Source organism: Ascaphus truei, chromosome 20 (genome assembly GCF_040206685.1).
Source record: "Ascaphus truei isolate aAscTru1 chromosome 20, aAscTru1.hap1, whole genome shotgun sequence".
In the NCBI taxonomy this organism is placed as follows: domain Eukaryota; kingdom Metazoa; phylum Chordata; class Amphibia; order Anura; family Ascaphidae; genus Ascaphus; species Ascaphus truei.
In genome coordinates, this window is record NC_134502.1 from 21578577 (window position 1) to 21856465 (window position 277889).

The following is a 277889-nucleotide window of genomic DNA, read 5'->3' on the forward strand; positions in this document are numbered from 1 at the left end:
GCGCCCTAAGCCTACCTTCCACCCCGGGCAGCAGCTGCGGGTGCAGGGAGGGGGAGGTATCTGGTGGGCTAGGAAGCAGCACCACCCGGTCAAGGGCAGTCACCCAACCAGGCAGTCACTCACCCACCCAGTCAACCCCCCACCTACCCACCCAGTAACCCACCCAGTTGCCCACCCAGCCACTGGCAGTCAGTCACCCACCGAGGCAGTCAGTCACCCCCCCAGGCCCATACTTAATCCCCTCCCCCCTACAGGCCCATACTTAATCCCCTCCCCCCTACAGGCCCATACTGAATCCCCTCCCCCCTACAGGCCCATACTGAATCCCCTCCCCCCTACAGGCCCATACTTAATCCCCCCCCCAGGCCTTTTCTCACATTGGATGCCCACCCAGCCACTGGCAGTCAGTCACCCACCGAGGCAGTCAGTCACCCCCCCAGGCCCATACTTAATCCCCTCCCCCCTACAGGCCCATACTTAATCCCCTCCCCCCTACAGGCCCATACTGAATCCCCTCCCCCCTACAGGCCCATACTGAATCCCCTCCCCCCTACAGGCCCATACTTAATCCCCTCCCCCCTACAGGCCCATACTTAATCCCCTCCCCCCTACAGGCCCATACTTAATCCCCTCCCCCCTACAGGCCCATACTTAATCCCCTCCCCCCTACAGGCCCATACTTAATCCCCTCCCCCCTACAGGCCCATACTGAATCCCCTCCCCCCTACAGGCCCATACTGAATCCCCCTCCCCCCCAGGCCTTTTCTCACATTGGATGTAGCATTGGGTATCTTTGTCTTTTGTTGAAAATATAAAAATAAGCAGATTGCATTGTAATGTACTTTTCCGTATAACAATAAGAAAAAAAACAGTTAAGTAAAAGTTGCGCACTTAAAAAAAAATTCTGTGGTAAGTGCGCTATGGGTTCGGGGAGGGGGGGGGATTGCTCCTTTCCTTTGTCCTGGGCCCCATGATTTCTATCGGCGGCCCTGCAAAGACCCTATAGTAACGAGGGTCAGGAATGGGGTTAATATGGGAGAGAGGCTTTTACCTGTTTTGCAGAGTCCTCTAAAGGTTATGAGAAAGGATCTTCTGCGGATAACACAATGAGTTAGAGGAGCGATACTCTGCAGAACATCAGAATGGGATAGAGGACTGATACTCATATATCACAATGGCTTAGTGGAATGATGCTCTGCAGATATCGCAATGGGTTAGTGGAGTGATGCTCTGCAGATATAACATTGGGTTAGTGGAGTGATGCTCTGCAGATATCACAATGGGTTAGTGGAATGATGCTCTGCAGATATCACAATGGGTTAGTAGAGTGATGCTCTGCAGATATCACAATGGGTTAGTAGAGTGATGCTCTGCAGATATCACAATGGGTTAGTGGAGTGATGCTCTGCAGATATCACAATGGGTTAGTAGAGTGATGCTCTCCAGATATCACAATGGGTTAGTGGAGTGATGCTCTGCAGATATAACAATGGGTTGGTGGAGTGATGCTCTGCAGATATAACAATGGGTTCGTGGAGTGATGCTCTGCAGATATCACAACGGCTTAGTGGAGTGATGCTCTGCAGATATAACAATGGCTTAGTGGAGTGATGCTCTGCAGTATTTGCAGTGGGTTAGTGGAATGATGCTCTCCAGATATCACAATGGGTTAGTGGAGTGATGCTCTGCAGATATCACAATGGGTTAGTGGAGTGATGCTCTGCAGATATCACAATGGGTTAGTGGAGTGATGCTCTGCAGATATCACAATGGGTTAGTGGAGTGATGCTCTGCAGATATAACAATGGGTGGGTGGAGTGATGCTCTGCAGATATAACAATGGGTTCGTGGAGTGATGCTCTGCAGATATCACAATTGCTTAGTGGAGTGATGCTCTGCAGATATAACAATGGCTTAGTGGAGTGATGCTCTGCAGATATCACAATGGGTTCGTGGAGTGATGCTCTGCAGATATCACAATGGGTTAGTAGAGTGATGCTCTGCAGATATAACAATGGCTTAGTGGAGTGATGCTCTGCAGATATCACAATGGGTTCGTGGAGTGATGCTCTGCAGATATAACAATGGGTTCGTGGAGTGATGCTCTGCAGATATTACAGTGGGTTACAGGAGTGATGCCCAAACAATATAACACTCTTCATACGATATACACACTGCACTCAATATACAGGTCATAGAAGGCATGTCGAGGGGGAAGTTTGCATGTACCAACATCCGACTCAAAACAATCACTTTGAAGAAGCCAAATGTAAAATTGTCTGAAGTAATAAAGCTCAAATACTGTATATATGAAAGAAAGCAAAAATAATACTTTGCTTTGCAGATACCCCAATGGGTTAGTAGAGTGATGCTCTGCAGATACCCCAATGGGTTAGTAGAGTGATGCTCTGCAGATACCCCAATGGGTTAGTAGAGTGATGCTCTGCAGATACCCCAATGGGTTAGTAGAGTGATGCTCTGCAGATACCCCAATGGGTTAGTAGAGTGATTCTCTGCAGATACCCCAATGGGTTAGTAGAGTGATGCTCTGCAGATACCCCAATGGGTTAGTAGAGTGATGCTCTGCAGATACCCCAATGGGTTAGTAGAGTGATGCTCTGCAGATACCCCAATGGGTTAGTAGAGTGATGCTCTGCAGATACCCCAATGGGTTAGTAGAGTGATGCTCTGCAGATACCCCAATTGGTTAGTAGAGTGATGCTCTGCAGATACCCCAATGGGTTAGTAGAGTGATGCTCTGCAGATACCACAATGGGTTAGTGGAGTGATGCTCTGCAGAGATCCCAGTTGGTTAGAGGAAGGCAGATTCTGCCTGATGCTTTCCAGTAAATGAGTAGGGAGTGTTAATGGAGCAACACTCTGCGGATCTTTACAAGGAGAAAGGGTTAATCCTGGGCATGTCTCTGGCAGGGAAGAGGTTATGGAAACCCCACTCCATAGACTTTAGCATGGAAGGGGTTAATGGCTCATCACTGCAGAACCTTACCAAGGAAGGGGTTAATGGTTCACTGACCCTAAGAGCTCGCAGTCTAATTCATTATCTTTGATGTGTATGGCTTCAACATATTCCGCAGCGCAGTACAAGGTGGGAGGGCGGTAACATCGTATGACAAGAGAGGACATATATGTCATTACAGGAAGATGCTCCCTGACCCAAGGAACTGACACTCTAGGAGGATATAGTACTTTTCTCATACATGTCTGACCAGTACTCATGCTGCAGAGTACTCTACATGCAGCTCCCGGATCATAAATACCTTTAATGTTAAAATAATACTCTATGCTCAGCACCCTGACAATGAACAAGCCGCATTGTATTATACTGCAGAGTACCTCTATATTTGTCAGTTTCCTAAATACATAAATACTATAAATTAATGTTGCATTGAATAAAAATACTGATAATACTGCACTGTATTTAATACTGCTACTATATTACTGTGCTACAGTACACTCCGTTTCCTAAAGTAAGCAAGCAGCGTTATATAACAATATTAAGTATCTCTACATACAGTACATCACGTCCCTTTAAAGTAAACACGCTGCGATGCATGTTACTATCACATTTCCTAAAATAAGCATGCAGCAATATATAAAAATTCTGAGTATCTCTGATAAAACTTACTGGCTCTAAATGTACTGTTTCCTGAGAAATTAACATGCAGTGTTATATATCAGTGGTGAGTACCTCTATATACTCTGCTGTATATTTGTGCCTGCATTGTAATGTACTGTAGTGCTGAGTATTTATCTCTAGATCTGTTCAGTTTCTTGATAATACTAAGTATATTTATTTTTATATCACTACATTTTATAAAAAAAAATACTTTCATTTATCAAACAATAAGAATGTTATTACCCCCCCAGTCACTAGCTTTTAATACACGACCTTGAGTACCTATATACACTCCCCCCCCGGGAAATGAACATACTTGATTACACAGTAATATGATATATCCCTTTCTGAATGAACACCCCAATTACAATGCTGTAAGTATGTTTGTTTATATTACCCCCACCTACCTGGTGTGAGCATGTGAAGGGCAAACAATTAGGGCAGTTAATTGTCTGGGGTGGGGTGATAATTATCTGCCCCAGGTAGGATTTGCCTGCAGATGGTGGGGGGAGGATATAAAAGCCCCCCTCCTTACAGCTTTCCCTTGTGCTGCTCCTGCTAGAAACACCAAGTGCAAGAAGATGAGGCTGCTGGTTATTTTCTGGCTGTTCATGGACCCTGCTGTAGTAGTGAATAGTCAGTATGTCCCTCCTGGGAGAAGTCAATGGATTCCTTGGCAGGGAAGTTATCCTCGGCCTGTGGTGGGATCTGCTCAGGGTTCATCCAGACAAGTGTCCCAAGAGCAACGTGTCAGTGTGCAGTGTGAGGAGCAGGAGATGGTGGTCAATGTGCAGAGGGACCTGTTTGGAACTGGAAAGCTGGTGAAGGCCACAGACATGACCCTAGGACCCCAGCTCTGCCCACCCAGCTCCCAGAGCACAGATACCACGCTGATCTTCCAGGCTGGGCTGCATGAGTGTGGGAATGACTTGCAGGTAAGGGGAAGTGGGTGATTGTAATCTGTATCAACTGAGGGTTTGGTGGAGCAGTGTGGGAGAATGGAGAGGTCTGAGCTTTCCATGTGGGAGCAGATAAATATATTGTTTGGTTCCTACAATTTATTTTCTCTAAACACCAATACGATTAAGGTTATCTATTTTCAGATTAACAGTTTAATGTGTGTATTTTTAAAAGTTAAATCTAGTTGCATTGGGATAATTCTCCAAGCTACACAACCTAATTCTTTTTAGGTTTCAGTGGTCATCCTAATTGTTAAAACCTGTTTCAGTTTTACCTACAGTACTAACTGCTGTCCCATGTATACACACCATATAGTGATCTGGACTTGGGTTATTGGTACTGCAGGTTATGTATCTGGATGAACTTGAGAATCTCCACAAAGGATGATCTGAAAGATTGTGGTCCTGACCGAGACAGTGGCTCTCTGTAAACCTAAATGCGTTATAAATCTAATATTAAATGCATTAGAGTAACTTCAACTTCTCCCCTTAGACCAGTAGTTTTACCAGGCCCAATTGGATGGCATACATTTAAATGGTCAGTGGTCATTCTTGAGGGAGGTCTTCAATTTGCTCTTCTGTGGTCTAATCTATCATTATGATGAGACTTCTGGTTTGTTATATGAGCTCTCTGTGATAGACATACATGGCTATTTACACAATGAACTCCGGTTCCGTAATTGAAGGACTGTATGAAAAATTCTGCTATGGATTCAGGTTTACCATAGTGATCTAGTTTCTGAATTGCACCTTCAGGGAGTCTTGGTTGTAGTTTTGGGCTAACCAATTATTCATGGAAAAAAATGTATTAAATGCTGTAGTGCACAGATCTTGTGGGTTTGTGGGTTTTTTTTGTTTTTTTTTTTAAACGTAAAATCATTACGTCTTTCTTTAATGGGACAAAACTGTAGATTTAACTAGATCATCCCAGAATCCAATTCGGATATGGTGAAAGCCCAGGAGGATCTGCTTCCTTTTTTATATAAAGGCTCAAAACCTTTCAGCTAGAGAACCTTCAAAGTCCTTCACTCCCAGCTCTGTAATGCTGCTGGCGGGGTATTTCCATGTGGGTAGGTGCATTGAAACACCATGGCAAACAGCGCCTGCCTCCGTCCCTTCCCCCTTTATCTAATTGTTTGGAAGGGCTATGTGGGGAGGTTACTTGATGGGTCTACATTCCAACATTTGATAGGGGTCTTTTAAAAGGATTTCTAGGTGTAGCACTTTATTGACCACTGCCTCTGAAACTGATATGAATCTGTCTGCTCCACTTTATTTATTTTATTCAGGCTAAAGGAGTTTAAGCGCTTCAGTGTGGGTGCCCATATAGTCTGCTTAAGTCTGTACTAGATCTTCTATGCTAAATAAGACCAACTATTGGGAATTCAACTGGTTGGTTTGCTGGTGATATTGCTTGTTTAGGACTTGTTGTCGTTGTCCTGTCCTCTCCACAGATGACCCCTGAATGGCTTGTATACAGCACAAACCTGACTTACAGCCCAACCGCTTCAAGGAACTCTCCCATCATCAGGACCAACCCAGCTGTAGTTCTCATCCAGTGCTATTACCCCAGGTGAGTGTACAGTTCAGTCTCTGTCTTCATTGAAGTCAGACAGCTGTTAAAAATGCTGACTGAAAATAAGTGAAGCTGCTACACATGTGTACCCCCCCTACACATGTGTAACCCCCCCCTACACATGTGTAACCCCCCCTACACATGTGTAACCCCCCCCTACACATGTGTAACCCCCCCTACACATGTGTAACCCCCCCCTACACATGTGTAACCCCCCCCCTACACATGTGTAACCCCCCCCCTACACATGTGTAACCCCCCCCCCTACACATGTGTAACCCCCCCCTACACATGTGTAACCCCCCCCCCTACACATGTGTAACCCCCCCCCCTACACATGTGTAACCCCCCCTGTCTGCTATCAGCACAGGACATGGCCCCTTTAAGAATTACATTCCACGGGACGATGAGACTGGGCTCAGCCAAGGGAATGACAGTTGGTGTCAGTTGGAAAGGGATTTCTGAGGGGACTTGGGAGGCAGTTTGTTTTGATATGGTGAGTCTGCTGCAGAACACTCTGCAAGAGCCTGACTGATCCATGGAGAGAGGAGGCTGGTGTATTTTGCTGGCCAGTACAAAGTACAGTGACACACCTCGGAGCACAGCAACAGCTAAGATGAGACATATCCGGATTTAACAGCCAGAGGAAAGAAAGGGATCCCCCTGCATTGGAACACAGGTTGTTTTAAAAATAACTGTAATATGCAGCAGCAGCATCTGTTTGAATCCAGAGCTCCAACGAAAGGTCATTGTACAAATACCATGTCTGATCAACAGGGTATGTGAACTAATATGCAGTGACTGTAAAATATATGGAGGTGCAGCATTGGTCATATTTTTGGGTAGGATTGCAGAAATACTGTGGTTGTGGTAGCCCTGTGTATGTATCCATTCAAAATGATAAAGTAATATAAAGTTTGTTGGTTTTGTCTAATTACTCCTGCTTTCCACTCTGTACCACCCACTATAAGGGTTAAACCCCAAGTTACAGGACTTGTGCCCCCACCTCAGTGACAGGTTTTATAGTCTGTGGTAAGTAAAGAGGTGTTACACATGGCTAGTCATGATAGATTTTTTTTGTTTATCTTCACAGATATAGCAATGTGAGCAGCAAGCCAATTAAGCCAACATGGGTTCCCTTTAGTTCTACCGTGTCTGTGGAAGAAAAGCTATCCTTCTCTTTGTTCCTAATGACTGGTAAGTGCATGTCCTTCTGTAGGGGTGGTGGCTTGAATTTTCCTTAACCCTTTCTATCACCTTGTAGATGACTGGAGCTCTCAAAGAACCTCCACAGTGTTCCAGCTGGGTGACATCTTCCATATAGAAGCTTCTGTTGACACTGGGAACCATGTGCCTATGACCATCTACGTTGACAGCTGTGTGGCCACATTGTCTCCTGATGTAAACTCCAACCCCCGTTATGAGATTATTGCACTGAATGGGTATGGCATTGATGCAGCGTTCCTAATCTGACTAGTATTTATCCCACGACTTTCAACAATAACCATCTCCTTAATCCACAGGTGCCTGCTGGATGGAAAACTAGAGGATTCCTCCTCTACATTCAGATCCCCGAGGCCCCAACCAGACAAGCTTCAGATCATGATCGATGCCTTCAGGTTTACTGGGATAGATGCCTCCACAGTGAGAATTCTCCTTGTACTTCCATATGGGCAGCACCTTTTGGGGATTTGTCTACTTTTTCTGCTGACATGTAAACACTGCTTCTTTCTAGATCTACATCACCTGCCATCTGAGAGCAGCAGCAGCCAACCAGGCACCAAACGCTCTTCACAAGGCTTGTTCCTTCAGTAAAGCCAGCAACACGTGCGTATTTGGGGAGACCAAGTCACAAACTGAACGGCTATCTAAATGCTATGATGCATTAGACATGACTAGTATGATTGTGATAGTTTTACAGTACCTGAATGACAAAGGTGGTAGCACTTATGCCATAAGTGTAATTAAGGCTGTTTAAGGACAATGAATTCCCTTTACATCAATGGGTTGTAATCTGAATAAAGATTAACATACACATTGGCAAATAGAATAGTGCCCCTAATCTCCAATTGAGTAATCTCCCAATGAAGAGGCTGGATCCCTTAAGACGTTTCCACTGCCCTTTACCTTCCATTTCTGGAACGGAGCTCGGTCCTTGAAGTTGTGGTGACTATATATACAGCACAAATGTTTTGCCCACACTTTATCCACACCCAGAGCTGATACTGTTTTTAAGAAGGCTTCTCAATCCAACATTACCCCTCAACTGCTTCAGCCCACCATTAAAAAAAATAAACCCAAAACGGTCTGTACATACTGTACTATCTGACTGCAGACACTAAAACTGTAAGCGGCCGGGGAAGATTAATTTGGGAGACCCGGCTTCTAAATGGAGCCCTGCAGCAGTAATCCTGTTGGGCTCTCAGACACTAGAAGCTACCAACCTTTTAAGATGAGCTGCACAGCCGCTTCCCCATACCCAGCATCTCTGCCCAAACCCCTTGATGTAGATTCCTGAATCTCGGTCTCTACATTGTGATGGGGAATACTATAGGACTATATTCTGTCTGTCAAGGGGGCTGAACTGTCATTTACTTGTCCAACCCCTTTGACCAAATATTGTCCTATAGTGTTGCACCTACATGATATGGAGACCCATATTTAAGAAACTACATCCAGGGGGTTGGCCACAGACTGGTTCTCATCTTCAGAGCTGCTAGTGATGGAGGATGGAGACTGTGCAGCTCCTCGAAGGTTAGCATGGGCCCATAAAGTGAAGGCTTAACACTGCTGGGGTCCCATTCAGACACATGGACACCCAGGACGTTAATCTTCCCTGGCTACAAACCTTTCTGTTCTCGGTGCCGTGGGCTTCCACATGCTGCTCCAAGGCACCAAAAATGGCAAGTCTTGCTACCTATGCATCTCTATTTGTTTAACTCCAGCCATGTACATGGCGCATTGCACCAGTAATAAACATGACAAGGACAGGAATAAGCACTTGACACATAAGTAACATTGGGTAAAGGAGACCCTGCCCCAAAGCTTACAATCTTTAGTGGCAAGTAGGGTACTGGATGACCAGTAGGAGGGGTAGTGAATCTAAGTTTAAAAAAAACACATATATCATTTGACACCAGATTCAATTTCTCTTGGCAATGCTCGGTACACAAGCAGGTAAGTGAATAAACCTGGTTTTGTGCTGTTAGCTTCTATGTATCTCTCGGCACAGTTGGTCCCCTGTGGAAGGTCCCAGTAACACGTGCAGCTGCTGTGAAACAGGAAACTGTGTGGCAGCCGCAGGACAGAGCAGAAGAAATAACCCTCCACATAATAGAAGACCTGGGAAAAGAGAAGTGGCACTTGGTGAGTGTTACCCTTGTCCTCCTGCTTTAGTCTTTACCTTCAGGCTACAGAGAAGATGCAGGGACCGGCTGTGAGATTGGGGCACTATCATGGTGGTACAAATGGGATTACCATCTATTTCAAATGGGCACATGCTCTGTGCTTATTTACAACCAATGACTCGAAGTTTCCCACTAATGTGTAAAATGAAGAAAGTGGGTTTTTTGAAATTCAAATGCACTCATGGGTTCTGTCTTTATTTTGAGGTAGCAAACTAGTGTTTATCAAACTACAGATGAAGCAGGTGTCATTACCCAGTTAACACAATGTTACATAAGTTGCCATTGGTTTAAAATGGTACCAAGTATTGATACAAAAGCTCTGCACACCATTGCTTTAAAAATATAAACATTGGCCATTCAATAGCAGACCTTATGGAGATCCTTATTGGCTAAAATCTCAGCTGTTTACTACTGTACTTGCATGGATTCCCCTCTCTCACATTCACTAGATGTAATATCTATTTGTTCTACCAGCCATTCTCTTTCCTGGACTAATAACCTATTTGTCCTCTACAGGCCCACACTCTGAGCAAGCATTTGCCACTCTGGGCCCCCTGCTTGTCGTCGGCCCCCCTGACTACAAGGCATCTGCATCAAAACAGGAGACCAAACGGATGGCTGAGATTTGGGTGTTGGTGGCGGTGGGGGTTTTGTGTGTTGTTGTAATGTCTGGCTGCATTATTGTGACCGTATCCCATATCTCTAAGGGGAGAGTGTTTGTGCAGAAATAAAGCTTTATATTTATATAAAGTATTGTCTGGTAATTATATTTTCCAACTCTTTTTTTTTTTTTCCTGAGTGAGACTCCCTGATTTTTGCTATAAATAAGTTCTCTGATTTCCATGAATTGCCTCCTTTTCCCAGGAAGTCATAGGGTGGTTGAGAATTAATCCTCCATCTCTTCCCTTTCCTGTCACCACAACAAACTAATCTCCTGCATGATCTCCCAACTTCACAAATGAAACATTTTCTTTGACCTTCCAGTCTCCCAACTCACTCTACAATATAGTATGTTTTTAGATGAAATCCTCATGTTTCTTAATGTGGTGGCCAAATGGGAACTATTTTATTGATGCATGGGCACAAGGAGATGAGGGAGTTTTTCAAGGTAACTGCCACTTGACAAAGGGTTAACCCACTCAAGCAACTCTGATTTAGTCATTACTTGTGTTTGAGTGGGTACAATTTCCGAATCAGATCAGGGAACCTGTTTACAAATCATGCTTTTCAGTCTTGAATAAGGTGGTGCTAGTATCAAATGATGCAGATATATTATCTTGATGGGTACACTTAATCTTAATAAATTGGATAGAGCTAGGACATTATAATCACAGTAATTTAAAAAGAAATAAAGGCCGTGGGTGCAAATGTGCTAGGTCTTGAGGTGCTGAAAGACAGCAACTAAAGGATACTTTATACTGGAAGGTTTCTGATGCTGGAAAGTGTCTTGGCACTGATTAAAGGATGTATGGAAATGGAGCAGTTGAGTGGTCTAACAGAAGATGTCCTTGGTTGTTGAAGGGGTTTAGGCAAGCCTGTCTTACATAGGGCTACATCTGACAAGTCAACAGGAGATTGGACATTATTTCAATTGTTCATCAAGGCTTGGCTTCGTGATATATATATATTTTGGGGACCTTCCTTGATAAACGCTTTAGTCAAATGCACTGTTAAATATCAAGCAGATGGAGCCAAAACTGTGTTGGGTTGAGTCCTTCTGAAAGATCTTCATGCATTTGAAACCTAGCATCAAATGATGGGGTTTAAACAATTAGGCAATCACAAAGATTACTCGTATAACCCTCTTCATTTGATATATGAACTGTGCTCAACCAGATCGAAGATGTTAAATGCAATATTATTTAAAGAAGCAATAAACCGTTCTGATATGATCAGAAGCTCAAATACATAAGGCAAAAATAACATTTGGTTGTTAGTCTCTCAGGCTCTGGCAGACAGTTCACACTTGTTTTCTGTGGAAATTTTGTGTTTCTTGAGTTGATGCACACCTTTTGAGTGATCACCCAATGTTTATCAGTTACTTTAAGGCTTGCTTTTCGATCACTCACAAATAATTTAACCTTTTAGAGTTATAGGGATCTGGCACCCTAGTAGTTGCAGGATGTGACCAGGCACAGGATGGGCTTAAGTTGCTTTTTGAAATATATGTATATCTGTATGTAGCCAAGCCCCCTTCTTGCATCTGGTGCAGGGTGGATCAGAGCTGCTGGAGCTTCTCGCCAGACCGGGAGGGTGGGGGCTGTCATTTTATGTCTCGCGCATACGCAGTGTAATGTGTGGCACATGCGCATTGAGTAGGGTGTGACAGCCATCTTAAAATGGCTCCACAAGACAGGGTGAGGGACTATGTGTCCCAGAGTCCTCATGGGGGAGGGCTTATCACGTGGGGAGTCCCAGCCAATAGGGCTCTAGGAGCCAAAAGGAAGGGATTAGGTTTGGCACGCAAACGGACCGTGTGTCAGTCGGAAGAAGGACAACAGGGAAGGTGTGCAGGGAGCCGTGCTTCCTTGGACTAGGCCTAGACTTGCCCCGTAGGCCCTGAGTCACCCCAGCTGAGTGTTGTAGGGAAGGCCCCAGGTAGGGACACTTCCCGATTAGTGTACAGCAGCACTATTGCACCGGTGACCGCACGGTCATGTGGTGCTCTATTGTCTGGGCCCAGGCTGCAGGCCACATCAGACATTAGGTGAGACACTCCAGCTGGAGCTTGCATCACAAAGAGGATCGGGATGCGTAAGGAGAGAGGGGGTTGGTGATGTGGGACCTGACAGATCAGAGGGATCAATCAGCAGTACCTGGGTACAGGAATATCCAGGGAAGTATTACGTGCATCAACAACTCACACACGGGTAGGGGTACTTTGGATGGGGACTGTTCTATTGACACCAGGTGTTTAGGTTCTTAGGGCAACCTCTGTAATTTGGGGGAACCAAACAGGTGTGTTGGGTGGTGTGTGTGGGTATTGCATTATTATTGTTAGTGTTATTGTGTGTGTGTGTGTGTGTGTGTGTGTAAACCAGAGGTGGGGAACGTCAGGCCCGAGGGCCGTATAAGGCCCTCAAAATCAATTGGTCTGGCCCTGCTAAGGCAACTGCTATAACCGGGGTCACGCTAATTTTCTTTTAAATGGCCGCCGCGCGCCCGATCGGGAGGAGGTGGTGTGAGGCGCCGGCAGCCCTACATGATCCCCAGCAGCCACCGTACTAGCCCCAGCGATCCCCCAGCAGCCACCGTACTTCCCCCGCACTCCCCCCTCAGCATTCCCCGCACTTCCCCCATGCGTCTCCAGCAGTTCCCCCCGCACTTACCCCAGCATCCGCCCAACACGATCCCAGCAGCAGCAGCAACTACCAGAGGTAGGGGGGTGGGGTTCTGGGTGCCTGCCTGTCTGTGACTGTATGGCCCGCGAACGATGTTATAAATATCCAAATGGCCCTTGGCAGAAAAAAGGTTCCCCACCCCTGGTGTAAACCTTTGTTATATACCTGTGAGTGTATATACCTGTGAGTGTATTACTTATTACTGTATTAGTTCCTGTGAGGGATTATCCTGCCAACCCTTGGATCCCTCACAGGTGGTGGCGCTGCACTAAGGTGAAAGAGCTCACACCAGGCTCTCAGTGGCGGAGGATTAGGTCTCCTGTGAGCTACAGGTACAGTAGCACGTGTAGTTTCCCTTAGGCATAGGGAAAGGGGGCTGCATATATATTAAGGTATTTTGATATCCCTTGCAAAGACCAAACGATACAGGGAGATGGAAGCTAAAATCAGAAAATGTGTTGGCCCAATAGACCAGGCTTGTAACTGCCTGGAAGATCATTGGGGAGGCCTTCATCCAGCAGTGGGATCAAGAAGATCAGGATTGATAGCAATGTATGAAACGCTGACTTTTTTTTTGGTCTTCACATTTTTGTACTATATATCCCAGTTTCTCTATAAATGTTGACATTGTATTACCAACAACCAGTTAAAGTTCTTTTTGTATGGTAGATGTAGCCAGATATCATCTTTACACTGTCGGGAGAAGACTCGGAACCCTGACTGTGACATCTCCCAGCGGGAAATCTCTGGGGGGTGTCCAAATTGGAAGAGAGCCCCCTGCGCGCCCCCCCCTCCTCCCCCTGGAGACATCCACAGCTATTGCTTCAGAGCCACCGCATTTTGCTTTTCATCCCGCAGCTCCGAAGACCTTAAATCCGGCTACATCATTACTCGAAGCAAATATTAGTAAGCATACATGTGCACACCTATACTAAGTTACATAAAAAGGAGTATTTGTTATTGCAAAATAAATTTCCACATTAACAACCTTGTTTAGAAAAATATGGCAAAATACTCATATTATATCCAAAGTATTAATCCACAATAGTCTTACCCAGGAGTAATAAACCTGTAGTAGCACTTTCAGTTCATTTGAGTAATTGCACTTGTAGGTGGATATCCATAAGTGACATTTCTGGTCCAGGACCCTTGCTCAGTAGACATGTAACAGAGCAGAGAATAAGAACATATATTGTCCTACTGGACATCTGTTATTAATCGCTGAATGAGGCAAGACCCAGTTCAAACTCTCAGAGGGGAAAAAAATGCTGATAATTCATTGCGATAATCATTTTTTTTTAATCTTGTACAGACTTAGTCAAAATTATTTTCTCCATCGCTGCAGCTACAGCTGTTTAGTGCTGAGAATGTACACAACTTTACTTGGGGTTATTTCGGCACATGGCTACCATAAACGGTTTCTAATCTAAATTTTGGGGGAACTTTAGCTCAGGGAAATAAAATTGCTGCCCAAGATAACATGGAGAGCTGGCAGTGATATGTAGCATCACCCTCAAATCTATAGCCAAACCAGTAAATACTAAATCTTTGACTTCTTACTCCTTGAGCTAAATAATTTCCCAATAATTTTCTGGATTCCCTTAGACTATTTTTGTATTGGGTTGAACAATGGAGTAAGTTTGGCGTACAGAAGAGATTCCACCTTATCTAAATTGACCGAGTGTCCTCTGAAGGGAACATGTATTTAGTTATCAGTGTCTCATAATATGGAGACACAACAGCCATGTGGGAACTGCAGGTGGAGAAGGCTTTCTATCTGGAGGAAATCTCATACTCTCGCAGACTTTCTTCACTACAAATGTATGTTTTCCTCTTTCAACTCTGCAATCTTGCAAGCTAAACAAGCCTACTTTTCTTCTCTAATCAACAAGCACAAGTCTAACCCACGCCGACTCTTCTCTGTCTTTGATGCTCTACTCAAACCACCCTCAGCTGCCTCTTCTACCTCCATCTCCGCCCAGGACTTTGCTGACTATTTTAAAGAAAAGGTAGAATCCATACATCTGAACATTCCCTCTTTCTTCCTCCCATCCTACACCTCTTCCTAACTCTCCTCCTGCCTTCCTTGACTCTTTTTCCACTGTCTCAGAGGAGGATGTGTCACTGTTGATCTCCTCTTCCCCCTCTACCACTTGCTCTTGACCCCATTCCCTCCCATCTCCTAAAACCTCTTGGTCCTTGTGACAGGGTGAATGAACGTCTCCAGCCATATACCTGGCAAACCTATGTTTAGGCTTGCAGTGCAGCAGTGACGAGGTTAAGTTTCAGTTGAGAAGGGCTGCTTAATTAGTCTGACCAAAGCTGCATAATCAAGGTGTTTTAAAACCCCCAGGCTGTACACACATGCAAGCTACTGCTGCGGCACAGTTTATTCGAGCATTTGCCCGTTCTGTGCCGCAGCAGTAGCCTGGCGCGCGCCCGAGTGTGACGGGCGCGCGCCGAAGCAGCGGAAGAGCGCCCTCCGATCGGGGCGCTCTCCCTCCCGCTGCCGGGTCCGCCGGGTCCCCCGGAACCCCCTGCCGGGGAGCCCTGGACGCGCGTGCAGGGGGCGCAGGCTCCCGAAGACGCGTGACCGCGCGTCTATGACGCGCGGCACGCCAAGGGGCGGCCACTAGCAAGCCGGGAAATCTCCCGGCTTGCGGATCTGGCCGCACTGCGATAAAGTGTGTCGCCAGTGTAGCTGGTCAGGAGACAGGAATGATATACTGAAGAGATTACTGCTATAAGGTCTGTTTTTCAAAGTACATGTGTGATAACTGTCTGTGTCCTGCATGCTGAAGAGAAGCTGCCTTGTTTTTTATGCTGAAGAGAAGCTAGTTTGTTTTTGTCTGCTGAAGAGAAGCTATTTTGTTTTTGTATGCTGAAGAGAAGCTATTTTGTTTTTGTGTGCTGTATGTTTTTAAGGCTCAATAAATAAGCCTTATCAAGAGAACCCGCGTGTGTGGTTGCATGTACCCTGCAACAGTCCTACTATAATTCCTACTCTCGCACACATTTTGAACTCCTCCCTCTACTCTGGTACCTTCCCATCCTCCTTCAAACATGCAACAGTTGACCCTACCTGTCTTTCTAACTATCGACCTGTCTCCCTCCTGCCTTTTGCCTCCAAACTCCTTGAACGTCTTGTATTCTCTCGCTTGCTCCATTTTCTCAACACCTATTCTCTCCTAGACCCTCTACAATCTGGCTTCCGCACTGCTCTCTCCACAGAAACAGCCCTCACTAAAATAACAGATGACTTCCATGCTGCCAAAGACAGAGGTCATTACACTCTGCTCATATTACTCGACCTCCCTGCAGCATTTGACACCATGGATCATCCTCTTCTTCACATTCTCCATACTTTGGGTATTTGTAACAAAGCTCTATCCTGTATCTCCTCTTACCTCTCCCATCATACTTTCAGTGTCTCTTCTGCTAACACCTCCTCCTCCTCTATTGATCTCTCTTTGGGGGTACCCCATGGCTCTGTCCTGGGACCTCTTCTCTTTTCTCTGTACACACTCTCTCTAGGGGACTTAATAACATCTCTTGGGTTTAAATATCACCTCTATGCTGATGACACACAAATTTACTGTTCAATACCCAACCTTACACCTGCTGTACAAACCAAAGTTTCTGAATGTCTCTCTGCTATATCATCCTGGATGGCCCTCCGCCGCCTTAAACTCAACATGGCTAAAACAGAGCTCCTCATACTTCCTCCCAAACCTGGCCCTACTACCTCCTTCCACATTACTGTTGGAAGTACCATCATTCACCCAGTAGCCTAAGCACACTGCCTAGGGGTCACACTCGACGCATCTCTCACATTCAGAACGTTTCTAAAACCTGTCGCTTTTTCCTCCGCAATATCACTAAGATACACTCGTTTCTCTGTTGCTCGACTGCTAAAACTCTGACTCAGGCCCTCATTCTCTCCCGTCTTGATTACTGTAACCTCCTGCTGTCCGGCCTTCCTGCCTCTCACCTGTCTCCCCTACAATCTATCCTAGACGCTGCTGCCAGAATCACTCTACTCTTTCCTAGATCTGTCTCCGCGTCTCCCCTCCTGAAATCCCTCTCCTGGCTTCCGATCAAATCCCGTATCTGACACTCAATTCTCCTGCTCACTTTTAAAGCTTTACACTCTTCTGCTCCTCCTTACATCTCTGCTTTAATTTCTCTTTATGCACCATCCCGACTCTTGAGTTCCTCTCAAGGATGTCTTCTTTCTACCCCCTTTGTATCTAAAGCCCTCTCCCGCCTTAAACCTTTCTCACTTTCTGCCCTGCACCTCTGGAATGCCCGACTAGCACCCTCTCTATCCACCTTTAAGACCCACCTTAAGACACACTTGCTTAAAGAAGCATATGAATAGCACTGTGGATTATTCTGAACACATGATACATAAAGCTTAGCCCCCTGCAGACGCACTTACCAGAACTCCCTCCTCCTGTCTGTACGTTCTCCCTACCTACTAATTAGACTGTAAGCTCCTCGGAGCAGGGACTCCTCTTCCTTAATGTTACTTTTATGTCTGATGCACTTATTCCCATGACCTGTTATTTATATTATCTGTTATTTATTTGATTACCACGTGTATTACTACTTTTTTTTTTTTCTCTTGAGAGGGTACACCCTCTCGCTTATCGGATCCCAGTCCACTTCAGTGGATAGGGAGCTTGCCCTTGAACTGTCCAACCGAAGTCAGACCCGCCCTCAGTGCCCAGTTTCCCTGGAGGTTTCAGCCCGAAAGCCTAGGTCTCCAGGGACATTGATGCCTTCCTCCGTTAGGATTCAGGACATCCGTCTCTTCCTCCCTCTGGCCCGAGGCCCGCAAGGGAGTTCACATCTTATCCCCTCTTTCGAGGGTTGTGCGGGTGCACCCCAGCCCCGAAGGGCTGGTTGTTCGAATGCCATCCCCCCTTAGCCCGAAGGCTCAGGGGTTCTCTGGTCCAGGGCCTGGACACCACCTCTCAATGAGCTAGAGGGCCAAATGCTTGCCACAGACCTTTCCTACTGGAGCCCCATGTAGGATAGTACTGCATTTGGTCATAGCTGTGCAGGTCGAGAGGAGCACTCATCTCGCCTTGATCTTAGCCAAAAGGCCGAGAAGCGATCTCCACGTGTATTACTACTGTGAAACGCTATGTACATTAATGGCGCTATATAAATAAAGACATACAATACAATCTCCCAGTGGTGGATGGAATCCTGATGTTGGTGAGGGAGATCTAGATAGACATAAGATACAATGATGACAATTAATGGAAAGACTCCGTAGGGATGATGAAGCACATAAAGACTTCCATTGTCACTAGGAAGGTGTCTGAGCATGAACATTCCATAAGGGGAGCGAAAGCACAGTAGAAATGGCTTTGTGCAGTGGAAGTATCATAGACTATGATGTAATCTGAGTGACTTTTGTCAATTGAAAACTTTTTCCAATGCTCCACCACTGTGATTTGAAATATAGTCAATTTTGCAATTTTTTATCAGTCTTTCTTAATATATTACAACGGGTCTTGATTTTTTTTTTTTTTTCATAGAGCAATCTTAGCCGTGTAATTTAGTGCGCGCGCGCGTCAATTATAATTGGCTGCGTTAGCCAGACGTTTCTATACTAGGGATGTGCGCGTACACGGCTGTGAGCGTTGGCGCGGCAGACCAGGGAAATTACAATAACATTGTATTTTCGCCCTGCTGCCGTGCCGCGAACCAATCATAGCGCGGCCTAACGCTGTGACGTCAGAGTCAAACCCCCCCTAACCGCGCGCGTCACCGCTTGCAGCCTACAAACTAAACGCGCACGCCACGTACGCGCGCAGCAGCAAGAACTATAAAACCAGCCTCGGTGCTATGCATAATTGCAGATACGGAAGAGCGTGCAGAAGAACTATACTTATGCAGAAGTCAACCAATTGGAATATAGGGATAATTGCAGTAGCCTAAAGGTGTAGTTCTGTGTTATCATCAAAATATTCTTTTTAGAATTATGGTTTTAGAATTAGTTTAGAATTTTTTTTTTTCCAGCTGGATCCAGCAAGCACAACCCCCCAAAAACACAATCGGAGTTATTTAATCGGTCCTAGTGGGCGTTCTGTCCGTGACCCCATCTCCGATTTCAGGGAGGCGTTTTAGCAAGAGCTACTCTTTTATGATCAAGCCCGATAAGCGCTGAAACGAGCTCTTTTCACACCCCGCTTAGCCGGGCAGTCAAAAAAAAGTGCTAGGAAATCTTTGGGGTGCCTTGTCAAGGGCACGAAAGTGGAGCCCAGTAGGTCTCTGGGGTGATCTCGTACCTAGAAAGCAGGAGTTCCTTAACAGCTGAAGAAAATGAATATAAAAAGGTTAGGCATTGCTGCAGAATCACTTTAATTAAACAGTATGTGGAATTTGTATAGTGTATATACCAATATAATGAAAAGGGCAGCACTCGTTTGTAAAGGGTTTTTTCTCTGGTTTATGACATCAGCCCGGCTAGCTCAGTCGGTAGAGCATGAGACTCTTAATCTCAGGGTCGTGGGTTCGAGCCCCACGTTGGGCGCTTAATTTTTAATCTTTTGTGCATTTGAAAATAAACATTTTATTTGTTTGTTTTAATGCCAATATATAAATACACTTTCCATACTCCATTTTTAATGTGTGAAACAATGTGCAGCTTTCATACTATTAGACCCATAATTGTTCTTGCATAAGAATACAGTATAGCAGAACATTGGATTGGACTGGTTGCATGAACTTGCACGGTGGCGCAGGTCTCTAGCAGACAAGGCTCCTGTAGCAGCTGTGCATGCTCCCACTTTTCAGCCTGCCAGAGAAAAGACTACATTTCCCAGAATGCTTTGGGAGCTCTGCACATGCGCAGACGTCAGAGACCCGGAATTAAAGCTCAGGCCTGCACAGTGCACACCTTCTTGTGCTCTGGCTTTACGGTTGCTATATAGCTATATAGTCACTGTCAGTGGGATGTGCTGCAGCTCACTGATTTCTGTGAGATCTGCAGCTGCTGTGTACTGTGACTTCCTCCAGGCAATAAAGGTGCAGTTCCAAGTAGGACCAAACTCTAACACTATCAACAATTGTCGCTTAAAGTGCATGTAACATTATTGAATTCAATAGTTATGTATTTTGTTTTTTAATCGGGCCACATTGGTTTAAACTAATTATTTAAACTCATTACATACTTTCTATTCTGAATATGTCTTTTATATGAGGAAAAAGTAAAGCATATTTTTATAGGACAACATGAAAATGAAGATAAAAGGGTTAGGCATTGTTACTGAATCACTTAAAACAATATTTGGAGTTTGTATATTGTCTGCATCACTTGTGTACTCATATAAACAGAAGTCACAGTTATCACTCAGAGCCCGGATAGCTCAGTCGGTAGAGCATCAGACTTTTAATCTGAGGGTCTAGGGTTCAAGTCCCTATTCGGGCGTTTCTATTTTTTTTTTCCCCTCGCCCCTAATCATTTTTTTTTTTTTAATCAATATGATTTAAAACAGTATTGGTGCTTTGGGAAATAGTTTTTAAGACTGTCCATCCAATATAAATTGCTTACACCATTGTAAAAGGTTGCAACAAAGCTCTATATATGGTACATTTTACACAGCTCAAAATAAAGCAATTCATTCAATATATAGAGAGTTTTAACAATAATCCTGCTTTTTCTTGTATCATATTCATAACCTTACTATGGTAAAAGACGAGAAGTAGTTCGGAAATGACTGTCATAGGTGCCTAAAATACACCTATGGCTTATCTCCTTTAATGCGCTGCAGGACAGCAAATTACTACTAATTACTAACATACAGTGACTTCCTCCAGGCTATACAGGGGGTGCCCAAACTGGGGGGTGCAAGATTTTCCGGGGGGGGCGTGCCGTGGTTACAGAGGCCTCCGCGCTCTTCCCCAAGGCATTTAAATTAAATGCTGGGGCATCGCGCGAGGCCTCTGCAAAAATTCCCTTCCCTTGTCTTGGCGACACGTCGCCATGGCAACGTGTGTGTACCTGCCTCTGTGTGTGTGGGCCTGCCTCTGTGTGCGTGTGCGTGGGCCTGCCTCTGTGTGTGCGTGGGCCTGCCTCTGTGTGTGCGTGTGCCTGCCTCTGTGTGTGCGTGTGCCTGCCTCTGTGTGTGCGTGGGCCTGCCTCTGTGTGTGCGTGGGCCTGCCTCTGTGTGTGCGTGGGCCTGCCTCTGTGTGTGCGTGGGCCTGCCTCTGTGTGTGCGTAGGCCTGCCTCTGTGTGTGCGTGGGCCTGCCTCTGTGTGTGCGTGGGCCTGCCTGTGTGTGTGCCTGCCTCTGTGTGTGCGTGGGCCTGCCTCTGTGTGTGCGTGTGCCTGCCTCTGTGTGTACGTGTGCCTGCCTCTGTGTGTGCGTGGGCCTGCCTCTGTGTGTGCGTGGGCCTGCCTCTGTGTGTGCGTGGGCCTGCCTCCGTGTGTGCGTGTGCCTGCCTCTGTGTGTGCGTGGGCCTGCCTCTGTGTGTGCGTGTGCCTGCCTCAGTGTGTGCGTGGGCCTGCCTCCGTGTGTGCGTGTGCCTGCCTCTGTGTGTGCGTGGGCCTGCCTCTGTGTGTGCCTGCCTCTGTGTGTGCGTGTGCTTGCCTCTGTGTGTGCGTGGGCCTGCCTCTGTGTGTGCGTGTGCCTGCCTCTGTGTGTGCGTGTGCCTGCCTCTGTGTGTGCGTGGGCCTGCCTCTGTGTGTACGTGTGCCTGCCTCTGTGTGTGCGTGGGCCTGCCTCTGTGTGTGCGTGGGCCTGCCTCTGTGTGTGCGTGAGCCTGCCTCTGTGTGTGCGTGGGCCTGCCTCTGTGTGTGCGTGGGCCTGCCTCTATGTGTGCGTGTGCCTGCCTCTGTGTGTGCGTGTGCCTGCCTCTGTGTTTGTGTGGGCCTGCCTCTGTGTGTACGTGTGCCTGCCTCTGTGTGTGCGTGGGCCTGCCTCTGTGTGTACGTGGGCCTGCCTCTGTATGTACGTGTGCCTGCCTCTGTGTGTACGTGTGCCTGCCTCTGTGTGTGCGTGGGCCTGCCTCTGTGTGTGCGTGAGCCTGCCTCTGTGTGTGCGTGAGCCTGCCTCTGTGTGTGCGTGGGCCTGCCTCTGTGTGTGCGTGGGCCTGCCTCTATGTGTGCGTGTGCCTGCCTCTGTGTGTGCGTGTGCCTGCCTCTGTGTGTGCGTGGGGCTGCCTCTGTGTGTACGTGTGCCTGCCTCTGTGTGTGCGTGGGCCTGCCTCTGTGTGTGCGTGGGCCTGCCTCTGTGTGTGTGGGTCTGTGGGTCTGTGTGTGCGTGTGCCTGCCTCTGTGTGTGCGTGGGCCTGCCTCTGTGTGTGCGTGTGCCTGCCTCTGTGTGTGTGTGTGTGCCTGCCTCTGTGTGTACGTGTGCCTGCCTCTGTGTGTACGTGTGCTTGCCTCTGTGTTTGTGTGTGCCTGCCTCTGTGTGTGCGTGGGCCTGCCTCTGTGTGTGCGTGTGCCTGCCTCTGTGTGTGTGTGTGTGTGCCTGCCTCTGTGTGTACGTGTGCCTGCCTCTGTGTGTACGTGTGCCTGCCTCTGTGTTTGTGTGTGCCTGCCTCTGTGTGTACGTGTGCCTGCCTCTGTGTGTGCGTGTGCCTGCCTCTGTGTGTGCGTGGGGCTGCCTCTGTGTGTACGTGTGCCTGCCTCTGTGTGTGCGTGGGCCTGCCTCTGTGTGTACGTGTGCCTGCCTCTCTGTGTGCGTGTGCCTGCCTCTGTGTGTGCGTGGGGCTGCCTCTGTGTGTACGTGTGCCTGCCTCTGTGTTTGTGTGTGCCTGCCTCTGTGTTTGTGTGTGCGTGTGCGTGGGCCTGCCTCTGTGTTTGTGTGTGCCTGCCTCTGTGTGTACGTGTGCCTGCCTCTGTGTGTGCGTGTGCCTGCCTCTGTGTGTGCGTGTGCCTGCCTCTGTGTGTGCGTGGGGCTGCCTCTGTGTGTACATGTGCCTGCCTCTGTGTTTGTGTGTGCCTGCCTCTGTGTGTGCGTGTGCCTGCCTCTGTGTGTACGTGTGCCTGCCTCTGTGTGTGCGTGTGCCTGCCTCTGTGTGTACGTGTGCCTGCCTCTGTGTTTGTGTGTGCCTGCCTCTGTGTGTACGTGTGCCTGCCTCTGTGTGTGCGTGTGCCTGCCTCTGTGTGTGCGTGGGGCTGCCTCTGTGTGTACGTGTGCCTGCCTCTGTGTGTGCGTGGGCCTGCCTCTGTGTGTACGTGTGCCTGCCTCTCTGTGTGCGTGTGCCTGCCTCTGTGTGTGCGTGGGGCTGCCTCTGTGTGTACGTGTGCCTGCCTCTGTGTTTGTGTGTGCCTGCCTCTGTGTTTGTGTGTGCGTGTGCGTGGGCCTGCCTCTGTGTTTGTGTGTGCCTGCCTCTGTGTGTACGTGTGCCTGCCTCTGTGTGTGCGTGTGCCTGCCTCTGTGTGTGCGTGTGCCTGCCTCTGTGTGTGCGTGGGGCTGCCTCTGTGTGTACATGTGCCTGCCTCTGTGTTTGTGTGTGCCTGCCTCTGTGTGTGCGTGTGCCTGCCTCTGTGTGTACGTGTGCCTGCCTCTGTGTGTGCGTGTGCCTGCCTCTGTGTGTACGTGTGCCTGCCTCTGTGTGTACGTGTGCCTGCCTCTGTGTGTACGTGTGCCTGCCTCTGTGTGTACGTGTGCCTGCCTCTCTGTGTGCGTGGGCCTGCCTCTGTGTGTACGTGTGCCTGCCTCTGTGTTTGTGTGTGCCTGCCTCTGTGTGTACGTGTGCCTGCCTCTGTGTGTAGTACGTGTGCCTGCCTCTGTGTGTAGTACGTGTGCCTGCCTCTGTGTGTACGTGTGCCTGCCTCTGTGTTTGTGTGTGCCTGCCTCTGTGTGTACGTGTGCCTGCCTCTGTGTGTAGTACGTGTGCCTGCCTCTGTGTGTAGTACGTGTGCCTGCCTCTGTGTGTACGTGTAAAAAGAACGCTAGATGGCGCTCCACTCCACCTCAAATAGTGATAATAAATCTAAACAAAATGTGCAGTGAATGACATATACCGTGAAACACAAAAAATAGTGTAATGTGGCAAAAAACAACTTATCACTCGACCCCAACCAAAGACTGTTCCAAAAGTCTTGAAGATGCAATGTAAATGAAGTTCCAGGGGAGCGTCGTCGCCAGGTGCCCAAAAAAAGAAAAAACAATGGATAGTGTGATATTGTACAACCAGTGTGGTGAATAATAAATGAAAAGCTTCCAATTTCCTACTCACAAACGCAGCAGGAAAATGAGCATATGTGCCAGGTAAGAACTGTAGCGCAGCCCAGTCTGGTGATGTGGTATATATGTCAGCAATCTCCGAGAAAGCAGAAAACAACCATAGTGTAAATAAAAGATAACAATTTCATCTAGTGTAAAAGACAAATGGAGGCTTACGGCAATCAAAGGAATAACAGCATGTGTACACGAGGGTCTCTGCTTATGCGTGTCTCTTTCTGTTCGGTCTTCCTCTGAACAGCTACCGCAAACGTCACTTCCGGAACGTGACGTCACAGCTCGCCGAAACCGGACACAGCATAGATTCCCCTGCTTCTTTCCTTCTCCAAGATGGCTGCGAAAGCCCGACTCTACGCGTTTCGACGTAATGACGTCTTCTTCAGGAGTGGCTAATGGGTACTCACAGCTCAGTATATATACCTAATACTGAGCTGTGATAGGTGCAAACGGCGCAATAATTAATTAACTAACTAATACATATTGATTAAATCCGAAAGCTTCTAACAATAAAAACGACAATTGAACGCAATTTAATGTCTTTAAAAATACATGTATTAACTGCATATGCCCAATACGGTCTATTATTGGTATAAATTACATACATATAATTTAATTATATAAAAGCATATATTCGTGTCCATGCTGCCCCCAAACAGCATGGGCGCCAAGAAACAGAAAAATATTGATTAAAACCCTAAAATAATCGACGATTGATGATCCCTAGTGATGATATGAGAGAAAGGAAGATATTAGGAAAGGAACATATTACAAATGTATAACCCTTGTATAACAATATTGGCAATAAAAAAGCTTCGATAATAAATTCATAGATTAAAATATATTAAAAATCTATTAAAAATATATTAAAAAACAACATTTCATTTCGCGATAATATTCTATAAATAACCATAAGGGTGTTATTTTAAAATCCTTTTATAAAAATACTTTAAAAAAACTACTCTATAGAAACTACTTTATAAAAATGCTTTAATATCAAACTCAGCGTTCAGGCCATTTGGAACTAGAGTCTTTAATGTATATATCCAGAAGGATTCTCTTTTGGTTAGTTCTAGATCTCAATCTCCCCCTCTCCAATGGGGGAGTACTTGTTCAATGGCACTGAATTTAAAACCCGACATATCACTGTGACTCTGTGTGTGTGTGGGCTTGCCTCTGTGTGTGCGTGTGCCTGCCTCTGTGTGTACGTGTGCCTGCCTCTGTGTGTACGTGTGCCTGCCTCTGTGTGTGCGTGGGCTTGCCTCTGTGTGCGTGGGCCTGCCTCTGTGTGTGCGTGTGCCTGCCTCTGTGTGTGCTTGTCTGCCTCTGTGTGTGCGTGTGCCTGCCTCTGTGTGTGCTTGTCTGCCTCTGTGTGTGCTTGTCTGCCTCTGTGTGTGCGCTGCCTCTGGGTGCCTCTGTCTCCCAAGAGAAGAGTCCGGTCGCCACTGCGCATGTGTAGCGAGACCCGGAAGTGTTTTTAACCTCCGTGCGGACTGAAATTATGGTTTTGTGCGCATGTGCGGGCGCGACAGGCGCACGTCCATTAGGAGCGTGACGTCACCCACGTTACGGATTTCCGTTACAAGGCAAGGATTTTTTCCCATGAAAACCCTGTAGGCGCCAGCAAAGAAGTTTCACTTCAAAAATTGCGCACCTCTGGCTTACACCATTGTATAATATAAGGGTGCAACTGATCTCTATATATGTTAAACCTTACACAGGCCAAATAAGGCAATTATATATATATATATATATATATATATGTAGCCAGGTCCCCCTTGCCGGCCCCCCCTTGCTGTATTAACCTCCCCTCCTGCTGGTGCGCGAGCCGCGCGTTACTAAGGGTTGCGGCCGGTTGCCGGGGACGCGATCAGGCCGTCGTTAAGGCCGCGATCGAGTTGCTGTGGTTCCGTCGGTTCGCGGAGCAGGGCGCCGCCATTGTTAGGGGCGTTGCGCATGCGCAAGGGCTAGGAGCACCGGGAGGACTGCAGGGAGCTCGTGCCTGCGCAGTGAAGGACCAGAAAGCCCGCGAAGCACTAGCCTATGAGAGGAGGGCTCTGTAAGAGGACTTCAAGTCCCATGAGCCTTTGGAACGGCCCCATGACGCTAGGGAGCCAATAGGGCTGGAGGAGCTCTGTTGGCAACATAGAGATACATTTCGCGCGCAGGGACCACGGGAGCAGTTGGTGACCGGAGCAGCTAGGGGAAAGAGGTAGGGTGCTGGAGTCAGTGACTCCCGGCACTAGGCCAGTACTCCCCTAGGCCCCAGATAGCCCAGAGTCACCCTAGCGAAGTGCGATAAGGACAGGCCCTAGGTTAGGGACCCTGCCCCTTTATCTATACGCTAGTTAGGAAGCCAGCGGACGCTGTGCTTTCCGCCGAGAGGCTTGGGCTTAAGCTTGGCCTCTAAGAGACTACTAGACTATAATTGCGGAGGCCCAGTACGGATTGACTGCAGCCTGTGGATATCAGCCCGGTTCTCGTCAAAGTACAGACGGCGGGGAGAAGCGGTGATATTATCCACGCCGGAATTCACCCCAACTTCGGAGGACACCCCAGCGATTGCTCCGTGGTATAGCAGTACCCGTGGCTGGAGCCCGGGCAGGTAACTCACCAACTCACGTGCACCAACAAGGCCTATCATCAGACATAGTGGCTGCGCAGTCACACACATATACACATACGTTGGTCTATGAACTGGGAGTACGAGACTTTGGGTGGGACTCACTGGACTTGAGGGTGGGATCCTTGTGTTGGGACAGTAGCGTTCGCCGTGACGCAATAAGTGTGGACACCCTCCGTGGTGTCCGTTAGCGTTAACCTCAGGGAGACGTTGAGTCAGGTTGCCTTTAGAAAGGGAGACCTGTTGTTACTTGTTGACCTTGCATGTTTCTAGGCACAGCAGTAAAAGGTATTCGTTCTTATCCAATCAGTTGTATGTGGTTATTGGGTATTGTCCTGCGAGGAACCACTCCCCCTCTGGCGGGAGCCATTGCAGGTGGAGGCGCTGCACCATTGTAATTGTATATGCTAGTATATTGCCCACGTTCCCCGTGGCGGAAGCTCAGCCCTCCTGTGAGCCAACAGGTAATGCACAACACCGAGTAACACTATATGTTCCCTGCACCCCCACACTGTATCTGCGATTGGGGGGGGGGGAACCCATTACATTTGGAGGCGCTGCTGAGATCTTAGACCTGGGGTGCCCTATTCAACAAACGTTCTAAAATGTCACCAATATTCCCGTGCCTGTCGCGCTCAGAAGTATATGACTGGGCTATGAGGCTGGAAGTGCCACCGACCCACACGCTTGCGGTGTGCTGCATCCCTATAGACGTCCCGTCTATGGCCATACGAGTAGCTTTGCGCCAACACTCTCATCTCCGGGGTACAAACGCCCTAGCCTTGGTAGATCAATGTACAGAGACCAAGGGGTATTATTCAGTGTTAGTGGACATTGGGCAAGATGTAAATGAGGAACAAGGACCGTCCAGCGTGTGGTTTGACGGCCCGGCCGAGTCGAGTTGTGCGGTGGTGTACCCCGCGCGGCCCATCAAGTCCGAACCCGACAGCTCCCGCACGAACTTGGAGGAGGTGGATATGTGTGCCTCGTCTTCTTCCCCTGAGAGTTATTGTGAGTCTACTGTAGGTGCAGCCACCGACCACAGTCCGCCGCTCAGTATTGCACCGGCCCCGACTAGCGGGAGAAATGAGATCCAAATGTTAGCTCAAAGTCTTGCCGAGTTGGGAGGAGCCAGGGCTGAAGCATCGATGCAACAGCAATATCGTAAATTGAAAATCTTTTCAGGCACTAAACCGACACCGGTGGGCGAAGAGGCGTTTGACGCATGGATAGAGTATACTTCACAGGTTGTAGAGGAACGGACGTGCCCTGAGCTAGTCAAACGACAACGCATAATGGAGTGTCTACGGACCCCCACTTCCATCACTATTCGGCTGGCTAAGGATCAACATGCAGATATCACTGCTCAGAAAATGTTAGAGACGCTTGAGCGTGCTTACGGGCGATCAGAAGATGAAGGCCAACTGATGCTGAGGTACCTCAACCTTCGCCAGAAGCTGGGGGAGGAGCTGTCTGCCTATCTCCACCGAATTAGGAAGGTCCTATGGGATATGCGGAAACGAGACCAGATCAAGTCCACTCAGGTGGATGAGTATTGCTGGAATCAATTCCAGAAAGGAGCACTTCCCGACAACCCTATCGCCATCATGGTTAAATGCTCCCTGATACGGAACGACCCCCCTTGCTGGGAGGATCTAGTGGATGAGATCAACAAGCATGAGGCATATGGCTGGTTGCATACTCCCGCCAAGGTTAAGGAGCCTCTCCCCAGTGACCCAACTAAAGCCGCTGGGGCCAAGGCCAAGAATCCCGCGACTCCAGAAGAGGAGGTCGCCCCTAAGGGCTCGGGCCCCAAAGCTAGGCCCAATCGCAACTCCCCTCCCCCGTACCATGGCCGTTCTGAATCAAGGGACCTCCTTTGCTACACCTGCGGTAAGAAAGGCCATTTCACTCGGGCCTGCCCAGAAAGGGAGGAACCCCCTGAGGACAAAACTTCCACTCGACGAAACCCAGCCCGGACGTTGGTATGCCGAGCACAAGCCGCCGGACCTGACGTGGAGACCCCTCAAGGGAACCCCAATGCCCCTGCGGATACTGAGGCAGGGATGGATGCCCCTAACAGAGGGGCTTACAGCCAAGTAGGCCCTGCAGCCATTGTGCCAGTATTAGTAGAAGGGATCTACGCATCGGCCCTACTGGATACAGGGTCGCAAGTGACCATCATATACCAACAGTTCTATGGACAGCACCTCCGGCACTGTACACTGAGAACGGCCGAGCATGTGACAGTATGAGGGCTAAGCAATGAAGACTACCCTATCGCTGGAATTGTACAGGTGCAGATGGAAATACTCCAGCTGAACACCAGGAACAGACACCCCATGCAATTAGTGGCCTTGGTATGTCCGGAACCCCAAGGACAGTGCAAGTACCCGATCATTTTAGGCACTAACGCTGGTATAGTACAAGCAGTGTTCCGGGCGTACCTGAAAGAGACTAACGAGTTACCTCTAGCCACCGCCCTTCTAGATCCAGTTCTAAGAGAAGAGTGCCAACGGATCTATGCCCTGGAGCGACATGGAGACCTATACAATCGTCAGGCCGGACTGACGACCATATTACCAGGGGGAGTACAAAGACTGCCTGTCTGGTGTTGTTACCCTGAACGAGATGGGGATGATCAGCTTTTCTCTCTGGAGAGTACCCCGGAAGAAGAGGTCCAGAGAGGATATAAAATACTACCGGAGGTGAGGGAGTGGGCAACTAAGATTCCACGCCGAACCCACGTGCATGTGCTTTCTCTGTGCTTTCTCTGTGCTTTCTCTGTGCCCTTCTACACAAAGCACTTTCAAATCTCCCGCCAGCCGCATCTCGGATCGGCTCCGAAGTAGTTTGGGCTTTCCTGGCTGCTCCTGTGCTTCTCCGTTCCGTGCTATTTCCCCACAGAGCACGTTCGAAAAGCCCGCCAGCCGAGTCTCCGATCGACTCCAGAGATGGTCTGGTTCCCTGATCGTCCGCGCGCCTTACATAGCCCTCGGCGGCTATACTTAACATGGAGCAGGCGCCGCCGGCCAATCATGGCGCCACGTATCGTGATGGTGCAGCCAATCAGAGGACGAGTTTCTTGCCCGGCTGCACCAATGGGTGAAGGGGGCCGGCTTAGGACCACCCCTGGATGACGGAGCTGCTGGCAAGCGAGGAATTCAAACTTACCAATGAGAATCGTGCCTATGGGGCTCAGACCTGGCAAACGGTTCCCTAGGTCAGCCCTATATCTCCCGATGGGTAGGCACCTCGGTGTCTGCGGGAAACAAAGGCTCTACCCTGCGGAGAGCCCGTCCCTGGACCTGGTAATCAGCCCTTCCCCGCTCACCATTTGTCCCAGCCTTTGTCACGACCCAGCATTTCTCTGCAGGCAGCCCAGTTAATTGAATTACTGGGTCTGCATGCAGAGAAATGCTAATAACATAAATACATTACTGGCTTGCTGACTAACTGTATGGGGAACATGCTACACTCTAACATGGGGAATTAAAGTGTTTTTCTTTATTATACAATCCCCGGTCCCCAAACCATACAGTTTTCCCCCTTCCAGGTATCACACACTGATTACCTCTTTTCTGGAAGGGGTTACACAAAACATTACATTACATTCAGGTCAAATGAGCCTCATAGAGGCGGCCATTACACACGGTTTTGGGGCAGCCAGCCAGGCTTAAGCTATGTTATGTGAGGCTGACTATCCCTACCGTCACAGTGATCACCGATCACAACCCCCCTTAGCTGGTTGCAGTGGGTGTCGGGGGGTGGGGGGGGAATGGGAAGGTGCTGCGCTGAAGCCTTGCCCTTCAGAAGTTCGATTTTAGCATCCAACACAAGAAGGTCAGTGACCATGGCAACGCCAATGGCCTTTCCCGGCAGAGCGATCCCAGCCCCCAATAAACGGACTTCCAGTGTCTTCAGTCTTGGAGAGCCACCTGATGGGGTACCTTCCCCAGAGCCTTCATCTTGAAGGGGAGGTGTGACGGTAGGGGTAGCCGGCCTCACATAATATAGGTGAAGCCCGGCTGGCTGCCCCCAATACCGCGTGTAATGGCCGCCTCTGTGAGGCTCATTTTGTTTGTGTGTAATGCATTGTGTAGCCTCTTCCAGATGAGAGCTATGTCACTGTGTGATATCTAGAAGGGGAAATGGTATGAATTGGGGAACGGGGACTGTATAATAAAAAGCACTTTTATTCCCGGTATGTCATTTGTATTGTCAGCATTTTTCCCGCGTGCAGACCGGCTCGTGGCAGAGGCTCGGAGCAGCGTGAGTACCGGGACCATGGTAAGTGGGGAAGGGCTGATAACCAGATCCGGGAAATGGCTCTCGGCGGTGCAGAGCCTTTGTTCACTCGAGATGCTTAGGCGCCTACCCATTTTGAGGTATGGGGCTGACCAAGTGAACCATTGACGGGTTTCAATCCTGTAGGCACGATTTCCATTGGCCAGTTCAAATTTACGGCTCTCCAGCAGCCCCCTCCTTGATGGGCGGTCCAGAGTGCCTAAGTCGGCCCCCTCCTCTGATTGGTGCAGCCGGACGAGACCTCGTCCTCCGATTGGCTGCACATCATACATGTACAATTGTACATCATACATCAGACGGATAAGGGGCCAAAGACCGGAATTACCCATTAATATGCTGCTCTCCGGACCCCTATTGTCACAGGGAGAAAAGAGACAAAGTGGGGAAGAGAGAGTTAGAGAAAAGAAAGGTGGCAGAAGAGGAGAGGTGGGGTAGAGAGAGAAGGGAGAAGAGAAAGAAGGGGGAGAAGACAGAGAAGGGGGAGAAGAGAGAGAAACATTATTTATTTATACAAAAACAAATTCCTTTTAGTTTGGTATCTGACTATTTTTTTTATCAGCAAAGTAATTTTAAGAATATACCTTCGTACCAAAATATTCAAGAGAGAAAAATATATAAAATGTAATGCGTTGGCCGGGAATCGAACCCGGGTCAACTGCTTGGAAGGCAGCTATGCTCACCACTATACCACCAACGCCTCTTATCTAGGGCAGACGTCATGTGGCATTGAGCCATTGGAAAAGGGGGGCGCACACACTGCGGTTCCCAGGAAGGGGGTCGCAGCTCAAAAAGTTTGAGGTCATCAGACTTGGAATTTTTGCTCATTGTAAACTTTAGTGTGTGGTGTCCTGGAAGACGGGTGCACGGGCGGTTGCAGAGGCCCCCGCGCTCTTCCCCAAGGCATTTAAATTCACTTTACCGGGATTCAGAGGTGTGATGCGTCGCAATGTCAACGCAGCGTCAGATGACGCTACGGGGTCATGTGACGTGACATCACCCGGCCCCCGCGGCGTCATTTGACAAAGGCAAAAGAGGTAAGTGGGGGCGCGAGCATGGGGTGGGGGAGGGAAGCAGGCATGGGGGGGCCGCATCTCAAATAGTTCTCAAATAGTTTGCGCACCCCTGCGTGTAAGATATAACAGGCTGGTCTGAACACGCAATATAAACGTTACAAACATTTTGCGCTTAAATTGATTTACTCAGGAATAATAAATATGTTGGCACATTAGAAGAAATTTCTCTCTGGGCTCCCAGGGAGATCAGTTACATTTTTTTTTTTTGCTTACTAAAACGCACGAAAAAGGCATATAATTTGTTATTCACATTGCACAATGCATCGTAGGGTACGATTGTCTCATCATACACCCACAGCAAAACATGCCTGATTAATGTGCTTGTCACATAGCTCGCCGTGATCGTATAGTGGTTAGTACTCTGTGTTGTGGCCGCAGCAACCCCGGTTCGAATCCGGGTCACGGCATTTTTTTTTCCTCACTCATATTAATTTATTTTTTTATAATATATAAAAAGGTTTCTTTTATATTGTAGTTATTCTCTATCTCATTTTTATAATTTGTGGTGCCTTTATTTTGTATGTCGATGAACATAACAGCATGGAAAGAAAATGAACTGATTAGACTGACGGTTCTATTGCCGTAAACAAAAAATCAAATGTTTGTGCTAAATAAAAAGTGCATGGTCTTATTATAATAAAAGTGGAGATAGTGTAGCCGGGGACCAGCAGTAAATAGAACCAGCTATATCCAATTTTACATTTGATTATTTTTAAATTAAAAAAAAATGAAAAGACCGCCAAACGTTAGGCTCTAACCTATGACCCCAGGATACATGGGCGGGGTGTGTGTGTCCGCTGGCACATGAGTTTGGAGACCTTCCGGGAAGGGGAAGGGCGCCAGGCGGTTATTTTGTAACTAATTTAGTTTTTTTTTTTAAGTGAAACTTCTCTAGTGGAACTTCTCAACGCGCAACTTTCCCGCCAGACGCGCAGGCACAGTGGTTGCTAACAACAACGAAACCAGAAGAGTGGTTGCCGGGCGCGCGCACGCAAGTACGCGCACGCAGTGACGCCGGGACCATAATCCCTGCCTTAGGCTGGGGCCATGGTGCTGCAGACCGTGCGGAGGCGTCCGCACGCTGAGCGATCAGCCTGCCTTATGGCGGTGATCGTGTCCATGCGGCGTGTGGGCGGAAGCGCGTTGCGCAAGAAATCAGCAACCGCAACAGGCCAGTCACGTGAGCAGTTCGCCCAATGAGGGCGAACCAGCTCTGCGACGCCCCTAGGCACGCCCCCCACAGCCCATCCACCATGGCCAGGGAAAGCACCCGTTCACGCGGGTCACTTCCCAGCCTCCGCGCGGGCGAAGGCGCCATGACCGCAGCCTTCGACTTGAGGAAAGGGCCAATAAATGGTATACATTTATTACCATTGGTAAATGAGCTATAGTGCACTCTATGTAGGGAAGGCCTGCAGACTAGTTAGCAGGCATACAGCTACACTGTACAATATGCCCTTTGTATGATATGTATGAAAATAAAGGCTTTATTATTACACACTATACAATTACTAACATTTGAATCTATGTTTAGAGGGTTTTAGCGGCGCACACGGCTGCCAAGGAAAATTATTCACAGATAATAACAGAAATAAATAATATGCATCTTATTCCAATGCAGCTGCCTCTAAACTACATTCAGTGAGGTTATTAATGTTCAGTGTGTTATTTACGCGCCATTTTCCCCTTCTTTGTCTCTAGCAGACAAGGCTCCTGCAGCAGCTGCGCATGCTCCCACTTTACAGCCGGTCAGAGAAAAGACTACATTTCCCAGAATGCATTAGGAGCTCTGCACATGCGCAGATGTCACAGGCCGAGCAGTAAAGCCGGCAGGAGCCGGCACTCCCCGGAGGCCTGATATATGTGCTCTGGGTTTGTGGGTTTCTCTGCAGGAACCGGGGAAGCGGCTTATTCTGTGAGGAGGTGACACGGTGTCACTCTGCTGGGGATTGTATCACATCCCACTAGGCCTCTGTCTGACACTTCCCAGCTGTTATTTCCCACTGGTGCTTTTTTTATTCATACAGAAGTATCAGAAACCAGTCGGTGACAACAAAGGGCAGTTACAGAAAGGAGATATATAGTCACTGTCAGTGGGATGTGCTGCAGCTCACTGATTACTGTGAGATCTGCAGCTGCTGTATACTGTGACTTCCTCCAGGCAATAAAGGTGCAGTCCCAAGTAGGACCAAAACATAACACTATCAACAATTGTTTCTTAAAGTGCATGTAGCATTATTTAATTCATTTATTATATATTTAGATTTTTTTTCTTAATTAGGCCACATTTAATTGTTCTAAAAAAAAAAAAAAACATTCTTCAGACAAATCATTTATTACATACTTTGTACTCTGAATTTTTATTGTTGAGTACGTTTTTTGAAGGAAAAAGTTAATCATATTTCTATATCACAGCGTGAAAATGAACATAAAAAGGTTAGGTATTGCTACAGAATCACTTAATAACATGTGGAATTTGTACAATGAATTCATCTCTGGCTCACTTGTATAAACAGAAGATATAGAGCTATTCTGACTGCCTCATAGACATATATAATTACAAATGGTATCACAAGCCCGGATAGCTCAGTCGGTAGAGCATCAGACTTTTAATCTGAGGGTCTAGGGTTCAAGTCCCTATTCGGGCGTTTCTTTTATTCTTCAGATAATTATATATATATAATTTTTTTTACAGCATTGGTGCTTTTGGAACTTATTTTGTAAGACTATCCATCCTAAAAGAATTAGCATACACCATTGAATATGGCTATAAAGAATGTCTATATATGTAAAACCTCACACAGGAACAGGGCCAGATTGCTGTCAACGGGGGAGAAAGAGAGCGGGGGGGGAAGAGAGCGGGGGGAAGAGAGTGGGGGGGGGGAAGAGAGTGGGGGGGGGGGGGAAGAGAGTGGGGGGGGGGGGGAAGAGAGTGGGGGGGGGGGGGAAGAGAGTGGGGGGGGGGGAAGAGAGTGGGGGGGGGGAAGAGAGTGGGGGGGGGGAAGAGAGTGGGGGGGGGAAGAGAGCGGGGAGGGGGGAAAGAGACAGCGGGGGGGGGGAAAGAGACAGCGGGGGGGGGGAAAGAGACAGCGGGGGGGGGGGGAAAGAGACAGCGGGGGGGGGGGGAAGAGACAGCGGGGGGGGGGAAAGAGACAGCGGGGGGGGGGAAAGAGACAGCGGGGGGGGGGAAAGAGACAGCGGGGGGGGGGAAAGAGACAGCGGGGGGGGGGAAGAGACAGCGGGGGGGGGGAAGAGACAGCGGGGGGGGGAAAGAGACAGCGGAGGGGGAAGAGAGCGGGGAGGGGGGAAAGAGACAGCGGTGGGGGAAGAGAGCGGGGAGGGGGGAAAGAGACAGCGGGGGGGGAAGAGAGCGAGGGGGGGGAAGAGAGCGGGGAGGGGGGGAAGAGAGCGGGGGGGGAAGAGAGCGGGGGGTTGGGAAGAGAGCGGGGGGGGAAGAGAGCGGGGGGGAAGAGAGCGGGGGGGGAAGAGAGCGGGGGGGGAAGAGAGCGGGGGGGGAAGAGAGCGGGGGGGGGAAGAGAGCGGGGGGGGAAGAGAGCGGGGGGGAAGAGAGCGGGGGGGGGAAGAGAGCGGGGGGGAAGAGAGCGGGGGGGAAAGAAAGCGGGGGAGGGGAGAGAGCGGGGGAGGGGAGAGAGCGGGGGAGGGGAGAGAGCGGGGGGGGGAAGAGAGCGGGGGGGAGAGAGCGGGGGGGGAGAGAGCGGGGGGAAGAGAGCGGGGGGGGAAGAGAGCGGGGGGGGGGAAGAGAGCGGGGGGGGGGAAGAGAGCGGGGGGGGGGAAGAGACCGGGGGGGGAAGAGAGCGGGGGGGGAAGAGAGCGGGGGGGAAGAGAGCGGGGGGGAAGAGAGAGGGGGGGGAAGAGAGAGGGGGGGGAAGAGAGCGGGCGGGGAGGGGTGAAGAGAGCGGGGGGGAAGAGAGCGGTGGGGGAAGAGAGCGGTGGGGGAAGAGAGCGGGGGGGAGGGGGGAAGAGAGCGAGGGGGGAGGGGGGAAGAGAGCGAGGGGGGAGGGGGGGAGAGAGCGAGGGGGGGAAGAGAGCGAGGGGGGGAAGAGAGCGGAGGGGTTGAAGGGGGGGGAGGGAGAGCGGGGGGGTTGAAAGGGGGGGGGGAGAAAGAGCGCGGGGGAAAGAGAGCGTGGGGGGAAAGAGAACGGGGGGAAGTGAGGGGGGGGGAAAGTGAGCGGGGGAGGAAGTTAGTGGGGGGAGGGGAAAGAGAGCGGGGGGGAGGGGGAAGAGAGCGGGGGGGAAGAGAGTGGGGGGGGGAAGAGAGTGGGGGGGGGAAGAGAGCGGGGGGGGAAGAGAGTGGGGGGGGGAAGAGAGTGGGGGGGGAAGAGAGCGGGGGGGGAAGAGAGCGGGGGGGAAAGAAAGCGGGGGAGGGGAGAGAGCGGGGGGGGGGGGGAAGAGAGCGGGGGGAGAGAGCGGGGGGGGGAGAGCGGGGGGGAAGAGAGCGGGGGGGGAAGAGAGCGGGGGGGGGGAAGAGAGCGGGGGGGAAGAGAGCGGGGGGGAAGAGAGCGGGGGGGAAGAGAGAGGGGGGGGGAGAGAGAGGGGGGGAAGAGAGCGGGGGGGAAGAGAGGGGGGAGAAGAGAGCGGGGGGGGAAGAGAGCGGGCGGGGAGGGGGGAAGAGAGCGGGGGGGAAGAGAGCGGTGGGGGAAGAGAGCGGGGGGGAGGGGGGAAGAGAGCGAGGGGGGAGGGGGGAAGAGAGCGAGGGGGGAGGGGGGGAGAGAGCGAGGGGGGGAAGAGAGCGAGGGGGGGGAAGAGAGCGGAGGGGTTGAAGGGAGGGGAAGGAGAGCGGGGGGGTTGAAAGGGGGGGGGGAGAAAGAGCGCGGGGGAAAGAGAGCGTGGGGGGAAAGAGAACGGGGGGAAGTGAGGGGGGGGAAAGTGAGCGGGGAAGGAAGTTAGTGGGGGGAGGGGAAAGAGAGCGGGGGGGAGGGGGAAGAGAGCGGGGGGAGGGAAAGAGAGCGGGGGAGAAGAGAGCGGGGGGGAAGAGAGCGGGGGGGAAGAGAGCGGGGGGGGAAGAGAGCGGGGGGAGGGGAAAGAGAGCGGGGGGAAAAGAGAGCGGGGGGAAAAGAGAGCGGGGGGAAAAGAGCGGGGGGAGGGGAAAGAGAGCGGGGGGAGGGGAAAGAGAGCGGGGGGAGGGGAAAGAGAGCGGGGGGGAAAGAGAGCGGGGGGGAAAGAGAGCGGGGGAGGGGGGAAAGAGAGCGGGGGAGAGGGGAAAGAGAGCGGGAGGGGGGGAAAGAGAGCGGGGGGGAAAGAGAGCGGGGGGGGGAAGAGGGGGAGCGGGAAAATTAAATCCCAGGTATATCAGCTAGTATATATATATGTATTGCATAGTCCCCCTTCCCCACCCCCCAGCGGCGCGCTCAAACCCCCCCACTCCCAGTCACTGGAGGAGGCAACAGGCCGCAGCCAATCATTGCTCAGCCTGTGGAGTGGGCGGAAGAAAAGCTGGCATGACGCGGCGGCATGGCAGCAGGCAGGGAACGGCGGCTGTCAGGAGCGGCGCCGGCGCCAGCCTCCTTCCTCCTGTCCATCGGCATGGCAGCGGGCAGGGAACGGCGCCGCTGCCAGCCGCTTCTGCGCATGCGTGGCTTTCCTCTGCGTCCCCATGACTACTGCGCATGCGCGGCATGGCAGCGGACGTGTGGGGGGAATGGCGGCCGTTAGGAGCGGCGCCGCATCTGATTTTTGGAGCGGTTGGGATGTCAGTGTTGGGGTCGGGCTGAGCCAGAACACAGCCCGGCCTCAACTGCCAGCACTGACGTCACATCCGTTTCATTTCTGTCTCTACAATCCATTTTTACCCCATCACGAATGAGGTGCCACTAAAGAAGTTTCACTTCAACAAAAGTTTGCGCGTCCCCTGGAATAGTGTGCAGTTGTACACAAACATCTGGGAGAAGAAAATAAAATGTAATGCGTTGGCCGGGAATCGAACCCGGGTCAACTGCTTGGAAGGCAGCTATGCTCACCACTATACCACCAACGCCTTGGGAACAGCCTTAACATACAACAGAAGTCATTGTAAATATGCAGAGGTGAGAGGTGTGATGTTTGTTCATTGAAAACTTTCCTCCCAAGACACCGCTAGGAGACTGATCTTAATGTACAAAAACATTCTGTGTTAATATCAAAATATTCGTTTCAACCTCAAGACCATAAGGCCGCACTGACGGCAACGCTGACGTCACACTGCGGCCGCTGGAAAAATCTAATTGAAGTGACTTCCTGCGATCGCGACCGCGCCTTCGCGTCGCTCCTACTGTAAGCGCACACGACGGCGTCAATGCATTTGTTTTGACGCGACGTCACCGGCACCATAAGCGCGGCCTTAGTATCATTATTATTACCCCTGATGAAGAAACAGAGCAGTCTTGAAACGCGTAGGGTTAATCTTTTTTGACTCTCGAGGACCCACCGCAGCTGACTTCGGAGATCTGTGACTTTCGACCGCAGCAGCCGGGGCAGGGAGACATCTGATCCCCAGCCGCGCAACAGCTGATCGGAGACGCCAGCCGCCCGCCGCCTGGCACGGAGAGACAGCCGGGGGGGGGGGGGGGGAGATTCCTTACATAAAGACTCCTCTTCCGAAATGTTACTTTTATGTCTAAAGCACTTATTCCCATGATCTGTTATTTATATTATTTGTTATTTATTTGATTATCCCGTGTATTAATACTGTGAAGCGCTATGTACACTAATGGCGCTATATAAATAAAGACATACAATACAATACAATACTTAAAAGGCGCAAGTCCGAGGGACTAATCGTAAGTAGGATTCCAGTTTTTAAACCAGCCGGAGAGTTAATAATATAATATCCTAAAGGGATCCATTGGAGTTGAAGTGAAAACTCAGCTCCCTTTCATAGCTTCTTAAAGTCTATTGCAGCAAATTTTATTGTTTTTTTTTTAATACAAATAAATCGCCTCCGTGAGGAGTATTTGTGTCCCACACTGCAGTGTTTTTCAAGTTGCAGTCTTGCTCACGTGGAAACTACTTGTCAAAAGATAATGCACTATTGGTGGGTTTTTTTTATCTGCTCTTATCATCCACATATATCCATGACCAGGTGAAGTGACCTCCACCAACATCTTCAGGGGCTACATATCAACTAAGCCGACCAGGAGGGACTATTTACCGGTGGGTTTGCTTGCTTGGATGCTGCAAATTTATATTTCTTGGATTGTCAACCGGGGCGCCATATTTGCCTCCAATTCTGTTCTGGTTTCGGAGACAACCAGCTGGACCAAATTAGGCAGCCTTTGGACTTCAAGGACTATTGGAATTTAATTACTATTAAGTATTCATCAAATTTAGCATTCACTTAACTAGCGCTTTGTCACTAATCTCTCACTGCATAATTGTTGCCTGACATAACTTTTCTCAGCAAGCATTAGTTGTTAGATACCAAGACTGATTAATATATCAATATGTATTTTTTTTTTAAAGGTTCGTAGAATAATAATTGTTAAAAATACAAGTAATTTGGTTTTCGAACGCCTTCTTAAAAGTCATTATACTGTGACACAGGGATTCTCTTTTTCTGCACCGTATTGAACTCAACAATTTTAAAATGCTTGTGACCCCCTATCTTTTCCCCTCTCTTCCCCCCAGGCACTAGCTGGAGAACTTGGGTCCGGAGCTTGGGTAAGTCGGGCGGCTGATACCGAAAGTTGGACTTGACTTATGGTATCGGCCACTAGGGTGGGCCTGCAGATGTTGCCTCCACCGGGTAGGACCCACGTTTTCCAGCATGGCCTGACGAAAGAGGCGGGGTGGCTGCAAACTGCCAGAACGCCGTTCCGGACCCTTAAATAAGTGCTGGAAGTCCTATCCACTCTAACCATGTTGTACACCCAAGGGAAAAGAGAAGTGCAAAGTGTCGGCTTTAAAAAAAATGCCGCCCGTAGGCGTGTAACATAGTGCGCGCGCATGCGCTACCGTGCGCATACGCGTCAATTATAATTGGCTGTGTTAGCCAGACGTTTGTATACTTGGGACGTGCGCCGTGAGCGGTGGCGCGGCAGACCAGGAAAATACAATCAAATTGTAGCAAACAAATCAGTGATAGACAGCACTCAAACAGAAGAAATAATGGATTGAGCGCAAGCTTAAACGCAGGGTGCAACAGGAACCTAGGGGCCCTTATTCCCCTAAAGTCATGAATAAACACAAACAAATGTTCCAGCACTCACTGTCTATGGCCAAAATAATAGTTAACTAAAGAAAAATGTCCAAAATATAAATGAATTTAATACCAGAAGCAAACAAGAACTTGGATTAATGTATCAAAATGGAAATAATGCCTCTGGGGTGAGGGGTGTGGGGAAAGAACACAGGAGAGGGAATAAACACCTAGACACAATGAGTAGGGAGTAACACAACATAATGACAAACCAATATAAAGCGAAGTCAAACCGTATTGGTTTGTCATTTGGAACTCCTGTTGCTCTTTGATTCTCATTAGCTTCAACTTTGGTGTTTGCTATTTGGCACGTTAGATTATATTGCGAGACTTGGCTGGAAATTGTGTTGGGGAAAGAGGGATTAGGAAGTACCTCTTGGTCCCTTTGGACCAGAGGGAACGGTCCAGAAGAAGAGGTTCTTACCTCGAAATGTTGCCCCCGTAGCATGCCTCCTCCCCGTGTTGTGTTACTCCAGCCTCATTGTGTCTTGGTGTTATTCCCTCTCCCCGTGTTCTTTCCCCACACCTCTCACCCCAGAGGCACTATTTCCATTGTGGTACATTAATCCAAGTTGGTGGTTGCTTGTTGTGATGATATTAAATTCATTTGTATTTTGGACATTTTCCTTTAGTTGACTATTATTTTGACCATAGACAGTGAGTGCTGGAACATTTGTTTGTGTTCATACAATCAAATTGTATTTTCGCGCTGCTGCCGCGCAGCGAGCCAATCGCGGAGCGGCCTAACGCTGTGACATCAGGGTCACGCCCTTTAACCGCGCGCGACACCGCTTGCACCCTAACAACTAAACGCACGCGCAACGCTGGGCGTGCACCAGCGCCTACTATACAAGAAGCCTTAGGGCTCGTCCAGGGTGGCGCTAAGCGGGCGCGCACTCTCACGCTAGGCACGTTGCGACAATGCTCGTGTCCTGTGTGAGCGGCCGGGCGCGCCTGCTCGGCGCTCAGCTGCTTGCCAAGCGAGCGAATTTGAATTTGCCGCTCGCAAGCGCGGCACGTGAGCGGTTCGCCAAATGAGGGCGAACCGGATCCGCGACGTAGAGGCCGCGACCCCCAGACGCGCGCGCGCGCCTAGCCGGCCAGGAAAAGCACGTCCGAACATGGCGCAGCGCCGGAGCGCCAGCGCGCCTCTACCCACCCTGGACTCGGCCTCAGGCCCGGCGCCGTGCTGCGCCGTCCTTTACCACGGCAACACGACACCACGTGACGTTGTGTTGCCGGGACCGCGCTTTCCGCCCCCAAATTCTGCCGCCACCCAAATGGGACACCCGCCACTGAATGCAAACAAGTTCTCCCTGAACCGCGTTTTAAAGAAGTTGAAAGACGAGTGATAAATCTGTTTCGTATCTTAACGAATATGGAACAACATGCATGCAAATAAAAATGTAATGGTACTGCATAGTCTATATATAGTCCCATCAGCATTTATTACCTTGAAAGATCACTTCACTCTCATGCACTGGACTCTGAATCATCACTCCCTCTATTTTGTGGGATGTCAATGTGCTTGTCACATAGCTCGCCGTGATCGTATAGTGGTTAGTACTCTGCGTTGTGGCCGCAGCAACCCCGGTTCGAATCCGGGTCACGGCACTTTTTTTATTTCCCTGTATTTATTTAATATGATTTGCAGAACATTCTTGTAAAACATCATAGCTTCTGCTATAATGTAGCTATTGCCTAATATGATTAGTTTTTTTTTAAAATCATTTGTCATATGTTTATTTTGTATGTTTGAAAGAACATAACAGCATGAAAAGAATATGAACTGCCTTAAAAAATCCAATGTCTGGAAAAAATGTTTAAAAAAAAAAAGTGCATTACAATAATAATTAAAGAAGAGACAGTGAAGGGATAGGGAGAAGAAATGGGTTTATGTGATTAATGCAGTGGGGGGAATTAAACCAGCTTTATGAGTTTTGCTCTTGTTCTTGTGCAGAGAGGAATCATGGGTCTAATGGTATGAAACTTGCACGTTATTTCAAAGCTTAAGAATGAGTAAATGCAACATACATATTGGTATAAAAACAGGGGAGGAGGGGGGGGGAAGGGAAGTGTTTATTTTCAAATACACCCCCAAAAATAAAAAAAATACCGCCCCACGTGAGGCTCGAACCCATGACCCTGGGGGCAGTATCACTCTTAACATATTAGAGCCTCACTAATTATCAGAGAGCGAGAGCGAGGTATCACTCTTAACATATTAGAGCCTCACTAATTATCAGAGAGCGAGAGCGAGGTATCACTCTTAACATATTAGAGCCTCACTAATTATCAGAGAGCGAGAGCGAGGTATAGAGAGCGAGAGCGAGGTATAGAGTGCGAGAGCGAGGTATAGAAAGCGAGAGCGAGGTATAGAGAGCGAGAGAGGGGTATAGGGAGCGAGAGCGAGGTATAGAGAGCGAGAGCGAGGTATAGGGAGCGAGAGTGAGGTATAGAGAGCGAGGTATAGAGAGCGAGAGCGAGGTATAGAGAGCGAGAGCGAGGTATGGAGAGCGAGAGCGAGGTATAGAGAGCGAGGTATAGAGAGCGAGAGCGAGGTATAGAGAGCGAGGTATAGAGTGCGAGGTATAGAGTGCGAGAGCGAGGTATAGAGTGCGAGAGCGAGGTATAGGGAGCGAGAGCGAGGTATAGAGAGCGAGAGAGGGGTATAGGGAGCGAGGTATAGAGTGCGAGAGCGAGGTATAGAGTGCGAGAGCGAGGTATAGAGTGCGAGAGCGAGGTATAGAGTGCGAGAGCGAGGTATAGAATGCGAGAGCGAGGTATAGAGAGCGAGAGCGAGGTATAGAGAGCAAGAGCGAAGTATAGAGAGCGAGGTATAGAGAGCAAGGTATAGAGAGCGAGAGAGGGGTATAGAGCGAGAGGGGTATAGGGAGCGAGAGCGAGGTATAGAGAGTGAGGTATAGGGAGCAAGAGCGAGGTATAGAGAGCGAGAGCGAGGTATAGAGAGCGAGAGCGAGGTAAAGAGAGCGAGAGAGAGGGGTATAGAGAGCGAGATAGAGGGGTATAGAGAGTGAGAGGGGTATAGAGAGAGAGAGCGGGCAGGGTATAGAGAGCGAGAGCGGGCAGGGTATAGAGAGCGAGAGCGGGCGGGGTATAGAGAGCGAGAGCGGGCGGGGTATAGAGCGAGAGAAGGCGGGGTATAGAGCGAGAGAGGGCGGGGTATAGAGCGAGAGAGGGCGGGGTATAGAGCGAGAGCGGGCAGGGTATAGAGCGAGAGCGGGCGGGGTATAGAGCGAGAGCGGGCGGGGTATAGAGCGAGAGCGGGCAGGGTATAGAGCGAGAGCGGGCGGGGTATAGAGCGAGAGCGGGGTATAGAGCGAGAGCGGGGTATAGAGTGCGAGAGCGAGGTATAGAAAGCGAGAGCGAGGTATAGAGAGCGAGAGAGGGGTATAGGGAGCGAGAGCGAGGTATAGAGAGCGAGAGCGAGGTATAGGGAGCGAGAGTGAGGTATAGAGAGCGAGGTATAGAGAGCGAGAGCGAGGTATAGAGAGCGAGAGCGAGGTATAGAGAGCGAGAGCGAGGTATGGAGAGCGAGAGCGAGGTATAGAGAGCGAGGTATAGAGAGCGAGAGCGAGGTATAGAGAGCGAGGTATAGAGTGCGAGGTATAGAGTGCGAGAGCGAGGTATAGAGTGCGAGAGCGAGGTATAGAGAGCGAGAGCGAGGTATAGGGAGCGAGAGCGAGGTATAGAGAGCGAGAGAGGGGTATAGGGAGCGAGGTATAGAGTGCGAGAGCGAAGTATAGAGTGCGAGAGTGAGGTATAGAGTGCGAGAGCGAGGTATAGAGTGCGAGAGCGAGGTATAGAGTGCGAGAGCGAGGTATAGAGTGCGAGAGCGAGGTATAGAGAGCGAGAGCGAGGTATAGAGAGCGAGAGCGAGGTATAGAGTGCGAGAGTGAGGTATAGAGAGCAAGAGCGAAGTATAGAGAGCGAGGTATAGAGAGCAAGGTATAGAGAGCGAGAGAGGGGTATAGAGCGAGAGAGGGGTATAGGGAGCGAGAGCGAGGTATAGAGAGCGAGGTATAGGAAGCAAGAGCGAGGTATAGAGAGCGAGAGCGAGGTATAGAGAGCGAGAGCGAGGTAGAGAGAGCGAGAGAGAGGGGTATAGAGAGCGAGATAGAGGGGTATAGAGAGCGAGAGGGGTATAGAGAGAGAGAGCGGGCAGGGTATAGAGAGCGAGAGCGGGCAGGGTATAGAGAGCGAGAGCGGGCGGGGTATAGAGAGCGAGAGCGGGCGGGGTATAGAGCGAGAGAGGGCGGGGTATAGAGCGAGAGAGGGCGGGGTATAGAGCGAGAGAGGGCGGGGTATAGAGCGAGAGCGGGCAGGGTATAGAGCGAGAGCGGGCGGGGTATAGAGCGAGAGCGGGCGGGGTATAGAGCGAGAGCGGGGTATAGAGCGAGAGAGAGCGGGGTATAGAGCGAGAGCGGGCGGGGTATAGAGCGAGAGCGGGCGGGGTATAGAGCGAGAGCGGGGTATAGAGCGAGAGAGGGGTATAGAGCGAGAGAGGGTATAGAGCGAGAGAGGGTATAGAGCGAGAGGGGTATAGAGCGAGAGAGCGCGGGGTATAGAGCGTTGTATAGAGCGAGAGAGAGCGGGGTATAGAGCGAGAGAGAGCGGGGTATAGAGCGAGAGAGGGTATAGAGCGAGAGAGGGTATAGTGCGAGAGAGGGTATAGTGCGAGAGAGGGTATAGAGCGAGAGAGGGTATAGTGCGAGAGAGGGTATAGAGCGAGAGGGTATAGAGCGAGAGAGAGCGGGGTATAGAGCGAGAGAGAAAGCGGGGTATAGAGCGAGAGAGAAAGCGGGGTATAGAGCGAGAGAGAGAGCGGGGTATAGAGCGAGAGAGCGGGGTATAGAGCGAGAGAGAGAGCGGGGTATAGAGCGAGAGAGAGCGGGGTATAGAGCGAGAGCGGGGTATAGAGTGAGAGCGGGGTTTAGAGCGAGAGAGAGGTATAGAGCGAGAGAGGGGTATAGCAAGAGAAAGGGGGAGGGGGGAATAGCGAGAGAAAGGGGGAGGGGGGAATAGCGAGAGAAAGGAGGAGGGGGAATAGCGAGAGAAAGGGGGAGGGGGGAATAGCGAGAGAAAGGGGGAGGGGGGAATAGCGAGAGAAAGGAGGAGGGGGAATAGCGAGAGAAAGGGGGAGGGGGGAATAGCGAGAGAAAGGGGGAGGGGGGAATAGCGAGAGAAAGGGGGAGGGGGGAATAGCGAGATAAAGGAGGAGGGGGAATAGCGAGAGAAAGGAGGTGTGGGGGGGGGGGAATAGCGAGAGAAAGGAGGTGGGGGTAGCGAGACAATGGAGGAGGGGGATCTGGGTCACAGCATTCCCCCTCTCCCGCCCCCCCTCCCCCTATCATCTCTTTCCTTTTCCCCAATAAATTGCAGGTTTTAGTAACGCATTGTTTCTGTTATATTATAGCTATTCTCTTATCTTTGAAATAATTTGTGATATCTTTAGATTGCAGGTTTCGGAGCAAAAACACACGACATGAAAATTAACCCAGGTCTATTGCCTTAAAAATCAAATGTTTGTACTAAATGAAAAGTGTAATGTCTAATAATAATAATAATAATAATGAGACAGTGAAATAGTAGGGCGAGGACTGTGTTAGGTGACTAGATCGGTAGTCCAGCTGCCGTGCGCTCCGGTGACTGCTTGGGTTTATAAATGAGTAAGCCCTTTTGAAGAGGGGGGGGGGGATTATCATTTACAGAGTGTGACGGGGAGCAATGACCAGTCCCGGAGCAACAACCCGTATAGCGACCGGGCTCCGAACTGACACCGAGGTGGCTCTCGCAGTACCAGGCTGAGTACCCTCAGTGGGCTATGTGCAGGAGCGTGGAGGTAAGGAAAAACCTTCTCATCTCCCAATGAGTCCTCCTGGTCCCGCTGGTATAGGCAGAGACCGCACATCCGCTGTACGCAATGTGCAAAAACCTCTTCCCCTCCCCCCCCACCCCCGAGTGCCGCCTCCGGAATGCAAAGAGCAGCAGCGACGAGGTTCGAGTAGATTCGGGGCACTCGGGTAGTGAACGGGCAGTCCTTAGGCTGCGTCCATAGAGGGAGGAGCCGCGCTGACGCCGAGGCTCGTCTGCGCAATCATGAGCAATTGCATGAACTAGCAGACGAGCCAGCGTGCGCGATGGGGAGGCGCGGCACTGACGTCACTGGGCCAATAGCCCGCGAAGCGCCAACGTCACGGCGCCGTGACGCTGCTTCGCTCCGATTGGAGGTTTCCAGCGCGCTCAGAAACAGCTTCTGCTGTCGGCTGAAAATCCCTGCGCCTCAGCTCGCCTGCGGACGCCACCTCTCAAGAGATCCTCATTGAGGATGACAGGGCTCATCGCGGAGCGGCCGCTCGGTTCAGCGCCGACTGTCCTTCTATGGACTCAGCCTTAAGCAGGAACAGTAAAGGAAACGGTACTCTTTGATAAAGTCCCCGTGAGGGACGAAACGCGTCAGAGGACCCTCCTTATGTTTTTTATATTGGCTATTATGCCGCAATAAAGTACCTTTTCTATAGCACCTTTCCTCCAGCCTGTTTTGACTTGCAGTGCCCGTCCCACCATTTTTTCCTACCCAGGTATGGAAAAATAAACAACGGCTTTTTATTGAGGCATTAGGGAGTGGCAAAAGAATGACAAAATAGTCATAATAGAGGAATATTTTGTCGTTCTTTTGCCACTCACTAATGCCTCAATAAAAAGCCGTTTTTATATTTTTCCATACCTGGGTACCCTACTTCCTTTGCTGTTCTTGCTTAAGCACTGCCTGAGTGCCCTGAATCTACGCTAACCATGTTGTGTTAGGTGACTAACAGATGCTTATCCAGCCCCTCTCCCGTGCTTTCCTACGGTAAAGGGGAATATAGAAACAGGGGACCCGACCCAGCGCTCCGCAGCTCACTTGAATCCTGCCGTGCAGGCGATCTACGCGGTGTGCTCCCCGGCTGTGCCGGACACACCCGAAGGACGGACCGAAGAGCCCTAGGAAGCGGGAAATGTGAACTCTGCTTCGTGCTACGGGACTGCAGCTTTGCCACAGCAGCGGACAGCAGGACTATTGAGCAGCAGATTTGAAAGTGCTCTGCCGAAAATTTCACCGGAGACGTCCGGACGGCCCCCATCCAACTGGAGAGTGGACGCAAGCCCTTGAAGTGGTGGTCAGCACCTAGATAGCTAGGATTTCCCCTGTGTTAGCGAGTGTAAACACAGCATGTGATTTTGTGCTGTGCTAGCTGGCTCAGGCTAGAATAAACATTGTTTATTGAACGGCGTTGTCCTGTCCGGTGCCTTGATCCCAGTAATAAAACACATTTCCCGCTTCTCTCTACATCCCATATAAACCAGTACAAACGATTGGAGAACCAATCTTCTTGCTGTGGGAGAAATGAGGTGAAGACAACAGTGGAGCTTATAGACAGGATGCTGGATCCGGCGTCTTGGCACCAAGCTGGGTGCGGCTTCAACACTATTTGTTGGTATTGCCACGGAGCCACGTAGGTTATTTTGAGTTTTCTGCAAAACCCAGATCTTCTTAAAAACACACCTGAAATCCATATGAAACATGGCCTTTTTATTACACTATTTAATACTAGATAAAAACATAAACGGACGTTCAAATACAGGATTCATACAGCAGAAGACTAATGTTTATAAGAAAGTGAAATGGGTTCTTCAAACCACATATCTGAAGAGATTATTTTTGGGGAATCCTCAGAAATTTTCGGACAGGCGAGTCTTCCAGTTGCTTGAAAGATCGGACTTCTGCAATGGAAATAAATGCATTAAACGGGTTGCGTATGTTTAGATAGTAGGAGTGCGCTACAATAAGCCCGACATGAATTATCCCGATATGTATCAAATGCATGGTTATCAGAACATAAACACACACACAGCTATCTATCGAGCGAGAGAGAGCGCGAGGTATCGGGGTATATAGAGAGAGAGAGAGCGGGGTATAGAGCGAGAGAGAGAAAGCGGGGTATAGAGCGAGAGAGAGAGAAAGCTGGGTATAGAGCGAGAGAGAGAGATAGAGCGGGGTATAGAGCGAGAGAGAGCGGGGTATAGAGAGAGAGAGAGCGGGGTATAGAGCGAGAGAGAGAGGGGTATAGAGCGAGAGAGAGAGCGGGGTATAGAGTGAGAGAGAGAGAGAGCGGGGTATAGAGAGAGCGGGGTATAGAGCGAGAGAGAGAGAGCGGGGTATAGAGCGAGAGAGAGAGAGCGGGGTATAGAGAGAGCGGGGTATAGAGCGAGAGAGAGAGAGAGGGGTATAGAGCGAGAGAGAGAGCGGGGTATAGAGTGATAGAGAGAGCGGGGTATAGAGCGAGAGAGAGAGAGCGGGGTATAGAGAGAGAGAGCGGGGTATAGAGCGAGAGAGAGCGGGGTATAGAGCGAGAGAGAGAGAGCGGGGTATAGAGAGAGAGAGAGAGAGCGGTGTATAGAGCGAGAGAGAGAGCGGGGTATAGAGAGAGAGAGCGGGGTATAGAGAGAGAGAGCGGGGTATAGAGAGAGAGCGGGGTATAGAGCGAGAGAGAGAGCGGGGTATAGAGCGAGAGAGAGAGCGGAGTATAGAGCGAGAGAGAGTGCGGGGTATAGAGCGAGAGAGAGCGGGGTATAGAGCGAGAGAGAGCGGGGTATAGAGCGAGAGAGAGAGAGCGGGGTATAGAGAGAGAGAGAGAGAGCGGTGTATAGAGCGAGAGAGAGAGCGGGGTATAGAGAGAGAGAGCGGGGTATAGAGAGAGAGAGAGCGGGGTATAGAGAGAGAGCGGGGTATAGAGCGAGAGAGAGAGCGGGGTATAGAGCGAGAGAGAGAGCGGAGTATAGAGCGAGAGAGAGCGGGGTATAGAGCGAGAGAGAGCGGGGTATAGAGCGAGAGAGAGAGCGGGGTATAGAGAGAGAGAGCGGGGTATAGAGAGAGAGAGAGCGGGGTATAGAGAGAGAGCGGGGTATAGAGCGAGAGAGAGAGCGGGGTATAGAGCGAGAGAGAGAGCGGAGTATAAAGCGAGAGAGAGTGCGGGGTATAGAGCGAGAGAGAGCGGGGTATAGAGCGAGAGAGAGCGGGGTATAGAGCTAGAGAGAGAGCGGGGTATAGAGCGAGAGAGAGAGCGGGGTATAGAGCGAGAGAGAGAGATAGAGAGCGGGGTATAGAGCGAGAGAGAGAGCGGGGTACAGAGCGAGAGAGAGAGCGGGGTACAGAGCGAGAGAGAGAGCGGGGTACAGAGCGAGAGAGAGAGCGGGGTACAGAGCGAGAGAGAGAGCGGGGTATAGAGCGAGAGAGAGAGCGGGGTATAGAGCGAGAGAGAGAGCGGGGTATAGAGAGAGAGAGAGCGGGGTACAGAGCGAGAGAGAGAGCGGGGTACAGAGCGAGAGAGAGAGCGGGGTACAGAGCGAGAGAGAGAGCGGGGTATAGAGCGAGAGAGCGGGGTATAGAGCGAGAGAGAGAGCGGGGTACAGAGCGAGAGAGAGAGCGGGGTACAGAGCGAGAGAGAGAGCGGGGTACAGAGCGAGAGAGAGAGCGGGGTACAGAGCGAGAGAGAGAGCGGGGTATAGAGAGAGAGAGAGCGGGGTATAGAGCGAGAGAGAGAGCGGGGTACAGAGCGAGAGAGAGAGCGGGGTACAGAGCGAGAGAGAGAGCGGGGTATAGAGCGAGAGAGAGAGCGGGGTACAGAGCGAGAGAGAGAGCGGGGTACAGAGCGAGAGAGAGAGCGGGGTACAGAGCGAGAGAGAGAGCGGGGTACAGAGCGAGAGAGAGAGCGGGGTACAGAGCGAGAGAGAGAGCGGGGTACAGAGCGAGAGAGAGAGCGGGGTACAGAGCGAGAGAGAGAGCGGGGTACAGAGCGAGAGAGAGCGGGGTACAGAGCGAGAGAGAGCGGGGTACAGAGCGAGAGAGAGAGCGGGGTACAGAGCGAGAGAGAGAGCGGGGTACAGAGCGAGAGAGAGAGCGGGGTATAGAGCGAGAGAGAGAGCGGGGTACAGAGCGAGAGAGAGAGCGGGGTATAGAGCAAGAGAGAGAGTGGGGTATAGAGCGAGAGAGAGAGCGGGGTACAGAGCGAGAGAGAGAGCGGGGTACAGAGCGAGAGAGAGAGAGCGGGGTATAGAGCGAGAGAGCGGGGTATAGAGCGAGAGAGAGAGCGGGGTATAGAGAGAGAGAGAGGGGTATAGAGCGAGAGAGAGCAGGGTATAGAGTGAGAGAGAGAGCGGGGTATAGAGCGAGAGAGAGAGCGGGGTATAGAGAGTGAGAGAGATACACACACAGATATATATATATATATATATATATATATATATATATATATATATATATATACACACACACACTTACGCAGTCGTGTTGACATTTTCTGCAAGGACTGGGTGGTGTTTTCTAAGAATGAATTCAGCAATTGGATCGATTCCTGCAGTTCATCCAACTAAAGAGAATAGATGTTTAAAAACACACGACAATTGTCATCTAAAAAAAACCACACACCTCAGAGTCAATTTTACTATAAAGGCAAGTTGCTGACCAGCCCACTTTCTCCCCCGCTATAGGGCGACACGTATATAGAGAGGACCCATAGGATGACACAGGTAGACATACCAAAAGGAAACAATGGCTCATTAATTAGATTGTAAGCTCCTCGGAGCAGGGACTCCTCTTCCTAAATGTTACGTTTATGTCTGAATCACTTATTCCCATGACCCGCTATTTATATTATTTGTTATTTATATGATTGTCGCATATTACTACTGTGAAGGGCTATGTACATTAATGGCGCTATATAAATAAAGACATAGAATTACATCTGCCCCAATGCAGGTGACACAGATCAGACATACTGTATGATTTGCTGGCACTAGAGAGCGACAGACACGCAGAATGAACAGAAAGCGTATTCAGTCTGTCCCTCCCACTGCAGGATGACAGTGAAGCAGACAGAAGGGACCTATGGTACACAGAATTTGCCCCTCGTACTGCGGGGGTGACACAAAACAAAACAGATCTATCGCCCATGAACTTTGTCTTTCACGCACCGGAGTAGAAGATAACAAAGGAGATGTATATACACAGACAAAGTGCTCATTTGCACTGAAGAGCTCATTGTAACTAAAGCTGCCCCTTCAGCATTATATAAAAACATGGCTGGTCAAATTCCCTATATCGCATACCACAATCTCCATGCAGTCAAACACTGCACCCTGCTCATTCAATATCCGGTTATAATCCGGCTTGCTGTGAAGAACGGCGTCCTGAGAGGTTTGCAGATGTGATACGCTGGCAGCTGGCGCTTCTGTCAATTCTGTCTGCTCGATTTGCCTTAAGAGGAAAAAAACAAATCAAAACGGATTCAATTATTTTCATTGTTAAATTTATAGTGGGACATCCATTAACCCCCTCCCAAACCCCCCCCCCCCCCCCACAATTTCAACAACTCCGAAGCATTAGCTTCTGTAAAAAGATTTACTCACCCCAACGCAAAAACAAAATACTTATTTGATACGGGCTATAAAACCTCAGATCGCATTTGATCCTTCCATTTCTTTCATATAGGATATGCTTATGTTTATCCCACAGACCAGGGGTCTCCAGTCCTCAAGGGCCAGCAACAGGTCAGATTTTCAGGATATCCCTGCTTCAGCACAGGTGACTCAATCACTGGCTCAGCCGAACACTTTGCCCGCCCCCTGCCATAGACACTGTATATCTCAAAAAGTATACTGCAGCCAACCTGGACATCTCTTCTGCTTTGCCCTTGTAATCCAGGAGGAGCTGGTCCCAGCTTTGACACTCGTTAGAAAATCTAAGAGAGAACGGAAAAGGGGTTTCTGTGTCATAGCATCTTTCAAGAGATCCTACCTGCCACCACACCATGATGTCTACCATGGAATAAAGCATGTTTTAACCTTTCATCTACCGGTGTTTAGTCCCCAAGTTCTTTGCTGTGCTCCGCTCATTTCCTCTGTGAAAATCCCTGCTCTTTGAAGAATATATCCTTTAATACTCGTAAATTGCTGAACTGTTTGCCTTTCATCCATTTGGTTAGTGGGAGGGACAGACTCCATGGGAAACACATCCCTCCTGTCTGTCACCCTGCGGTGGGAGGGACAGACTCCATGTCCCATAGCTCCCTCCTGTCTGTGTAACTGTGTCACTCTGCAGTGGGAGGGACAGACTCCGTGTCCCATAGCTCCCTCCTGTCTGTGTCACTGTGTCACCCTGCGGTGGGAGGGACAGACTCCATGTCCCATAGCTCCCTCCTGTCTGTGTCACCCTGCGGTGGGAGGGACAGACTCCATGTCCCATAGCTCTCTCCTGTCTGTGTCACTGTGTCACCCTGCGGGGGGAGGGACAGACTCCATGTCCCATAGCTCTCTCCTGTCTGTGTCACTGTGTCACCCTGCGGGGGGAGGGACAGACTCCATGTCCCATAGCTCCCTCCTGTCTGTGTCACCCTGCGGGGGGAGGGACAGACTCCGTGTCCCATAGCTCCCTCCTGCTTCTGTCACCTTCAATAATTTCCTAAGATTAATTTGTTAGATTAAACATTATGACTTAATGTCTAGCCAAGTTTCTTCCACAGACTTCTAACGTCAAACATACTTGTGTTACATCACAATACATTTATATCTCTACCCACTTAAAGGTGCAAACCCATGTGGCTAGACAAAACAACAACAACCTTTCATAAGGAATTTAACTATCTAATTGGCTTCCTTAAAGTAATGTATCCAGGCTAAAAGCAAATATTTGCCTGTTTTTGTTTCATTCTTAGGAGAGGTGGCCAATCAAGTTTTTTTTAAATCTTTACCTTAATCCGAAAGCTGATGACGGGAGGGAATAGATGGGGGGTTTGCCTAGCACTACGATGTACACACAAGGATATCAAAACACAAAAAAGGGAGCAGCCACGGTAAGTCAAACTCCTCCAAAGCCTCAGCTCACCGGTTTCACAAACTTCAAACGCGCAAAAAATCTAAAGCGCTAAGGAAAGAGAGAAACGAAGGAAAAAAAACAGGGTGATCTGTGATTAGAAGTGTCCCCCGCTCAAAAATGTAAGACTCACAAAAAAGCTTTTTGGTTGGGCGAGGGGCAGCCGGTCCTATTAAATGGATTCCTAGAACCTTCGTCCTCCACCAGGAAACCGATACGCTACTCCATTCAGACAGTTGTAAAAAGGAGAGCGCGCAAAAAAAAGGCTAAGGACGCGCTTATAGTGTGCGCAATGGATGACATCACCCGTTGCCGCTAGCGAGTTGTATTGCGCTTTCGGCCGACCAGGTCTTTGATTGGTTCAGAGGCTGTCACATGTTGCGACAGCCTTTGAAAAATCAAATTTGACCGGCTTCGAGAATTCGCGTCGCGCTTACTATAAGCGCACGCGACGGCGGCAATACATTTGTTTTGCCGCGACGTCGTGTCGCCGACACTATAAGCGCAGCCTAACAGTGTCATCCAGTTTAATTTAAAAAAAAGTCTAAAATATCACGAAAATGCACATTGAATTCACACGTTCACAATACAAACACTCGCATTAGGGGTTCATCCTGATTCGGCGCATCGAGGTTGCAGTGAAAACGGGGTTCAGCCTCACCACTGTGGCGTCCAGGTACGCGTCTCCTCAGCGTCTGGCGTAACCGCTTCTGCGTCATGTGGTAGACTTCCGGTCTCGCGATGTTTTGGCAGTCAGCATCCTCATCAGGCCCTCAACTCGTGCATAATAGTCACCCTACGCATTTCACTTGCGCAACAGTCACCCCTACCCCTGACGCAGCCTATGTGAAATGCGTAGGGTGACTATTTTGCACGAGGGAAGGTCCCGCCGGCCTTAAAATGGACGACAAAACATCGCAAGGCGGGAAGTCCACCACGTGGCATGGAAGCGGTTATGTCAGACGCCAAGGAGACGCGTACTTGGACGCCACGGTGGTGAGGCTAAACCCCGTTTTCTCTGCGACCTCATTGCGCCGAGTCAGGAGATATACCCCTAATTTGAGTATTTTATTATTTGGAAGAGGGAGCGGCTCAGTGAGTAAAGACACTGACTGGCACTGAGTTTGAAGCAGAGGAGCCTGGTTCTCAATTCCTGGCGTCGCCTCCTTGTGACCTTGGGCAAGCCACTTTATCTCCCTGTGCCTCAGGCACCAACAACACCACGGGGCAGGGACCTGTGCCTGCAAAATGTCTCTGGTAAGCGCTACGTACAACTAGCAGCGCTGTACAAGAACATGCTATTATTATTATTTTATTGTGAACATGTGAATTCAATGTGCATTTCCAGATTTTAGATCTTTTCGATTAAACTAGATGAATTAGCGCTTTTTTGCTCTCTCCTTTCTGAGTGGAGTATCGCTTTCCTGGTAGATATCAAAAGTTCTATGAATCCACTTAACAAGACCGGCTGCCACTTGCCCAACCAAGAATATATTTTTTTGAGAGTCTTATATTTTTGAGCGGGGGACACTTCTTCCTATCACGGATCCCACTGGGGTTTTTCTTTGTCTTTGTTTCTCTTTTCCTTTGCGCTTTAGGGTTTCTTTCACTTATCCCTTTTGCTTATCTCTTGGGGTGAGAGACTACCTTGGCTGCAAGGAAAAGCGAGATTGTAAATTATTACTTTGTTGGCCACAAACACGATTTAATTAATTGCGGTATACAAGTCTTATTTAAAACCTGCAATTATATTAAGAGTTGCGCTATTCTAATTTTCATTGATGATTACAAACTTGACAAAAAATGATTACAAAAATGTGACCCCTTAAACATGGCACGGCCATTAGTACACTTTGCCCCTAGGAGGGACTGATCCCTTAAACATGCCACTGCCATCAAGAGAACAAGAAAAATGGGGAAACCCCTGTGCCGATGCTCTCGATGTATATCAGAGATTGGTGCCGACTGTTCATATAATTATTGACAAGTATAAATAGGGTGCCTGAAATAACGCCGGATATGCACGCTGCTAGGCAAAGGGCAGGGTATGCACCCTTTGACAAAGTACTGACGGGTACGAAACGCCTCAGGTTGACTGCGGGGATGTTGTTCTCTTACATACATCTTTTTCACGGCTCATTGTCCAGTCTCCTCTCTGGCGCCTGTTGCTGTGCTCCGCTTTTCTCTCCCTTTTTACTTCTACTGACACTTTGGTCAAAGGGTGGCCCTGTTACGTTAGGACATCCTCCCTACAATCTGAACAAGTGTATTCCCGTGAGGGCTTCAATAAGCGATTCTAGTGTTACAAACCTACTTTGCAATGTATTCTCTCATCTGTGCCTTTGAAGCCTCCATTGCTGGATTTGATGGGAAGCTGAAAGGGATATTAAAAACGAACGTAAAAATAAATGTACACGTGGAGAGAAGATGAACATCAGATCAAAACCTAAAGAAAACAGAATGAATGGTTTCTCCTTGGCTCTCAAACACACTTGAAGATAGTCATTAAAGCTGCAGACCAAACAATATCCTACAATATCCTACATTTTAATAAATCCGTTCTGTACAGAGAAAATACTTGTAGTATTTTTTTTAATGTATTCTATTGTAGCAACCATTTACAAAGTCAAATCCCCGTCCTCTTCTGAGACAGGATCTGCCATGCCCCTTTTTGAGCCCTGCCCTCTCTCTAGCAGTGCACCGATTGTATCTAGTGACTGCCTGGTCACATGATCTTCCCCACAGAACTTTGCCTCTTGGGTCCTCTTCTGCTGCACTGACCCCCGAGCCGAACCTTCGCCGATCGATCACGGGACAACGTATCAATCAACAACTTGGAGAATTACTCATCATTGTTACGGATTGTATTGATGCACATATTAAAGGGGGAAAAAAACTATATTTTTTTAAACGACAGCTTTAAAGCAGCAAATCTGGTGATATTTAAGGTTTTTTTTTTTTTTTTTTTTTTTTTTAAACAAAGGGGGTCTCCTGAGCTGAAGCGCGTTACATTTCAGCTCCAGGGACTTCATGCTTCCAGAGATACTTTCCTTGTAGGGGGGTGCAGGTTTCTTTTCGCAGTTTAAATGTCCCACAATGGTTGAATCACGCCACGGCTTTCCATAGGCCCGTGCGATGCGGGATATTTAAACCACCATTTTTCGAAAACCCCAACTAGCCCCAACCTGAACTGCTACTGGTCCGAGGAACGTATCTCGAAAAGCAGGGGGTGCCAGAGCTGAAATTAACGTGTTTCAGCTCCGGAGAAGCTTTATAATACACATATATATATATGAATAAATATAAAAAGAAAGAGAGAGAAAGAGCGAGAGAGAAAGAGCGAGAGAGATGGAGAGAAAGAGCGAGAGAGATGGAGAGAAAGAGAGAGATGGAGAGAAAGAGATGGAGAGAAAGAGAGATGGAGAGAAAGAGAGATGGAGAGAAAGAGATGGAGAGAAAGAGAGATGGAGAGAAAGAGAGAGAGAAAGAGAGAGAGAAAGAGAGAGAGAAAGAGAGAGAGAAAGAGAGAGAAAAAGAGAGAAAGAGAGAGATGGAGAGAGAAAGAGCGAGAGATGGAGAGAAAGAGCGAGAAAGAGCGAGAGAGATGGAGAGAAAGAGAGAGAGAGAGATGGAGCGAGAGATGGAGCTAGAGAGAAAGAGCGAGAGAGAAAGAGCGAGAGAGAAAGAGCGAGAGAGAAAGAGCGAGAGAGAAAGAGCGAGAGAGAAAGAGCGAGAGAGAAAGAGCGAGAAAGAAAGAGCGAGAAAGAAAGAGCGAGAAAGAAAGAGCGTGAGAGAAAGAGCGAGAGAGAAAGAGCGAGAGAGAAAGAGCGAGAGAGAAAGAGCGAGAGAGATGGAGAGAAAGAGCGAGAGAGATGGAGAGAAAGAGAGATGGAGAGAAAGAGAGAGATGGAGAGAAAGAGATGGAGAGAAAGAGAGATGGAGAGAAAGAGCGAGAGAAAAAGAGCGAGAGAAAAAGAGCGAGAGAAAAAGAGCGAGAGAGATGGTGAGAAAGAGCGAGAGAGATGGAGAGAAAGAGCGAGAGAGATGGAGAGAAAGAGCGAGAGAGATGGAGAGAAAGAGCGAGAGAGATGGAGAGAAAGAGATGGAGAAAGAGAGAGAGAAAGAGAGAGAGAAAGAGAGAAAGAGAGAGATGGAGAGAGAAAGAGCGAGAGATGGAAAGAGCGAGAGAGATGGAGAGAGAGAGATGGAGAGAAAGATGGAGAGAGAGAAAGAGCGAGAAAGAGAGAGAGAAAAAGAGCGAGAGAGAAAAAGAGCGAGAGAGAAAGAGAGCGAGAGAGAAAGAGAGCGAGAGAGAAAGAGCGAGAGAGATGGAGAGAAAGAGAGAGAGAAAGAGAGAGAGAGAAAGAGAGAAAGAAAGAGAGAGAGAAAGAAAGAGAGAAAGAGAGAGAGAAAGAGGGAGAGAAAGAGGGAAAGAGAGAGAGAAAGAGAGAGAGAAAGAGAGAGATGGAGAGATGGAAAGAGCGAGAAAGAGCGAGAGAGATGGAGAGAGAGAGATGGAGAGAGAGATGGAGAGAGAGAGAGAGAAAGAGAGAGAGAGAAAGAGAGAGAGAAAGAGAGAGAAATAGAGAGAGAGAGAAGCGATAGAGCGGAGAGATAGAGAGAGATATACACACGCGCGTGTGCGTACACACACACACACACAGCATAAAGGCAATTTTGTAATTCCCCAAATGCCATATTAACAGACAATATGATGAACACGTCACCTGGTTGGCTCCTTGGTGCATTTTTGTAACGTCCCATCACGAGACAATCTCTCCGTGAAACGCTGTAACTCCTTGGTAACCAATGGCACTGGGAGGTAGAGAAAACATAGCGAGGATTCACAATGAACTTGTAAGCGTTACGGCGACTTAATATATCATCTAAAACAAACAATGCTGCCATGTCTCATTTCATATCTACCGAATCATTGGGCTGTTTTAAAGCAGCAAAACCCCTCCTCTCTGCATTCAACCGTGGTTCCTGGGGAATTACCATTCCCAGCGCAGCTAAAATCAACATGCCCCCATGTCATTTTACAATCGAAGTGGTATCTTGGGAGACTTAGGCCGCGCTTATAGTCCCGGCGACGTCACGCTGCGGACGCTGAAAAAAATCAAATTGAAGTGACTCCCAGCGATCGCGACCGCGCCGCCGCTCCCACTATAAGCGCACGTGACGGAGTCAATACATTTGTTTTGACGCAACGTCGCCGGGACTATAAGCGCGGCCGTAGGCTGAGCTCATACAGCCCGCTTGCTAGCGAGAGTGCGAGCTCCTGCCGGGCCGCGCGGCTGCAACACAAGCGATCCCTGCTCATAGTGCTGAGGGGGCGCGGCGGAGGGCAATGAAGCCGGTTCGGCCCCTCATTGGCTGTACCAGCTCACACGACGCCAACGTCACGCGGCAGCCGTCTGAAAAGACAAAACAATTTGGCCCTCAAAACGCTGCCGCGTCAACGCGCCTCTCCGCCTGCAGCTTGATAACACATACAGTATGCCAAACAGAGAGAGAGGGCTTGTGCGTGCACCCGCACGCAGCTACGCCTCCACTATAGGCTCGGCCTTACAGAAACAGCAGGTGAGGGAATAAGGGCAGCAGATGGCACTTCTTGACCACCATGGTTGGTAGGAACGACTGTGGGTGTGGGACAGTAGCAACGGGCCTAACGCAGTGATTCCCAACTCCAGTCCTCAAAGACCGCCAACAGTCCCGATTATAAGGCTATCCTCTCATTAGCACAGGTGGCCCACATCATTTTGACTGAACCACCTGTGCTCGAGCAGGGGGTATACTTAAAATCTGGACTGCTAGTTGTCTTTGAGGACTGGGGTTGGGGACCACTGGTCAAGGCTATTGAAATGCTTCATTTAAGAGGCGAGTTTTAAGGTTGAGTGGGGAGAGAAGGTGCTGGGCGTATACCGAGTGTGAGGGAGTCCCACAGGTAAGGGGGCAGTGAGGGGAAAAAGGCTTTAAGGCGAGAGAGAAAAGCAACAGATGTGAAAGGGGCAGAGCGCCGGAGACGAGCTAGGGCATAGCGAGAGATCAAAGCTAACACGTTGGAAGGCAGATGAGTGGAAAGCCTTCCAGCTAAGGAAGAGATCTGAAACGTGTTGGGAAGCCAGTAGAGGGCTATAAGTTGATGAGCTGTTCTGGGAGAACGTGAAAGGATTACAACAGCAGAATTGTGGAGAGATTGCAAAGGAGAAAGTTGCAAGGCAGGGAGAATAGAACAATAATCCTGACGGGAGAGGATGAGGGCATGCATTAGAGTTATCAGTAGATGGTAGGACTGTTTACGATGATGGAAAAGGGGGACATTAGACAGGGTTTAGAAGGAAATATGAGCTCACTCTACGACATTCATTTGAAGGCGGCAGAGTGACACCCATGAGGAGGCAAATCAGAGACTTGAGACAGGTGGAGAGAACAGAAACATTTACAAAAGGAGTGATATGCCGGTCATATTGATATCGCATTTTTGTGCTATAACTATTAGATGAACAGGACTTTGCATAAGCAAAACCCCCTCCGTCCTAACCTTAATTAACTCTCCGATAAGGAATAGGGTGAGATAAGGGTAGAAGGAACGCATGTGGTCAACACACTCCCCCATTGAGAGGTCCCCACAGAAAAGGGATGTGAGCACGATATAGAAAGATACGTAACGGCTACTGGTGATTGCACCTTTAAGGTGCGGTAAGATGCGCTATGGATTAGCACTGTTTAGCAATGTTATATGCTGCAAGTTTATAATTTCACTGGCATCAGCCCTTAGCACGGCCACCTCCACTGTATTAGGACGAGCTCACGGTGCCTGCTTCGCGACGTACGTGCTAGCTGCAGGAGATCAGTCGCGGCGATCGGGGGCGTGGCGGTGGGCGTCACAGAGCTGGTCCGCCCTAATAGGCTGAACCAGCTCACGTGACACCGACAACACGCGACTGCAGGCCGAAATTTCAATCGTGGCGGCAAAATATAGCAGCGCGGCGCGCACTTGAGGAAACTACCATAGGCAAATCAGGTAAAAGTCCTTGAAGTGCGCGCGGAAGCAAACGCACGCACGCCGCAAACCTTGGAACCGTGCGCTCGGCCTTAATGTGTGCCCGTGGCAGCGGGGCAATATCATTTTCCTAGGAGGCAAATTGTCAGCACACGATTTCTCCAGAAGGTACTTACAGAATGTTAAAAAAAAAAGGGGGTGGGATTGCGAAAGGGGCAGGAGCTAAAGACGTTACAAGGGTAAAAAGAAAAGATATATTTTTATAGTGAGCACACACATAGCGGTCTTAAAATAAAAGGAGCTTAGACCTTCACTCACATGGGGGGGGGAGACAGCATCACAGCATATTGTATAGCGAAACCACGAACCAAGCTCTAAAATGGCGTATGGCTGTTAAAGGTACAATCCCACATAACCGCTGGCCAGGAAACCACATCGTGTAAAGAAATGACATGTTAAGATGGACATGAAGCAGAAGGTGATGCTAGTGCTCATTTGCATGTCATTTCCCAGAATCCCTGGCTACAGTGTATGCTAAGAGATAATGGGGAAAGGAGCTTTAGATCAGCATCAGATAGAACAGGGGCGCGCAAACTTTTTTTTGCTGCGCCCCACCCATGCCTGCTCTCCACTGATGTTGCAACCCCCCCTCCCTCATGTGACATCACGCGACCTGCTGAATCTCGGTAAGTAGAGGTTACAGAGGCCTTGCGCGGTCCCCCGGCATTTCATTTAAAATGCCTGGGGGGAGAGCGCAGGACCTCTGCAACAGCCCGTGAACCTCCCACCCCCCCCCCCCCCCCAAAAAAAACTGCGCCCCCAGTTTGCGCACCGCTGACATAGAAGATATTTAATTAGCAGATTGCTTCAATTCCATTCAGCAAAAAGCAAAATATTAAAAAAAACAAACAAAAAAAACACCACACTGAATTGTGTGTAGGCTCAATTTACAGAAGAAGTGCAGGAACTATACCCTTTCAGTGTGTGGCTGGAGTAGGCGCTATACTGGTATGGAGTATTGTTACGCTGTCAAAATACTCACCTTTCTCCCTGAAAGACTGGGAGTTGAAACCATCAGTGTGTTTTAAGGAGTCTTCAAGTTTCTGCGCAGAGAACTTTAAAGAAACAAAACGCAAAAAGGAAATGTAAAATCTTTCCGGACACCTTTGGGACCGAGGACTAATGACAATCATATGTATAACAGGCTAAAGATAAATCGGTGTAGTTCATCCAACATAGTTAGAACGTAGCGGCACTCCAAAGGTCTTCGGTATAATAAAGCGAAAAAGATTTTATTGATGGATGACCGACGTTTCGGAAACCTTGATCATCTTGATCATCCAGCAATAAAATCGTTTTCACTTTATTAGAACAAAGACCTCTGGATTGTCGCTACGTTCTACCTATGTTGGATGAACTACACCTATTACCACCAGGCGTGTACCCGAGGCAAATGCCCTGGAATACCCCATCCTGTCTACATAAGGGGTTAAAAAGTCCACCCCACATAGGAGCCAAGAGTCCTGTCACGGAGTGGGGGCAGCTCTATGCCCCAGTCTGTTTTACCAAAGACTCAGCCCAGCCACTATACCGCATTGATCCCACGCACTGCAAGGGGTATCCCACACCGGCCCCCCGGGCACTGGGCACACAATGATAAACAATGCTAGTGTAAACTCACGCGGAGGTAGTGAGCCACCAGCCAGGTTATGAGGGAGGGATACAACCAAGAGCTTCTCCGTCTAGGATCTTTGGTCACAGGCGTTTTGCCAACAACCAAATCTCAGGCTCCGTTTAGCCGCTACTCACCTCGCCACCGGGACCGCACCCAGATGGGTGTAATGGCAGCCTGGCCAGCACATTGAGCCCGGCAGTTGCTCCAGTCAAGATGGATGTCTATGTTATAGGCTAAAAGACCATCTTATTGCAGCCAAAATGGCTGACCAGTGTGTTTCTCTGTATCCTTCTGTAAGACCGTTAATTCCCCCAATGCATATGTAATGGAATATATTCGTATTATTCCTTTGTGTGCTGGCCTGGTAATTCACTTAGCCAACCAGCACACAAAGGAATCTGGGCCTGCTATGTAAATGTGGGCTGGGTGAGGGGCTTGGGACACTGGAGGAGTGGGGAGGGGTGTGTACTCAGGTCTGGGGAACATGGATTCCAAAAGCGGAGCCATAACAGTTGTACCAGACTCTGAGCGATCTCTCTCTCTGCAGGAGGCATAAGGCTGCTGGAAACTGAGGGTCCTAATCCCAACTGACTCTTTGTGGTTAGTTTGAATTTCCCACTCTCCTCTGTGGGCTGGCCTAAAGCACTGTCACCACCCACGGCCCTGATTGACCTGACGTAGCATCCGTGCTCTGATTTGGCTGTTACCCGGTCCTGCATGGTTTCAAATGGAGACCGGGAAACCATGTTAACCCCTGCCAATCACAGTTAGATTAGATCCAGTCTCACCGTTTAGGAGACAGTCGGTGTGTTACTCGAAGGTTTTTGCCGGAGATGCACACATCCAGAACGAGGCTCGGTTGTATCGACGAGCGCGACTTTTAAACTTCCTAGGACGCAACTTGCATCTGTGGTACCGTGTTACCCAGAGACTCGGTGTATGGAAGAAATCCTGGGTAAGCCTACCGAAGCGGTGCCCAGCACCTAGCGAGCTAGGATTCTCCCACCGTAACCCCTGTGTTTGGTGAGCGTAATCCTGAAGCTGTGTATTGTGTTGCTCCTGTTGGCGCCAGACAAAATAAACTTGGTTTATTTAACGCCTCCGTTCTGCCCAGTGCTTGCCATCCCGTGTAATTATCCTGGTCTCCCCGTTGACCAGGACATAGCTGCTTGAATGAGCCAAGTGATCAGTCCCACATTTTTTTTTTGCAAGGGGTGGACACTTTGCCTGTTTAAGGTCCTGCTTAACACTGCGACCCTACCAAAGGGAGGATTCAGGCCACCAAAACTAAAATGGTAAACTCGTCAGAGCAGCAATGTCTTCTGCATGAAAAAGAAGACATGGACAGCAGAAAGAACGGCTCTCCAACGGCCTTACAAACATCAGGGAACTGCAATGAACAAAAGGGATCCCTGATGTTTAGAAGACCACTGGAGAGCCATTCTTTCTGCTTTTCACATCATATTACCCCCGAGGATTCAGGATGTGGTACCCATGGTGGATCTTCAGTTCCTTTGACAATTCAAGATGTATCGGTACACCGCACTGTCAAATATTACTGACCATGTCAAAGACAAATACAGCCGACACTTTCTAAAAACACCAGGAACATTTTTACAAAGAACACAAACTAAAAAAAAATGTATGAACAATAAAAAAATAAAAATATATATATTTTTTTTTTCTGATATTACCTGGAAACAAGACTGTAGAAGATGTAAGAGTCGGTCGCTTTCTGGTAATTCCAAGTTGATGGCTTCGCTGAGCTCTGAACAAACACGGAAGGACATTTAGTGACACTCATCGGAAAGATTTTCTCCGCTGTGCCCAGGACATACGTGAAAACGAGAGGCAACTCTCAAATGTATTACTTCCTGGTGATAGTTGAAGGAACACAGGGCACAAACGGATTCGGAACAACCAACTTTTTTATTGAGCCAAACGCAACGTTTCGACCTTATATGGTCTTTAACAAGTGACATAGTGGCATGCCACTTATTGGATAAAGATCAATAAGGTCGAAACGTTGTGTTTGGCTCAATAAATGAGTTAGTTATTCCAAATCCGTTGGTGCTCCGTGTTCCTTCAACTACTACTTGCATTGGATTGATTACAGGCTTTCGTTGAAGCACAGGAGCACCGGTAATTGTATCATCTTTTATTGGGAGAGGAGGGGGGGGAGAGAGAGGAGGGGGGGAGAGAGAGAGGAGGGGGGGAGAGAGGAGGGGGGGGGGGAGAGAGAGAGGAGGGAGGGGAGAGAGAGAGAGGAGGGGGGGAGAGAGAAAGGAGGGGGGGAGAGGAGGAGGGGAGAGAGAGGAGGGGGGGAGAGAGAGGAGGGGGGAGAGAGAGAGGAGGGGGGGAGAGAGAGAGGAGGGGGGAGAGAGAGGAGGGGGGGGGGGAGAGAGAGGAGGGGGGGGGAGAGAGGAGGGGGGAGAGAGAGGAGGGGGGAGAGAGAGAGGAGGGGGGGGGGGGAGAGAGAGAGAGGAGGGGGGGAGAGAGAGGAGGGGGGGAGAGAGAAGGTGGGAAAAGAAAAAAGTAAAACCTCTCATTTTGGGGGAGGACGGGTTGGCGCACGAAGGGCTCATGAACTGGGCCCTAGTTTGTAAAAAAACAAAATAAAAAAAAAACTGTTAGCCACCTACAATTAAACCATATAACCAGTCCCTGTCATGAGGTCACTTTGGCATTTGGGAGGGGCTTTTCATTCATACATGGGAATAAACAGGAGACATCGCACCTGTGGTGTTGTGGTACACAGGAGGAAGCGTCTTGCGATGTCTAACCCCTTTTATACTCGATCGTCGTAACGATTTCCTTCTCTCCTGGGGGCTCGTTATAGGTTCCTTAAAAGACAGGTTACACGGGCTGGTGCTCGGCCTCTTAGCGGGGTGGGGACTGGTTTGGGATTTAGCCCCGGGAGAAGGGGTGGCTCTCTTTCTGGGAGAGAGTCTGCGGTTCTTTTCGGGGCTGGATTTCTCAGGTGTGAGATTAGAGCTTTTCTTCCCACGGGGACTGCACGATTCTTCCATCTTGTTCTTGGGACATCAGATATTCTAGCTAAGGAAACGGAAACAAGAGGTAAGCGGTGCAATCCCACAATGCACTAGTGGCAGCGACATGATTAAGGGGTCAGTCCCTCCAAGGGACAAAGTGTACTAATGGCAGTGACATGTTTAAGGGGTCAGACCCTCTTAGGGGCAAAGTGTACTAATGGCAGTGACATGTTTAAGGCGTCAGTCTCTCCTCGGGGCAAAGTGTACTAATGGCAGTGACATGTTTAAGGGGTCAGTCCCTCCTAGGGGCAAAGTGTACTAATGGCAGTGACATGTTTAAGGGGTCAGTCCCTCCTAGTAGCAAAGTGTACTAATGGCAGTGACATGATTAAGGGGTCAGTCTCTCCTAGGTGCAAAGTGTACAAATGGCAGTGACATGTTTAAGGGGTCAGTGCCTCCTAGGGGCAAAGTGTACTAATGGCAGTGTCATGTTTAAGGGGTCAGTCCCTCCTAGGGGCAAAGTGTACTAATGGCAGTGACATGTTTAAGGCGTCAGTCTCTCCTCGTGGCAAAGTGTACTAATGGCAGTGACATGTTTAAGGGGTCAGTCCCTCCTAGGGGCAAAGTGTACTAATGGCAGTGACATGTGTAAGGCGTCAGTCACTCCTCGGGGCAAAGTGTACTAATGGCAGTGACATGGTTAAGGGGTCAGTCCCTCCTAGGGGCAAAGTGTACTAATGGCAGTGACATGTTTAAGGCGTCAGTCTCTCCTCGGGGCAAAGTGTACTAATGGCAGTGACATGTTTAAGGGGTCAGTCCCTCCTAGGGGCAAAGTGTACTAATGGCAGTGACATGTTTAAGGGGTCAGTCCCTCCTAGGGGCAAAGTGTACTAATGGCAGTGACATGTTTAAAGGGTCAGTCCCTCCTAGGGGCAAAGTTTACTAATGGCAGTGACATGTTTAATGCGTCAGTCCCTCCTAGGGGCAAAGTGTACTAATGGCAGTGACATGTTTAATGCGTCAGTCCCTCCTAGGGGCAAAGTGTACTAATGGCAGTAACATGGTTAAGGGGTCTATCCCTCCTAGGAGCAAAGTGTACTAATGGCAGTGACATGATTAAGGGGTCAGTCTGTCCTAGGGGCAAAGTGTACTAATGGCAGTGACATGTTTAAGGGGTCAGTCCCTCCTAGGGGCAAAGTGTACTAATGGCAGTGACATGTTTAATGCGTCAGTCTCTCCTAGGGGCAAAGTGTACTAATGGCAGTGACATGTTTAAGGGGTCAGTCTCTCCTAGGGGCAAGTGTACTAATGGCAGTGACATGATTAAGGGGTCAGTCTCTCCTAGGGGCAAAGTGTACTAATGGCAGTGACATGTTTAAGGGGTCAGTCCCTCCTAGGGGCAAAGTGTACTAATGACAGTGACATGATTAAGGGGTCAGTCTGTCCTAGGGGCAAAGTGTACTAATGGCAGTGACATGATTAAGGGGTCAGTCTCTCCTAGGGGCAAAGTGTACTAATGGCAGTGACATGATTAAGGGGTCAGTCTCTCCTAGGGGCAAAGTGTACTAATGGCAGTGACATGTTTAAGGGGTCAGACCCTCTTAGGGGCAAAGTGTACTAATGGCAGTGACATGTTTAAAGGGTCAGTCTCTCCTAGGGGCAAAGTGTACTAATGGCAGTGACATGTTTAAGGGGTCAGTCCCTCCTAGGGGCAAAGTGTACTAATGGCAGTGACATGTTTAAGGGGTTAGTCTCTCCTAGGGGCAAAGTGTACTAATGGCAGTGACATGTTTAAGGGGTCAGACCCTCTTAGGGGCAAAGTGTACTAATGGCAGTGACATGTTTAAGGGATCAGTCTCTCCTAGGGGCAAAATGTACTAATGGCAGTGACATGTTTAAGGGGTCAGACCCTCTTAGGGGCAAAGTGTACTAATGGCAGTGACATGTTTAAGGGGTCAGTCTCTCCTAGGGGCAAAGTGTACTAATGGCAGTGACATGTTTAAGGGGTCAGACCCTCTTAGGGGCAAAGTGTACTAATGGCAGTGACATGATTAAGGGGTCAGTCTCTCCTAGGGGCAAAGTGTACTAATGGCAGTGACATGTTTAAGGGGTCAGACCCTCTTAGGGGCAAAGTGTACTAATGGCAGTGACATGTTTAAGGGGTCAGACCCTCTTAGGGGCAAAAGTGTACTAATGGCAGTGACATGTTTAAGGGATCAGTCTCTCCTAGGGGCAAAGTGTACTAATGGCAGTGACATGTTTAAGGGGTCAGATCCTCTTAGGGGCAAAGTGTACTAATGGCAGTGACATGTTTAAGGGGTCAGTCTCTCCTAGGGGCAAAGTGTACTAATGGCAGTGACATGTTTAAGGGGTCAGTCTCTCCTAGGGGCAAAGTGTACTAATGGCAGTGACATGTTTAAGGGGTCAGACCCTCTTAGGGGCAAAGTGTACTAATGGCAGTGACATGATTAAGGGGTCAGTCTCTCCTAGGGGCAAAGTGTACTAATGGCAGTGACATGATTAAGGGGTCAGTCTCTCCTAGGGGCAAAGTGTACTAATGGCAGTGACATGTTTAATGCGTCAGTCCCTCCTAGGGGCAAAGTGTACTAATGGCAGTGTCATGTTTAAGGGGTCAGTCCCTCCTAGGGGCAAAGTGTACTAATGGCAGTGACATGTTTAAGGCGTCAGTCTCTCCTCGGGGCAAAGTGTACTAATGTCAGTGACATGTTTAAGGGGTCAGTCCCTCCTAGGGGCAAAGTGTACTAATGGCAGTGACATGTTTAAGGGGTCAGTCCCTCCTAGGGGCAAAGTGTACTAATGGCAGTGACATGTTTAAAGGGTCAGTCCCTCCTAGGGGCAAAGTGTACTAATGGCAGTGACATGTTTAATGCGTCAGTCCCTCCTAGGGGCAAAGTGTACTAATGGCAGTGACATGTTTAAAGGGTCAGTCCCTCCTAGGGGCAAAGTGTACTAATGGCAGTGACATGTTTAAGGGGTCAGTCTCTCCTAGGGGCAAAGTGTACTAATGGCAGTGACATGATTAAGGGGTCAGTCTCTCCTAGGGGCAAAGTGTACTAATGGCAGTGACATGTTTAATGCGTCAGTCCCTCCTAGGGGCAAAGTGTACTAATGGCAGTGTCATGTTTAAGGGGTCAGTCCCTCCTAGGGGCAAAGTGTACTAATGGCAGTGACATGTTTAAGGCGTCAGTCTCTCCTCGGGGCAAAGTGTACTAATGGCAGTGACATGTTTAAGGGGTCAGTCCCTCCTAGGGGCAAAGTGTACTAATGGCAGTGACATGTTTAAGGGGTCAGTCTCTCCTCGGGGCAAAGTGTACTAATGGCAGTGACATGTTTAAGGGGTCAGTCCCTCCTAGGGGCAAAGTGTACTAATGGCAGTGACATGTTTAAGGGGTCAGTCCCTCCTAGGGGCAAAGTGTACTAATGGCAGTGACATGTTTAAAGGGTCAGTCCCTCCTAGGGGCAAAGTGTACTAATGGCAGTGACATGTTTAATGCGTCAGTCCCTCCTAGGGGCAAAGTGTACTAATGGCAGTGACATGTTTAATGCGTCAGTCCCTCCTAGGGGCAAAGTGTACTAATGGCAGTAACATGTTTAAGGGGTCAGACCCTCTTAGGGGCAAAGTGTACTAATGGCAGTGACATGTTTAAGGCGTCAGTCCCTCCTAGGGGCAAAGTGTACTAATGGCAGTGTCATGTTTAAGGGGTCAGTCCCTCCTAGGGGCAAAGTGTACTAATGGCAGTGACATGTTTAAGGCGTCAGTCTCTCCTCGGGGCAAAGTGTACTAATGGCAGTGACATGTTTAAGGGGTCAGTCCCTCCTAGGGGCAAAGTGTACTAATGGCAGTGACATGTTTAAGGGGTCAGTCTCTCCTCGGGGCAAAGTGTACTAATGGCAGTGACATGTTTAAGGGGTCAGTCCCTCCTAGGGGCAAAGTGTACTAATGGCAGTGACATGTTTAAGGGGTCAGTCCCTCCTAGGGGCAAAGTGTACTAATGGCAGTGACATGTTTAAGGGGTCAGTCCCTCCTAGTAGCAAAGTGTACTAATGGCAGTGACATGATTAAGGGGTCAGTCTCTCCTAGGTGCAAAGTGTACTAATGGCAGTGACATGTTTAAGGGGTCAGTCCCTCCTAGGGGCAAAGTGTACTAATGGCAGTGACATGTTTAATGCGTCAGTCCCTCCTAGGGGCAAAGTGTACTAATGGCAGTGTCATGTTTAAGGGGTCAGTCCCTCCTAGGGGCAAAGTGTACTAATGGCAGTGACATGTTTAAGGCGTCAGTCTCTCCTCGTGGCAAAGTGTACTAATGGCAGTGACATGTTTAAGGGGTCAGTCCCTCCTAGGGGCAAAGTGTACTAATGGCAGTGACATGTGTAAGGCGTCAGTCACTCCTCGGGGCAAAGTGTACTAATGGCAGTGACATGGTTAAGGGGTCAGTCCCTCCTAGGGGCAAAGTGTACTAATGGCAGTGACATGTTTAAGGCGTCAGTCTCTCCTCGGGGCAAAGTGTACTAATGGCAGTGACATGTTTAAGGGGTCAGTCCCTCCTAGGGGCAAAGTGTACTACTGGCAGTGACATGTTTAAGGGGTCAGTCCCTCCTAGGGGCAAAGTGTACTAATGGCAGTGACATGTTTAAAGGGTCAGTCCCTCCTAGGGGCAAAGTGTACTAATGGCAGTGACATGTTTAATGCGTCAGTCCCTCCTAGGGGCAAAGTGTACTAATGGCAGTAACATGGTTAAGGGGTCTATCCCTCCTAGGAGCAAAGTGTACTAATGGCAGTGACATGATTTAAGGGGTCAGTCTGTCCTAGGGGCAAAGTGTACTAATGGCAGTGACATGTTTAAGGGGTCAGTCCCTCCTAGGGGCAAAGTGTACTAATGGCAGTGACATGTTTAAGGGGTCAGTCTCTCCTAGGGGCAAGTGTACTAATGGCAGTGACATGATTAAGGGGTCAGTCTCTCCTAGGGGCAAAGTGTACTAATGGCAGTGACATGTTTAAGGGGTCAGTCCCTCCTAGGGGCAAAGTGTACTAATGACAGTGACATGATTAAGGGGTCAGTCTGTCCTAGGGGCAAAGTGTACTAATGGCAGTGACATGATTAAGGGGTCAGTCTCTCCTAGGGGCAAAGTGTACTAATGGCAGTGACATGATTAAGGGGTCAGTCTCTCCTAGGGGCAAAGTGTACTAATGGCAGTGACATGTTTAATGCGTCAGTCCCTCCTAGGGGCAAAGTGTACTAATGGCAGTGACATGTTTAATGCGTCAGTCCCTCCTAGGGGCAAAGTGTACTAATGGCAGTGACATGTTTAATGCGTCAGTCCCTCCTAGGGGCAAAGTGTACTAATGGCAGTAACATGGTTAAGGGGTCTATCCCTCCTAGGAGCAAAGTGTACTAATGGCAGTGACATGATTAAGGGGTCAGTCTGTCCTAGGGGCAAAGTGTACTAATGGCAGTGACATGTTTAAGGGGTCAGTCCCTCCTAGGGGCAAAGTGTACTAATGGCAGTGACATGTTTAATGCGTCAGTCTCTCCTAGGGGCAAAGTGTACTAATGGCAGTGACATGTTTAAGGGGTCAGTCTCTCCTAGGGGCAAGTGTACTAATGGCAGTGACATGATTAAGGGGTCAGTCTCTCCTAGGGGCAAAGTGTACTAATGGCAGTGACATGTTTAAGGGGTCAGTCCCTCCTAGGGGCAAAGTGTACTAATGACAGTGACATGATTAAGGGGTCAGTCTGTCCTAGGGGCAAAGTGTACTAATGGCAGTGACATGATTAAGGGGTCAGTCTCTCCTAGGGGCAAAGTGTACTAATGGCAGTGACATGATTAAGGGGTCAGTCTCTCCTAGGGGCAAAGTGTACTAATGGCAGTGACATGTTTAAGGGGTCAGACCCTCTTAGGGGCAAAGTGTACTAATGGCAGTGACATGTTTAAAGGGTCAGTCTCTCCTAGGGGCAAAGTGTACTAATGGCAGTGACATGTTTAAGGGGTCAGTCCCTCCTAGGGGCAAAGTGTACTAATGGCAGTGACATGTTTAAGGGGTTAGTCTCTCCTAGGGGCAAAGTGTACTAATGGCAGTGACATGTTTAAGGGGTCAGACCCTCTTAGGGGCAAAGTGTACTAATGGCAGTGACATGTTTAAGGGATCAGTCTCTCCTAGGGGCAAAATGTACTAATGGCAGTGACATGTTTAAGGGGTCAGACCCTCTTAGGGGCAAAGTGTACTAATGGCAGTGACATGTTTAAGGGGTCAGTCTCTCCTAGGGGCAAAGTGTACTAATGGCAGTGACATGTTTAAGGGGTCAGACCCTCTTAGGGGCAAAGTGTACTAATGGCAGTGACATGATTAAGGGGTCAGTCTCTCCTAGGGGCAAAGTGTACTAATGGCAGTGACATGTTTAAGGGGTCAGACCCTCTTAGGGGCAAAGTGTACTAATGGCAGTGACATGTTTAAGGGGTCAGACCCTCTTAGGGGCAAAAGTGTACTAATGGCAGTGACATGTTTAAGGGATCAGTCTCTCCTAGGGGCAAAGTGTACTAATGGCAGTGACATGTTTAAGGGGTCAGATCCTCTTAGGGGCAAAGTGTACTAATGGCAGTGACATGTTTAAGGGGTCAGTCTCTCCTAGGGGCAAAGTGTACTAATGGCAGTGACATGTTTAAGGGGTCAGTCTCTCCTAGGGGCAAAGTGTACTAATGGCAGTGACATGTTTAAGGGGTCAGACCCTCTTAGGGGCAAAGTGTACTAATGGCAGTGACATGATTAAGGGGTCAGTCTCTCCTAGGGGCAAAGTGTACTAATGGCAGTGACATGATTAAGGGGTCAGTCTCTCCTAGGGGCAAAGTGTACTAATGGCAGTGACATGTTTAATGCGTCAGTCCCTCCTAGGGGCAAAGTGTACTAATGGCAGTGTCATGTTTAAGGGGTCAGTCCCTCCTAGGGGCAAAGTGTACTAATGGCAGTGACATGTTTAAGGCGTCAGTCTCTCCTCGGGGCAAAGTGTACTAATGGCAGTGACATGTTTAAGGGGTCAGTCCCTCCTAGGGGCAAAGTGTACTAATGGCAGTGACATGTTTAAGGGGTCAGTCCCTCCTAGGGGCAAAGTGTACTAATGGCAGTGACATGTTTAAAGGGTCAGTCCCTCCTAGGGGCAAAGTGTACTAATGGCAGTGACATGTTTAATGCGTCAGTCCCTCCTAGGGGCAAAGTGTACTAATGGCAGTGACATGTTTAAAGGGTCAGTCCCTCCTAGGGGCAAAGTGTACTAATGGCAGTGACATGTTTAAGGGGTCAGTCTCTCCTAGGGGCAAAGTGTACTAATGGCAGTGACATGATTAAGGGGTCAGTCTCTCCTAGGGGCAAAGTGTACTAATGGCAGTGACATGTTTAATGCGTCAGTCCCTCCTAGGGGCAAAGTGTACTAATGGCAGTGTCATGTTTAAGGGGTCAGTCCCTCCTAGGGGCAAAGTGTACTAATGGCAGTGACATGTTTAAGGCGTCAGTCTCTCCTCGGGGCAAAGTGTACTAATGGCAGTGACATGTTTAAGGGGTCAGTCCCTCCTAGGGGCAAAGTGTACTAATGGCAGTGACATGTTTAAGGGGTCAGTCTCTCCTCGGGGCAAAGTGTACTAATGGCAGTGACATGTTTAAGGGGTCAGTCCCTCCTAGGGGCAAAGTGTACTAATGGCAGTGACATGTTTAAGGGGTCAGTCCCTCCTAGGGGCAAAGTGTACTAATGGCAGTGACATGTTTAAAGGGTCAGTCCCTCCTAGGGGCAAAGTGTACTAATGGCAGTGACATGTTTAATGCGTCAGTCCCTCCTAGGGGCAAAGTGTACTAATGGCAGTGACATGTTTAATGCGTCAGTCCCTCCTAGGGGCAAAGTGTACTAATGGCAGTAACATGTTTAAGGGGTCAGACCCTCTTAGGGGCAAAGTGTACTAATGGCAGTGACATGTTTAAGGCGTCAGTCTCTCCTCGGGGCAAAGTGTACTAATGGCAGTGACATGTTTAAGGGGTCAGTCCCTCCTAGGGGCAAAGTGTACTAATGGCAGTGACATGTTTAAGGGGTCAGTCCCTCCTAGTAGCAAAGTGTACTAATGGCAGTGACATGATTAAGGGGTCAGTCTCTCCTAGGTGCAAAGTGTACTAATGGCAGTGACATGTTTAAGGGGTCAGTCCCTCCTAGGGGCAAAGTGTACTAATGGCAGTGACATGTTTAATGCGTCAGTCCCTCCTAGGGGCAAAGTGTACTAATGGCAGTGTCATGTTTAAGGGGTCAGTCCCTCCTAGGGGCAAAGTGTACTAATGGCAGTGACATGTTTAAGGCGTCAGTCTCTCCTCGTGGCAAAGTGTACTAATGGCAGTGACATGTTTAAGGGGTCAGTCCCTCCTAGGGGCAAAGTGTACTAATGGCAGTGACATGTGTAAGGCGTCAGTCACTCCTCGGGGCAAAGTGTACTAATGGCAGTGACATGGTTAAGGGGTCAGTCCCTCCTAGGGGCAAAGTGTACTAATGGCAGTGACATGTTTAAGGCGTCAGTCTCTCCTCGGGGCAAAGTGTACTAATGGCAGTGACATGTTTAAGGGGTCAGTCCCTCCTAGGGGCAAAGTGTACTACTGGCAGTGACATGTTTAAGGGGTCAGTCCCTCCTAGGGGCAAAGTGTACTAATGGCAGTGACATGTTTAAAGGGTCAGTCCCTCCTAGGGGCAAAGTGTACTAATGGCAGTGACATGTTTAATGCGTCAGTCCCTCCTAGGGGCAAAGTGTACTAATGGCAGTAACATGGTTAAGGGGTCTATCCCTCCTAGGAGCAAAGTGTACTAATGGCAGTGACATGATTTAAGGGGTCAGTCTGTCCTAGGGGCAAAGTGTACTAATGGCAGTGACATGTTTAAGGGGTCAGTCCCTCCTAGGGGCAAAGTGTACTAATGGCAGTGACATGTTTAAGGGGTCAGTCTCTCCTAGGGGCAAGTGTACTAATGGCAGTGACATGATTAAGGGGTCAGTCTCTCCTAGGGGCAAAGTGTACTAATGGCAGTGACATGTTTAAGGGGTCAGTCCCTCCTAGGGGCAAAGTGTACTAATGACAGTGACATGATTAAGGGGTCAGTCTGTCCTAGGGGCAAAGTGTACTAATGGCAGTGACATGATTAAGGGGTCAGTCTCTCCTAGGGGCAAAGTGTACTAATGGCAGTGACATGATTAAGGGGTCAGTCTCTCCTAGGGGCAAAGTGTACTAATGGCAGTGACATGTTTAAGGGGTCAGACCCTCTTAGGGGCAAAGTGTACTAATGGCAGTGACATGTTTAAAGGGTCAGTCTCTCCTAGGGGCAAAGTGTACTAATGGCAGTGACATGTTTAAGGGGTCAGTCCCTCCTAGGGGCAAAGTGTACTAATGGCAGTGACATGTTTAAGGGGTTAGTCTCTCCTAGGGGCAAAGTGTACTAATGGCAGTGACATGTTTAAGGGGTCAGACCCTCTTAGGGGCAAAGTGTACTAATGGCAGTGACATGTTTAAGGGATCAGTCTCTCCTAGGGGCAAAATGTACTAATGGCAGTGACATGTTTAAGGGGTCAGACCCTCTTAGGGGCAAAGTGTACTAATGGCAGTGACATGTTTAAGGGGTCAGTCTCTCCTAGGGGCAAAGTGTACTAATGGCAGTGACATGTTTAAGGGGTCAGTCTCTCCTAGGGGCAAAGTGTACTAATGGCAGTGACATGTTTAAGGGGTCAGACCCTCTTAGGGGCAAAGTGTACTAATGGCAGTGACATGATTAAGGGGTCAGTCTCTCCTAGGGGCAAAGTGTACTAATGGCAGTGACATGTTTAAGGGGTCAGACCCTCTTAGGGGCAAAGTGTACTAATGGCAGTGACATGTTTAAGGGGTCAGACCCTCTTAGGGGCAAAAGTGTACTAATGGCAGTGACATGTTTAAGGGATCAGTCTCTCCTAGGGGCAAAGTGTACTAATGGCAGTGACATGTTTAAGGGGTCAGATCCTCTTAGGGGCAAATTGTACTAATGGCAGTGACATGTTTAAGGGGTCAGTCTCTCCTAGGGGCAAAGTGTACTAATGGCAGTGACATGTTTAAGGGGTCAGTCTCTCCTAGGGGCAAAGTGTACTAATGGCAGTGACATGTTTAAGGGGTCAGACCCTCTTAGGGGCAAAGTGTACTAATGGCAGTGACATGATTAAGGGGTCAGTCTCTCCTAGGGGCAAAGTGTACTAATGGCAGTGACATGTTTAATGCGTCAGTCCCTCCTAGGGGCAAAGTGTACTAATGGCAGTGTCATGTTTAAGGGGTCAGTCCCTCCTAGGGGCAAAGTGTACTAATGGCAGTGACATGTTTAAGGCGTCAGTCTCTCCTCGGGGCAAAGTGTACTAATGGCAGTGACATGTTTAAGGGGTCAGTCCCTCCTAGGGGCAAAGTGTACTAATGGCAGTGACATGTTTAAGGGGTCAGTCCCTCCTAGGGGCAAAGTGTACTAATGGCAGTGACATGTTTAAAGGGTCAGTCCCTCCTAGGGGCAAAGTGTACTAATGGCAGTGACATGTTTAATGCGTCAGTCCCTCCTAGGGGCAAAGTGTACTAATGGCAGTGACATGTTTAATGCGTCAGTCCCTCCTAGGGGCAAAGTGTACTAATGGCAGTAACATGGTTAAGGGGTCTGTCCCTCCTAGGAGCAAAGTGTACTAATGGCAGTGACATGATTAAGGGGTCAGTCTGTCCTAGGGGCAAAGTGTACTAATGGCAGTGACATGTTTAAGGGGTCAGTCCCTCCTAGGGGCAAAGTGTACTAATGGCAGTGACATGTTTAATGCGTCAGTCTCTCCTAGGGGCAAAGTGTACTAATGGCAGTGACATGTTTAAGGGGTCAGTCTCTCCTAGGGGCAAGTGTACTAATGGCAGTGACATGATTAAGGGGTCAGTCTCTCCTAGGGGCAAAGTGTACTAATGGCAGTGACATGTTTAAGAGGTCAGTCCCTCCTAGGGGCAAAGTGTACTAATGGCAGTGACATGATTAAGGGGTCAGTCTGTCCTAGGGGCAAAGTGTACTAATGGCAGTGACATGATTAAGGGGTCAGTCTCTCCTAGGGGCAAAGTGTACTAATGGCAGTGACATGATTAAGGGGTCAGTCTCTCCTAGGGGCAAAGTGTACTAATGGCAGTGACATGTTTAAGGGGTCAGTCCCTCCTAGGGGCAAAGTGTACTAATGGCAGTGACATGTTTAAGGGGTTAGTCTCTCCTAGGGGCAAAGTGTACTAATGGCAGTGACATGTTTAAGGGGTCAGACCCTCTTAGGGGCAAAGTGTACTAATGGCAGTGACATGTTTAAGGGATCAGTCTCTCCTAGGGGCAAAGTGTACTAATGGCAGTGACATGTTTAAGGGGTCAGACCCTCTTAGGGGCAAAGTGTACTAATGGCAGTGACATGTTTAAGGGGTCAGTGTCTCCTAGGGGCAAAGTGTACTAATGGCAGTGACATGTTTAAGGGGTCAGTCTCTCCTAGGGGCAAAGTGTACTAATGGCAGTGACATGTTTAAGGGGTCAGACCCTCTTAGGGGCAAAGTGTACTAATGGCAGTGACATGACTAAGGGGTCAGTCTCTCCTAGGGGCAAAGTGTACTAATGGCAGTGACATGTTTAAGGGGTCAGACCCTCTTAGGGGCAAAGTGTACTAATGGCAGTGACATGTTTAAGGGGTCAGACCCTCTTAGGGGCAAAAGTGTACTAATGGCAGTGACATGTTTAAGGGATCAGTCTCTCCTAGGGGCAAAGTGTACTAATGGCAGTGACATGTTTAAGGGGTCAGACCCTCTTAGGGGCAAAGTGTACTAATGGCAGTGACATGTTTAAGGGGTCAGTCTCTCCTAGGGGCAAAGTGTACTAATGGCAGTGACATGTTTAAGGGGTCAGTCTCTCCTAGGGGCAAAGTGTACTAATGGCAGTGACATGTTTAAGGGGTCAGACCCTCTTAGGGGCAAAGTGTACTAATGGCAGTGACATGGTTAAGGGGTCAGTCTCTCCTAGGGGCAAAGTGTACTAATGGCAGTGACATGTTTAAGGGGTCAGTCCCTCCTAGGGGCAAAGTGTACTAATGGCAGTGACATGTTTAAGGGGTTAGTCTCTCCTAGGGGCAAAGTGTACTAATGGCAGTGACATGTTTAAGGGGTCAGTCCCTCCTAGGAGCAAAGTGTACTAATGGCAGTGACATGTTTAAGGGATCAGTCTCTCCTAGGGGCAAAGTGTACTAATGGCAGTGACATGTGTAAGGCGTCAGTCACTCCTCGGGGCAAAGTGTACTAATGGCAGTGACATGGTTAAGGGGTCAGTCCCTCCTAGGGGCAAAGTGTACTAATGGCAGTGACATGTTTAAGGCGTCAGTCTCTCCTCGGGGCAAAGTGTACTAATGGCAGTGACATGTTTAAGGGGTCAGTCCCTCCTAGGGGCAAAGTGTACTAATGGCAGTGACATGTTTAAGGGGTCAGTCCCTCCTAGGGGCAAAGTGTACTAATGGCAGTGACATGTTTAAAGGGTCAGTCCCTCCTAGGGGCAAAGTTTACTAATGGCAGTGACATGTTTAATGCGTCAGTCCCTCCTAGGGGCAAAGTGTACTAATGGCAGTGACATGTTTAATGCGTCAGTCCCTCCTAGGGGCAAAGTGTACTAATGGCAGTAACATGGTTAAGGGGTCTATCCCTCCTAGGAGCAAAGTGTACTAATGGCAGTGACATGATTAAGGGGTCAGTCTGTCCTAGGGGCAAAGTGTACTAATGGCAGTGACATGTTTAAGGGGTCAGTCCCTCCTAGGGGCAAAGTGTACTAATGGCAGTGACATGTTTAATGCGTCAGTCTCTTCTAGGGGCAAAGTGTACTAATGGCAGTGACATGTTTAAGGGGTCAGTCTCTCCTAGGGGCAAGTGTACTAATGGCAGTGACATGATTAAGGGGTCAGTCTCTCCTAGGGGCAAAGTGTACTAATGGCAGTGACATGTTTAAGGGGTCAGTCCCTCCTAGGGGCAAAGTGTACTAATGACAGTGACATGATTAAGGGGTCAGTCTGTCCTAGGGGCAAAGTGTACTAATGGCAGTGACATGATTAAGGGGTCAGTCTCTCCTAGGGGCAAAGTGTACTAATGGCAGTGACATGATTAAGGGGTCAGTCTCTCCTAGGGGCAAAGTGTACTAATGGCAGTGACATGTTTAAGGGGTCAGACCCTCTTAGGGGCAAAGTGTACTAATGGCAGTGACATGTTTAAAGGGTCAGTCTCTCCTAGGGGCAAAGTGTACTAATGGCAGTGACATGTTTAAGGGGTCAGTCCCTCCTAGGGGCAAAGTGTACTAATGGCAGTGACATGTTTAAGGGGTTAGTCTCTCCTAGGGGCAAAGTGTACTAATGGCAGTGACATGTTTAAGGGGTCAGACCCTCTTAGGGGCAAAGTGTACTAATGGCAGTGACATGTTTAAGGGATCAGTCTCTCCTAGGGGCAAAATGTACTAATGGCAGTGACATGTTTAAGGGGTCAGACCCTCTTAGGGGCAAAGTGTACTAATGGCAGTGACATGTTTAAGGGGTCAGTCTCTCCTAGGGGCAAAGTGTACTAATGGCAGTGACATGTTTAAGGGGTCAGACCCTCTTAGGGGCAAAGTGTACTAATGGCAGTGACATGATTAAGGGGTCAGTCTCTCCTAGGGGCAAAGTGTACTAATGGCAGTGACATGTTTAAGGGGTCAGACCCTCTTAGGGGCAAAGTGTACTAATGGCAGTGACATGTTTAAGGGGTCAGACCCTCTTAGGGGCAAAAGTGTACTAATGGCAGTGACATGTTTAAGGGATCAGTCTCTCCTAGGGGCAAAGTGTACTAATGGCAGTGACATGTTTAAGGGGTCAGATCCTCTTAGGGGCAAAGTGTACTAATGGCAGTGACATGTTTAAGGGGTCAGTCTCTCCTAGGGGCAAAGTGTACTAATGGCAGTGACATGTTTAAGGGGTCAGTCTCTCCTAGGGGCAAAGTGTACTAATGGCAGTGACATGTTTAAGGGGTCAGACCCTCTTAGGGGCAAAGTGTACTAATGGCAGTGACATGATTAAGGGGTCAGTCTCTCCTAGGGGCAAAGTGTACTAATGGCAGTGACATGATTAAGGGGTCAGTCTCTCCTAGGGGCAAAGTGTACTAATGGCAGTGACATGTTTAATGCGTCAGTCCCTCCTAGGGGCAAAGTGTACTAATGGCAGTGTCATGTTTAAGGGGTCAGTCCCTCCTAGGGGCAAAGTGTACTAATGGCAGTGACATGTTTAAGGCGTCAGTCTCTCCTCGGGGCAAAGTGTACTAATGGCAGTGACATGTTTAAGGGGTCAGTCCCTCCTAGGGGCAAAGTGTACTAATGGCAGTGACATGTTTAAGGGGTCAGTCCCTCCTAGGGGCAAAGTGTACTAATGGCAGTGACATGTTTAAAGGGTCAGTCCCTCCTAGGGGCAAAGTGTACTAATGGCAGTGACATGTTTAATGCGTCAGTCCCTCCTAGGGGCAAAGTGTACTAATGGCAGTGACATGTTTAAAGGGTCAGTCCCTCCTAGGGGCAAAGTGTACTAATGGCAGTGACATGTTTAAGGGGTCAGTCTCTCCTAGGGGCAAAGTGTACTAATGGCAGTGACATGATTAAGGGGTCAGTCTCTCCTAGGGGCAAAGTGTACTAATGGCAGTGACATGTTTAATGCGTCAGTCCCTCCTAGGGGCAAAGTGTACTAATGGCAGTGTCATGTTTAAGGGGTCAGTCCCTCCTAGGGGCAAAGTGTACTAATGGCAGTGACATGTTTAAGGCGTCAGTCTCTCCTCGGGGCAAAGTGTACTAATGGCAGTGACATGTTTAAGGGGTCAGTCCCTCCTAGGGGCAAAGTGTACTAATGGCAGTGACATGTTTAAGGGGTCAGTCTCTCCTCGGGGCAAAGTGTACTAATGGCAGTGACATGTTTAAGGGGTCAGTCCCTCCTAGGGGCAAAGTGTACTAATGGCAGTGACATGTTTAAGGGGTCAGTCCCTCCTAGGGGCAAAGTGTACTAATGGCAGTGACATGTTTAAAGGGTCAGTCCCTCCTAGGGGCAAAGTGTACTAATGGCAGTGACATGTTTAATGCGTCAGTCCCTCCTAGGGGCAAAGTGTACTAATGGCAGTGACATGTTTAATGCGTCAGTCCCTCCTAGGGGCAAAGTGTACTAATGGCAGTAACATGTTTAAGGGGTCAGACCCTCTTAGGGGCAAAGTGTACTAATGGCAGTGACATGTTTAAGGCGTCAGTCTCTCCTCGGGGCAAAGTGTACTAATGGCAGTGACATGTTTAAGGGGTCAGTCCCTCCTAGGGGCAAAGTGTACTAATGGCAGTGACATGTTTAAGGGGTCAGTCCCTCCTAGTAGCAAAGTGTACTAATGGCAGTGACATGATTAAGGGGTCAGTCTCTCCTAGGTGCAAAGTGTACTAATGGCAGTGACATGTTTAAGGGGTCAGTCCCTCCTAGGGGCAAAGTGTACTAATGGCAGTGACATGTTTAATGCGTCAGTCCCTCCTAGGGGCAAAGTGTACTAATGGCAGTGTCATGTTTAAGGGGTCAGTCCCTCCTAGGGGCAAAGTGTACTAATGGCAGTGACATGTTTAAGGCGTCAGTCTCTCCTCGTGGCAAAGTGTACTAATGGCAGTGACATGTTTAAGGGGTCAGTCCCTCCTAGGGGCAAAGTGTACTAATGGCAGTGACATGTGTAAGGCGTCAGTCACTCCTCGGGGCAAAGTGTACTAATGGCAGTGACATGGTTAAGGGGTCAGTCCCTCCTAGGGGCAAAGTGTACTAATGGCAGTGACATGTTTAAGGCGTCAGTCTCTCCTCGGGGCAAAGTGTACTAATGGCAGTGACATGTTTAAGGGGTCAGTCCCTCCTAGGGGCAAAGTGTACTACTGGCAGTGACATGTTTAAGGGGTCAGTCCCTCCTAGGGGCAAAGTGTACTAATGGCAGTGACATGTTTAAAGGGTCAGTCCCTCCTAGGGGCAAAGTGTACTAATGGCAGTGACATGTTTAATGCGTCAGTCCCTCCTAGGGGCAAAGTGTACTAATGGCAGTAACATGGTTAAGGGGTCTATCCCTCCTAGGAGCAAAGTGTACTAATGGCAGTGACATGATTTAAGGGGTCAGTCTGTCCTAGGGGCAAAGTGTACTAATGGCAGTGACATGTTTAAGGGGTCAGTCCCTCCTAGGGGCAAAGTGTACTAATGGCAGTGACATGTTTAAGGGGTCAGTCTCTCCTAGGGGCAAGTGTACTAATGGCAGTGACATGATTAAGGGGTCAGTCTCTCCTAGGGGCAAAGTGTACTAATGGCAGTGACATGTTTAAGGGGTCAGTCCCTCCTAGGGGCAAAGTGTACTAATGACAGTGACATGATTAAGGGGTCAGTCTGTCCTAGGGGCAAAGTGTACTAATGGCAGTGACATGATTAAGGGGTCAGTCTCTCCTAGGGGCAAAGTGTACTAATGGCAGTGACATGATTAAGGGGTCAGTCTCTCCTAGGGGCAAAGTGTACTAATGGCAGTGACATGTTTAAGGGGTCAGACCCTCTTAGGGGCAAAGTGTACTAATGGCAGTGACATGTTTAAGGGATCAGTCTCTCCTAGGGGCAAAGTGTACTAATGGCAGTGACATGTTTAAGGGGTCAGACCCTCTTAGGGGCAAAGTGTACTAATGGCAGTGACATGTTTAAGGGGTCAGTGTCTCCTAGGGGCAAAGTGTACTAATGGCAGTGACATGTTTAAGGGGTCAGTCTCTCCTAGGGGCAAAGTGTACTAATGGCAGTGACATGTTTAAGGGGTCAGACCCTCTTAGGGGCAAAGTGTACTAATGGCAGTGACATGACTAAGGGGTCAGTCTCTCCTAGGGGCAAAGTGTACTAATGGCAGTGACATGTTTAAGGGGTCAGACCCTCTTAGGGGCAAAGTGTACTAATGGCAGTGACATGTTTAAGGGGTCAGACCCTCTTAGGGGCAAAAGTGTACTAATGGCAGTGACATGTTTAAGGGATCAGTCTCTCCTAGGGGCAAAGTGTACTAATGGCAGTGACATGTTTAAGGGGTCAGACCCTCTTAGGGGCAAAGTGTACTAATGGCAGTGACATGTTTAAGGGGTCAGTCTCTCCTAGGGGCAAAGTGTACTAATGGCAGTGACATGTTTAAGGGGTCAGTCTCTCCTAGGGGCAAAGTGTACTAATGGCAGTGACATGTTTAAGGGGTCAGACCCTCTTAGGGGCAAAGTGTACTAATGGCAGTGACATGGTTAAGGGGTCAGTCTCTCCTAGGGGCAAAGTGTACTAATGGCAGTGACATGTTTAAGGGGTCAGTCCCTCCTAGGGGCAAAGTGTACTAATGGCAGTGACATGTTTAAGGGGTTAGTCTCTCCTAGGGGCAAAGTGTACTAATGGCAGTGACATGTTTAAGGGGTCAGTCCCTCCTAGGAGCAAAGTGTACTAATGGCAGTGACATGTTTAAGGGATCAGTCTCTCCTAGGGGCAAAGTGTACTAATGGCAGTGACATGTGTAAGGCGTCAGTCACTCCTCGGGGCAAAGTGTACTAATGGCAGTGACATGGTTAAGGGGTCAGTCCCTCCTAGGGGCAAAGTGTACTAATGGCAGTGACATGTTTAAGGCGTCAGTCTCTCCTCGGGGCAAAGTGTACTAATGGCAGTGACATGTTTAAGGGGTCAGTCCCTCCTAGGGGCAAAGTGTACTAATGGCAGTGACATGTTTAAGGGGTCAGTCCCTCCTAGGGGCAAAGTGTACTAATGGCAGTGACATGTTTAAAGGGTCAGTCCCTCCTAGGGGCAAAGTTTACTAATGGCAGTGACATGTTTAATGCGTCAGTCCCTCCTAGGGGCAAAGTGTACTAATGGCAGTGACATGTTTAATGCGTCAGTCCCTCCTAGGGGCAAAGTGTACTAATGGCAGTAACATGGTTAAGGGGTCTATCCCTCCTAGGAGCAAAGTGTACTAATGGCAGTGACATGATTAAGGGGTCAGTCTGTCCTAGGGGCAAAGTGTACTAATGGCAGTGACATGTTTAAGGGGTCAGTCCCTCCTAGGGGCAAAGTGTACTAATGGCAGTGACATGTTTAATGCGTCAGTCTCTCCTAGGGGCAAAGTGTACTAATGGCAGTGACATGTTTAAGGGGTCAGTCTCTCCTAGGGGCAAGTGTACTAATGGCAGTGACATGATTAAGGGGTCAGTCTCTCCTAGGGGCAAAGTGTACTAATGGCAGTGACATGTTTAAGGGGTCAGTCCCTCCTAGGGGCAAAGTGTACTAATGACAGTGACATGATTAAGGGGTCAGTCTGTCCTAGGGGCAAAGTGTACTAATGGCAGTGACATGATTAAGGGGTCAGTCTCTCCTAGGGGCAAAGTGTACTAATGGCAGTGACATGATTAAGGGGTCAGTCTCTCCTAGGGGCAAAGTGTACTAATGGCAGTGACATGTTTAAGGGGTCAGACCCTCTTAGGGGCAAAGTGTACTAATGGCAGTGACATGTTTAAAGGGTCAGTCTCTCCTAGGGGCAAAGTGTACTAATGGCAGTGACATGTTTAAGGGGTCAGTCCCTCCTAGGGGCAAAGTGTACTAATGGCAGTGACATGTTTAAGGGGTTAGTCTCTCCTAGGGGCAAAGTGTACTAATGGCAGTGACATGTTTAAGGGGTCAGACCCTCTTAGGGGCAAAGTGTACTAATGGCAGTGACATGTTTAAGGGATCAGTCTCTCCTAGGGGCAAAATGTACTAATGGCAGTGACATGTTTAAGGGGTCAGACCCTCTTAGGGGCAAAGTGTACTAATGGCAGTGACATGTTTAAGGGGTCAGTCTCTCCTAGGGGCAAAGTGTACTAATGGCAGTGACATGTTTAAGGGGTCAGACCCTCTTAGGGGCAAAGTGTACTAATGGCAGTGACATGATTAAGGGGTCAGTCTCTCCTAGGGGCAAAGTGTACTAATGGCAGTGACATGTTTAAGGGGTCAGACCCTCTTAGGGGCAAAGTGTACTAATGGCAGTGACATGTTTAAGGGGTCAGACCCTCTTAGGGGCAAAAGTGTACTAATGGCAGTGACATGTTTAAGGGATCAGTCTCTCCTAGGGGCAAAGTGTACTAATGGCAGTGACATGTTTAAGGGGTCAGATCCTCTTAGGGGCAAAGTGTACTAATGGCAGTGACATGTTTAAGGGGTCAGTCTCTCCTAGGGGCAAAGTGTACTAATGGCAGTGACATGTTTAAGGGGTCAGTCTCTCCTAGGGGCAAAGTGTACTAATGGCAGTGACATGTTTAAGGGGTCAGACCCTCTTAGGGGCAAAGTGTACTAATGGCAGTGACATGATTAAGGGGTCAGTCTCTCCTAGGGGCAAAGTGTACTAATGGCAGTGACATGATTAAGGGGTCAGTCTCTCCTAGGGGCAAAGTGTACTAATGGCAGTGACATGTTTAATGCGTCAGTCCCTCCTAGGGGCAAAGTGTACTAATGGCAGTGTCATGTTTAAGGGGTCAGTCCCTCCTAGGGGCAAAGTGTACTAATGGCAGTGACATGTTTAAGGCGTCAGTCTCTCCTCGGGGCAAAGTGTACTAATGGCAGTGACATGTTTAAGGGGTCAGTCCCTCCTAGGGGCAAAGTGTACTAATGGCAGTGACATGTTTAAGGGGTCAGTCCCTCCTAGGGGCAAAGTGTACTAATGGCAGTGACATGTTTAAAGGGTCAGTCCCTCCTAGGGGCAAAGTGTACTAATGGCAGTGACATGTTTAATGCGTCAGTCCCTCCTAGGGGCAAAGTGTACTAATGGCAGTGACATGTTTAAAGGGTCAGTCCCTCCTAGGGGCAAAGTGTACTAATGGCAGTGACATGTTTAAGGGGTCAGTCTCTCCTAGGGGCAAAGTGTACTAATGGCAGTGACATGATTAAGGGGTCAGTCTCTCCTAGGGGCAAAGTGTACTAATGGCAGTGACATGTTTAATGCGTCAGTCCCTCCTAGGGGCAAAGTGTACTAATGGCAGTGTCATGTTTAAGGGGTCAGTCCCTCCTAGGGGCAAAGTGTACTAATGGCAGTGACATGTTTAAGGCGTCAGTCTCTCCTCGGGGCAAAGTGTACTAATGGCAGTGACATGTTTAAGGGGTCAGTCCCTCCTAGGGGCAAAGTGTACTAATGGCAGTGACATGTTTAAGGGGTCAGTCTCTCCTCGGGGCAAAGTGTACTAATGGCAGTGACATGTTTAAGGGGTCAGTCCCTCCTAGGGGCAAAGTGTACTAATGGCAGTGACATGTTTAAGGGGTCAGTCCCTCCTAGGGGCAAAGTGTACTAATGGCAGTGACATGTTTAAAGGGTCAGTCCCTCCTAGGGGCAAAGTGTACTAATGGCAGTGACATGTTTAATGCGTCAGTCCCTCCTAGGGGCAAAGTGTACTAATGGCAGTGACATGTTTAATGCGTCAGTCCCTCCTAGGGGCAAAGTGTACTAATGGCAGTAACATGTTTAAGGGGTCAGACCCTCTTAGGGGCAAAGTGTACTAATGGCAGTGACATGTTTAAGGCGTCAGTCTCTCCTCGGGGCAAAGTGTACTAATGGCAGTGACATGTTTAAGGGGTCAGTCCCTCCTAGGGGCAAAGTGTACTAATGGCAGTGACATGTTTAAGGGGTCAGTCCCTCCTAGTAGCAAAGTGTACTAATGGCAGTGACATGATTAAGGGGTCAGTCTCTCCTAGGTGCAAAGTGTACTAATGGCAGTGACATGTTTTAGGGGTCAGTCCCTCCTAGGGGCAAAGTGTACTAATGGCAGTGACATGTTTAATGCGTCAGTCCCTCCTAGGGGCAAAGTGTACTAATGGCAGTGTCATGTTTAAGGGGTCAGTCCCTCCTAGGGGCAAAGTGTACTAATGGCAGTGACATGTTTAAGGCGTCAGTCTCTCCTCGTGGCAAAGTGTACTAATGGCAGTGACATGTTTAAGGGGTCAGTCCCTCCTAGGGGCAAAGTGTACTAATGGCAGTGACATGTGTAAGGCGTCAGTCACTCCTCGGGGCAAAGTGTACTAATGGCAGTGACATGGTTAAGGGGTCAGTCCCTCCTAGGGGCAAAGTGTACTAATGGCAGTGACATGTTTAAGGCGTCAGTCTCTCCTCGGGGCAAAGTGTACTAATGCAGTGACATGTTTAAGGGGTCAGTCCCTCCTAGGGGCAAAGTGTACTACTGGCAGTGACATGTTTAAGGGGTCAGTCCCCTCCTAGGGGCAAAGTGTACTAATGGCAGTGACATGTTTAAAGGGTCAGTCCCTCCTAGGGGCAAAGTGTACTAATGGCAGTGACATGTTTAATGCGTCAGTCCCTCCTAGGGGCAAAGTGTACTAATGGCAGTAACATGGTTAAGGGGTCTATCCCTCCTAGGAGCAAAGTGTACTAATGGCAGTGACATGATTTAAGGGGTCAGTCTGTCCTAGGGGCAAAGTGTACTAATGGCAGTGACATGTTTAAGGGGTCAGTCCCTCCTAGGGGCAAAGTGTACTAATGGCAGTGACATGTTTAAGGGGTCAGTCTCTCCTAGGGGCAAGTGTACTAATGGCAGTGACATGATTAAGGGGGTCAGTCTCTCCTAGGGGCAAAGTGTACTAATGGCAGTGACATGTTTAAGGGGGTCAGTCCCTCCTAGGGGCAAAGTGTACTAATGACAGTGACATGATTAAGGGGTCAGTCTGTCCTAGGGGCAAAGTGTACTAATGGCAGTGACATGATTAAGGGGTCAGTCTCTCCTAGGGGCAAAGTGTACTAATGCAGTGACATGATTAAGGGGTCAGTCTCTCCTAGGGGCAAAGTGTACTAATGGCAGTGACATGTTTAAGGGGTCAGACCCTCTTAGGGGCAAAGTGTACTAATGGCAGTGACATGTTTAAAGGGTCAGTCTCTCCTAGGGGCAAAGTGTACTAATGGCAGTGACATGTTTAAGGGGTCAGTCCCTCCTAGGGGCAAAGTGTACTAATGGCAGTGACATGTTTAAGGGGTTAGTCTCTCCTAGGGGCAAAGTGTACTAATGGCAGTGACATGTTTAAGGGGTCAGACCCTCTTAGGGGCAAAGTGTACTAATGGCAGTGACATGTTTAAGGGATCAGTCTCTCCTAGGGGCAAAATGTACTAATGGCAGTGACATGTTTAAGGGGTCAGATCCTCCTAGGGGCAAAGTGTACTAATGGCAGTGACATGTTTAAAGGGTCAGTCCCTCCTAGGGGCAAAGTGTACTAATGGCAGTGACATGTTTAATGCGTCAGTCCCTCCTAGGGGCAAAGTGTACTAATGGCAGTAACATGGTTAAGGGGTCTATCCCTCCTAGGAGCAAAGTGTACTAATGGCAGTGACATGATTTAAGGGGTCAGTCTGTCCTAGGGGCAAAGTGTACTAATGGCAGTGACATGTTTAAGGGGTCAGTCCCTCCTAGGGCAAAGTGTACTAATGGCAGTGACATGTTTAAGGGGTCAGTCTCTCCTAGGGGCAAGTGTACTAATGGCAGTGACATGATTAAGGGGTCAGTCTCTCCTAGGGGCAAAGTGTACTAATGGCAGTGACATGTTTAAGGGGTCAGTCCCTCCTAGGGGCAAAGTGTACTAATGACAGTGACATGATTAAGGGGTCAGTCTGTCCTAGGGGCAAAGTGTACTAATGGCAGTGACATGATTAAGGGGTCAGTCTCTCCTAGGGGCAAAGTGTACTAATGGCAGTGACATGATTAAGGGGTCAGTCTCTCCTAGGGGCAAAGTGTACTAATGGCAGTGACATGTTTAAGGGGTCAGACCCTCTTAGGGGCAAAGTGTACTAATGGCAGTGACATGTTTAAAGGGTCAGTCTCTCCTAGGGGCAAAGTGTACTAATGGCAGTGACATGTTTAAGGGGTCAGTCCCTCCTAGGGGCAAAGTGTACTAATGGCAGTGACATGTTTAAGGGGTTAGTCTCTCCTAGGGGCAAAGTGTACTAATGGCAGTGACATGTTTAAGGGGTCAGACCCTCTTAGGGGCAAAGTGTACTAATGGCAGTGACATGTTTAAGGGATCAGTCTCTCCTAGGGGCAAAATGTACTAATGGCAGTGACATGTTTAAGGGGTCAGACCCTCTTAGGGGCAAAGTGTACTAATGGCAGTGACATGATTAAGGGGTCAGTCTCTCCTAGGGGCAAAGTGTACTAATGGCAGTGACATGTTTAAGGGGTCAGTCCCTCCTAGGGGCAAAGTGTACTAATGGCAGTGACATGTTTAAGGGGTTAGTCTCTCCTAGGGGCAAAGTGTACTAATGGCAGTGACATGTTTAAGGGGTCAGACCCTCTTAGGGGCAAAGTGTACTAATGGCAGTGACATGTTTAAGGGATCAGTCTCTCCTAGGGGCAAAGTGTACTAATGGCAGTGACATGTTTAAGGGGTCAGACCCTCTTAGGGGCAAAGTGTACTAATGGCAGTGACATGTTTAAGGGGTCAGTGTCTCCTAGGGGCAAAGTGTACTAATGGCAGTGACATGTTTAAGGGGTCAGTCTCTCCTAGGGGCAAAGTGTACTAATGGCAGTGACATGTTTAAGGGGTCAGACCCTCTTAGGGGCAAAGTGTACTAATGGCAGTGACATGACTAAGGGGTCAGTCTCTCCTAGGGGCAAAGTGTACTAATGGCAGTGACATGTTTAAGGGGTCAGTCCCTCCTAGGGGCAAAGTGTACTACTGGCAGTGACATGTTTAAGGGGTCAGTCCCTCCTAGGGGCAAAGTGTACTAATGGCAGTGACATGTTTAAAGGGTCAGTCCCTCCTAGGGGCAAAGTGTACTAATGGCAGTGACATGTTTAATGCGTCAGTCCCTCCTAGGGGCAAAGTGTACTAATGGCAGTAACATGGTTAAGGGGTCTATCCCTCCTAGGAGCAAAGTGTACTAATGGCAGTGACATGATTTAAGGGGTCAGTCTGTCCTAGGGGCAAAGTGTACTAATGGCAGTGACATGTTTAAGGGGTCAGTCCCTCCTAGGGGCAAAGTGTACTAATGGCAGTGACATGTTTAAGGGGTCAGTCTCTCCTAGGGGCAAGTGTACTAATGGCAGTGACATGATTAAGGGGTCAGTCTCTCCTAGGGGCAAAGTGTACTAATGGCAGTGACATGTTTAAGGGGTCAGTCCCTCCTAGGGGCAAAGTGTACTAATGACAGTGACATGATTAAGGGGTCAGTCTGTCCTAGGGGCAAAGTGTACTAATGGCAGTGACATGATTAAGGGGTCAGTCTCTCCTAGGGGCAAAGTGTACTAATGGCAGTGACATGATTAAGGGGTCAGTCTCTCCTAGGGGCAAAGTGTACTAATGGCAGTGACATGTTTAAGGGGTCAGACCCTCTTAGGGGCAAAGTGTACTAATGGCAGTGACATGTTTAAAGGGTCAGTCTCTCCTAGGGGCAAAGTGTACTAATGGCAGTGACATGTTTAAGGGGTCAGTCCCTCCTAGGGGCAAAGTGTACTAATGGCAGTGACATGTTTAAGGGGTTAGTCTCTCCTAGGGGCAAAGTGTACTAATGGCAGTGACATGTTTAAGGGGTCAGACCCTCTTAGGGGCAAAGTGTACTAATGGCAGTGACATGTTTAAGGGATCAGTCTCTCCTAGGGGCAAAATGTACTAATGGCAGTGACATGTTTAAGGGGTCAGTCCCTCCTAGGGGCAAAGTGTACTAATGACAGTGACATGATTAAGGGGTCAGTCTGTCCTAGGGGCAAAGTGTACTAATGGCAGTGACATGATTAAGGGGTCAGTCTCTCCTAGGGGCAAAGTGTACTAATGGCAGTGACATGATTAAGGGGTCAGTCTCTCCTAGGGGCAAAGTGTACTAATGGCAGTGACATGTTTAAGGGGTCAGACCCTCTTAGGGGCAAAGTGTACTAATGGCAGTGACATGTTTAAGGGATCAGTCTCTCCTAGGGGCAAAGTGTACTAATGGCAGTGACATGTTTAAGGGGTCAGACCCTCTTAGGGGCAAAGTGTACTAATGGCAGTGACATGTTTAAGGGGTCAGTGTCTCCTAGGGGCAAAGTGTACTAATGGCAGTGACATGTTTAAGGGGTCAGTCTCTCCTAGGGGCAAAGTGTACTAATGGCAGTGACATGTTTAAGGGGTCAGACCCTCTTAGGGGCAAAGTGTACTAATGGCAGTGACATGACTAAGGGGTCAGTCTCTCCTAGGGGCAAAGTGTACTAATGGCAGTGACATGTTTAAGGGGTCAGACCCTCTTAGGGGCAAAGTGTACTAATGGCAGTGACATGTTTAAGGGGTCAGACCCTCTTAGGGGCAAAAGTGTACTAATGGCAGTGACATGTTTAAGGGATCAGTCTCTCCTAGGGGCAAAGTGTACTAATGGCAGTGACATGTTTAAGGGGTCAGACCCTCTTAGGGGCAAAGTGTACTAATGGCAGTGACATGTTTAAGGGGTCAGTCTCTCCTAGGGGCAAAGTGTACTAATGGCAGTGACATGTTTAAGGGGTCAGTCTCTCCTAGGGGCAAAGTGTACTAATGGCAGTGACATGTTTAAGGGGTCAGACCCTCTTAGGGGCAAAGTGTACTAATGGCAGTGACATGGTTAAGGGGTCAGTCTCTCCTAGGGGCAAAGTGTACTAATGGCAGTGACATGTTTAAGGGGTCAGTCCCTCCTAGGGGCAAAGTGTACTAATGGCAGTGACATGTTTAAGGGGTTAGTCTCTCCTAGGGGCAAAGTGTACTAATGGCAGTGACATGTTTAAGGGGTCAGTCCCTCCTAGGAGCAAAGTGTACTAATGGCAGTGACATGTTTAAGGGATCAGTCTCTCCTAGGGGCAAAGTGTACTAATGGCAGTGACATGTGTAAGGCGTCAGTCACTCCTCGGGGCAAAGTGTACTAATGGCAGTGACATGGTTAAGGGGTCAGTCCCTCCTAGGGGCAAAGTGTACTAATGGCAGTGACATGTTTAAGGCGTCAGTCTCTCCTCGGGGCAAAGTGTACTAATGGCAGTGACATGTTTAAGGGGTCAGTCCCTCCTAGGGGCAAAGTGTACTAATGGCAGTGACATGTTTAAGGGGTCAGTCCCTCCTAGGGGCAAAGTGTACTAATGGCAGTGACATGTTTAAAGGGTCAGTCCCTCCTAGGGGCAAAGTTTACTAATGGCAGTGACATGTTTAATGCGTCAGTCCCTCCTAGGGGCAAAGTGTACTAATGGCAGTGACATGTTTAATGCGTCAGTCCCTCCTAGGGGCAAAGTGTACTAATGGCAGTAACATGGTTAAGGGGTCTATCCCTCCTAGGAGCAAAGTGTACTAATGGCAGTGACATGATTAAGGGGTCAGTCTGTCCTAGGGGCAAAGTGTACTAATGGCAGTGACATGTTTAAGGGGTCAGTCCCTCCTAGGGGCAAAGTGTACTAATGGCAGTGACATGTTTAATGCGTCAGTCTCTCCTAGGGGCAAAGTGTACTAATGGCAGTGACATGTTTAAGGGGTCAGTCTCTCCTAGGGGCAAGTGTACTAATGGCAGTGACATGATTAAGGGGTCAGTCTCTCCTAGGGGCAAAGTGTACTAATGGCAGTGACATGTTTAAGGGGTCAGTCCCTCCTAGGGGCAAAGTGTACTAATGACAGTGACATGATTAAGGGGTCAGTCTGTCCTAGGGGCAAAGTGTACTAATGGCAGTGACATGATTAAGGGGTCAGTCTCTCCTAGGGGCAAAGTGTACTAATGGCAGTGACATGATTAAGGGGTCAGTCTCTCCTAGGGGCAAAGTGTACTAATGGCAGTGACATGTTTAAGGGGTCAGACCCTCTTAGGGGCAAAGTGTACTAATGGCAGTGACATGTTTAAAGGGTCAGTCTCTCCTAGGGGCAAAGTGTACTAATGGCAGTGACATGTTTAAGGGGTCAGTCCCTCCTAGGGGCAAAGTGTACTAATGGCAGTGACATGTTTAAGGGGTTAGTCTCTCCTAGGGGCAAAGTGTACTAATGGCAGTGACATGTTTAAGGGGTCAGACCCTCTTAGGGGCAAAGTGTACTAATGGCAGTGACATGTTTAAGGGATCAGTCTCTCCTAGGGGCAAAATGTACTAATGGCAGTGACATGTTTAAGGGGTCAGACCCTCTTAGGGGCAAAGTGTACTAATGGCAGTGACATGTTTAAGGGGTCAGTCTCTCCTAGGGGCAAAGTGTACTAATGGCAGTGACATGTTTAAGGGGTCAGACCCTCTTAGGGGCAAAGTGTACTAATGGCAGTGACATGATTAAGGGGTCAGTCTCTCCTAGGGGCAAAGTGTACTAATGGCAGTGACATGTTTAAGGGGTCAGACCCTCTTAGGGGCAAAGTGTACTAATGGCAGTGACATGTTTAAGGGGTCAGACCCTCTTAGGGGCAAAAGTGTACTAATGGCAGTGACATGTTTAAGGGATCAGTCTCTCCTAGGGGCAAAGTGTACTAATGGCAGTGACATGTTTAAGGGGTCAGATCCTCTTAGGGGCAAAGTGTACTAATGGCAGTGACATGTTTAAGGGGTCAGTCTCTCCTAGGGGCAAAGTGTACTAATGGCAGTGACATGTTTAAGGGGTCAGTCTCTCCTAGGGGCAAAGTGTACTAATGGCAGTGACATGTTTAAGGGGTCAGACCCTCTTAGGGGCAAAGTGTACTAATGGCAGTGACATGATTAAGGGGTCAGTCTCTCCTAGGGGCAAAGTGTACTAATGGCAGTGACATGATTAAGGGGTCAGTCTCTCCTAGGGGCAAAGTGTACTAATGGCAGTGACATGTTTAATGCGTCAGTCCCTCCTAGGGGCAAAGTGTACTAATGGCAGTGTCATGTTTAAGGGGTCAGTCCCTCCTAGGGGCAAAGTGTACTAATGGCAGTGACATGTTTAAGGCGTCAGTCTCTCCTCGGGGCAAAGTGTACTAATGGCAGTGACATGTTTAAGGGGTCAGTCCCTCCTAGGGGCAAAGTGTACTAATGGCAGTGACATGTTTAAGGGGTCAGTCCCTCCTAGGGGCAAAGTGTACTAATGGCAGTGACATGTTTAAAGGGTCAGTCCCTCCTAGGGGCAAAGTGTACTAATGGCAGTGACATGTTTAATGCGTCAGTCCCTCCTAGGGGCAAAGTGTACTAATGGCAGTGACATGTTTAAAGGGTCAGTCCCTCCTAGGGGCAAAGTGTACTAATGGCAGTGACATGTTTAAGGGGTCAGTCTCTCCTAGGGGCAAAGTGTACTAATGGCAGTGACATGATTAAGGGGTCAGTCTCTCCTAGGGGCAAAGTGTACTAATGGCAGTGACATGTTTAATGCGTCAGTCCCTCCTAGGGGCAAAGTGTACTAATGGCAGTGTCATGTTTAAGGGGTCAGTCCCTCCTAGGGGCAAAGTGTACTAATGGCAGTGACATGTTTAAGGCGTCAGTCTCTCCTCGGGGCAAAGTGTACTAATGGCAGTGACATGTTTAAGGGGTCAGTCCCTCCTAGGGGCAAAGTGTACTAATGGCAGTGACATGTTTAAGGGGTCAGTCTCTCCTCGGGGCAAAGTGTACTAATGGCAGTGACATGTTTAAGGGGTCAGTCCCTCCTAGGGGCAAAGTGTACTAATGGCAGTGACATGTTTAAGGGGTCAGTCCCTCCTAGGGGCAAAGTGTACTAATGGCAGTGACATGTTTAAAGGGTCAGTCCCTCCTAGGGGCAAAGTGTACTAATGGCAGTGACATGTTTAATGCGTCAGTCCCTCCTAGGGGCAAAGTGTACTAATGGCAGTGACATGTTTAATGCGTCAGTCCCTCCTAGGGGCAAAGTGTACTAATGGCAGTAACATGTTTAAGGGGTCAGACCCTCTTAGGGGCAAAGTGTACTAATGGCAGTGACATGTTTAAGGCGTCAGTCTCTCCTCGGGGCAAAGTGTACTAATGGCAGTGACATGTTTAAGGGGTCAGTCCCTCCTAGGGGCAAAGTGTACTAATGGCAGTGACATGTTTAAGGGGTCAGTCCCTCCTAGTAGCAAAGTGTACTAATGGCAGTGACATGATTAAGGGGTCAGTCTCTCCTAGGTGCAAAGTGTACTAATGGCAGTGACATGTTTAAGGGGTCAGTCCCTCCTAGGGGCAAAGTGTACTAATGGCAGTGACATGTTTAATGCGTCAGTCCCTCCTAGGGGCAAAGTGTACTAATGGCAGTGTCATGTTTAAGGGGTCAGTCCCTCCTAGGGGCAAAGTGTACTAATGGCAGTGACATGTTTAAGGCGTCAGTCTCTCCTCGTGGCAAAGTGTACTAATGGCAGTGACATGTTTAAGGGGTCAGTCCCTCCTAGGGGCAAAGTGTACTAATGGCAGTGACATGTGTAAGGCGTCAGTCACTCCTCGGGGCAAAGTGTACTAATGGCAGTGACATGGTTAAGGGGTCAGTCCCTCCTAGGGGCAAAGTGTACTAATGGCAGTGACATGTTTAAGGCGTCAGTCTCTCCTCGGGGCAAAGTGTACTAATGGCAGTGACATGTTTAAGGGGTCAGTCCCTCCTAGGGGCAAAGTGTACTACTGGCAGTGACATGTTTAAGGGGTCAGTCCCTCCTAGGGGCAAAGTGTACTAATGGCAGTGACATGTTTAAAGGGTCAGTCCCTCCTAGGGGCAAAGTGTACTAATGGCAGTGACATGTTTAATGCGTCAGTCCCTCCTAGGGGCAAAGTGTACTAATGGCAGTAACATGGTTAAGGGGTCTATCCCTCCTAGGAGCAAAGTGTACTAATGGCAGTGACATGATTTAAGGGGTCAGTCTGTCCTAGGGGCAAAGTGTACTAATGGCAGTGACATGTTTAAGGGGTCAGTCCCTCCTAGGGGCAAAGTGTACTAATGGCAGTGACATGTTTAAGGGGTCAGTCTCTCCTAGGGGCAAGTGTACTAATGGCAGTGACATGATTAAGGGGTCAGTCTCTCCTAGGGGCAAAGTGTACTAATGGCAGTGACATGTTTAAGGGGTCAGTCCCTCCTAGGGGCAAAGTGTACTAATGACAGTGACATGATTAAGGGGTCAGTCTGTCCTAGGGGCAAAGTGTACTAATGGCAGTGACATGATTAAGGGGTCAGTCTCTCCTAGGGGCAAAGTGTACTAATGGCAGTGACATGATTAAGGGGTCAGTCTCTCCTAGGGGCAAAGTGTACTAATGGCAGTGACATGTTTAAGGGGTCAGACCCTCTTAGGGGCAAAGTGTACTAATGGCAGTGACATGTTTAAAGGGTCAGTCTCTCCTAGGGGCAAAGTGTACTAATGGCAGTGACATGTTTAAGGGGTCAGTCCCTCCTAGGGGCAAAGTGTACTAATGGCAGTGACATGTTTAAGGGGTTAGTCTCTCCTAGGGGCAAAGTGTACTAATGGCAGTGACATGTTTAAGGGGTCAGACCCTCTTAGGGGCAAAGTGTACTAATGGCAGTGACATGTTTAAGGGATCAGTCTCTCCTAGGGGCAAAATGTACTAATGGCAGTGACATGTTTAAGGGGTCAGATCCTCCTAGGGGCAAAGTGTACTAATGGCAGTGACATGTTTAAAGGGTCAGTCCCTCCTAGGGGCAAAGTGTACTAATGGCAGTGACATGTTTAATGCGTCAGTCCCTCCTAGGGGCAAAGTGTACTAATGGCAGTAACATGGTTAAGGGGTCTATCCCTCCTAGGAGCAAAGTGTACTAATGGCAGTGACATGATTTAAGGGGTCAGTCTGTCCTAGGGGCAAAGTGTACTAATGGCAGTGACATGTTTAAGGGGTCAGTCCCTCCTAGGGGCAAAGTGTACTAATGGCAGTGACATGTTTAAGGGGTCAGTCTCTCCTAGGGGCAAGTGTACTAATGGCAGTGACATGATTAAGGGGTCAGTCTCTCCTAGGGGCAAAGTGTACTAATGGCAGTGACATGTTTAAGGGGTCAGTCCCTCCTAGGGGCAAAGTGTACTAATGACAGTGACATGATTAAGGGGTCAGTCTGTCCTAGGGGCAAAGTGTACTAATGGCAGTGACATGATTAAGGGGTCAGTCTCTCCTAGGGGCAAAGTGTACTAATGGCAGTGACATGATTAAGGGGTCAGTCTCTCCTAGGGGCAAAGTGTACTAATGGCAGTGACATGTTTAAGGGGTCAGACCCTCTTAGGGGCAAAGTGTACTAATGGCAGTGACATGTTTAAAGGGTCAGTCTCTCCTAGGGGCAAAGTGTACTAATGGCAGTGACATGTTTACGGGGTCAGTCCCTCCTAGGGGCAAAGTGTACTAATGGCAGTGACATGTTTAAGGGGTTAGTCTCTCCTAGGGGCAAAGTGTACTAATGGCAGTGACATGTTTAAGGGGTCAGACCCTCTTAGGGGCAAAGTGTACTAATGGCAGTGACATGTTTAAGGGATCAGTCTCTCCTAGGGGCAAAATGTACTAATGGCAGTGACATGTTTAAGGGGTCAGACCCTCTTAGGGGCAAAGTGTACTAATGGCAGTGACATGATTAAGGGGTCAGTCTCTCCTAGGGGCAAAGTGTACTAATGGCAGTGACATGTTTAAGGGGTCAGTCCCTCCTAGGGGCAAAGTGTACTAATGGCAGTGACATGTTTAAGGGGTTAGTCTCTCCTAGGGGCAAAGTGTACTAATGGCAGTGACATGTTTAAGGGGTCAGACCCTCTTAGGGGCAAAGTGTACTAATGGCAGTGACATGTTTAAGGGATCAGTCTCTCCTAGGGGCAAAGTGTACTAATGGCAGTGACATGTTTAAGGGGTCAGACCCTCTTAGGGGCAAAGTGTACTAATGGCAGTGACATGTTTAAGGGGTCAGTGTCTCCTAGGGGCAAAGTGTACTAATGGCAGTGACATGTTTAAGGGGTCAGTCTCTCCTAGGGGCAAAGTGTACTAATGGCAGTGACATGTTTAAGGGGTCAGACCCTCTTAGGGGCAAAGTGTACTAATGGCAGTGACATGACTAAGGGGTCAGTCTCTCCTAGGGGCAAAGTGTACTAATGGCAGTGACATGTTTAAGGGGTCAGTCCCTCCTAGGGGCAAAGTGTACTACTGGCAGTGACATGTTTAAGGGGTCAGTCCCTCCTAGGGGCAAAGTGTACTAATGGCAGTGACATGTTTAAAGGGTCAGTCCCTCCTAGGGGCAAAGTGTACTAATGGCAGTGACATGTTTAATGCGTCAGTCCCTCCTAGGGGCAAAGTGTACTAATGGCAGTAACATGGTTAAGGGGTCTATCCCTCCTAGGAGCAAAGTGTACTAATGGCAGTGACATGATTTAAGGGGTCAGTCTGTCCTAGGGGCAAAGTGTACTAATGGCAGTGACATGTTTAAGGGGTCAGTCCCTCCTAGGGGCAAAGTGTACTAATGGCAGTGACATGTTTAAGGGGTCAGTCTCTCCTAGGGGCAAGTGTACTAATGGCAGTGACATGATTAAGGGGTCAGTCTCTCCTAGGGGCAAAGTGTACTAATGGCAGTGACATGTTTAAGGGGTCAGTCCCTCCTAGGGGCAAAGTGTACTAATGACAGTGACATGATTAAGGGGTCAGTCTGTCCTAGGGGCAAAGTGTACTAATGGCAGTGACATGATTAAGGGGTCAGTCTCTCCTAGGGGCAAAGTGTACTAATGGCAGTGACATGATTAAGGGGTCAGTCTCTCCTAGGGGCAAAGTGTACTAATGGCAGTGACATGTTTAAGGGGTCAGACCCTCTTAGGGGCAAAGTGTACTAATGGCAGTGACATGTTTAAAGGGTCAGTCTCTCCTAGGGGCAAAGTGTACTAATGGCAGTGACATGTTTAAGGGGTCAGTCCCTCCTAGGGGCAAAGTGTACTAATGGCAGTGACATGTTTAAGGGGTTAGTCTCTCCTAGGGGCAAAGTGTACTAATGGCAGTGACATGTTTAAGGGGTCAGACCCTCTTAGGGGCAAAGTGTACTAATGGCAGTGACATGTTTAAGGGATCAGTCTCTCCTAGGGGCAAAATGTACTAATGGCAGTGACATGTTTAAGGGGTCAGTCCCTCCTAGGGGCAAAGTGTACTAATGACAGTGACATGATTAAGGGGTCAGTCTGTCCTAGGGGCAAAGTGTACTAATGGCAGTGACATGATTAAGGGGTCAGTCTCTCCTAGGGGCAAAGTGTACTAATGGCAGTGACATGATTAAGGGGTCAGTCTCTCCTAGGGGCAAAGTGTACTAATGGCAGTGACATGTTTAAGGGGTCAGACCCTCTTAGGGGCAAAGTGTACTAATGGCAGTGACATGTTTAAGGGATCAGTCTCTCCTAGGGGCAAAGTGTACTAATGGCAGTGACATGTTTAAGGGGTCAGACCCTCTTAGGGGCAAAGTGTACTAATGGCAGTGACATGTTTAAGGGGTCAGTGTCTCCTAGGGGCAAAGTGTACTAATGGCAGTGACATGTTTAAGGGGTCAGTCTCTCCTAGGGGCAAAGTGTACTAATGGCAGTGACATGTTTAAGGGGTCAGACCCTCTTAGGGGCAAAGTGTACTAATGGCAGTGACATGACTAAGGGGTCAGTCTCTCCTAGGGGCAAAGTGTACTAATGGCAGTGACATGTTTAAGGGGTCAGACCCTCTTAGGGGCAAAGTGTACTAATGGCAGTGACATGTTTAAGGGGTCAGACCCTCTTAGGGGCAAAAGTGTACTAATGGCAGTGACATGTTTAAGGGATCAGTCTCTCCTAGGGGCAAAGTGTACTAATGGCAGTGACATGTTTAAGGGGTCAGACCCTCTTAGGGGCAAAGTGTACTAATGGCAGTGACATGTTTAAGGGGTCAGTCTCTCCTAGGGGCAAAGTGTACTAATGGCAGTGACATGTTTAAGGGGTCAGTCTCTCCTAGGGGCAAAGTGTACTAATGGCAGTGACATGTTTAAGGGGTCAGACCCTCTTAGGGGCAAAGTGTACTAATGGCAGTGACATGGTTAAGGGGTCAGTCTCTCCTAGGGGCAAAGTGTACTAATGGCAGTGACATGTTTAAGGGGTCAGTCCCTCCTAGGGGCAAAGTGTACTAATGGCAGTGACATGTTTAAGGGGTTAGTCTCTCCTAGGGGCAAAGTGTACTAATGGCAGTGACATGTTTAAGGGGTCAGTCCCTCCTAGGAGCAAAGTGTACTAATGGCAGTGACATGTTTAAGGGATCAGTCTCTCCTAGGGGCAAAGTGTACTAATGGCAGTGACATGTGTAAGGCGTCAGTCACTCCTCGGGGCAAAGTGTACTAATGGCAGTGACATGGTTAAGGGGTCAGTCCCTCCTAGGGGCAAAGTGTACTAATGGCAGTGACATGTTTAAGGCGTCAGTCTCTCCTCGGGGCAAAGTGTACTAATGGCAGTGACATGTTTAAGGGGTCAGTCCCTCCTAGGGGCAAAGTGTACTAATGGCAGTGACATGTTTAAGGGGTCAGTCCCTCCTAGGGGCAAAGTGTACTAATGGCAGTGACATGTTTAAAGGGTCAGTCCCTCCTAGGGGCAAAGTTTACTAATGGCAGTGACATGTTTAATGCGTCAGTCCCTCCTAGGGGCAAAGTGTACTAATGGCAGTGACATGTTTAATGCGTCAGTCCCTCCTAGGGGCAAAGTGTACTAATGGCAGTAACATGGTTAAGGGGTCTATCCCTCCTAGGAGCAAAGTGTACTAATGGCAGTGACATGATTAAGGGGTCAGTCTGTCCTAGGGGCAAAGTGTACTAATGGCAGTGACATGTTTAAGGGGTCAGTCCCTCCTAGGGGCAAAGTGTACTAATGGCAGTGACATGTTTAATGCGTCAGTCTCTCCTAGGGGCAAAGTGTACTAATGGCAGTGACATGTTTAAGGGGTCAGTCTCTCCTAGGGGCAAGTGTACTAATGGCAGTGACATGATTAAGGGGTCAGTCTCTCCTAGGGGCAAAGTGTACTAATGGCAGTGACATGTTTAAGGGGTCAGTCCCTCCTAGGGGCAAAGTGTACTAATGACAGTGACATGATTAAGGGGTCAGTCTGTCCTAGGGGCAAAGTGTACTAATGGCAGTGACATGATTAAGGGGTCAGTCTCTCCTAGGGGCAAAGTGTACTAATGGCAGTGACATGATTAAGGGGTCAGTCTCTCCTAGGGGCAAAGTGTACTAATGGCAGTGACATGTTTAAGGGGTCAGACCCTCTTAGGGGCAAAGTGTACTAATGGCAGTGACATGTTTAAAGGGTCAGTCTCTCCTAGGGGCAAAGTGTACTAATGGCAGTGACATGTTTAAGGGGTCAGTCCCTCCTAGGGGCAAAGTGTACTAATGGCAGTGACATGTTTAAGGGGTTAGTCTCTCCTAGGGGCAAAGTGTACTAATGGCAGTGACATGTTTAAGGGGTCAGACCCTCTTAGGGGCAAAGTGTACTAATGGCAGTGACATGTTTAAGGGATCAGTCTCTCCTAGGGGCAAAATGTACTAATGGCAGTGACATGTTTAAGGGGTCAGACCCTCTTAGGGGCAAAGTGTACTAATGGCAGTGACATGTTTAAGGGGTCAGTCTCTCCTAGGGGCAAAGTGTACTAATGGCAGTGACATGTTTAAGGGGTCAGACCCTCTTAGGGGCAAAGTGTACTAATGGCAGTGACATGATTAAGGGGTCAGTCTCTCCTAGGGGCAAAGTGTACTAATGGCAGTGACATGTTTAAGGGGTCAGACCCTCTTAGGGGCAAAGTGTACTAATGGCAGTGACATGTTTAAGGGGTCAGACCCTCTTAGGGGCAAAAGTGTACTAATGGCAGTGACATGTTTAAGGGATCAGTCTCTCCTAGGGGCAAAGTGTACTAATGGCAGTGACATGTTTAAGGGGTCAGATCCTCTTAGGGGCAAAGTGTACTAATGGCAGTGACATGTTTAAGGGGTCAGTCTCTCCTAGGGGCAAAGTGTACTAATGGCAGTGACATGTTTAAGGGGTCAGTCTCTCCTAGGGGCAAAGTGTACTAATGGCAGTGACATGTTTAAGGGGTCAGACCCTCTTAGGGGCAAAGTGTACTAATGGCAGTGACATGATTAAGGGGTCAGTCTCTCCTAGGGGCAAAGTGTACTAATGGCAGTGACATGATTAAGGGGTCAGTCTCTCCTAGGGGCAAAGTGTACTAATGGCAGTGACATGTTTAATGCGTCAGTCCCTCCTAGGGGCAAAGTGTACTAATGGCAGTGTCATGTTTAAGGGGTCAGTCCCTCCTAGGGGCAAAGTGTACTAATGGCAGTGACATGTTTAAGGCGTCAGTCTCTCCTCGGGGCAAAGTGTACTAATGGCAGTGACATGTTTAAGGGGTCAGTCCCTCCTAGGGGCAAAGTGTACTAATGGCAGTGACATGTTTAAGGGGTCAGTCCCTCCTAGGGGCAAAGTGTACTAATGGCAGTGACATGTTTAAAGGGTCAGTCCCTCCTAGGGGCAAAGTGTACTAATGGCAGTGACATGTTTAATGCGTCAGTCCCTCCTAGGGGCAAAGTGTACTAATGGCAGTGACATGTTTAAAGGGTCAGTCCCTCCTAGGGGCAAAGTGTACTAATGGCAGTGACATGTTTAAGGGGTCAGTCTCTCCTAGGGGCAAAGTGTACTAATGGCAGTGACATGATTAAGGGGTCAGTCTCTCCTAGGGGCAAAGTGTACTAATGGCAGTGACATGTTTAATGCGTCAGTCCCTCCTAGGGGCAAAGTGTACTAATGGCAGTGTCATGTTTAAGGGGTCAGTCCCTCCTAGGGGCAAAGTGTACTAATGGCAGTGACATGTTTAAGGCGTCAGTCTCTCCTCGGGGCAAAGTGTACTAATGGCAGTGACATGTTTAAGGGGTCAGTCCCTCCTAGGGGCAAAGTGTACTAATGGCAGTGACATGTTTAAGGGGTCAGTCTCTCCTCGGGGCAAAGTGTACTAATGGCAGTGACATGTTTAAGGGGTCAGTCCCTCCTAGGGGCAAAGTGTACTAATGGCAGTGACATGTTTAAGGGGTCAGTCCCTCCTAGGGGCAAAGTGTACTAATGGCAGTGACATGTTTAAAGGGTCAGTCCCTCCTAGGGGCAAAGTGTACTAATGGCAGTGACATGTTTAATGCGTCAGTCCCTCCTAGGGGCAAAGTGTACTAATGGCAGTGACATGTTTAATGCGTCAGTCCCTCCTAGGGGCAAAGTGTACTAATGGCAGTAACATGTTTAAGGGGTCAGACCCTCTTAGGGGCAAAGTGTACTAATGGCAGTGACATGTTTAAGGCGTCAGTCTCTCCTCGGGGCAAAGTGTACTAATGGCAGTGACATGTTTAAGGGGTCAGTCCCTCCTAGGGGCAAAGTGTACTAATGGCAGTGACATGTTTAAGGGGTCAGTCCCTCCTAGTAGCAAAGTGTACTAATGGCAGTGACATGATTAAGGGGTCAGTCTCTCCTAGGTGCAAAGTGTACTAATGGCAGTGACATGTTTAAGGGGTCAGTCCCTCCTAGGGGCAAAGTGTACTAATGGCAGTGACATGTTTAATGCGTCAGTCCCTCCTAGGGGCAAAGTGTACTAATGGCAGTGTCATGTTTAAGGGGTCAGTCCCTCCTAGGGGCAAAGTGTACTAATGGCAGTGACATGTTTAAGGCGTCAGTCTCTCCTCGTGGCAAAGTGTACTAATGGCAGTGACATGTTTAAGGGGTCAGTCCCTCCTAGGGGCAAAGTGTACTAATGGCAGTGACATGTGTAAGGCGTCAGTCACTCCTCGGGGCAAAGTGTACTAATGGCAGTGACATGGTTAAGGGGTCAGTCCCTCCTAGGGGCAAAGTGTACTAATGGCAGTGACATGTTTAAGGCGTCAGTCTCTCCTCGGGGCAAAGTGTACTAATGGCAGTGACATGTTTAAGGGGTCAGTCCCTCCTAGGGGCAAAGTGTACTACTGGCAGTGACATGTTTAAGGGGTCAGTCCCTCCTAGGGGCAAAGTGTACTAATGGCAGTGACATGTTTAAAGGGTCAGTCCCTCCTAGGGGCAAAGTGTACTAATGGCAGTGACATGTTTAATGCGTCAGTCCCTCCTAGGGGCAAAGTGTACTAATGGCAGTAACATGGTTAAGGGGTCTATCCCTCCTAGGAGCAAAGTGTACTAATGGCAGTGACATGATTTAAGGGGTCAGTCTGTCCTAGGGGCAAAGTGTACTAATGGCAGTGACATGTTTAAGGGGTCAGTCCCTCCTAGGGGCAAAGTGTACTAATGGCAGTGACATGTTTAAGGGGTCAGTCTCTCCTAGGGGCAAGTGTACTAATGGCAGTGACATGATTAAGGGGTCAGTCTCTCCTAGGGGCAAAGTGTACTAATGGCAGTGACATGTTTAAGGGGTCAGTCCCTCCTAGGGGCAAAGTGTACTAATGACAGTGACATGATTAAGGGGTCAGTCTGTCCTAGGGGCAAAGTGTACTAATGGCAGTGACATGATTAAGGGGTCAGTCTCTCCTAGGGGCAAAGTGTACTAATGGCAGTGACATGATTAAGGGGTCAGTCTCTCCTAGGGGCAAAGTGTACTAATGGCAGTGACATGTTTAAGGGGTCAGACCCTCTTAGGGGCAAAGTGTACTAATGGCAGTGACATGTTTAAAGGGTCAGTCTCTCCTAGGGGCAAAGTGTACTAATGGCAGTGACATGTTTAAGGGGTCAGTCCCTCCTAGGGGCAAAGTGTACTAATGGCAGTGACATGTTTAAGGGGTTAGTCTCTCCTAGGGGCAAAGTGTACTAATGGCAGTGACATGTTTAAGGGGTCAGACCCTCTTAGGGGCAAAGTGTACTAATGGCAGTGACATGTTTAAGGGATCAGTCTCTCCTAGGGGCAAAATGTACTAATGGCAGTGACATGTTTAAGGGGTCAGATCCTCCTAGGGGCAAAGTGTACTAATGGCAGTGACATGTTTAAAGGGTCAGTCCCTCCTAGGGGCAAAGTGTACTAATGGCAGTGACATGTTTAATGCGTCAGTCCCTCCTAGGGGCAAAGTGTACTAATGGCAGTAACATGGTTAAGGGGTCTATCCCTCCTAGGAGCAAAGTGTACTAATGGCAGTGACATGATTTAAGGGGTCAGTCTGTCCTAGGGGCAAAGTGTACTAATGGCAGTGACATGTTTAAGGGGTCAGTCCCTCCTAGGGGCAAAGTGTACTAATGGCAGTGACATGTTTAAGGGGTCAGTCTCTCCTAGGGGCAAGTGTACTAATGGCAGTGACATGATTAAGGGGTCAGTCTCTCCTAGGGGCAAAGTGTACTAATGGCAGTGACATGTTTAAGGGGTCAGTCCCTCCTAGGGGCAAAGTGTACTAATGACAGTGACATGATTAAGGGGTCAGTCTGTCCTAGGGGCAAAGTGTACTAATGGCAGTGACATGATTAAGGGGTCAGTCTCTCCTAGGGGCAAAGTGTACTAATGGCAGTGACATGATTAAGGGGTCAGTCTCTCCTAGGGGCAAAGTGTACTAATGGCAGTGACATGTTTAAGGGGTCAGACCCTCTTAGGGGCAAAGTGTACTAATGGCAGTGACATGTTTAAAGGGTCAGTCTCTCCTAGGGGCAAAGTGTACTAATGGCAGTGACATGTTTACGGGGTCAGTCCCTCCTAGGGGCAAAGTGTACTAATGGCAGTGACATGTTTAAGGGGTTAGTCTCTCCTAGGGGCAAAGTGTACTAATGGCAGTGACATGTTTAAGGGGTCAGACCCTCTTAGGGGCAAAGTGTACTAATGGCAGTGACATGTTTAAGGGATCAGTCTCTCCTAGGGGCAAAATGTACTAATGGCAGTGACATGTTTAAGGGGTCAGACCCTCTTAGGGGCAAAGTGTACTAATGGCAGTGACATGATTAAGGGGTCAGTCTCTCCTAGGGGCAAAGTGTACTAATGGCAGTGACATGTTTAAGGGGTCAGTCCCTCCTAGGGGCAAAGTGTACTAATGGCAGTGACATGTTTAAGGGGTTAGTCTCTCCTAGGGGCAAAGTGTACTAATGGCAGTGACATGTTTAAGGGGTCAGACCCTCTTAGGGGCAAAGTGTACTAATGGCAGTGACATGTTTAAGGGATCAGTCTCTCCTAGGGGCAAAGTGTACTAATGGCAGTGACATGTTTAAGGGGTCAGACCCTCTTAGGGGCAAAGTGTACTAATGGCAGTGACATGTTTAAGGGGTCAGTGTCTCCTAGGGGCAAAGTGTACTAATGGCAGTGACATGTTTAAGGGGTCAGTCTCTCCTAGGGGCAAAGTGTACTAATGGCAGTGACATGTTTAAGGGGTCAGACCCTCTTAGGGGCAAAGTGTACTAATGGCAGTGACATGACTAAGGGGTCAGTCTCTCCTAGGGGCAAAGTGTACTAATGGCAGTGACATGTTTAAGGGGTCAGTCCCTCCTAGGGGCAAAGTGTACTACTGGCAGTGACATGTTTAAGGGGTCAGTCCCTCCTAGGGGCAAAGTGTACTAATGGCAGTGACATGTTTAAAGGGTCAGTCCCTCCTAGGGGCAAAGTGTACTAATGGCAGTGACATGTTTAATGCGTCAGTCCCTCCTAGGGGCAAAGTGTACTAATGGCAGTAACATGGTTAAGGGGTCTATCCCTCCTAGGAGCAAAGTGTACTAATGGCAGTGACATGATTTAAGGGGTCAGTCTGTCCTAGGGGCAAAGTGTACTAATGGCAGTGACATGTTTAAGGGGTCAGTCCCTCCTAGGGGCAAAGTGTACTAATGGCAGTGACATGTTTAAGGGGTCAGTCTCTCCTAGGGGCAAGTGTACTAATGGCAGTGACATGATTAAGGGGTCAGTCTCTCCTAGGGGCAAAGTGTACTAATGGCAGTGACATGTTTAAGGGGTCAGTCCCTCCTAGGGGCAAAGTGTACTAATGACAGTGACATGATTAAGGGGTCAGTCTGTCCTAGGGGCAAAGTGTACTAATGGCAGTGACATGATTAAGGGGTCAGTCTCTCCTAGGGGCAAAGTGTACTAATGGCAGTGACATGATTAAGGGGTCAGTCTCTCCTAGGGGCAAAGTGTACTAATGGCAGTGACATGTTTAAGGGGTCAGACCCTCTTAGGGGCAAAGTGTACTAATGGCAGTGACATGTTTAAAGGGTCAGTCTCTCCTAGGGGCAAAGTGTACTAATGGCAGTGACATGTTTAAGGGGTCAGTCCCTCCTAGGGGCAAAGTGTACTAATGGCAGTGACATGTTTAAGGGGTTAGTCTCTCCTAGGGGCAAAGTGTACTAATGGCAGTGACATGTTTAAGGGGTCAGACCCTCTTAGGGGCAAAGTGTACTAATGGCAGTGACATGTTTAAGGGATCAGTCTCTCCTAGGGGCAAAATGTACTAATGGCAGTGACATGTTTAAGGGGTCAGACCCTCTTAGGGGCAAAGTGTACTAATGGCAGTGACATGATTAAGGGGTCAGTCTCTCCTAGGGGCAAAGTGTACTAATGGCAGTGACATGTTTAAGGGGTCAGTCCCTCCTAGGGGCAAAGTGTACTAATGGCAGTGACATGTTTAAGGGGTTAGTCTCTCCTAGGGGCAAAGTGTACTAATGGCAGTGACATGTTTAAGGGGTCAGACCCTCTTAGGGGCAAAGTGTACTAATGGCAGTGACATGTTTAAGGGATCAGTCTCTCCTAGGGGCAAAGTGTACTAATGGCAGTGACATGTTTAAGGGGTCAGACCCTCTTAGGGGCAAAGTGTACTAATGGCAGTGACATGTTTAAGGGGTCAGTGTCTCCTAGGGGCAAAGTGTACTAATGGCAGTGACATGTTTAAGGGGTCAGTCTCTCCTAGGGGCAAAGTGTACTAATGGCAGTGACATGTTTAAGGGGTCAGACCCTCTTAGGGGCAAAGTGTACTAATGGCAGTGACATGACTAAGGGGTCAGTCTCTCCTAGGGGCAAAGTGTACTAATGGCAGTGACATGTTTAAGGGGTCAGACCCTCTTAGGGGCAAAGTGTACTAATGGCAGTGACATGTTTAAGGGGTCAGACCCTCTTAGGGGCAAAAGTGTACTAATGGCAGTGACATGTTTAAGGGATCAGTCTCTCCTAGGGGCAAAGTGTACTAATGGCAGTGACATGTTTAAGGGGTCAGACCCTCTTAGGGGCAAAGTGTACTAATGGCAGTGACATGTTTAAGGGGTCAGTCTCTCCTAGGGGCAAAGTGTACTAATGGCAGTGACATGTTTAAGGGGTCAGTCTCTCCTAGGGGCAAAGTGTACTAATGGCAGTGACATGTTTAAGGGGTCAGACCCTCTTAGGGGCAAAGTGTACTAATGGCAGTGACATGGTTAAGGGGTCAGTCTCTCCTAGGGGCAAAGTGTACTAATGGCAGTGACATGTTTAAGGGGTCAGTCCCTCCTAGGGGCAAAGTGTACTAATGGCAGTGACATGTTTAAGGGGTTAGTCTCTCCTAGGGGCAAAGTGTACTAATGGCAGTGACATGTTTAAGGGGTCAGTCCCTCCTAGGAGCAAAGTGTACTAATGGCAGTGACATGTTTAAGGGATCAGTCTCTCCTAGGGGCAAAGTGTACTAATGGCAGTGACATGTTTAAGGGGTCAGTCCCTCCTAGGGGCAAAGTGTACTAATGGCAGTGACATGATTAAGGGGTCAGTCCCTCCACAAAAAAAAAATCTAACTTCCCAGAACGCTCAACTACCTGCAATGCCTCCCCCCCCCGCGCAAATACAGGACACCCGGTGCCCATGCTTTGAGCGCTCTCCAATCATGAGTGAGCTCAGCGCCAGCGGGGACTCAGGCTGCGAACACGGTGCCTCCAGCCGCGCTCCTCCGCGCTGATGCTCAGGCCCGCCTGCTCAAGCAGGAGCTTTTTGGTGTCCTGGCAGGCGAGGAAGCGAACGCGCTTGAGAGGCGGGTGGGAGGTGGGACGGGAGGCGGGGCTAGCGTGCCGCAGACGTCGCGTCACGCCGCCAACGTCATGGCGTAAGAGAGAGCAGAGTGCCCAAGCTAGCTGCCATTGTCTGTTTGCCCGTCCCTCCGCTGCCCATATTAAATTTTCCTGTATCCTGATCTTCAGTACGCCTCCGCACGCGCCTCCTAAAGCCACCCCCGATACATCCTGCAGGGGGCAAGTGCGCAGCCTCAGCGGCGTCTTTATAACCATGGCTTAAGCCCAAGGCTGCGTCCATAGAACGTGGAGCAGCGCTGAGCCGCGCGGACGCTGATGCTCACCTGATCAAGCATGAGCGATTTCATGCCCATGCAGGCGAGCCAGAGTCCGCGATCGGGAGGCGGGGGGAGGCAGAGGGAGGCGGGGCAGTGACGTCGCTGGGCCAATCGCCCGTGACGCACCGATGTCAACGTCACGGCGCCGTGACGTTGACGCTGCTCCGCGCTGATTGGATGTTTTCAGCCGACAGCGCGCTGAAAAACAGCTTTGGCTGTCGGCTGAAAAATCCAGCGCCTCAGCACGCCTGCGGACGCTCGCGTGAGCCCCCTCTAAAGACATCCTCATTGACGATGCCGGGGCTCAGCGCGGAGCGTCCGCACGGCTCAGCGCGGCCTGTCCTTGTATGGACGTGGCCCGACAGTGACTACCAGATTTCTGGCGCGGAGGCGTCCGCACGCTGAGCGAGCAGACCGCCTTAAGGCAGTGTCCGCGTCCATGCGGCGTGTGGAGGCAGGAGGGGGCGCGCCATACGCGAGAGATCAGTTAAAACTGATTTCTAGCGCGACAGGGCCGGTCACGTGAGCGGTTCGTCCAATGAGGGCGAACCAGCTCCGTGACGTCACCAGGAACGCCCCTTCCCCCCCCACAGCCCGAGCACTATGGCCAGGGAAAGCGCTCGCTTTCCCTCAGCGCGTCTCCGCACGGACCACAGCACTATGTCCGCAGCCTAAGCGCCAACGACAGCAACAATGCATTTGCTTGGACGCGACGATCGCTGTCCCCGGCACTATAACCACAGCCTTACCCCCCCCCCCCCCCACTATTGCAGTTGGGTGGGGGGGGCGGAATTGACAAAAACTGTTAGGTGACATCATCATGACACCACCATTATTATATCATAACCTGTGTTGGCTGCGGCTAAATGCTCCAAGGAGTGACGTCACACGTGGTTCCTTGCTGCAGTCCTCAGTCCAGGTTTCAAACCGGCGTTCCCCGCCTATCGCGCCACTCAACAGGGCGGGCGGGGGCGGGGGCGGGGGCGGGGGCGCGCGCCGGGGAGGGGGATCACGGGAGATGTAGTCCACTCGGCGCCGGAAAGACTGCGCATGTTGGCTGCGCGTGAGCAGCGGGCTGGTTGGCCTTCGGGAGGGACTGGCATACACGTCACAGTGGGCGAATCCTTCGGCGGCCATGATTGATTAGGGAAGACCATAAGAACTAAGGGCGGAAGACAGGGGGCACCATGCAATGTGCGGAGACAGCCTGATAATGAGTGAGGCTCTAATGTGTGTGTAATGAGTGAGATTGCTTTCTAATGAGGGGGGATAGTCAGGTAATGACTGAGCCTGACTTTTATTTAGTGAGAGGAAAAAGCTAAAGGCATGGACTCACTGCTGTAATAAGTGTAATAAAAATAAATAAATATTATTTCTATTATATGAGGAAGTTAATATTGAAAACTGATAATCAGCACAACACCATCGTGTCTGTCTGGTCATCCATTGTCAACAACCTTTAATATGTCTTATTTGCATGGTGATCTGCCAAATGGGGTGAAGCCACAGCGTGCTGATAATGCTGATGTAGTTAAGGAAGGGTAATGTGAAACAAATATTAGTTACAAAGACAGAAAGATATCATGCATGAAATAGCCCGTAATATTCGTTACTAAGGCTGCGCTTATAGTGCAAAACAAATGTATTGAAGCCGTCGCGTGTGCTGATAGTAGGAGCGGAGCGACAGATTGGTCGCAATCGCTGGAAATCATTTCAATTAGATTTTTCCAGCGACCGCAACGTGACGTCAGCGTTACCGTCGGCGGCACTATGAGCGCAGCCAAAGACGGAAAGATATCCTGCATGAAATAGCCCTTCCCCATACGATGACTGTAGATTGGTTCTGTTTGTGCAGTATTTGCACTTCAGCAGCCCGGCTAGCTCAGTCGGTAGAGCATGAGACTCTTAATCTCAGGGTCGTGGGTTCGAGCCCCACGTTGGGCGCTTGTTTTTTCTATTTCATAATATATGTTTCTTTACCAGTGATAATAATATATGGTATTTACTATTTTTTAATGTTTCAAACACTGCGCAGGTTTCATACTATTCAACCCACAATTGAGAACATAGCAGGGTTATTTTTTTTAGTTGCAGAGCTAAAGCTATGTGCATGCAGATTCAATAAAAAACGACGTGTTGGGGGCATCTCAAAGGGTCTTTGTTGTTACTTCACAGTGTGATTACCATTACTGTCTGCTTGTTAGAGCTGCATCAAATAGAAATCCCTATAGGAGTACATTACAACAAATGTTATAGGTTTTCTCCGAGAGAGGTCACTGGTGTAGGAGAGGAGATATCATGTATTTGCATGCAGATACTGTTAACGCATCTTTCTATCTTTAATTTGACATATCTAGCACATGTGAGGCAATCTTAGGTTTGAAATAATTGGACGCTCTCAATGACCACACTCGACCTATTGTCCCAAGATGTTAGCAATCACATCTTGGTTTGTAGATCATCCTGTGCTCTCCACTAGGATTCATCTATCACCAAATATTTGTCTTTCCACCACAACAGAAGCAGTATTCATATAGTTCTTGTTCTGACATGACGTTTCTCAAGCAACTTCACTTAATAGATAGCAACATTGATGAATAGAAAAAGAAGTCTTTGGTTGCGTGCATGAAACGACAATTAGTCAGCAGACATTCTATTTCCAAATATCTTATTAAATGTCTTGAAGGAGATAAGTGGGTATAATATAATCAGGGATGTGAATGTTTTCAGCTTTTTCCAGGCTACTTGATTCCATGGGCAGAACAAGTGAAGAAAAGAGATGTGAGGTGGAAAACAGACGTCCCTGGGTGGGCTTGAACCACCAACCTTTCGGTTAACAGCCGAACGCGCTAACCAATTGCGCCACAGAGACCTTGGGCATTTTGTTGAAAGTGGTGATAATAATGTTCCCAATTCACTAACATTCACTAACATTCACTAACATTCACTAACCATGTTGATGATATATTTCCCTACCAAACCTACAATGAATGAGTCCCTACTATCGGCATGAAGAGTGTGTATATCTCATATGATCTCGTTTGTGTTTAGAGGGGGTTACCCACCCGGTCCTGAAGATTGACATATATCAAAGCAAGTACATGCCATATCCCTGAGCCACTGAAGTTGGTCATTTGATCTGTACGGATTTTATTTTTGAAGTCTAAATGTATGACTTTCACATTTGACATGAATATCACTGCGAGAAAACTTTTCTTTTTCATATGAAATCATCTTTTCGAGTAACTTCCACTATGTTTGAAATAGCAATATTCAACAAAAATGGTTATTTCACAGTCAGGTCACTGGTGAGAGAGGAGATATCATGTATTTGGTCCCAAATACACCTCTGGCTGAAGCGTTTGCATGCAGATACACTGCAGTGGTTGTTTGTGGAACTGCAAGAGAGTCTTTCTAGTTGACAGTTGAATTAGCATATTAACTCCCACAATCCCTAGCACTGAACTCATTTCTGCATTATGGCTAGCCACCAGTGTAATGAGGGCTTCATGTGAGCTGGTGGTTACTAAACCAGTAGAAAGTTAACTTTGTGCAGTGGCAGTATCATAGCCAATGAGGTTTATCCGAGGCGTGATTATTGCTAGTTGAAAACTTTTCCCAATACCCCGCTGTGATGACTTGCAATATAGTCAGCATTAGCAATTTTTGACAGTCTCACGAGAGACTGATCTTTGAGTCTAAATATAGATTATGCCATTGTTTAGGAAATGATGTCAAGCTGGAACCAAGCAAGCTGATAACCTACCCCCTAAAATGCAAAGTAACACTAACAACATCATTAAATGCCCTTATGGAGTATGCAGCAAGGAAAACAATTGGCCTAACATTTATGGGAGACTGGACGGATGACCGCGCTCCTCCTCCCTTTACAAGTGGAATGCTGCTGGTAAAACTATTGGCCTAACGTGTCTTTATATATATATATATATATAGATAGATAGATAGATAGATATGGAAAACAAGAGAACAAATCCTGCTCTCCTACCAATTGGGCCTCAAATATACTCGTGTCATGTTTACATTTATTTACAAGCCAAGTCTGTGTGACAAAGGAGACATTTGGTTGCATTTTTTGATCAAAACATGATTCAAGCCTGCCCACCTCATCAAGGTCTTGAGCAAAAACCTAAACCGGAATATATGTCATTTCTTAATGTCCTATGGACTAAACTCTGTGAGATATGTGAAAATGCCCTGGCATGAAAATGAAAAATATAGGAGGAGCCCCTGGAATAAGTATGCGTTGTCAAATAATTCAAGAATAATTGTTATGGCACAGTCAGGCTTTCAGGTCAAACCAATTAAACACATGCCTAATTATGAAACTAGTGTCATATATAAGGATATGTTAGAGTACTGAGTGTTATCACATGATTGCAGGTATTAACTGTTAACGCATCTTTCTATCTTTAATTTGACATATCTAGCACATGTGAGGCAATCTTAGGTTTGAAATAATTGGACGCTCTCAATGACCACACTCGACCTATTGTCCCAAGATGTTAGCAATCACATCTTGGTTTGCAGATCATCCTGTGCTCTTCACTAGGATTCATCTATCACCAAATATTTGTCTTTCCACCACAACAGAAGCAGTATTCATATAGTTCTTGTTCTGACATGACGTTTCTCAAGCAACTTCACTTCATAGATAGCAACATTGATGAATAGAAAAAGAAGTCTTTGGTTGCGTGCATGAAACGACAATTAGTCAGCAGACATTCTATTTCCAAATATCTTATTAAATGTCTTGAAGGAGATAAGTGGGTATAATATAAACAGGGATGTGAATGTTTTCAGCTTTTTCCAGGCTACTTGATTCCATGGGCAGAACAAGTGAAGAAAAGAGATGTCAGGTGGAAAACAGACGTCCCTGGGTGGGCTTGAACCACCAACCTTTCGGTTAACAGCCGAACGCGCTAACCAATTGCGCCACAGAGACCTTGGGCATTTTGTTGAAAGTAGTGATAATAATGTTCCCAATTCACTAACATTCACTAACATTCACTAACATTCACTAACCATGTTGATGATATATTTCCCTACCAAACCTACAATGAATGAGTCCCTACTATCGGTATGAAGAGTGTGTATATCTCATATGATCTCGTTTGTGTTTAGAGGGGGTTACCCACCCGGTCCTGAAGATTGACATATATCAAAGCAAGTACATGCCATATCCCTGAGCCACTGAAGTTGGTCATTTGATGTATACGGATTTTATTTTTGAAGTCTAAATGTATGACTTTCACATTTGACATGAATATCACTGCAATCAAACTTTTCTTTTTCATATGAAATCATCTTTTCGAGTAACTTCCACTATGTTTGAAATAGCAATATTCAACAAAAATGGTTATTTCACAGTCAGGTCACTGGTGAGAGAGGAGATATCATTTATTTGGTCCCAAATACACCTCTGGCTGAAGCGTTTGCATGCAGATACACTGCAGTGGTTGTTTGTGGAACTGCAAGAGAGTCTTTCTAGTTGACAGTTGAATTAGCATATTAACTCCCACAATCCATAGCACTGAACTCATTCCTGCATTATGGCTAGCCACCAGTGTAATGAGGGCTTCATGTGAGCTGGTGGTTACTAAACCAGTAGAAAGTTAACTTTGCGCAGTGGCAGTATCATAGCCAATGAGGTTTAGCCGAGGCGTGATTATTGCTAGTTGAAAACTTTTCCCAATACCCCGCTGTGATGATTTGCAATATAGTCAGCATTAGCAATTTTTGACAGTCTCACGAGAGACTGATCTTTGAGTCTAAATATAGATTGTGCCATTGTTTAGGAAATGATGTCAAGCTGGAACCAAGTAAGCTGATAACCTACCCTCTAAAATGCAAAGTAACACTAACAACATCATTAAATGCCCTTATGGAGTATGCAGCAAGGAAAACAATTGGCCTAACATTTATGGGAGACTGGACGGATGACCGTGCTCCTCCTCCCTTTACAAGTGGACTGCTGCTGGTAAAACTATTGGCCTAACGTGTCTTTATATATATATATATATATATATATATAGATATGGAAAACAAGAGAACAAATCCTGCTCTCCTACCAATTGGGCCTCAAATATACTCGTGTCATGTTTACATTTATTTACAAGCCAAGTCTGTGTGACAAAGGAGACATTTGGTTGCATCTTTTGATCAAAACATGATTCATGCCTGCCCACCTCATCAAGGTCTTGAGCAAGAACCTAAACCGGAATATATGTCATTTCTTAATGTCCTGTGGACTAAACTCTGTGAGATATGTGAAAATGCCCTGGCATAAAAATGAAAAATATAGGAGGAGCCCCTGGAATAAGTATGCATTGTCAAATAATTCAAGAATAATTGTTATGGCACAGTCAGGCTTTCAGGTCAAACCAATTAAACATATGCCTAATTATAAAACTAGTGTCATATATAAGGATATGTTAGAGTACTGAGTGTTATCACATGATTGCAGGTATTAACTGTTAACGCATCTTTCTATCTTTAATTTGGCATATCTAGCACATGTGAGGCAATCTTAGGTTTGAAATAATTGGACGCTCTCAATGACCACACTCGACCTATTGTCCCAAGATGTTAGCAATCACATCTTGGTTTGCAGATCATCCTGTGCTCTTCACTAGGATTCATCTATCACCAAATATTTGTCTTTCCACCACAACAGAAGCAGTATTCATATAGTTCTTGTTCTGACATGACGTTTCTCAAGCAACTTCACTTCATAGATAGCAACATTGATGAATAGAAAAAGAAGTCTTTGGTTGCGTGCATGAAACGACAATTAGTCAGCAGACATTCTATTTTCAAATATCTTATTAAATGTCTTGTAGGAGATAAGTGGGTATAATATAATCAGGGATGTGAATGTTTTCAGCTTTTTCCATGCTACTTGATCCCATGGGCAGAACAAGTGAAGAAAAGAGATGTGAGGTGGAAAACAGACGTCCCTGGGTGGGCTTGAACCACCAACCTTTCGGTTAACAGCCGAACGCGCTAACCAATTGCGCCACAGAGACCTTGGGCATTGTGTTGAAAATGTTGATAATAATGTTCCAAATTCACTAACATTCACTAACATTCACTAACATTCACTAACATTCACTAACATTCACTAACATTCACTAACATTCACTAACATTCACTAACCATGTTGATGATATATTTCCCTACCAAACCTACAATGAATGAGTCCCTACTATCGGCATGAAGAGTGTGTATATCTCATATGATCTCGTTTGTGTTTAGAGGGGGTTACCCACCCGGTCCTGAAGATTGACATATATAAAAGCAAGTACATGCCATATCCCTGAGCCACTGAAGTTGGTCATTTGATCTGTACGGATTTTATTTTTGAAGTCTAAATGTATGACTTTCACATTTGACATGAATATCACTGCGAGAAAACTTTTCTTTTTCATATGAAATCATCTTTTCGAGTAACTTCCACTATGTTTGAAATAGCAATATTCAACAAAAATGGTTATTTCACAGTCAGGTCACTGGTGAGAGAGGAGATATCATGTATTTGGTCCCAAATACACCTCTGGCTGAAGCGTTTGCATGCAGATACACTGCAGTGGTAGTTTGTGGAACTGCAAGAGAGTCTTTCTAGTTGACAGTTGAATTAGCATATTAACTCCCACAATCCATAGCACTGAACTCATTTCTGCATTATGGCTAGCCACCAGTGTAATGAGGGCTTCATGTGAGCTGGTGGTTACTAAACCAGTAGAAAGTTAACTTTGCGCAGTGGCAGTATCATAGCCAATGAGGTTTAGCCGAGGCGTGATTATTGCTAGTTGAAAACTTTTCCCAATACCCCGCTGTGATGACTTGCAATATAGTCAGCATTAGCAATTTTTGACAGTCTCACGAGAGACTGATCTTTGAGTCTAAATATAGATTATGCCATTGTTTAGGAAATGATGTCAAGCTGGAACCAAGCAAGCTGATAACCTACCCCCTAAAATGCAAAGTAACACTAACAACATCATTAAATGCCCTTATGGAGTATGCAGCAAGGAAAACAATTGGCCTAACATTTATGGGAGACTGGACGGATGACCGCGCTCCTCCTCCCTTTACAAGTGGAATGCTGCTGGTAAAACTATTGGCCTAACGTGTGTTTATATATATATATATATAGATAGATAGATATGGAAAACAAGAGAACAAATCCTGCTCTCCTACCAATTGGGCCTCAAATATACTCGTGTCATGTTTACATTTATTTACAAGCCAAGTCTGTGTGACAAAGGAGACATTTGGTTGCATTTTTTGATCAAAACATGATTCAAGCCTGCCCACCTCATCAAGGTCTTGAGCAAAAACCTAAACCGGAATATATGTCATTTCTTAATGTCCTATGGACTAAACTCTGTGAGATATGTGAAAATGCCCTGGCATGAAAATGAAAAATATAGGAGGAGCCCCTGGAATAAGTATGCGTTGTCAAATAATTCAAGAATAATTGTTATGGCACAGTCAGGCTTTCAGGTCAAACCAATGCCTAATTATGAAACTAGTGTCATATATAAGGATATGTTAGAGTACTGAGTGTTATCACATGATTGCAGGTATTAACTGTTAACGCATCTTTCTATCTTTAATTTGACATATCTAGCACATGTGAGGCAATCTTAGGTTTGAAATAATTGGACGCTCTCAATGACCACACTCGACCTATTGTCCCAAGATGTTAGCAATCACATCTTGGTTTGCAGATCATCCTGTGCTCTTCACTAGGATTCATCTATCACCAAATATTTGTCTTTCCACCACAACAGAAGCAGTATTCATATAGTTCTTGTTCTGACATGACGTTTCTCAAGCAACTTCACTTCATAGATAGCAACATTGATGAATAGAAAAAGAAGTCTTTGGTTGCGTGCATGAAACGACAATTAGTCAGCAGACATTCTATTTCCAAATATCTTATTAAATGTCTTGAAGGAGATAAGTGGGTATAATATAAACAGGGATGTGAATGTTTTCAGCTTTTTCCAGGCTACTTGATTCCATGGGCAGAACAAGTGAAGAAAAGAGATGTCAGGTGGAAAACAGACGTCCCTGGGTGGGCTTGAACCACCAACCTTTCGGTTAACAGCCGAACGCGCTAACCAATTGCGCCACAGAGACCTTGGGCATTTTGTTGAAAGTAGTGATAATAATGTTCCCAATTCACTAACATTCACTAACATTCACTAACATTCACTAACCATGTTGATGATATATTTCCCTACCAAACCTACAATGAATGAGTCCCTACTATCGGTATGAAGAGTGTGTATATCTCATATGATCTCGTTTGTGTTTAGAGGGGGTTACCCACCCGGTCCTGAAGATTGACATATATCAAAGCAAGTACATGCCATATCCCTGAGCCACTGAAGTTGGTCATTTGATCTGTACGGATTTTATTTTTGAAGTCTAAATGTATGACTTTCACATTTGACATGAATATCACTGCGAGAAAACTTTTCTTTTTCATATGAAATCATCTTTTCGAGTAACTTCCACTATGTTTGAAATAGCAATATTCAACAAAAATGGTTATTTCACAGTCAGGTCACTGGTGAGAGAGGAGATATCATGTATTTGGTCCCAAATACACCTCTGGCTGAAGCGTTTGCATGCAGATACACTGCAGTGGTAGTTTGTGGAACTGCAAGAGAGTCTTTCTAGTTGACAGTTGAATTAGCATATTAACTCCCACAATCCATAGCACTGAACTCATTTCTGCATTATGGCTAGCCACCAGTGTAATGAGGGCTTCATGTGAGCTGGTGGTTACTAAACCAGTAGAAAATTAACTTTGCGCAGTGGCAGTATCATAGCCAATGAGGTTTATCCGAGGCGTGATTATTGCTAGTTGAAAACTTTTCCCAATACCCCGCTGTGATGACTTGCAATATAGTCAGCATTAGCAATTTTTGACAGTCTCACGAGAGACTGATCTTTGAGTCTAAATATAGATTATGCCATTGTTTAGGAAATGATGTCAAGCTGGAACCAAGCAAGCTGATAACCTACCCCCTAAAATGCAAAGTAACACTAACAACATCTTTAAATGCCCTTATGGAGTATGCAGCAAGGAAAACAATTGGCCTAACATTTATGGGAGACTGGACGGATGACTGTGCTCCTCCTCCCTTTACAAGTGGACTGCTGCTGGTAAAACTATTGGCCTAACGTGTTTATATATATATATATATATATATTTAGATATGGAAAACAAGAGAACAAATCCTGCTCTCCTACCAATTGGGCCTCAAATATACTCGTGTCATGTTTACATTTATTTACAAGCCAAGTCTGTGTGACAAAGGAGACATTTGGTTGCATTTTTTGATCAAAACATGATTCAAGCCTGCCCACCTCATCAAGGTCTTGAGCAAAAACCTAAACCGGAATATATGTCATTTCTTAATGTCCTATGGACTAAACTCTGTGAGATATGTGAAAATGCCCTGGCATGAAAATGAAAAATATAGCAGGAGCCCCTGGAATAAGTATGCGTTGTCAAATAATTCAAGAATAATTGTTATGGCACAGTCAGGCTTTCAGGTCAAACCAATTAAACACATGCCTAATTATGAAACTAGTGTCATATATAAGGATATGTTAGAGTACTGAGTGTTATCACATGATTGCAGGTATTAACTGTTAACGCATCTTTCTATCTTTAATTTGACATATCTAGCACATGTGAGGCAATCTTAGGTTTGAAATAATTGGACGCTCTCAATGACCACACTCGACCTATTGTCCCAAGATGTTAGCAATCACATCTTGGTTTGCAGATCATCCTGTGCTCTTCACTAGGATTCATCTATCACCAAATATTTGTCTTTCCACCACAACAGAAGCAGTATTCATATAGTTCTTGTTCTGACATGACGTTTCTCAAGCAACTTCACTTCATAGATAGCAACATTGATGAATAGAAAAAGAAGTCTTTGGTTGCGTGCATGAAACGACAATTAGTCAGCAGACATTCTATTTCCAAATATCTTATTAAATGTCTTGAAGGAGATAAGTGGGTATAATATAAACAGGGATGTGAATGTTTTCAGCTTTTTCCAGGCTACTTGATTCCATGGGCAGAACAAGTGAAGAAAAGAGATGTCAGGTGGAAAACAGACGTCCCTGGGTGGGCTTGAACCACCAACCTTTCGGTTAACAGCCGAACGCGCTAACCAATTGCGCCACAGAGACCTTGGGCATTTTGTTGAAAGTAGTGATAATAATGTTCCCAATTCACTAACATTCACTAACATTCACTAACATTCACTAACCATGTTGATGATATATTTCCCTACCAAACCTACAATGAATGAGTCCCTACTATCGGTATGAAGAGTGTGTATATCTCATATGATCTCGTTTGTGTTTAGAGGGGGTTACCCACCCGGTCCTGAAGATTGACATATATCAAAGCAAGTACATGCCATATCCCTGAGCCACTGAAGTTGGTCATTTGATGTATACGGATTTTATTTTTGAAGTCTAAATGTATGACTTTCACATTTGACATGAATATCACTGCAATCAAACTTTTCTTTTTCATATGAAATCATCTTTTCGAGTAACTTCCACTATGTTTGAAATAGCAATATTCAACAAAAATGGTTATTTCACAGTCAGGTCACTGGTGAGAGAGGAGATATCATTTATTTGGTCCCAAATACACCTCTGGCTGAAGCGTTTGCATGCAGATACACTGCAGTGGTTGTTTGTGGAACTGCAAGAGAGTCTTTCTAGTTGACAGTTGAATTAGCATATTAACTCCCACAATCCATAGCACTGAACTCATTCCTGCATTATGGCTAGCCACCAGTGTAATGAGGGCTTCATGTGAGCTGGTGGTTACTAAACCAGTAGAAAGTTAACTTTGCGCAGTGGCAGTATCATAGCCAATGAGGTTTAGCCGAGGCGTGATTATTGCTAGTTGAAAACTTTTCCCAATACCCCGCTGTGATGATTTGCAATATAGTCAGCATTAGCAATTTTTGACAGTCTCACGAGAGACTGATCTTTGAGTCTAAATATAGATTGTGCCATTGTTTAGGAAATGATGTCAAGCTGGAACCAAGTAAGCTGATAACCTACCCTCTAAAATGCAAAGTAACACTAACAACATCATTAAATGCCCTTATGGAGTATGCAGCAAGGAAAACAATTGGCCTAACATTTATGGGAGACTGGACGGATGACCGTGCTCCTCCTCCCTTTACAAGTGGACTGCTGCTGGTAAAACTATTGGCCTAACGTGTCTTTATATATATATATATATATATATATATATATATATAGATATGGAAAACAAGAGAACAAATCCTGCTCTCCTACCAATTGGGCCTCAAATATACTCGTGTCATGTTTACATTTATTTACAAGCCAAGTCTGTGTGACAAAGGAGACATTTGGTTGCATCTTTTGATCAAAACATGATTCATGCCTGCCCACCTCATCAAGGTCTTGAGCAAGAACCTAAACCGGAATATATGTCATTTCTTAATGTCCTGTGGACTAAACTCTGTGAGATATGTGAAAATGCCCTGACATAAAAATGAAAAATATAGGAGGAGCCCCTGGAATAAGTATGCATTGTCAAATAATTCAAGAATAATTGTTATGGCACAGTCAGGCTTTCAGGTCAAACCAATTAAACATATGCCTAATTATAAAACTAGTGTCATATATAAGGATATGTTAGAGTACTGAGTGTTATCACATGATTGCAGGTATTAACTGTTAACGCATCTTTCTATCTTTAATTTGGCATATCTAGCACATGTGAGGCAATCTTAGGTTTGAAATAATTGGACGCTCTCAATGACCACACTCGACCTATTGTCCCAAGATGTTAGCAATCACATCTTGGTTTGCAGATCATCCTGTGCTCTTCACTAGGATTCATCTATCACCAAATATTTGTCTTTCCACCACAACAGAAGCAGTATTCATATAGTTCTTGTTCTGACATGACGTTTCTCAAGCAACTTCACTTCATAGATAGCAACATTGATGAATAGAAAAAGAAGTCTTTGGTTGCGTGCATGAAACGACAATTAGTCAGCAGACATTCTATTTTCAAATATCTTATTAAATGTCTTGTAGGAGATAAGTGGGTATAATATAATCAGGGATGTGAATGTTTTCAGCTTTTTCCATGCTACTTGATCCCATGGGCAGAACAAGTGAAGAAAAGAGATGTGAGGTGGAAAACAGACGTCCCTGGGTGGGCTTGAACCACCAACCTTTCGGTTAACAGCCGAACGCGCTAACCAATTGCGCCACAGAGACCTTGGGCATTGTGTTGAAAATGTTGATAATAATGTTCCAAATTCACTAACATTCACTAACATTCACTAACATTCACTAACATTCACTAACATTCACTAACATTCACTAACATTCACTAACATTCACTAACCATGTTGATGATATATTTCCCTACCAAACCTACAATGAATGAGTCCCTACTATCGGCATGAAGAGTGTGTATATCTCATATGATCTCGTTTGTGTTTAGAGGGGGTTACCCACCCGGTCCTGAAGATTGACATATATAAAAGCAAGTACATGCCATATCCCTGAGCCACTGAAGTTGGTCATTTGATCTGTACGGATTTTATTTTTGAAGTCTAAATGTATGACTTTCACATTTGACATGAATATCACTGCGAGAAAACTTTTCTTTTTCATATGAAATCATCTTTTCGAGTAACTTCCACTATGTTTGAAATAGCAATATTCAACAAAAATGGTTATTTCACAGTCAGGTCACTGGTGAGAGAGGAGATATCATGTATTTGGTCCCAAATACACCTCTGGCTGAAGCGTTTGCATGCAGATACACTGCAGTGGTAGTTTGTGGAACTGCAAGAGAGTCTTTCTAGTTGACAGTTGAATTAGCATATTAACTCCCACAATCCATAGCACTGAACTCATTTCTGCATTATGGCTAGCCACCAGTGTAATGAGGGCTTCATGTGAGCTGGTGGTTACTAAACCAGTAGAAAATTAACTTTGCGCAGTGGCAGTATCATAGCCAATGAGGTTTATCCGAGGCGTGATTATTGCTAGTTGAAAACTTTTCCCAATACCCCGCTGTGATGACTTGCAATATAGTCAGCATTAGCAATTTTTGACAGTCTCACGAGAGACTGATCTTTGAGTCTAAATATAGATTATGCCATTGTTTAGGAAATGATGTCAAGCTGGAACCAAGCAAGCTGATAACCTACCCCCTAAAATGCAAAGTAACACTAACAACATCTTTAAATGCCCTTATGGAGTATGCAGCAAGGAAAACAATTGGCCTAACATTTATGGGAGACTGGACGGATGACTGTGCTCCTCCTCCCTTTACAAGTGGACTGCTGCTGGTAAAACTATTGGCCTAACGTGTTTATATATATATATATATATATATTTAGATATGGAAAACAAGAGAACAAATCCTGCTCTCCTACCAATTGGGCCTCAAATATACTCGTGTCATGTTTACATTTATTTACAAGCCAAGTCTGTGTGACAAAGGAGACATTTGGTTGCATTTTTTGATCAAAACATGATTCAAGCCTGCCCACCTCATCAAGGTCTTGAGCAAAAACCTAAACCGGAATATATGTCATTTCTTAATGTCCTATGGACTAAACTCTGTGAGATATGTGAAAATGCCCTGGCATGAAAATGAAAAATATAGCAGGAGCCCCTGGAATAAGTATGCGTTGTCAAATAATTCAAGAATAATTGTTATGGCACAGTCAGGCTTTCAGGTCAAACCAATTAAACACATGCCTAATTATGAAACTAGTGTCATATATAAGGATATGTTAGAGTACTGAGTGTTATCACATGATTGCAGGTATTAACTGTTAACGCATCTTTCTATCTTTAATTTGACATATCTAGCACATGTGAGGCAATCTTAGGTTTGAAATAATTGGACGCTCTCAATGACCACACTCGACCTATTGTCCCAAGATGTTAGCAATCACATCTTGGTTTGCAGATCATCCTGTGCTCTTCACTAGGATTCATCTATCACCAAATATTTGTCTTTCCACCACAACAGAAGCAGTATTCATATAGTTCTTGTTCTGACATGACGTTTCTCAAGCAACTTCACTTCATAGATAGCAACATTGATGAATAGAAAAAGAAGTCTTTGGTTGCGTGCATGAAACGACAATTAGTCAGCAGACATTCTATTTCCAAATATCTTATTAAATGTCTTGAAGGAGATAAGTGGGTATAATATAAACAGGGATGTGAATGTTTTCAGCTTTTTCCAGGCTACTTGATTCCATGGGCAGAACAAGTGAAGAAAAGAGATGTCAGGTGGAAAACAGACGTCCCTGGGTGGGCTTGAACCACCAACCTTTCGGTTAACAGCCGAACGCGCTAACCAATTGCGCCACAGAGACCTTGGGCATTTTGTTGAAAGTAGTGATAATAATGTTCCCAATTCACTAACATTCACTAACATTCACTAACATTCACTAACCATGTTGATGATATATTTCCCTACCAAACCTACAATGAATGAGTCCCTACTATCGGTATGAAGAGTGTGTATATCTCATATGATCTCGTTTGTGTTTAGAGGGGGTTACCCACCCGGTCCTGAAGATTGACATATATCAAAGCAAGTACATGCCATATCCCTGAGCCACTGAAGTTGGTCATTTGATGTATACGGATTTTATTTTTGAAGTCTAAATGTATGACTTTCACATTTGACATGAATATCACTGCAATCAAACTTTTCTTTTTCATATGAAATCATCTTTTCGAGTAACTTCCACTATGTTTGAAATAGCAATATTCAACAAAAATGGTTATTTCACAGTCAGGTCACTGGTGAGAGAGGAGATATCATTTATTTGGTCCCAAATACACCTCTGGCTGAAGCGTTTGCATGCAGATACACTGCAGTGGTTGTTTGTGGAACTGCAAGAGAGTCTTTCTAGTTGACAGTTGAATTAGCATATTAACTCCCACAATCCATAGCACTGAACTCATTCCTGCATTATGGCTAGCCACCAGTGTAATGAGGGCTTCATGTGAGCTGGTGGTTACTAAACCAGTAGAAAGTTAACTTTGCGCAGTGGCAGTATCATAGCCAATGAGGTTTAGCCGAGGCGTGATTATTGCTAGTTGAAAACTTTTCCCAATACCCCGCTGTGATGATTTGCAATATAGTCAGCATTAGCAATTTTTGACAGTCTCACGAGAGACTGATCTTTGAGTCTAAATATAGATTGTGCCATTGTTTAGGAAATGATGTCAAGCTGGAACCAAGTAAGCTGATAACCTACCCTCTAAAATGCAAAGTAACACTAACAACATCATTAAATGCCCTTATGGAGTATGCAGCAAGGAAAACAATTGGCCTAACATTTATGGGAGACTGGACGGATGACCGTGCTCCTCCTCCCTTTACAAGTGGACTGCTGCTGGTAAAACTATTGGCCTAACGTGTCTTTATATATATATATATATATATATATATATATATATAGATATGGAAAACAAGAGAACAAATCCTGCTCTCCTACCAATTGGGCCTCAAATATACTCGTGTCATGTTTACATTTATTTACAAGCCAAGTCTGTGTGACAAAGGAGACATTTGGTTGCATCTTTTGATCAAAACATGATTCATGCCTGCCCACCTCATCAAGGTCTTGAGCAAGAACCTAAACCGGAATATATGTCATTTCTTAATGTCCTGTGGACTAAACTCTGTGAGATATGTGAAAATGCCCTGACATAAAAATGAAAAATATAGGAGGAGCCCCTGGAATAAGTATGCATTGTCAAATAATTCAAGAATAATTGTTATGGCACAGTCAGGCTTTCAGGTCAAACCAATTAAACATATGCCTAATTATAAAACTAGTGTCATATATAAGGATATGTTAGAGTACTGAGTGTTATCACATGATTGCAGGTATTAACTGTTAACGCATCTTTCTATCTTTAATTTGGCATATCTAGCACATGTGAGGCAATCTTAGGTTTGAAATAATTGGACGCTCTCAATGACCACACTCGACCTATTGTCCCAAGATGTTAGCAATCACATCTTGGTTTGCAGATCATCCTGTGCTCTTCACTAGGATTCATCTATCACCAAATATTTGTCTTTCCACCACAACAGAAGCAGTATTCATATAGTTCTTGTTCTGACATGACGTTTCTCAAGCAACTTCACTTCATAGATAGCAACATTGATGAATAGAAAAAGAAGTCTTTGGTTGCGTGCATGAAACGACAATTAGTCAGCAGACATTCTATTTTCAAATATCTTATTAAATGTCTTGTAGGAGATAAGTGGGTATAATATAATCAGGGATGTGAATGTTTTCAGCTTTTTCCATGCTACTTGATCCCATGGGCAGAACAAGTGAAGAAAAGAGATGTGAGGTGGAAAACAGACGTCCCTGGGTGGGCTTGAACCACCAACCTTTCGGTTAACAGCCGAACGCGCTAACCAATTGCGCCACAGAGACCTTGGGCATTGTGTTGAAAATGTTGATAATAATGTTCCAAATTCACTAACATTCACTAACATTCACTAACATTCACTAACATTCACTAACATTCACTAACATTCACTAACATTCACTAACATTCACTAACCATGTTGATGATATATTTCCCTACCAAACCTACAATGAATGAGTCCCTACTATCGGCATGAAGAGTGTGTATATCTCATATGATCTCGTTTGTGTTTAGAGGGGGTTACCCACCCGGTCCTGAAGATTGACATATATAAAACCAAGTACATGCCATATCCCTGAGCTACTGAAGTTGGTCATTTGATCTGTACGGATTTTATTTTTGAAGTCTAAATGTATGACTTTCACTTTTGACATGAATATCACTGCAATCAAACTTTTCTTTTTCATATGAAATCATCTTTTCGAGTAACTTCCACTATGTTTGAAATAGCAATATTCAACAAAAATGGTTATTTCACAGTCAGGTCACTGGTGAGAGAGGAGATATCATGTATTTGGTCCCAAATACACCTCTGGCTGAAGCGTTTGCATGCAGATACACTGCAGTGGTTGTTTGTGGAACTGCAAGAGAGTCTTTCTAGTTGACAGTTGAATTAGCATATTAACTCCCACAATCCATAGCACTGAACTCATTTCTGCATTATGGCTAGCCACCAGTGTAATGAGGGCTTCATGTGAGCTGGTGGTTACTAAACCAGTAGAAAGTTAACTTTGCGCAGTGGCAGTATCATAGCCAATGAGGTTTATCCGAGGCGTGATTATTGCTAGTTGAAAACTTTTCCCAATACCCCGCTGTGATGACTTGCAATATAGTCAGCATTAGCAATTTTTGACAGTCTCACGAGAGACTGATCTTTGAGTCTAAATATAGATTATGCTATTGTTTAGGAAATGATGTCAAGCTGGTAACCTATCCCCTAAAATGCAGAGTAACACTAACAACATCATTAAATGCACTTATGGAGTATGCAGCAAGGAAAGCAATTGGCCTAACATTTGTGGGAGACTGGATGGATGACCGCGTTCCTCCTCCCTTTACAAGTGGACTGCTGCTGCTGGTAAAACCATTGACCTAATGTTTGTTTTTATATATATATATATATATATATATATATATATGGAAAACAAGAGAACAAATCCTGCTCTCCTACCAATTGGGCCTCAAATATACTCGTGTCATGTTTACATTTGTTTACAAGCCAAGTCTGTGTGACAAAGGAGACATTTGGTTGCATCTTTTGATCAAAACATGATTCAAGCCTGCCCACCTCATCAAGGTCTTGAGCAAAAACCTAAACCGGAATATATGTCATTTCTTAATGTCCTATGGACTAAACTCTGTGAGATATGTGAAAATGCCCTGGCATGAAAATGAAAAATATAGGAGGAGCCCCTGGAATAAGTATGCGTTGTCAAATAATTCAAGAATAATTGTTATGGCACAGTCAGGCTTTCAGGTCAAACCAATGCCTAATTATGAAACTAGTGTCATATATAAGGATATGTTAGAGTACTGAGTGTTATCACATGATTGCAGGTATTAACTGTTAACGCATCTTTCTATCTTTAATTTGACATATCTAGCACATGTGAGGCAATCTTAGGTTTGAAATAATTGGACGCTCTCAATGACCACACTCGACCTATTGTCCCAAGATGTTAGCAATCACATCTTGGTTTGCAGATCATCCTGTGCTCTTCACTAGGATTCATCTATCACCAAATATTTGTCTTTCCACCACAACAGAAGCAGTATTCATATAGTTCTTGTTCTGACATGACGTTTCTCAAGCAACTTCACTTCATAGATAGCAACATTGATGAATAGAAAAAGAAGTCTTTGGTTGCGTGCATGAAACGACAATTAGTCAGCAGACATTCTATTTCCAAATATCTTATTAAATGTCTTGAAGGAGATAAGTGGGTATAATATAAACAGGGATGTGAATGTTTTCAGCTTTTTCCAGGCTACTTGATTCCATGGGCAGAACAAGTGAAGAAAAGAGATGTCAGGTGGAAAACAGACGTCCCTGGGTGGGCTTGAACCACCAACCTTTCGGTTAACAGCCGAACGCGCTAACCAATTGCGCCACAGAGACCTTGGGCATTTTGTTGAAAGTAGTGATAATAATGTTCCCAATTCACTAACATTCACTAACATTCACTAACATTCACTAACATTCACTAACCATGTTGATGATATATTTCCCTACCAAACCTACAATGAATGAGTCCCTACTATCGGTATGAAGAGTGTGTATATCTCATATGATCTCGTTTGTGTTTAGAGGGGGTTACCCACCCGGTCCTGAAGATTGACATATATCAAAGCAAGTACATGCCATATCCCTGAGCCACTGAAGTTGGTCATTTGATCTGTACGGATTTTATTTTTGAAGTCTAAATGTATGACTTTCACATTTGACATGAATATCACTGCGAGAAAACTTTTCTTTTTCATATGAAATCATCTTTTCGAGTAACTTCCACTATGTTTGAAATAGCAATATTCAACAAAAATGGTTATTTCACAGTCAGGTCACTGGTGAGAGAGGAGATATCATGTATTTGGTCCCAAATACACCTCTGGCTGAAGCGTTTGCATGCAGATACACTGCAGTGGTAGTTTGTGGAACTGCAAGAGAGTCTTTCTAGTTGACAGTTGAATTAGCATATTAACTCCCACAATCCATAGCACTGAACTCATTTCTGCATTATGGCTAGCCACCAGTGTAATGAGGGCTTCATGTGAGCTGGTGGTTACTAAACCAGTAGAAAATTAACTTTGCGCAGTGGCAGTATCATAGCCAATGAGGTTTATCCGAGGCGTGATTATTGCTAGTTGAAAACTTTTCCCAATACCCCGCTGTGATGACTTGCAATATAGTCAGCATTAGCAATTTTTGACAGTCTCACGAGAGACTGATCTTTGAGTCTAAATATAGATTATGCCATTGTTTAGGAAATGATGTCAAGCTGGAACCAAGCAAGCTGATAACCTACCCCCTAAAATGCAAAGTAACACTAACAACATCTTTAAATGCCCTTATGGAGTATGCAGCAAGGAAAACAATTGGCCTAACATTTATGGGAGACTGGACGGATGACTGTGCTCCTCCTCCCTTTACAAGTGGACTGCTGCTGGTAAAACTATTGGCCTAACGTGTTTATATATATATATATATATATATTTAGATATGGAAAACAAGAGAACAAATCCTGCTCTCCTACCAATTGGGCCTCAAATATACTCGTGTCATGTTTACATTTATTTACAAGCCAAGTCTGTGTGACAAAGGAGACATTTGGTTGCATTTTTTGATCAAAACATGATTCAAGCCTGCCCACCTCATCAAGGTCTTGAGCAAAAACCTAAACCGGAATATATGTCATTTCTTAATGTCCTATGGACTAAACTCTGTGAGATATGTGAAAATGCCCTGGCATGAAAATGAAAAATATAGCAGGAGCCCCTGGAATAAGTATGCGTTGTCAAATAATTCAAGAATAATTGTTATGGCACAGTCAGGCTTTCAGGTCAAACCAATTAAACACATGCCTAATTATGAAACTAGTGTCATATATAAGGATATGTTAGAGTACTGAGTGTTATCACATGATTGCAGGTATTAACTGTTAACGCATCTTTCTATCTTTAATTTGACATATCTAGCACATGTGAGGCAATCTTAGGTTTGAAATAATTGGACGCTCTCAATGACCACACTCGACCTATTGTCCCAAGATGTTAGCAATCACATCTTGGTTTGCAGATCATCCTGTGCTCTTCACTAGGATTCATCTATCACCAAATATTTGTCTTTCCACCACAACAGAAGCAGTATTCATATAGTTCTTGTTCTGACATGACGTTTCTCAAGCAACTTCACTTCATAGATAGCAACATTGATGAATAGAAAAAGAAGTCTTTGGTTGCGTGCATGAAACGACAATTAGTCAGCAGACATTCTATTTCCAAATATCTTATTAAATGTCTTGAAGGAGATAAGTGGGTATAATATAAACAGGGATGTGAATGTTTTCAGCTTTTTCCAGGCTACTTGATTCCATGGGCAGAACAAGTGAAGAAAAGAGATGTCAGGTGGAAAACAGACGTCCCTGGGTGGGCTTGAACCACCAACCTTTCGGTTAACAGCCGAACGCGCTAACCAATTGCGCCACAGAGACCTTGGGCATTTTGTTGAAAGTAGTGATAATAATGTTCCCAATTCACTAACATTCACTAACATTCACTAACATTCACTAACCATGTTGATGATATATTTCCCTACCAAACCTACAATGAATGAGTCCCTACTATCGGTATGAAGAGTGTGTATATCTCATATGATCTCGTTTGTGTTTAGAGGGGGTTACCCACCCGGTCCTGAAGATTGACATATATCAAAGCAAGTACATGCCATATCCCTGAGCCACTGAAGTTGGTCATTTGATGTATACGGATTTTATTTTTGAAGTCTAAATGTATGACTTTCACATTTGACATGAATATCACTGCAATCAAACTTTTCTTTTTCATATGAAATCATCTTTTCGAGTAACTTCCACTATGTTTGAAATAGCAATATTCAACAAAAATGGTTATTTCACAGTCAGGTCACTGGTGAGAGAGGAGATATCATTTATTTGGTCCCAAATACACCTCTGGCTGAAGCGTTTGCATGCAGATACACTGCAGTGGTTGTTTGTGGAACTGCAAGAGAGTCTTTCTAGTTGACAGTTGAATTAGCATATTAACTCCCACAATCCATAGCACTGAACTCATTCCTGCATTATGGCTAGCCACCAGTGTAATGAGGGCTTCATGTGAGCTGGTGGTTACTAAACCAGTAGAAAGTTAACTTTGCGCAGTGGCAGTATCATAGCCAATGAGGTTTAGCCGAGGCGTGATTATTGCTAGTTGAAAACTTTTCCCAATACCCCGCTGTGATGATTTGCAATATAGTCAGCATTAGCAATTTTTGACAGTCTCACGAGAGACTGATCTTTGAGTCTAAATATAGATTGTGCCATTGTTTAGGAAATGATGTCAAGCTGGAACCAAGTAAGCTGATAACCTACCCTCTAAAATGCAAAGTAACACTAACAACATCATTAAATGCCCTTATGGAGTATGCAGCAAGGAAAACAATTGGCCTAACATTTATGGGAGACTGGACGGATGACCGTGCTCCTCCTCCCTTTACAAGTGGACTGCTGCTGGTAAAACTATTGGCCTAACGTGTCTTTATATATATATATATATATATATATATATATATATATATATAGATATGGAAAACAAGAGAACAAATCCTGCTCTCCTACCAATTGGGCCTCAAATATACTCGTGTCATGTTTACATTTATTTACAAGCCAAGTCTGTGTGACAAAGGAGACATTTGGTTGCATCTTTTGATCAAAACATGATTCATGCCTGCCCACCTCATCAAGGTCTTGAGCAAGAACCTAAACCGGAATATATGTCATTTCTTAATGTCCTGTGGACTAAACTCTGTGAGATATGTGAAAATGCCCTGACATAAAAATGAAAAATATAGGAGGAGCCCCTGGAATAAGTATGCATTGTCAAATAATTCAAGAATAATTGTTATGGCACAGTCAGGCTTTCAGGTCAAACCAATTAAACATATGCCTAATTATAAAACTAGTGTCATATATAAGGATATGTTAGAGTACTGAGTGTTATCACATGATTGCAGGTATTAACTGTTAACGCATCTTTCTATCTTTAATTTGGCATATCTAGCACATGTGAGGCAATCTTAGGTTTGAAATAATTGGACGCTCTCAATGACCACACTCGACCTATTGTCCCAAGATGTTAGCAATCACATCTTGGTTTGCAGATCATCCTGTGCTCTTCACTAGGATTCATCTATCACCAAATATTTGTCTTTCCACCACAACAGAAGCAGTATTCATATAGTTCTTGTTCTGACATGACGTTTCTCAAGCAACTTCACTTCATAGATAGCAACATTGATGAATAGAAAAAGAAGTCTTTGGTTGCGTGCATGAAACGACAATTAGTCAGCAGACATTCTATTTTCAAATATCTTATTAAATGTCTTGTAGGAGATAAGTGGGTATAATATAATCAGGGATGTGAATGTTTTCAGCTTTTTCCATGCTACTTGATCCCATGGGCAGAACAAGTGAAGAAAAGAGATGTGAGGTGGAAAACAGACGTCCCTGGGTGGGCTTGAACCACCAACCTTTCGGTTAACAGCCGAACGCGCTAACCAATTGCGCCACAGAGACCTTGGGCATTGTGTTGAAAATGTTGATAATAATGTTCCAAATTCACTAACATTCACTAACATTCACTAACATTCACTAACATTCACTAACATTCACTAACATTCACTAACATTCACTAACATTCACTAACCATGTTGATGATATATTTCCCTACCAAACCTACAATGAATGAGTCCCTACTATCGGCATGAAGAGTGTGTATATCTCATATGATCTCGTTTGTGTTTAGAGGGGGTTACCCACCCGGTCCTGAAGATTGACATATATAAAAGCAAGTACATGCCATATCCCTGAGCCACTGAAGTTGGTCATTTGATCTGTACGGATTTTATTTTTGAAGTCTAAATGTATGACTTTCACATTTGACATGAATATCACTGCGAGAAAACTTTTCTTTTTCATATGAAATCATCTTTTCGAGTAACTTCCACTATGTTTGAAATAGCAATATTCAACAAAAATGGTTATTTCACAGTCAGGTCACTGGTGAGAGAGGAGATATCATGTATTTGGTCCCAAATACACCTCTGGCTGAAGCGTTTGCATGCAGATACACTGCAGTGGTAGTTTGTGGAACTGCAAGAGAGTCTTTCTAGTTGACAGTTGAATTAGCATATTAACTCCCACAATCCATAGCACTGAACTCATTTCTGCATTATGGCTAGCCACCAGTGTAATGAGGGCTTCATGTGAGCTGGTGGTTACTAAACCAGTAGAAAGTTAACTTTGCGCAGTGGCAGTATCATAGCCAATGAGGTTTATCCGAGGCGTGATTATTGCTAGTTGAAAACTTTTCCCAATACCCCGCTGTGATGACTTGCAATATAGTCAGCATTAGCAATTTTTGACAGTCTCACGAGAGACTGATCTTTGAGTCTAAATATAGATTATGCCATTGTTTAGGAAATGATGTCAAGCTGGAACCAAGCAAGCTGATAACCTACCCCCTAAAATGCAAAGTAACACTAACAACATCATTAAATGCCCTTATGGAGTATGCAGCAAGGAAAACAATTGGCCTAACATTTATGGGAGACTGGACGGATGACCGCGCTCCTCCTCCCTTTACAAGTGGAATGCTGCTGGTAAAACTATTGGCCTAACGTGTGTTTATATATATATATATATAGATAGATAGATATGGAAAACAAGAGAACAAATCCTGCTCTCCTACCAATTGGGCCTCAAATATACTCGTGTCATGTTTACATTTATTTACAAGCCAAGTCTGTGTGACAAAGGAGACATTTGGTTGCATTTTTTGATCAAAACATGATTCAAGCCTGCCCACCTCATCAAGGTCTTGAGCAAAAACCTAAACCGGAATATATGTCATTTCTTAATGTCCTATGGACTAAACTCTGTGAGATATGTGAAAATGCCCTGGCATGAAAATGAAAAATATAGGAGGAGCCCCTGGAATAAGTATGCGTTGTCAAATAATTCAAGAATAATTGTTATGGCACAGTCAGGCTTTCAGGTCAAACCAATGCCTAATTATGAAACTAGTGTCATATATAAGGATATGTTAGAGTACTGAGTGTTATCACATGATTGCAGGTATTAACTGTTAACGCATCTTTCTATCTTTAATTTGACATATCTAGCACATGTGAGGCAATCTTAGGTTTGAAATAATTGGACGCTCTCAATGACCACACTCGACCTATTGTCCCAAGATGTTAGCAATCACATCTTGGTTTGCAGATCATCCTGTGCTCTTCACTAGGATTCATCTATCACCAAATATTTGTCTTTCCACCACAACAGAAGCAGTATTCATATAGTTCTTGTTCTGACATGACGTTTCTCAAGCAACTTCACTTCATAGATAGCAACATTGATGAATAGAAAAAGAAGTCTTTGGTTGCGTGCATGAAACGACAATTAGTCAGCAGACATTCTATTTCCAAATATCTTATTAAATGTCTTGAAGGAGATAAGTGGGTATAATATAAACAGGGATGTGAATGTTTTCAGCTTTTTCCAGGCTACTTGATTCCATGGGCAGAACAAGTGAAGAAAAGAGATGTCAGGTGGAAAACAGACGTCCCTGGGTGGGCTTGAACCACCAACCTTTCGGTTAACAGCCGAACGCGCTAACCAATTGCGCCACAGAGACCTTGGGCATTTTGTTGAAAGTAGTGATAATAATGTTCCCAATTCACTAACATTCACTAACATTCACTAACATTCACTAACCATGTTGATGATATATTTCCCTACCAAACCTACAATGAATGAGTCCCTACTATCGGTATGAAGAGTGTGTATATCTCATATGATCTCGTTTGTGTTTAGAGGGGGTTACCCACCCGGTCCTGAAGATTGACATATATCAAAGCAAGTACATGCCATATCCCTGAGCCACTGAAGTTGGTCATTTGATCTGTACGGATTTTATTTTTGAAGTCTAAATGTATGACTTTCACATTTGACATGAATATCACTGCGAGAAAACTTTTCTTTTTCATATGAAATCATCTTTTCGAGTAACTTCCACTATGTTTGAAATAGCAATATTCAACAAAAATGGTTATTTCACAGTCAGGTCACTGGTGAGAGAGGAGATATCATGTATTTGGTCCCAAATACACCTCTGGCTGAAGCGTTTGCATGCAGATACACTGCAGTGGTAGTTTGTGGAACTGCAAGAGAGTCTTTCTAGTTGACAGTTGAATTAGCATATTAACTCCCACAATCCATAGCACTGAACTCATTTCTGCATTATGGCTAGCCACCAGTGTAATGAGGGCTTCATGTGAGCTGGTGGTTACTAAACCAGTAGAAAGTTAACTTTGCGCAGTGGCAGTATCATAGCCAATGAGGTTTATCCGAGGCGTGATTATTGCTAGTTGAAAACTTTTCCCAATACCCCGCTGTGATGACTTGCAATATAGTCAGCATTAGCAATTTTTGACAGTCTCACGAGAGACTGATCTTTGAGTCTAAATATAGATTATGCCATTGTTTAGGAAATGATGTCAAGCTGGAACCAAGCAAGCTGATAACCTACCCCCTAAAATGCAAAGTAACACTAACAACATCTTTAAATGCCCTTATGGAGTATGCAGCAAGGAAAACAATTGGCCTAACATTTATGGGAGACTGGACGGATGACTGTGCTCCTCCTCCCTTTACAAGTGGACTGCTGCTGGTAAAACTATTGGCCTAACGTGTTTATATATATATATATATATATATATATATATTTAGATATGGAAAACAAGAGAACAAATCCTGCTCTCCTACCAATTGGGCCTCAAATATACTCGTGTCATGTTTACATTTATTTACAAGCCAAGTCTGTGTGACAAAGGAGACATTTGGTTGCATTTTTTGATCAAAACATGATTCAAGCCTGCCCACCTCATCAAGGTCTTGAGCAAAAACCTAAACCGGAATATATGTAATTTCTTAATGTCCTATGGACTAAACTCTGTGAGATATGTGAAAATGCCCTGGCATGAAAATGAAAAATATAGCAGGAGCCCCTGGAATAAGTATGCGTTGTCAAATAATTCAAGAATAATTGTTATGGCACAGTCAGGCTTTCAGGTCAAACCAATTAAACACATGCCTAATTATGAAACTAGTGTCATATATAAGGATATGTTAGAGTACTGAGTGTTATCACATGATTGCAGGTATTAACTGTTAACGCATCTTTCTATCTTTAATTTGACATATCTAGCACATGTGAGGCAATCTTAGGTTTGAAATAATTGGACGCTCTCAATGACCACACTCGACCTATTGTCCCAAGATGTTAGCAATCACATCTTGGTTTGCAGATCATCCTGTGCTCTTCACTAGGATTCATCTATCACCAAATATTTGTCTTTCCACCACAACAGAAGCAGTATTCATATAGTTCTTGTTCTGACATGACGTTTCTCAAGCAACTTCACTTCATAGATAGCAACATTGATGAATAGAAAAAGAAGTCTTTGGTTGCGTGCATGAAACGACAATTAGTCAGCAGACATTCTATTTCCAAATATCTTATTAAATGTCTTGAAGGAGATAAGTGGGTATAATATAAACAGGGATGTGAATGTTTTCAGCTTTTTCCAGGCTACTTGATTCCATGGGCAGAACAAGTGAAGAAAAGAGATGTCAGGTGGAAAACAGACGTCCCTGGGTGGGCTTGAACCACCAACCTTTCGGTTAACAGCCGAACGCGCTAACCAATTGCGCCACAGAGACCTTGGGCATTTTGTTGAAAGTAGTGATAATAATGTTCCCAATTCACTAACATTCACTAACATTCACTAACATTCACTAACCATGTTGATGATATATTTCCCTACCAAACCTACAATGAATGAGTCCCTACTATCGGTATGAAGAGTGTGTATATCTCATATGATCTCGTTTGTGTTTAGAGGGGGTTACCCACCCGGTCCTGAAGATTGACATATATCAAAGCAAGTACATGCCATATCCCTGAGCCACTGAAGTTGGTCATTTGATGTATACGGATTTTATTTTTGAAGTCTAAATGTATGACTTTCACATTTGACATGAATATCACTGCAATCAAACTTTTCTTTTTCATATGAAATCATCTTTTCGAGTAACTTCCACTATGTTTGAAATAGCAATATTCAACAAAAATGGTTATTTCACAGTCAGGTCACTGGTGAGAGAGGAGATATCATTTATTTGGTCCCAAATACACCTCTGGCTGAAGCGTTTGCATGCAGATACACTGCAGTGGTTGTTTGTGGAACTGCAAGAGAGTCTTTCTAGTTGACAGTTGAATTAGCATATTAACTCCCACAATCCATAGCACTGAACTCATTCCTGCATTATGGCTAGCCACCAGTGTAATGAGGGCTTCATGTGAGCTGGTGGTTACTAAACCAGTAGAAAGTTAACTTTGCGCAGTGGCAGTATCATAGCCAATGAGGTTTAGCCGAGGCGTGATTATTGCTAGTTGAAAACTTTTCCCAATACCCCGCTGTGATGATTTGCAATATAGTCAGCATTAGCAATTTTTGACAGTCTCACGAGAGACTGATCTTTGAGTCTAAATATAGATTGTGCCATTGTTTAGGAAATGATGTCAAGCTGGAACCAAGTAAGCTGATAACCTACCCTCTAAAATGCAAAGTAACACTAACAACATCATTAAATGCCCTTATGGAGTATGCAGCAAGGAAAACAATTGGCCTAACATTTATGGGAGACTGGACGGATGACCGTGCTCCTCCTCCCTTTACAAGTGGACTGCTGCTGGTAAAACTATTGGCCTAACGTGTCTTTATATATATATATATATATATATATATATATATATAGATATGGAAAACAAGAGAACAAATCCTGCTCTCCTACCAATTGGGCCTCAAATATACTCGTGTCATGTTTACATTTATTTACAAGCCAAGTCTGTGTGACAAAGGAGACATTTGGTTGCATCTTTTGATCAAAACATGATTCATGCCTGCCCACCTCATCAAGGTCTTGAGCAAGAACCTAAACCGGAATATATGTCATTTCTTAATGTCCTGTGGACTAAACTCTGTGAGATATGTGAAAATGCCCTGACATAAAAATGAAAAATATAGGAGGAGCCCCTGGAATAAGTATGCATTGTCAAATAATTCAAGAATAATTGTTATGGCACAGTCAGGCTTTCAGGTCAAACCAATTAAACATATGCCTAATTATAAAACTAGTGTCATATATAAGGATATGTTAGAGTACTGAGTGTTATCACATGATTGCAGGTATTAACTGTTAACGCATCTTTCTATCTTTAATTTGGCATATCTAGCACATGTGAGGCAATCTTAGGTTTGAAATAATTGGACGCTCTCAATGACCACACTCGACCTATTGTCCCAAGATGTTAGCAATCACATCTTGGTTTGCAGATCATCCTGTGCTCTTCACTAGGATTCATCTATCACCAAATATTTGTCTTTCCACCACAACAGAAGCAGTATTCATATAGTTCTTGTTCTGACATGACGTTTCTCAAGCAACTTCACTTCATAGATAGCAACATTGATGAATAGAAAAAGAAGTCTTTGGTTGCGTGCATGAAACGACAATTAGTCAGCAGACATTCTATTTTCAAATATCTTATTAAATGTCTTGTAGGAGATAAGTGGGTATAATATAATCAGGGATGTGAATGTTTTCAGCTTTTTCCATGCTACTTGATCCCATGGGCAGAACAAGTGAAGAAAAGAGATGTGAGGTGGAAAACAGACGTCCCTGGGTGGGCTTGAACCACCAACCTTTCGGTTAACAGCCGAACGCGCTAACCAATTGCGCCACAGAGACCTTGGGCATTGTGTTGAAAATGTTGATAATAATGTTCCAAATTCACTAACATTCACTAACATTCACTAACATTCACTAACATTCACTAACATTCACTAACATTCACTAACATTCACTAACATTCACTAACCATGTTGATGATATATTTCCCTACCAAACCTACAATGAATGAGTCCCTACTATCGGCATGAAGAGTGTGTATATCTCATATGATCTCGTTTGTGTTTAGAGGGGGTTACCCACCCGGTCCTGAAGATTGACATATATAAAAGCAAGTACATGCCATATCCCTGAGCCACTGAAGTTGGTCATTTGATCTGTACGGATTTTATTTTTGAAGTCTAAATGTATGACTTTCACATTTGACATGAATATCACTGCGAGAAAACTTTTCTTTTTCATATGAAATCATCTTTTCGAGTAACTTCCACTATGTTTGAAATAGCAATATTCAACAAAAATGGTTATTTCACAGTCAGGTCACTGGTGAGAGAGGAGATATCATGTATTTGGTCCCAAATACACCTCTGGCTGAAGCGTTTGCATGCAGATACACTGCAGTGGTAGTTTGTGGAACTGCAAGAGAGTCTTTCTAGTTGACAGTTGAATTAGCATATTAACTCCCACAATCCATAGCACTGAACTCATTTCTGCATTATGGCTAGCCACCAGTGTAATGAGGGCTTCATGTGAGCTGGTGGTTACTAAACCAGTAGAAAGTTAACTTTGCGCAGTGGCAGTATCATAGCCAATGAGGTTTATCCGAGGCGTGATTATTGCTAGTTGAAAACTTTTCCCAATACCCCGCTGTGATGACTTGCAATATAGTCAGCATTAGCAATTTTTGACAGTCTCACGAGAGACTGATCTTTGAGTCTAAATATAGATTATGCCATTGTTTAGGAAATGATGTCAAGCTGGAACCAAGCAAGCTGATAACCTACCCCCTAAAATGCAAAGTAACACTAACAACATCATTAAATGCCCTTATGGAGTATGCAGCAAGGAAAACAATTGGCCTAACATTTATGGGAGACTGGACGGATGACCGCGCTCCTCCTCCCTTTACAAGTGGAATGCTGCTGGTAAAACTATTGGCCTAACGTGTGTTTATATATATATATATATAGATAGATAGATATGGAAAACAAGAGAACAAATCCTGCTCTCCTACCAATTGGGCCTCAAATATACTCGTGTCATGTTTACATTTATTTACAAGCCAAGTCTGTGTGACAAAGGAGACATTTGGTTGCATTTTTTGATCAAAACATGATTCAAGCCTGCCCACCTCATCAAGGTCTTGAGCAAAAACCTAAACCGGAATATATGTCATTTCTTAATGTCCTATGGACTAAACTCTGTGAGATATGTGAAAATGCCCTGGCATGAAAATGAAAAATATAGGAGGAGCCCCTGGAATAAGTATGCGTTGTCAAATAATTCAAGAATAATTGTTATGGCACAGTCAGGCTTTCAGGTCAAACCAATGCCTAATTATGAAACTAGTGTCATATATAAGGATATGTTAGAGTACTGAGTGTTATCACATGATTGCAGGTATTAACTGTTAACGCATCTTTCTATCTTTAATTTGACATATCTAGCACATGTGAGGCAATCTTAGGTTTGAAATAATTGGACGCTCTCAATGACCACACTCGACCTATTGTCCCAAGATGTTAGCAATCACATCTTGGTTTGCAGATCATCCTGTGCTCTTCACTAGGATTCATCTATCACCAAATATTTGTCTTTCCACCACAACAGAAGCAGTATTCATATAGTTCTTGTTCTGACATGACGTTTCTCAAGCAACTTCACTTCATAGATAGCAACATTGATGAATAGAAAAAGAAGTCTTTGGTTGCGTGCATGAAACGACAATTAGTCAGCAGACATTCTATTTCCAAATATCTTATTAAATGTCTTGAAGGAGATAAGTGGGTATAATATAAACAGGGATGTGAATGTTTTCAGCTTTTTCCAGGCTACTTGATTCCATGGGCAGAACAAGTGAAGAAAAGAGATGTCAGGTGGAAAACAGACGTCCCTGGGTGGGCTTGAACCACCAACCTTTCGGTTAACAGCCGAACGCGCTAACCAATTGCGCCACAGAGACCTTGGGCATTTTGTTGAAAGTAGTGATAATAATGTTCCCAATTCACTAACATTCACTAACATTCACTAACATTCACTAACCATGTTGATGATATATTTCCCTACCAAACCTACAATGAATGAGTCCCTACTATCGGTATGAAGAGTGTGTATATCTCATATGATCTCGTTTGTGTTTAGAGGGGGTTACCCACCCGGTCCTGAAGATTGACATATATCAAAGCAAGTACATGCCATATCCCTGAGCCACTGAAGTTGGTCATTTGATGTATACGGATTTTATTTTTGAAGTCTAAATGTATGACTTTCACATTTGACATGAATATCACTGCAATCAAACTTTTCTTTTTCATATGAAATCATCTTTTCGAGTAACTTCCACTATGTTTGAAATAGCAATATTCAACAAAAATGGTTATTTCACAGTCAGGTCACTGGTGAGAGAGGAGATATCATTTATTTGGTCCCAAATACACCTCTGGCTGAAGCGTTTGCATGCAGATACACTGCAGTGGTTGTTTGTGGAACTGCAAGAGAGTCTTTCTAGTTGACAGTTGAATTAGCATATTAACTCCCACAATCCATAGCACTGAACTCATTCCTGCATTATGGCTAGCCACCAGTGTAATGAGGGCTTCATGTGAGCTGGTGGTTACTAAACCAGTAGAAAGTTAACTTTGCGCAGTGGCAGTATCATAGCCAATGAGGTTTAGCCGAGGCGTGATTATTGCTAGTTGAAAACTTTTCCCAATACCCCGCTGTGATGATTTGCAATATAGTCAGCATTAGCAATTTTTGACAGTCTCACGAGAGACTGATCTTTGAGTCTAAATATAGATTGTGCCATTGTTTAGGAAATGATGTCAAGCTGGAACCAAGTAAGCTGATAACCTACCCTCTAAAATGCAAAGTAACACTAACAACATCATTAAATGCCCTTATGGAGTATGCAGCAAGGAAAACAATTGGCCTAACATTTATGGGAGACTGGACGGATGACCGTGCTCCTCCTCCCTTTACAAGTGGACTGCTGCTGGTAAAACTATTGGCCTAACGTGTCTTTATATATATATATATATATATATATATATATATAGATATGGAAAACAAGAGAACAAATCCTGCTCTCCTACCAATTGGGCCTCAAATATACTCGTGTCATGTTTACATTTATTTACAAGCCAAGTCTGTGTGACAAAGGAGACATTTGGTTGCATCTTTTGATCAAAACATGATTCATGCCTGCCCACCTCATCAAGGTCTTGAGCAAGAACCTAAACCGGAATATATGTCATTTCTTAATGTCCTGTGGACTAAACTCTGTGAGATATGTGAAAATGCCCTGACATAAAAATGAAAAATATAGGAGGAGCCCCTGGAATAAGTATGCATTGTCAAATAATTCAAGAATAATTGTTATGGCACAGTCAGGCTTTCAGGTCAAACCAATTAAACATATGCCTAATTATAAAACTAGTGTCATATATAAGGATATGTTAGAGTACTGAGTGTTATCACATGATTGCAGGTATTAACTGTTAACGCATCTTTCTATCTTTAATTTGGCATATCTAGCACATGTGAGGCAATCTTAGGTTTGAAATAATTGGACGCTCTCAATGACCACACTCGACCTATTGTCCCAAGATGTTAGCAATCACATCTTGGTTTGCAGATCATCCTGTGCTCTTCACTAGGATTCATCTATCACCAAATATTTGTCTTTCCACCACAACAGAAGCAGTATTCATATAGTTCTTGTTCTGACATGACGTTTCTCAAGCAACTTCACTTCATAGATAGCAACATTGATGAATAGAAAAAGAAGTCTTTGGTTGCGTGCATGAAACGACAATTAGTCAGCAGACATTCTATTTTCAAATATCTTATTAAATGTCTTGTAGGAGATAAGTGGGTATAATATAATCAGGGATGTGAATGTTTTCAGCTTTTTCCATGCTACTTGATCCCATGGGCAGAACAAGTGAAGAAAAGAGATGTGAGGTGGAAAACAGACGTCCCTGGGTGGGCTTGAACCACCAACCTTTCGGTTAACAGCCGAACGCGCTAACCAATTGCGCCACAGAGACCTTGGGCATTGTGTTGAAAATGTTGATAATAATGTTCCAAATTCACTAACATTCACTAACATTCACTAACATTCACTAACATTCACTAACATTCACTAACATTCACTAACATTCACTAACATTCACTAACCATGTTGATGATATATTTCCCTACCAAACCTACAATGAATGAGTCCCTACTATCGGCATGAAGAGTGTGTATATCTCATATGATCTCGTTTGTGTTTAGAGGGGGTTACCCACCCGGTCCTGAAGATTGACATATATAAAAGCAAGTACATGCCATATCCCTGAGCCACTGAAGTTGGTCATTTGATCTGTACGGATTTTATTTTTGAAGTCTAAATGTATGACTTTCACATTTGACATGAATATCACTGCGAGAAAACTTTTCTTTTTCATATGAAATCATCTTTTCGAGTAACTTCCACTATGTTTGAAATAGCAATATTCAACAAAAATGGTTATTTCACAGTCAGGTCACTGGTGAGAGAGGAGATATCATGTATTTGGTCCCAAATACACCTCTGGCTGAAGCGTTTGCATGCAGATACACTGCAGTGGTAGTTTGTGGAACTGCAAGAGAGTCTTTCTAGTTGACAGTTGAATTAGCATATTAACTCCCACAATCCATAGCACTGAACTCATTTCTGCATTATGGCTAGCCACCAGTGTAATGAGGGCTTCATGTGAGCTGGTGGTTACTAAACCAGTAGAAAGTTAACTTTGCGCAGTGGCAGTATCATAGCCAATGAGGTTTATCCGAGGCGTGATTATTGCTAGTTGAAAACTTTTCCCAATACCCCGCTGTGATGACTTGCAATATAGTCAGCATTAGCAATTTTTGACAGTCTCACGAGAGACTGATCTTTGAGTCTAAATATAGATTATGCCATTGTTTAGGAAATGATGTCAAGCTGGAACCAAGCAAGCTGATAACCTACCCCCTAAAATGCAAAGTAACACTAACAACATCATTAAATGCCCTTATGGAGTATGCAGCAAGGAAAACAATTGGCCTAACATTTATGGGAGACTGGACGGATGACCGCGCTCCTCCTCCCTTTACAAGTGGAATGCTGCTGGTAAAACTATTGGCCTAACGTGTGTTTATATATATATATATATAGATAGATAGATATGGAAAACAAGAGAACAAATCCTGCTCTCCTACCAATTGGGCCTCAAATATACTCGTGTCATGTTTACATTTATTTACAAGCCAAGTCTGTGTGACAAAGGAGACATTTGGTTGCATTTTTTGATCAAAACATGATTCAAGCCTGCCCACCTCATCAAGGTCTTGAGCAAAAACCTAAACCGGAATATATGTCATTTCTTAATGTCCTATGGACTAAACTCTGTGAGATATGTGAAAATGCCCTGGCATGAAAATGAAAAATATAGGAGGAGCCCCTGGAATAAGTATGCGTTGTCAAATAATTCAAGAATAATTGTTATGGCACAGTCAGGCTTTCAGGTCAAACCAATGCCTAATTATGAAACTAGTGTCATATATAAGGATATGTTAGAGTACTGAGTGTTATCACATGATTGCAGGTATTAACTGTTAACGCATCTTTCTATCTTTAATTTGACATATCTAGCACATGTGAGGCAATCTTAGGTTTGAAATAATTGGACGCTCTCAATGACCACACTCGACCTATTGTCCCAAGATGTTAGCAATCACATCTTGGTTTGCAGATCATCCTGTGCTCTTCACTAGGATTCATCTATCACCAAATATTTGTCTTTCCACCACAACAGAAGCAGTATTCATATAGTTCTTGTTCTGACATGACGTTTCTCAAGCAACTTCACTTCATAGATAGCAACATTGATGAATAGAAAAAGAAGTCTTTGGTTGCGTGCATGAAACGACAATTAGTCAGCAGACATTCTATTTCCAAATATCTTATTAAATGTCTTGAAGGAGATAAGTGGGTATAATATAAACAGGGATGTGAATGTTTTCAGCTTTTTCCAGGCTACTTGATTCCATGGGCAGAACAAGTGAAGAAAAGAGATGTCAGGTGGAAAACAGACGTCCCTGGGTGGGCTTGAACCACCAACCTTTCGGTTAACAGCCGAACGCGCTAACCAATTGCGCCACAGAGACCTTGGGCATTTTGTTGAAAGTAGTGATAATAATGTTCCCAATTCACTAACATTCACTAACATTCACTAACATTCACTAACCATGTTGATGATATATTTCCCTACCAAACCTACAATGAATGAGTCCCTACTATCGGTATGAAGAGTGTGTATATCTCATATGATCTCGTTTGTGTTTAGAGGGGGTTACCCACCCGGTCCTGAAGATTGACATATATCAAAGCAAGTACATGCCATATCCCTGAGCCACTGAAGTTGGTCATTTGATCTGTACGGATTTTATTTTTGAAGTCTAAATGTATGACTTTCACATTTGACATGAATATCACTGCGAGAAAACTTTTCTTTTTCATATGAAATCATCTTTTCGAGTAACTTCCACTATGTTTGAAATAGCAATATTCAACAAAAATGGTTATTTCACAGTCAGGTCACTGGTGAGAGAGGAGATATCATGTATTTGGTCCCAAATACACCTCTGGCTGAAGCGTTTGCATGCAGATACACTGCAGTGGTAGTTTGTGGAACTGCAAGAGAGTCTTTCTAGTTGACAGTTGAATTAGCATATTAACTCCCACAATCCATAGCACTGAACTCATTTCTGCATTATGGCTAGCCACCAGTGTAATGAGGGCTTCATGTGAGCTGGTGGTTACTAAACCAGTAGAAAGTTAACTTTGCGCAGTGGCAGTATCATAGCCAATGAGGTTTATCCGAGGCGTGATTATTGCTAGTTGAAAACTTTTCCCAATACCCCGCTGTGATGACTTGCAATATAGTCAGCATTAGCAATTTTTGACAGTCTCACGAGAGACTGATCTTTGAGTCTAAATATAGATTATGCCATTGTTTAGGAAATGATGTCAAGCTGGAACCAAGCAAGCTGATAACCTACCCCCTAAAATGCAAAGTAACACTAACAACATCTTTAAATGCCCTTATGGAGTATGCAGCAAGGAAAACAATTGGCCTAACATTTATGGGAGACTGGACGGATGACTGTGCTCCTCCTCCCTTTACAAGTGGACTGCTGCTGGTAAAACTATTGGCCTAACGTGTTTATATATATATATATATATATATATATATTTAGATATGGAAAACAAGAGAACAAATCCTGCTCTCCTACCAATTGGGCCTCAAATATACTCGTGTCATGTTTACATTTATTTACAAGCCAAGTCTGTGTGACAAAGGAGACATTTGGTTGCATTTTTTGATCAAAACATGATTCAAGCCTGCCCACCTCATCAAGGTCTTGAGCAAAAACCTAAACCGGAATATATGTAATTTCTTAATGTCCTATGGACTAAACTCTGTGAGATATGTGAAAATGCCCTGGCATGAAAATGAAAAATATAGCAGGAGCCCCTGGAATAAGTATGCGTTGTCAAATAATTCAAGAATAATTGTTATGGCACAGTCAGGCTTTCAGGTCAAACCAATTAAACACATGCCTAATTATGAAACTAGTGTCATATATAAGGATATGTTAGAGTACTGAGTGTTATCACATGATTGCAGGTATTAACTGTTAACGCATCTTTCTATCTTTAATTTGGCATATCTAGCACATGTGAGGCAATCTTAGGTTTGAAATAATTGGACGCTCTCAATGACCACACTCGACCTATTGTCCCAAGATGTTAGCAATCACATCTTGGTTTGCAGATCATCCTGTGCTCTTCACTAGGATTCATCTATCACCAAATATTTGTCTTTCCACCACAACAGAAGCAGTATTCATATAGTTCTTGTTCTGACATGACGTTTCTCAAGCAACTTCACTTCATAGATAGCAACATTGATGAATAGAAAAAGAAGTCTTTGGTTGCGTGCATGAAACGACAATTAGTCAGCAGACATTCTATTTTCAAATATCTTATTAAATGTCTTGTAGGAGATAAGTGGGTATAATATAATCAGGGATGTGAATGTTTTCAGCTTTTTCCATGCTACTTGATCCCATGGGCAGAACAAGTGAAGAAAAGAGATGTGAGGTGGAAAACAGACGTCCCTGGGTGGGCTTGAACCACCAACCTTTCGGTTAACAGCCGAACGCGCTAACCAATTGCGCCACAGAGACCTTGGGCATTGTGTTGAAAATGTTGATAATAATGTTCCAAATTCACTAACATTCACTAACATTCACTAACATTCACTAACATTCACTAACATTCACTAACATTCACTAACATTCACTAACATTCACTAACCATGTTGATGATATATTTCCCTACCAAACCTACAATGAATGAGTCCCTACTATCGGCATGAAGAGTGTGTATATCTCATATGATCTCGTTTGTGTTTAGAGGGGGTTACCCACCCGGTCCTGAAGATTGACATATATAAAAGCAAGTACATGCCATATCCCTGAGCCACTGAAGTTGGTCATTTGATCTGTACGGATTTTATTTTTGAAGTCTAAATGTATGACTTTCACATTTGACATGAATATCACTGCGAGAAAACTTTTCTTTTTCATATGAAATCATCTTTTCGAGTAACTTCCACTATGTTTGAAATAGCAATATTCAACAAAAATGGTTATTTCACAGTCAGGTCACTGGTGAGAGAGGAGATATCATGTATTTGGTCCCAAATACACCTCTGGCTGAAGCGTTTGCATGCAGATACACTGCAGTGGTAGTTTGTGGAACTGCAAGAGAGTCTTTCTAGTTGACAGTTGAATTAGCATATTAACTCCCACAATCCATAGCACTGAACTCATTTCTGCATTATGGCTAGCCACCAGTGTAATGAGGGCTTCATGTGAGCTGGTGGTTACTAAACCAGTAGAAAGTTAACTTTGCGCAGTGGCAGTATCATAGCCAATGAGGTTTATCCGAGGCGTGATTATTGCTAGTTGAAAACTTTTCCCAATACCCCGCTGTGATGACTTGCAATATAGTCAGCATTAGCAATTTTTGACAGTCTCACGAGAGACTGATCTTTGAGTCTAAATATAGATTATGCCATTGTTTAGGAAATGATGTCAAGCTGGAACCAAGCAAGCTGATAACCTACCCCCTAAAATGCAAAGTAACACTAACAACATCATTAAATGCCCTTATGGAGTATGCAGCAAGGAAAACAATTGGCCTAACATTTATGGGAGACTGGACGGATGACCGCGCTCCTCCTCCCTTTACAAGTGGAATGCTGCTGGTAAAACTATTGGCCTAACGTGTGTTTATATATATATATATAGATAGATAGATATGGAAAACAAGAGAACAAATCCTGCTCTCCTACCAATTGGGCCTCAAATATACTCGTGTCATGTTTACATTTATTTACAAGCCAAGTCTGTGTGACAAAGGAGACATTTGGTTGCATTTTTTGATCAAAACATGATTCAAGCCTGCCCACCTCATCAAGGTCTTGAGCAAAAACCTAAACCGGAATATATGTCATTTCTTAATGTCCTATGGACTAAACTCTGTGAGATATGTGAAAATGCCCTGGCATGAAAATGAAAAATATAGGAGGAGCCCCTGGAATAAGTATGCGTTGTCAAATAATTCAAGAATAATTGTTATGGCACAGTCAGGCTTTCAGGTCAAACCAATGCCTAATTATGAAACTAGTGTCATATATAAGGATATGTTAGAGTACTGAGTGTTATCACATGATTGCAGGTATTAACTGTTAACGCATCTTTCTATCTTTAATTTGACATATCTAGCACATGTGAGGCAATCTTAGGTTTGAAATAATTGGACGCTCTCAATGACCACACTCGACCTATTGTCCCAAGATGTTAGCAATCACATCTTGGTTTGCAGATCATCCTGTGCTCTTCACTAGGATTCATCTATCACCAAATATTTGTCTTTCCACCACAACAGAAGCAGTATTCATATAGTTCTTGTTCTGACATGACGTTTCTCAAGCAACTTCACTTCATAGATAGCAACATTGATGAATAGAAAAAGAAGTCTTTGGTTGCGTGCATGAAACGACAATTAGTCAGCAGACATTCTATTTCCAAATATCTTATTAAATGTCTTGAAGGAGATAAGTGGGTATAATATAAACAGGGATGTGAATGTTTTCAGCTTTTTCCAGGCTACTTGATTCCATGGGCAGAACAAGTGAAGAAAAGAGATGTCAGGTGGAAAACAGACGTCCCTGGGTGGGCTTGAACCACCAACCTTTCGGTTAACAGCCGAACGCGCTAACCAATTGCGCCACAGAGACCTTGGGCATTTTGTTGAAAGTAGTGATAATAATGTTCCCAATTCACTAACATTCACTAACATTCACTAACATTCACTAACCATGTTGATGATATATTTCCCTACCAAACCTACAATGAATGAGTCCCTACTATCGGTATGAAGAGTGTGTATATCTCATATGATCTCGTTTGTGTTTAGAGGGGGTTACCCACCCGGTCCTGAAGATTGACATATATCAAAGCAAGTACATGCCATATCCCTGAGCCACTGAAGTTGGTCATTTGATGTATACGGATTTTATTTTTGAAGTCTAAATGTATGACTTTCACATTTGACATGAATATCACTGCAATCAAACTTTTCTTTTTCATATGAAATCATCTTTTCGAGTAACTTCCACTATGTTTGAAATAGCAATATTCAACAAAAATGGTTATTTCACAGTCAGGTCACTGGTGAGAGAGGAGATATCATTTATTTGGTCCCAAATACACCTCTGGCTGAAGCGTTTGCATGCAGATACACTGCAGTGGTTGTTTGTGGAACTGCAAGAGAGTCTTTCTAGTTGACAGTTGAATTAGCATATTAACTCCCACAATCCATAGCACTGAACTCATTCCTGCATTATGGCTAGCCACCAGTGTAATGAGGGCTTCATGTGAGCTGGTGGTTACTAAACCAGTAGAAAGTTAACTTTGCGCAGTGGCAGTATCATAGCCAATGAGGTTTAGCCGAGGCGTGATTATTGCTAGTTGAAAACTTTTCCCAATACCCCGCTGTGATGATTTGCAATATAGTCAGCATTAGCAATTTTTGACAGTCTCACGAGAGACTGATCTTTGAGTCTAAATATAGATTGTGCCATTGTTTAGGAAATGATGTCAAGCTGGAACCAAGTAAGCTGATAACCTACCCTCTAAAATGCAAAGTAACACTAACAACATCATTAAATGCCCTTATGGAGTATGCAGCAAGGAAAACAATTGGCCTAACATTTATGGGAGACTGGACGGATGACCGTGCTCCTCCTCCCTTTACAAGTGGACTGCTGCTGGTAAAACTATTGGCCTAACGTGTCTTTATATATATATATATATATATATATATATATATATAGATATGGAAAACAAGAGAACAAATCCTGCTCTCCTACCAATTGGGCCTCAAATATACTCGTGTCATGTTTACATTTATTTACAAGCCAAGTCTGTGTGACAAAGGAGACATTTGGTTGCATCTTTTGATCAAAACATGATTCATGCCTGCCCACCTCATCAAGGTCTTGAGCAAGAACCTAAACCGGAATATATGTCATTTCTTAATGTCCTGTGGACTAAACTCTGTGAGATATGTGAAAATGCCCTGACATAAAAATGAAAAATATAGGAGGAGCCCCTGGAATAAGTATGCATTGTCAAATAATTCAAGAATAATTGTTATGGCACAGTCAGGCTTTCAGGTCAAACCAATTAAACATATGCCTAATTATAAAACTAGTGTCATATATAAGGATATGTTAGAGTACTGAGTGTTATCACATGATTGCAGGTATTAACTGTTAACGCATCTTTCTATCTTTAATTTGGCATATCTAGCACATGTGAGGCAATCTTAGGTTTGAAATAATTGGACGCTCTCAATGACCACACTCGACCTATTGTCCCAAGATGTTAGCAATCACATCTTGGTTTGCAGATCATCCTGTGCTCTTCACTAGGATTCATCTATCACCAAATATTTGTCTTTCCACCACAACAGAAGCAGTATTCATATAGTTCTTGTTCTGACATGACGTTTCTCAAGCAACTTCACTTCATAGATAGCAACATTGATGAATAGAAAAAGAAGTCTTTGGTTGCGTGCATGAAACGACAATTAGTCAGCAGACATTCTATTTTCAAATATCTTATTAAATGTCTTGTAGGAGATAAGTGGGTATAATATAATCAGGGATGTGAATGTTTTCAGCTTTTTCCATGCTACTTGATCCCATGGGCAGAACAAGTGAAGAAAAGAGATGTGAGGTGGAAAACAGACGTCCCTGGGTGGGCTTGAACCACCAACCTTTCGGTTAACAGCCGAACGCGCTAACCAATTGCGCCACAGAGACCTTGGGCATTGTGTTGAAAATGTTGATAATAATGTTCCAAATTCACTAACATTCACTAACATTCACTAACATTCACTAACATTCACTAACATTCACTAACATTCACTAACATTCACTAACATTCACTAACCATGTTGATGATATATTTCCCTACCAAACCTACAATGAATGAGTCCCTACTATCGGCATGAAGAGTGTGTATATCTCATATGATCTCGTTTGTGTTTAGAGGGGGTTACCCACCCGGTCCTGAAGATTGACATATATAAAAGCAAGTACATGCCATATCCCTGAGCCACTGAAGTTGGTCATTTGATCTGTACGGATTTTATTTTTGAAGTCTAAATGTATGACTTTCACATTTGACATGAATATCACTGCGAGAAAACTTTTCTTTTTCATATGAAATCATCTTTTCGAGTAACTTCCACTATGTTTGAAATAGCAATATTCAACAAAAATGGTTATTTCACAGTCAGGTCACTGGTGAGAGAGGAGATATCATGTATTTGGTCCCAAATACACCTCTGGCTGAAGCGTTTGCATGCAGATACACTGCAGTGGTAGTTTGTGGAACTGCAAGAGAGTCTTTCTAGTTGACAGTTGAATTAGCATATTAACTCCCACAATCCATAGCACTGAACTCATTTCTGCATTATGGCTAGCCACCAGTGTAATGAGGGCTTCATGTGAGCTGGTGGTTACTAAACCAGTAGAAAGTTAACTTTGCGCAGTGGCAGTATCATAGCCAATGAGGTTTATCCGAGGCGTGATTATTGCTAGTTGAAAACTTTTCCCAATACCCCGCTGTGATGACTTGCAATATAGTCAGCATTAGCAATTTTTGACAGTCTCACGAGAGACTGATCTTTGAGTCTAAATATAGATTATGCCATTGTTTAGGAAATGATGTCAAGCTGGAACCAAGCAAGCTGATAACCTACCCCCTAAAATGCAAAGTAACACTAACAACATCATTAAATGCCCTTATGGAGTATGCAGCAAGGAAAACAATTGGCCTAACATTTATGGGAGACTGGACGGATGACCGCGCTCCTCCTCCCTTTACAAGTGGAATGCTGCTGGTAAAACTATTGGCCTAACGTGTGTTTATATATATATATATATAGATAGATAGATATGGAAAACAAGAGAACAAATCCTGCTCTCCTACCAATTGGGCCTCAAATATACTCGTGTCATGTTTACATTTATTTACAAGCCAAGTCTGTGTGACAAAGGAGACATTTGGTTGCATTTTTTGATCAAAACATGATTCAAGCCTGCCCACCTCATCAAGGTCTTGAGCAAAAACCTAAACCGGAATATATGTCATTTCTTAATGTCCTATGGACTAAACTCTGTGAGATATGTGAAAATGCCCTGGCATGAAAATGAAAAATATAGGAGGAGCCCCTGGAATAAGTATGCGTTGTCAAATAATTCAAGAATAATTGTTATGGCACAGTCAGGCTTTCAGGTCAAACCAATGCCTAATTATGAAACTAGTGTCATATATAAGGATATGTTAGAGTACTGAGTGTTATCACATGATTGCAGGTATTAACTGTTAACGCATCTTTCTATCTTTAATTTGACATATCTAGCACATGTGAGGCAATCTTAGGTTTGAAATAATTGGACGCTCTCAATGACCACACTCGACCTATTGTCCCAAGATGTTAGCAATCACATCTTGGTTTGCAGATCATCCTGTGCTCTTCACTAGGATTCATCTATCACCAAATATTTGTCTTTCCACCACAACAGAAGCAGTATTCATATAGTTCTTGTTCTGACATGACGTTTCTCAAGCAACTTCACTTCATAGATAGCAACATTGATGAATAGAAAAAGAAGTCTTTGGTTGCGTGCATGAAACGACAATTAGTCAGCAGACATTCTATTTCCAAATATCTTATTAAATGTCTTGAAGGAGATAAGTGGGTATAATATAAACAGGGATGTGAATGTTTTCAGCTTTTTCCAGGCTACTTGATTCCATGGGCAGAACAAGTGAAGAAAAGAGATGTCAGGTGGAAAACAGACGTCCCTGGGTGGGCTTGAACCACCAACCTTTCGGTTAACAGCCGAACGCGCTAACCAATTGCGCCACAGAGACCTTGGGCATTTTGTTGAAAGTAGTGATAATAATGTTCCCAATTCACTAACATTCACTAACATTCACTAACATTCACTAACCATGTTGATGATATATTTCCCTACCAAACCTACAATGAATGAGTCCCTACTATCGGTATGAAGAGTGTGTATATCTCATATGATCTCGTTTGTGTTTAGAGGGGGTTACCCACCCGGTCCTGAAGATTGACATATATCAAAGCAAGTACATGCCATATCCCTGAGCCACTGAAGTTGGTCATTTGATCTGTACGGATTTTATTTTTGAAGTCTAAATGTATGACTTTCACATTTGACATGAATATCACTGCGAGAAAACTTTTCTTTTTCATATGAAATCATCTTTTCGAGTAACTTCCACTATGTTTGAAATAGCAATATTCAACAAAAATGGTTATTTCACAGTCAGGTCACTGGTGAGAGAGGAGATATCATGTATTTGGTCCCAAATACACCTCTGGCTGAAGCGTTTGCATGCAGATACACTGCAGTGGTAGTTTGTGGAACTGCAAGAGAGTCTTTCTAGTTGACAGTTGAATTAGCATATTAACTCCCACAATCCATAGCACTGAACTCATTTCTGCATTATGGCTAGCCACCAGTGTAATGAGGGCTTCATGTGAGCTGGTGGTTACTAAACCAGTAGAAAGTTAACTTTGCGCAGTGGCAGTATCATAGCCAATGAGGTTTATCCGAGGCGTGATTATTGCTAGTTGAAAACTTTTCCCAATACCCCGCTGTGATGACTTGCAATATAGTCAGCATTAGCAATTTTTGACAGTCTCACGAGAGACTGATCTTTGAGTCTAAATATAGATTATGCCATTGTTTAGGAAATGATGTCAAGCTGGAACCAAGCAAGCTGATAACCTACCCCCTAAAATGCAAAGTAACACTAACAACATCTTTAAATGCCCTTATGGAGTATGCAGCAAGGAAAACAATTGGCCTAACATTTATGGGAGACTGGACGGATGACTGTGCTCCTCCTCCCTTTACAAGTGGACTGCTGCTGGTAAAACTATTGGCCTAACGTGTTTATATATATATATATATATATATATATATTTAGATATGGAAAACAAGAGAACAAATCCTGCTCTCCTACCAATTGGGCCTCAAATATACTCGTGTCATGTTTACATTTATTTACAAGCCAAGTCTGTGTGACAAAGGAGACATTTGGTTGCATTTTTTGATCAAAACATGATTCAAGCCTGCCCACCTCATCAAGGTCTTGAGCAAAAACCTAAACCGGAATATATGTAATTTCTTAATGTCCTATGGACTAAACTCTGTGAGATATGTGAAAATGCCCTGGCATGAAAATGAAAAATATAGCAGGAGCCCCTGGAATAAGTATGCGTTGTCAAATAATTCAAGAATAATTGTTATGGCACAGTCAGGCTTTCAGGTCAAACCAATTAAACACATGCCTAATTATGAAACTAGTGTCATATATAAGGATATGTTAGAGTACTGAGTGTTATCACATGATTGCAGGTATTAACTGTTAACGCATCTTTCTATCTTTAATTTGACATATCTAGCACATGTGAGGCAATCTTAGGTTTGAAATAATTGGACGCTCTCAATGACCACACTCGACCTATTGTCCCAAGATGTTACCAATCACATCTTGGTTTGTAGATCATCCTGTGCTCTCCACTAGGATTCATCTATCACCAAATATTTGTCTTTCCACCACAACAGAAGCAGTATTCATATAGTTCTTGTTCTGACATGACGTTTCTCAAGCAACTTCACTTAATAGATAGCAACATTGATGAATAGAAAAAGAAGTCTTTGGTTGCGTGCATGAAACGACAATTAGTCAGCAGACATTCTATTTCCAAATATCTTATTAAATGTCTTGAAGGAGATAAGTGGGTATAATATAATCAGGGATGTGAATGTTTTCAGCTTTTTCCAGGCTACTTGATTCCATGGGCAGAACAAGTGAAGAAAAGAGATGTGAGGTGGAAAACAGACGTCCCTGGGTGGGCTTGAACCACCAACCTTTCGGTTAACAGCCGAACGCGCTAACCAATTGCGCCACAGAGACCTTGGGCATTTTGTTGAAAGTGGTGATAATAATGTTCCCAATTCACTAACATTCACTAACATTCACTAACATTCACTAACCATGTTGATGATATATTTCCCTACCAAACCTACAATGAATGAGTCCCTACTATCGGCATGAAGAGTGTGTATATCTCATATGATCTCGTTTGTGTTTAGAGGGGGTTACCCACCCGGTCCTGAAGATTGACATATATCAAAGCAAGTACATGCCATATCCCTGAGCCACTGAAGTTGGTCATTTGATCTGTACGGATTTTATTTTTGAAGTCTAAATGTATGACTTTCACATTTGACATGAATATCACTGCGAGAAAACTTTTCTTTTTCATATGAAATCATCTTTTCGAGTAACTTCCACTATGTTTGAAATAGCAATATTCAACAAAAATGGTTATTTCACAGTCAGGTCACTGGTGAGAGAGGAGATATCATGTATTTGGTCCCAAATACACCTCTGGCTGAAGCGTTTGCATGCAGATACACTGCAGTGGTAGTTTGTGGAACTGCAAGAGAGTCTTTCTAGTTGACAGTTGAATTAGCATATTAACTCCCACAATCCATAGCACTGAACTCATTTCTGCATTATGGCTAGCCACCAGTGTAATGAGGGCTTCATGTGAGCTGGTGGTTACTAAACCAGTAGAAAGTTAACTTTGCGCAGTGGCAGTATCATAGCCAATGAGGTTTATCCGAGGCGTGATTATTGCTAGTTGAAAACTTTTCCCAATACCCCGCTGTGATGACTTGCAATATAGTCAGCATTAGCAATTTTTGACAGTCTCACGAGAGACTGATCTTTGAGTCTAAATATAGATTATGCCATTGTTTAGGAAATGATGTCAAGCTGGAACCAAGCAAGCTGATAACCTACCCCCTAAAATGCAAAGTAACACTAACAACATCTTTAAATGCCCTTATGGAGTATGCAGCAAGGAAAACAATTGGCCTAACATTTATGGGAGACTGGACGGATGACTGTGCTCCTCCTCCCTTTACAAGTGGACTGCTGCTGGTAAAACTATTGGCCTAACGTGTTTATATATATATATATATATATATATATATATATATATATATATATTTAGATATGGAAAACAAGAGAACAAATCCTGCTCTCCTACCAATTGGGCCTCAAATATACTCGTGTCATGTTTACATTTATTTACAAGCCAAGTCTGTGTGACAAAGGAGACATTTGGTTGCATTTTTTGATCAAAACATGATTCAAGCCTGCCCACCTCATCAAGGTCTTGAGCAAAAACCTAAACCGGAATATATGTCATTTCTTAATGTCCTATGGACTAAACTCTGTGAGATATGTGAAAATGCCCTGGCATGAAAATGAAAAATATAGCAGGAGCCCCTGGAATAAGTATGCGTTGTCAAATAATTCAAGAATAATTGTTATGGCACAGTCAGGCTTTCAGGTCAAACCAATGAAACACATGCCTAATTATGAAACTAGTGTCATATATAAGGATATGTTAGAGTACTGAGTGTTATCACATGATTGCAGGTATTAACTGTTAACGCATCTTTCTATCTTTAATTTGGCATATCTAGCACATGTGAGGCAATCTTAGGTTTGAAATAATTGGACGCTCTCAATGACCACACTCGACCTATTGTCCCAAGATGTTAGCAATCACATCTTGGTTTGCAGATCATCCTGTGCTCTTCACTAGGATTCATCTATCACCAAATATTTGTCTTTCCACCACAACAGAAGCAGTATTCATATAGTTCTTGTTCTGACATGACGTTTCTCAAGCAACTTCACTTCATAGATAGCAACATTGATGAATAGAAAAAGAAGTCTTTGGTTGCGTGCATGAAACGACAATTAGTCAGCAGACATTCTATTTTCAAATATCTTATTAAATGTCTTGTAGGAGATAAGTGGGTATAATATAATCAGGGATGTGAATGTTTTCAGCTTTTTCCATGCTACTTGATCCCATGGGCAGAACAAGTGAAGAAAAGAGATGTGAGGTGGAAAACAGACGTCCCTGGGTGGGCTTGAACCACCAACCTTTCGGTTAACAGCCGAACGCGCTAACCAATTGCGCCACAGAGACCTTGGGCATTGTGTTGAAAATGTTGATAATAATGTTCCAAATTCACTAACATTCACTAACATTCACTAACATTCACTAACATTCACTAACATTCACTAACATTCACTAACATTCACTAACATTCACTAACCATGTTGATGATATATTTCCCTACCAAACCTACAATGAATGAGTCCCTACTATCGGCATGAAGAGTGTGTATATCTCATATGATCTCGTTTGTGTTTAGAGGGGGTTACCCACCCGGTCCTGAAGATTGACATATATAAAAGCAAGTACATGCCATATCCCTGAGCCACTGAAGTTGGTCATTTGATCTGTACGGATTTTATTTTTGAAGTCTAAATGTATGACTTTCACATTTGACATGAATATCACTGCGAGAAAACTTTTCTTTTTCATATGAAATCATCTTTTCGAGTAACTTCCACTATGTTTGAAATAGCAATATTCAACAAAAATGGTTATTTCACAGTCAGGTCACTGGTGAGAGAGGAGATATCATGTATTTGGTCCCAAATACACCTCTGGCTGAAGCGTTTGCATGCAGATACACTGCAGTGGTAGTTTGTGGAACTGCAAGAGAGTCTTTCTAGTTGACAGTTGAATTAGCATATTAACTCCCACAATCCATAGCACTGAACTCATTTCTGCATTATGGCTAGCCACCAGTGTAATGAGGGCTTCATGTGAGCTGGTGGTTACTAAACCAGTAGAAAGTTAACTTTGCGCAGTGGCAGTATCATAGCCAATGAGGTTTATCCGAGGCGTGATTATTGCTAGTTGAAAACTTTTCCCAATACCCCGCTGTGATGACTTGCAATATAGTCAGCATTAGCAATTTTTGACAGTCTCACGAGAGACTGATCTTTGAGTCTAAATATAGATTATGCCATTGTTTAGGAAATGATGTCAAGCTGGAACCAAGCAAGCTGATAACCTACCCCCTAAAATGCAAAGTAACACTAACAACATCATTAAATGCCCTTATGGAGTATGCAGCAAGGAAAACAATTGGCCTAACATTTATGGGAGACTGGACGGATGACCGCGCTCCTCCTCCCTTTACAAGTGGAATGCTGCTGGTAAAACTATTGGCCTAACGTGTGTTTATATATATATATATATAGATAGATAGATATGGAAAACAAGAGAACAAATCCTGCTCTCCTACCAATTGGGCCTCAAATATACTCGTGTCATGTTTACATTTATTTACAAGCCAAGTCTGTGTGACAAAGGAGACATTTGGTTGCATTTTTTGATCAAAACATGATTCAAGCCTGCCCACCTCATCAAGGTCTTGAGCAAAAACCTAAACCGGAATATATGTCATTTCTTAATGTCCTATGGACTAAACTCTGTGAGATATGTGAAAATGCCCTGGCATGAAAATGAAAAATATAGGAGGAGCCCCTGGAATAAGTATGCGTTGTCAAATAATTCAAGAATAATTGTTATGGCACAGTCAGGCTTTCAGGTCAAACCAATGCCTAATTATGAAACTAGTGTCATATATAAGGATATGTTAGAGTACTGAGTGTTATCACATGATTGCAGGTATTAACTGTTAACGCATCTTTCTATCTTTAATTTGACATATCTAGCACATGTGAGGCAATCTTAGGTTTGAAATAATTGGACGCTCTCAATGACCACACTCGACCTATTGTCCCAAGATGTTAGCAATCACATCTTGGTTTGCAGATCATCCTGTGCTCTTCACTAGGATTCATCTATCACCAAATATTTGTCTTTCCACCACAACAGAAGCAGTATTCATATAGTTCTTGTTCTGACATGACGTTTCTCAAGCAACTTCACTTCATAGATAGCAACATTGATGAATAGAAAAAGAAGTCTTTGGTTGCGGGCATGAAACGACAATTAGTCAGCAGACATTCTATTTCCAAATATCTTATTAAATGTCTTGAAGGAGATAAGTGGGTATAATATAAACAGGGATGTGAATGTTTTCAGCTTTTTCCAGGCTACTTGATTCCATGGGCAGAACAAGTGAAGAAAAGAGATGTCAGGTGGAAAACAGACGTCCCTGGGTGGGCTTGAACCACCAACCTTTCGGTTAACAGCCGAACGCGCTAACCAATTGCGCCACAGAGACCTTGGGCATTTTGTTGAAAGTAGTGATAATAATGTTCCCAATTCACTAACATTCACTAACATTCACTAACATTCACTAACCATGTTGATGATATATTTCCCTACCAAACCTACAATGAATGAGTCCCTACTATCGGTATGAAGAGTGTGTATATCTCATATGATCTCGTTTGTGTTTAGAGGGGGTTACCCACCCGGTCCTGAAGATTGACATATATCAAAGCAAGTACATGCCATATCCCTGAGCCACTGAAGTTGGTCATTTGATCTGTACGGATTTTATTTTTGAAGTCTAAATGTATGACTTTCACATTTGACATGAATATCACTGCGAGAAAACTTTTCTTTTTCATATGAAATCATCTTTTCGAGTAACTTCCACTATGTTTGAAATAGCAATATTCAACAAAAATGGTTATTTCACAGTCAGGTCACTGGTGAGAGAGGAGATATCATGTATTTGGTCCCAAATACACCTCTGGCTGAAGCGTTTGCATGCAGATACACTGCAGTGGTAGTTTGTGGAACTGCAAGAGAGTCTTTCTAGTTGACAGTTGAATTAGCATATTAACTCCCACAATCCATAGCACTGAACTCATTTCTGCATTATGGCTAGCCACCAGTGTAATGAGGGCTTCATGTGAGCTGGTGGTTACTAAACCAGTAGAAAATTAACTTTGCGCAGTGGCAGTATCATAGCCAATGAGGTTTATCCGAGGCGTGATTATTGCTAGTTGAAAACTTTTCCCAATACCCCGCTGTGATGACTTGCAATATAGTCAGCATTAGCAATTTTTGACAGTCTCACGAGAGACTGATCTTTGAGTCTAAATATAGATTATGCCATTGTTTAGGAAATGATGTCAAGCTGGAACCAAGCAAGCTGATAACCTACCCCCTAAAATGCAAAGTAACACTAACAACATCTTTAAATGCCCTTATGGAGTATGCAGCAAGGAAAACAATTGGCCTAACATTTATGGGAGACTGGACGGATGACTGTGCTCCTCCTCCCTTTACAAGTGGACTGCTGCTGGTAAAACTATTGGCCTAACGTGTTTATATATATATATATATATATATTTAGATATGGAAAACAAGAGAACAAATCCTGCTCTCCTACCAATTGGGCCTCAAATATACTCGTGTCATGTTTACATTTATTTACAAGCCAAGTCTGTGTGACAAAGGAGACATTTGGTTGCATTTTTTGATCAAAACATGATTCAAGCCTGCCCACCTCATCAAGGTCTTGAGCAAAAACCTAAACCGGAATATATGTCATTTCTTAATGTCCTATGGACTAAACTCTGTGAGATATGTGAAAATGCCCTGGCATGAAAATGAAAAATATAGCAGGAGCCCCTGGAATAAGTATGCGTTGTCAAATAATTCAAGAATAATTGTTATGGCACAGTCAGGCTTTCAGGTCAAACCAATTAAACACATGCCTAATTATGAAACTAGTGTCATATATAAGGATATGTTAGAGTACTGAGTGTTATCACATGATTGCAGGTATTAACTGTTAACGCATCTTTCTATCTTTAATTTGACATATCTAGCACATGTGAGGCAATCTTAGGTTTGAAATAATTGGACGCTCTCAATGACCACACTCGACCTATTGTCCCAAGATGTTAGCAATCACATCTTGGTTTGCAGATCATCCTGTGCTCTTCACTAGGATTCATCTATCACCAAATATTTGTCTTTCCACCACAACAGAAGCAGTATTCATATAGTTCTTGTTCTGACATGACGTTTCTCAAGCAACTTCACTTCATAGATAGCAACATTGATGAATAGAAAAAGAAGTCTTTGGTTGCGTGCATGAAACGACAATTAGTCAGCAGACATTCTATTTCCAAATATCTTATTAAATGTCTTGAAGGAGATAAGTGGGTATAATATAAACAGGGATGTGAATGTTTTCAGCTTTTTCCAGGCTACTTGATTCCATGGGCAGAACAAGTGAAGAAAAGAGATGTCAGGTGGAAAACAGACGTCCCTGGGTGGGCTTGAACCACCAACCTTTCGGTTAACAGCCGAACGCGCTAACCAATTGCGCCACAGAGACCTTGGGCATTTTGTTGAAAGTAGTGATAATAATGTTCCCAATTCACTAACATTCACTAACATTCACTAACATTCACTAACCATGTTGATGATATATTTCCCTACCAAACCTACAATGAATGAGTCCCTACTATCGGTATGAAGAGTGTGTATATCTCATATGATCTCGTTTGTGTTTAGAGGGGGTTACCCACCCGGTCCTGAAGATTGACATATATCAAAGCAAGTACATGCCATATCCCTGAGCCACTGAAGTTGGTCATTTGATGTATACGGATTTTATTTTTGAAGTCTAAATGTATGACTTTCACATTTGACATGAATATCACTGCAATCAAACTTTTCTTTTTCATATGAAATCATCTTTTCGAGTAACTTCCACTATGTTTGAAATAGCAATATTCAACAAAAATGGTTATTTCACAGTCAGGTCACTGGTGAGAGAGGAGATATCATTTATTTGGTCCCAAATACACCTCTGGCTGAAGCGTTTGCATGCAGATACACTGCAGTGGTTGTTTGTGGAACTGCAAGAGAGTCTTTCTAGTTGACAGTTGAATTAGCATATTAACTCCCACAATCCATAGCACTGAACTCATTCCTGCATTATGGCTAGCCACCAGTGTAATGAGGGCTTCATGTGAGCTGGTGGTTACTAAACCAGTAGAAAGTTAACTTTGCGCAGTGGCAGTATCATAGCCAATGAGGTTTAGCCGAGGCGTGATTATTGCTAGTTGAAAACTTTTCCCAATACCCCGCTGTGATGATTTGCAATATAGTCAGCATTAGCAATTTTTGACAGTCTCACGAGAGACTGATCTTTGAGTCTAAATATAGATTGTGCCATTGTTTAGGAAATGATGTCAAGCTGGAACCAAGTAAGCTGATAACCTACCCTCTAAAATGCAAAGTAACACTAACAACATCATTAAATGCCCTTATGGAGTATGCAGCAAGGAAAACAATTGGCCTAACATTTATGGGAGACTGGACGGATGACCGTGCTCCTCCTCCCTTTACAAGTGGACTGCTGCTGGTAAAACTATTGGCCTAACGTGTCTTTATATATATATATATATATATATATATATATATATAGATATGGAAAACAAGAGAACAAATCCTGCTCTCCTACCAATTGGGCCTCAAATATACTCGTGTCATGTTTACATTTATTTACAAGCCAAGTCTGTGTGACAAAGGAGACATTTGGTTGCATCTTTTGATCAAAACATGATTCATGCCTGCCCACCTCATCAAGGTCTTGAGCAAGAACCTAAACCGGAATATATGTCATTTCTTAATGTCCTGTGGACTAAACTCTGTGAGATATGTGAAAATGCCCTGACATAAAAATGAAAAATATAGGAGGAGCCCCTGGAATAAGTATGCATTGTCAAATAATTCAAGAATAATTGTTATGGCACAGTCAGGCTTTCAGGTCAAACCAATTAAACATATGCCTAATTATAAAACTAGTGTCATATATAAGGATATGTTAGAGTACTGAGTGTTATCACATGATTGCAGGTATTAACTGTTAACGCATCTTTCTATCTTTAATTTGGCATATCTAGCACATGTGAGGCAATCTTAGGTTTGAAATAATTGGACGCTCTCAATGACCACACTCGACCTATTGTCCCAAGATGTTAGCAATCACATCTTGGTTTGCAGATCATCCTGTGCTCTTCACTAGGATTCATCTATCACCAAATATTTGTCTTTCCACCACAACAGAAGCAGTATTCATATAGTTCTTGTTCTGACATGACGTTTCTCAAGCAACTTCACTTCATAGATAGCAACATTGATGAATAGAAAAAGAAGTCTTTGGTTGCGTGCATGAAACGACAATTAGTCAGCAGACATTCTATTTTCAAATATCTTATTAAATGTCTTGTAGGAGATAAGTGGGTATAATATAATCAGGGATGTGAATGTTTTCAGCTTTTTCCATGCTACTTGATCCCATGGGCAGAACAAGTGAAGAAAAGAGATGTGAGGTGGAAAACAGACGTCCCTGGGTGGGCTTGAACCACCAACCTTTCGGTTAACAGCCGAACGCGCTAACCAATTGCGCCACAGAGACCTTGGGCATTGTGTTGAAAATGTTGATAATAATGTTCCAAATTCACTAACATTCACTAACATTCACTAACATTCACTAACATTCACTAACATTCACTAACATTCACTAACATTCACTAACATTCACTAACCATGTTGATGATATATTTCCCTACCAAACCTACAATGAATGAGTCCCTACTATCGGCATGAAGAGTGTGTATATCTCATATGATCTCGTTTGTGTTTAGAGGGGGTTACCCACCCGGTCCTGAAGATTGACATATATAAAAGCAAGTACATGCCATATCCCTGAGCCACTGAAGTTGGTCATTTGATCTGTACGGATTTTATTTTTGAAGTCTAAATGTATGACTTTCACATTTGACATGAATATCACTGCGAGAAAACTTTTCTTTTTCATATGAAATCATCTTTTCGAGTAACTTCCACTATGTTTGAAATAGCAATATTCAACAAAAATGGTTATTTCACAGTCAGGTCACTGGTGAGAGAGGAGATATCATGTATTTGGTCCCAAATACACCTCTGGCTGAAGCGTTTGCATGCAGATACACTGCAGTGGTAGTTTGTGGAACTGCAAGAGAGTCTTTCTAGTTGACAGTTGAATTAGCATATTAACTCCCACAATCCATAGCACTGAACTCATTTCTGCATTATGGCTAGCCACCAGTGTAATGAGGGCTTCATGTGAGCTGGTGGTTACTAAACCAGTAGAAAGTTAACTTTGCGCAGTGGCAGTATCATAGCCAATGAGGTTTATCCGAGGCGTGATTATTGCTAGTTGAAAACTTTTCCCAATACCCCGCTGTGATGACTTGCAATATAGTCAGCATTAGCAATTTTTGACAGTCTCACGAGAGACTGATCTTTGAGTCTAAATATAGATTATGCCATTGTTTAGGAAATGATGTCAAGCTGGAACCAAGCAAGCTGATAACCTACCCCCTAAAATGCAAAGTAACACTAACAACATCATTAAATGCCCTTATGGAGTATGCAGCAAGGAAAACAATTGGCCTAACATTTATGGGAGACTGGACGGATGACCGCGCTCCTCCTCCCTTTACAAGTGGAATGCTGCTGGTAAAACTATTGGCCTAACGTGTGTTTATATATATATATATATAGATAGATAGATATGGAAAACAAGAGAACAAATCCTGCTCTCCTACCAATTGGGCCTCAAATATACTCGTGTCATGTTTACATTTATTTACAAGCCAAGTCTGTGTGACAAAGGAGACATTTGGTTGCATTTTTTGATCAAAACATGATTCAAGCCTGCCCACCTCATCAAGGTCTTGAGCAAAAACCTAAACCGGAATATATGTCATTTCTTAATGTCCTATGGACTAAACTCTGTGAGATATGTGAAAATGCCCTGGCATGAAAATGAAAAATATAGGAGGAGCCCCTGGAATAAGTATGCGTTGTCAAATAATTCAAGAATAATTGTTATGGCACAGTCAGGCTTTCAGGTCAAACCAATGCCTAATTATGAAACTAGTGTCATATATAAGGATATGTTAGAGTACTGAGTGTTATCACATGATTGCAGGTATTAACTGTTAACGCATCTTTCTATCTTTAATTTGACATATCTAGCACATGTGAGGCAATCTTAGGTTTGAAATAATTGGACGCTCTCAATGACCACACTCGACCTATTGTCCCAAGATGTTAGCAATCACATCTTGGTTTGCAGATCATCCTGTGCTCTTCACTAGGATTCATCTATCACCAAATATTTGTCTTTCCACCACAACAGAAGCAGTATTCATATAGTTCTTGTTCTGACATGACGTTTCTCAAGCAACTTCACTTCATAGATAGCAACATTGATGAATAGAAAAAGAAGTCTTTGGTTGCGTGCATGAAACGACAATTAGTCAGCAGACATTCTATTTCCAAATATCTTATTAAATGTCTTGAAGGAGATAAGTGGGTATAATATAAACAGGGATGTGAATGTTTTCAGCTTTTTCCAGGCTACTTGATTCCATGGGCAGAACAAGTGAAGAAAAGAGATGTCAGGTGGAAAACAGACGTCCCTGGGTGGGCTTGAACCACCAACCTTTCGGTTAACAGCCGAACGCGCTAACCAATTGCGCCACAGAGACCTTGGGCATTTTGTTGAAAGTAGTGATAATAATGTTCCCAATTCACTAACATTCACTAACATTCACTAACATTCACTAACCATGTTGATGATATATTTCCCTACCAAACCTACAATGAATGAGTCCCTACTATCGGTATGAAGAGTGTGTATATCTCATATGATCTCGTTTGTGTTTAGAGGGGGTTACCCACCCGGTCCTGAAGATTGACATATATCAAAGCAAGTACATGCCATATCCCTGAGCCACTGAAGTTGGTCATTTGATCTGTACGGATTTTATTTTTGAAGTCTAAATGTATGACTTTCACATTTGACATGAATATCACTGCGAGAAAACTTTTCTTTTTCATATGAAATCATCTTTTCGAGTAACTTCCACTATGTTTGAAATAGCAATATTCAACAAAAATGGTTATTTCACAGTCAGGTCACTGGTGAGAGAGGAGATATCATGTATTTGGTCCCAAATACACCTCTGGCTGAAGCGTTTGCATGCAGATACACTGCAGTGGTAGTTTGTGGAACTGCAAGAGAGTCTTTCTAGTTGACAGTTGAATTAGCATATTAACTCCCACAATCCATAGCACTGAACTCATTTCTGCATTATGGCTAGCCACCAGTGTAATGAGGGCTTCATGTGAGCTGGTGGTTACTAAACCAGTAGAAAGTTAACTTTGCGCAGTGGCAGTATCATAGCCAATGAGGTTTATCCGAGGCGTGATTATTGCTAGTTGAAAACTTTTCCCAATACCCCGCTGTGATGACTTGCAATATAGTCAGCATTAGCAATTTTTGACAGTCTCACGAGAGACTGATCTTTGAGTCTAAATATAGATTATGCCATTGTTTAGGAAATGATGTCAAGCTGGAACCAAGCAAGCTGATAACCTACCCCCTAAAATGCAAAGTAACACTAACAACATCTTTAAATGCCCTTATGGAGTATGCAGCAAGGAAAACAATTGGCCTAACATTTATGGGAGACTGGACGGATGACTGTGCTCCTCCTCCCTTTACAAGTGGACTGCTGCTGGTAAAACTATTGGCCTAACGTGTTTATATATATATATATATATATATATATATATATTTAGATATGGAAAACAAGAGAACAAATCCTGCTCTCCTACCAATTGGGCCTCAAATATACTCGTGTCATGTTTACATTTATTTACAAGCCAAGTCTGTGTGACAAAGGAGACATTTGGTTGCATTTTTTGATCAAAACATGATTCAAGCCTGCCCACCTCATCAAGGTCTTGAGCAAAAACCTAAACCGGAATATATGTAATTTCTTAATGTCCTATGGACTAAACTCTGTGAGATATGTGAAAATGCCCTGGCATGAAAATGAAAAATATAGCAGGAGCCCCTGGAATAAGTATGCGTTGTCAAATAATTCAAGAATAATTGTTATGGCACAGTCAGGCTTTCAGGTCAAACCAATTAAACACATGCCTAATTATGAAACTAGTGTCATATATAAGGATATGTTAGAGTACTGAGTGTTATCACATGATTGCAGGTATTAACTGTTAACGCATCTTTCTATCTTTAATTTGACATATCTAGCACATGTGAGGCAATCTTAGGTTTGAAATAATTGGACGCTCTCAATGACCACACTCGACCTATTGTCCCAAGATGTTACCAATCACATCTTGGTTTGTAGATCATCCTGTGCTCTCCACTAGGATTCATCTATCACCAAATATTTGTCTTTCCACCACAACAGAAGCAGTATTCATATAGTTCTTGTTCTGACATGACGTTTCTCAAGCAACTTCACTTAATAGATAGCAACATTGATGAATAGAAAAAGAAGTCTTTGGTTGCGTGCATGAAACGACAATTAGTCAGCAGACATTCTATTTCCAAATATCTTATTAAATGTCTTGAAGGAGATAAGTGGGTATAATATAATCAGGGATGTGAATGTTTTCAGCTTTTTCCAGGCTACTTGATTCCATGGGCAGAACAAGTGAAGAAAAGAGATGTGAGGTGGAAAACAGACGTCCCTGGGTGGGCTTGAACCACCAACCTTTCGGTTAACAGCCGAACGCGCTAACCAATTGCGCCACAGAGACCTTGGGCATTTTGTTGAAAGTGGTGATAATAATGTTCCCAATTCACTAACATTCACTAACATTCACTAACATTCACTAACCATGTTGATGATATATTTCCCTACCAAACCTACAATGAATGAGTCCCTACTATCGGCATGAAGAGTGTGTATATCTCATATGATCTCGTTTGTGTTTAGAGGGGGTTACCCACCCGGTCCTGAAGATTGACATATATCAAAGCAAGTACATGCCATATCCCTGAGCCACTGAAGTTGGTCATTTGATCTGTACGGATTTTATTTTTGAAGTCTAAATGTATGACTTTCACATTTGACATGAATATCACTGCGAGAAAACTTTTCTTTTTCATATGAAATCATCTTTTCGAGTAACTTCCACTATGTTTGAAATAGCAATATTCAACAAAAATGGTTATTTCACAGTCAGGTCACTGGTGAGAGAGGAGATATCATGTATTTGGTCCCAAATACACCTCTGGCTGAAGCGTTTGCATGCAGATACACTGCAGTGGTAGTTTGTGGAACTGCAAGAGAGTCTTTCTAGTTGACAGTTGAATTAGCATATTAACTCCCACAATCCATAGCACTGAACTCATTTCTGCATTATGGCTAGCCACCAGTGTAATGAGGGCTTCATGTGAGCTGGTGGTTACTAAACCAGTAGAAAGTTAACTTTGCGCAGTGGCAGTATCATAGCCAATGAGGTTTATCCGAGGCGTGATTATTGCTAGTTGAAAACTTTTCCCAATACCCCGCTGTGATGACTTGCAATATAGTCAGCATTAGCAATTTTTGACAGTCTCACGAGAGACTGATCTTTGAGTCTAAATATAGATTATGCCATTGTTTAGGAAATGATGTCAAGCTGGAACCAAGCAAGCTGATAACCTACCCCCTAAAATGCAAAGTAACACTAACAACATCTTTAAATGCCCTTATGGAGTATGCAGCAAGGAAAACAATTGGCCTAACATTTATGGGAGACTGGACGGATGACTGTGCTCCTCCTCCCTTTACAAGTGGACTGCTGCTGGTAAAACTATTGGCCTAACGTGTTTATATATATATATATATATATATATATTTAGATATGGAAAACAAGAGAACAAATCCTGCTCTCCTACCAATTGGGCCTCAAATATACTCGTGTCATGTTTACATTTATTTACAAGCCAAGTCTGTGTGACAAAGGAGACATTTGGTTGCATTTTTTGATCAAAACATGATTCAAGCCTGCCCACCTCATCAAGGTCTTGAGCAAAAACCTAAACCGGAATATATGTAATTTCTTAATGTCCTATGGACTAAACTCTGTGAGATATGTGAAAATGCCCTGGCATGAAAATGAAAAATATAGCAGGAGCCCCTGGAATAAGTATGCGTTGTCAAATAATTCAAGAATAATTGTTATGGCACAGTCAGGCTTTCAGGTCAAACCAATTAAACACATGCCTAATTATGAAACTAGTGTCATATATAAGGATATGTTAGAGTACTGAGTGTTATCACATGATTGCAGGTATTAACTGTTAACGCATCTTTCTATCTTTAATTTGACATATCTAGCACATGTGAGGCAATCTTAGGTTTGAAATAATTGGACGCTCTCAATGACCACACTCGACCTATTGTCCCAAGATGTTACCAATCACATCTTGGTTTGTAGATCATCCTGTGCTCTCCACTAGGATTCATCTATCACCAAATATTTGTCTTTCCACCACAACAGAAGCAGTATTCATATAGTTCTTGTTCTGACATGACGTTTCTCAAGCAACTTCACTTAATAGATAGCAACATTGATGAATAGAAAAAGAAGTCTTTGGTTGCGTGCATGAAACGACAATTAGTCAGCAGACATTCTATTTCCAAATATCTTATTAAATGTCTTGAAGGAGATAAGTGGGTATAATATAATCAGGGATGTGAATGTTTTCAGCTTTTTCCAGGCTACTTGATTCCATGGGCAGAACAAGTGAAGAAAAGAGATGTGAGGTGGAAAACAGACGTCCCTGGGTGGGCTTGAACCACCAACCTTTCGGTTAACAGCCGAACGCGCTAACCAATTGCGCCACAGAGACCTTGGGCATTTTGTTGAAAGTGGTGATAATAATGTTCCCAATTCACTAACATTCACTAACATTCACTAACATTCACTAACCATGTTGATGATATATTTCCCTACCAAACCTACAATGAATGAGTCCCTACTATCGGCATGAAGAGTGTGTATATCTCATATGATCTCGTTTGTGTTTAGAGGGGGTTACCCACCCGGTCCTGAAGATTGACATATATCAAAGCAAGTACATGCCATATCCCTGAGCCACTGAAGTTGGTCATTTGATCTGTACGGATTTTATTTTTGAAGTCTAAATGTATGACTTTCACATTTGACATGAATATCACTGCGAGAAAACTTTTCTTTTTCATATGAAATCATCTTTTCGAGTAACTTCCACTATGTTTGAAATAGCAATATTCAACAAAAATGGTTATTTCACAGTCAGGTCACTGGTGAGAGAGGAGATATCATGTATTTGGTCCCAAATACACCTCTGGCTGAAGCGTTTGCATGCAGATACACTGCAGTGGTAGTTTGTGGAACTGCAAGAGAGTCTTTCTAGTTGACAGTTGAATTAGCATATTAACTCCCACAATCCATAGCACTGAACTCATTTCTGCATTATGGCTAGCCACCAGTGTAATGAGGGCTTCATGTGAGCTGGTGGTTACTAAACCAGTAGAAAGTTAACTTTGCGCAGTGGCAGTATCATAGCCAATGAGGTTTATCCGAGGCGTGATTATTGCTAGTTGAAAACTTTTCCCAATACCCCGCTGTGATGACTTGCAATATAGTCAGCATTAGCAATTTTTGACAGTCTCACGAGAGACTGATCTTTGAGTCTAAATATAGATTATGCCATTGTTTAGGAAATGATGTCAAGCTGGAACCAAGCAAGCTGATAACCTACCCCCTAAAATGCAAAGTAACACTAACAACATCTTTAAATGCCCTTATGGAGTATGCAGCAAGGAAAACAATTGGCCTAACATTTATGGGAGACTGGACGGATGACTGTGCTCCTCCTCCCTTTACAAGTGGACTGCTGCTGGTAAAACTATTGGCCTAACGTGTTTATATATATATATATATATATATATATATATATATATATATATATTTAGATATGGAAAACAAGAGAACAAATCCTGCTCTCCTACCAATTGGGCCTCAAATATACTCGTGTCATGTTTACATTTATTTACAAGCCAAGTCTGTGTGACAAAGGAGACATTTGGTTGCATTTTTTGATCAAAACATGATTCAAGCCTGCCCACCTCATCAAGGTCTTGAGCAAAAACCTAAACCGGAATATATGTCATTTCTTAATGTCCTATGGACTAAACTCTGTGAGATATGTGAAAATGCCCTGGCATGAAAATGAAAAATATAGCAGGAGCCCCTGGAATAAGTATGCGTTGTCAAATAATTCAAGAATAATTGTTATGGCACAGTCAGGCTTTCAGGTCAAACCAATGAAACACATGCCTAATTATGAAACTAGTGTCATATATAAGGATATGTTAGAGTACTGAGTGTTATCACATGATTGCAGGTATTAACTGTTAACGCATCTTTCTATCTTTAATTTGACATATCTAGCACATGTGAGGCAATCTTAGGTTTGAAATAATTGGACGCTCTCAATGACCACACTCGACCTATTGTCCCAAGATGTTAGCAATCACATCTTGGTTTGCAGATCATCCTGTGCTCTTGATCATCTTCATCTATCACCAAATATTTGTCTTTCCACCACAACAGAAGCAGTATTCATATAGTTCTTGATCTGACATGACGTTTCTCAAGCAACTTCACTTAATAGATAGCAACATTGATGAATAGAAAAAGAAGTCTTTGGTTGCGTGCATGAAACGACAATTAGTCATCAGACATTCTATTTTCAAATATCTTATTAAATGTCTTGAAGGAGATAAGTGGGTATAATATAATCAGAGATGTGAATGTTTTCAGCTTTTTCCATGCTACTTGATCCCATGGGCAGAACAAGTGAAGAAAAGAGATGTGAGGTGGAAAACAGACGTCCCTGGGTGGGCTTGAACCACCAACCTTTCGGTTAACAGCCGAACGCGCTAACCAATTGCGCCACAGAGACCTTGGGCATTTTGTTGAAAATGTTGATAATAATGTTCCAAATTCACTAACATTCACTAACATTCACTAACATTCACTAACATTCACTAACATTCACTAACCATGTTGATGATATATTTCCCTACCAAACCTACAATGAATGAGTCCCTACTATCGGCATGAAGAGTGTGTATATCTCATATGATCTCGTTTGTGTTTAGAGGGGGTTACCCACCCGGTCCTGAAGATTGACATATATAAAACCAAGTACATGCCATATCCCTGAGCTACTGAAGTTGGTCATTTGATCTGTACGGATTTTATTTTTGAAGTCTAAATGTATGACTTTCACTTTTGACATGAATATCACTGCAATCAAACTTTTCTTTTTCATATGAAATCATCTTTTCGAGTAACTTCCACTATGTTTGAAATAGCAATATTCAACAAAAATGGTTATTTCACAGTCAGGTCACTGGTGAGAGAGGAGATATCATGTATTTGGTCCCAAATAGACCTCTGGCTGAAGCGTTTGCATGCAGATACACTGCAAGTGGTTGTTTGTGGAACTGCAAGAGAGTCTTTCTAGTTGACAGTTGAATTAGCATATTAACTCCCACAATCCATAGCACTGAACTCATTTCTGCATTATGGCTAGCCACCAGTGTAATGAGGGCTTCATGTGAGCTGGTGGTTACTAAACCAGTAGAAAGTTAACTTTGCGCAGTGGCAGTATCATAGCCAATGAGGTTTATCCGAGGCGTGATTATTGCTAGTTGAAAACTTTTCCCAATACCCCGCTGTGATGACTTGCAATATAGTCAGCATTAGCAATTTTTGACAGTCTCACGAGAGACTGATCTTTGAGTCTAAATATAGATTATGCCATTGTTTAGGAAATGATGTCAAGCTGGAACCAAGCAAGCTGATAACCTACCCCCTAAAATGCAAAGTAACACTAACAACATCATTAAATGCCCTTATGGAGTATGCAGCAAGGAAAACAATTGGCCTAACATATTTGGGGGTCTGGACGGATGACCGTGCTCCTCCTCCCTTTACAAGTGGACTGCTGCTGGTAAAACTATTGGCCTAACGTGTGTTTATATATATATATATGTATAGATAAGAAAACAAGAGAACAAATCCTGCTCTCCTACCAATTGGGCCTCAAATATACTTGTGTCATGTTTACATTTATTTACAAGCCAAGTCTGTGTGACAAAGGAGACATTTGGTTGCATCTTTTGATCAAAACATGATTCAAGCCTGCCCACCTCATCAAGGTCTTGAGCAAGAACCTAAAGCGGAATATATGTCATTTCTTAATGTCCTGTGGACTAAACTCTGTGAGATATGTGAAAATGCCCTGGCATAAAAATGAAAAATATAGGAGGAGCCCCTGGAATAAGTATGCATTGTCAAATAATTCAAGAATAATTGTTATGGCACAGTCAGGCTTTCAGGTCAAACCAATGAAACACATGCCTAATTATGAAACTAGTGTCATATATAAGGATATGTTAGAGTACTGAGTGTTATCACATGATTGCAGGTATTAACTGTTAACGCATCTTTCTATCTTTAATTTGACATATCTAGCACATGTGAGGCAATCTTAGGTTTGAAATAATTGGACGCTCTCAATGACCACACTCGACCTATTGTCCCAAGATGTTAGCAATCACATCTTGGTTTGCAGATCATCCTGTGCTCTTGATCATCTTCATCTATCACCAAATATTTGTCTTTCCACCACAACAGAAGCAGTATTCATATAGTTCTTGATCTGACATGACGTTTCTCAAGCAACTTCACTTAATAGATAGCAACATTGATGAATAGAAAAAGAAGTCTTTGGTTGCGTGCATGAAACGACAATTAGTCATCAGACATTCTATTTTCAAATATCTTATTAAATGTCTTGAAGGAGATAAGTGGGTATAATATAATCAGAGATGTGAATGTTTTCAGCTTTTTCCATGCTACTTGATCCCATGGGCAGAACAAGTGAAGAAAAGAGATGTGAGGTGGAAAACAGACGTCCCTGGGTGGGCTTGAACCACCAACCTTTCGGTTAACAGCCGAACGCGCTAACCAATTGCGCCACAGAGACCTTGGGCATTTTGTTGAAAATGTTGATAATAATGTTCCAAATTCACTAACATTCACTAACATTCACTAACATTCACTAACATTCACTAACATTCACTAACCATGTTGATGATATATTTCCCTACCAAACCTACAATGAATGAGTCCCTACTATCGGCATGAAGAGTGTGTATATCTCATATGATCTCGTTTGTGTTTAGAGGGGGTTACCCACCCGGTCCTGAAGATTGACATATATAAAACCAAGTACATGCCATATCCCTGAGCTACTGAAGTTGGTCATTTGATCTGTACGGATTTTATTTTTGAAGTCTAAATGTATGACTTTCACTTTTGACATGAATATCACTGCAATCAAACTTTTCTTTTTCATATGAAATCATCTTTTCGAGTAACTTCCACTATGTTTGAAATAGCAATATTCAACAAAAATGGTTATTTCACAGTCAGGTCACTGGTGAGAGAGGAGATATCATGTATTTGGTCCCAAATACACCTCTGGCTGAAGCGTTTGCATGCAGATACACTGCAGTGGTTGTTTGTGGAACTGCAAGAGAGTCTTTCTAGTTGACAGTTGAATTAGCATATTAACTCCCACAATCCATAGCACTGAACTCATTTCTGCATTATGGCTAGCCACCAGTGTAATGAGGGCTTCATGTGAGCTGGTGGTTACTAAACCAGTAGAAAGTTAACTTTGCGCAGTGGCGGTATCATAGCCAATGAGGTTTATCCGAGGCGTGATTATTGCTAGTTGAAAACTTTTCCCAATACCCCGCTGTGATGACTTGCAATATAGTCAGCATTAGCAATTTTTGACAGTCTCACGAGAGACTGATCTTTGAGTCTAAATATAGATTATGCTATTGTTTAGGAAATGATGTCAAGCTGGTAACCTATCCCCTAAAATGCAGAGTAACACTAACAACATCATTAAATGCACTTATGGAGTATGCAGCAAGGAAAGCAATTGGCCTAACATTTGTGGGAGACTGGATGGATGACCGCGTTCCTCCTCCCTTTACAAGTGGACTGCTGCTGCTGGTAAAACCATTGACCTAATGTTTGTTTATATATATATATATATATATATATGGAAAACAAGAGAACAAATCCTGCTCTCCTACCAATTGGGCCTCAAATATACTCGTGTCATGTTTACATTTGTTTACAAGCCAAGTCTGTGTGACAAAGGAGACATTTGGTTGCATCTTTTGATCAAAACATGATTCAAGCCTGCCCACCTCATCAAGGTCTTGAGCAAGAACCTAAAGCGGAATATATGTCATTTCTTAATGTCCTGTGGACTAAACTCTGTGAGATATGTGAAAATGCCCTGGCATAAAAATGAAAAATATAGGCGGAGCCCCTGGAATAAGTATGCATTGTCAAATAATTCAAGAATAATTGTTATGGCACAGTCAGGCTTTCAGGTCAAACCAATGAAACACATGCCTAATTATGAAACTAGTGTCATATATAAGGATATGTTAGAGTACTGAGTGTTATCACATGATTGCAGGTATTAACTGTTAACGCATCTTTCTATCTTTAATTTGACATATCTAGCACATGTGAGGCAATCTTAGGTTTGAAATAATTGGACGCTCTCAATGACCACACTCGACCTATTGTCCCAAGATGTTAGCAATCACATCTTGGTTTGCAGATCATCCTGTGCTCTTGATCATCTTCATCTATCACCAAATATTTGTCTTTCCACCACAACAGAAGCAGTATTCATATAGTTCTTGATCTGACATGACGTTTCTCAAGCAACTTCACTTAATAGATAGCAACATTGATGAATAGAAAAAGAAGTCTTTGGTTGCGTGCATGAAACGACAATTAGTCATCAGACATTCTATTTTCAAATATCTTATTAAATGTCTTGAAGGAGATAAGTGGGTATAATATAATCAGAGATGTGAATGTTTTCAGCTTTTTCCATGCTACTTGATCCCATGGGCAGAACAAGTGAAGAAAAGAGATGTGAGGTGGAAAACAGACGTCCCTGGGTGGGCTTGAACCACCAACCTTTCGGTTAACAGCCGAACGCGCTAACCAATTGCGCCACAGAGACCTTGGGCATTTTGTTGAAAATGTTGATAATAATGTTCCAAATTCACTAACATTCACTAACATTCACTAACATTCACTAACATTCACTAACATTCACTAACCATGTTGATGATATATTTCCCTACCAAACCTACAATGAATGAGTCCCTACTATCGGCATGAAGAGTGTGTATATCTCATATGATCTCGTTTGTGTTTAGAGGGGGTTACCCACCCGGTCCTGAAGATTGACATATATAAAAGCAAGTACATGCCATATCCCTGAGCTACTGAAGTTGGTCATTTGATCTGTACGGATTTTATTTTTGAAGTCTAAATGTATGACTTTCACTTTTGACATGAATATCACTGCAATCAAACTTTTCTTTTTCATATGAAATCATCTTTTCGAGTAACTTCCACTATGTTTGAAATAGCAATATTCAACAAAAATGGTTATTTCACAGTCAGGTCACTGGTGAGAGAGGAGATATCATGTATTTGGTCCCAAATACACCTCTGGCTGAAGCGTTTGCATGCAGATACACTGCAGTGGTTGTTTGTGGAACTGCAAGAGAGTCTTTCTAGTTGACAGTTGAATTAGCATATTAACTCCCACAATCCATAGCACTGAACTCATTTCTGCATTATGGCTAGCCACCAGTGTAATGAGGGCTTCATGTGAGCTGGTGGTTACTAAACCAGTAGAAAGTTAACTTTGCGCAGTGGCGGTATCATAGCCAATGAGGTTTATCCGAGGCGTGATTATTGCTAGTTGAAAACTTTTCCCAATACCCCGCTGTGATGACTTGCAATATAGTCAGCATTAGCAATTTTTGACAGTCTCACGAGAGACTGATCTTTGAGTCTAAATATAGATTATGCTATTGTTTAGGAAATGATGTCAAGCTGGTAACCTATCCCCTAAAATGCAGAGTAACACTAACAACATCATTAAATGCACTTATGGAGTATGCAGCAAGGAAAGCAATTGGCCTAACATTTGTGGGAGACTGGATGGATGACCGCGTTCCTCCTCCCTTTACAAGTGGACTGCTGCTGCTGGTAAAACCATTGACCTAATGTTTGTTTATATATATATATATATATATATATGGAAAACAAGAGAACAAATCCTGCTCTCCTACCAATTGGGCCTCAAATATACTCGTGTCATGTTTACATTTGTTTACAAGCCAAGTCTGTGTGACAAAGGAGACATTTGGTTGCATCTTTTGATCAAAACATGATTCAAGCCTGCCCACCTCATCAAGGTCTTGAGCAAGAACCTAAAGCGGAATATATGTCATTTCTTAATGTCCTGTGGACTAAACTCTGTGAGATATGTGAAAATGCCCTGGCATAAAAATGAAAAATATAGGCGGAGCCCCTGGAATAAGTATGCATTGTCAAATAATTCAAGAATAATTGTTATGGCACAGTCAGGCTTTCAGGTCAAACCAATGAAACACATGCCTAATTATGAAACTAGTGTCATATATAAGGATATGTTAGAGTACTGAGTGTTATCACATGATTGCAGGTATTAACTGTTAACGCATCTTTCTATCTTTAATTTGACATATCTAGCACATGTGAGGCAATCTTAGGTTTGAAATAATTGGACGCTCTCAATGACCACACTCGACCTATTGTCCCAAGATGTTAGCAATCACATCTTGGTTTGCAGATCATCCTGTGCTCTTGATCATCTTCATCTATCACCAAATATTTGTCTTTCCACCACAACAGAAGCAGTATTCATATAGTTCTTGATCTGACATGACGTTTCTCAAGCAACTTCACTTAATAGATAGCAACATTGATGAATAGAAAAAGAAGTCTTTGGTTGCGTGCATGAAACGACAATTAGTCATCAGACATTCTATTTTCAAATATCTTATTAAATGTCTTGAAGGAGGTAAGTGGGTATAATATAATCAGAGATGTGAATGTTTTCAGCTTTTTCCATGCTACTTGATCCCATGGGCAGAACAAGTGAAGAAAAGAGATGTGAGGTGGAAAACAGACGTCCCTGGGTGGGCTTGAACCACCAACCTTTCGGTTAACAGCCGAACGCGCTAACCAATTGCGCCACAGAGACCTTGGGCATTTTGTTGAAAATGTTGATAATAATGTTCCAAATTCACTAACATTCACTAACATTCACTAACATTCACTAACATTCACTAACATTCACTAACCATGTTGATGATATATTTCCCTACCAAACCTACAATGAATGAGTCCCTACTATCGGCATGAAGAGTGTGTATATCTCATATGATCTCGTTTGTGTTTAGAGGGGGTTACCCACCCGGTCCTGAAGATTGACATATATAAAACCAAGTACATGCCATATCCCTGAGCTACTGAAGTTGGTCATTTGATCTGTACGGATTTTATTTTTGAAGTCTAAATGTATGACTTTCACTTTTGACATGAATATCACTGCAATCAAACTTTTCTTTTTCATATGAAATCATCTTTTCGAGTAACTTCCACTATGTTTGAAATAGCAATATTCAACAAAAATGGTTATTTCACAGTCAGGTCACTGGTGAGAGAGGAGATATCATGTATTTGGTCCCAAATACACCTCTGGCTGAAGCGTTTGCATGCAGATACACTGCAGTGGTTGTTTGTGGAACTGCAAGAGAGTCTTTCTAGTTGACAGTTGAATTAGCATATTAACTCCCACAATCCATAGCACTGAACTCATTTCTGCATTATGGCTAGCCACCAGTGTAATGAGGGCTTCATGTGAGCTGGTGGTTACTAAACCAGTAGAAAGTTAACTTTGCGCAGTGGCAGTATCATAGCCAATGAGGTTTATCCGAGGCGTGATTATTGCTAGTTGAAAACTTTTCCCAATACCCCGCTGTGATGACTTGCAATATAGTCAGCATTAGCAATTTTTGACAGTCTCACGAGAGACTGATCTTTGAGTCTAAATATAGATTATGCTATTGTTTAGGAAATGATGTCAAGCTGGTAACCTATCCCCTAAAATGCAGAGTAACACTAACAACATCATTAAATGCACTTATGGAGTATGCAGCAAGGAAAGCAATTGGCCTAACATTTGTGGGAGACTGGATGGATGACCGCGTTCCTCCTCCCTTTACAAGTGGACTGCTGCTGCTGGTAAAACCATTGACCTAATGTTTGTTTTTATATATATATATATATATATATATATATGGAAAACAAGAGAACAAATCCTGCTCTCCTACCAATTGGGCCTCAAATATACTCGTGTCATGTTTACATTTGTTTACAAGCCAAGTCTGTGTGACAAAGGAGACATTTGGTTGCATCTTTTGATCAAAACATGATTCAAGCCTGCCCACCTCATCAAGGTCTTGAGCAAGAACCTAAAGCGGAATATATGTCATTTCTTAATGTCCTGTGGACTAAACTCTGTGAGATATGTGAAAATGCCCTGGCATAAAAATGAAAAATATAGGCGGAGCCCCTGGAATAAGTATGCATTGTCAAATAATTCAAGAATAATTGTTATGGCACAGTCAGGCTTTCAGGTCAAACCAATGAAACACATGCCTAATTATGAAACTAGTGTCATATATAAGGATATGTTAGAGTACTGAGTGTTATCACATGATTGCAGGTATTAACTGTTAACGCATCTTTCTATCTTTAATTTGACATATCTAGCACATGTGAGGCAATCTTAGGTTTGAAATAATTGGACGCTCTCAATGACCACACTCGACCTATTGTCCCAAGATGTTAGCAATCACATCTTGGTTTGCAGATCATCCTGTGCTCTTGATCATCTTCATCTATCACCAAATATTTGTCTTTCCACCACAACAGAAGCAGTATTCATATAGTTCTTGATCTGACATGACGTTTCTCAAGCAACTTCACTTAATAGATAGCAACATTGATGAATAGAAAAAGAAGTCTTTGGTTGCGTGCATGAAACGACAATTAGTCATCAGACATTCTATTTTCAAATATCTTATTAAATGTCTTGAAGGAGATAAGTGGGTATAATATAATCAGAGATGTGAATGTTTTCAGCTTTTTCCATGCTACTTGATCCCATGGGCAGAACAAGTGAAGAAAAGAGATGTGAGGTGGAAAACAGACGTCCCTGGGTGGGCTTGAACCACCAACCTTTCGGTTAACAGCCGAACGCGCTAACCAATTGCGCCACAGAGACCTTGGGCATTTTGTTGAAAATGTTGATAATAATGTTCCAAATTCACTAACATTCACTAACATTCACTAACATTCACTAACATTCACTAACATTCACTAACCATGTTGATGATATATTTCCCTACCAAACCTACAATGAATGAGTCCCTACTATCGGCATGAAGAGTGTGTATATCTCATATGATCTCGTTTGTGTTTAGAGGGGGTTACCCACCCGGTCCTGAAGATTGACATATATAAAACCAAGTACATGCCATATCCCTGAGCTACTGAAGTTGGTCATTTGATCTGTACGGATTTTATTTTTGAAGTCTAAATGTATGACTTTCACTTTTGACATGAATATCACTGCAATCAAACTTTTCTTTTTCATATGAAATCATCTTTTCGAGTAACTTCCACTATGTTTGAAATAGCAATATTCAACAAAAATGGTTATTTCACAGTCAGGTCACTGGTGAGAGAGGAGATATCATGTATTTGGTCCCAAATACACCTCTGGCTGAAGCGTTTGCATGCAGATACACTGCAGTGGTTGTTTGTGGAACTGCAAGAGAGTCTTTCTAGTTGACAGTTGAATTAGCATATTAACTCCCACAATCCATAGCACTGAACTCATTTCTGCATTATGGCTAGCCACCAGTGTAATGAGGGCTTCATGTGAGCTGGTGGTTACTAAACCAGTAGAAAGTTAACTTTGCGCAGTGGCAGTATCATAGCCAATGAGGTTTATCCGAGGCGTGATTATTGCTAGTTGAAAACTTTTCCCAATACCCCGCTGTGATGACTTGCAATATAGTCAGCATTAGCAATTTTTGACAGTCTCACGAGAGACTGATCTTTGAGTCTAAATATAGATTATGCTATTGTTTAGGAAATGATGTCAAGCTGGTAACCTATCCCCTAAAATGCAGAGTAACACTAACAACATCATTAAATGCACTTATGGAGTATGCAGCAAGGAAAGCAATTGGCCTAACATTTGTGGGAGACTGGATGGATGACCGCGTTCCTCCTCTTTTTACAAGTGGACTGCTGCTGCTGGTAAAACCATTGACCTAATGTTTGTTTTTATATATATATATATATATATATATATATATATGGAAAACAAGAAAACAAATCCTGCTCTCCTACCAATTGGGCCTCAAATATACTCGTGTCATGTTTACATTTATTTACAAGCCAAGTCTGTGTGACAAAGGAGACATTTGGTTGCATCTTTTGATCAAAACATGATTCAAGCCTGCCCACCTCATCAAGGTCTTGAGCAAGAACCTAAAGCGGAATATATGTCATTTCTTAATGTCCTGTGGACTAAACTCTGTGAGATATGTGAAAATGCCCTGGCATAAAAATGAAAAATATAGGCGGAGCCCCTGGAATAAGTATGCATTGTCAAATAATTCAAGAATAATTGTTATGGCACAGTCAGGCTTTCAGGTCAAACCAATGAAACACATGCCTAATTATGAAACTAGTGTCATATATAAGGATATGTTAGAGTACTGAGTGTTATCACATGATTGCAGGTATTAACTGTTAACGCATCTTTCTATCTTTAATTTGACATATCTAGCACATGTGAGGCAATCTTAGGTTTGAAATAATTGGACGCTCTCAATGACCACACTCGACCTATTGTCCCAAGATGTTAGCAATCACATCTTGGTTTGCAGATCATCCTGTGCTCTTGATCATCTTCATCTATCACCAAATATTTGTCTTTCCACCACAACAGAAGCAGTATTCATATAGTTCTTGATCTGACATGACGTTTCTCAAGCAACTTCACTTAATAGATAGCAACATTGATGAATAGAAAAAGAAGTCTTTGGTTGCGTGCATGAAACGACAATTAGTCATCAGACATTCTATTTTCAAATATCTTATTAAATGTCTTGAAGGAGGTAAGTGGGTATAATATAATCAGAGATGTGAATGTTTTCAGCTTTTTCCATGCTACTTGATCCCATGGGCAGAACAAGTGAAGAAAAGAGATGTGAGGTGGAAAACAGACGTCCCTGGGTGGGCTTGAACCACCAACCTTTCGGTTAACAGCCGAACGCGCTAACCAATTGCGCCACAGAGACCTTGGGCATTTTGTTGAAAATGTTGATAATAATGTTCCAAATTCACTAACATTCACTAACATTCACTAACATTCACTAACATTCACTAACATTCACTAACCATGTTGATGATATATTTCCCTACCAAACCTACAATGAATGAGTCCCTACTATCGGCATGAAGAGTGTGTATATCTCATATGATCTCGTTTGTGTTTAGAGGGGGTTACCCACCCGGTCCTGAAGATTGACATATATAAAACCAAGTACATGCCATATCCCTGAGCTACTGAAGTTGGTCATTTGATCTGTACGGATTTTATTTTTGAAGTCTAAATGTATGACTTTCACTTTTGACATGAATATCACTGCAATCAAACTTTTCTTTTTCATATGAAATCATCTTTTCGAGTAACTTCCACTATGTTTGAAATAGCAATATTCAACAAAAATGGTTATTTCACAGTCAGGTCACTGGTGAGAGAGGAGATATCATGTATTTGGTCCCAAATACACCTCTGGCTGAAGCGTTTGCATGCAGATACACTGCAGTGGTTGTTTGTGGAACTGCAAGAGAGTCTTTCTAGTTGACAGTTGAATTAGCATATTAACTCCCACAATCCATAGCACTGAACTCATTTCTGCATTATGGCTAGCCACCAGTGTAATGAGGGCTTCATGTGAGCTGGTGGTTACTAAACCAGTAGAAAGTTAACTTTGCGCAGTGGCAGTATCATAGCCAATGAGGTTTATCCGAGGCGTGATTATTGCTAGTTGAAAACTTTTCCCAATACCCCGCTGTGATGACTTGCAATATAGTCAGCATTAGCAATTTTTGACAGTCTCACGAGAGACTGATCTTTGAGTCTAAATATAGATTATGCTATTGTTTAGGAAATGATGTCAAGCTGGTAACCTATCCCCTAAAATGCAGAGTAACACTAACAACATCATTAAATGCACTTATGGAGTATGCAGCAAGGAAAGCAATTGGCCTAACATTTGTGGGAGACTGGATGGATGACCGCGTTCCTCCTCCCTTTACAAGTGGACTGCTGCTGCTGGTAAAACCATTGACCTAATGTTTGTTTTTATATATATATATATATATATATATATATGGAAAACAAGAGAACAAATCCTGCTCTCCTACCAATTGGGCCTCAAATATACTCGTGTCATGTTTACATTTGTTTACAAGCCAAGTCTGTGTGACAAAGGAGACATTTGGTTGCATCTTTTGATCAAAACATGATTCAAGCCTGCCCACCTCATCAAGGTCTTGAGCAAGAACCTAAAGCGGAATATATGTCATTTCTTAATGTCCTGTGGACTAAACTCTGTGAGATATGTGAAAATGCCCTGGCATAAAAATGAAAAATATAGGCGGAGCCCCTGGAATAAGTATGCATTGTCAAATAATTCAAGAATAATTGTTATGGCACAGTCAGGCTTTCAGGTCAAACCAATGAAACACATGCCTAATTATGAAACTAGTGTCATATATAAGGATATGTTAGAGTACTGAGTGTTATCACATGATTGCAGGTATTAACTGTTAACGCATCTTTCTATCTTTAATTTGACATATCTAGCACATGTGAGGCAATCTTAGGTTTGAAATAATTGGACGCTCTCAATGACCACACTCGACCTATTGTCCCAAGATGTTAGCAATCACATCTTGGTTTGCAGATCATCCTGTGCTCTTGATCATCTTCATCTATCACCAAATATTTGTCTTTCCACCACAACAGAAGCAGTATTCATATAGTTCTTGATCTGACATGACGTTTCTCAAGCAACTTCACTTAATAGATAGCAACATTGATGAATAGAAAAAGAAGTCTTTGGTTGCGTGCATGAAACGACAATTAGTCATCAGACATTCTATTTTCAAATATCTTATTAAATGTCTTGAAGGAGGTAAGTGGGTATAATATAATCAGAGATGTGAATGTTTTCAGCTTTTTCCATGCTACTTGATCCCATGGGCAGAACAAGTGAAGAAAAGAGATGTGAGGTGGAAAACAGACGTCCCTGGGTGGGCTTGAACCACCAACCTTTCGGTTAACAGCCGAACGCGCTAACCAATTGCGCCACAGAGACCTTGGGCATTTTGTTGAAAATGTTGATAATAATGTTCCAAATTCACTAACATTCACTAACATTCACTAACATTCACTAACATTCACTAACATTCACTAACCATGTTGATGATATATTTCCCTACCAAACCTACAATGAATGAGTCCCTACTATCGGCATGAAGAGTGTGTATATCTCATATGATCTCGTTTGTGTTTAGAGGGGGTTACCCACCCGGTCCTGAAGATTGACATATATAAAACCAAGTACATGCCATATCCCTGAGCTACTGAAGTTGGTCATTTGATCTGTACGGATTTTATTTTTGAAGTCTAAATGTATGACTTTCACTTTTGACATGAATATCACTGCAATCAAACTTTTCTTTTTCATATGAAATCATCTTTTCGAGTAACTTCCACTATGTTTGAAATAGCAATATTCAACAAAAATGGTTATTTCACAGTCAGGTCACTGGTGAGAGAGGAGATATCATGTATTTGGTCCCAAATACACCTCTGGCTGAAGCGTTTGCATGCAGATACACTGCAGTGGTTGTTTGTGGAACTGCAAGAGAGTCTTTCTAGTTGACAGTTGAATTAGCATATTAACTCCCACAATCCATAGCACTGAACTCATTTCTGCATTATGGCTAGCCACCAGTGTAATGAGGGCTTCATGTGAGCTGGTGGTTACTAAACCAGTAGAAAGTTAACTTTGCGCAGTGGCAGTATCATAGCCAATGAGGTTTATCCGAGGCGTGATTATTGCTAGTTGAAAACTTTTCCCAATACCCCGCTGTGATGACTTGCAATATAGTCAGCATTAGCAATTTTTGACAGTCTCACGAGAGACTGATCTTTGAGTCTAAATATAGATTATGCTATTGTTTAGGAAATGATGTCAAGCTGGTAACCTATCCCCTAAAATGCAGAGTAACACTAACAACATCATTAAATGCACTTATGGAGTATGCAGCAAGGAAAGCAATTGGCCTAACATTTGTGGGAGACTGGATGGATGACCGCGTTCCTCCTCCCTTTACAAGTGGACTGCTGCTGCTGGTAAAACCATTGACCTAATGTTTGTTTTTATATATATATATATATATATATATATATGGAAAACAAGAGAACAAATCCTGCTCTCCTACCAATTGGGCCTCAAATATACTCGTGTCATGTTTACATTTGTTTACAAGCCAAGTCTGTGTGACAAAGGAGACATTTGGTTGCATCTTTTGATCAAAACATGATTCAAGCCTGCCCACCTCATCAAGGTCTTGAGCAAGAACCTAAAGCGGAATATATGTCATTTCTTAATGTCCTGTGGACTAAACTCTGTGAGATATGTGAAAATGCCCTGGCATAAAAATGAAAAATATAGGCGGAGCCCCTGGAATAAGTATGCATTGTCAAATAATTCAAGAATAATTGTTATGGCACAGTCAGGCTTTCAGGTCAAACCAATGAAACACATGCCTAATTATGAAACTAGTGTCATATATAAGGATATGTTAGAGTACTGAGTGTTATCACATGATTGCAGGTATTAACTGTTAACGCATCTTTCTATCTTTAATTTGACATATCTAGCACATGTGAGGCAATCTTAGGTTTGAAATAATTGGACGCTCTCAATGACCACACTCGACCTATTGTCCCAAGATGTTAGCAATCACATCTTGGTTTGCAGATCATCCTGTGCTCTTGATCATCTTCATCTATCACCAAATATTTGTCTTTCCACCACAACAGAAGCAGTATTCATATAGTTCTTGATCTGACATGACGTTTCTCAAGCAACTTCACTTAATAGATAGCAACATTGATGAATAGAAAAAGAAGTCTTTGGTTGCGTGCATGAAACGACAATTAGTCATCAGACATTCTATTTTCAAATATCTTATTAAATGTCTTGAAGGAGGTAAGTGGGTATAATATAATCAGAGATGTGAATGTTTTCAGCTTTTTCCATGCTACTTGATCCCATGGGCAGAACAAGTGAAGAAAAGAGATGTGAGGTGGAAAACAGACGTCCCTGGGTGGGCTTGAACCACCAACCTTTCGGTTAACAGCCGAACGCGCTAACCAATTGCGCCACAGAGACCTTGGGCATTTTGTTGAAAATGTTGATAATAATGTTCCAAATTCACTAACATTCACTAACATTCACTAACATTCACTAACATTCACTAACATTCACTAACCATGTTGATGATATATTTCCCTACCAAACCTACAATGAATGAGTCCCTACTATCGGCATGAAGAGTGTGTATATCTCATATGATCTCGTTTGTGTTTAGAGGGGGTTACCCACCCGGTCCTGAAGATTGACATATATAAAACCAAGTACATGCCATATCCCTGAGCTACTGAAGTTGGTCATTTGATCTGTACGGATTTTATTTTTGAAGTCTAAATGTATGACTTTCACTTTTGACATGAATATCACTGCAATCAAACTTTTCTTTTTCATATGAAATCATCTTTTCGAGTAACTTCCACTATGTTTGAAATAGCAATATTCAACAAAAATGGTTATTTCACAGTCAGGTCACTGGTGAGAGAGGAGATATCATGTATTTGGTCCCAAATACACCTCTGGCTGAAGCGTTTGCATGCAGATACACTGCAGTGGTTGTTTGTGGAACTGCAAGAGAGTCTTTCTAGTTGACAGTTGAATTAGCATATTAACTCCCACAATCCATAGCACTGAACTCATTTCTGCATTATGGCTAGCCACCAGTGTAATGAGGGCTTCATGTGAGCTGGTGGTTACTAAACCAGTAGAAAGTTAACTTTGCGCAGTGGCAGTATCATAGCCAATGAGGTTTATCCGAGGCGTGATTATTGCTAGTTGAAAACTTTTCCCAATACCCCGCTGTGATGACTTGCAATATAGTCAGCATTAGCAATTTTTGACAGTCTCACGAGAGACTGATCTTTGAGTCTAAATATAGATTATGCTATTGTTTAGGAAATGATGTCAAGCTGGTAACCTATCCCCTAAAATGCAGAGTAACACTAACAACATCATTAAATGCACTTATGGAGTATGCAGCAAGGAAAGCAATTGGCCTAACATTTGTGGGAGACTGGATGGATGACCGCGTTCCTCCTCCCTTTACAAGTGGACTGCTGCTGCTGGTAAAACCATTGACCTAATGTTTGTTTTTATATATATATATATGGAAAACAAGAGAACAAATCCTGCTCTCCTACCAATTGGGCCTCAAATATACTCGTGTCATGTTTACATTTGTTTACAAGCCAAGTCTGTGTGACAAAGGAGACATTTGGTTGCATCTTTTGATCAAAACATGATTCAAGCCTGCCCACCTCATCAAGGTCTTGAGCAAGAACCTAAAGCGGAATATATGTCATTTCTTAATGTCCTGTGGACTAAACTCTGTGAGATATGTGAAAATGCCCTGGCATAAAAATGAAAAATATAGGCGGAGCCCCTGGAATAAGTATGCATTGTCAAATAATTCAAGAATAATTGTTATGGCACAGTCAGGCTTTCAGGTCAAACCAATGAAACACATGCCTAATTATGAAACTAGTGTCATATATAAGGATATGTTAGAGTACTGAGTGTTATCACATGATTGCAGGTATTAACTGTTAACGCATCTTTCTATCTTTAATTTGACGTATCTAGCACATGTGAGGCAATCTTAGGTTTGAAATAATTGGACGCTCTCAATGACCACACTCGACCTATTGTCCCAAGATGTTAGCAATCACATCTTGGTTTGCAGATCATCCTGTGCTCTTGATCATCTTCATCTATCACCAAATATTTGTCTTTCCACCACAACTGAAGCAGTATTCATATAGTTCTTGATCTGACATGACGTTTCTCAAGCAACTTCACTTAATAGATAGCAACATTGATGAATAGAAAAAGAAGTCTTTGGTTGCGTGCATGAAACGACAATTAGTCATCAGACATTCTATTTTCAAATATCTTATTAAATGTCTTGAAGGAGGTAAGTGGGTATAATATAATCAGAGATGTGAATGTTTTCAGCTTTTTCCATGCTACTTGATCCCATGGGCAGAACAAGTGAAGAAAAGAGATGTGAGGTGGAAAACAGACGTCCCTGGGTGGGCTTGAACCACCAACCTTTCGGTTAACAGCCGAACGCGCTAACCAATTGCGCCACAGAGACCTTGGGCATTTTGTTGAAAATGTTGATAATAATGTTCCAAATTCACTAACATTCACTAACATTCACTAACATTCACTAACATTCACTAACATTCACTAACCATGTTGATGATATATTTCCCTACCAAACCTACAATGAATGAGTCCCTACTATCGGCATGAAGAGTGTGTATATCTCATATGATCTCGTTTGTGTTTAGAGGGGGTTACCCACCCGGTCCTGAAGATTGACATATATAAAACCAAGTACATGCCATATCCCTGAGCTACTGAAGTTGGTCATTTGATCTGTACGGATTTTATTTTTGAAGTCTAAATGTATGACTTTCACTTTTGACATGAATATCACTGCAATCAAACTTTTCTTTTTCATATGAAATCATCTTTTCGAGTAACTTCCACTATGTTTGAAATAGCAATATTCAACAAAAATGGTTATTTCACAGTCAGGTCACTGGTGAGAGAGGAGATATCATGTATTTGGTCCCAAATACACCTCTGGCTGAAGCGTTTGCATGCAGATACACTGCAGTGGTTGTTTGTGGAACTGCAAGAGAGTCTTTCTAGTTGACAGTTGAATTAGCATATTAACTCCCACAATCCATAGCACTGAACTCATTTCTGCATTATGGCTAGCCACCAGTGTAATGAGGGCTTCATGTGAGCTGGTGGTTACTAAACCAGTAGAAAGTTAACTTTGCGCAGTGGCAGTATCATAGCCAATGAGGTTTATCCGAGGCGTGATTATTGCTAGTTGAAAACTTTTCCCAATACCCCGCTGTGATGACTTGCAATATAGTCAGCATTAGCAATTTTTGACAGTCTCACGAGAGACTGATCTTTGAGTCTAAATATAGATTATGCTATTGTTTAGGAAATGATGTCAAGCTGGTAACCTATCCCCTAAAATGCAGAGTAACACTAACAACATCATTAAATGCACTTATGGAGTATGCAGCAAGGAAAGCAATTGGCCTAACATTTGTGGGAGACTGGATGGATGACCGCGTTCCTCCTCCCTTTACAAGTGGACTGCTGCTGCTGGTAAAACCATTGACCTAATGTTTGTTTTTATATATATATATATATATATATATGGAAAACAAGAAAACAAATCCTGCTCTCCTACCAATTGGGCCTCAAATATACTCGTGTCATGTTTACATTTATTTACAAGCCAAGTCTGTGTGACAAAGGAGACATTTGGTTGCATCTTTTGATCAAAACATGATTCAAGCCTGCCCACCTCATCAAGGTCTTGAGCAAGAACCTAAAGCGGAATATATGTCATTTCTTAATGTCCTGTGGACTAAACTCTGTGAGATATGTGAAAATGCCCTGGCATAAAAATGAAAAATATAGGCGGAGCCCCTGGAATAAGTATGCATTGTCAAATAATTCAAGAATAATTGTTATGGCACAGTCAGGCTTTCAGGTCAAACCAATGAAACACATGCCTAATTATGAAACTAGTGTCATATATAAGGATATGTTAGAGTACTGAGTGTTATCACATGATTGCAGGTATTAACTGTTAACGCATCTTTCTATCTTTAATTTGACATATCTAGCACATGTGAGGCAATCTTAGGTTTGAAATAATTGGACGCTCTCAATGACCACACTCGACCTATTGTCCCAAGATGTTAGCAATCACATCTTGGTTTGCAGATCATCCTGTGCTCTTGATCATCTTCATCTATCACCAAATATTTGTCTTTCCACCACAACAGAAGCAGTATTCATATAGTTCTTGATCTGACATGACGTTTCTCAAGCAACTTCACTTAATAGATAGCAACATTGATGAATAGAAAAAGAAGTCTTTGGTTGCGTGCATGAAACGACAATTAGTCATCAGACATTCTATTTTCAAATATCTTATTAAATGTCTTGAAGGAGATAAGTGGGTATAATATAATCAGAGATGTGAATGTTTTCAGCTTTTTCCATGCTACTTGATCCCATGGGCAGAACAAGTGAAGAAAAGAGATGTGAGGTGGAAAACAGACGTCCCTGGGTGGGCTTGAACCACCAACCTTTCGGTTAACAGCCGAACGCGCTAACCAATTGCGCCACAGAGACCTTGGGCATTTTGTTGAAAATGTTGATAATAATGTTCCAAATTCACTAACATTCACTAACATTCACTAACATTCACTAACATTCACTAACATTCACTAACATTCACTAACCATGTTGATGATATATTTCCCTACCAAACCTACAATGAATGAGTCCCTACTATCGGCATGAAGAGTGTGTATATCTCATATGATCTCGTTTGTGTTTAGAGGGGGTTACCCACCCGGTCCTGAAGATTGACATATATAAAACCAAGTACATGCCATATCCCTGAGCTACTGAAGTTGGTCATTTGATCTGTACGGATTTTATTTTTGAAGTCTAAATGTATGACTTTCACTTTTGACATGAATATCACTGCAATCAAACTTTTCTTTTTCATATGAAATCATCTTTTCGAGTAACTTCCACTATGTTTGAAATAGCAATATTCAACAAAAATGGTTATTTCACAGTCAGGTCACTGGTGAGAGAGGAGATATCATGTATTTGGTCCCAAATACACCTCTGGCTGAAGCGTTTGCATGCAGATACACTGCAGTGGTTGTTTGTGGAACTGCAAGAGAGTCTTTCTATTTGACAGTTGAATTAGCATATTAACTCCCACAATCCATAGCACTGAACTCATTTCTGCATTATGGCTAGCCACCAGTGTAATGAGGGCTTCATGTGAGCTGGTGGTTACTAAACCAGTAGAAAGTTAACTTTGCGCAGTGGCAGTATCATAGCCAATGAGGTTTATCCGAGGCGTGATTATTGCTAGTTGAAAACTTTTCCCAATACCCCGCTGTGATGACTTGCAATATAGTCAGCATTAGCAATTTTTGACAGTCTCACGAGAGACTGATCTTTGAGTCTAAATATAGATTATGCTATTGTTTAGGAAATGATGTCAAGCTGGTAACCTATCCCCTAAAATGCAGAGTAACACTAACAACATCATTAAATGCACTTATGGAGTATGCAGCAAGGAAAGCAATTGGCCTAACATTTGTGGGAGACTGGATGGATGACCGCGTTCCTCCTCCCTTTACAAGTGGACTGCTGCTGCTGGTAAAACCATTGACCTAATGTTTGTTTTTATATATATATATATATATATATATATATATGGAAAACAAGAGAACAAATCCTGCTCTCCTACCAATTGGGCCTCAAATATACTCGTGTCATGTTTACATTTGTTTACAAGCCAAGTCTGTGTGACAAAGGAGACATTTGGTTGCATCTTTTGATCAAAACATGATTCAAGCCTGCCCACCTCATCAAGGTCTTGAGCAAGAACCTAAAGCGGAATATATGTCATTTCTTAATGTCCTGTGGACTAAACTCTGTGAGATATGTGAAAATGCCCTGGCATAAAAATGAAAAATATAGGCGGAGCCCCTGGAATAAGTATGCATTGTCAAATAATTCAAGAATAATTGTTATGGCACAGTCAGGCTTTCAGGTCAAACCAATGAAACACATGCCTAATTATGAAACTAGTGTCATATATAAGGATATGTTAGAGTACTGAGTGTTATCACATGATTGCAGGTATTAACTGTTAACGCATCTTTCTATCTTTAATTTGACATATCTAGCACATGTGAGGCAATCTTAGGTTTGAAATAATTGGACGCTCTCAATGACCACACTCGACCTATTGTCCCAAGATGTTAGCAATCACATCTTGGTTTGCAGATCATCCTGTGCTCTTGATCATCTTCATCTATCACCAAATATTTGTCTTTCCACCACAACAGAAGCAGTATTCATATAGTTCTTGATCTGACATGACGTTTCTCAAGCAACTTCACTTAATAGATAGCAACATTGATGAATAGAAAAAGAAGTCTTTGGTTGCGTGCATGAAACGACAATTAGTCATCAGACATTCTATTTTCAAATATCTTATTAAATGTCTTGAAGGAGGTAAGTGGGTATAATATAATCAGAGATGTGAATGTTTTCAGCTTTTTCCATGCTACTTGATCCCATGGGCAGAACAAGTGAAGAAAAGAGATGTGAGGTGGAAAACAGACGTCCCTGGGTGGGCTTGAACCACCAACCTTTCGGTTAACAGCCGAACGCGCTAACCAATTGCGCCACAGAGACCTTGGGCATTTTGTTGAAAATGTTGATAATAATGTTCCAAATTCACTAACATTCACTAACATTCACTAACATTCACTAACATTCACTAACATTCACTAACCATGTTGATGATATATTTCCCTACCAAACCTACAATGAATGAGTCCCTACTATCGGCATGAAGAGTGTGTATATCTCATATGATCTCGTTTGTGTTTAGAGGGGGTTACCCACCCGGTCCTGAAGATTGACATATATAAAACCAAGTACATGCCATATCCCTGAGCTACTGAAGTTGGTCATTTGATCTGTACGGATTTTATTTTTGAAGTCTAAATGTATGACTTTCACTTTTGACATGAATATCACTGCAATCAAACTTTTCTTTTTCATATGAAATCATCTTTTCGAGTAACTTCCACTATGTTTGAAATAGCAATATTCAACAAAAATGGTTATTTCACAGTCAGGTCACTGGTGAGAGAGGAGATATCATGTATTTGGTCCCAAATACACCTCTGGCTGAAGCGTTTGCATGCAGATACACTGCAGTGGTTGTTTGTGGAACTGCAAGAGAGTCTTTCTAGTTGACAGTTGAATTAGCATATTAACTCCCACAATCCATAGCACTGAACTCATTTCTGCATTATGGCTAGCCACCAGTGTAATGAGGGCTTCATGTGAGCTGGTGGTTACTAAACCAGTAGAAAGTTAACTTTGCGCAGTGGCAGTATCATAGCCAATGAGGTTTATCCGAGGCGTGATTATTGCTAGTTGAAAACTTTTCCCAATACCCCGCTGTGATGACTTGCAATATAGTCAGCATTAGCAATTTTTGACAGTCTCACGAGAGACTGATCTTTGAGTCTAAATATAGATTATGCTATTGTTTAGGAAATGATGTCAAGCTGGTAACCTATCCCCTAAAATGCAGAGTAACACTAACAACATCATTAAATGCACTTATGGAGTATGCAGCAAGGAAAGCAATTGGCCTAACATTTGTGGGAGACTGGATGGATGACCGCGTTCCTCCTCCCTTTACAAGTGGACTGCTGCTGCTGGTAAAACCATTGACCTAATGTTTGTTTTTATATATATATATATATATATATGGAAAACAAGAAAACAAATCCTGCTCTCCTACCAATTGGGCCTCAAATATACTCGTGTCATGTTTACATTTATTTACAAGCCAAGTCTGTGTGACAAAGGAGACATTTGGTTGCATCTTTTGATCAAAACATGATTCAAGCCTGCCCACCTCATCAAGGTCTTGAGCAAGAACCTAAAGCGGAATATATGTCATTTCTTAATGTCCTGTGGACTAAACTCTGTGAGATATGTGAAAATGCCCTGGCATAAAAATGAAAAATATAGGCGGAGCCCCTGGAATAAGTATGCATTGTCAAATAATTCAAGAATAATTGTTATGGCACAGTCAGGCTTTCAGGTCAAACCAATGAAACACATGCCTAATTATGAAACTAGTGTCATATATAAGGATATGTTAGAGTACTGAGTGTTATCACATGATTGCAGGTATTAACTGTTAACGCATCTTTCTATCTTTAATTTGACATATCTAGCACATGTGAGGCAATCTTAGGTTTGAAATAATTGGACGCTCTCAATGACCACACTCGACCTATTGTCCCAAGATGTTAGCAATCACATCTTGGTTTGCAGATCATCCTGTGCTCTTGATCATCTTCATCTATCACCAAATATTTGTCTTTCCACCACAACAGAAGCAGTATTCATATAGTTCTTGATCTGACATGACGTTTCTCAAGCAACTTCACTTAATAGATAGCAACATTGATGAATAGAAAAAGAAGTCTTTGGTTGCGTGCATGAAACGACAATTAGTCATCAGACATTCTATTTTCAAATATCTTATTAAATGTCTTGAAGGAGGTAAGTGGGTATAATATAATCAGAGATGTGAATGTTTTCAGCTTTTTCCATGCTACTTGATCCCATGGGCAGAACAAGTGAAGAAAAGAGATGTGAGGTGGAAAACAGACGTCCCTGGGTGGGCTTGAACCACCAACCTTTCGGTTAACAGCCGAACGCGCTAACCAATTGCGCCACAGAGACCTTGGGCATTTTGTTGAAAATGTTGATAATAATGTTCCAAATTCACTAACATTCACTAACATTCACTAACATTCACTAACATTCACTAACATTCACTAACATTCACTAACCATGTTGATGATATATTTCCCTACCAAACCTACAATGAATGAGTCCCTACTATCGGCATGAAGAGTGTGTATATCTCATATGATCTCGTTTGTGTTTAGAGGGGGTTACCCACCCGGTCCTGAAGATTGACATATATAAAACCAAGTACATGCCATATCCCTGAGCTACTGAAGTTGGTCATTTGATCTGTACGGATTTTATTTTTGAAGTCTAAATGTATGACTTTCACTTTTGACATGAATATCACTGCAATCAAACTTTTCTTTTTCATATGAAATCATCTTTTCGAGTAACTTCCACTATGTTTGAAATAGCAATATTCAACAAAAATGGTTATTTCACAGTCAGGTCACTGGTGAGAGAGGAGATATCATGTATTTGGTCCCAAATACACCTCTGGCTGAAGCGTTTGCATGCAGATACACTGCAGTGGTTGTTTGTGGAACTGCAAGAGAGTCTTTCTAGTTGACAGTTGAATTAGCATATTAACTCCCACAATCCATAGCACTGAACTCATTTCTGCATTATGGCTAGCCACCAGTGTAATGAGGGCTTCATGTGAGCTGGTGGTTACTAAACCAGTAGAAAGTTAACTTTGCGCAGTGGCAGTATCATAGCCAATGAGGTTTATCCGAGGCGTGATTATTGCTAGTTGAAAACTTTTCCCAATACCCCGCTGTGATGACTTGCAATATAGTCAGCATTAGCAATTTTTGACAGTCTCACGAGAGACTGATCTTTGAGTCTAAATATAGATTATGCTATTGTTTAGGAAATGATGTCAAGCTGGTAACCTATCCCCTAAAATGCAGAGTAACACTAACAACATCATTAAATGCACTTATGGAGTATGCAGCAAGGAAAGCAATTGGCCTAACATTTGTGGGAGACTGGATGGATGACCGCGTTCCTCCTCTTTTTACAAGTGGACTGCTGCTGCTGGTAAAACCATTGACCTAATGTTTGTTTTTATATATATATATATATATATATATATATATATGGAAAACAAGAAAACAAATCCTGCTCTCCTACCAATTGGGCCTCAAATATACTCGTGTCATGTTTACATTTATTTACAAGCCAAGTCTGTGTGACAAAGGAGACATTTGGTTGCATCTTTTGATCAAAACATGATTCAAGCCTGCCCACCTCATCAAGGTCTTGAGCAAGAACCTAAAGCGGAATATATGTCATTTCTTAATGTCCTGTGGACTAAACTCTGTGAGATATGTGAAAATGCCCTGGCATAAAAATGAAAAATATAGGCGGAGCCCCTGGAATAAGTATGCATTGTCAAATAATTCAAGAATAATTGTTATGGCACAGTCAGGCTTTCAGGTCAAACCAATGAAACACATGCCTAATTATGAAACTAGTGTCATATATAAGGATATGTTAGAGTACTGAGTGTTATCACATGATTGCAGGTATTAACTGTTAACGCATCTTTCTATCTTTAATTTGACATATCTAGCACATGTGAGGCAATCTTAGGTTTGAAATAATTGGACGCTCTCAATGACCACACTCGACCTATTGTCCCAAGATGTTAGTAATCACATCTTGGTTTGCAGATCATCCTGTGCTCTTGATCATCTTCATCTATCACCAAATATTTGTCTTTCCACCACAACAGAAGCAGTATTCATATAGTTCTTGATCTGACATGACGTTTCTCAAGCAACTTCACTTAATAGATAGCAACATTGATGAATAGAAAAAGAAGTCTTTGGTTGCGTGCATGAAACGACAATTAGTCATCAGACATTCTATTTTCAAATATCTTATTAAATGTCTTGAAGGAGGTAAGTGGGTATAATATAATCAGAGATGTGAATGTTTTCAGCTTTTTCCATGCTACTTGATCCCATGGGCAGAACAAGTGAAGAAAAGAGATGTGAGGTGGAAAACAGACGTCCCTGGGTGGGCTTGAACCACCAACCTTTCGGTTAACAGCCGAACGCGCTAACCAATTGCGCCACAGAGACCTTGGGCATTTTGTTGAAAATGTTGATAATAATGTTCCAAATTCACTAACATTCACTAACATTCACTAACATTCACTAACATTCACTAACATTCACTAACCATGTTGATGATATATTTCCCTACCAAACCTACAATGAATGAGTCCCTACTATCGGCATGAAGAGTGTGTATATCTCATATGATCTCGTTTGTGTTTAGAGGGGGTTACCCACCCGGTCCTGAAGATTGACATATATAAAACCAAGTACATGCCATATCCCTGAGCTACTGAAGTTGGTCATTTGATCTGTACGGATTTTATTTTTGAAGTCTAAATGTATGACTTTCACTTTTGACATGAATATCACTGCAATCAAACTTTTCTTTTTCATATGAAATCATCTTTTCGAGTAACTTCCACTATGTTTGAAATAGCAATATTCAACAAAAATGGTTATTTCACAGTCAGGTCACTGGTGAGAGAGGAGATATCATGTATTTGGTCCCAAATACACCTCTGGCTGAAGCGTTTGCATGCAGATACACTGCAGTGGTTGTTTGTGGAACTGCAAGAGAGTCTTTCTAGTTGACAGTTGAATTAGCATATTAACTCCCACAATCCATAGCACTGAACTCATTTCTGCATTATGGCTAGCCACCAGTGTAATGAGGGCTTCATGTGAGCTGGTGGTTACTAAACCAGTAGAAAGTTAACTTTGCGCAGTGGCAGTATCATAGCCAATGAGGTTTATCCGAGGCGTGATTATTGCTAGTTGAAAACTTTTCCCAATACCCCGCTGTGATGACTTGCAATATAGTCAGCATTAGCAATTTTTGACAGTCTCACGAGAGACTGATCTTTGAGTCTAAATATAGATTATGCTATTGTTTAGGAAATGATGTCAAGCTGGTAACCTATCCCCTAAAATGCAGAGTAACACTAACAACATCATTAAATGCACTTATGGAGTATGCAGCAAGGAAAGCAATTGGCCTAACATTTGTGGGAGACTGGATGGATGACCGCGTTCCTCCTCCCTTTACAAGTGGACTGCTGCTGCTGGTAAAACCATTGACCTAATGTTTGTTTTTATATATATATATATATATATATATATATGGAAAACAAGAGAACAAATCCTGCTCTCCTACCAATTGGGCCTCAAATATACTCGTGTCATGTTTACATTTGTTTACAAGCCAAGTCTGTGTGACAAAGGAGACATTTGGTTGCATCTTTTGATCAAAACATGATTCAAGCCTGCCCACCTCATCAAGGTCTTGAGCAAGAACCTAAAGCGGAATATATGTCATTTCTTAATGTCCTGTGGACTAAACTCTGTGAGATATGTGAAAATGCCCTGGCATAAAAATGAAAAATATAGGCGGAGCCCCTGGAATAAGTATGCATTGTCAAATAATTCAAGAATAATTGTTATGGCACAGTCAGGCTTTCAGGTCAAACCAATGAAACACATGCCTAATTATGAAACTAGTGTCATATATAAGGATATGTTAGAGTACTGAGTGTTATCACATGATTGCAGGTATTAACTGTTAACGCATCTTTCTATCTTTAATTTGACATATCTAGCACATGTGAGGCAATCTTAGGTTTGAAATAATTGGACGCTCTCAATGACCACACTCGACCTATTGTCCCAAGATGTTAGCAATCACATCTTGGTTTGCAGATCATCCTGTGCTCTTGATCATCTTCATCTATCACCAAATATTTGTCTTTCCACCACAACAGAAGCAGTATTCATATAGTTCTTGATCTGACATGACGTTTCTCAAGCAACTTCACTTAATAGATAGCAACATTGATGAATAGAAAAAGAAGTCTTTGGTTGCGTGCATGAAACGACAATTAGTCATCAGACATTCTATTTTCAAATATCTTATTAAATGTCTTGAAGGAGGTAAGTGGGTATAATATAATCAGAGATGTGAATGTTTTCAGCTTTTTCCATGCTACTTGATCCCATGGGCAGAACAAGTGAAGAAAAGAGATGTGAGGTGGAAAACAGACGTCCCTGGGTGGGCTTGAACCACCAACCTTTCGGTTAACAGCCGAACGCGCTAACCAATTGCGCCACAGAGACCTTGGGCATTTTGTTGAAAATGTTGATAATAATGTTCCAAATTCACTAACATTCACTAACATTCACTAACATTCACTAACATTCACTAACATTCACTAACCATGTTGATGATATATTTCCCTACCAAACCTACAATGAATGAGTCCCTACTATCGGCATGAAGAGTGTGTATATCTCATATGATCTCGTTTGTGTTTAGAGGGGGTTACCCACCCGGTCCTGAAGATTGACATATATAAAACCAAGTACATGCCATATCCCTGAGCTACTGAAGTTGGTCATTTGATCTGTACGGATTTTATTTTTGAAGTCTAAATGTATGACTTTCACTTTTGACATGAATATCACTGCAATCAAACTTTTCTTTTTCATATGAAATCATCTTTTCGAGTAACTTCCACTATGTTTGAAATAGCAATATTCAACAAAAATGGTTATTTCACAGTCAGGTCACTGGTGAGAGAGGAGATATCATGTATTTGGTCCCAAATACACCTCTGGCTGAAGCGTTTGCATGCAGATACACTGCAGTGGTTGTTTGTGGAACTGCAAGAGAGTCTTTCTAGTTGACAGTTGAATTAGCATATTAACTCCCACAATCCATAGCACTGAACTCATTTCTGCATTATGGCTAGCCACCAGTGTAATGAGGGCTTCATGTGAGCTGGTGGTTACTAAACCAGTAGAAAGTTAACTTTGCGCAGTGGCAGTATCATAGCCAATGAGGTTTATCCGAGGCGTGATTATTGCTAGTTGAAAACTTTTCCCAATACCCCGCTGTGATGACTTGCAATATAGTCAGCATTAGCAATTTTTGACAGTCTCACGAGAGACTGATCTTTGAGTCTAAATATAGATTATGCTATTGTTTAGGAAATGATGTCAAGCTGGTAACCTATCCCCTAAAATGCAGAGTAACACTAACAACATCATTAAATGCACTTATGGAGTATGCAGCAAGGAAAGCAATTGGCCTAACATTTGTGGGAGACTGGATGGATGACCGCGTTCCTCCTCCCTTTACAAGTGGACTGCTGCTGCTGGTAAAACCATTGACCTAATGTTTGTTTTTATATATATATATATATATATATATATATATATGGAAAACAAGAGAACAAATCCTGCTCTCCTACCAATTGGGCCTCAAATATACTCGTGTCATGTTTACATTTGTTTACAAGCCAAGTCTGTGTGACAAAGGAGACATTTGGTTGCATCTTTTGATCAAAACATGATTCAAGCCTGCCCACCTCATCAAGGTCTTGAGCAAGAACCTAAAGCGGAATATATGTCATTTCTTAATGTCCTGTGGACTAAACTCTGTGAGATATGTGAAAATGCCCTGGCATAAAAATGAAAAATATAGGCGGAGCCCCTGGAATAAGTATGCATTGTCAAATAATTCAAGAATAATTGTTATGGCACAGTCAGGCTTTCAGGTCAAACCAATGAAACACATGCCTAATTATGAAACTAGTGTCATATATAAGGATATGTTAGAGTACTGAGTGTTATCACATGATTGCAGGTATTAACTGTTAACGCATCTTTCTATCTTTAATTTGACATATCTAGCACATGTGAGGCAATCTTAGGTTTGAAATAATTGGACGCTCTCAATGACCACACTCGACCTATTGTCCCAAGATGTTAGCAATCACATCTTGGTTTGCAGATCATCCTGTGCTCTTGATCATCTTCATCTATCACCAAATATTTGTCTTTCCACCACAACAGAAGCAGTATTCATATAGTTCTTGATCTGACATGACGTTTCTCAAGCAACTTCACTTAATAGATAGCAACATTGATGAATAGAAAAAGAAGTCTTTGGTTGCGTGCATGAAACGACAATTAGTCATCAGACATTCTATTTTCAAATATCTTATTAAATGTCTTGAAGGAGGTAAGTGGGTATAATATAATCAGAGATGTGAATGTTTTCAGCTTTTTCCATGCTACTTGATCCCATGGGCAGAACAAGTGAAGAAAAGAGATGTGAGGTGGAAAACAGACGTCCCTGGGTGGGCTTGAACCACCAACCTTTCGGTTAACAGCCGAACGCGCTAACCAATTGCGCCACAGAGACCTTGGGCATTTTGTTGAAAATGTTGATAATAATGTTCCAAATTCACTAACATTCACTAACATTCACTAACATTCACTAACATTCACTAACATTCACTAACCATGTTGATGATATATTTCCCTACCAAACCTACAATGAATGAGTCCCTACTATCGGCATGAAGAGTGTGTATATCTCATATGATCTCGTTTGTGTTTAGAGGGGGTTACCCACCCGGTCCTGAAGATTGACATATATAAAACCAAGTACATGCCATATCCCTGAGCTACTGAAGTTGGTCATTTGATCTGTACGGATTTTATTTTTGAAGTCTAAATGTATGACTTTCACTTTTGACATGAATATCACTGCAATCAAACTTTTCTTTTTCATATGAAATCATCTTTTCGAGTAACTTCCACTATGTTTGAAATAGCAATATTCAACAAAAATGGTTATTTCACAGTCAGGTCACTGGTGAGAGAGGAGATATCATGTATTTGGTCCCAAATACACCTCTGGCTGAAGCGTTTGCATGCAGATACACTGCAGTGGTTGTTTGTGGAACTGCAAGAGAGTCTTTCTAGTTGACAGTTGAATTAGCATATTAACTCCCACAATCCATAGCACTGAACTCATTTCTGCATTATGGCTAGCCACCAGTGTAATGAGGGCTTCATGTGAGCTGGTGGTTACTAAACCAGTAGAAAGTTAACTTTGCGCAGTGGCAGTATCATAGCCAATGAGGTTTATCCGAGGCGTGATTATTGCTAGTTGAAAACTTTTCCCAATACCCCGCTGTGATGACTTGCAATATAGTCAGCATTAGCAATTTTTGACAGTCTCACGAGAGACTGATCTTTGAGTCTAAATATAGATTATGCTATTGTTTAGGAAATGATGTCAAGCTGGTAACCTATCCCCTAAAATGCAGAGTAACACTAACAACATCATTAAATGCACTTATGGAGTATGCAGCAAGGAAAGCAATTGGCCTAACATTTGTGGGAGACTGGATGGATGACCGCGTTCCTCCTCCCTTTACAAGTGGACTGCTGCTGCTGGTAAAACCATTGACCTAATGTTTGTTTTTATATATATATATATATATATATATATATATATGGAAAACAAGAGAACAAATCCTGCTCTCCTACCAATTGGGCCTCAAATATACTCGTGTCATGTTTACATTTGTTTACAAGCCAAGTCTGTGTGACAAAGGAGACATTTGGTTGCATCTTTTGATCAAAACATGATTCAAGCCTGCCCACCTCATCAAGGTCTTGAGCAAGAACCTAAAGCGGAATATATGTCATTTCTTAATGTCCTGTGGACTAAACTCTGTGAGATATGTGAAAATGCCCTGGCATAAAAATGAAAAATATAGGCGGAGCCCCTGGAATAAGTATGCATTGTCAAATAATTCAAGAATAATTGTTATGGCACAGTCAGGCTTTCAGGTCAAACCAATGAAACACATGCCTAATTATGAAACTAGTGTCATATATAAGGATATGTTAGAGTACTGAGTGTTATCACATGATTGCAGGTATTAACTGTTAACGCATCTTTCTATCTTTAATTTGACATATCTAGCACATGTGAGGCAATCTTAGGTTTGAAATAATTGGACGCTCTCAATGACCACACTCGACCTATTGTCCCAAGATGTTAGCAATCACATCTTGGTTTGCAGATCATCCTGTGCTCTTGATCATCTTCATCTATCACCAAATATTTGTCTTTCCACCACAACAGAAGCAGTATTCATATAGTTCTTGATCTGACATGACGTTTCTCAAGCAACTTCACTTAATAGATAGCAACATTGATGAATAGAAAAAGAAGTCTTTGGTTGCGTGCATGAAACGACAATTAGTCATCAGACATTCTATTTTCAAATATCTTATTAAATGTCTTGAAGGAGGTAAGTGGGTATAATATAATCAGAGATGTGAATGTTTTCAGCTTTTTCCATGCTACTTGATCCCATGGGCAGAACAAGTGAAGAAAAGAGATGTGAGGTGGAAAACAGACGTCCCTGGGTGGGCTTGAACCACCAACCTTTCGGTTAACAGCCGAACGCGCTAACCAATTGCGCCACAGAGACCTTGGGCATTTTGTTGAAAATGTTGATAATAATGTTCCAAATTCACTAACATTCACTAACATTCACTAACATTCACTAACATTCACTAACATTCACTAACCATGTTGATGATATATTTCCCTACCAAACCTACAATGAATGAGTCCCTACTATCGGCATGAAGAGTGTGTATATCTCATATGATCTCGTTTGTGTTTAGAGGGGGTTACCCACCCGGTCCTGAAGATTGACATATATAAAACCAAGTACATGCCATATCCCTGAGCTACTGAAGTTGGTCATTTGATCTGTACGGATTTTATTTTTGAAGTCTAAATGTATGACTTTCACTTTTGACATGAATATCACTGCAATCAAACTTTTCTTTTTCATATGAAATCATCTTTTCGAGTAACTTCCACTATGTTTGAAATAGCAATATTCAACAAAAATGGTTATTTCACAGTCAGGTCACTGGTGAGAGAGGAGATATCATGTATTTGGTCCCAAATACACCTCTGGCTGAAGCGTTTGCATGCAGATACACTGCAGTGGTTGTTTGTGGAACTGCAAGAGAGTCTTTCTAGTTGACAGTTGAATTAGCATATTAACTCCCACAATCCATAGCACTGAACTCATTTCTGCATTATGGCTAGCCACCAGTGTAATGAGGGCTTCATGTGAGCTGGTGGTTACTAAACCAGTAGAAAGTTAACTTTGCGCAGTGGCAGTATCATAGCCAATGAGGTTTATCCGAGGCGTGATTATTGCTAGTTGAAAACTTTTCCCAATACCCCGCTGTGATGACTTGCAATATAGTCAGCATTAGCAATTTTTGACAGTCTCACGAGAGACTGATCTTTGAGTCTAAATATAGATTATGCTATTGTTTAGGAAATGATGTCAAGCTGGTAACCTATCCCCTAAAATGCAGAGTAACACTAACAACATCATTAAATGCACTTATGGAGTATGCAGCAAGGAAAGCAATTGGCCTAACATTTGTGGGAGACTGGATGGATGACCGCGTTCCTCCTCCCTTTACAAGTGGACTGCTGCTGCTGGTAAAACCATTGACCTAATGTTTGTTTTTATATATATATATATATATATATATATATATATGGAAAACAAGAGAACAAATCCTGCTCTCCTACCAATTGGGCCTCAAATATACTCGTGTCATGTTTACATTTGTTTACAAGCCAAGTCTGTGTGACAAAGGAGACATTTGGTTGCATCTTTTGATCAAAACATGATTCAAGCCTGCCCACCTCATCAAGGTCTTGAGCAAGAACCTAAAGCGGAATATATGTCATTTCTTAATGTCCTGTGGACTAAACTCTGTGAGATATGTGAAAATGCCCTGGCATAAAAATGAAAAATATAGGCGGAGCCCCTGGAATAAGTATGCATTGTCAAATAATTCAAGAATAATTGTTATGGCACAGTCAGGCTTTCAGGTCAAACCAATGAAACACATGCCTAATTATGAAACTAGTGTCATATATAAGGATATGTTAGAGTACTGAGTGTTATCACATGATTGCAGGTATTAACTGTTAACGCATCTTTCTATCTTTAATTTGACATATCTAGCACATGTGAGGCAATCTTAGGTTTGAAATAATTGGACGCTCTCAATGACCACACTCGACCTATTGTCCCAAGATGTTAGCAATCACATCTTGGTTTGCAGATCATCCTGTGCTCTTGATCATCTTCATCTATCACCAAATATTTGTCTTTCCACCACAACAGAAGCAGTATTCATATAGTTCTTGATCTGACATGACGTTTCTCAAGCAACTTCACTTAATAGATAGCAACATTGATGAATAGAAAAAGAAGTCTTTGGTTGCGTGCATGAAACGACAATTAGTCATCAGACATTCTATTTTCAAATATCTTATTAAATGTCTTGAAGGAGGTAAGTGGGTATAATATAATCAGAGATGTGAATGTTTTCAGCTTTTTCCATGCTACTTGATCCCATGGGCAGAACAAGTGAAGAAAAGAGATGTGAGGTGGAAAACAGACGTCCCTGGGTGGGCTTGAACCACCAACCTTTCGGTTAACAGCCGAACGCGCTAACCAATTGCGCCACAGAGACCTTGGGCATTTTGTTGAAAATGTTGATAATAATGTTCCAAATTCACTAACATTCACTAACATTCACTAACATTCACTAACATTCACTAACATTCACTAACCATGTTGATGATATATTTCCCTACCAAACCTACAATGAATGAGTCCCTACTATCGGCATGAAGAGTGTGTATATCTCATATGATCTCGTTTGTGTTTAGAGGGGGTTACCCACCCGGTCCTGAAGATTGACATATATAAAACCAAGTACATGCCATATCCCTGAGCTACTGAAGTTGGTCATTTGATCTGTACGGATTTTATTTTTGAAGTCTAAATGTATGACTTTCACTTTTGACATGAATATCACTGCAATCAAACTTTTCTTTTTCATATGAAATCATCTTTTCGAGTAACTTCCACTATGTTTGAAATAGCAATATTCAACAAAAATGGTTATTTCACAGTCAGGTCACTGGTGAGAGAGGAGATATCATGTATTTGGTCCCAAATACACCTCTGGCTGAAGCGTTTGCATGCAGATACACTGCAGTGGTTGTTTGTGGAACTGCAAGAGAGTCTTTCTAGTTGACAGTTGAATTAGCATATTAACTCCCACAATCCATAGCACTGAACTCATTTCTGCATTATGGCTAGCCACCAGTGTAATGAGGGCTTCATGTGAGCTGGTGGTTACTAAACCAGTAGAAAGTTAACTTTGCGCAGTGGCAGTATCATAGCCAATGAGGTTTATCCGAGGCGTGATTATTGCTAGTTGAAAACTTTTCCCAATACCCCGCTGTGATGACTTGCAATATAGTCAGCATTAGCAATTTTTGACAGTCTCACGAGAGACTGATCTTTGAGTCTAAATATAGATTATGCTATTGTTTAGGAAATGATGTCAAGCTGGTAACCTATCCCCTAAAATGCAGAGTAACACTAACAACATCATTAAATGCACTTATGGAGTATGCAGCAAGGAAAGCAATTGGCCTAACATTTGTGGGAGACTGGATGGATGACCGCGTTCCTCCTCCCTTTACAAGTGGACTGCTGCTGCTGGTAAAACCATTGACCTAATGTTTGTTTTTATATATATATATATATATATATATATATATATATATGGAAAACAAGAGAACAAATCCTGCTCTCCTACCAATTGGGCCTCAAATATACTCGTGTCATGTTTACATTTGTTTACAAGCCAAGTCTGTGTGACAAAGGAGACATTTGGTTGCATCTTTTGATCAAAACATGATTCAAGCCTGCCCACCTCATCAAGGTCTTGAGCAAGAACCTAAAGCGGAATATATGTCATTTCTTAATGTCCTGTGGACTAAACTCTGTGAGATATGTGAAAATGCCCTGGCATAAAAATGAAAAATATAGGCGGAGCCCCTGGAATAAGTATGCATTGTCAAATAATTCAAGAATAATTGTTATGGCACAGTCAGGCTTTCAGGTCAAACCAATGAAACACATGCCTAATTATGAAACTAGTGTCATATATAAGGATATGTTAGAGTACTGAGTGTTATCACATGATTGCAGGTATTAACTGTTAACGCATCTTTCTATCTTTAATTTGACATATCTAGCACATGTGAGGCAATCTTAGGTTTGAAATAATTGGACGCTCTCAATGACCACACTCGACCTATTGTCCCAAGATGTTAGCAATCACATCTTGGTTTGCAGATCATCCTGTGCTCTTGATCATCTTCATCTATCACCAAATATTTGTCTTTCCACCACAACAGAAGCAGTATTCATATAGTTCTTGATCTGACATGACGTTTCTCAAGCAACTTCACTTAATAGATAGCAACATTGATGAATAGAAAAAGAAGTCTTTGGTTGCGTGCATGAAACGACAATTAGTCATCAGACATTCTATTTTCAAATATCTTATTAAATGTCTTGAAGGAGGTAAGTGGGTATAATATAATCAGAGATGTGAATGTTTTCAGCTTTTTCCATGCTACTTGATCCCATGGGCAGAACAAGTGAAGAAAAGAGATGTGAGGTGGAAAACAGACGTCCCTGGGTGGGCTTGAACCACCAACCTTTCGGTTAACAGCCGAACGCGCTAACCAATTGCGCCACAGAGACCTTGGGCATTTTGTTGAAAATGTTGATAATAATGTTCCAAATTCACTAACATTCACTAACATTCACTAACATTCACTAACATTCACTAACATTCACTAACCATGTTGATGATATATTTCCCTACCAAACCTACAATGAATGAGTCCCTACTATCGGCATGAAGAGTGTGTATATCTCATATGATCTCGTTTGTGTTTAGAGGGGGTTACCCACCCGGTCCTGAAGATTGACATATATAAAAGCAAGTACATGCCATATCCCTGAGCTACTGAAGTTGGTCATTTGATCTGTACGGATTTTATTTTTGAAGTCTAAATGTATGACTTTCACTTTTGACATGAATATCACTGCAATCAAACTTTTCTTTTTCATATGAAATCATCTTTTCGAGTAACTTCCACTATGTTTGAAATAGCAATATTCAACAAAAATGGTTATTTCACAGTCAGGTCACTGGTGAGAGAGGAGATATCATGTATTTGGTCCCAAATACACCTCTGGCTGAAGCGTTTGCATGCAGATACACTGCAGTGGTTGTTTGTGGAACTGCAAGAGAGTCTTTCTAGTTGACAGTTGAATTAGCATATTAACTCCCACAATCCATAGCACTGAACTCATTTCTGCATTATGGCTAGCCACCAGTGTAATGAGGGCTTCATGTGAGCTGGTGGTTACTAAACCAGTAGAAAGTTAACTTTGCGCAGTGGCAGTATCATAGCCAATGAGGTTTATCCGAGGCGTGATTATTGCTAGTTGAAAACTTTTCCCAATACCCCGCTGTGATGACTTGCAATATAGTCAGCATTAGCAATTTTTGACAGTCTCACGAGAGACTGATCTTTGAGTCTAAATATAGATTATGCTATTGTTTAGGAAATGATGTCAAGCTGGTAACCTATCCCCTAAAATGCAGAGTAACACTAACAACATCATTAAATGCACTTATGGAGTATGCAGCAAGGAAAGCAATTGGCCTAACATTTGTGGGAGACTGGATGGATGACCGCGTTCCTCCTCCCTTTACAAGTGGACTGCTGCTGCTGGTAAAACCATTGACCTAATGTTTGTTTTTATATATATATATATATATATATATGGAAAACAAGAAAACAAATCCTGCTCTCCTACCAATTGGGCCTCAAATATACTCGTGTCATGTTTACATTTATTTACAAGCCAAGTCTGTGTGACAAAGGAGACATTTGGTTGCATCTTTTGATCAAAACATGATTCAAGCCTGCCCACCTCATCAAGGTCTTGAGCAAGAACCTAAAGCGGAATATATGTCATTTCTTAATGTCCTGTGGACTAAACTCTGTGAGATATGTGAAAATGCCCTGGCATAAAAATGAAAAATATAGGCGGAGCCCCTGGAATAAGTATGCATTGTCAAATAATTCAAGAATAATTGTTATGGCACAGTCAGGCTTTCAGGTCAAACCAATGAAACACATGCCTAATTATGAAACTAGTGTCATATATAAGGATATGTTAGAGTACTGAGTGTTATCACATGATTGCAGGTATTAACTGTTAACGCATCTTTCTATCTTTAATTTGACATATCTAGCACATGTGAGGCAATCTTAGGTTTGAAATAATTGGACGCTCTCAATGACCACACTCGACCTATTGTCCCAAGATGTTAGCAATCACATCTTGGTTTGCAGATCATCCTGTGCTCTTGATCATCTTCATCTATCACCAAATATTTGTCTTTCCACCACAACAGAAGCAGTATTCATATAGTTCTTGATCTGACATGACGTTTCTCAAGCAACTTCACTTAATAGATAGCAACATTGATGAATAGAAAAAGAAGTCTTTGGTTGCGTGCATGAAACGACAATTAGTCATCAGACATTCTATTTTCAAATATCTTATTAAATGTCTTGAAGGAGGTAAGTGGGTATAATATAATCAGAGATGTGAATGTTTTCAGCTTTTTCCATGCTACTTGATCCCATGGGCAGAACAAGTGAAGAAAAGAGATGTGAGGTGGAAAACAGACGTCCCTGGGTGGGCTTGAACCACCAACCTTTCGGTTAACAGCCGAACGCGCTAACCAATTGCGCCACAGAGACCTTGGGCATTTTGTTGAAAATGTTGATAATAATGTTCCAAATTCACTAACATTCACTAACATTCACTAACATTCACTAACATTCACTAACATTCACTAACCATGTTGATGATATATTTCCCTACCAAACCTACAATGAATGAGTCCCTACTATCGGCATGAAGAGTGTGTATATCTCATATGATCTCGTTTGTGTTTAGAGGGGGTTACCCACCCGGTCCTGAAGATTGACATATATAAAACCAAGTACATGCCATATCCCTGAGCTACTGAAGTTGGTCATTTGATCTGTACGGATTTTATTTTTGAAGTCTAAATGTATGACTTTCACTTTTGACATGAATATCACTGCAATCAAACTTTTCTTTTTCATATGAAATCATCTTTTCGAGTAACTTCCACTATGTTTGAAATAGCAATATTCAACAAAAATGGTTATTTCACAGTCAGGTCACTGGTGAGAGAGGAGATATCATGTATTTGGTCCCAAATACACCTCTGGCTGAAGCGTTTGCATGCAGATACACTGCAGTGGTTGTTTGTGGAACTGCAAGAGAGTCTTTCTAGTTGACAGTTGAATTAGCATATTAACTCCCACAATCCATAGCACTGAACTCATTTCTGCATTATGGCTAGCCACCAGTGTAATGAGGGCTTCATGTGAGCTGGTGGTTACTAAACCAGTAGAAAGTTAACTTTGCGCAGTGGCAGTATCATAGCCAATGAGGTTTATCCGAGGCGTGATTATTGCTAGTTGAAAACTTTTCCCAATACCCCGCTGTGATGACTTGCAATATAGTCAGCATTAGCAATTTTTGACAGTCTCACGAGAGACTGATCTTTGAGTCTAAATATAGATTATGCTATTGTTTAGGAAATGATGTCAAGCTGGTAACCTATCCCCTAAAATGCAGAGTAACACTAACAACATCATTAAATGCACTTATGGAGTATGCAGCAAGGAAAGCAATTGGCCTAACATTTGTGGGAGACTGGATGGATGACCGCGTTCCTCCTCCCTTTACAAGTGGACTGCTGCTGCTGGTAAAACCATTGACCTAATGTTTGTTTTTATATATATATATATATATATATATATATGGAAAACAAGAGAACAAATCCTGCTCTCCTACCAATTGGGCCTCAAATATACTCGTGTCATGTTTACATTTGTTTACAAGCCAAGTCTGTGTGACAAAGGAGACATTTGGTTGCATCTTTTGATCAAAACATGATTCAAGCCTGCCCACCTCATCAAGGTCTTGAGCAAGAACCTAAAGCGGAATATATGTCATTTCTTAATGTCCTGTGGACTAAACTCTGTGAGATATGTGAAAATGCCCTGGCATAAAAATGAAAAATATAGGCGGAGCCCCTGGAATAAGTATGCATTGTCAAATAATTCAAGAATAATTGTTATGGCACAGTCAGGCTTTCAGGTCAAACCAATGAAACACATGCCTAATTATGAAACTAGTGTCATATATAAGGATATGTTAGAGTACTGAGTGTTATCACATGATTGCAGGTATTAACTGTTAACGCATCTTTCTATCTTTAATTTGACATATCTAGCACATGTGAGGCAATCTTAGGTTTGAAATAATTGGACGCTCTCAATGACCACACTCGACCTATTGTCCCAAGATGTTAGCAATCACATCTTGGTTTGCAGATCATCCTGTGCTCTTGATCATCTTCATCTATCACCAAATATTTGTCTTTCCACCACAACAGAAGCAGTATTCATATAGTTCTTGATCTGACATGACGTTTCTCAAGCAACTTCACTTAATAGATAGCAACATTGATGAATAGAAAAAGAAGTCTTTGGTTGCGTGCATGAAACGACAATTAGTCATCAGACATTCTATTTTCAAATATCTTATTAAATGTCTTGAAGGAGGTAAGTGGGTATAATATAATCAGAGATGTGAATGTTTTCAGCTTTTTCCATGCTACTTGATCCCATGGGCAGAACAAGTGAAGAAAAGAGATGTGAGGTGGAAAACAGACGTCCCTGGGTGGGCTTGAACCACCAACCTTTCGGTTAACAGCCGAACGCGCTAACCAATTGCGCCACAGAGACCTTGGGCATTTTGTTGAAAATGTTGATAATAATGTTCCAAATTCACTAACATTCACTAACATTCACTAACATTCACTAACATTCACTAACATTCACTAACCATGTTGATGATATATTTCCCTACCAAACCTACAATGAATGAGTCCCTACTATCGGCATGAAGAGTGTGTATATCTCATATGATCTCGTTTGTGTTTAGAGGGGGTTACCCACCCGGTCCTGAAGATTGACATATATAAAAGCAAGTACATGCCATATCCCTGAGCTACTGAAGTTGGTCATTTGATCTGTACGGATTTTATTTTTGAAGTCTAAATGTATGACTTTCACTTTTGACATGAATATCACTGCAATCAAACTTTTCTTTTTCATATGAAATCATCTTTTCGAGTAACTTCCACTATGTTTGAAATAGCAATATTCAACAAAAATGGTTATTTCACAGTCAGGTCACTGGTGAGAGAGGAGATATCATGTATTTGGTCCCAAATACACCTCTGGCTGAAGCGTTTGCATGCAGATACACTGCAGTGGTTGTTTGTGGAACTGCAAGAGAGTCTTTCTAGTTGACAGTTGAATTAGCATATTAACTCCCACAATCCATAGCACTGAACTCATTTCTGCATTATGGCTAGCCACCAGTGTAATGAGGGCTTCATGTGAGCTGGTGGTTACTAAACCAGTAGAAAGTTAACTTTGCGCAGTGGCAGTATCATAGCCAATGAGGTTTATCCGAGGCGTGATTATTGCTAGTTGAAAACTTTTCCCAATACCCCGCTGTGATGACTTGCAATATAGTCAGCATTAGCAATTTTTGACAGTCTCACGAGAGACTGATCTTTGAGTCTAAATATAGATTATGCTATTGTTTAGGAAATGATGTCAAGCTGGTAACCTATCCCCTAAAATGCAGAGTAACACTAACAACATCATTAAATGCACTTATGGAGTATGCAGCAAGGAAAGCAATTGGCCTAACATTTGTGGGAGACTGGATGGATGACCGCGTTCCTCCTCCCTTTACAAGTGGACTGCTGCTGCTGGTAAAACCATTGACCTAATGTTTGTTTTTATATATATATATATATATATATATATATATATGGAAAACAAGAGAACAAATCCTGCTCTCCTACCAATTGGGCCTCAAATATACTCGTGTCATGTTTACATTTGTTTACAAGCCAAGTCTGTGTGACAAAGGAGACATTTGGTTGCATCTTTTGATCAAAACATGATTCAAGCCTGCCCACCTCATCAAGGTCTTGAGCAAGAACCTAAAGCGGAATATATGTCATTTCTTAATGTCCTGTGGACTAAACTCTGTGAGATATGTGAAAATGCCCTGGCATAAAAATGAAAAATATAGGCGGAGCCCCTGGAATAAGTATGCATTGTCAAATAATTCAAGAATAATTGTTATGGCACAGTCAGGCTTTCAGGTCAAACCAATGAAACACATGCCTAATTATGAAACTAGTGTCATATATAAGGATATGTTAGAGTACTGAGTGTTATCACATGATTGCAGGTATTAACTGTTAACGCATCTTTCTATCTTTAATTTGACATATCTAGCACATGTGAGGCAATCTTAGGTTTGAAATAATTGGACGCTCTCAATGACCACACTCGACCTATTGTCCCAAGATGTTAGCAATCACATCTTGGTTTGCAGATCATCCTGTGCTCTTGATCATCTTCATCTATCACCAAATATTTGTCTTTCCACCACAACAGAAGCAGTATTCATATAGTTCTTGATCTGACATGACGTTTCTCAAGCAACTTCACTTAATAGATAGCAACATTGATGAATAGAAAAAGAAGTCTTTGGTTGCGTGCATGAAACGACAATTAGTCATCAGACATTCTATTTTCAAATATCTTATTAAATGTCTTGAAGGAGGTAAGTGGGTATAATATAATCAGAGATGTGAATGTTTTCAGCTTTTTCCATGCTACTTGATCCCATGGGCAGAACAAGTGAAGAAAAGAGATGTGAGGTGGAAAACAGACGTCCCTGGGTGGGCTTGAACCACCAACCTTTCGGTTAACAGCCGAACGCGCTAACCAATTGCGCCACAGAGACCTTGGGCATTTTGTTGAAAATGTTGATAATAATGTTCCAAATTCACTAACATTCACTAACATTCACTAACATTCACTAACATTCACTAACATTCACTAACCATGTTGATGATATATTTCCCTACCAAACCTACAATGAATGAGTCCCTACTATCGGCATGAAGAGTGTGTATATCTCATATGATCTCGTTTGTGTTTAGAGGGGGTTACCCACCCGGTCCTGAAGATTGACATATATAAAACCAAGTACATGCCATATCCCTGAGCTACTGAAGTTGGTCATTTGATCTGTACGGATTTTATTTTTGAAGTCTAAATGTATGACTTTCACTTTTGACATGAATATCACTGCAATCAAACTTTTCTTTTTCATATGAAATCATCTTTTCGAGTAACTTCCACTATGTTTGAAATAGCAATATTCAACAAAAATGGTTATTTCACAGTCAGGTCACTGGTGAGAGAGGAGATATCATGTATTTGGTCCCAAATACACCTCTGGCTGAAGCGTTTGCATGCAGATACACTGCAGTGGTTGTTTGTGGAACTGCAAGAGAGTCTTTCTAGTTGACAGTTGAATTAGCATATTAACTCCCACAATCCATAGCACTGAACTCATTTCTGCATTATGGCTAGCCACCAGTGTAATGAGGGCTTCATGTGAGCTGGTGGTTACTAAACCAGTAGAAAGTTAACTTTGCGCAGTGGCAGTATCATAGCCAATGAGGTTTATCCGAGGCGTGATTATTGCTAGTTGAAAACTTTTCCCAATACCCCGCTGTGATGACTTGCAATATAGTCAGCATTAGCAATTTTTGACAGTCTCACGAGAGACTGATCTTTGAGTCTAAATATAGATTATGCTATTGTTTAGGAAATGATGTCAAGCTGGTAACCTATCCCCTAAAATGCAGAGTAACACTAACAACATCATTAAATGCACTTATGGAGTATGCAGCAAGGAAAGCAATTGGCCTAACATTTGTGGGAGACTGGATGGATGACCGCGTTCCTCCTCCCTTTACAAGTGGACTGCTGCTGCTGGTAAAACCATTGACCTAATGTTTGTTTTTATATATATATATATATATATATATATATATATGGAAAACAAGAGAACAAATCCTGCTCTCCTACCAATTGGGCCTCAAATATACTCGTGTCATGTTTACATTTGTTTACAAGCCAAGTCTGTGTGACAAAGGAGACATTTGGTTGCATCTTTTGATCAAAACATGATTCAAGCCTGCCCACCTCATCAAGGTCTTGAGCAAGAACCTAAAGCGGAATATATGTCATTTCTTAATGTCCTGTGGACTAAACTCTGTGAGATATGTGAAAATGCCCTGGCATAAAAATGAAAAATATAGGCGGAGCCCCTGGAATAAGTATGCATTGTCAAATAATTCAAGAATAATTGTTATGGCACAGTCAGGCTTTCAGGTCAAACCAATGAAACACATGCCTAATTATGAAACTAGTGTCATATATAAGGATATGTTAGAGTACTGAGTGTTATCACATGATTGCAGGTATTAACTGTTAACGCATCTTTCTATCTTTAATTTGACATATCTAGCACATGTGAGGCAATCTTAGGTTTGAAATAATTGGACGCTCTCAATGACCACACTCGACCTATTGTCCCAAGATGTTAGCAATCACATCTTGGTTTGCAGATCATCCTGTGCTCTTGATCATCTTCATCTATCACCAAATATTTGTCTTTCCACCACAACAGAAGCAGTATTCATATAGTTCTTGATCTGACATGACGTTTCTCAAGCAACTTCACTTAATAGATAGCAACATTGATGAATAGAAAAAGAAGTCTTTGGTTGCGTGCATGAAACGACAATTAGTCATCAGACATTCTATTTTCAAATATCTTATTAAATGTCTTGAAGGAGGTAAGTGGGTATAATATAATCAGAGATGTGAATGTTTTCAGCTTTTTCCATGCTACTTGATCCCATGGGCAGAACAAGTGAAGAAAAGAGATGTGAGGTGGAAAACAGACGTCCCTGGGTGGGCTTGAACCACCAACCTTTCGGTTAACAGCCGAACGCGCTAACCAATTGCGCCACAGAGACCTTGGGCATTTTGTTGAAAATGTTGATAATAATGTTCCAAATTCACTAACATTCACTAACATTCACTAACATTCACTAACATTCACTAACATTCACTAACCATGTTGATGATATATTTCCCTACCAAACCTACAATGAATGAGTCCCTACTATCGGCATGAAGAGTGTGTATATCTCATATGATCTCGTTTGTGTTTAGAGGGGGTTACCCACCCGGTCCTGAAGATTGACATATATAAAACCAAGTACATGCCATATCCCTGAGCTACTGAAGTTGGTCATTTGATCTGTACGGATTTTATTTTTGAAGTCTAAATGTATGACTTTCACTTTTGACATGAATATCACTGCAATCAAACTTTTCTTTTTCATATGAAATCATCTTTTCGAGTAACTTCCACTATGTTTGAAATAGCAATATTCAACAAAAATGGTTATTTCACAGTCAGGTCACTGGTGAGAGAGGAGATATCATGTATTTGGTCCCAAATACACCTCTGGCTGAAGCGTTTGCATGCAGATACACTGCAGTGGTTGTTTGTGGAACTGCAAGAGAGTCTTTCTAGTTGACAGTTGAATTAGCATATTAACTCCCACAATCCATAGCACTGAACTCATTTCTGCATTATGGCTAGCCACCAGTGTAATGAGGGCTTCATGTGAGCTGGTGGTTACTAAACCAGTAGAAAGTTAACTTTGCGCAGTGGCAGTATCATAGCCAATGAGGTTTATCCGAGGCGTGATTATTGCTAGTTGAAAACTTTTCCCAATACCCCGCTGTGATGACTTGCAATATAGTCAGCATTAGCAATTTTTGACAGTCTCACGAGAGACTGATCTTTGAGTCTAAATATAGATTATGCTATTGTTTAGGAAATGATGTCAAGCTGGTAACCTATCCCCTAAAATGCAGAGTAACACTAACAACATCATTAAATGCACTTATGGAGTATGCAGCAAGGAAAGCAATTGGCCTAACATTTGTGGGAGACTGGATGGATGACCGCGTTCCTCCTCCCTTTACAAGTGGACTGCTGCTGCTGGTAAAACCATTGACCTAATGTTTGTTTTTATATATATATATATATATATATGGAAAACAAGAAAACAAATCCTGCTCTCCTACCAATTGGGCCTCAAATATACTCGTGTCATGTTTACATTTATTTACAAGCCAAGTCTGTGTGACAAAGGAGACATTTGGTTGCATCTTTTGATCAAAACATGATTCAAGCCTGCCCACCTCATCAAGGTCTTGAGCAAGAACCTAAAGCGGAATATATGTCATTTCTTAATGTCCTGTGGACTAAACTCTGTGAGATATGTGAAAATGCCCTGGCATAAAAATGAAAAATATAGGCGGAGCCCCTGGAATAAGTATGCATTGTCAAATAATTCAAGAATAATTGTTATGGCACAGTCAGGCTTTCAGGTCAAACCAATGAAACACATGCCTAATTATGAAACTAGTGTCATATATAAGGATATGTTAGAGTACTGAGTGTTATCACATGATTGCAGGTATTAACTGTTAACGCATCTTTCTATCTTTAATTTGACATATCTAGCACATGTGAGGCAATCTTAGGTTTGAAATAATTGGACGCTCTCAATGACCACACTCGACCTATTGTCCCAAGATGTTAGCAATCACATCTTGGTTTGCAGATCATCCTGTGCTCTTGATCATCTTCATCTATCACCAAATATTTGTCTTTCCACCACAACAGAAGCAGTATTCATATAGTTCTTGATCTGACATGACGTTTCTCAAGCAACTTCACTTAATAGATAGCAACATTGATGAATAGAAAAAGAAGTCTTTGGTTGCGTGCATGAAACGACAATTAGTCATCAGACATTCTATTTTCAAATATCTTATTAAATGTCTTGAAGGAGGTAAGTGGGTATAATATAATCAGAGATGTGAATGTTTTCAGCTTTTTCCATGCTACTTGATCCCATGGGCAGAACAAGTGAAGAAAAGAGATGTGAGGTGGAAAACAGACGTCCCTGGGTGGGCTTGAACCACCAACCTTTCGGTTAACAGCCGAACGCGCTAACCAATTGCGCCACAGAGACCTTGGGCATTTTGTTGAAAATGTTGATAATAATGTTCCAAATTCACTAACATTCACTAACATTCACTAACATTCACTAACATTCACTAACATTCACTAACCATGTTGATGATATATTTCCCTACCAAACCTACAATGAATGAGTCCCTACTATCGGCATGAAGAGTGTGTATATCTCATATGATCTCGTTTGTGTTTAGAGGGGGTTACCCACCCGGTCCTGAAGATTGACATATATAAAACCAAGTACATGCCATATCCCTGAGCTACTGAAGTTGGTCATTTGATCTGTACGGATTTTATTTTTGAAGTCTAAATGTATGACTTTCACTTTTGACATGAATATCACTGCAATCAAACTTTTCTTTTTCATATGAAATCATCTTTTCGAGTAACTTCCACTATGTTTGAAATAGCAATATTCAACAAAAATGGTTATTTCACAGTCAGGTCACTGGTGAGAGAGGAGATATCATGTATTTGGTCCCAAATACACCTCTGGCTGAAGCGTTTGCATGCAGATACACTGCAGTGGTTGTTTGTGGAACTGCAAGAGAGTCTTTCTAGTTGACAGTTGAATTAGCATATTAACTCCCACAATCCATAGCACTGAACTCATTTCTGCATTATGGCTAGCCACCAGTGTAATGAGGGCTTCATGTGAGCTGGTGGTTACTAAACCAGTAGAAAGTTAACTTTGCGCAGTGGCAGTATCATAGCCAATGAGGTTTATCCGAGGCGTGATTATTGCTAGTTGAAAACTTTTCCCAATACCCCGCTGTGATGACTTGCAATATAGTCAGCATTAGCAATTTTTGACAGTCTCACGAGAGACTGATCTTTGAGTCTAAATATAGATTATGCTATTGTTTAGGAAATGATGTCAAGCTGGTAACCTATCCCCTAAAATGCAGAGTAACACTAACAACATCATTAAATGCACTTATGGAGTATGCAGCAAGGAAAGCAATTGGCCTAACATTTGTGGGAGACTGGATGGATGACCGCGTTCCTCCTCCCTTTACAAGTGGACTGCTGCTGCTGGTAAAACCATTGACCTAATGTTTGTTTTTATATATATATATATATATATATATATATATATGGAAAACAAGAGAACAAATCCTGCTCTCCTACCAATTGGGCCTCAAATATACTCGTGTCATGTTTACATTTGTTTACAAGCCAAGTCTGTGTGACAAAGGAGACATTTGGTTGCATCTTTTGATCAAAACATGATTCAAGCCTGCCCACCTCATCAAGGTCTTGAGCAAGAACCTAAAGCGGAATATATGTCATTTCTTAATGTCCTGTGGACTAAACTCTGTGAGATATGTGAAAATGCCCTGGCATAAAAATGAAAAATATAGGCGGAGCCCCTGGAATAAGTATGCATTGTCAAATAATTCAAGAATAATTGTTATGGCACAGTCAGGCTTTCAGGTCAAACCAATGAAACACATGCCTAATTATGAAACTAGTGTCATATATAAGGATATGTTAGAGTACTGAGTGTTATCACATGATTGCAGGTATTAACTGTTAACGCATCTTTCTATCTTTAATTTGACATATCTAGCACATGTGAGGCAATCTTAGGTTTGAAATAATTGGACGCTCTCAATGACCACACTCGACCTATTGTCCCAAGATGTTAGCAATCACATCTTGGTTTGCAGATCATCCTGTGCTCTTGATCATCTTCATCTATCACCAAATATTTGTCTTTCCACCACAACAGAAGCAGTATTCATATAGTTCTTGATCTGACATGACGTTTCTCAAGCAACTTCACTTAATAGATAGCAACATTGATGAATAGAAAAAGAAGTCTTTGGTTGCGTGCATGAAACGACAATTAGTCATCAGACATTCTATTTTCAAATATCTTATTAAATGTCTTGAAGGAGGTAAGTGGGTATAATATAATCAGAGATGTGAATGTTTTCAGCTTTTTCCATGCTACTTGATCCCATGGGCAGAACAAGTGAAGAAAAGAGATGTGAGGTGGAAAACAGACGTCCCTGGGTGGGCTTGAACCACCAACCTTTCGGTTAACAGCCGAACGCGCTAACCAATTGCGCCACAGAGACCTTGGGCATTTTGTTGAAAATGTTGATAATAATGTTCCAAATTCACTAACATTCACTAACATTCACTAACATTCACTAACATTCACTAACATTCACTAACCATGTTGATGATATATTTCCCTACCAAACCTACAATGAATGAGTCCCTACTATCGGCATGAAGAGTGTGTATATCTCATATGATCTCGTTTGTGTTTAGAGGGGGTTACCCACCCGGTCCTGAAGATTGACATATATAAAACCAAGTACATGCCATATCCCTGAGCTACTGAAGTTGGTCATTTGATCTGTACGGATTTTATTTTTGAAGTCTAAATGTATGACTTTCACTTTTGACATGAATATCACTGCAATCAAACTTTTCTTTTTCATATGAAATCATCTTTTCGAGTAACTTCCACTATGTTTGAAATAGCAATATTCAACAAAAATGGTTATTTCACAGTCAGGTCACTGGTGAGAGAGGAGATATCATGTATTTGGTCCCAAATACACCTCTGGCTGAAGCGTTTGCATGCAGATACACTGCAGTGGTTGTTTGTGGAACTGCAAGAGAGTCTTTCTAGTTGACAGTTGAATTAGCATATTAACTCCCACAATCCATAGCACTGAACTCATTTCTGCATTATGGCTAGCCACCAGTGTAATGAGGGCTTCATGTGAGCTGGTGGTTACTAAACCAGTAGAAAGTTAACTTTGCGCAGTGGCAGTATCATAGCCAATGAGGTTTATCCGAGGCGTGATTATTGCTAGTTGAAAACTTTTCCCAATACCCCGCTGTGATGACTTGCAATATAGTCAGCATTAGCAATTTTTGACAGTCTCACGAGAGACTGATCTTTGAGTCTAAATATAGATTATGCTATTGTTTAGGAAATGATGTCAAGCTGGTAACCTATCCCCTAAAATGCAGAGTAACACTAACAACATCATTAAATGCACTTATGGAGTATGCAGCAAGGAAAGCAATTGGCCTAACATTTGTGGGAGACTGGATGGATGACCGCGTTCCTCCTCCCTTTACAAGTGGACTGCTGCTGCTGGTAAAACCATTGACCTAATGTTTGTTTTTATATATATATATATATATATATGGAAAACAAGAAAACAAATCCTGCTCTCCTACCAATTGGGCCTCAAATATACTCGTGTCATGTTTACATTTATTTACAAGCCAAGTCTGTGTGACAAAGGAGACATTTGGTTGCATCTTTTGATCAAAACATGATTCAAGCCTGCCCACCTCATCAAGGTCTTGAGCAAGAACCTAAAGCGGAATATATGTCATTTCTTAATGTCCTGTGGACTAAACTCTGTGAGATATGTGAAAATGCCCTGGCATAAAAATGAAAAATATAGGCGGAGCCCCTGGAATAAGTATGCATTGTCAAATAATTCAAGAATAATTGTTATGGCACAGTCAGGCTTTCAGGTCAAACCAATGAAACACATGCCTAATTATGAAACTAGTGTCATATATAAGGATATGTTAGAGTACTGAGTGTTATCACATGATTGCAGGTATTAACTGTTAACGCATCTTTCTATCTTTAATTTGACATATCTAGCACATGTGAGGCAATCTTAGGTTTGAAATAATTGGACGCTCTCAATGACCACACTCGACCTATTGTCCCAAGATGTTAGCAATCACATCTTGGTTTGCAGATCATCCTGTGCTCTTGATCATCTTCATCTATCACCAAATATTTGTCTTTCCACCACAACAGAAGCAGTATTCATATAGTTCTTGATCTGACATGACGTTTCTCAAGCAACTTCACTTAATAGATAGCAACATTGATGAATAGAAAAAGAAGTCTTTGGTTGCGTGCATGAAACGACAATTAGTCATCAGACATTCTATTTTCAAATATCTTATTAAATGTCTTGAAGGAGGTAAGTGGGTATAATATAATCAGAGATGTGAATGTTTTCAGCTTTTTCCATGCTACTTGATCCCATGGGCAGAACAAGTGAAGAAAAGAGATGTGAGGTGGAAAACAGACGTCCCTGGGTGGGCTTGAACCACCAACCTTTCGGTTAACAGCCGAACGCGCTAACCAATTGCGCCACAGAGACCTTGGGCATTTTGTTGAAAATGTTGATAATAATGTTCCAAATTCACTAACATTCACTAACATTCACTAACATTCACTAACATTCACTAACATTCACTAACCATGTTGATGATATATTTCCCTACCAAACCTACAATGAATGAGTCCCTACTATCGGCATGAAGAGTGTGTATATCTCATATGATCTCGTTTGTGTTTAGAGGGGGTTACCCACCCGGTCCTGAAGATTGACATATATAAAACCAAGTACATGCCATATCCCTGAGCTACTGAAGTTGGTCATTTGATCTGTACGGATTTTATTTTTGAAGTCTAAATGTATGACTTTCACTTTTGACATGAATATCACTGCAATCAAACTTTTCTTTTTCATATGAAATCATCTTTTCGAGTAACTTCCACTATGTTTGAAATAGCAATATTCAACAAAAATGGTTATTTCACAGTCAGGTCACTGGTGAGAGAGGAGATATCATGTATTTGGTCCCAAATACACCTCTGGCTGAAGCGTTTGCATGCAGATACACTGCAGTGGTTGTTTGTGGAACTGCAAGAGAGTCTTTCTAGTTGACAGTTGAATTAGCATATTAACTCCCACAATCCATAGCACTGAACTCATTTCTGCATTATGGCTAGCCACCAGTGTAATGAGGGCTTCATGTGAGCTGGTGGTTACTAAACCAGTAGAAAGTTAACTTTGCGCAGTGGCAGTATCATAGCCAATGAGGTTTATCCGAGGCGTGATTATTGCTAGTTGAAAACTTTTCCCAATACCCCGCTGTGATGACTTGCAATATAGTCAGCATTAGCAATTTTTGACAGTCTCACGAGAGACTGATCTTTGAGTCTAAATATAGATTATGCTATTGTTTAGGAAATGATGTCAAGCTGGTAACCTATCCCCTAAAATGCAGAGTAACACTAACAACATCATTAAATGCACTTATGGAGTATGCAGCAAGGAAAGCAATTGGCCTAACATTTGTGGGAGACTGGATGGATGACCGCGTTCCTCCTCCCTTTACAAGTGGACTGCTGCTGCTGGTAAAACCATTGACCTAATGTTTGTTTTTATATATATATATATATATATATGGAAAACAAGAAAACAAATCCTGCTCTCCTACCAATTGGGCCTCAAATATACTCGTGTCATGTTTACATTTATTTACAAGCCAAGTCTGTGTGACAAAGGAGACATTTGGTTGCATCTTTTGATCAAAACATGATTCAAGCCTGCCCACCTCATCAAGGTCTTGAGCAAGAACCTAAAGCGGAATATATGTCATTTCTTAATGTCCTGTGGACTAAACTCTGTGAGATATGTGAAAATGCCCTGGCATAAAAATGAAAAATATAGGCGGAGCCCCTGGAATAAGTATGCATTGTCAAATAATTCAAGAATAATTGTTATGGCACAGTCAGGCTTTCAGGTCAAACCAATGAAACACATGCCTAATTATGAAACTAGTGTCATATATAAGGATATGTTAGAGTACTGAGTGTTATCACATGATTGCAGGTATTAACTGTTAACGCATCTTTCTATCTTTAATTTGACATATCTAGCACATGTGAGGCAATCTTAGGTTTGAAATAATTGGACGCTCTCAATGACCACACTCGACCTATTGTCCCAAGATGTTAGCAATCACATCTTGGTTTGCAGATCATCCTGTGCTCTTGATCATCTTCATCTATCACCAAATATTTGTCTTTCCACCACAACAGAAGCAGTATTCATATAGTTCTTGATCTGACATGACGTTTCTCAAGCAACTTCACTTAATAGATAGCAACATTGATGAATAGAAAAAGAAGTCTTTGGTTGCGTGCATGAAACGACAATTAGTCATCAGACATTCTATTTTCAAATATCTTATTAAATGTCTTGAAGGAGGTAAGTGGGTATAATATAATCAGAGATGTGAATGTTTTCAGCTTTTTCCATGCTACTTGATCCCATGGGCAGAACAAGTGAAGAAAAGAGATGTGAGGTGGAAAACAGACGTCCCTGGGTGGGCTTGAACCACCAACCTTTCGGTTAACAGCCGAACGCGCTAACCAATTGCGCCACAGAGACCTTGGGCATTTTGTTGAAAATGTTGATAATAATGTTCCAAATTCACTAACATTCACTAACATTCACTAACATTCACTAACATTCACTAACATTCACTAACCATGTTGATGATATATTTCCCTACCAAACCTACAATGAATGAGTCCCTACTATCGGCATGAAGAGTGTGTATATCTCATATGATCTCGTTTGTGTTTAGAGGGGGTTACCCACCCGGTCCTGAAGATTGACATATATAAAACCAAGTACATGCCATATCCCTGAGCTACTGAAGTTGGTCATTTGATCTGTACGGATTTTATTTTTGAAGTCTAAATGTATGACTTTCACTTTTGACATGAATATCACTGCAATCAAACTTTTCTTTTTCATATGAAATCATCTTTTCGAGTAACTTCCACTATGTTTGAAATAGCAATATTCAACAAAAATGGTTATTTCACAGTCAGGTCACTGGTGAGAGAGGAGATATCATGTATTTGGTCCCAAATACACCTCTGGCTGAAGCGTTTGCATGCAGATACACTGCAGTGGTTGTTTGTGGAACTGCAAGAGAGTCTTTCTAGTTGACAGTTGAATTAGCATATTAACTCCCACAATCCATAGCACTGAACTCATTTCTGCATTATGGCTAGCCACCAGTGTAATGAGGGCTTCATGTGAGCTGGTGGTTACTAAACCAGTAGAAAGTTAACTTTGCGCAGTGGCAGTATCATAGCCAATGAGGTTTATCCGAGGCGTGATTATTGCTAGTTGAAAACTTTTCCCAATACCCCGCTGTGATGACTTGCAATATAGTCAGCATTAGCAATTTTTGACAGTCTCACGAGAGACTGATCTTTGAGTCTAAATATAGATTATGCTATTGTTTAGGAAATGATGTCAAGCTGGTAACCTATCCCCTAAAATGCAGAGTAACACTAACAACATCATTAAATGCACTTATGGAGTATGCAGCAAGGAAAGCAATTGGCCTAACATTTGTGGGAGACTGGATGGATGACCGCGTTCCTCCTCCCTTTACAAGTGGACTGCTGCTGCTGGTAAAACCATTGACCTAATGTTTGTTTTTATATATATATATATATATATATATATATATATATATATGGAAAACAAGAAAACAAATCCTGCTCTCCTACCAATTGGGCCTCAAATATACTCGTGTCATGTTTACATTTATTTACAAGCCAAGTCTGTGTGACAAAGGAGACATTTGGTTGCATCTTTTGATCAAAACATGATTCAAGCCTGCCCACCTCATCAAGGTCTTGAGCAAGAACCTAAAGCGGAATATATGTCATTTCTTAATGTCCTGTGGACTAAACTCTGTGAGATATGTGAAAATGCCCTGGCATAAAAATGAAAAATATAGGCGGAGCCCCTGGAATAAGTATGCATTGTCAAATAATTCAAGAATAATTGTTATGGCACAGTCAGGCTTTCAGGTCAAACCAATGAAACACATGCCTAATTATGAAACTAGTGTCATATATAAGGATATGTTAGAGTACTGAGTGTTATCACATGATTGCAGGTATTAACTGTTAACGCATCTTTCTATCTTTAATTTGACATATCTAGCACATGTGAGGCAATCTTAGGTTTGAAATAATTGGACGCTCTCAATGACCACACTCGACCTATTGTCCCAAGATGTTAGCAATCACATCTTGGTTTGCAGATCATCCTGTGCTCTTGATCATCTTCATCTATCACCAAATATTTGTCTTTCCACCACAACAGAAGCAGTATTCATATAGTTCTTGATCTGACATGACGTTTCTCAAGCAACTTCACTTAATAGATAGCAACATTGATGAATAGAAAAAGAAGTCTTTGGTTGCGGGCATGAAACGACAATTAGTCATCAGACATTCTATTTTCAAATATCTTATTAAATGTCTTGAAGGAGATAAGTGGGTATAATATAATCAGAGATGTGAATGTTTTCAGCTTTTTCCATGCTACTTGATCCCATGGGCAGAACAAGTGAAGAAAAGAGATGTGAGGTGGAAAACAGACGTCCCTGGGTGGGCTTGAACCACCAACCTTTCGGTTAACAGCCGAACGCGCTAACCAATTGCGCCACAGAGACCTTGGGCATTTTGTTGAAAATGTTGATAATAATGTTCCAAATTCACTAACATTCACTAACATTCACTAACATTCACTAACATTCACTAACATTCACTAACATTCACTAACCATGTTGATGATATATTTCCCTACCAAACCTACAATGAATGAGTCCCTACTATCGGCATGAAGAGTGTGTATATCTCATATGATCTCGTTTGTGTTTAGAGGGGGTTACCCACCCGGTCCTGAAGATTGACATATATAAAACCAAGTACATGCCATATCCCTGAGCTACTGAAGTTGGTCATTTGATCTGTACGGATTTTATTTTTGAAGTCTAAATGTATGACTTTCACTTTTGACATGAATATCACTGCAATCAAACTTTTCTTTTTCATATGAAATCATCTTTTCGAGTAACTTCCACTATGTTTGAAATAGCAATATTCAACAAAAATGGTTATTTCACAGTCAGGTCACTGGTGAGAGAGGAGATATCATGTATTTGGTCCCAAATACACCTCTGGCTGAAGCGTTTGCATGCAGATACACTGCAGTGGTTGTTTGTGGAACTGCAAGAGAGTCTTTCTAGTTGACAGTTGAATTAGCATATTAACTCCCACAATCCATAGCACTGAACTCATTTCTGCATTATGGCTAGCCACCAGTGTAATGAGGGCTTCATGTGAGCTGGTGGTTACTAAACCAGTAGAAAGTTAACTTTGCGCAGTGGCAGTATCATAGCCAATGAGGTTTATCCGAGGCGTGATTATTGCTAGTTGAAAACTTTTCCCAATACCCCGCTGTGATGACTTGCAATATAGTCAGCATTAGCAATTTTTGACAGTCTCACGAGAGACTGATCTTTGAGTCTAAATATAGATTATGCTATTGTTTAGGAAATTATGTCAAGCTGGTAACCTATCCCCTAAAATGCAGAGTAACACTAACAACATCATTAAATGCACTTATGGAGTATGCAGCAAGGAAAGCAATTGGCCTAACATTTGTGGGAGACTGGATGGATGACCGCGTTCCTCCTCCCTTTACAAGTGGACTGCTGCTGCTGGTAAAACCATTGACCTAATGTTTGTTTTTATATATATATATATATATATATATATATATGGAAAACAAGAAAACAAATCCTGCTCTCCTACCAATTGGGCCTCAAATATACTCGTGTCATGTTTACATTTATTTACAAGCCAAGTCTGTGTGACAAAGGAGACATTTGGTTGCATCTTTTGATCAAAACATGATTCAAGCCTGCCCACCTCATCAAGGTCTTGAGCAAGAACCTAAAGCGGAATATATGTCATTTCTTAATGTCCTGTGGACTAAACTCTGTGAGATATGTGAAAATGCCCTGGCATAAAAATGAAAAATGTAGGCGGAGCCCCTGGAATAAGTATGCATTGTCAAATAATTCAAGAATAATTGTTATGGCACAGTCAGGCTTTCAGGTCAAACCAATGAAACACATGCCTAATTATGAAACTAGTGTCATATATAAGGATATGTTAGAGTACTGAGTGTTATCACATGATTGCAGGTATTAACTGTTAACGCATCTTTCTATCTTTAATTTGACATATCTAGCACATGTGAGGCAATCTTAGGTTTGAAATAATTGGACGCTCTCAATGACCACACTCGACCTATTGTCCCAAGATGTTAGCAATCACATCTTGGTTTGCAGATCATCCTGTGCTCTTGATCATCTTCATCTATCACCAAATATTTGTCTTTCCACCACAACAGAAGCAGTATTCATATAGTTCTTGATCTGACATGACGTTTCTCAAGCAACTTCACTTAATAGATAGCAACATTGATGAATAGAAAAAGAAGTCTTTGGTTGCGTGCATGAAACGACAATTAGTCATCAGACATTCTATTTTCAAATATCTTATTAAATGTCTTGAAGGAGATAAGTGGGTATAATATAATCAGAGATGTGAATGTTTTCAGCTTTTTCCATGCTACTTGATCCCATGGGCAGAACAAGTGAAGAAAAGAGATGTGAGGTGGAAAACAGACGTCCCTGGGTGGGCTTGAACCACCAACCTTTCGGTTAACAGCCGAACGCGCTAACCAATTGCGCCACAGAGACCTTGGGCATTTTGTTGAAAATGTTGATAATAATGTTCCAAATTCACTAACATTCACTAACATTCACTAACATTCACTAACATTCACTAACATTCACTAACCATGTTGATGATATATTTCCCTACCAAACCTACAATGAATGAGTCCCTACTATCGGCATGAAGAGTGTGTATATCTCATATGATCTCGTTTGTGTTTAGAGGGGGTTACCCACCCGGTCCTGAAGATTGACATATATAAAAGCAAGTACATGCCATATCCCTGAGCTACTGAAGTTGGTCATTTGATCTGTACGGATTTTATTTTTGAAGTCTAAATGTATGACTTTCACTTTTGACATGAATATCACTGCAATCAAACTTTTCTTTTTCATATGAAATCATCTTTTCGAGTAACTTCCACTATGTTTGAAATAGCAATATTCAACAAAAATGGTTATTTCACAGTCAGGTCACTGGTGAGAGAGGAGATATCATGTATTTGGTCCCAAATACACCTCTGGCTGAAGCGTTTGCATGCAGATACACTGCAGTGGTTGTTTGTGGAACTGCAAGAGAGTCTTTCTAGTTGACAGTTGAATTAGCATATTAACTCCCACAATCCATAGCACTGAACTCATTTCTGCATTATGGCTAGCCACCAGTGTAATGAGGGCTTCATGTGAGCTGGTGGTTACTAAACCAGTAGAAAGTTAACTTTGCGCAGTGGTGGTATCATAGCCAATGAGGTTTATCCGAGGCGTGATTATTGCTAGTTGAAAACTTTTCCCAATACCCCACTGTGATGACTTGCAATATAGTCAGCATTAGCAATTTTTGACAGTCTCACGAGAGACTGATCTTTGAGTCTAAATATAGATTATGCTATTGTTTAGGAAATGATGTCAAGCTGGTAACCTATCCCCTAAAATGCAGAGTAACACTAACAACATCATTAAATGCACTTATGGAGTATGCAGCAAGGAAAGCAATTGGCCTAACATTTGTGGGAGACTGGATGGATGACCGCGTTCCTCCTCCCTTTACAAGTGGACTGCTGCTGCTGGTAAAACCATTGACCTAATGTTTGTTTATATATATATATATATATATGGAAAACAAGAGAACAAATCCTGCTCTCCTACCAATTGGGCCTCAAATATACTCGTGTCATGTTTACATTTGTTTACAAGCCAAGTCTGTGTGACAAAGGAGACATTTGGTTGCATCTTTTGATCAAAACATGATTCAAGCCTGCCCACCTCATCAAGGTCTTGAGCAAGAACCTAAAGCGGAATATATGTCATTTCTTAATGTCCTGTGGACTAAACTCTGTGAGATATGTGAAAATGCCCTGGCATAAAAATGAAAAATATAGGCGGAGCCCCTGGAATAAGTATGCATTGTCAAATAATTCAAGAATAATTGTTATGGCACAGTCAGGCTTTCAGGTCAAACCAATGAAACACATGCCTAATTATGAAACTAGTGTCATATATAAGGATATGTTAGAGTACTGAGTGTTATCACATGATTGCAGGTATTAACTGTTAACGCATCTTTCTATCTTTAATTTGACATATCTAGCACATGTGAGGCAATCTTAGGTTTGAAATAATTGGACGCTCTCAATGACCACACTCGACCTATTGTCCCAAGATGTTAGCAATCACATCTTGGTTTGCAGATCATCCTGTGCTCTTGATCATCTTCATCTATCACCAAATATTTGTCTTTCCACCACAACAGAAGCAGTATTCATATAGTTCTTGATCTGACATGACGTTTCTCAAGCAACTTCACTTAATAGATAGCAACATTGATGAATAGAAAAAGAAGTCTTTGGTTGCGGGCATGAAACGACAATTAGTCATCAGACATTCTATTTTCAAATATCTTATTAAATGTCTTGAAGGAGATAAGTGGGTATAATATAATCAGAGATGTGAATGTTTTCAGCTTTTTCCATGCTACTTGATCCCATGGGCAGAACAAGTGAAGAAAAGAGATGTGAGGTGGAAAACAGACGTCCCTGGGTGGGCTTGAACCACCAACCTTTCGGTTAACAGCCGAACGCGCTAACCAATTGCGCCACAGAGACCTTGGGCATTTTGTTGAAAATGTTGATAATAATGTTCCAAATTCACTAACATTCACTAACATTCACTAACATTCACTAACATTCACTAACATTCACTAACCATGTTGATGATATATTTCCCTACCAAACCTACAATGAATGAGTCCCTACTATCGGCATGAAGAGTGTGTATATCTCATATGATCTCGTTTGTGTTTAGAGGGGGTTACCCACCCGGTCCTGAAGATTGACATATATAAAAGCAAGTACATGCCATATCCCTGAGCTACTGAAGTTGGTCATTTGATCTGTACGGATTTTATTTTTGAAGTCTAAATGTATGACTTTCACTTTTGACATGAATATCACTGCAATCAAACTTTTCTTTTTCATATGAAATCATCTTTTCGAGTAACTTCCACTATGTTTGAAATAGCAATATTCAACAAAAATGGTTATTTCACAGTCAGGTCACTGGTGAGAGAGGAGATATCATGTATTTGGTCCCAAATACACCTCTGGCTGAAGCGTTTGCATGCAGATACACTGCAGTGGTTGTTTGTGGAACTGCAAGAGAGTCTTTCTAGTTGACAGTTGAATTAGCATATTAACTCCCACAATCCATAGCACTGAACTCATTTCTGCATTATGGCTAGCCACCAGTGTAATGAGGGCTTCATGTGAGCTGGTGGTTACTAAACCAGTAGAAAGTTAACTTTGCGCAGTGGCAGTATCATAGCCAATGAGGTTTATCCGAGGCGTGATTATTGCTAGTTGAAAACTTTTCCCAATACCCCGCTGTGATGACTTGCAATATAGTCAGCATTAGCAATTTTTGACAGTCTCACGAGAGACTGATCTTTGAGTCTAAATATAGATTATGCTATTGTTTAGGAAATGATGTCAAGCTGGTAACCTATCCCCTAAAATGCAGAGTAACACTAACAACATCATTAAATGCACTTATGGAGTATGCAGCAAGGAAAGCAATTGGCCTAACATTTGTGGGAGACTGGATGGATGACCGCGTTCCTCCTCCTTTTACAAGTGGACTGCTGCTGCTGGTAAAACCATTGACCTAATGTTTGTTTATATATATGTAGCCCTCTTACCCCCACCCTAAGTGAGATTGGGGTGTGTAGGTGTATCTGACTACTTCTAGTGTGGTGCTATACCTGTTGGCTCACAGGAGGGCTGAGCGTCCGCCATGGGGAACCTGGGGCCATTATACTAGGGGTACTTACTTCCTACGATGCAGCGCCTCCACCTGCGATGGCTCCGACCATAGGGGGAGTGGTTCCTCGCAGGACAATCACAATAATCGATACTCACACAGATATATATATTAACTAAGGACTTTACTCAACATGCAAGAAACAGATCACAGCAATATCAACATCATAACCTGTGTCCCTCTCTAGAGGAGACACTTACTGCGTCGCGCAGGACGCTTCCCAACACTAGGTGATCCCACCCAGTGTCCCGAGAATCCCCACCCAATGTCCCGCACTCTAGTAGAGAACGTGGGTGACTGCGCAGTCACTAATTAATGTGTTAGGCCTGTTGGTGCACATATATATAGTGAATACCTTCCGAGCACTCCGATGCTCGGGTCCGCAACAATCTTCTAAAAGGGTCAGACGTGCGATGCATCCGTCTGATCCTATCCAGGTAATTCTCCAGGAACCCCAACGAGGGTCCCACCGCTTCACGGGAACACAACCGAATCACGGGAACACCAACCGCATCACGGGAACAGCAACCGCCGCTATATCCCTATCTCTTTCTCACTAACCCTAACGTGACAGGAACCCTAACCTAGGGCCTGTCCCTGATGAACCGCAACCTGGGGTGGCTTGGGGAAATCTCCTAGGGCCTGCGGAGTAATAACCTGCCCCACTCCCCTAACTCATCCCAGTCCTGACACTCACTGAACCCTAACACTAACACTAACACTACGCACTGCAAACTTCATAACGCGTACAGCCACTTGCTGCACACTATCACTATGCCTTCTTGTCAGGCCTCACAGCACTGCCAGCCGTGATCCTGACAAGACAGCACACAGACACGCACTAAGGGCAGCGTCCCTATCTGGGCCGTCCCTCAACACTTACCCACTAACCTGGTGGGGAGTTGGGGCCTTACTTGGGATGTGGGGACCTTACTCGATGCAGGAGCTGCACATGCTCTCTGCACCCTTCCTTCCCTCACAGCTCCCCAGCTCCAACTGCCGTTCTCAGCGCGCGAAATGTATCTTATTGCTCCCTCTGGAGATCCTTGGCCCTTATTGGCCACACGGAGGCACCTGATGTGCTTGCCCCTAAGCCTCATGGGAGTTGTAGTCCCGTGGAGGCTGCAAATACATTGGGGCCGCGTGCGCACTTGCCCTGCGCATGCGCGAGTCTTTGGAGGCCACCTCAACCCTTCCTGCACTTTCCCTACACTCGCGCGACTTCTCCCTAGCTCTGGGGCCTTACCTGCGCCTGCGCGATCACTGCGCATGCGCGAGTCTCTCCGCAATGGCGGCGCCCTCCTCGCTAGCTGCCGGGACCGCAGCAACGCGATCACGGCCTTAGCAACGGCCCGATCGCGTCCCCGGCAACCAGCCTGCTCGCGGAGATAGCACGCTACTCCCTGCTTCGGCCCCCACCTTTGGAAGCAGCCGTCGGGTCCGTCGCTGGCTCCGGCGGCACCCGCGACCACGCTGCTCCAAGGGAGGGGGTTCTCTAGGAGCTGCTGGAGACATGGGTTACATATATATATATATATATGGAAAACAAGAAAACAAATCCTGCTCTCCTACCAATTGGGCCTCAAATATACTCGTGTCATGTTTACATTTATTTACAAGCCAAGTCTGTGTGACAAAGGAGACATTTGGTTGCATCTTTTGATCAAAACATGATTCAAGCCTGCCCACCTCATCAAGGTCTTGAGCAAGAACCTAAAGCGGAATATATGTCATTTCTTAATGTCCTGTGGACTAAACTCTGTGAGATATGTGAAAATGCCCTGGCATAAAAATGAAAAATATAGGCGGAGCCCCTGGAATAAGTATGCATTGTCAAATAATTCAAGAATAATTGTTATGGCACAGTCAGGCTTTCAGGTCAAACCAATGAAACACATGCCTAATTATGAAACTAGTGTCATATATAAGGATATGTTAGAGTACTGAGTGTTATCACATGATTGCAGGTATTAACTGTTAACGCATCTTTCTATCTTTAATTTGACATATCTAGCACATGTGAGGCAATCTTAGGTTTGAAATAATTGGACGCTCTCAATGACCACACTCGACCTATTGTCCCAAGATGTTACCAATCACATCTTGGTTTGCAGATCATCCTGTGCTCTTGATCATCTTCATCTATCACCAAATATTTGTCTTTCCACCACAACAGAAGCAGTATTCATATAGTTCTTGATCTGACATGACGTTTCTCAAGCAACTTCACTTAATAGATAGCAACATTGATGAATAGAAAAAGAAGTCTTTGGTTGCGTGAATGATACGACAATTAGTCAGCAGACATTCTATTTTAAAATATCTTAATAAATGTCTTGAAGGAGATAAGTGGGTATAATATAATCAGAGATGTGAATGTTTTCAGCTTTTTCCATGCTACTTGATCCCATGGGCAGAACAAGTGAAGAAAAGAGATGTGAGGTGGAAAACAGACGTCCCTGGGTGGGCTTGAACCACCAACCTTTCGGTTAACAGCCGAACGCGCTAACCAATTGCGCCACAGAGACCTTGGGCATTTTGTTGAAAATGTTGATAATAATGTTCCAAATTCACTAACATTCACTAACATTCACTAACATTCACTAACATTCACTAACATTCACTAACCATGTTGATGATATATTTCCCTACCAAACCTACAATGAATGAGTCCCTACTATCGGCATGAAGAGTGTGTATATCTCATATGATCTCGTTTGTGTTTAGAGGGGGTTACCCACCCGGTCCTGAAGATTGACATATATAAAAGCAAGTACATGCCATATCCCTGAGCCACTGAAGTTGGTCATTTAATCTGTACGGATTTTATTTTTGAAGTCTAAATGTATGACTTTCACATTTGACATGAATATCGCTGCGAGAAAACATTTCTTTTTCATATGAAATCATCTTTTTGAGTAACTTCCACTATGTTTGAAATAGCAATATTCAACAAAAATGGTTATTTCACAGTCAGGTCACTGGTGAGAGAGGAGATATCATTTATTTGGTCCCAAATACACCTCTGGCTGAAGCGTTTGCATGCAGATACACTGCAGTGGTTGTTTGTGGAACTGCAAGAGAGTCTTTCTAGTTGACAGTTGAATTAGCATATTAACTCCCACAATCCATAGCACTGAACTCATTTCTGCATTATGGCTAGCCACCAGTGTAATGAGGGCTTCATGTGAGCTGGTGGTTCCTAAACCAGTAGAAAGTTAACTTTGCGCAGTGGCAGTATCTTAGCCAATGAGGTTTATCCGAGGTGTGATTATTGCTAGTTGAAAACTTTTCCCAATACCCCGCTGTGATGACTTGCAATATAGTCAGCATTAGCAATTTTTGACAGTCTCACGAGAGACTGATCTTTGAGTCTAAATATAGATTATGCTATTGTTTAGGAAATGATGTCAAGCTGGTAACCTATCCCCTAAAATGCAGAGTAACACTAACAACATCATTAAATGCACTTATGGAGTATGCAGCAAGGAAAGCAATTGGCCTAACATTTGTGGGAGACTGGATGGATGACCGCGTTCCTCCTCCCTTTACAAGTGGACTGCTGCTGCTGGTAAAACCATTGACCTAATGTTTGTTTATATATATATGGAAAACAAGAAAACAAATCCTGCTCTCCTACCAATTGGGCCTCAAATATACTCGTGTCATGTTTACATTTATTTACAAGCCAAGTCTGTGTGACAAAGGAGACATTTGGTTGCATCTTTTGATCAAAACATGATTCAAGCCTGCCCACCTCATCAAGGTCTTGAGCAAGAACCTAAAGCGGAATATATGTCATTTCTTAATGTCCTGTGGACTAAACTATGTGAGATATGTGAAAATGCCCTGGCATAAAAATGAAAAATATAGGCGGAGCCCCTGGAATAAGTATGCATTGTCAAATAATTCAAGAATAATTGTTATGGCACAGTCAGGCTTTCAGGTCAAACCAATGAAACACATGCCTAATTATGAAACTAGTGTCATATATAAGGATATGTTAGAGTACTGAGTGTTATCACATGATTGCAGGTATTAACTGTTAACGCATCTTTCTATCTTTAATTTGACATATCTAGCACATGTGAGGCAATCTTAGGTTTGAAATAATTGGACGCTCTCAATGACCACACTCGACCTATTGTCCCAAGATGTTAGCAATCACATCTTGGTTTGCAGATTATCCTGTGCTCTTGATCATCTTCATCTATCACCAAATATTTGTCTTTCCACCACAACAGAAGCAGTATTCATATAGTTCTTGATCTGACATGACGTTTCTCAAGCAACTTCACTTAATAGATAGCAACATTGATGAATAGAAAAAGAAGTCTTTGGTTGCGTGAATGATACGACAATTAGTCAGCAGACATTCTATTTTAAAATATCTTAATAAATGTCTTGAAGGAGATAAGTGGGTACAATATAATCAGGGATGTGAATGTTTTCGGGATTTTCCAGGCTACTTGATTCCATGGGCAGAACAAGTGAAGAAAAGAGATGTCAGGTGGAACCACCAACCTTTCGGTTAACAGCCGAACGCGCTAACCAATTGCGCCACAGAGACCTTAGGCATTTTGTTGAAAGTGGTGATAATAATGTTCCCAATTCACTAACATTCACTAACATTCACTAACATTCACTAACATTCACTAACATTCACTAACCATGTTGATGATATATTTCCCTACCAAACCTACAATGAATGAGTCCCTACTATCGGTATGAAGAGTGTGTATATCTCATATGATCTCGTTTGTGTTTAGAGGTGGTTACCCACCCGGTCCTGAAGATTGACATATATAAAAGCAAGTACATGCCATATCCCTGAGCCACTGAAGTTGGTCATTTTATGTATACGGATTTTATTTTTGAAGTCTAAATGTATGACTTTCACATTTGACATGAATATCGCTGCGAGAAAACATTTCTTTTTCATATGAAATCATCTTTTTGAGTAACTTCCACTATGTTTGAAATAGCAATATTCAACAAAAATGGTTATTTCACAGTCAGGTCACTGGTGAGAGAGGAGATATCATTTATTTGGTCCCAAATACACCTCTGGCTGAAGCGTTTGCATGCAGATACACTGCAGTGGTTGTTTGTGGAACTGCAAGAGAGTCTTTCTAGTTGACAGTTGAATTAGCATATTAACTCCCACAATCCATAGCACTGAACTCATTTCTGCATTATGGCTAGCCACCAGTGTAATGAGGGCTTCATGTGAGCTGGTGGTTCCTAAACCAGTAGAAAGTTAACTTTGCGCAGTGGCAGTATCATAGCCAATGAGGTTTATCCGAGGCGTGATTATTGCTAGTTGAAAACTTTTCCCAATACCCTGCTGTGATGACTTGCAATATAGTCAGCATTAGCAATTTTTGACAGTCTCACGAGAGACTGATCTTTGAGTCTAAATATAGATTATGCCATTGTTTAGGAAATGATGTCAAGCTGGAACCAAGTAAGCTGATAACCTACCCCCTAAAATGCAAAGTAACACCTTGGCACCCGCCCGTCTGCCCCACCTCCTTGCCACTGGCCCATCTGCGCACACCCAAACGTGCTAACCAATTGCGCCACAGAGACCTTGGGCATTTTGTTGAAAGTGGTGATAATAATGTTCCCAATTCACTAACATTCACTAACATTCACTAACCATGTTGATGATATATTTCCCTACCAAACCTACAATGAATGAGTCCCTACTATCGGCATGACGAGTGTGTATATCTCATATGATCTCGTTTGTGTTTAGAGGGGGTTACCCACCCGGTCCTGAAGATTGACATATATAAAGCAAGTATATGCCATATCCCTGAGCTACTGACGATGTTAATTTGATCTCTACAGGATTTAATTTTTAAGTCTAAATGTATGACTTCTACAATTGACATGAATATCACTGCAATAAACCCAATACTTCGTATTACCCAAAGAATAAACTACAAGGCAACTTTTCTCGGTTTTCCCACTATGTTATCCATAGTTTTAGCACTGTTAATGGGACTGCAGCATTTGTGAATTTTACTGCATTAAAAAGATCGACTATTTAATTCCTTGTTCAGAATTTAATCTATTTTTAGTATTATTTTAAAATCAATTTCTGTGAGTTTAATAAACAAACAGTACCATCATGTGGCCTTTTTGTGAATAGCAGGTGTTTGTCGGTTACATGCATCTACACACGTTTTTACTTCCTTTGCCTGGCTCTCTGCTTATTTCTCATTAGGACGGTTATCAAAAAAAACCACATGTTTTTTAGAAAATGTGTATATTCTGCAGCTGACTTTTTAGTAGCAATTTAACCCAAACGCTGATGTCATTTCATGCGCAGTAATTTCCAAGGCTCCATTGTGTGGTGAGCTGGTTGTGATGGTAGGGCAGTGTGGCTATCATATTACAGGTTTAGCCCTGCCTGTGCCCCTACCAGTCCAGATGGATACTCAGGGGTTAATGTTGGTATCCATCTTATTACTATGGTTAATGGTATGTTGAAACGTTTATTCAGTAGCTGAAATGTGATGCAGTATTTCTCTGTCTCCTTTCTCTTTGAGGCTGGCAATTCACTCAGCCGGCCTGCACCCAAAGAAATCTGGGTCTGCTCTTCAAATATGGGAGGTGAAGTGCTTCAGACATTGTTAGGAGTGGGGAGGGGTGCTGACTCAGGTCTGAGGACAATGCCTCTAAGAGCAGAGCCTTTAGTCAGCACAGACTCTGAGGCGCCTATCTCTGCCAGAGATATCTGGGCTGGCTCTGGGAACTATTGCTGGGTATAAACCTCTTTGGCATGATTCCCATTGGCCAGTTCGAATTTTCCACTCCTCTTAAGCCCACCCGATAGGTTGTCTAAGAAACAACAGTCTCCGCCCACGGCACTGATTTGATCCATCACAGGCAAGCCCTCACTCAGTGATTGGTTGGCGTGTAGTATCAGCGCTGTGGTTGGTCAGTATCTCTTCTTCCATGCTTTTCTATGGAGATGCTGAAACTATGTAAATAACTGCCTATTCTGGTCCTTACGTAGCAGGTGCATCTCAGAGGTTTGTGCCAGAGATAGAGAAAATGAGGCTCGGTCCGATAGATGAGCCGGACATTCCAAGTTCTATCTTGCGGATAGCATCCCTAATGGTATCCAGGTAACAGGACCCTGTAAAGAGTGGAACCTGGCCTGAGTAAGCCTATTCTAGAGACGCCCAGAACTTAGCTAGCTAGGATTCCCCCTGTAACACCTGTTTAGGATGAGTTGTGAAGTAGCTGTGTATTTTATTGTACCTGTGGACTCGGGTCAAAATAAAATGCTTTATTTAACTTCTTCGTTCTGTTTAATGTATGTGATCCTGGTGTAAATCTTCCTGGTCTTCCAAAACAGGCACTGTTTTGGTGGCAGAAGTGGGATTGCTAGACTCAGTGCTGAAATTCATGCAGGGATTTCAGCTCTGAGTCGGGCTTGATTTTGGGACTGCAGAACAAGGGGCTGCAGGTACTCCATACTTGGCTGCGGTTCACCTCACCTCACCCCACCCTCAAACCAGCCAATCGGAACAGTGCCAACAGGGCGCATCCCCAGCAATTGTTCTCCTGGCTGGCCAGATATCTCCCGCAGAGATAGGCACCTCAGTATCTGAGGCAGAAAAAGGCTCCACTCTTCGAATCAACATCTCCCAGACATGAAGGCCACCCATCCTCACTCACTCTATACCGTCACAGTGAGAAAGAGCAGAGGGAACAGTGACAGAGAAGAACCACTGTCATATGTGGGTCTCAGTTAACCTCTTAAGTCCCTCTTGTCTGAATGGGGTTTCTATATTCAGAGGATGAAATGTCCCTGACGATTGCGTGTCCTCTCAGTCCCCCTACTCTCCCTCTGTAGCGCCCCTCACTCTGTGCCCATCACACTCTTTCAGTTTCCAATAATTTTGTCAATTTTTAGCTTATCCAAGCAAATGACAGATTTTGTTTTTCTTTACGCTAGGGCTCAGCCCATGCGTGCTTCCTATGTCAATTCTGTGTTTTTTCTTTCTCCACATTCTCTCCCTCTCCTCCCTCCTTCTATCCCTCTTATCATCTGAGGTCTGACTCCGAAAGACTGTTCACGGTCCCAAGGTTCCGCAAAGTGTCCGGCCCCTCCTCATTCTCTTACCGTGCACCCCAAAACTGGAACAGTCTACAGGAGACTCTCACAGCCGCCACCAGTCTAAGTTCTTTCAAAACTAAAGCTGTCTCACATTTTCATCTGGTTTGTAACTGTTACATACGCCTATAATATATATTATCTGTAACTGTGCATGCTATCTCTTGTATATAATGTATACCCCTGTTCACTTAATCTAACTATGTATTGTAACCATGTATTATTTGTCTTAACTCTGTGCCCAGGACATACTTGAAAACGAGAGGCAACTCTCAATGTATTACTTCCTGGTAAAACATTTTATAAATAAAATAAATAAATAAATCTCTTCCCACTTCTCTTTCTTCCCCCACTCCTCTCTCTCTTCTCTCTCTCTCTCTCTCTCTCTCTCTCTCTCTTCGCAGCATCTTTCATGTAATAACCTTAATGATGTCATAAATGTTTTCCGCCTCTCTCTCCTTCTCCAACATTTCTGCTTTCTCCTCACGTGTCAACTGACTGCCTCTCTTTCTTTCTTCGTCTGCTTTCTGTCTAAACCAGTGTTTTTCAACCAGGGTTTTCTATGAACCTTTGGGTTCCCTCGGGCATCCCTAAAGGGTTCCATGCAATTTTCAGGTAATTTAAAAATTGTACCAAATACAGAAGAATTTACAATGCATCTGATCTCAGACTCGCTGTAACAGGGTTGGGGCTCCTCAGAATTTCACATGAGGTTCTTAAACCAAACCAAGGTTGGGAACCACTGGTCTAAACATTATAGCTATCTGACTGTCCTTATCTGCCACCAGGCTATGTGCATTATAGTGTATCTATCTCTAACTCAATGTCTTGTATAGCACAGATACAGAACCAACCCTGCTCTTTTGCGTTTTTTGAAAAACTCCAAAGGTGGAGCAAAGAATCACGTCACTGAGCTCATATCATGGAGGGGTGGACAGAACCTTTTTATAATATAGTTAGATTACGGTTATGCTTAACAATACAATGATAGGTTATCGTTACAGATACTCCATATGTGGGTGCATAAATACTGTTGTAATCGCCTGGTTTCAATACGTCTGCATCAGACTTTAATGGTGACCATAAAAATGTAGAAGTTTGAATAACTTTTTTTTTAATTATTCAGCGCTCAGGGGGAAAAAAAATTAATCCTATCGTTTGAATTTCAAGGGCACAAGCTTCCTTATTCCATCTAAAAAAAAAAAAATAACTTTGATTCTGATCTGATATTCTCAGCGTTCCTCCGATGTTATTTACAATGCAAATAAGGGAAGGATCAGCCAGCTGTCAATTGCTGTTAACACCAGTGATCCAGGGTTATGATGAGAGAGAAAAAAAATCTACATGTTAAGCAGCCAGCAGGACGGGGGGATGGGAAATCCTAAAGCCCTTGAAAATAAACTTAACGTACAGAATTAAATAGAGTATTAAATAGAGTATTGCCAAGAGCTCAATAGATACTGGATATGCATAATATCTCTATCCTAGTTTATCTAGCAATCCTTATCTATCTATCTATCTATCTATCTATCTATCTATCTATCTATCTATCTGTCTGTCTGTCTGTCTGTCTGTCTGTCTGTCTGTCTGTCTGTCTGTCTGTCTGTCTGTCTGTCTGTCTGTCTGTCTGTCTGTCTGTCTGTCTGTCTGTCTATCTATCTATCTATCTATCTATCTATCTCTATGTCTGTCTGTCTGTCTGTCTGTCTGTCTGTCTGTCTGTCTGTCTGTCTGTCTGACTGTCTGTATATAAATAACATACATAATAATAATAATAATAATACATTCATATATTTATGTACACATATGTGTGTGTACATCTATTTATACTGTATTCTCTCTCTCTCTCTCTCTCTCTCTCTCTCTCTCTCTCTCTCTCTCTCTCTCTCTCTCTCTCTCTCTCTCTCTCTCTCTCTCTCTCTCTCTCTCTCTCTCTCTCTCTCTCTCCTTCCCCCTCTGGAACTGACAGCAGTGTATACAGAAAATGGCCATGGCAGGACAGTGTGGTCATATGAGGTTAGGATACTGTTAATGCCACTGCCCACACTATACCTGCTTTGTGCATACAAGTCTTTGGCTCATGAGCATTCCATTCCGTGACTGGTTTACAAAGTACACTGACACTGCCTGATCTGCGTCCGCTCAGTGAAAACCAAATCCTGGCAACGATCCCATATGGCAGCCAGCCTAAAAAAAATCTCCTCTGTATGGTGGATCTGTTTTTAACAGTTCAGTAGCCATGGTAGCTACCAAACTATTCCATTGCTTGCTCATGTGCCCATCCGGGGTTAAAGACATAAGGAACTTTGCCCCATTGGAAGTCCAAAGTACAGCTCAACCCCGTTATAACGCGATCTGTTACAACGCGGATCCGCTTATAACGCGATGCAAGCGTGGCTCCCATTTTTCGTATTTATGAATACTTTATAACACGATTATTGGTGTCTTAAATACTATATTGTACAATGCATACAATTGTATATTATTTCTAACGCGATCTGCTTATAACGCAATGTGATTCTTTGGACCCCAAGCACAGCATTATAAGGGGGTTGAGCTGTATCTTCTATTTATTTAGAAAAAAAACAATATAGAAAAGATATTCCTGGCAGGTCACTCATTGATATACCATTTATTAACATTAAACAATCATATTTTAAAAATACCCACATATGGCAAAGTTATCAATACAAGATCACAACATTATTATAAAAACCCATAGTTTTGGCTAAATAAATGTAAGTAAACCTGACTAAGGTTTACAAACTATACATCCTATACTTTTGGGGTAATATCCCAGTATAAAGTGCCAGTACAGAGAAAATCCACATATATAATAATCTAATGGTTTGCAAACCAGGAAAAGGGAACGTGCGCTCCCTTTAAATCTCCCTGACCTATTCCCTAGGAATTAAAGCAGAGAAAGCCCTTGTAGCATATTGTATCTGCATATGAGCCCTTAATCCCATCGTACACATGCAGAGAAAAATGGATTATGCCACAAGGGCACAAAGCACAGAGAGGTAACATCTACCAGGTCATATACTCAAGATTCAGGTAAAAGTCAGGTTAAAGCCAATACTTAGCGGGGATCGGGTAAAGTGGAGGAGTACCGACATCGAGATCGGTCTACGTCAGTCAAAAGCAACACTCCGCAATCATTTGAGAATGTATTCAGCAAGTGTCTCAGTCTGAAACAAGGAGAGACATATTCATTGGTGTTTGTAGGTGACTGTAACGGTCGTGCTCGTCACAAACCGGGACCGGACAGCGGGGCTGAGGTGGGGATGTACATACACTGACCTTAAACCACGGAGTCAGGTCCAGAGTGCGTATTCCGTGGTCAAACGTAGCCGGGTCAGGATGGGAGAAGGCAGGGTAATCCGTAGACAAGCCGGGGGTCAGGGTTGGAGAAGGGCAGGGTTAACGTTATCCAGGCTGGGGTCAAGGCAGACGGCACGAGAGCGATGGTCATGGATACAGGCAGGGCTCGGCAACAGGAAGGCAGGCGCGTCGCGCTTCAGCGTAGAAGCTGCAGCGTAGGAATGGCCTCTGCGAGAAGAACGGGAGTAGGCCATGATGAAGACCTCTGCAAGGGGGATATGCAGACAGGCCTCAGGAACAACGATGCAGGCCTCTACACAAGGAAATGCAGACAGGCCTCAGGTATAATGAAGCAGGCCTCTGCACAAGGAATATGGAGACAGGCAACAGTTATAATAAAGCAGGCCTCTGCAAGGAGAATATGCAAACGGGCCACAGGAACTAAGAAGCAAGTGCTGGGATCTCCAGCGCTTCAGCACGGGAAACAGGAATGGCTAAGGCAAGGGTGCTTGTATCAAACACAGCTACATCCAAGAAGAACTTGGTTTATGCTCAGCAACTTCCTGGGGGGAAGGGTTGACTCTAAATAGTATAGCTAGCGAATAAGGACAGGGCTGCACAGGAGGCAGGCAGAATGCAGTGATTGCAAGTGCAGGTGATACTGATTACAGTAGGTGAACTTATACAGTTCAAGGAGAAGTTTGTCTGAAAGCTCCACAGCTCTGTAAGGGTGAGTTCTAGCCAAACCCAGGAGCGGATTCCTTACAGTGACTAATAGTGACCTCGGCCGTTTCTTAGTGAATGCTGAAGACAGAGTCTGTGGACGGTATCCCGGGACAAAACTGCAATCGCTCAACGTGTGGACAACAAACACGCATTTCGCACGTGCGTACTTCTTCCCGGGTAAGGAATAGGTCACACGTTTTATTATCCTCGAGGGAGAAGTCTATATTTAAAAGCCAGAAAAAAAAAGACATAAAGATATAGTTTAATATATTAAAAACAGCAACTATTTATATTCAATCACAAAAAAGGGCCAGAGATGGTCAAACAACACAGGTCCAGTATGCAACATTAACTAGACTTGCCATTAATCTGGCAAACATTTGAAATGAATACAACAAGCAACAGAGAAGCTCAAATGCTACATCCAATATGACAAAAATACACAGTCAAATACTTATATATTCTCTTGAAAAAGGGTCATTTAGTTTAACTCTTTGGCCAAAGCGTTGTAAGCCTGTGAGCCACAACAAGGCATGACCCAGTTCGCAGGTCCTAACACTACCAGATAAAATACTAATATACCTCTATTAGGATTAAAATTCTCATTTACCTCTATTAGGAGGGAGAAAGACCAACATTGGATCTATATCCAGTAGAATGAAAAGGAACCTGCTGACTTGGGAAGTGGGGAGGGGCGGGCTTAAACCTGGGAAGGAAGAACCACTAACCTCCAACAGCTGAGACTAGCTGAAAATAAGTTACGACCCAGGGGTTCCCAAAAAGAGCTTGCCGGGGTTCTGTGTGTTGTTTGTAAACTTTGAAATGAGTTAGCAACACATTTCGGTTCTGGAGAGGGGACTGACATTCTCGCTCACTCCGAGTTTTGACGAGTGCGAGTGGATGAAGGAGGTCCACCTCTGCGCCAGAAAGTTATTACTTCAAAAGTTTTTGGGGCAGAAATAAGAGAACTATAGAAATGACCTCCTCAAGTCTTACTGTTATTGTCCGGCACGTAGGTTCCGGGCGCTGATTGGTCGGTAGCCCCTGTGATGAAATAGAAAAGCAGGCACTGCCCCGGTTGGCTATTCTCGTCAGTGTTATTGCTGGTAACCCTAGGGTTGTAGTTGAGCATCTGGGTTGTGCCCCTGTGTTTCAATGTACCTTGTATGATGCAATATAGTGTAAAGCAGTATGCTTGATTCCAATGTATACTGAAAGTACTGTAATGCATATGTTTTTTTTTACAGTCTGTGAAAGCCATTAGTACTGCTTTATCCTAAAGTAATTCTATGTACAGTACTGTGAGGTATCTTAAACTATGTAAAAAAGTGATGTACAGCTCTTTTCAAGAGTATGGACCTGCAGGGGTTAACTTCCTCTTTTAAATGGCGTTGAAATCACATCAGAGTTCATTACATCAGTGTTAGGCATTGTAGACCTGGACACTGTGATGGGATTAGGCCCATTGTTGAGGAGCCTGGGAGAGGTCAACCATCTACTGATGAGACTTGCTCTGCAAGAGAGCTGTAAGCCCTGGGCTGTATCAGGTATTGTAGGCCTGGGGAAGTGGAAATCCATATTTGGGGATTGTCCTGGCCCATCTTCAACCCCGGTAATCTTATCAACCGGGTCTGGGGCCGTGTGCAGAGACCAGGACTATTGCTCCTACCCAGACCGGCTGGCATGACCCTTATAGGGACAGAGGTATAACTACTCCTTCTCTCCAGCCTCAAGAGAGTTACTATGGACCTGATAGACTTTGTGAAGGCTGTGTGCTGACCGGGGACAGACAGTGCCCCTGTAAAGAAAGAGCTGATCGGGAGCCAACACGCAAGGCCAGCCTTAGGCCTGGGATATAGTAGACGCGCGCACGGCTTCGCAAGACACTGTAGCTTGAGCGATCCGTGGCCTGTAGGATTTCATGATGGGGAAGCATGGCGGAGGTGGGGCCGTGACATCACGTGAGCGGTTCGCCCTCATTGGCTGAAACGCACACGTGACCTGGCCGTCACTCGACCAAATCAAAATATTTTTGCCGGCGGAATAATCTGCCACTCCGTTGCGCTTCCTCGCCCGCACGGTCGCGCGCACTATGGCCGGCTCCATAGATCCCCTGTATTTTGTTCGTGCACGCAGTCGTGCGGAGTATGGACGCGGCCGTAGACTTTGCAGTACCCTAAGGCAGCATGCTGGTAGTGGGATCCCCTCCTGTAAAAAATAAAAAAAATAAAAGAGGGCTTACCTTGATGAGCAACTCTTCTCCGGAAGCGTCGCGGCGTCATGTTGCTTTGGCAACGTGACGTCATATGACGCCATGACAATGCGACGCTGTAGGAAGCAGCGTCCTGCGGAGACAGTCAGAGCACACGCACACACATGAACACGAACACCCCTCCCCCCACCTACCTCTAACATTTTAAGTAATAACATTCTGGCGAAGAGATGAACATCCTTCACCCACTCGTACTCGTCAAAACTCGGAGCGGGCGAGAATGTCAGTCCCCTCTCCGGGACCGAAATGTGTTGTTCACTTATTTCAAAGTTTGCCAGGTTAATGATTCGCATAGTAGACCTGTGTTGTTCGACCATCTCGGCCCCCTTTTTTGTGATTGAATATAATTAGCTACTATTTAAAATCTATTAAACTATATTTTTTGTCTTTTTTTTATGACTTTTAAATATAGACTCCTCCCTTGAGGACAATAAAGAGCACATTCTTATGTGACCTATTCTTTACCCTTGGAAGGTAGCATGCAAGGGACATGGCGGGACTGCACTTTTGTCCCGGGATACCATCCTCAGACCCTGTCTTCAGCATTCACTAAGAAACAGCAGAGGTCACCTACAAACACCAATGAATATGATGTCTCTCCTTGTATCAGGCTGAGACACTTGCTGAATACATTCTCAAATTACTCCTCCACTTTACCCGATCCCCTGTATTGGCTTTACCCTGACTTTTGCCTGAATCTTGAGTCTATGACCTGGTAGATTTTATCCCTCTGTGCCTTGTGTCCTTGTGGCATTATTTATCTTTCTCTGCATGTGTACGGTGGGATTAAGGGCTAATATGCAGATACAATATGCTACAAGGGCTTTCTCTGCTTTAATACCAAGGGAATAGGTCAGGGAGATTTAAAGGGAACGCATGTTCCATTTTCCTGGTTTGCAAACCCTTAGATTATTATATATGTGGATTTTCTCTATACTGGCACTTTATTTCCCTTTAGCACTTTGCACTGGGATATTACCCCAGATGTATAGGATGTATAGTTTGTGAACCTTAGTCAGGTTTATTTACATGTATTAAGCCAATACTATGGATTTTTAAATAATGCCGAGACCTTGTATTGGTAACTTTGCCATATGTGGGTATTTGTTATTTTTTCATATGATTGCTTAATGTTATTAAATGGTATATCCAGTGGTGGGATTAAAAAATGTTAGCAACCGGTTCTCTCTCACCTTTCAAAGTGAAAAGTAACCATCATCAGCTTTTCCCTCTCATTATCATAACTTCTCCCCCTCATCAGATCTCGCCCTGATCCGACTCATCATCATCACATCTCCCCCAGTTCCCCTCATCATCATCACATCTCCCCCAGTTCCCCTCATCATCATCAGATCTCCCCCAGTTCCCCTCATCATTCTACCCAGTCCCCCTTATCATCCTCATATCTCCCCCAATCCCCCTCAGCATCCTTAGATCTACCCCTCACATCTCCCCCAGATCTCCCCCTCACATCTCCCCCTTACCTGTGTGGGCGGGCGGCGGCATCTCTCAGCATGCTCCCCTTGCAAATCTTCTCAATATGGCTGCGCAGTGTCACATGGTGCCACATTGCCGTGACAATGCGATACCACCTAAAGTCACGATGTCACGTAGCGTCCCGTTGCCATTAGCAACGTGGCGCCATTTGACGCTGCGTGGCCATATTGAGAAGATATGCAGGGAGATGCTGATAGACGCCGCCCGCCGCGTGAGAGAATTAAGCACCGGTTCGGCGAACTTGTGAAATTTTAGTAACTGGTTCGCACGAACCGGTGCGAACCGGTAGAATCCCACTACTGGGTATATCAATGAGAGCACTGCCAAGAATATCTTTAATATATTGTTTTTTCTTTATCCAACTTTTCCATCATCTACCACTGTATTTTACTGAATAGCATCTTATATTAGTAACTTTAAGCTGCTCACTGGACTTTTTTTTTGTTCATTTAAGTATTTTATTTATTTACACACAGACCCGCCACTAGCATGTTTAGGGCCAGGGACACGAGTCTCACCTAGGATCCCAAAGTAAATGAGTTAGGGGTAGAGGGTCTTGCTGACTGTGAATGGGATCCAGGGACCAGCAAAATAAAATTTAAACTCGGCCCCTGGCCCCTTGCCTGTCTCTCCCTATGGCTCATCTGGTCCAAAGATCCTGGAGCTACCCTATTAAAATGTACCTTGTATTGCATACCCTGTAACTGTGTATTCTTTATTCCTGTGAGTTGTACTGTTGTAACGTGTAAAAAGTGTAAGATGCCGAATAACTAAGGCTTGGTCCCAAGGAAACTGTTGCGTTCATGAAGAAGGGTTGGGGCCTCCCAGTTCATATTGTCCACCTTCTTCGGTTGCGCCCCCTGCAACTGTTGTGTTGAAATTTGTATTGTTATTTACTGTATTTCTGCACTTGAATGTGGAATTGTTTCGTCGTGGCCCTTCTTGGGTCCGGGTCTACGCTCCCACCCACACAGGCTCTGTTGCTGGAAAAGTTGTCCGCTTCAGAGTCTTCAAAGTCCAGGCCCCCCACAGGTTGGGATATGTGGCCTCAAGGTTACCCCGGGTAAGTTCCTCCCCCCCCCTACTACTACTACCCTCATGTCATCAATCTTAATTTCACACCGAATATGAAACTATTCTCATTCCACCTCTTCTTCCCACACAGCGGGTTTTCTCAAAGCAATGATGTTGGTTATGCTATGCTCCTTTGTACAAAGTACTGCCATACTAATATAAATGGCATTTAAAATAATCTCCCAGAATGCGAAAGGGTTGAACTCCCTGCAAAAAAGAAAAGTGGCTCTCCGGGAGATTAAACGATTGAAGGGAGATTTAGTTTTTCTCCAGCAGACCCACTTGAGATAAAGGGACCAACACTTCTTTTTAGTAAATTATAGTTGTGTGAAAAATAAAGTGCACCCTCTTTGAATTCTATAGTTTTACATATCGGGACATAATAACCATCACCTGTTCCTTAGCAGGTCTTACAATTAGTTAAATACAACCTCAGATGAACAACAACTCATGACATATTGCACTGTGTCATGATTTATTTAACATAAATAAAGCCAAAATGGAGAAGCCATGTGTGAAAAACTAAGTACACCTTATGATTCAATAATTTGTAGAACCACCTTTAGCAGCAATAACTTGAAGTAATCGTTTTCTGTATGACTTTATCAGTCTCTCACATCGTTGTGGAGGAATTTTGGCCCACTCTTCTTTACAATGTTGCTTCAGCTCATTGAGGTTTGTGGGCATTTGCAAAAACCAAGGATTAATAGATCCATTCTATATCGCCCTAAATAAGAGGATGGATTGGCACTCCCGGAGCTCAAGAGATACTACAAGGCAGCCCGCATAGGACAATGAATCAGTTGGCACAACAACCCAACTGAGAAAAGATGGGTAGAGGTGGAGGATTTGGTTTGCCATCCTGAGGAGCTCCAGCATATTCTCTGGCTGGAAAAGAACGGTAGACCACATTCAGTAGATAAAAATCCGGTTCTGACATTCTCATGTAATTTATGGGATGTCCTTAAATCCAGAAACAACTTGACTGTGCCCTTCTCCATGATGTACCCTTTGTTCTCAAAATCTTCTTTTTCGCCAGGTTACAATAAGAACCATTTGTGGAGAAATGGTGCTCAAATATAAGTGTGTACTCTGATCACACAGAAATAATCCAGGCTTTAATAACCATACTGGAACCAATCATAGTGCTTTACAGACCATAAACATATATCCAGGGGACAAATGACCTAGCGGTGTTCACTTGACTACCGCAACCGAGGGCCTTTGTGTATTAACCCCCTATAGAACATAAGCATCCCCAGATGTAGGGTCAAAGGTAAACATTTTAAGGGCCAAGACCCATTACCTGCCCATAGGAGTGTCCAGAATGAGTCAGAGGTTCTAAGGTTCCAGAGCGTGACCCAATTTGAATCCTGGTGTAGCACCCAATCTTTAACCAAGGGAATCACCTCTGTCCTGTACCGTGCAATCCATATCATCCCTAGTGACCCATAACTAGACAATTATATGTCGGCATGGCAGAGGGACCGTAACATAACTATAGATATAGAAACTTGGCGAGATATTTGGGAGGCCGCAGGTAAAAACTGCACCTGTGTAGTGATTAAGAAAATATATATACAAAATTCTATATAGTTGGTACTACATCCCAGTAAAATTAAATTCAACTTACCCAAGTGTTTCGCCTATGTTTTGGAGGGGATGTGGCAACTGGGGCTCCATCTTACATATCTTGTGGGAATGTCCTAAAAGTAAACCCCTATGGGACAAAATTCTTCAATTGACAGAAGTGGTGTCTGGCTTCCATATTCCTAGAACCCCCCTCTTTGTGATTCTGGGGGCACCCATTTCCCATTTAAGCAACCTGGAGTCTAACTTAATGACTCATATCTTCAATGCAACAAGATGCTCCATTGCTCGCTTCTGGAAACACAAAACCCTGCCCCCTCTCCAGTGTGTTTGTAATAAAATATGGGATGTGGCATACCACGAGAGATTGTCGGCTTATCTTCTCGACTCCACCAATAGATTTATTGATACTTGGGAGCCCTGGTTCACAAATTTAAAATAAGCAAGTACGATTCTAGGTGATATACGGATCTACTAGGAGTCCTAATGCTGAAAGAATATATATAAATGTTAATAGTAGCATTGTGTCTTGTATTTATCTTACGACCCGTTCCCCCCCTGCGCCCCACTTCCTTCCCCGATATTATTTAACCCCCTTTCTTTGTTCTATATAATGTGTTATGTGATATATGTTACATATCTTGTGAACCTGTCTTGAAAATGTTAAATAAAAAATAAAAAAATGAAAACACAATTTTAGTATCAAAACGCAAAGAAGTTTGATTTAGAACGCGCGTGCATGGCACACACCCCGTTTTACCTATTTGTACGTCTATATGTATAGTAACTGTGAATTCCTTGTGTGCGTGTGTGTGCATGTGTGTGGTGTGTGTGTGTGTCCCTCTCTCTCTCTGTGTGTCTCTGTGTGTGTGTGTGTCTCTGTGTGTCAGTGTGTGCTGCTCCTGTGGTGTGTGTGCGTGGCGCCGGTGGCTAATGCCCAGGTGCGCCGAGTGTGGGAGGCCTTCAAATCCGCGCCAGCTGACATAACAGCCTCTTCTGCCAGCAGTGATGTCACTTCCGGGACTGCACTTCCGTCTCCAACAAGGCAATTTACTCCAAGGGAGATAAGTTTCTCTTCAAAAACGTCCTTAGTGAGTCCTCATGGAGTTAAATGTCTAAAAGGTGGAGGAAATCTGACACAAGTGATGATGGCAGTGGTATGTCCGCAACGTTTAGCAAAGGATGAACCACATCCAGAGAGTATCTACAAGAAATGGAAGAGAGAAAGCACGTACCACATACCGTAAATCTGGGTATAAAATGTATTAATACAAGTCTCCAGATAGGCGCACTCACAAGGATGGTGTTATTGAGCGCATGTAGAGCTAACATCTCATGGCGGAATGATGATAGGTACCTCCGGTCGTTAAACCATCATCCACATCGATTGGCGGTCACCTGAGATGTTTCTGCAGCAGAGAAATTGTCCCTGTGTACTCGCAACCATCCAAGAATGGTGCAGGGACCGGTTGACAAGGGGGGCGGTCGACGCGTTTTGAAACGGGTCATGTGACTCCCTCAGTGGTAGAGAAGACCAAGTATGTGCAGTCCTTCCATAGTATCTGCTAACCAACAGCCACAATGTGTGGTAATTGATAGCAAGTGCAATTGATACAAAGTTAATCAGTCCATAAGAACTGGTTAAAAAAACAAACACAGTAGATGCTACAGGAGCTATATTATGTACCAGATTACAAGAATAATATATTCATTGATATAGTGCGATGAGACATGGCAATTAGATATATATATGTAACCCTTGTCCCCCCCCCCCCCCAGACTCATCTGTGGTGTCTAGGGTGCGTGAGGGCAGATGACATGCGTAGTGGTTATCCTGAAGCCAGGGTCACGAATGGTGTGTGAATGACTCCAGGTAGCTTAACTCGTGTCTCACCTCTTCCAAAGCACAAACAAGTCCTTTTCTCTTTCTTGGTTTTATTGAGGGAAAACACAGGGAGATAGGTGCTTGTAGATGGAGTGTGGGGAGAGAGGGCTTCTCTGTCTGCTGTGCAGTGTATCAATAATGAGACAGTGTAAAACAAAAAGGCCTTGCTGGGGTGATAGCAGGCAGTTACTCACTCAGAGTCCAGGGTCAAAAGGAAATGAGGAGTAAGGGTCACACTAGATAGGAAGTGGGACTATACTAACTGTCAGCAAGGACAGGGGGGTAGGAATAGCCCACTCTCAGCTAGGAGAATATGAGCTGCAGGCAACCAACACAGGCTGTGTAAACGACATGTTGCAATAATGTTGCATTTTACATACAGCGTTGCTGCTGGGACAGGGGAAACTGACAGGCAACTAAAGAAGGGAGAAATGAATCCCATAACTAAAGGGGAAGACAGAGGAATATGGAATCTAGTTCCAGGACACTCCCCGTCTGGTATCTGGAGATACCACTATTTTAGGTATGTGTGGAACATATGTGCAATACAACATAACATGCAAAACTCATGTCCACATAACGATGGGATACCGTCCGGTACCACCAGCTTAAGTCCTTGTCATCTCGGTAAGGTAGGTGAATGCACAGCTCTAGGTTAGCTTGATGCACCACAATGTCTCTCAGAGTCCATAGAACTGGTAGCCAGTTCTTCTTTGTGATAGTCCGATTTTGGCATTAGGAGGATAGTCTCTGTGATAGGTCTCAAAAAAGTCTTAACGACCCCGTTCTGGGTCACCCGAACTTCCACTTTGCGGACCCTTTCATCTTCGCTTGGGAAGGTTTTGATTATAAGTCCCATGGGCCACTCGTTTCTTGTTACCTGTTTGTCTTTCAACAAAACCACGTCTCCTACTTGGATGTCCGGTTTAACCGTTTGCCATTTATGGCGTTCTTGGAGTGTCACTAGATACTCGCGTCTCCAGCGATCCCAAAATGTGTTAGCCAAGTGCTGCACCTGTCTCCACTGTCGCTTGTACATATCTTTAGAGTGGAAGCCTTCGACTGGGGTGGGGATGTTCCCTACTTTCTGGGTTAGCAGCATTGCTGGCGTCAAAATACTTGGCGATTCTGGATCCGTTGACACTGGAATCAAAGGCCTAGCATTGATTATCGCTGATATTTCGGCCATGAATGTGGTTAACACTTCGTGAGTGAGTCGAGTCAGGTTGCTTTTTAGCATCATAGAGTCCAAGATACGCCGGACTACCCCGATCATGCGTTCCCATGCTCCGCCCATGTGAGAGGAGTGAGGAGGGTTGAATGTCCACGTGCACTCTTGGTCGCGCAAGTATCTTTTGATACTATTGTCTCTATTATCTTTAGTGTCTATTTGTAATTCCTTACATGCTCCAACGAAATTGGTACCACAATCGGAGCGTATTTGTTTAACTGGTCCTCTGACTGCAAAGAACCTTCTGAGGGCATTTATGAAGCTTGAAGCATCCATAGATTCTATAACCTCGATGTGTATAGCTCGTGTACTCATGCAGGTGAAGAGTACCGCCCATCGTTTGCTGTTTGCTAGTCCGCCCCTAGTTCTACGCGAGATGACCATCCAGGGCCCAAATACATCAAGTCCTACATAGGTAAAGGGGGGTTCTGTATTAAGTCTGTCGACAGGTAGATCCGCCATCCTTTGGTCTTGGCTTTTGCCTCTCAGCATTCGGCACCTAACACATTTGTGGAGATTACTGGCCACGCACCTTTTCATGCCAACGACCCAAATGCCCGCCGCCCTAATGGCGCCTTCGGTGAAGTGTCGTCCCTGATGCATGACTTGTTCGTGGTAGTGGCGCACCAACAAAGTGGCGATGTGATGCCGGCCAGGGATGATAAGAGGGTGGCTTTCCTCCCTGCTCAGTTGGGACTTATTGAGGCGGCCTCCTACTCTCATGAGGCCGTCGTTGTCGATGAAGGGATTCAACTTCCAAAGTGGACTGTTTTTGTTAACACTCTTCTTTCCGCGAATGCAATTGATCTCTTCCGCATATGTTTCCCTTTGAACATGACTGAGAACAGTTTCCTTAGCCTTTGTAATTTCCTCTACGGTGCGCAGCTCTTTGCAGATGTGCCAGCCGTGGCAACCGGTAGTTTTACCGTCTGGTGTCTGGCGGAAGGAGGAGGCTATATGCCCGAGATGGGCTACTGTTCGCAGAAGGGCCGTCCACTTTGAGAAGCGTTGGAATCGATGTGATCCGAATGCGTTTTTGTGCGATACATTGGTGAGTACCACGGATACTTGTGGGGGCCTTATCTCCGTATCCTTTTCGGGATCCACTAGTTCAAAATCGTCAACTGGGGTTGGTAGCGTTTCCGCAGGCTGCGCAAGAAACATTGGTCCTGTGAGCCACGAAGTATTCTGCAGTTGAGATGCGGGTACTGATCTGGTGGCGTGATCTGCGGGATTTTGCTCTGTGGGCACGTGGTGCCATTGTTCTGGTTGGGTTGACTTCCTGATTCTTTCTACGCGGTTAGCTACGTATACGTAGAATCTCCTTTTCTTATTGTAGATGTATCCCAGTACCACCTTGCTATCTGTGTAGAGTTTGACGGCATCTGGTTTGCTGTCCATCTCATTCTCGATAAGCTCCGCCAGTTCTACTGCTAACACTGCACCACACAGCTCGAGTCTGGGTATAGTATGGTCAGGTTGTGGCGCCAGCTTAGCTTTGCCAAGGATGAACCTGATGTGGCAACTTCCATCCACGTCCGTGGTTTTTAGGTAGGCCACCGCTGCTATAGCTTTGGTGGAGGCATCTGAGAACACGCAAAGCTCTTTGCTGTGTGCGGCGGTGAGAGATATAGGTGAATAGGGGCGTGGGATTTGAAGTTGCTCGAGGGCCTTCAGGGAGTGTTTCCACGTTTCCCACTCTTTCCGTTTTTCTGGAGGTAGTGGGGTGTCCCATTCCTGTTTTTCGAAGGACATTTCTCTGAGGAGGGACTTCCCTTGTATAGTGACAGGAGCCACGAATCCTAGCGGGTCGTAGAAACTGTTAACGGTGGACAGGACTCCGCGACGTGTGAAGGGTTTTTCTTCGATGGCTACCTGGAACGTAAAGGTGTCTGTTTTAAGATTCCAGCTTATCCCCAGGCTCCGCTGTATGGGAGGCGTGTCGGTCCCCAGATCCAAATTCTTGAGATCTGGTGCTTGATCATCTGCGTGAAACGCCTTCATCACTGTGGCACTGTTGGAAGCTATTTTGTGCAACCTTAGGTTGGCCTTCGCTAACATCTTTTGTGTCCTCTTGAGTAGATCTACGGCTTCTTCTTCGGTGGGAACTGATTTTAATCCGTCGTCCACATAGAAGTCTCTTTCGACGAAGCTCCTGGCGTCTTTCCCGAACTCTGCTTCTCCGTCTTGGGCCGTTCTTCTGAGGCCGTAGGCTGCCACTGCAGGTGATGGGCTGTTCCCGAAGACATGTACTTTCATGCGGTACTCCGTGATTTCTTTTTCTACGTCGTCATCTTGGTACCACAGGAATCTTAGGTAGTTACGGTTGTCTTCTCGCACAAGGAAGCAGTGGAACATCTGTTGAATGTCTGCGGTTACGGCGATAGGTTCCTTGCGGAAGCGGATCAGCACTCCCAGAAGACTGTTCGTCAGATCCGGCCCGGTGAGGAGAACATCGTTTAGGGAGACTCCCTGATGCTGAGCGCTGGAGTCGAATACCACTCGGATTTGGCCAGGTTTCTGGGGGTGGTAGACGCCAAATGACGGGAGGTACCAGCATTCTTCGCCTTCTTTCATTGGGGGCGCCGACTCTGCATGGCCACTGTGGAAGATTTTTTGCATGAAGGCCACAAAGTGTTCCTTGGTCTCCGGTTTCCTTTGTAGGTTACGGCGGAGTGAAGCGAGCCTAGACATAGCATGGTCTCTGTTGTTTGGGAGGCGTCTTCTTGGCGAGCGGAAAGGTAGTGGGGCCACCCAACTGCCCAATTCGTCCTTGAAGAGCTCCTTATCCATTAACCTCAAGAATTCTTTGTCTTCCATTGATGGCGCCTGTTTGTCGTCGTCCTTTGTTGTCTGGAACACTGTACTCCCTAGGTCATTGGGGTATTTTCTTGCCACAGGCGCATCTCCGTAGTTCCTTTTGGTCTCGAGCTTCTCGTGGACCTGAAAGTGGTTCGGACAAGGTTTGAAGTGGGATATACGACCGTTCTCCAACAAGTTCGTCTGTAGGGCGCCTACGTTGTCGGGTCCTCGTATCCTGTCTATGCATACTTCTCCAACTACCACCCATCCTAGATCGAGCCTTTGGGCGCTTGGGCCATTGTGGTCCCCATTTCGCTGTTCGCGGATCTTGTGTGCTCTCATGATGTCTCTGCCAAGTAGCAGCAGGATCTGGGCATCTTCGTCTTGTGGTGGGATATGATCGGCAATGGTTTTTAGATGGGGATGGTGTCGCGCCACGTCTGGCGTGGGGATCTCAGTCCTATCTTCCGCCATGTGATTGCACTCGATGAGTGTGGGAAGGGGCATGCTCACTTTGCCGTCTATTGAGCATATGGTGTAGCCATTCACTCTTCTCCCTGTAGTCTCCATTCGCCCTGCGCACGTTCTGAGAGTGTAAGGAGAAGTACTGTCTTGTATGCCGAACATATCGAAGAATTCTGACCTGACCAGCGATCGGTTGCTCTGGTCGTCGATGATTGCATACATCCGTTTGGCTCTTTGGGGTTGTCCCTCTGGGTGCACTGCTACCAGACATATTTTAGAGCAAGATCTACCGTCGTCTCCTTCTCCGCATACTTCTGTGCATTTGGATGCTACTGACGTCGGGGGGGGGTGTGTCTCCCACTTCTTCCTCCCCGCCCTGCTTTGTCGGAGGGTTAGGGGCTTTGCTTGCTTTGGGCTTCATAGCTTCCGGGTGTAGAGCGGCTATGTGCCTGTCGCTATCGCACTCTGTGCATTTCATAGCTTCTTTGCAGTCCTTGAATAAATGAGTTGTGGAAGCACAACATTTGAAACAGGCTCCCCATTCCCTGAGTAGGTTCTTTCGCTCCTCTATGGGTTTCATCCTGAATCCGAAGCACTTGTTAAGTGGATGCGGCTTTTTGTGGATAGGGCATTCTTTGTTAAGGTCCCTTGGTTTTTTGTCCCTGTCGGCCGTCTGGCTGGGACTCGCGTGGGTCGTAGGGGGCACGTCCGTCCTGTGGACCGAGATGGGTGTTCTGGAGTCCTTGCACCTTGCTGTTGACCTTTCGTTCCTCGGGTGGCTAACGCTGGATGTGGTTTGCGCCCCTAAGACGAAGCTGGGGTCGTTTCTTGTCTTTGCCGCTTCGCAGATGAAGCTCACGAAGAATGAGAATGGGGGGAAGACAACCTGCTTCTCCCTTTTGTATTTGGAACCTTGTGAAAGCCACCTTTCTTGGAGGTTGAAGGGTAGCTTCTCCAGGATGGGTCTCACTCCACGAGCTGAATCTAGGGCGTTGAGACCTATTAAGGAATGATCTTTCCTTGCGAACTCCAGTTCTTGCAGCAGGTCTCCAAGATCTCGTAACTTCGAGTAGTCTTTATTCGTGATCTTGGGGAAGCTCTCGATTCTGTTGAAGAGTGAATCCTCGACTGCTTCAGGGCTGCCATAGGTCTCTTCTAGCCTTTCCCACACTAGGTCCAGACCTACTTGGGGTTGATGTGCGTTTGCCGTCCGAAGTCTCTGCGCTTGCTCCCTGGATACGTTCCCCAAGAACTTAACTAACAGGTTGAGCTCTTCCCTTGCTGAGAAGTCCAAGCTGTCGATTGCGTCTTTGAACGTGAACTTCCACGTCCGGTAGTTCTCAGGGCGGTCGTCGAAGCTGATGAGTCCTGCGTGCACCAAGTCGCGCCGGATCATGTACTTGGCTATGTCTGTCAGACCTGAGACGTCGGCGCGTTTGCCCCGTTCTGAGGTAGTTGCTGGGACGGTCTGTGCGGTCGCCTCTTCCTTGGCGTGGACGCGTGATGGCTGCTGGCCAGTGTGAGGGGCTGTTTTCTCCCGCGTGGGTGTACCTGGATTACGAGCCTGTGGTGGTGCATCCGTGTGCGCCCTGGCGTGTGGATCACTGTTGCGGCTGTGGCTATCCCAGGCAGCGTGTGCCATTGACGGAGCAGCGTCTTCTCCTCGTGGTCCTAGCGAGTCTTCGTTGTCTGTGGTGTCGCTCCCTCCGTGTTGAGATGGTGCGCTGGTGTTTACACTGAAGAGGCTCCTTACGTAGTCTTCAGTGCGTTGGGCTGGATCCTCTGAAGCTATCCGTCTGTACGGTAGCTCCCCGCCGTCCTGTTGCGCGGCTGCTTCTAGGACTTCGGCTTGGGCTATAGCGGCGGCGGCTTCCTTCTCTTGATTAAGTGCCTCTAGTTCCGCATCAAATTCGGCCTTCCTACGCGCAGTGGTTGCTGCAGTAGCGGCAGTAGCGGCGGCAGCAGTGGCGTTAGCGGCGGCGGCATTAGCAGCGGCTGTCTGTTCTTCCTCTTCTATGCGCGCTCTTCCTGCTCTTATGGCTGCTTCTCTGCGACTATATTCGGCCCTGGCACGTGCGGCCTCTGCGGTGGCTCGCGCCTTGGTAGCGCTCGCGCTTGCGCTAGACGCGTGAGATTGCACTGATCTTGCTGACCTTGATGAGTGTCTGGATGTGCTTGAGCGCTGCGATGCAGTTTCCAGCAAAAGGTCTTTTCTCACGCTTTGAGCGTCTGTGATGGCGGCCCGCACGCGGCTGTCACGTGCAAGATCAATGTTATTTTGTAAGTCTCTTTCTTGCAGGCTTTCGCCGGTGTTGGTTCTGGTCAAGTAGGTGATGTATGTTTCTGACAGCCCTTGGTAGCACGAGTGATCAGACTTTATTTGAATAATTGCCTGCGCGAGCTGTTGTGCATTATCGCCAATACTAACGACATTGCGTAACTCCAATGCGGTTGTTTCCCAGGCCAACTCTAATTTAGCGCGGTGCGCTTCAATGTCGCTCTCATATTTTTCGCGGCCCTTTTGTGTCAGTGTGACTGTCCGTTTGGGCCTTGCGCCTGCCTGCGCCTGTTGCAGATGCGCAGCGGTCTCTGTGTCTGAGAGATCGCTTTCCTGCGTGATGTCTGGTGAGGCTCTGAGTTCTGCCATGCTGTAGGTGTGTGTAGGCCTTTTGCCAGTGCGTGTGGCGTGCGGTCTTTTACCTTGTCAGCGTAGGGCGTCTGTCTCAGATAGTGCCGAGCGGTGTCCTGCAGCGTGCAGCGTTGGGGTAGCTGTACTTACAGGTGTCCGTAGGCTCCTCACTGTGGGGCTGAGCAGCGGGTGGACTCAGACAGAGAAAAAGGCAGTTAGGTTTGTGTGTACAGTCTGTTTGCAAAGCTGCTGCCTTGTGTGCAGGGACTATTCTGTATAGCATAAAGTTTTTGAGTAGTAGCTGCTGTGTGATTCCCCAACACAGGTCTTTGTTTTACTATCCTGAAGCCAGGGTCACGAATGGTGTGTGAATGACTCCAGGTAGCTTAACTCGTGTCTCACCTCTTCCAAAGCACAAACAAGTCCTTTTCTCTTTCTTGGTTTTATTGAGGGAAAACACAGGGAGATAGGTGCTTGTAGATGGAGTGTGGGGAGAGAGTGCTTCTCTGTCTGCTGTGCAGTGTATCAATAATGAGACAGTGTAAAACAAAAAGGCCTTGCTGGGGTGATAGCAGGCAGTTACTCACTCAGAGTCCAGGGTCAAAAGGAAATGAGGAGTAAGGGTCACACTAGATAGGAAGTGGGACTATACTAACTGTCAGCAAGGACAGGGGGGTAGGAATAGCCCACTCTCAGCTAGGAGAATATGAGCTGCAGGCAACCAACACAGGCTGTGTAAACGACATGTTGCAATAATGTTGCATTTTACATACAGCGTTGCTGCTGGGACAGGGGAAACTGACAGGCAACTAAAGAAGGGAGAAATGAATCCCATAACTAAAGGGGAAGACAGAGGAATATGGAATCTAGTTCCAGGACAGTGGTGGTGCATACCTGCGTGGAACAGGAGGGCCTGAGCTTCCCGCGTTGTTATTGGGGAGACAGGACCAGGCTTCTGGGGTGGTAGCCTACATGCTTTAGTGGTGCAGCGCCTCCATCCTCTATACTCCCAGGGATATGGGATAGGACCTGTATAGAAGAGTGAACCCTGGTCCCAGGGTGAATGCTCCAGACTCACACAACAGTCTTTGTATAAAAGTATTGTCTCTTTATTTGTCAGATCAGCGACTCCAAATGTAGTGGCGACCAGCAGCCACAACAACAACAGCAATGTCCCGCGGATCACTCCACTCTCCTCCCTTCACAGGTCTCTCCTCCTCTCCTTCCCTCCAAGTCTCTCCCCCGACAGGATGGTCTGGGCTGGGGCATCAATACCCCGCTGCCCACCTCAGAGGTTATCCTCTGAGTGGGGAATGGATTCTCCCCATCACCCCAGCCTGGGGGTGAGGGGCATTGGTCCACCGGGTCTATGGTGCTATCAGCTCTACTCAAAGTGGCTGAGTCTCTCCTCTCTCTGCTCCCGTATGACTGCACAGGTGAGACCGCCTGTCTCCTCCAACTCCTCGGACAGAACAGACAGACACTCACAGGAGCTGGCTGCTAAATAGACTCAGCCCCACCCCTCATGATGTCAGCAGAACCTCCCCTCTGTCTTATGCCTGCAGCAGAGTCAGGGGCCTGCATCTACCACTCAGGGCAGGGCTTGGAAGGGGGAAAACCCATGATGACTACTGGTGCCTGCCCTTAACAGGACTTACCACAGTAGGAGGAAGATAGGTATAGCCTGTGCTGTTTACAGGGGGCTACATATATATTTGACCATGATGATACACTGTGCAGACAATGTCAATAATAAACAAATCCAACCCATGGTATATAAAAAAATGAAAATGTGTGGTGCTTCTAAGAAAAACCTTCATAAATTTGAATATTGATTTCATTTACACAAACTATTCCTGAGATGATGACCCCTTTTAATGGAATGAATGGGAAACTCACTCCTCCATACACTCTGACTAGTGGGCTACAGACCCCCCCACAAACACTGCAGTAAGGGGCCACACTTGTAATTGAAAACAAGACCATTTGCGAATGGACGCCAGCACGATGTGAAGGGGTATTTAGAGCAGACTGGTGAGTACAGATATCAGTCACCGTGATAAAGAGCTCCGCTCGAAACGCGTTGGTGGGGGTCCTGTGTACCCCGTAATGCAGCTGTAATTGTATGCTGGCTCCATTAAATATATTTTTTTAAAGGGTCAAACCTCTCCTTGGCTTAGTCACTATTTTAGCCTTTCCTGAGCAACGGTGCCTGTTTTTTCAACCCATGGTATAGATTAAGGGCTTTACATGTAACAAACATACAGGTGCGCCGACGAGTATCCTTAAACTTGCCTTGGAAAATCTGTGGCTATCACCAACAAGACGCAGGTACATGCTGGTTACATGCTGGTTACATGCTGGTTACATGCTGGGTACATGCTGCAACATTTCAGTGACATTTCTGCAGAGGCTAATGGCCCATCGGATTAACACAGCAGGGGTCCCTGGTTTGAATGGGACTGTCAGGGACCCCCGCTGTTAATCCGATGGGCCATTAGTCTGTCTGCAGAAATGTCACTGAAATGTTGCAGCATGTACCCAGCATGTACCCCGCATGTACCAGGCATGTAACCAGCATGTACCCCGCATGTACCAGGCATGTAACCAGCATGTACCCAGCATGTACCCAGCATGTAACCAGCATGTACCTGGGTCTTGTTGGTGATTGCCCCAGATTTGTTTTAGAATACTCGTCGGCGCTACAGTACAGTCAGAAATGGAAATAGACATCAAATGTTAATATTACGCAGGCTGATTAGAGAAAATATGATAACAGCCCATTGAAAGCCAGCAAATGGATGATTGAAAAGGATGAAGATATGTACCGAATGTATTAGCTGATTGAGATATGAAAGAAACCAGGGAACTAGAGACCTGGGTTTGAATATGTTATTTAGTATCAATTATTTGACTCATGCCATGGTAAGTGTCCCCAGTTGTTTTTTGTTGTGGTGAAAAATGAATGTACTGTTAAAAAAAAAAAACCCATTGTAAATGAAATAATAATAATTATTAATATCAGTAAATAGGCGTTATAATGAACCCCAGCAGCAGCAGTCCAACAGCGTTTGGATCCTTGCATCATTCCTTCCAAGTAGAAGCGCACATTGCGCGAAACGCGTCAGAGTTTTGCTGTCGGTTCATCTCATTTTTACTATGTTGTCAAAATAGTCTTTTGAAATAATTTTCGGAGTGATCCAGCCTTCACGTTTTCTTCAGCAGCAGTGCACCGCTTACCTTTCCCCCCGTGGGATTCAATGCCCATCATTGGGCTCTTTCTTTAACGTTGCCTATATTGAAAGATGTGCGCTCAGCGCGCTTATTCGTCTGTGTGGCGAGAGTCAAAGGAGTCAGTGGGGCAGATTCTCGAAGTTGGTCGAGACCGCCGACGCATGCGGTCTGACACGGGAGCCCCATTCAATGAGACTTCCCAGTCGGACAAGACGGATCGGTGATCTCAGGGGCTTATGGAGCATGGGTGGCCAACTCCCATCTTCAAGGGCCACCAAGAGGTCATGTTTTAAGGACATCCCTGCCTCAGCAGAGGTGGATCTGATCAGTCAATGAGGCTCCTGTGCTGAAGCAGGGATATCCTTAAAACCTGACCGGTTGGTGGCTCTTGAGGATTGGAGTTGGCCACCCCTGTTATTGAATATACCCCAATGTATCAAGGACATGTTGGCACAAAACGTGGGCACTTTGATCCAGCACCTACAGAAGACAAATCTTCACCTGACAACGAGAAGTTCTCTGTGAAGGTCCCATTCACAAGAACGAACCCCTCGCAGCAAGCCCCAGTTTTTACTGTTCCCAGAGCAACGTTTTGCTTTTTCTTCCCGTGGCTCCTGGAAATTCTGGCTACATCTGCATGTGTCAGAGCATTATGCTCCAATGTTGCCCCGCCTGTCCCAGCTTGCACTTTGGGGAGAGTCAGTAGGAAGAGTTGGGGGAGTTACATGGTGCACAGGTTATAACGAGATGTACAGTATCACTTCCTGTGTCTCTGCCCCAGCTTGCACCTTGGGGAGATTCAGTAGGAGGAGTTGGGGAAGAGTTACATGGGGCACAGATTATAATGAGATGTATCACATTCTGCGTCTCTGCCCCATCTTGCACCTTGGGGAGAGTCAGTAAGAAGAGTTGGGGGGAGTTACATGGAGCACAGATTATAATGAGATGTATCACATTCTGCATCTCTGTCCCAGTTTGCAACTTTGGGAGAGTCAGTAGGAGGAGTAAGGGAGGAGTTACATGGTGCACAGATTATAATGAGATGTGAAAAAACAAAATGCAACAAAGTGCAAATAGTCGGCGCAGTGATAAAGGGCATATGATGGTGCCTCCTGTAGCCTTGGTAAGAAATAGGGCAATAGTTCTTTCCTCCTCCTGGTATAAGCCCTGGGGAGGGCAGGCTGCCGGGAGTTATCATGGGTTTCCCCCATTTCAAGCACTGCCCTGAGTGGTGGAGGTAGGTCACCTGACCCTGTGTCAAGGCAAGAGACACAGGGGCGGTGCCTGCTGATATCATAAAGAGCAGTGCACTTCCTATTTAGTGTGTGCTCAGAGTGTGTTAGTGAGTCTGTCCACTGGCTGGTCCAGTGTGACTGAGTAAGTTAGTTGACAGTTGGAGAAGAAGAGGAGCAGCTTCTGAGTAGAGCTGCTAGATTATAGTTAGTGAGGTGGACCAATACCTCTCACCCTGCCTAGGGGGTGAGGGAAGAGTTAGCCCCACCCTGGGTGCCCTTGAACCAGGGTGGTGGCAGGGGAAGAGACCATCCTAAAGGAGAGCGATCAGAGTGGAGGGGACACCCTGTACCTGTCTGCTGTTACTGCTGCTGTTGTTGCTGCCATTGCTGCTGCTGTGAATAAATATCTGCTGCTTTTAAAGAAAGACAACTGTGTGAGACTGGAATCTCTCATCCCTGTGTGGGAACTCTCTATAAGGATTCCACCCCGCATTCCTGTGGCTTACTAGAGATGGAGGCGTTGCACCACTAAAAGAATACAAAGGCATCCACCCCAGAAACCTGTTCCTTTCATCCCCCATACCATCGCGGGAGACTCAGGCCCTCCTGTTGCCAGCAGGTATGCACCACATACAGTCATGTAGCCAGACCCTAGTACAGAGTAGGGGGCCGATCTGCGATTGCCCCGGGGTCGATGGTTTACACTTCTATAAGTGAATATATCATAAAAACTTTAAATAAAGTGCAATAATGTGTAATCATATAGTGACTAAAAAGTGAATATATTAAATAAGGATTGCAGCTCTAAACCCTTTAAATGGACGGTCTGTCGGATCCACTTCAAACGTTGATTTCCTCAAAGTATAGGGGAGCGCAGATTCAATATGAAATGAGAGATAGATGGAACATATTGCAAATAAAGTATAAAATGGTGAAGTGTATTAAACACTAGGTCGAATGGAGACTCACGTGGTGTCAATTAAAATTAGGCGTTTCAGAGATCAGTGGCAGTGAGCTTGACTCTGGTGTGTGACGCAGAAACTTCAATCGAATATGGTAGTGTGCGATGTCACTCATGGAATTTCACCAATCAGGGTAAAGAGGGAAAGAGCATCCATAGCGTAATCCAGTATAAAAATATATTTATAGAAACAATAAAATGAGCACTTACACAGTGTCATAAGAATACAGACACATAAAATGTTGATGTCATCAGGTATGGTTACTCCCTGCTTCCTCCGTCACCGACCTCTCTGTCTCAGCTCCACACTGCCTGAATCGATCGTCTGTGGGGCTGCAGGTAAATGTCCTGATGGTAGGAGGGTCTTTAGCGCGAGCTCTCACATCCGTGGAACAGCTCGGCGCAACATCCAAGGGGGAGCGGTCTGGAGTTCTCTGATGACGTCAAGTGGGCGACTCTAAGCTACACGCCTAGTGAAACGCCCATGTGACATCATCAGAGGACTCCAGAGAACTCCAGAACGCTCCCTCTTGGATGTTGCGCCGAGCTGTTCCACGGATGTGAGAGCTGAGACAGAGAGGTCGGTGACGGAGGAAGCAGGGAGTAACCATACCTGATGACATCAACATTTTATGTGTCTGTATTCTTATGACACTGTGTAAGTGCTCATTTTATTGTTTCTATAAATATATTTTTATACTGGATTACGCTATGGATGCTCTTTCCCTCTTTACCCTGATTGGTGAAATTCCATGAGTGACATCGCACACTACCATATTAGATTGAAGTTTCTGCGTCACACACCAGAGTCAAGCTCACTGCCACTGATCTCTGAAACGCCTAAATTTGATTGACACCACGTGAGTCTCCATTCGACCTAGTGTTTAATACACTTCACCATTTTATACTTTATTTGCACTATGTTCCATTTATCGCTCATTTCATATTGCACCTGCGCTCCCCTATAATGAGATGTGTCATATTTTGCGTCTCTCTTTTTTCCTTTGTATTTGACCCCCAAATCCTCTACATCTAAAGCCTTTTGAGGCCTAAATTCTGCATCAGAAACTGTTCTTACAGTAGGCCTTAGCTCTACTCCAAAAAACAGAGCAGTGCTTCTAAGCACACATCTCTATGTTGATACATTGACCTGAAATCCTGGAGATGTGCAGAGTTGTGGTTTAGCTTTGCCAATGTCCTCAAGAACTTTATCAGAAACGGGCACTGTGATGTGCAAAGGTTTTTATTAAAAGATACCCGCAGTCAGACTGTAAGGGGCAAGCAAAATAACATGACGGATGCACAAAATCCACCACCTCCTTGTGAACATCATCAAATTCAGCAGCATTCTCTGCTAAAACCACACATAACCCCCCCCCCCCTTGTGTGAGCACATTCACACGTCTCAAGACACGTCTGCCGCTCTGCCCTTCCCCATTATCTCTTAGCGTACAGTGCTTCCGCTGCAGCCAGGGATTCTGGGTAAAGACACGCAATTGAGCACTCGCAGTATATCGCTCTTTAATTCTTGTCCATTTTAACGTGGACCACCTATAAGCGTTCGCCTGCCACAATATGCAGCTTTTTCAGCACAGCCTGGGGGTTACGGAAGTGCAGGGCTGGTAACCCTACCCACAGACAGCTGTTTCAACCTTTTGGGTTTGATCGGTGTGAGGCTGGTTACACTGGATTTGCAATGTGACGCTGGGATAGGTTGCAACCGCACATTATATAAGTTAGCGGTGCGCGATCTGACAACCTGTTGTCTCTGTCAGGCTGATATTATACGAATCGCTGGCGCGCGTGCAGCCGCGTGTGAGGCAATGATAAATACCTGTCTCCCTATGACAGTTTATCCAGTGCCGACCCGCGTGTGCGCGACGGACAGCGTTGGCGCGGCAGCTGTGTGGAAATACAAATAAATTTGTATTTTTGAGTGGCTGCCATGCCATGTCATGTGACACTGTGAGCCAAATACAGTGCGTCCAACCATTGTGATGTCATGGCCACGTCTCAGCCGCGCGTGTCACTGTTTGGCCTATAGGCACTAAACGCGCATGCCACGTGCACGCGCAATGCCGTGCGTGCGCCCGCACTTACTATATTTATGTGCTGTGGCTTACACGTTACACGTGTCTGTTGCCCGAGCGATCTGTGGACTGAGGTCCACAGCGAAGGGGAGGCGTGGCGGAAGCATGGTCGGGACGTGATGTCACGAGGCTGGTTCGCTCTCATTGGCTGAACCACCCACATGACCCGGCCTGTTTGCGGCACTTATTGTATGTTCTGGCCCTCTAGCCGCTTGTAACTAAGAGGTAGGGTCACGCAGGTTAACTCAATCCCTTTAGATGCACACTGAGTCCTTCTTTCTTTCTGTTCTTTTATTGCAAAACAAACAATAACAACAGATGAGGGGAACTGTGGATGAGTGGTATATGTGAGGGAGAGGTACATTAATAATGCCTTGTATGGGAGAGGCAGTAAGAGGTATGTACTCACAGACTGCTGGATCCAAAAGGAAGTGAGATAGTCTGTACACACAGGATACAGTCAGGACTAACCATACAAGCAGGTTTGCTGGAAGAAACCAACAGGGGTCTATGCTGTAGTTGGTAACCCGGGAGGGAAGGATACTTTTGTTGCAATGTTAAACTGAACCGTGACAGGAATCACAAAACAGGGAGAAATGCACAACTAGTTTCAAGGCAAGTGTGCTGGCATCCAGAGAGCGGGGAAAAAACACAATCCTGTTCCAGGACATTGTACTATAATTCCATGTACTCTATTGTCTCTCATGTAAAGTGCTAAGTACAGCTGTGGGCGCCATATAAATAAAAATATACAATACATACACACAGAAGTAATGTTATATAGGTATTGTCTGATCAAAAGGTGTCAGTGAGTAGAACTAATATAACAACTAACTTAGAAATGTACAGATTAAGTCCACCCCCCTCCCCTGTCACCCTCCCCCTTTTTAATTTTGTACCCCCCCCCCCCATCCCTTTGCCCTTTTTATTTCCTGTACCCCTTATACACTTAAAAATAAAAATACTAAGTGTCAAAAAAAATGATCATCCAGAATTTTACAAAGCTGCACAGTATAAACAGCAACTTAATGCGGCTATAGGGGTGGATTTTAAACCCCAAGTCTAAAACATTGCAAGCTCATCCGGCAGCAAAAGGGTTAAGTGACAAAAAAAAACCCCGCTAACTAAACTTGTTATTAAGTTTGTTTTTATTTATAAAATGTTTTTACCAGGAAGTAATACATTATGGTGTTACCTCTCGTTTTCAAGTATGTCCTGGGCACAGAGTTATAACAATACATGGTGACATTAAGAGAACAGGGATATACAGTCAATTCACGGACATTTCATGGACAGATAGAGTTGGAAAATTGGGTGAAGGGGACAAAAGGGCTGGTGAGTTTCAGATTGAAATAGAGACGCTTTAACATCACCAAACATCAGCGAACGGCAGCAAACGGCTCACACCCTTTGTATTATATTGTATTGTATGTCTTTATTTATATAGCGCCATTAATGTACATAGCGCTTCACAGTAGGAATACACGGGGTAGACAAATAAATAACAGATAATATAAATAACAGGTCATGGGAATAAGTGCTTCAGACATAAAAGTAACATTAAGGAAGAGGAGTCCCTGCCCCGAGGAGCATACAATCTAATTGGTAGGTAGGGAGAACGTATAGAGGCAGAAGGAGGGCATTCTGGTAAGTGCATCTGCAGGGGGCCAAGCTTTATGTATCACGTGTCTAGTATTATCCACAGTGCTATTCATATGCTTCTTTGGCTCCCCTTCAGCTGCGCCAAAGGCTGTCCGCCTTTGGGGCGACACAGATGTACAATGAAGGGGTTCCGATTGAATGCAGCTGTAATTTCAGAGCCCTGTTGTCCTCCAGGGCATTAGAATACTAAACTTGTTATTACGTTAAGAAAAATAAAGGCAGGAATGCCATAAAACAAAGGGACACACTCGTTTTAATTTAATAATGGCCTGTCGTTTTTATGGAGTTTAGAACGTACAGTATCTGCTGTTGTTTAGTTGTATATAACAGGAATCATTTAATTAACAGCAAGAATGGATATCCCATAAAGATAAAATATAGGGTGTGCTGTAGCATGACAGATCTTGCAGAGCGATTGAAATAACCTTGAAAGTGACATGTATCTTTAGATCCAATTTTAAATAAAAGCAAATTATTCTTATGCATGAATATAGTTTTTTTTTTATAGGGACGTATTACCCATATAAGCAAAAAATCCTAGATATTATTTATAGCTGTATAGAAGCTCGTGTATACATGTGTGCATGTGGAAAACTGTTTGTTTCTGTGTATCAGTGGCTTTGTCTGTGTATCTGTGTGCACTGTATGTGTATCAGTGTATCTGTATTGTGTGTGTACTACTCTGTCTAGGTGTGTATCAGTGTGCATTTGTGTGTGTGTATTGGTGTGTGCACTGTGTGTGTCACTGCCTGTATGTTTATTATTATGTATTATTGAATGTGCGCGTGCACACACACACACACACAGCAGCAGCATGACATGTATACACAGCACAGGTAAAGCGCGGGCAGCAGCAGCAGTGCCAGCCTCTCCCTCACACACACTAATACACCATGCCATGTATACACAGCACAGGTACAGCGCAGGCAGCGGCAGTGCCAGCCTCCCCATCACACACACACTACTACACCATGACAAGTAATACACAGCACAGGTACAGTGCGGGCAGCAGCAGTGCCAGCCTTCCCATCACACACACACTACTACACCATGACATGTATACACAGCACAGGTACAGCGCGGGCAGAGGCAGTACCAGCCTCCCCCTCACACACAGAAAGGGGAGGAGCTGTGAGCCAAGATGGCGGCCGACCCTGGAGGAGGGAGAGGATTTGGAACCAGGTCTCAAGCTAATCTGAATGCGGATAAGAACGTTTCACTGGAAGCTAAAGTGCAGAAATGTTTGAAAAAGAAAGAGTCAGAATATATGGAAAAAGAGATGAATGAAAATGTTGGGCAGAAAGAATCTGAAATGGAGAATACTGAAAGTCCAGCTCAGAACGAGACGGGTAAGAGAACTGCGGCTAAAACCAGCTCAAGGTTTAATGAAGCCAGGAGTAAAAGGCAGGCAGAACATGAGAAAAGGAGACTTGGGGTCACAGAAATTGTTATCCCACAAATTAGCAAGGACGTACACACAAATGCACAGGCAAATACAGCTACACCTGAGACAGAGACCCTGCAAGCAACTGCACCTGACGCAGTGACCCCGCAAACAACTGTACCTGACGCAGTGACCCTGCATATAGCTGCACCGGAGACAGAGAAACTGCATACAACTGTACCTGATACAGAGACACTACAAGCAGCTGAATGTTGCAGACAGGTGCAGGAATTAGCAGCCACACCCAAGTCAGACACAAAGCAAACAGCCCAGGCTGAGAGCCTGAATGATGGTGGCAATACACCTGAGACAGAGCAGCAAACAGCCCAGGCACAGGAAGAAGTGTCTGAAATAGAAATGGCTGAAGCAGTGGAGAACGCTGAAGCAGTAGAGGCTTTTGAGGTGCAAGAAATGGAGATTCCTAAAGTGGGAGAGAAATCCATACAGCCTGCAGCAGCATCAAAGCCCTTAGCAGAAACAGGAGCGGCAAAGGCAAAGTCCTTAGCTGAAGCAGGAACGGCAGCAAAACCAACAGAAGCGGCTGAGCCAGCTCACCCACAGCAGTCAGCATGGAGTACAAGACGCCCAGGTACATCTTATTTGTCATTTGATGATGCCAGAATGCGCAGGAACGTTGTCAGACTGCATTATTGTGGGGATATGGCTCCTATACCGGACAGATTTGTTGTAGGAAAAGACTTGATCAAAGTTTCTCTTGGCTTCCAACCCAGTGAGGTGTATGCTTTGTTACATGCTCCTAATAGCAGAAACTATGAAGTCAGCTTTAAGACACCAGAAGGGCTAGAAAAATTCTGGTTTCGTTATAGAGAAGTGAAGGATAATCCAGAATGGGAATTCTTTAAATTTATCCATGTTTTCTCGCCCTGTGACCGTGGAAGTGAATATTATCTTTGATATTGAGACTGTAGCGGTTGAAGATATATGTTTTTGGCTGCAAAGTGCGATGTTCAGTCCGGTCCAGTGAAAAGTATGGATGCTGAAGGTTTCTGGAATGGGGGCTACAAGTTTAAAGTTAAACTTCGATACACACACAATGTGGCATGTCACCTCCCAAACGCCATATATATTGGAAGGGATCGCGGGCGATGTTTTTATTGGGGACAGCCTAAAAAATGTTTTAAATGTGATTCCCCCAGGCACTTAAGCTCAGCATGTGACAAAATCAGGTGCACTTTATGTGGTTCTATTGGTCATCACAGCTCTGAGTGTGACAAGGACATTGTCTGCAACCTGTGCTATAAATGTGGTCATTCCTTTAAAGATTGCCCAGAAGCCGAGCACAACCATTATACGCAGAATGAAATGTCTAGAGTACAGAATACAGCATCTCCTTGTGATAAAGAGAATATCACAGATTCATCAGAAAGTCTTCCATTTACACCTGTAGAAGAGTTTTTAAAATCTCTGGGTCTGACATATACACTTCCAGCCCAAAGGGGGTCAGACGGAGAACACAGGAGCGATCTGAGCAAAGATGGTGGCGAGTCCCGCAAAGATGGCGGCGAACCCTGCAAAGATGGCGGCGAACCCTGCAAAGATGGTGGCGAACCCTGCAAGGATGGCGGCGAACCCTGCAAGGATGGCGGCGAACCCTGCAAGGATGGCGGTGAACCCTGCAAAGATGGCAGCGAACCCTGCAAAGATGGCGATGAACCCTGCAAAGATGGTGGCGAACCCCGCAAGGATGGTAATAATGAATGGGAAACAATAACAAGTAAAAACAGGACTGCCCAAACCAGCTCAGCTAGAAAGAAAACTACAGAAACTGTCCAAGAAGAGATCTCGCTGCACAATACCTACGAGGTATTGGAGGAAAAGAGTTGGGGTGAAAAGATGGATGACGCAGACCCCGATATGTCAGACAGTCAGACCTCGCAGCAGTCTGGATCTATTCAGGACATTGATATGGCCGGACCATCGAATAAGAGAAATCTGCCATCAGAGAGTCCCCCCGGGAGAAAGAAAATGGTCAAAAAGAAAAATGGTGCTAAAAAGAAAAAAAAAGGGTGGTGGTGATTCACTAAATGTGCCAAAGTGGCGCTCTCCGCTGAAGGTGGCAACTAATTAATGTGTATAGTATTAAGGGGAAAAGATACAGACTCAAGTCTTTTCTAGTCTAAAGGACATTAAGAATTAGATTTTCTTTTTGCAGGAAACTTGCCTGATTACTTTGTGTTATTTATCTATCAGATGTAAAGTGTATATAGCAGGGGGAATCTGAGAGGTTGGAGAGATGCGTTTAGATATATTTGAAAAGGGAATCTCTGTAAGATAAATGTATTGTTTGTCATTTTCTGGATGCTATTCTGTAAGTATTGTGTGTATTTGTAAATATTTGTATTTTGTATTTAAAATAAAAAAGATTCCCCTCACACACAGAAAGGGGAGGAGCTGTGAGCCAAGATGGCGGCCGACCCTGGAGGAGGGAGAGGATTTGGAACCAGGTCTCAAGCTAATCTGAATGCGGATAAGAACGTTTCCCTGGAGGATAAAGTGCAGAAACTTTTGCAAAAGAAAGAGTCAGAAAATATGGAAAAAGAGATGAATGAAAATGTTGGGCAGAAAGAAGCTGAAATGGAGAATACTGAAAGTCCGGCTGAGAACCAGACGGGTAAGAGAACTGCGGCTAAAACCAGCTCAAGGTCTAATGAAGCCAGGAGTAAAAGGCAGGCAGAACATGAGAAAAGGAGACTTGGGTCACAGAAATTGTTATCCCACAAATTAGTAAGGACGTACACACTAATGCACAGGCAAATACAGCTACACCTGACATAGAGACCCTGCATACACCTGTACCTGAGACAAAGACCCTGCATACAGCTGCACCGGAAACAGAGACCCCACATACAATTGTACCTGACACAGAGACACTGCAAGCAACTGAGGGGAGCAGACAGGTGCAGGAATTAGCAGCCACAACCAAGGCATACACACTGCAAACAGCCCATGCTGAGAGCCTGAATAATGCAGGAAATACATCTGAGACAGACCAGCAAACAGCCGAAGAGCAGGAAGAAGTGTCTGAGATAGAAATGGCTGAGGCAGTGGGAAGCGCTGAAGCAGTAGAGGCTTTTGAGGCAAAAGAAATAGAAGTTCCTAAAATGGGAGAGAAATCCATGCAGCCTGCAGCAGCATCCAAGCCCTCAGGAGAAACAGGAGCGGCTGAGCCAGACTCCCCCTCCCCCCCCAGCAGTCAGCATGGAGCAATGGACGCCCAGGTACATCTTATATGTAATTTGAAGATGCCATAAAGCGCAGAAACGTAGTCTGGCTGCATTATTGTGGGGATATGGATAATTTAACAGACAGATTTGTCATTGGAAAGGACTTACTTAAAGTGTATTTTGGCTTCCAAGCCAGTGAGGTTTATGCTTTATTGCGTGCCCCTAATAGCAGGAACTATGAAGTCAACTTCAAGACTCCAGAAGGGCTCAAAAAAGTTCTGGTTTCGTTACAAGGAGGTAAAGGATAATCCGGAATGGGAATTTTTCAAAATTGTCTAGGTATCTCGCCCTGTGACGATGGAAGTGAATGTTATCTTTGATATTGAGACTGTAGCAGTAGAACATATATATTTTTGACTGCAAAAGCAGTGTTATGTTCAGACTGGTCCAGTAAAAAACATGGATGCTGAAGGTTTCTGGAATGGGGGCTACAAGTTTAAAGTTAAACTCAGATACACACACAACGTGGCATGTCACCTCCCAAACTCCATATGGAGTGCATTGATTTTATTGGGGACAGCCTAAACTATGCTTTAAATGTTATTCCCCATGGCCCTTAAGCTGAGCATGTGATAAAATCAGATGCACTTTATGTGGTTCAATTGGTCATCACAGCTCTGAGTGTGACAACTATATTGTCTGCCACCTGTGCTATAAAAGTGGTCATTCCTTTTAAAGATTGCCCAGAAGCCGAACACAACATTATAGACAGAGGGAAATGTCTAATGTGCAGAGTACATAATCTCATAATGATAAAGAGAATAAAACAGAGTCAACAGGAAGTCTTGAACTTACACCTGTAGAAGATGTTTTAAGGTCTATGGATCTAAAATATGCACCTTCGCCCCAAAAAGAGTCCGATGGAGAACAAAAGTGATCCGAACGTTATACCAGACACAGAGAATTCAACCCAGGAAGGTGATGAACCTTTCAAAGATAGCGACGAACCTAGTAAAGATGGCGATGGACCCCACAAAGATGGCGATGAACCCCACAAAGATGGCGATGGACCTAGTAAAGATCGCGATGAACCCCACAAAGATGGCGATGAACCTAGTAAAGATGGCGATGAGCCTAGTAAAGATGGCGATGAGCCCCACAAAGATGGCGATGAACCTAGTAAAGATGGCGATGAACCCCACAAAGATGGCGATGAACCTAGTAAAGATGGCGATGAGCCTAGTAAAGATGGCGATGAGCCCAACAAAGATGGCGATGAACCTAGTAAAGATGGCGATGAGCCCCACAAAGATGACAATGAACCTAGTAAAGATGGCGATAAGCCCCACAAAGATCGCGACGATGAATGGGAAACAATACAAAAAAAAACAAGACTGCCCAAAACGTCTCCTCCGGAACGAAAAAGACAACAACGGAAGATAAAGAAACTGTCCCAGAAGAAATCTCGCTGCAAAATACATTTGAGATATTAGAGGAAAAGGGGTTGGGGTGAAAAGATGGATGACACAGACCCCGATGTGTCGGACAATCAGACCCCGCAGCAGTCTGGATCTATTCAAGACACTGAGATGGCCGGACCATCAAATAAAAGAATTCTGCCATCAGACAGTTCGTCCGGGAGAAGGTGTAAGGTCAAGAAGAAAAGTGTTAATAAAAAGGAAACAAAAATGATGATTGATTCACTAAATATGCCAAAGTGCCCCCTCTCTGCTTAAAGTGGCAACCAATAATGTAAATAGTTTCAAGACAAAGAAAACCAGGACGGAAGCCTTTTCTATTCTACAGGACTTTAATAATGAGATGTTCTATTTGGAGGAAACTCACTCGACCACAACAAGTGACATATTTGTTTATCAGACCTGACGGGTATATAACAGAGGGAATCTGTGAGGTTTGGGTTAAATCTCTTTGGAAGGGAATCTCTGTAAAATAAAATGTATTGTTTGTGATTCTCTGGATGCTGTGCTGTAAATAGTGTGTGTCTTTGGAAATAATTGTATTTAAATTAAAAAAAGATTCCCCTCATGCACCACCCCCCTCCCACCCCCCTCGATGTTTATGGCACTCACGCCTTTGAAAAGATGTCAGTTGTGTTGCCATAGAAACAAGGCCTATTTTGGAAGAAAAACAATATTTATACCCCTTCGTTTCACCGTGTGTGTGTGTTATATATGAGTTTGTCTGTGTGTGTGTTGCATATATGAAGCTATATTTTAACCCTCGCAGTATATGTACAAATAAACAGCAAGATAAATAGACACAGGGAGAGAAAGGTATATATAGAGAAAGTGAAAAACGGAGGTAGAGAGGGAGAAATGTGTAAAGAGAGAGGGAGAGAGAAAGTGAACGAGGTGGAGAGTGGGAGAGAGGTACAGTATAGAGAAAGTGGATGGAGTGAGAGGTGGAGGGATGGAAAGAGAGAAAGGTATAGAGAAAGGGGGAGAATGAGAGAGAGAAGGAAAGGGAGAAAGAGAGGGAGAACGAGAAAGAGACAAAAGTATAGAGGTGAGAGAAGGAAAGAGACAACGGTATAGAGTGAGGGGGAGAATAGGAGAGAGGGAGAGAGAGTGAAAGGTATGAGGGAGAGAAGGAAAGAGAGAACGGTATAGAGAAAGAGAGAGAGGGGGGAATGAGAGAGAACGGTATAGAGAAAGAGAGAGAAGGGGGAATGAGAGAGAACAGTATAGAGAAGAGAAAGAGAAAGGGGGGGAATGAAAGAGAACGGTATTGAGAAGAGAGAGAGAAAGGGGGGAATGAGAGAGAACGGTATAGAGAAAGAGAGAGAGAAATGGGGGGAATGAAAGAGAACGGTATAGAGAAGAGAGAGAGAAAGGGGGGAATGAAAGAGAACAGTATAGAGAAAGGGGGAGAATGAGAGTGGGACAGAATTAAGAGAGAAAGGTGGAGAGAGGGAGAAGGAGAAAGAGATACAAGGGTATAGAGAAAGTGCTAGTGGGTAGAGAGGGAAAGAGTTAAAGTGGGAGAAGCAGAGAAGGGGTGAGAGAAATGTGCAAGAAGGCTAGAAGAAAGAAGAAAATGAATTGGAGAAAGAAAAAGACGGCAAGTCAAAGCAAATCCGAGTAACAGCAAAAAAAACCCCAATAGCATATACAGAGGCAGGAGGTAAATGTGTGTCGTTCTGTGACTTGTATGTGCGGACAGAGAAAGAGGGGAAAGAGGAGGGGAAGGCAGAGAGAGGAGAGGGGAAAGGAGGGAGCCTGTGGATGATGGAGACAGTGGCAAAAAAAGTGGGAGGCTGTAAAAAAAAAAAAGAGGAGATGGATAGGAGAAACTTGAGAGGGAGGGCAAAGAAATGGGAGACAGGTAGAAATATAGGGATGGGTAATGTAGCGTAACCTTACACGTGGCACGTGGCGTAGAGCACTTACATGTGGCGGCCACCTCCTTGTTGCCAACCCCCCCCATCTCCTTCTAAACCGCAGCGTCGCCAACGTGACGTCTCACGGCATCGCGTCGGCATGGCAACGCGACGTCATCACGTTATTTTACGCTGCGACGTCGCGAACGAGACGCCGTTTGACGTCACGCTCAGAGAGGGCGGCAGCAAGGAGTCGCGCTGCCACGCGCACGTGCCTTCCCATCAGGCCCGATAGGCCCGAGAGCGCGGCAAATGTATACGGGGCGGACATTTTTTGCCACCCCCCCCAAATTTTACTGGCCTGGGCCTAATGGGAAATCCACCACTGAGTGTAACCCACCCTGGTTAGCTTATAGGGAGATTACATTGGGTACTGTGTTTGGCTACTCAACAGGGGTTACCTTGATTGAGGGTGCTGGATTCAGGCGGCTGTGCGATGAGGCAGAAAGGACGAGGATGAGGCCAGGAACATTTGTAGTACAACTGTCTTTCATACGTGTCCTTTGGCACGAGGACCGCTCACACTCCCATGACAATGGTGTACTGTCTTTGTATCGGACATATGATGCTTCTGTTAGTGACCACTCTAAACACATCAAATGGAGGTGCGTTGACTTAGTTGCTTTACTTGTGTAGGACCCGGCCGCCTTTTGTTGCTTCGGGATCATCATCGGTATTACCTCTGTTACACTTGGCCCATACTGGAATCCTGGTGGGTCCTTTACAAGTGACTACTATACCTTTGACCTGGTTAGGAACTGCGGTTAGAGCCGATCCGACCGAAACACGTGAGTCCTCTTTCCTGAGGCCCTCTGTGGCATGACGTTTATCTATCTGTTCGATATTTTGGACTCCATTTCTTCTTTTTGGGATTCTAACTTAAAAGGGAACTGTCCGTATCTACAACATAATAAAGCAGGGGGGGTTGGGGAGGGCTGGTCTATGCTATTACATTATGAACACCCCTATCTACTCTCCCCGAGGCTCCTCTCCTCTTGTCCTCTGTGAACCTCACTTCCAGACTCTTCCCCCCTATGTTATATATCCCTTCTGACATCAGTATCCCTATGGTAACACCGGGTGTTGACCAGCACACATTATCCCACTATTAACTCCTCACAGTAACCTTGTAACCAAATTGAGGGCAGGGGGGTTACACTCTCCCCTAACTACACCCAATGTTGCGCCCAATATTGCATAGGCACATATCAACATTGCAAGAATACACATATATACAGTTAGTTATACACAGTCTGTAATAGCCTAGAATAGCTTACACATACAAATATTCAGACTGTTGAACTTACCCTTATCCAGGTAACTGCGCCATACACAAACTGGGCTTACAGAAATTTTTAACTGCCCTTAAGTTTATCGCAACTCATATTACAAAAGTAGAAAAAAATAGCTGCAAAGGCGGTTCACTGCTGTCC

General features: G+C 43.8%; 2 protein-coding genes and 125 non-coding genes across 128 annotated transcripts; 65 read left to right on the forward strand and 62 right to left on the reverse strand.

Moving 5' to 3' along the window:
- The first annotated feature begins 4398 nt into the window (after positions 1-4398).
- On the forward strand, positions 4399-10310 carry LOC142471033 (zona pellucida sperm-binding protein 3-like). The gene is made up of 8 exons (XM_075577831.1): positions 4399-4572; positions 6051-6169; positions 7266-7369; positions 7437-7614; positions 7696-7816; positions 7908-7999; positions 9405-9538; positions 10096-10310. Exons 1-8 carry the CDS (start codon positions 4414-4416, stop codon positions 10308-10310), a joined length of 1122 nt encoding a protein of 373 aa, XP_075433946.1. The 5' UTR covers positions 4399-4413.
- Positions 10311-19397: 9087 nt separating this feature from the next.
- TRNAK-CUU (transfer RNA lysine (anticodon CUU)) lies at positions 19398-19470 on the forward strand. The gene has a single exon. It is a non-coding gene; the product is annotated as a tRNA-Lys (tRNA).
- A 12215-nt stretch (positions 19471-31685) lies between these two features.
- TRNAG-UCC (transfer RNA glycine (anticodon UCC)) lies at positions 31686-31757 on the reverse strand. Its single transcript has one exon. It is a non-coding gene; the product is annotated as a tRNA-Gly (tRNA).
- A 711-nt stretch (positions 31758-32468) lies between these two features.
- Positions 32469-32540, forward strand: TRNAH-GUG (transfer RNA histidin (anticodon GUG)). Its single transcript has one exon. It is a non-coding gene; the product is annotated as a tRNA-His (tRNA).
- Positions 32541-38056: 5516 nt separating this feature from the next.
- On the reverse strand, positions 38057-38128 carry TRNAG-UCC (transfer RNA glycine (anticodon UCC)). Its single transcript has one exon. It is a non-coding gene; the product is annotated as a tRNA-Gly (tRNA).
- Positions 38129-41869: 3741 nt separating this feature from the next.
- TRNAH-GUG (transfer RNA histidin (anticodon GUG)) lies at positions 41870-41941 on the forward strand. The gene has a single exon. It is a non-coding gene; the product is annotated as a tRNA-His (tRNA).
- Positions 41942-47900: 5959 nt separating this feature from the next.
- Positions 47901-109141, reverse strand: DSN1 (DSN1 component of MIS12 kinetochore complex). 2 transcript variants are annotated; one of them, XM_075577410.1, is made up of 10 exons: positions 108981-109141; positions 64677-64992; positions 63634-63707; positions 61307-61379; positions 57986-58073; positions 55573-55632; positions 52057-52128; positions 51497-51644; positions 50670-50757; positions 47901-48112 (listed from the first exon to the last, which is right to left on the reverse strand). In XM_075577410.1, exons 2-10 carry the CDS (start codon positions 64966-64968, stop codon positions 48045-48047), a joined length of 963 nt encoding a protein of 320 aa, XP_075433525.1. In that variant the 5' UTR covers positions 64969-64992; positions 108981-109141; the 3' UTR covers positions 47901-48044. The 2 variants fall into 2 exon arrangements, with proteins under 2 accessions (XP_075433525.1, XP_075433524.1); XM_075577409.1 differs by having other exon boundaries at positions 64677-64996; positions 108981-109140.
- Positions 109142-110004: 863 nt separating this feature from the next.
- TRNAK-CUU (transfer RNA lysine (anticodon CUU)) lies at positions 110005-110077 on the forward strand. The gene has a single exon. It is a non-coding gene; the product is annotated as a tRNA-Lys (tRNA).
- An 854-nt stretch (positions 110078-110931) lies between these two features.
- On the reverse strand, positions 110932-111005 carry TRNAN-GUU (transfer RNA asparagine (anticodon GUU)). Its single transcript has one exon. It is a non-coding gene; the product is annotated as a tRNA-Asn (tRNA).
- Positions 111006-111677: 672 nt separating this feature from the next.
- On the forward strand, positions 111678-111818 carry LOC142471569 (U4 spliceosomal RNA). Its single transcript, XR_012789528.1, has one exon. It is a non-coding gene; the product is annotated as a U4 spliceosomal RNA (small nuclear RNA).
- A 1204-nt stretch (positions 111819-113022) lies between these two features.
- Positions 113023-113096, reverse strand: TRNAN-GUU (transfer RNA asparagine (anticodon GUU)). The gene has a single exon. It is a non-coding gene; the product is annotated as a tRNA-Asn (tRNA).
- Positions 113097-113768: 672 nt separating this feature from the next.
- On the forward strand, positions 113769-113909 carry LOC142471478 (U4 spliceosomal RNA). The gene has a single exon (XR_012789438.1). It is a non-coding gene; the product is annotated as a U4 spliceosomal RNA (small nuclear RNA).
- A 1196-nt stretch (positions 113910-115105) lies between these two features.
- Positions 115106-115179, reverse strand: TRNAN-GUU (transfer RNA asparagine (anticodon GUU)). The gene has a single exon. It is a non-coding gene; the product is annotated as a tRNA-Asn (tRNA).
- Positions 115180-115901: 722 nt separating this feature from the next.
- LOC142471570 (U4 spliceosomal RNA) lies at positions 115902-116042 on the forward strand. The gene has a single exon (XR_012789529.1). It is a non-coding gene; the product is annotated as a U4 spliceosomal RNA (small nuclear RNA).
- Positions 116043-117227: 1185 nt separating this feature from the next.
- TRNAN-GUU (transfer RNA asparagine (anticodon GUU)) lies at positions 117228-117301 on the reverse strand. The gene has a single exon. It is a non-coding gene; the product is annotated as a tRNA-Asn (tRNA).
- A 672-nt stretch (positions 117302-117973) lies between these two features.
- On the forward strand, positions 117974-118114 carry LOC142471541 (U4 spliceosomal RNA). Its single transcript, XR_012789501.1, has one exon. It is a non-coding gene; the product is annotated as a U4 spliceosomal RNA (small nuclear RNA).
- Positions 118115-119306: 1192 nt separating this feature from the next.
- Positions 119307-119380, reverse strand: TRNAN-GUU (transfer RNA asparagine (anticodon GUU)). Its single transcript has one exon. It is a non-coding gene; the product is annotated as a tRNA-Asn (tRNA).
- Positions 119381-120052: 672 nt separating this feature from the next.
- Positions 120053-120193, forward strand: LOC142471479 (U4 spliceosomal RNA). The gene has a single exon (XR_012789439.1). It is a non-coding gene; the product is annotated as a U4 spliceosomal RNA (small nuclear RNA).
- Positions 120194-121397: 1204 nt separating this feature from the next.
- TRNAN-GUU (transfer RNA asparagine (anticodon GUU)) lies at positions 121398-121471 on the reverse strand. The gene has a single exon. It is a non-coding gene; the product is annotated as a tRNA-Asn (tRNA).
- A 722-nt stretch (positions 121472-122193) lies between these two features.
- LOC142471553 (U4 spliceosomal RNA) lies at positions 122194-122334 on the forward strand. The gene has a single exon (XR_012789513.1). It is a non-coding gene; the product is annotated as a U4 spliceosomal RNA (small nuclear RNA).
- A 1192-nt stretch (positions 122335-123526) lies between these two features.
- Positions 123527-123600, reverse strand: TRNAN-GUU (transfer RNA asparagine (anticodon GUU)). The gene has a single exon. It is a non-coding gene; the product is annotated as a tRNA-Asn (tRNA).
- A 672-nt stretch (positions 123601-124272) lies between these two features.
- LOC142471481 (U4 spliceosomal RNA) lies at positions 124273-124413 on the forward strand. The gene has a single exon (XR_012789441.1). It is a non-coding gene; the product is annotated as a U4 spliceosomal RNA (small nuclear RNA).
- A 1204-nt stretch (positions 124414-125617) lies between these two features.
- Positions 125618-125691, reverse strand: TRNAN-GUU (transfer RNA asparagine (anticodon GUU)). The gene has a single exon. It is a non-coding gene; the product is annotated as a tRNA-Asn (tRNA).
- Positions 125692-126413: 722 nt separating this feature from the next.
- On the forward strand, positions 126414-126554 carry LOC142471566 (U4 spliceosomal RNA). The gene has a single exon (XR_012789525.1). It is a non-coding gene; the product is annotated as a U4 spliceosomal RNA (small nuclear RNA).
- Positions 126555-127731: 1177 nt separating this feature from the next.
- On the reverse strand, positions 127732-127805 carry TRNAN-GUU (transfer RNA asparagine (anticodon GUU)). The gene has a single exon. It is a non-coding gene; the product is annotated as a tRNA-Asn (tRNA).
- Positions 127806-128487: 682 nt separating this feature from the next.
- LOC142471480 (U4 spliceosomal RNA) lies at positions 128488-128628 on the forward strand. The gene has a single exon (XR_012789440.1). It is a non-coding gene; the product is annotated as a U4 spliceosomal RNA (small nuclear RNA).
- A 1192-nt stretch (positions 128629-129820) lies between these two features.
- On the reverse strand, positions 129821-129894 carry TRNAN-GUU (transfer RNA asparagine (anticodon GUU)). The gene has a single exon. It is a non-coding gene; the product is annotated as a tRNA-Asn (tRNA).
- Positions 129895-130566: 672 nt separating this feature from the next.
- On the forward strand, positions 130567-130707 carry LOC142471482 (U4 spliceosomal RNA). Its single transcript, XR_012789442.1, has one exon. It is a non-coding gene; the product is annotated as a U4 spliceosomal RNA (small nuclear RNA).
- Positions 130708-131917: 1210 nt separating this feature from the next.
- TRNAN-GUU (transfer RNA asparagine (anticodon GUU)) lies at positions 131918-131991 on the reverse strand. The gene has a single exon. It is a non-coding gene; the product is annotated as a tRNA-Asn (tRNA).
- A 722-nt stretch (positions 131992-132713) lies between these two features.
- On the forward strand, positions 132714-132854 carry LOC142471491 (U4 spliceosomal RNA). Its single transcript, XR_012789451.1, has one exon. It is a non-coding gene; the product is annotated as a U4 spliceosomal RNA (small nuclear RNA).
- Positions 132855-134039: 1185 nt separating this feature from the next.
- Positions 134040-134113, reverse strand: TRNAN-GUU (transfer RNA asparagine (anticodon GUU)). The gene has a single exon. It is a non-coding gene; the product is annotated as a tRNA-Asn (tRNA).
- A 672-nt stretch (positions 134114-134785) lies between these two features.
- LOC142471503 (U4 spliceosomal RNA) lies at positions 134786-134926 on the forward strand. Its single transcript, XR_012789462.1, has one exon. It is a non-coding gene; the product is annotated as a U4 spliceosomal RNA (small nuclear RNA).
- Positions 134927-136126: 1200 nt separating this feature from the next.
- Positions 136127-136200, reverse strand: TRNAN-GUU (transfer RNA asparagine (anticodon GUU)). The gene has a single exon. It is a non-coding gene; the product is annotated as a tRNA-Asn (tRNA).
- A 672-nt stretch (positions 136201-136872) lies between these two features.
- LOC142471483 (U4 spliceosomal RNA) lies at positions 136873-137013 on the forward strand. Its single transcript, XR_012789443.1, has one exon. It is a non-coding gene; the product is annotated as a U4 spliceosomal RNA (small nuclear RNA).
- Positions 137014-138217: 1204 nt separating this feature from the next.
- TRNAN-GUU (transfer RNA asparagine (anticodon GUU)) lies at positions 138218-138291 on the reverse strand. Its single transcript has one exon. It is a non-coding gene; the product is annotated as a tRNA-Asn (tRNA).
- Positions 138292-139013: 722 nt separating this feature from the next.
- LOC142471515 (U4 spliceosomal RNA) lies at positions 139014-139154 on the forward strand. Its single transcript, XR_012789474.1, has one exon. It is a non-coding gene; the product is annotated as a U4 spliceosomal RNA (small nuclear RNA).
- Positions 139155-140339: 1185 nt separating this feature from the next.
- TRNAN-GUU (transfer RNA asparagine (anticodon GUU)) lies at positions 140340-140413 on the reverse strand. Its single transcript has one exon. It is a non-coding gene; the product is annotated as a tRNA-Asn (tRNA).
- Positions 140414-141085: 672 nt separating this feature from the next.
- On the forward strand, positions 141086-141226 carry LOC142471484 (U4 spliceosomal RNA). Its single transcript, XR_012789444.1, has one exon. It is a non-coding gene; the product is annotated as a U4 spliceosomal RNA (small nuclear RNA).
- A 1202-nt stretch (positions 141227-142428) lies between these two features.
- Positions 142429-142502, reverse strand: TRNAN-GUU (transfer RNA asparagine (anticodon GUU)). The gene has a single exon. It is a non-coding gene; the product is annotated as a tRNA-Asn (tRNA).
- A 722-nt stretch (positions 142503-143224) lies between these two features.
- Positions 143225-143365, forward strand: LOC142471523 (U4 spliceosomal RNA). The gene has a single exon (XR_012789482.1). It is a non-coding gene; the product is annotated as a U4 spliceosomal RNA (small nuclear RNA).
- A 1185-nt stretch (positions 143366-144550) lies between these two features.
- Positions 144551-144624, reverse strand: TRNAN-GUU (transfer RNA asparagine (anticodon GUU)). The gene has a single exon. It is a non-coding gene; the product is annotated as a tRNA-Asn (tRNA).
- Positions 144625-145296: 672 nt separating this feature from the next.
- On the forward strand, positions 145297-145437 carry LOC142471524 (U4 spliceosomal RNA). The gene has a single exon (XR_012789483.1). It is a non-coding gene; the product is annotated as a U4 spliceosomal RNA (small nuclear RNA).
- Positions 145438-146635: 1198 nt separating this feature from the next.
- On the reverse strand, positions 146636-146709 carry TRNAN-GUU (transfer RNA asparagine (anticodon GUU)). The gene has a single exon. It is a non-coding gene; the product is annotated as a tRNA-Asn (tRNA).
- A 722-nt stretch (positions 146710-147431) lies between these two features.
- LOC142471525 (U4 spliceosomal RNA) lies at positions 147432-147572 on the forward strand. Its single transcript, XR_012789484.1, has one exon. It is a non-coding gene; the product is annotated as a U4 spliceosomal RNA (small nuclear RNA).
- Positions 147573-148755: 1183 nt separating this feature from the next.
- On the reverse strand, positions 148756-148829 carry TRNAN-GUU (transfer RNA asparagine (anticodon GUU)). Its single transcript has one exon. It is a non-coding gene; the product is annotated as a tRNA-Asn (tRNA).
- Positions 148830-149501: 672 nt separating this feature from the next.
- LOC142471485 (U4 spliceosomal RNA) lies at positions 149502-149642 on the forward strand. Its single transcript, XR_012789445.1, has one exon. It is a non-coding gene; the product is annotated as a U4 spliceosomal RNA (small nuclear RNA).
- Positions 149643-150846: 1204 nt separating this feature from the next.
- TRNAN-GUU (transfer RNA asparagine (anticodon GUU)) lies at positions 150847-150920 on the reverse strand. The gene has a single exon. It is a non-coding gene; the product is annotated as a tRNA-Asn (tRNA).
- Positions 150921-151642: 722 nt separating this feature from the next.
- Positions 151643-151783, forward strand: LOC142471526 (U4 spliceosomal RNA). Its single transcript, XR_012789485.1, has one exon. It is a non-coding gene; the product is annotated as a U4 spliceosomal RNA (small nuclear RNA).
- A 1185-nt stretch (positions 151784-152968) lies between these two features.
- On the reverse strand, positions 152969-153042 carry TRNAN-GUU (transfer RNA asparagine (anticodon GUU)). Its single transcript has one exon. It is a non-coding gene; the product is annotated as a tRNA-Asn (tRNA).
- Positions 153043-153714: 672 nt separating this feature from the next.
- Positions 153715-153855, forward strand: LOC142471527 (U4 spliceosomal RNA). The gene has a single exon (XR_012789487.1). It is a non-coding gene; the product is annotated as a U4 spliceosomal RNA (small nuclear RNA).
- Positions 153856-155053: 1198 nt separating this feature from the next.
- TRNAN-GUU (transfer RNA asparagine (anticodon GUU)) lies at positions 155054-155127 on the reverse strand. Its single transcript has one exon. It is a non-coding gene; the product is annotated as a tRNA-Asn (tRNA).
- A 672-nt stretch (positions 155128-155799) lies between these two features.
- Positions 155800-155940, forward strand: LOC142471528 (U4 spliceosomal RNA). Its single transcript, XR_012789488.1, has one exon. It is a non-coding gene; the product is annotated as a U4 spliceosomal RNA (small nuclear RNA).
- Positions 155941-157154: 1214 nt separating this feature from the next.
- On the reverse strand, positions 157155-157228 carry TRNAN-GUU (transfer RNA asparagine (anticodon GUU)). Its single transcript has one exon. It is a non-coding gene; the product is annotated as a tRNA-Asn (tRNA).
- Positions 157229-157950: 722 nt separating this feature from the next.
- Positions 157951-158091, forward strand: LOC142471530 (U4 spliceosomal RNA). The gene has a single exon (XR_012789490.1). It is a non-coding gene; the product is annotated as a U4 spliceosomal RNA (small nuclear RNA).
- A 1185-nt stretch (positions 158092-159276) lies between these two features.
- On the reverse strand, positions 159277-159350 carry TRNAN-GUU (transfer RNA asparagine (anticodon GUU)). The gene has a single exon. It is a non-coding gene; the product is annotated as a tRNA-Asn (tRNA).
- A 672-nt stretch (positions 159351-160022) lies between these two features.
- On the forward strand, positions 160023-160163 carry LOC142471531 (U4 spliceosomal RNA). The gene has a single exon (XR_012789491.1). It is a non-coding gene; the product is annotated as a U4 spliceosomal RNA (small nuclear RNA).
- Positions 160164-161355: 1192 nt separating this feature from the next.
- Positions 161356-161429, reverse strand: TRNAN-GUU (transfer RNA asparagine (anticodon GUU)). The gene has a single exon. It is a non-coding gene; the product is annotated as a tRNA-Asn (tRNA).
- A 672-nt stretch (positions 161430-162101) lies between these two features.
- On the forward strand, positions 162102-162242 carry LOC142471486 (U4 spliceosomal RNA). The gene has a single exon (XR_012789446.1). It is a non-coding gene; the product is annotated as a U4 spliceosomal RNA (small nuclear RNA).
- Positions 162243-163446: 1204 nt separating this feature from the next.
- On the reverse strand, positions 163447-163520 carry TRNAN-GUU (transfer RNA asparagine (anticodon GUU)). Its single transcript has one exon. It is a non-coding gene; the product is annotated as a tRNA-Asn (tRNA).
- Positions 163521-164242: 722 nt separating this feature from the next.
- On the forward strand, positions 164243-164383 carry LOC142471533 (U4 spliceosomal RNA). Its single transcript, XR_012789492.1, has one exon. It is a non-coding gene; the product is annotated as a U4 spliceosomal RNA (small nuclear RNA).
- A 1185-nt stretch (positions 164384-165568) lies between these two features.
- On the reverse strand, positions 165569-165642 carry TRNAN-GUU (transfer RNA asparagine (anticodon GUU)). The gene has a single exon. It is a non-coding gene; the product is annotated as a tRNA-Asn (tRNA).
- A 672-nt stretch (positions 165643-166314) lies between these two features.
- On the forward strand, positions 166315-166455 carry LOC142471534 (U4 spliceosomal RNA). The gene has a single exon (XR_012789493.1). It is a non-coding gene; the product is annotated as a U4 spliceosomal RNA (small nuclear RNA).
- Positions 166456-167657: 1202 nt separating this feature from the next.
- TRNAN-GUU (transfer RNA asparagine (anticodon GUU)) lies at positions 167658-167731 on the reverse strand. The gene has a single exon. It is a non-coding gene; the product is annotated as a tRNA-Asn (tRNA).
- Positions 167732-168403: 672 nt separating this feature from the next.
- LOC142471535 (U4 spliceosomal RNA) lies at positions 168404-168544 on the forward strand. Its single transcript, XR_012789494.1, has one exon. It is a non-coding gene; the product is annotated as a U4 spliceosomal RNA (small nuclear RNA).
- Positions 168545-169740: 1196 nt separating this feature from the next.
- On the reverse strand, positions 169741-169814 carry TRNAN-GUU (transfer RNA asparagine (anticodon GUU)). The gene has a single exon. It is a non-coding gene; the product is annotated as a tRNA-Asn (tRNA).
- Positions 169815-170486: 672 nt separating this feature from the next.
- On the forward strand, positions 170487-170627 carry LOC142471536 (U4 spliceosomal RNA). The gene has a single exon (XR_012789495.1). It is a non-coding gene; the product is annotated as a U4 spliceosomal RNA (small nuclear RNA).
- Positions 170628-171840: 1213 nt separating this feature from the next.
- TRNAN-GUU (transfer RNA asparagine (anticodon GUU)) lies at positions 171841-171914 on the reverse strand. Its single transcript has one exon. It is a non-coding gene; the product is annotated as a tRNA-Asn (tRNA).
- Positions 171915-172607: 693 nt separating this feature from the next.
- On the forward strand, positions 172608-172748 carry LOC142471537 (U4 spliceosomal RNA). Its single transcript, XR_012789496.1, has one exon. It is a non-coding gene; the product is annotated as a U4 spliceosomal RNA (small nuclear RNA).
- Positions 172749-173934: 1186 nt separating this feature from the next.
- On the reverse strand, positions 173935-174008 carry TRNAN-GUU (transfer RNA asparagine (anticodon GUU)). The gene has a single exon. It is a non-coding gene; the product is annotated as a tRNA-Asn (tRNA).
- A 692-nt stretch (positions 174009-174700) lies between these two features.
- LOC142471571 (U4 spliceosomal RNA) lies at positions 174701-174841 on the forward strand. The gene has a single exon (XR_012789531.1). It is a non-coding gene; the product is annotated as a U4 spliceosomal RNA (small nuclear RNA).
- A 1175-nt stretch (positions 174842-176016) lies between these two features.
- TRNAN-GUU (transfer RNA asparagine (anticodon GUU)) lies at positions 176017-176090 on the reverse strand. Its single transcript has one exon. It is a non-coding gene; the product is annotated as a tRNA-Asn (tRNA).
- Positions 176091-176782: 692 nt separating this feature from the next.
- LOC142471475 (U4 spliceosomal RNA) lies at positions 176783-176923 on the forward strand. Its single transcript, XR_012789435.1, has one exon. It is a non-coding gene; the product is annotated as a U4 spliceosomal RNA (small nuclear RNA).
- Positions 176924-178098: 1175 nt separating this feature from the next.
- Positions 178099-178172, reverse strand: TRNAN-GUU (transfer RNA asparagine (anticodon GUU)). Its single transcript has one exon. It is a non-coding gene; the product is annotated as a tRNA-Asn (tRNA).
- Positions 178173-178864: 692 nt separating this feature from the next.
- On the forward strand, positions 178865-179005 carry LOC142471538 (U4 spliceosomal RNA). Its single transcript, XR_012789498.1, has one exon. It is a non-coding gene; the product is annotated as a U4 spliceosomal RNA (small nuclear RNA).
- Positions 179006-180186: 1181 nt separating this feature from the next.
- On the reverse strand, positions 180187-180260 carry TRNAN-GUU (transfer RNA asparagine (anticodon GUU)). The gene has a single exon. It is a non-coding gene; the product is annotated as a tRNA-Asn (tRNA).
- Positions 180261-180952: 692 nt separating this feature from the next.
- LOC142471539 (U4 spliceosomal RNA) lies at positions 180953-181093 on the forward strand. The gene has a single exon (XR_012789499.1). It is a non-coding gene; the product is annotated as a U4 spliceosomal RNA (small nuclear RNA).
- A 1185-nt stretch (positions 181094-182278) lies between these two features.
- Positions 182279-182352, reverse strand: TRNAN-GUU (transfer RNA asparagine (anticodon GUU)). The gene has a single exon. It is a non-coding gene; the product is annotated as a tRNA-Asn (tRNA).
- A 692-nt stretch (positions 182353-183044) lies between these two features.
- On the forward strand, positions 183045-183185 carry LOC142471540 (U4 spliceosomal RNA). The gene has a single exon (XR_012789500.1). It is a non-coding gene; the product is annotated as a U4 spliceosomal RNA (small nuclear RNA).
- A 1181-nt stretch (positions 183186-184366) lies between these two features.
- Positions 184367-184440, reverse strand: TRNAN-GUU (transfer RNA asparagine (anticodon GUU)). The gene has a single exon. It is a non-coding gene; the product is annotated as a tRNA-Asn (tRNA).
- Positions 184441-185132: 692 nt separating this feature from the next.
- Positions 185133-185273, forward strand: LOC142471542 (U4 spliceosomal RNA). The gene has a single exon (XR_012789502.1). It is a non-coding gene; the product is annotated as a U4 spliceosomal RNA (small nuclear RNA).
- A 1181-nt stretch (positions 185274-186454) lies between these two features.
- Positions 186455-186528, reverse strand: TRNAN-GUU (transfer RNA asparagine (anticodon GUU)). Its single transcript has one exon. It is a non-coding gene; the product is annotated as a tRNA-Asn (tRNA).
- A 692-nt stretch (positions 186529-187220) lies between these two features.
- On the forward strand, positions 187221-187361 carry LOC142471544 (U4 spliceosomal RNA). Its single transcript, XR_012789503.1, has one exon. It is a non-coding gene; the product is annotated as a U4 spliceosomal RNA (small nuclear RNA).
- A 1167-nt stretch (positions 187362-188528) lies between these two features.
- On the reverse strand, positions 188529-188602 carry TRNAN-GUU (transfer RNA asparagine (anticodon GUU)). The gene has a single exon. It is a non-coding gene; the product is annotated as a tRNA-Asn (tRNA).
- A 692-nt stretch (positions 188603-189294) lies between these two features.
- LOC142471545 (U4 spliceosomal RNA) lies at positions 189295-189435 on the forward strand. Its single transcript, XR_012789504.1, has one exon. It is a non-coding gene; the product is annotated as a U4 spliceosomal RNA (small nuclear RNA).
- Positions 189436-190612: 1177 nt separating this feature from the next.
- On the reverse strand, positions 190613-190686 carry TRNAN-GUU (transfer RNA asparagine (anticodon GUU)). Its single transcript has one exon. It is a non-coding gene; the product is annotated as a tRNA-Asn (tRNA).
- A 702-nt stretch (positions 190687-191388) lies between these two features.
- LOC142471546 (U4 spliceosomal RNA) lies at positions 191389-191529 on the forward strand. The gene has a single exon (XR_012789505.1). It is a non-coding gene; the product is annotated as a U4 spliceosomal RNA (small nuclear RNA).
- A 1183-nt stretch (positions 191530-192712) lies between these two features.
- Positions 192713-192786, reverse strand: TRNAN-GUU (transfer RNA asparagine (anticodon GUU)). The gene has a single exon. It is a non-coding gene; the product is annotated as a tRNA-Asn (tRNA).
- Positions 192787-193478: 692 nt separating this feature from the next.
- On the forward strand, positions 193479-193619 carry LOC142471547 (U4 spliceosomal RNA). Its single transcript, XR_012789506.1, has one exon. It is a non-coding gene; the product is annotated as a U4 spliceosomal RNA (small nuclear RNA).
- Positions 193620-194794: 1175 nt separating this feature from the next.
- Positions 194795-194868, reverse strand: TRNAN-GUU (transfer RNA asparagine (anticodon GUU)). The gene has a single exon. It is a non-coding gene; the product is annotated as a tRNA-Asn (tRNA).
- Positions 194869-195570: 702 nt separating this feature from the next.
- Positions 195571-195711, forward strand: LOC142471548 (U4 spliceosomal RNA). The gene has a single exon (XR_012789507.1). It is a non-coding gene; the product is annotated as a U4 spliceosomal RNA (small nuclear RNA).
- Positions 195712-196896: 1185 nt separating this feature from the next.
- TRNAN-GUU (transfer RNA asparagine (anticodon GUU)) lies at positions 196897-196970 on the reverse strand. Its single transcript has one exon. It is a non-coding gene; the product is annotated as a tRNA-Asn (tRNA).
- Positions 196971-197662: 692 nt separating this feature from the next.
- On the forward strand, positions 197663-197803 carry LOC142471549 (U4 spliceosomal RNA). The gene has a single exon (XR_012789509.1). It is a non-coding gene; the product is annotated as a U4 spliceosomal RNA (small nuclear RNA).
- A 1181-nt stretch (positions 197804-198984) lies between these two features.
- TRNAN-GUU (transfer RNA asparagine (anticodon GUU)) lies at positions 198985-199058 on the reverse strand. The gene has a single exon. It is a non-coding gene; the product is annotated as a tRNA-Asn (tRNA).
- A 692-nt stretch (positions 199059-199750) lies between these two features.
- Positions 199751-199891, forward strand: LOC142471550 (U4 spliceosomal RNA). Its single transcript, XR_012789510.1, has one exon. It is a non-coding gene; the product is annotated as a U4 spliceosomal RNA (small nuclear RNA).
- Positions 199892-201076: 1185 nt separating this feature from the next.
- On the reverse strand, positions 201077-201150 carry TRNAN-GUU (transfer RNA asparagine (anticodon GUU)). The gene has a single exon. It is a non-coding gene; the product is annotated as a tRNA-Asn (tRNA).
- Positions 201151-201842: 692 nt separating this feature from the next.
- On the forward strand, positions 201843-201983 carry LOC142471551 (U4 spliceosomal RNA). Its single transcript, XR_012789511.1, has one exon. It is a non-coding gene; the product is annotated as a U4 spliceosomal RNA (small nuclear RNA).
- A 1185-nt stretch (positions 201984-203168) lies between these two features.
- Positions 203169-203242, reverse strand: TRNAN-GUU (transfer RNA asparagine (anticodon GUU)). The gene has a single exon. It is a non-coding gene; the product is annotated as a tRNA-Asn (tRNA).
- A 692-nt stretch (positions 203243-203934) lies between these two features.
- On the forward strand, positions 203935-204075 carry LOC142471552 (U4 spliceosomal RNA). The gene has a single exon (XR_012789512.1). It is a non-coding gene; the product is annotated as a U4 spliceosomal RNA (small nuclear RNA).
- A 1185-nt stretch (positions 204076-205260) lies between these two features.
- Positions 205261-205334, reverse strand: TRNAN-GUU (transfer RNA asparagine (anticodon GUU)). Its single transcript has one exon. It is a non-coding gene; the product is annotated as a tRNA-Asn (tRNA).
- A 692-nt stretch (positions 205335-206026) lies between these two features.
- LOC142471555 (U4 spliceosomal RNA) lies at positions 206027-206167 on the forward strand. The gene has a single exon (XR_012789514.1). It is a non-coding gene; the product is annotated as a U4 spliceosomal RNA (small nuclear RNA).
- A 1189-nt stretch (positions 206168-207356) lies between these two features.
- On the reverse strand, positions 207357-207430 carry TRNAN-GUU (transfer RNA asparagine (anticodon GUU)). Its single transcript has one exon. It is a non-coding gene; the product is annotated as a tRNA-Asn (tRNA).
- A 692-nt stretch (positions 207431-208122) lies between these two features.
- Positions 208123-208263, forward strand: LOC142471556 (U4 spliceosomal RNA). Its single transcript, XR_012789515.1, has one exon. It is a non-coding gene; the product is annotated as a U4 spliceosomal RNA (small nuclear RNA).
- A 1177-nt stretch (positions 208264-209440) lies between these two features.
- Positions 209441-209514, reverse strand: TRNAN-GUU (transfer RNA asparagine (anticodon GUU)). Its single transcript has one exon. It is a non-coding gene; the product is annotated as a tRNA-Asn (tRNA).
- Positions 209515-210206: 692 nt separating this feature from the next.
- Positions 210207-210347, forward strand: LOC142471557 (U4 spliceosomal RNA). Its single transcript, XR_012789516.1, has one exon. It is a non-coding gene; the product is annotated as a U4 spliceosomal RNA (small nuclear RNA).
- A 1181-nt stretch (positions 210348-211528) lies between these two features.
- TRNAN-GUU (transfer RNA asparagine (anticodon GUU)) lies at positions 211529-211602 on the reverse strand. Its single transcript has one exon. It is a non-coding gene; the product is annotated as a tRNA-Asn (tRNA).
- Positions 211603-212294: 692 nt separating this feature from the next.
- LOC142471558 (U4 spliceosomal RNA) lies at positions 212295-212435 on the forward strand. The gene has a single exon (XR_012789517.1). It is a non-coding gene; the product is annotated as a U4 spliceosomal RNA (small nuclear RNA).
- A 1185-nt stretch (positions 212436-213620) lies between these two features.
- Positions 213621-213694, reverse strand: TRNAN-GUU (transfer RNA asparagine (anticodon GUU)). The gene has a single exon. It is a non-coding gene; the product is annotated as a tRNA-Asn (tRNA).
- A 692-nt stretch (positions 213695-214386) lies between these two features.
- Positions 214387-214527, forward strand: LOC142471559 (U4 spliceosomal RNA). Its single transcript, XR_012789518.1, has one exon. It is a non-coding gene; the product is annotated as a U4 spliceosomal RNA (small nuclear RNA).
- A 1185-nt stretch (positions 214528-215712) lies between these two features.
- Positions 215713-215786, reverse strand: TRNAN-GUU (transfer RNA asparagine (anticodon GUU)). Its single transcript has one exon. It is a non-coding gene; the product is annotated as a tRNA-Asn (tRNA).
- A 692-nt stretch (positions 215787-216478) lies between these two features.
- LOC142471560 (U4 spliceosomal RNA) lies at positions 216479-216619 on the forward strand. The gene has a single exon (XR_012789520.1). It is a non-coding gene; the product is annotated as a U4 spliceosomal RNA (small nuclear RNA).
- A 1175-nt stretch (positions 216620-217794) lies between these two features.
- Positions 217795-217868, reverse strand: TRNAN-GUU (transfer RNA asparagine (anticodon GUU)). The gene has a single exon. It is a non-coding gene; the product is annotated as a tRNA-Asn (tRNA).
- Positions 217869-218560: 692 nt separating this feature from the next.
- LOC142471561 (U4 spliceosomal RNA) lies at positions 218561-218701 on the forward strand. Its single transcript, XR_012789521.1, has one exon. It is a non-coding gene; the product is annotated as a U4 spliceosomal RNA (small nuclear RNA).
- Positions 218702-219886: 1185 nt separating this feature from the next.
- TRNAN-GUU (transfer RNA asparagine (anticodon GUU)) lies at positions 219887-219960 on the reverse strand. The gene has a single exon. It is a non-coding gene; the product is annotated as a tRNA-Asn (tRNA).
- A 692-nt stretch (positions 219961-220652) lies between these two features.
- On the forward strand, positions 220653-220793 carry LOC142471562 (U4 spliceosomal RNA). Its single transcript, XR_012789522.1, has one exon. It is a non-coding gene; the product is annotated as a U4 spliceosomal RNA (small nuclear RNA).
- A 1175-nt stretch (positions 220794-221968) lies between these two features.
- Positions 221969-222042, reverse strand: TRNAN-GUU (transfer RNA asparagine (anticodon GUU)). The gene has a single exon. It is a non-coding gene; the product is annotated as a tRNA-Asn (tRNA).
- A 692-nt stretch (positions 222043-222734) lies between these two features.
- On the forward strand, positions 222735-222875 carry LOC142471563 (U4 spliceosomal RNA). Its single transcript, XR_012789523.1, has one exon. It is a non-coding gene; the product is annotated as a U4 spliceosomal RNA (small nuclear RNA).
- A 1175-nt stretch (positions 222876-224050) lies between these two features.
- Positions 224051-224124, reverse strand: TRNAN-GUU (transfer RNA asparagine (anticodon GUU)). The gene has a single exon. It is a non-coding gene; the product is annotated as a tRNA-Asn (tRNA).
- Positions 224125-224816: 692 nt separating this feature from the next.
- On the forward strand, positions 224817-224957 carry LOC142471564 (U4 spliceosomal RNA). Its single transcript, XR_012789524.1, has one exon. It is a non-coding gene; the product is annotated as a U4 spliceosomal RNA (small nuclear RNA).
- Positions 224958-226148: 1191 nt separating this feature from the next.
- On the reverse strand, positions 226149-226222 carry TRNAN-GUU (transfer RNA asparagine (anticodon GUU)). The gene has a single exon. It is a non-coding gene; the product is annotated as a tRNA-Asn (tRNA).
- Positions 226223-226924: 702 nt separating this feature from the next.
- LOC142471567 (U4 spliceosomal RNA) lies at positions 226925-227065 on the forward strand. The gene has a single exon (XR_012789526.1). It is a non-coding gene; the product is annotated as a U4 spliceosomal RNA (small nuclear RNA).
- Positions 227066-228248: 1183 nt separating this feature from the next.
- On the reverse strand, positions 228249-228322 carry TRNAN-GUU (transfer RNA asparagine (anticodon GUU)). The gene has a single exon. It is a non-coding gene; the product is annotated as a tRNA-Asn (tRNA).
- A 692-nt stretch (positions 228323-229014) lies between these two features.
- Positions 229015-229155, forward strand: LOC142471507 (U4 spliceosomal RNA). The gene has a single exon (XR_012789467.1). It is a non-coding gene; the product is annotated as a U4 spliceosomal RNA (small nuclear RNA).
- Positions 229156-230326: 1171 nt separating this feature from the next.
- On the reverse strand, positions 230327-230400 carry TRNAN-GUU (transfer RNA asparagine (anticodon GUU)). Its single transcript has one exon. It is a non-coding gene; the product is annotated as a tRNA-Asn (tRNA).
- A 692-nt stretch (positions 230401-231092) lies between these two features.
- Positions 231093-231233, forward strand: LOC142471568 (U4 spliceosomal RNA). Its single transcript, XR_012789527.1, has one exon. It is a non-coding gene; the product is annotated as a U4 spliceosomal RNA (small nuclear RNA).
- Positions 231234-234067: 2834 nt separating this feature from the next.
- On the reverse strand, positions 234068-234141 carry TRNAN-GUU (transfer RNA asparagine (anticodon GUU)). Its single transcript has one exon. It is a non-coding gene; the product is annotated as a tRNA-Asn (tRNA).
- Positions 234142-234833: 692 nt separating this feature from the next.
- Positions 234834-234974, forward strand: LOC142471506 (U4 spliceosomal RNA). Its single transcript, XR_012789466.1, has one exon. It is a non-coding gene; the product is annotated as a U4 spliceosomal RNA (small nuclear RNA).
- Positions 234975-236875: 1901 nt separating this feature from the next.
- On the forward strand, positions 236876-237016 carry LOC142471487 (U4 spliceosomal RNA). Its single transcript, XR_012789447.1, has one exon. It is a non-coding gene; the product is annotated as a U4 spliceosomal RNA (small nuclear RNA).
- Positions 237017-277889: the final 40873 nt, after the last annotated feature.

What these genes read in the sequence shown, in the direction of transcription:
- LOC142471033 (XM_075577831.1), top strand. Translation starts at nt 4,414, where the DNA reads ATGGTGGTCAATGTGCAGAGGGACCTGTTTGGAACTGGAAAGCTGGTG. An exon ending in GAGATTATTGCACTGAATGG is followed by an intron (nt 7,615 to 7,695) that starts GTATGGCATTGA and finishes CTTAATCCACAG; the next exon opens with GTGCCTGCTGGATGGAAAAC. An exon ending in GAAAAGAGAAGTGGCACTTG is followed by an intron (nt 9,539 to 10,095) that starts GTGAGTGTTACC and finishes TGTCCTCTACAG; the next exon opens with GCCCACACTCTGAGCAAGCA.
- DSN1 (XM_075577410.1), bottom strand. Translation starts at nt 64,968, where the DNA reads ATGGAAGAATCGTGCAGTCCCCGTGGGAAGAAAAGCTCTAATCTCACA. An exon ending in TTCTACAGTCTTGTTTCCAG is followed by an intron (nt 61,380 to 63,633) that starts GTAATATCAGAA and finishes GTTTCTTTAAAG; the next exon opens with TTCTCTGCGCAGAAACTTGA. An exon ending in ATGAGAGAATACATTGCAAA is followed by an intron (nt 52,129 to 55,572) that starts GTAGGTTTGTAA and finishes GTTCTCTCTTAG; the next exon opens with ATTTTCTAACGAGTGTCAAA.